This window comes from Delphinapterus leucas, chromosome 9 (genome assembly GCF_059928025.1).
Source record: "Delphinapterus leucas isolate spDelLeu-1000000601 "Yukka" chromosome 9, BTC_Dleu_Yukka2, whole genome shotgun sequence".
Lineage (NCBI taxonomy): Eukaryota > Metazoa > Chordata > Mammalia > Artiodactyla > Monodontidae > Delphinapterus > Delphinapterus leucas.
In genome coordinates, this window is record NC_143137.1 from 91,249,931 (window position 1) to 91,538,288 (window position 288,358).

At 39.9% G+C, this 288,358-nt stretch overlaps 2 protein-coding genes and 1 long non-coding RNA gene across 8 annotated transcripts; 2 read left to right on the top strand and 1 right to left on the bottom strand.

Annotated features, from left to right (window-relative positions):
• The first annotated feature begins 70,967 nt into the window (after positions 1–70,967).
• Positions 70,968–124,455, top strand: STARD3NL (STARD3 N-terminal like). Of its 2 annotated transcripts, none has more exons than XM_022593030.3 (9): positions 70,968–71,079; positions 97,225–97,507; positions 104,724–104,801; positions 107,450–107,527; positions 109,706–109,759; positions 109,874–109,991; positions 112,664–112,759; positions 119,142–119,217; positions 120,435–124,454. In XM_022593030.3, exons 2-8 carry the CDS (start codon positions 97,283–97,285, stop codon positions 119,198–119,200), a joined length of 708 nt encoding a protein of 235 aa, XP_022448738.1. In that variant the 5' UTR covers positions 70,968–71,079; positions 97,225–97,282; the 3' UTR covers positions 119,201–119,217; positions 120,435–124,454. The 2 variants fall into 2 exon arrangements, with proteins under 2 accessions (XP_022448738.1, XP_022448739.1); XM_022593031.3 differs by having other exon boundaries at positions 70,976–71,079; positions 97,240–97,507; positions 120,435–124,455.
• Positions 124,456–130,261: 5,806 nt separating this feature from the next.
• Positions 130,262–158,965, bottom strand: TARP (TCR gamma alternate reading frame protein). Its single transcript, XM_089917832.1, has 6 exons — positions 158,712–158,965; positions 158,296–158,602; positions 146,062–146,138; positions 136,201–136,626; positions 132,352–132,387; positions 130,262–130,816 (listed from the first exon to the last, which is right to left on the bottom strand). Exons 1-6 carry the CDS (start codon positions 158,752–158,754, stop codon positions 130,674–130,676), a joined length of 1,032 nt encoding a protein of 343 aa, XP_089773958.1. The 5' UTR covers positions 158,755–158,965; the 3' UTR covers positions 130,262–130,673.
• Positions 157,239–197,162, top strand: LOC111184484 (uncharacterized). Of its 5 annotated transcripts, XR_002647265.3 has the most exons (8): positions 157,239–158,784; positions 168,644–168,898; positions 170,242–170,345; positions 176,397–176,502; positions 177,134–177,239; positions 190,220–190,358; positions 194,600–194,910; positions 195,823–197,162. It is a non-coding gene; the product is annotated as an uncharacterized LOC111184484 (long non-coding RNA). The 5 variants fall into 5 exon arrangements; XR_002647258.3 differs by having other exon boundaries at positions 157,478–158,784; positions 168,644–170,345; XR_002647260.3 differs by having other exon boundaries at positions 157,530–158,784; positions 168,644–170,345; positions 194,803–194,910.
• The last annotated feature ends 91,196 nt before the right edge of the window (positions 197,163–288,358 follow it).

A 288,358-nucleotide genomic window follows, 5' to 3' on the forward strand; every position in this document is an offset into this window, starting at 1 on the left:
TGCAGCCCTGCTCAGGGGATGCACCTGAAGGGGACCAGATACTTACGAGTTGGGAGCTGGCCTGGCCTCTGCCAAACAGATCACTGTTTATCTTGAGCCAAGGCAATAACTGCAGAGTCCACTGCATTTGGGACAGCTCCACACACCTCTCTAGAGGAGTACCTTGGCTGTTCTTCTGGTTATCATACAGGGAAAGCTCCCATCTGGAGATGTCCGCCTATCTCCTGTTGATCATTTGGCAGGAAGAACGTCTGTGCCCCAAGACTGCACAGTCCTATCTGAACTGTCCTCAACAGAACTTCCCTCTTTCCAATGGCCCAAGATAGCCGTAAGGCTTTTTTAAAAAGAGGTTGGATCCTTGTCATCAAGAATGTATGAGGTTGGAAGGCGAACACCTCTGTGACTGTACATGGGTGGTACTAAAGAGAACAAGCTCCAGGTGTCCACTTGAGCCAAGAGACAGATGCAGCTCTACCCTCCATCTACGAGGGTCTTTTATCCTGCCTCCAGACACCCACCACCTCACAATGCTGCTTGACTCAACCTCATGGTTCTTTGGGTTTCTCTACATGGATTGTCTTTGCTATAAGCAGTTAATTGCATTTAGGTAAAACAAACCAACCAACCAACCTGAGCATTTCTCTCTCCCTTGAGAATACTAGCATGTCTTTAATTCTTTCTTGGGAGTCTATAACTTTCTTTCTCAAAGTAAATAGCATGAAAAAAAATGTTCTGTCAAACCCAGTTAATTGGTATCTTTAGGAAGTCCCACAGGATAACTGTGAATGTAGCCTGATTCTATTTTTTAAATAGATGATTCTATTTCTTAAAATATTACCTGGAAATAATTCTATAATTCTTCCACTGCCACCTTTTGCCTCTGCTGGTTCCTGCTTTTTCCTTCCTCCCTCCCTCCTTCCCTCCCTCCCTCCCTTCCTTTCTTTCTTTCTTGTCTCTGCTTTCAGGTATTCATTCCTAGTCAGCTCCTAGCAATTTCTGTACTGACAGATGATCTCCGACTCTGGTTTGCCTTATTCTTGCCCTGCCTTTTCAACTGGTTCTAGTGTGTGTTCTCTATCCCAGCAACGACTCCTGGCAGACTCCCGTTTTTGAGTTGCTGGTGTTTTGTGGCCAGTACATCGGTATAATTTTAGCAAAGGCAGAAATGGGAAAAGTTGTGCAATTCTTTTATTCTTCCTAATCTCTCCCCCGGGAGAAATAAATCTGGGGAAAAGGATAGGGAGGTGCAATGGAAAAGGTCAGCGCAGATTGCTGTGCTTCTGAGAAGAGTGAGGACAGCACTCTTCAGACAGCCGGATTGGGCTGGAGAAGTTGGCCCCTGAGTGAACCATGTGGAGCCGAGAGCCTGTGACCCCTTCCTAGGCCACTGCCCTCAAGCTGCTACTTGTACTGACTGATAGAGTCAAAGGGATCCATGGCCCTAGTCAATCATATTCTACCACAGGACACTGCATCAGCCCAGACCTAGAAGCCAGAAGAGATTAATAGCTTCCTTACATTTCTTTGGGTGGTAATACATAGCTATTCTTGGCTGGTGGATTAATTCTGATTTCAAATAAGTTAGTATAAACTTTCTAGCTCATATACAAATTGGCCACTCTTCCTTTGTACCTGTACTGCCATCAAAATAACACCAGAATACATTGTTATTCTCATCTCTGTTATTATTTTTGTCGGTAAGATACAGTGTCTAATAATAGCCAAAAATATAGCACTTATTATGGGCCAGGAGCTGTTCTACGTGCTTTATATATATTAAGTCATTTAATGCTCATAATAACCCTATGAGGAAGGTACTTTTATCATTCTCATTTTACAGAGGAGAAAACTGAGCAGAGAGGTTAAATAACCTCCCAATCTCTTGCCAATAATCCATGGTGGAGCGGTGATTCAAACTGAAATAATCTAACTCTGAAGTCTAGATTTCCAATCATTAAATTATTAAATTGTCTTTATACAGTCATCAATACCTAGCACAGCATTAAACAAATGAGTGCTTAATAAAAAAAATCCAAGTTCATTATTTCAATTGGGGATATTAAATCAAGTGCTTTAACATGATAAATATTTTATTTGATACATTTTCCACCCGCATTAGGAAACTAAGAGAGTTTAAGAGCCCTGACTTATTGGGTGGGGTCAGGATTCTAAGTCATCTGACTCTGAATCCAGGGCTCTGCCTACCCTGCCAAGTGATCTTTCTACTCGGCCCATGGAACTACAGGATCTCTTGGTCCTCTTGTGGCTGCAAGGGCTGTTCTCTGAGGCTCTCACACCAGTGGATCTGCAAGGGACCTCACTGGACCATTTTTGCACAACCAGGGATAAGTGTGGAGGGAGACCTGTGGTACCCATGGAACCGAGGTGTCTGCTGCCCCTCAGATGGCCCTGCCTAAGCCTCGTCCAATAGCTTGATTCTCAAATCAACAGTGGGAAAGTCTGGGTTCTGTTCCTGCCTCACCAATAATCCTGTGCTATTGAATCACTTCCCTTCTGTGTTAAGAAAAGGGAGAGAAAAATCAGGGCTGGCTCTTCAGTCTCCAATCCCGTTTTCCAAGAATGGGGAACTGAACTACCTGGGTTCCTCAGGAAGGCTTGAGCACAGAAGGTGAGATGCTCTTTCTCCTCTCGGGATCCTCCTGAACACCACTGAGGTAGTTGTCTATTTAGAATACTCCTTTTGCCTTTTGGCTTTAATGACACATCTCACCAGGCCTAGAATTAAGATATAACTTTAAAAAATGTTTTAAATACAACGACTGTTGAATGTCATCAACAGACACAGCAGGGAGTTTTGGTTTATGAATAAAGCCACAAGGGTTCTAAGCTACCACTTTTCGTGAGTTTTGCGAAGTAATGTCACTTAACTATTCCAGTGAAACAAAAATTTACCCAGTATATTTCATGTGACTTCAAAGATGATATGAGGTGATGCATTTAGTTAGTTATCCTTTCACATAAACTCAGGTTTATATATATTTGAGTGCCTCTCTCAGCACTCTTTATTCTCAATCGCCTTTAGTAAAACGTTCCACTTTTTTCTTTACCCTGTTCTCCTTAGGAAACAATAAAAGGTTAATTCACAATCTTTGTAAAGTAGAGAAAAAATAACTTTGGGGGATTTTACGAGGTGGCTTTCTAATCCAGGGACAGGACTCCAGTCTGAGTCTTTGTTTAGAGAGGAGTTTTTTGCAGGCCGTTTCTCCACAGATGGCACTTTGGTCACTTTACAGTAACCAAACCTCTCCGTAACCGAGCTCTGTGGGGAGACGATCATGCCCCGGCTCTTCCAGCCAGCAGTTACATTTCTGCGCTTCCCTTTGATTTCCGGGAAGGAGACTCATGTTATAGCTCAGTGTTTTCTTTTCAATCTCAGCTCCTTACAGCCCCATCATGTGCAGTCTAATAATAAAAAGCGGTAAATTTTTAGTTCCTGAATGTTGATTATATAAGAGCCAGAAACTATGTAAGCATAAAACATTAATCACCTAGATTCTACCACAGATGGGATACACTGTTATAGTGTTGGTGATTATCTCCTTAGATAGCTTTCTATGTAGACAGTATTTAGTGTTTATATTTAGTATTTATATATGTGTGTGTATATAAAGCATTTGCATATATATAAAGTGTTTATGTATATATATTAAAAGTGGTTTTATATATATATATATAAAACCACTAATATGAATCTCAGAGATCCAAACTGTAATAAGTCTCAGTGACATATATATATATTTGACTGTATGTTTTTTAAAAATATGAAACCATATGAACTATCTTGTTTTGCGGTCTTTTTTTTTTTCATTTAAGAGCACATTACATGTTTCCTAGCCCAGGTGATCATAAACATGAGAAGAGATAAACTGTGGTACATTTATACAATGGAATAGTATTCAGCAATAAAAAGGAGTGAACCATGTATACACAAAATAATATAGATGAATCTCAAAAAATAATACTGAGTGAAAGAAGCTTTAACCAAAAAAGTACTTATTGTTATGAGTTCATTCATAAGAAGTTTTTAGATCAGGCAAAGCTCATCTGTGGTGAAAAAAAATCAGAAAAGTGGTTGCCTTGACAAAACTTGAGGCAGGAAATGAAGAAGGGGCAAGATGGAGTCGCTGTAATGTTCTATTTCTTTTTTTTTTTTTTTTTTTTTTTTTTTTTTTTGGCTGGGCCTTGCTGTATGTGGGATCTTGGTTCCCCAAGCAGGGATCGAACCCGTGCCCCCTGTAGTGGAAGCATGCAGTGTTAACCACTGGACCGCTGGGGAAGTCCCTGTAACGTTCTATTTCTTGATAGGGGTTTGGGTTACACAGGTGCATGCATGTGTCAAAACTCATCTAATGGTCCACTTAGGATTATGTACATTTCATTGTATGTAAATTTACCTAAGACAAGAACAACAAATAGAGAACTCTAGTTAATAATACGCATGCTAAAGTATTTAGGGGGAACTGAACTAATGTCTGCATCTTACTTTGAAATGCATTAAAAAAAGACAGCTGGAAACAGGGATGGATAGATGGATAGATGAGTTATAAAGCAAGCATAGTAAAATGTTAATTATAGCATCCAGGTAGTAGTTATATGTGTGTTCTCTGTACAGTTTGTTCAACTTTTCTGTATGTTTGAAAATTTTTCATATTAAAATGTTAGCAAGAAAAAAGACCATATAACATGTTCCCATGTCAAATATGCTTCCACAACATTTAAAGGACTGATTAAATCAACATCTGTAGAATGGAATACAATTCAGTCACTGTTGAACATTTAGGCTATTTAAAACTTTGCAAAATAAGCTATATTACAACAATTATCCTTATACTTAGATATTTAAACCCTTGTCTTATTATATCCTTAGGACAAATTCCTATGAGCATAGTTGCTAAGTCAATAAAGAATTAAGGATTTGGCTTCCTATTTTCATCCAGAAGACTTGGGACACTTTTCTCTTATTAAATAGAAGACTTCATATTTCCTTTTAAGATTTCCATAAAGGTTGAGTTTTGTTCTTTTTTCATCTTTGCTTATCAGTTTGATATCCTGAATGGGCTCTTCTTATAATTTATTTTTGGCTTTCTCCCTCAGCATTTCAGAATCAAGGAAAAAAGGACTTAAAAGAGAAGAGAGATTATTCAACACCCAATGATGAACTAACAATCTGAATTTCAGAGATCCAAAAGGCAATCTGCCTCAAACCTATTTTCAAGATTTGAAATGGAATTAGTGTTTAATCAGAGATTGTCTGACTGAAAGCGGAAATCGGTTTCTAGGTTTTCTATCTAGTCTTTTCTCTCTGTGAACACCCAAAGAATGTGCACTGAATATAAGAATACGGGAGGCATTTACCCTTCATATCATATCACTGTGCTTTGAAAAATCATAAATTGGAGTTGTATGTGCTAGCGCCTTTGGGTGATCAGCAAGCTGTACAAAAACCCAACGAAAGCCAAGGTGGGATCACTTCTATTTAAATGATGATTAAAAGCCCATGCAATCTGTGCGGCAATTCAGTGTGCCAGAAGAGGCAGCACACAAACAAAACACTTGGCTACTGGTCCCGCTCATTGTGGTGTGGATTACAGTCCCGTTTTATCCCTTTCTCTTGGCTCTTTCAGCAACAGATGAAACCGCTGAAGCCACTCAGCAGACAAACACGCCAGCTCACGGGCCAGAGGACAATTTCCCTTTCCCAGCAGCAGCTCAGGGCCCTTCCCTGGACTTTCCAGATGACTTTTATAGCAGCGGCTGACTTCTTGAATAGTTTTTATTTTGATAGCCTAGAGCAAAATAACAATGCAACATTGCCTAGTGAAAAGACTGGGATTCAAACTCTAGATCTATGTCTCTTTTGGTTTTGACTTGAATACAAGAGACTTCAAAAAGGCAACAACAGTGAATATGTATGTGTATTCACTCCTCATGGAGGTTTAACCAGTTTCTGAGCAACAGGTGCATTTTACAACTTCCAAAAATGATATTGTGTTGAACAAGTTCTCTACTGTATTCCAGTATCAGCTTTCAAATGGGTTGGCCCATTTCAGGCATTTGAAAATGGATTCTCTGTAGAAGTTGATACTGTTGATGACCTGTTGGAATTTCATTTCCTCTCTGATTTTCTTGATATTGCACCTTCTAGGTTCCCACCTACCTCCCTGAAAGTCTTTTCTCTCTTGACTGGCTCATTTCATTTATCTCAGACCCTATAAATAGTTGTAACTCAAACTTCAGTCTTTAGCTGTATATTCTATCTCTACTTTTTCCTACAACGTTAGGAGAAAAAGTCAGTTCCAAAATTTGGATGGGTTCCAAAAAGTGGAATCAAAATTTTAAATTCTGGTAATATGTATCTAAATTGGTATAACTATCTGGTATATCCTGTCAATTCCCACCTCCTGAAGATAATAGCAATTTTCTTGAATGCTTGTCAAGCAGGTTCCTACCATTCCCAGTGTTGGGTAGACTGATGGATGAAAAAATGACATCTTATCCAGCCAGTCTTATGAATGCTCATGTTCCTCGTCTGTTTTTAAACAGTAATGTTTATCTTTTTCTTATTTATGTCTGTTTCCTTTATATTACAAATAAGCAATTGCCTATTATGAATATTAAAAATTTTTTCCAGTTTCTTTTACATTTTAGTTTTTAATGTGTTGTTCTTCCATGTGAAGAACATTTCATATAGTCAACTCAACAGAGCGTCTTATTTCTTATGAAGTAATGGATAAACATAGAGCCATAATGAGTAAAAAACTTGATGGTGAGGGTATAAAATAATTATTGTGAGTATGAGAAGACAGAGTTAACTGCAGAAGTGTGGAAGAAATGGCAGACAATATCGAGACCCCAGATGACCACAGATACCCTGAATTAGGCACTAATCTGTATTTTTAACCAGGTAGAGCCAGTAGTCTAGGTATATAACTACCAATTGTAGACAGTTGTGCTGATCTAAGGTATAGTTTCTGGAGGCAAAAGGAAGGATTAGTAAGTGAGGTAATTGAAAATGTTAGCAAGATAATTTATATAACAGATTATGTAGTCTGGTATGTACTACTGAATTAGCTGCTGTTTCAAAATATAGAGCAATATGGGGTAAGTGACAGAGGACCAGATTGTGACTGAAACAGACTAAAGTCAGTTGACCATCACACTAGAACATCTTAAGAGACTATTTTTCAGAGTTATGGAGATTTTCCATTTCATTGAACTTCCTGTCCACAAATCTTTATAAATTAATGATAAATAACAATCAGGAAAATAAATGACAACAATGATGACAGGTAGAAACTGTGCTATAATAAGAGGCCAAAATCTCTTATTTTTACAAAAATATTTTTGTAAATTTTTTTTTTTTTTTAGAAAAAAAAAAAAGGAAGAACAGTAGTTTCTAGGTGTGCTTGTGAAATGAGGTCACCCATATCTTTTGGGATGTAGAATGAAACTGTACTGCGGAAGCAGAGTTCTGAGGTGAGAGAAAGCTTTAGTTAAGACAAGGAAGGAATGAAGTAGTTGAAGGAAGAGGTATATGCAAAGGATGAGGACATGATATATGGAGAAGGTATACCATGTATCAAAAATTGTTTTAGGCCTTTCCTGGTGGCGCAGTGGTTAAGAATCCGCCTGCCAATGCAGGGAACACGGGTTCGAGCCCTGGTCCGGGAAGATCCCACATGCTGCGGAGCAACTAAGCCCGTGCGCCACAACTACTGAGCCTGCACTCTAGAGCCTGGGAGCCAAAACTCCTGAAGCCCGTGTGCCTAGAGCCCGTGCTCCACAACAAGGGAAGCCACTGCAATGAGAAGCCCATGCACCACAACGGAGAGTAGCCCCCACTCACCACAACTAGAGAAAGCCCGTGTGCAGCAACGAAAACCCAACGCAGCCAAAAATAAAATAAATAAATTTTAAAAATTGTTTTAAAATTATTTTTAATCTCTGAAGGTCAGTTTTGCTTTAATATCATTTATCCACTTGTGATTTGTTTTAACTTGTCACATTTGAAACCCAGCAAGATCTTTTATTCTGAAAATTCATGTCTTTATTCTGGAAATTTCTCCTTAATTAACCGTTTGTATAAAGGGTATAGCATTCTTTCTATTCTTTCCCCATGAAACTCCTTTTAGACCTGAACTGATGTCTCCTATCCTATTATTTGCATTTATTTATGTCTTTTTTATATTTTCTATTGATCAATCTTCCAGTGTATCAATTCTCTTTAACTAGTCTCATCTACTATTTACTTATTCCACTGAATTTTTAAATTTCAATTACTGTATTTTTCAGTTTTAGTTTTCAATTGTTCATTCTCCTGTTTGTTGTATTTATTGAATCTCCCTCATGGTGATCTGATTCCAAATGTAGTTTCTAATTTTTGACTGAGTACCTCTCCAGCAGAGGTTGTTCTACAGGTTTGAAGGTATTCTCAAGCCTTTGCACTTGAAAAAGATGGCCAAGCATGAATCCCACCTTTATGTAGGAAACTCAGTTCTAGCTTAAACTCCTACTCATCACTCTAACTTTGTGTTTCCATTCTTGGTTCAGGCACCTAAAATTTTTCCTTTCTTGCTTTTAAACTTTGTTATGTATTTTTTAAATATGTGCTGTTCCAGGCCAACATAAAACTGGAAAATTCTCCAAATAATTTTATGAACCCAGGATAACTTTAAAACTAAAACCTGATAAAGACAGTATCAAAAAATGATATAGATTGATCTTATTCATCAATATAGACATAGATGCATAAATTGCACCAAATATTAAAAAATAGGTTTTTTAACATGGAACCACCTTTGTAGTCCTACAATAAATCCTACTTAATTTGCCTTTACTATTTTCTTGATACATTGCTAGATTTTATCAATATATTTTACTATATTAAAAGATTAAAAGGGAAAAATCATATGAATATAACTGATGGTGAAAATATGATTCAGATTAAACAGTCATTTCTTATAGAAATTCTGAGTAAAATTAGAATGCAAGAAAAGACTTAAATATGGTTAATTCTTTACAAAAAAACCCAGTAGCAACTATTACCCCAAAGAGCAAAACCTAAAACTATTTTATTTAAAAATCAGGATCTATTCAGGGGTAGTGAATATATTAACATAAAATTTAAATAATTGGTTTGATTATTTGAAATAAAATGGTAAAACTATCAATTTTGCAAATAATATGATTACACAACTAGAAAATTCAAGGACATTTAGTTACAAGAGGAAAAAAAAAAGATCTGTAAGAGTATTTAACAAAGTAGCTAAAAGGAAGCTAAGTATATAAGTATTGTTAGGTTTACTCTATCTTAGCAATTAGCACCTAAAAATGAAACCAGGGAGAAATATTCCATTTGTAACAGAAATAATCTATAAAAATATTAAAAATAAATATAATAAAAAGTCACAAGGTCTATATGCAGAAAACCGTAGTATCTTAGTAAAAGACATGTCAAGATTTGAGCATACGGAACTTCCCTGGTGGTCCAGCGGTTAAGACTCTGCACTCCCAATGCAGGGGGCCCGGAGTTCGATCCCTGGTCAAGAAACTAGATCCCACATGCTGCAACTAACAGCCTGCATGCTACAACTAAAAAAAAAAGGATCCCACATGCTGTAACCAAAGATCCCGCATGCCACAACTAAAGATCCTGCACACCACAACTAAAGATCCAGCACACCACAACGAAGATCCTGCGTGTCGCAACTAAGGACCCAGTGCAGCCAAATAAATAAACATTTTTTAAAAAGATTTTTGGGCTTCCCAGGTGGCACAGTGGTTAAGAATCTGCCTGCCAATGCAGGGGACATGGGTTCAAGCCCTGGTCCGGGAAGATCCCATGTGTCGCGGAGCAACCAAGCCCATGCGCCACAACTACTGAGCCTGCGCTCTAGAGCCCACGAGCCACAACTAGTGAGCCTGCGTGCCACAACTACTGAAGCCTGTACGCCTAGAGCCCGTGCTCCGCAACAAGAGAAGCTACTGCAGCGAGAAGCCCACATACCGCAACAAAGAGTAGCCCCCTGCTCAACACAACTAAAGAAAGCCCACGTGCAGCAACGGAGACCCAATGCAGCCAAAAATAAATAAATTAATAAATTAGTTAATTTTAAAAAAAGATTTGAGCATGTGGATATATTCTTGGATTGGTAGAATTGCCATCACAGAAATGTTAAACCCTCCAAGCAATATAAAATGTGCTTAAAATTTCATTAGAATTCTAATAGTTTCTTGTTGGAATTGGATTAAGTTACCTTAAGTTTTATGTGGAAAGAAGTTCATATAGTATAGCCATGACAATTATAAAAATGAAGAATAACAAGGGGGAAGACTTGTTTCTCAGGCTATCAGAACTCAGTACAAAGAGACTGGGAAAACAAATATGATATTGGTATAGCTATGGACTGACTTATTACAGGTCATAGAATTCAGAAATAGATTCTAGTATACATGATAATTTTAATACTTGGCTAAAGTTGTGGTTTTACAAAACGCAAAAAGGCAAGTAACTTAATACATGGTGCTATTGCTACTAGCTATCAAAATAGAAGATAATAAAATTGGATCCCACTCTTAACCATTAAAAGAAACCTTCCAGATGTAGTAATAATAATTATAATAAAAATTGTTTTAAAATAGAATCTAAGAGACTATGTGTACAATCTAAGGCAGGGGAGATCTTAACCAATATTGGAAACCCAGAAGCTGTTAAGAACGTATAGATACATTTGAGCTTTTGATACTAAAATTTTATGGCAATAAAACCAAAGATAAGATAAAAAGTCATGTAATGACATTTTAACGATTAATAGCTACAATATTTAAAAAATGAGCTCTAATAAAGAAAAGATAAATATCTCAAAAAGAAAAAATACATAAATAGGCAATTTAAAGTACAAATTACCAAGAAACGTGAAAATAATAAATTTAACAGTAATATGAAAATGCATATTAAAGTAATGATAAATCACTTTTCTCTAAACATACTGGAAAAAATTAAAACCCTTATCTCCAGGGGGTTCCCTGGTGGCACAGTGGTTGAGAGTCCGCCTGCCGATGCAGGGGACACGGGTTTGTGCCCCTGTCCGGGAAGATCCCGCATGCCGTGGAGCAGCTAGGCCCGTGAGCCATGGCCACTGAGCCTGTGCGTCCAGAGCCTGTGCTCCGCAACGGGAGAGGCCACAACAGTGAGAGGCCCGCGTACAGCAAAAAATAACAAACCCTTATCTCCAACTGTTACCATAGATGTGGGGAAATATATACTCTCAGATATTGATGATGGCAGTAGAAATAGCTGTAAACTTTCTAGAAACAAATCATTGAATAACTACTAAAATTAGTATATGTATATATAGTATATCTAATTTTCAAATTGTAATTCCATATATAATTATTATATATTCGTTTATGTATTTTAAAATATTTATAATGTACATTAAAAAATAAACCACATGGTAAAGCAAAACTTTATTTACATATATATTCCATGGAAGACTTACAGATTTGGTACTCAAAATCCATGCCATTATACTTCTAGTGTGTGTTCTGGTTCTGCAGAGTCTGGAAGGTTAAAAAGCACATTTTTCGGACTCCCTTGCTAACTCTAGAATCCTGGATGTGATTTAGGTTTGGCTAATCAGATGCACTTGTATAAAATTTGGAAGGCAGAAGTCAGTCTTCTCATGAAAACATCAAGATTCCTTTGTCTTTAAGTTTTGGCAATTTGCATATGTCTAGGTGTCTTTGTTTTCTTTTTTATTTGGGGCATTTATCCTGTCTGAGGTTCTTGGATCTGTGTTTTGGTATCTGTCATTAGTTTTGGAAAATTCTTGGCCATTGTCTCTTCAAATATTTCTTCTGCTCTGTATTTTCTCTCTTCTCCTTCTGGAAATCCAATTACACATATATTAAATTATTTGATTTTTTTGCATACCTCTTAGATCCTCTCCTCTTATCTTTTCACTCTTGTTTGTCTCTTTATGTTTTTTTCCTTGGCTGTTGATGAGGCTCTTGAAGACATTCTTCATTTCTCTTACTGTGTACTCATTTCTAGCATTTCCATGTGATTCTTTTTTATCGTTTTCATATATTTGCTGAAATCACTCATCTAATCATGCATATTCCACCTCTCCCACTAGAGATTTAACACATTAACACTGTTATTTTAAATTTTATGTCTGGTAGTTAACAACATGTATGCCATGTCCAAGTATGCTTCTATTGAATGCTTTCTCTCTTAAAAGAGTGTTATTCTCTTGCTAAAAGAAAAAAAAAACTATCAACTAAGAATCCTATATCCTGCTTTCCTTCAAAGGTGAGGGAGAAATAAAGACATTTCTAGATAAACACAGCTAAGGAAGTTTGTTACCACTCAAATGAAAAGACAGTATCTCAAAGCCATATGTAAGATGAAGACATCAGTAAAGTAAATGCCTGGGCAATTATAACAGCTAGTATTATTGTAACAACATTTTGTCACTCTACCTTTTGTTTTGTAAATGATTTAAGAGACTAATACATTAAAAAATTTATTAGTCTACCAGCTAGTATTATTGTAACTTTGGTTTGTAACTCCACATTTTGTTTCTACGTAATTAAAAAACTAATGCATTAAGAAAACAATTATTGGGTTATGTTTTCAGACAAAAATGTACAGTGATGTAATGCTGTGACCTCAGTAACTGAAAGGGATGGGGACCATGCTATAAATGAGCAGAGTTTTTGTAAGTTATTGCAGTTAATAAATTCAAATTAGAATGTTATAACTCTGTAGGATGTTAAATGAAATGCCCATAAAGAAAATAGTTACAGAATATACACAAAAGAAATTGAGAAGAAAATTAAAATATTTCCTACCAAAAATCAACTAAATATGAAATAGACAATAATGCAGTAAGAGACGAACAAAGAATATTTAAGGCATATAGAAAACAAATAGTAAAATTACAGAAGTGAACCCCTCCTTATCAGTAATTACTTTAAATGTAAATGGATTAAACTCTCCCATGAAAAGAGAAGTTAGAAGAATGGATTCTTTTTAAAGTTCTACCTATATGCTATTTACAAGAGACACTTCAGACCCAAGGACACAAATGGGATGAAAGTGAAAGGACAAAAAAGATATTCCATGCAAATAGTAACCAAAAGATAGCAGGAGTGGCTATACTAGTACCAGACAAAATAGGCTTTAAATAAAAAAGGTTTCTAAGAGACAAAGAAGGACTTTATATATTTTAAAAACTTCAATACAGAAAGAAGATATCATAATTATAAACATTTATGCACCCAATAACAGACTATCAAAATGTATAAAATAAAAATTGAAGGAACTGAAGGGAGAAATAGGTATTTCCACGAAAATAATTGAAGACTTCATTCAATACCCCACTCTCAATAATGGACAGAACAACCAGACAGAAATAAGTAAGAAAATAGATGGTTTGAATAACACAATACCAATTAGATCTAACAAACATACACTGAAATCTCTACCAAAACCAACAGCATGCACATACTTGTGAAGTCTACATGGGACATTTTCCAGGATATACCATATATTAGGGGACAAATTAAATCTCAGTAGGTTTTGAAAGATACATGTCATACAAAATATCTTCTCCAACTACAATGGGCTGAAGTTAGGAATCAAAAACAGAAGGAAAACTGGAAATTTCACAAATTTGTGGATATTAAACAACCAATGAATAAAAGAAATCACAAGGGAAATTTGAAAATACTAAGATACGAATAAAAATGAAAGCACAACATACCAAAACTTATGGAATGCAGTGAAAGCAGTGCTAAGGGGGAAATTTACAGCTATAAATGTTTACATTTTTAAAAAAGAAAGATCTTAATTCAACAACCTAAATATACAACCTAAGGCACTAGAAGAAAAGGACAAACCAAGCCCAAGTCTAGCAAAAGGAAGTGAATAATAAAAATTAGAGCAGAGATAAATAAAACAGAAAATAGGAAAACAATAGAGAAAATCAATGAAACCAAATCAACGATCTTCAGAAGGATAAACAAAATTGACAACCTTTAGTTAGATTGACCAAGGGAAAAAAAAAAGAGAGAAAATTCAAGGTACTAAAATCAGAAATGAAAGTGGGACATTATTACTGATTCTACAGAAATAAAAGGTATTTTAAGAAATTGAACACCAACAAATTATATAACCTAGGTGAAATGAACATTTTCTAAGAAACAGAAATCCTATCAAGACTGAATCACTAAGGTAGAAAATCTGAATAGACCTAAAACTAGTGAGAAGATTGAATCAGTAATCAAAAACCTTCCAATGAAGAAAAGCCCTGGAACTCATGGCTTCACTGGTGAATTCTACCATTTAAAGAACTAATGCCAATCCTTCTTATACTTTTCCAAGAATTGAAGAGGTTGGAACACTTCTTAATTCATTCTATGAAGCCAGCATTACCCTGATATCTAAGCCAGTAAGAGATGCTACAAGAAAACTACATAACAATACACCTTGTGAATATTGATGTCAAAATCCTCAACAAAATTATTGACTATATTCACTGTGCTGTACATTACGTCCCTGTGATTTATTTATTTTATAACTGGTAGTTTGTAGTTCTTAATCCCATTCACCTATTTCACACATCCTTCCACTCCCCTCCTCTCTGGAAACCACTAGTTTGTTCTCTGTCTCTCTGAGTCTGTTTTTCATTATATTTGTTCATTTGTTTTGTGTTTTGTAAACTATTTCTACTCGATATAGAGACAAAAATCAACCATATTACAACTGGTCTGAACAGTTAATACTATGCAAATAAGTCCCTTCCTGGTCAACATAAAAATAAAATTTTATTGGAAACAAACAAAAAAATCTTCAGCAAAATACTAGCAAACTTAGCAGCATATTAAAAGGATTGTACACCATGACCAAGTCTATTTTCAAGTATGTGAAAAGATGCTCAATATCACTGATAACTAGGGAAATGTAAATTGTAACCACAATGCAATACCATCTCCCTCCCATTAAGATGGCTACTAATAGAAAACAGAAAACAACTGATGTTGGCAAGAATGTGGAGAAACTGGAATACTTGTACACTGTTGGTGGGAATGTAAAATGGTACAGATGCTTTGTTTCTTTAAAAAATTAAACTTAGAATTACTATATGATCCAACAATTCCACTTCTGGGCACATACCCAAAAGGACTGAAAGCGTGGTCTTGAAGAGATATCCAAACACCCAGGTGCACACCACCATTATTCATGATAGCTAAAACAAGTATCTCTACAGGGATGAATGTAAAAGCAAAATATATGTTCACAATGGAATACTATTCATCTTTAAAAAGGAAGGAAATTCTGACACATACTACAACATAGATGAACCTTGAGGACATTATGCCAAGTGTAATAAACCAGTCACAAAAAGACAAATACTGTCTGATTTCACTTACATGAGATACCTACAGTAGTCAAAATCATAAAGTTGAATGGTGGTTGCCAGGGGCAAACACAAAATAATTTCCCATAAATTGTTGTGATTGGCTTAAAATGTTAGGCACAATTTTAACTGTCATCTTTGGCCATCCTCAGCAGAGGAACACACTACATAACTTCTGAAAGAAAAATGTCCCTTTAGGCAACTCCTTATGGGCTACCTCAAATCTTCAAATTCCTTCAACACAGAAATATGCCACTTCATCTTCAAAACAGTACTGCTGTGAGATTAAAGGGTTAAGAGCTTCATAGTATATGGTTGATCTGAGTTTGTTATTAATGGCTGGTCACATGGCCTTTGGCAGGCCAAGTGGTAACACTGGCTTCCAGGAGAGAGGATGTTTTGGAAAATGATAATGTATGTGACTATCTGTTCCAGTCCACCCTGTGTTGGCAGAGCCTCCCATTCTACTGTCTGCTTTCTTTGGTTTGGTTTAACCTATTTTTTAGTATCGCCAGTTTAAGTTTTTTCCTGGACTCTGGGAAGGGAGTTTCATTCTTGCTTAGGATCATATGAGATTTTATTGCAAAACCACAAACCATATTAAATTTGATTATTTTGAAATATGCCATTGACTTTGAGTTCCAGGGGTCTGCTTAAATATTGCCTTTTGGTCCAAACTTTTCCTTAAAGAAAGTAGATAACTTTTCAGCCTCCAAAATACCAGACCCAACTGGATAGATCTTTGTGAAGGGGCTGCTGTTTAGTGTTCCTTCCATAACCCTAAGATTTCTGTTAGTCGGAGACACGGTCTGTGAGTACAACATTCCAGTCACCAGAATATAATCTGGAACTACAGGATAGAAATTGCAATATTTATAAGACCTTGCAATAATTTCCATTTCCTTATACCAAGGTTCATAGAAGATATGGATGAGAATCCATGAGACCAATAATGGATTGATCATCTGTCCAGTTTTCACTCATTAACTTAATGACAACCTGTACTGGTACCATCAGCATAAGGAAATAAGAAAGGCATAATTATACCTCGGTAAAAGCCCCATCATCTGGAGTTAACAATCAGGGCCCAGAAATAATTTATTTCCCCACAACTGCCATCGAGCTTCAATGTTAATAATGACAAGGCATCTCTTATCCTTAGTCCTCATTAGACAATATAAGTATATGTACAGTCAGCTCCAACATGACAAGGCCTAAGAGCAACTGAGCATGACAGGCTGAGGCAGGGACTGTCATACTCAGGCAAGTTTCTTTACCTCTATGGGATCTCATGTTCTTCAACTGTGATGGTACCTGTTATTCAAGCTTGTTAAAAAGATTTGGAATAATAAATATGTGATATATGTGTGGGTGTGGGGCATCCCAGCTTGAGTCAGAGACTGACACATATGTGTGGTTGCTCCTGATGAGTATGTGGGGTAGGACCACAAGAAACCTATTGGAACAGGACCGTAGTGCCTTAAAAAATGATTCTTAAAGGACTCTTCAAGAATAGTGAGCTTGATCCAGTGGAGCAGACTCAGAAACACTACAATTTTAAAATCACTTAGAATCATTGAGATATAGCTCCCACATTGAACTCATATCTAAGAACCTCACCGAGATGGAGGAAGAAAATTCAAAATAAACTCTAAATGACAATAGGAAATAAGCTTCCGTTGGCTCATATGTCTTCTAGAAGGTATGTGTATTCCACTCCTGAAATACAGGTAGAGTACAGTGCAAATATGAAGCAGGCTGATTGTGAGTGCATCTGGGACACTGAAGACTCCCCAGATTACCTGCCAGAGAATTTGGATAGTACCAGGTCCTGTGTTAAGGTAAGGGCATTAGCCAGTGAAATGTGAATTATCACTGTTTAATCTGATATTTGTACCCAGTAGCTAAAGGCCTGGAGTAAGTTTTATTATGTATATAATAGGTATAATGTAATACTTTGAACACTGCTCATGGTATTAAAATGTCATTTCCCGTTAATTAACATAATATGTTTCATACATTAACTGAAAATATTTAATTGTGCTATGTGACACAAGGAAAACAAATGGGATGTATAAAACGTAAAAGCTGTGTTAAGCATAGATAATAAAAGGTAGTTTTAAGATGTAGGTGAGACTCATAAAATGTGTTCAATATAGATAATAAGTAATCAAATGTCTTCTATGACATGGGCAGAAGTCCTTAAATGTGTTAACATAGATAAGCAAGTTATTAACCTGTGAGGCATGTTAGACCACAGATAAACTAAAAAGGAACTGAAGGACCAAGAGGCACCTAACATTTGTGATACACTAATACTTGAGACATATTAATCCCTCAGTTATTCATGAGACCCTATATTGATCACCCACTGTTGACAACCATTCTAGCCCCACCGGGCAACACAAGAAGTACAAATAAAATGTGTAGCTGCTCATCGGGCTAACTGGTGAACTACAGCTGTGGCCAATACTTGTTCCTGTGTCTCTCTGCTAGATCAACTGTGTATATGGTTAACTCTGGGCACTTTCCATCTGCTTAGCCCACTTGCTTAACCTTAATTCTGGTCCTCATAATTCCAAGATCAACAAGGAATGCTAATACAGCAGAGGGAGAGGCAAGCCATATAAACATTTCTTTAACAATGATCTAGGTAGTGTGATCCTTCTGCTCTGCTTGTAGTTATACCTACTGTGTTAACTTACCAATTCTTTTTCCTCTTTTTGTGTATTTTAAATTGACTTAGTAAACTAAATGATTCAATCATCTTAATTAAGCCTATGAGCCTCTTTGGGGTAATTGGATAGTAAAGTGAACTTGGACATTACCATTGCATCAAGGCAACTTCTCACATAAAAATTAAGTTTTCTGATATGCTTATGTATTTAGGAAGAGGGATTTAACTAGTAGATTAGAGAATGAACTACAAGCAATGAAAATCATAACCATTTGAGGTGGTTTTAAATCTTTGGAGTTGAAAGAAGACACTGTGTGTGGATTGTCGAAATGGGACCAGATATGCTTGTTTTAGTACATATTGTTGGTTTCTGCTCATAGGAGAGTCCTGGGAAAAGCTTGGGGTTCTTGTCTGGTTTTAGAAAAGATAGGTAGCTCCAATCGTCTGATTCTATCTCCTATTCATTCATTCTCCCTCAGTTCAAGGCAAGCATTATTTCTAGGTATCTAATAACAGATTACAGCAATCTAACAGCAGATTAGAATTGGCCTCACACGGCAGTGAAGAGCAGCCCCCGCTCACCGCAACTAGAGAAAGCCCGCACGCAGCAACGAACACCCAACGCAGCCAAAAATAAAAAGGACAGGCAACAAATATGAAAATCATTACTATACATTTTTTAAATGAAGTCATTCCAGCTACCTGAATTTATTTTTGCAGGCTCCTAGTTGATATTCTGACCTCTAATCAATAAAATTATTCACTTGGTTTTAAAAATTGAGGTGAAATTCAGATTTAAAAATTAACCATTTAAAAATGTACAATTCAATGTCATTTAGTATGGGCACAATGTTGTGCAACCACTACCTCTATATATGTGAATACATTTTTATCACCCCCAAAAAAACTCCATACCCATTAAATAGTCAATAATTTTTCCCCTGCCCCAGCCCCTAGCAAACGTCAATCTGCTTTATGTCTCTATGGATTTACCTATTCCAGATATTTAATATAAATGGAATCATATAATATATAACTTTTGTGTCTGGCTTCTTTCACTTAGCTTAATGTTTTCAAGGTTTGTCCACACTGAAGAATGTATCTATACTTCATTCCTTTTTATGGCTGAATAATATTCTATTGCACATATACACCACAATTTGTTTAACCATTCATCAATTGCTGGATACTTGGGTTGTTTCTCTTTTTGGCTATTGCGAATAGTGCTGCCATGAACATTCACATACAAGTATTTGAGTACCTGTTTTCAATTTGGGGGGATATATACCTAGGAAAGAAATTGTGAAATTATATATCAATTCTACATTTAATTTTTTCAAGAACCACAAAGCTGCTTTCCATAGTGATTGCAACATTCCCACAAACAATGTACAAGGGTTCCAATTTTTTCCATCTCCTTGCCTACACTTATTCTCCTTCTTAAAAATTATTGTCATCCTAGTGAGTCTGAAGAGGTATTTCATTGTGATTTTGATTTGTATTTCCCTAATGACTAATGATGCTAAACATCTTTTCATGTGCTTGTTGACCATTCGTATATTTTTTCTGAAGAAATGTCATTTCAAATCATTTGCATATCTTAAATTGGGTTGCTTATCTTTTTGTTTTTGAGGTATAAGAGTTCTTTATATACTCTGGATACTGGACCCTTATCAGATATATGACTTTTAGTATTTTCTCCCATTCTGTAGGTTGTCTTTTCACTTTCTAAATGTTGTTCTTGGATGCTAAAAGTTTTTAATTTTGATAAGATCCAATTTATCTATTTTTAAATTCTGTTGCTTATGCTCTTGGTGTCATTTGTAAATGAATCCATTGGCAAATTCAGTATTTGGAATGAAGATTTACCTGAGTTTTCTCTTAAGAGTTTTACAGTTTTACCACTTATATACCCCTTATATATTAGGTTGTTTTATCACTTATATTTGGGTTGTTTTCTGGATTCTCAGTTCTATTCCACTGGTCTATATGTCCATATTTATGCCAGTACCACACTGTCTTGATTATTGCAGCTTTGTAGCACGTTTTGAAATTGTGAAATATAATCCCTTCTTTTTCAATATTGTGTTGGTTATTAAGGGCTCCTTGAAATTACATATAAATTTGAGGATAGGCTGTTCCATTTCTGCAAAAAAAAAAAAGATCATTGGAATTTTAATAAGGTTTGCATTGACTTTGTAGGTGGCTTTGGGTATTATTGCCATCTTACCAATATTAAGTCTTTCAATACATGAACAAGGGATGTCTTTCCATTTATTTGTGTTTTCAATTTCCTTCAGCAATGTTGTAGTTTTCAGTGTACAAGACTTTCACCCCCTTGGTTAAATTTATTCCTAGGAATTTATTCTCTTTGATGCCATTGTAAATGGACTTCTTTTCTTAATTTCCTTTTCAGATTTTTCATTCATAGTTTATAGAAATACAACTGATTTTTGTGTTGATCTTTTAGGCTGCAATTTTATTGAATTCTTTAATTAGCTCTAGTATTTTGTGTGTGTGAATTCTTTGGGATTTTCTTTATAAGGTCATGTCATTGCAAATATAGTTTCACTTCTTCCTTTCCAATTTGGATGACTTTTATTTCTTTTCTTGCCCAATTTTTCTGGCTAGAACTTTCAGTACAATGTTGAATAGCAATGGTGAAAGCAGGCATCCTTGTCTTGTTCTTGATCTTGGGAGAAAACTTTCAGTGTTTCACCGTAAAATATGATGTCAGCTACGGGTTTTTCATAAGTGCCCTTTGTCACAGTGAGGAATTTCCCTTTTATTCCTAGTTCTGGTTTTTTGTTTTTTTTTTTTTTTTTTTTTGCGGTACGTGGGCCTCTCACTGTTGTGGCCTCTCCCGTTGCGGAGCACAGGCTCTGGACGTGCAGGCTCAGTGGCCATGGCTCACGGGCCTAGCTGCTCCGTGGCATGTGGGATCTTCCTGGACCAGGGCACGAACCCATGGCCCCTACATCGGCAGGCAGACTCTCAACCACTGCGCCACCAGGGAAGCCCACTGTTTGTTTTCTTTTAATCATGAAAAGGTGTTGAATTGTGTCAAATACTTTTTCTGCATCAATTGAGATGATCATCTAGTTTTTCCTCTTTGTTGTATTAATGTAGTATATATTACACTGATTAATTCCTTATATTGAAATACCTTTGCATTCCTGGAATACCTCTTGGTCATGGTGTATAATCCTTTCGATATGCTGTTGGAGTCAGTTTGTTAGTTAGTATAGTAGTTTGGAAACTATATTTGATTTTGGCATCTACATTCATAAGGATCATTGGTATTTTGTACTTTCTTTTTTTGTAATATTTTTGTCTGACTTTGGTTTTAGAATAATGTTGGCCTTATAGAACAAGTTAGGAGTTGTTCCTTTCTATTCTATTTTTTGGAAGAGTTTGAGAAGGATTGGTGTTAATTCTTTAAATGTTTGGTAGAAGTCACCAGTGAAGCCAGCTAGTCCTGGGCTTTTCTTTGTTGCAAAGTTTTGATTAGTCATTCAATCTGTTTACTTGATATTGGTCTTTCCAGATTTCTCTTTCTTTCTTGAGTCAGTTTTGGTAATTGTACATTTCTGTCCATTATTTCTACCTATTATTGAAAATGGGGTAAGGAGTCTCCAATTAATATTGTAGAACAGTTTCTCCCTTCAATAATGACATTTTTTCTCTATATATTTTGAGGCTCTATTGTTTGGTCCATATATGATTATAATTATTATGTCTTGATGAATTGAACTTTTAATCAATAGATAATATCTTCATATCATGTAACAATTTTTGACTTAAAGTCTATTTTTTTCTGTTATTAGCATAGCCACCACAGCTTTCTTTTGGGTACTATTTGTATAGAATATATTTTTACATCCTTTCATTTTCAACTTACTTGTGTAATTGGATCTAAAGTGGATCTTTTGTAGACAGCACTTTTTGGATCTCCAACCAAAGAAATTATTTTTTTATCCACTCTTCCAGTCTCTGTCTTTTAATTGGTGAGTTTAATCTATTTGAATTTAAAGTGGTTAAAGGACTTACTTCTGTTATAAAGTAAGATAAAGGACTTACTTCTATTATTTTGCTATTTGTGTTCTATATGTCATACCTCTTTTGTGATCAAATCCTCCAATGGTGCCTTATTTTACGTTAGATCTTTTTTCATAGTCTATTCTTTTGATTCTCTCATTTCTCTTTTTGTGTATTTTTTAGTTATTTTCTTCATTGTTACCCTGGGGCACTACAAAGTTTTTTTTTAAGACAAGTCTCTCCTTTTGGAAATATTGTCCTTTTTTGGCTTTCATTATACATTGCCTTTGAATCTATTCATTTTCTTTCTCTTAAAGCAACTGTTTCTTAATTGGAAATTTCATTCATAATAATAACAGAATATTATCAATTAGGAATTATTTTAGACAATAATGAAGATATGTCTACAATGGCTTAAACACATAAGGGCTTATATTTATTTGTGTGTGTGTGTAATGGGAAGTCTAGCAAGGTTTGCAATGTTTTCTGGCATGATTCAGTAACTCAAATATATCAGAATCAAGGGCTCTGCTCTTCTTTTGATCTTTCCCTCATGACCCATGAGGATTCCTATAGCTTCAGTATGATGACTTTATTCTATGAAAGGAGGAAAGAGTAAAAAATAAAAAGCATTCAAACTAGCCAAATTAGCCCTTTTAAAGAACTTTCATAAGTTACATCTAACAACTTACATTTACAGATCATTTGCCAGCCATATCAATAAGGTAGATTTGGAAATGCAGTTTTCCTTTTACCTGAGAACATTGCTACCCCTAACAACTGAAGATTTCTGTTACTAAAAAAGAAGGGCAGAATGAATATCAGCAAGGTAACTGGCACATAATTAGTTGTTAACATTTATACAGCAAGTATTATGTGCCAGACACTATGCTAAATTCCCTATATATTAGCTCATTTAATCACAACAATCTTAGAGAATAGGTGCCTTTATTATCTCCATAGTATAGATGAGAAAGCTGATTCAAATACAAATAGTAACATTCTTAATTTCTCAGACTTACTAAATATTAGAGCCATTTAGAACCTGGTTATCCTCCAGATGTCATTTTCTTTCTTCATTTCTTTCTTTCTTTCTTTCCTTTTCTGGCTGCACCATGCACAGCTGTGGGATCTTAGTTCCCTGACCAGGGATTGAACCCGGGCTCCTCGGCAGTGAAAGCACCGAGTCCTAACCCCTGGACCACCAGGGAATTCTCAGATCTCATTTTCTAAACCATTCTGCTGTATTAAACAAAAAACAGATCCTAAATCTATACACACAACTTTTGCCTTTTTCCTTCCATAATCATCTGCTGACATTTAGATGCCACCTTAAATTCAATATGATTAAAACTAGCCTTTATAGCTGGTTCCTTAGCTGGCTTCCTACATCTGTAGCCTCCATTGTTATTCTCTGTTACCATCAAAGTTTGCTGCTCACAATGCCGGCAAGCAACAGGAAACGCATTTTAATGAAAACACGTGCAGGAAGGTGTGATTCATTGATCCTTCACTGTCATTGTATCTCTAGTGTCAATCCTAAGATTCGATCACTGTGACAGCCTCCCACTGGGTACCCTCATCTCCATCCCCTGACACTGATGTTTAGAGCAGTCTTATGTATATAGATTAACTGGTGAGCAGTGGGAAAACACTGAATGACAGTCTGAAAGTGAAAGACTTCAAATTTTCTAACATATTTTGAAACTGTCACATAAACTGGCTCTTTACTGCTCAGTCAAAATTCCTTGGATTGAAATTCAACGTTCTAAACTAGGTTCAATGTCATTACAACTTTATTTTCATGTACTTCTTTATCTCCAATATATTTACAGTCACCTAGCTATTCCTGGCAAAAGTAAAAAGGTAGAAATAAATAATAACATCCTCCCCTGTCTCCCCCTTTCCACCAAGTTATTTCCTGACACTTTCAAGTCTTACCACTTCAGCTCATAGCAAAACAACTTTAATAGAAATTACTAGAAAATCAGAAGACATACTTTTTCAAACTTATGGAAAAGTTATTAACAATAAAAAGCAGAATGAATTTTCTTACAATAGATGGATTTTCTTTTTCTCTATATCCTCACTAAGAAATACCAGTTTCATTAAGTACTATATGAGTATTGATTATTTAAATTTAAAACAAGCTGTTTCAATTATCTAGTGCTGCATAACAGAGACGCCCCCCCCCAAAAAAAAGCTTTGTGGATTAAAAAAAATTATTTATTTGGTCATAATTCTGCAACTTGAGCAGGGCTTAGCAGTGATAGCTCCCCTTGGCTCCATGTAATTTTGATGGCAGCTTAGCTGGGGCCTAATCACATGATTCCAACTGGGGTAGTTAGAAGGGCTTGGGTTGACCATCCCTCTCTTTCTCTGTTTGTAATCTCTCTTCTTCCATTGCCTCTTTCTGTCCACGTGGCTTCTTTCTCTCATAGCATATTTGACTCTTTTATGTCATAGCTGATATCCAAGAGGGTAAAAATGGATGCTGCAAAACTTCTTAAGACCTATGTCCATGAGTCACATAAAATAATTTCTGCCACATTTGGCTGATCAAAGCAAATCACAAAGCCAACCTAACACAAGGGGAGGAAAAAGAGACTCCCCTTTTACTGGGATGGGAGTAATCACTGATAGCCAACTTTACAAACAATCAACCACGTGAGTTTTTGCTTTTGTTTTGCCTCAGTAAGACATAACCAAAGTGTTTTCCATCAAAAGTATGGCATGAAAATCATTATTATTGTTCTTTTCTTTGCCTACGGCTATATAGCAGTTTGATTGCAAAACTACATCCCACTCTGTGTTTCTCAAAATTCCAAATATGTGAAATTTTAGCAAACACTAAATTAGGTGGAAAGGATTCTTTCATGAGTTATGGCTTGTCATGGGTTAAATGATGGTCCCTAAAATTATGTGTACAAACCCTAACCCCCAGAACCCATGAATATGACCTTATTTGGAAAAAAGGTCTTTGCAAATGTAATTAAGTGAAGGATGAGATCATCTTGGATTAACTCAGTGGGCCCTAAATCAATGATGAGAGTCCTTATAAGAAGAGAAGACTCAGACACACAGAAAGAAGAATGTGAAGACAGAAGCAGAGATTGAAGCTGCCACAAGCCAAGGAATGCCGGCAGCCTCCAGAAGTTAAAGAAGCAAGCTAGGATTCTCCCTGAGGGTCTTGAGAGGGAGTGTGGCCCTGCTGACACATTTATTTCAAACTTCTGGCCTTAATAACTGTGAGAGAACACATTTCTGTTGTTTTTAAGCCAACCAGTTTTTGGTAATTTGTTATGGCAACCCTAGGAAACTAATTCATAGTTCTTTATCAAACTCTTATTAAAAATATATTATAATAATATTTTTAAAACTTCCATGCCTAGTTGCAGAAGAGGATGAAAGGGCCAAAAGAAGGTGCATTTAACAACAAAATTTAAACTTTAATTCCAGAATAGTGCAGATTTCCCTCATCAGTTTTGCATCTACAGACATAGTATTAAAGTGATCTCATCATTTATTTTGGCTGGAAAGTTATACTGATTCATCTATACCCTCACAACACTTTTTTTTCCCCATGTAGCATCTCTGTGGTCTCAGATACTTATGGCAAGAAATTAACACAAAAGTAAAATATTTAATCATTACCATGGCTTAAATCAGTGGCTCTCAAGCAATGGCACCCTTAACAGCAGCATCAACATCACTTAGAAACTCATTATACATGCACTTTCTTGAATCCCACCCCGACCTACTGACTCAGAAATACAGCAATCTGTGTTTGAACAAGCCCCCTAGGCAATTTTGATGCTACTAACATTTGAGAACTGCTGGGGATTCTGCTACTTGCTAAATATGTCTATCATTCCACTTATGCTTTCTGGAACTGAGGAAATAACCACAGAATGATTTCAGGGACCCACTGGACCCACTGTGAGATGAATTTGAACTAAAACTTCATTGATCACCTGACCTCCATGACCTCTGACTGGTGGACCACAGTGACATTTTGTGTATCCCTGAATTAGTGTCAGTTCAGAGGCAGTGTCCAGTAATCTTCAAAAAACCTGATTATTTCCTTTCCTCAGTGCACTGTCAACCTGGGGCATGGTGTTATATTGGTGACTGAGTGTTGGTTTCTACTGCTGGTCAACCTGGACTCAGCATTGGCTATAGCCAGGTTGGCCTTAGTGAGTGGAAGTCCATGTTATTTCCAGGGATTACAAACTTCAAATCTTTGAGGTAACTAACTAGATTTCTTACTTGTGTTTGGTGTGTTAGATTTCTTACTTGGATATGGTGAAGATATTTTTCCCCAATTGATTTCTTCTTCAGATTTCCTTCCCTTCTTAACCTGCCTCATCTAGCAAGTGTTTTTACTAAGATGGCTGCTGTCCAACATCTGGGTCTGAAAGGAAACTACAGAAATCCATCAAAAAACATTTGCTTGATTCCTGTGGGTTTTTGGGTGGGGAATAAATTTAAACTCTGTGTGAACCTAATGAGGATAAAATAAGCAAGGGCAGAAGAATGAAACATTGGGTTGGGACTGTAGAAAACCAAAACCATTAGGTTTATGCCCTGATCCTTTCTTCTATGATAGCCATACTGCTGGGTCCAAAGGAACTGATCTGCTTCACAACCTCTCTAGGACTGCCAATATAGGTATTCATTATGTCATAGATATCCTGTCAGTATCCTTGAAATATTTCTTTTTGCCTCTTTAGAGTGGGAGAGCCACATTATTATGAACAGATTTAAACCCATTCACAGGGCATAGTCTACAAAATAGACTCTTTCTCTCTTTCTCTTTCTTCTCAATCCATGCTCACTACTCAGGGAATCAGACATCAGGGAGAATTTAACAGAAGCTGGACTTTTAAATGTTGCATAGAAGTGTGACGAATTTACCAGAAAATTCCAGAATAGTCTACCAACGATGTGAATTATAGAATTTTGTTCATCTCTCAACACTATATTCTCAATCTAGCTGCTCTGCTTATAAGAATATGTATATGGAAATCACACACCTGAAGAAATGAGAGGTTGGAAATAGAGGAATTCATCACTAAGCACTTGGTAAAATACTTACCTGGTCCCTTCACATGATTAAAAAAGTTCATTGATGTGTAGTAATATATGGTAACAGAACAGCCTCCAAGTCCACAGCAAAGAAGAAGCACTTCATATTTTTTATGTTGCCAATGAACCACATTTTATTGAATCTATGATGCTATCAATTGTAAAATGCATCGTTTCATATACAGTTAGAAGGAAAAAAAGTAGCCAATTAAATCATCTTCTGTTTTTATTTTACAGGTATTCAAAGAGCTCTTTTAGACATATTTAGACCTAGATTTTTATCATATATAACTCTCATGCTCTCATTAAAAGAAAAATGCTGGTAAAATAAATGACTTAATATTCCTAAAATTTCTTCCCATTGAGAGTTCAACTTTTCTGAATCAGAAGTGTTGATGTCCATGTTTTCCCCCATAATACCACCTTGGGGGCATCAGGAGATGCAGGCACATCAGGTATTAAAAACAGTGCTCAACTCCTATCTCCAAGCTTTTCTTCCAAGCTCCTGACACATGCTCTTCAAGTTTTGGTGCTGACATTAAAAAGTCTAACAGAAGAAGTCAATGGAAGGTTTTCAAACAATTAGGTCTCACATTACTTTTTTTTTTTTTTAATTTATTTTTCCTGTGTTGGGTCTTCGTTTCTGTGCAAGGGCTTTCTCTAGTTGTGGCAAGCAGGGGCCACTCTTCATCGCGGTGCGTGGGCCTCTCACTATTGTGGCCTCTCTAGTTGCGGAGCACAGGCTCCAGACACACAGGCTCAGTAGTTGTGGCTCACGGACCTAGTTGCTCCACGGCATGTGGGATCCTCCCAGACCAGGGCTCGAACCCGTGTCCCCTGCATTGGCAGGCAGATTCTCAACCACTGCACCACCAGGGAAGCCCTCACATTACTTTTTAATGAGACTTAAAATATTTGTTGACTAAAATGTTCAGAGGTATAGTTGTCCAGTTATGCCATCAGAAAAACGCACAAAGTCACTATGCTTATTGATGAGCTCTTCCTCTAACTCTTCCAATGCATGTCTACAAAATGAAAGGAGAAGTAGCATAATTTGTCAGTAATGTAGTGCTCCTATCATCAATTTCCTATTTGGTAGGTTTCCCACTTCACTTCCTCTCCCACCATGAGCCCTAGGAGAGTCTCTTTATGGTCAGATAATTTACCTTGCTTGTTTCATGTTCCTCTGAGAAACTTTACTCTGCCTCTGACATTTTTCCCCTCAGTGCCAAGGCTTTTGACAGGTGATGTATTGTTGAAGTGACAAGGTGAATTGCTATGCTCAAGTTCATGCATGTGCAGGCAATTACAACCCCATCCCAACCGCAGCTTGGCCATCAGTAACTGTTAAGTGCTAAGATGCCACCAGCTTGGCAGCCCTTGACTAGCAAGATGTTAAACGTTAGGGCTTCCCTGGTGGCGCAGTGGTTGAGAGTCAGTCCGCCTGCCAATGCAGGGGACACGGGTTCGTGCCCCGGTCCGCGAAGATCCCACATGCCGCAGAGCGGCGGGGCCTGTGAGCAATGGCTGCTGAGCCTGCGCGTCCAGAGCCTGTGCTCCGCAACGGGAGAGGCCACAACAGTGAGAGGCCCACGTACCACCAAAAAAAAAAAAAAAAAAGATATTTAACGTTAAAATGTGGGGAAAAGTGAATTTTAGAATACGTGAAGAAAGGCAATTATTTTATCTTAGATCAACAGGACAGAATCATAGAGGCAGAGATTTGCACCTCTATATCCTAGCACCTAATAAAGACCTGTATATTATTCAGAGATCAGTAAATGTTTGTTGAATGAATAAAGGGCTCATCCATGGCCAGCAAAATGCTGATCATGCGTGTCAACAAAGCATGAACCCTCAGTTTTGTTTTCCTAATAACAGAAAGTAACAAGTATTTGAGTCAGATTTTTCTTTAAATAAGAATATTTATTCCCTGTAGCAGTCATGAATTACAAGTAGAGACATATTTATATCCTCAAAATGAAGGCTGTGGCATAGCAGAAAATTATATTTTATTAACATATAAAAACGATCTAGTTAAATATAATTTGTCAAACTATCTCGTATATCCTGTGAACTTTCAAGCAGATTGGAAAGGGACAATTTTCAGTGGATGCTTTCTGTTAACATGGGAAGAATATTCATATATAACAATGTACTCTTACAAACTATTTGCCACTATGATGGCTTTCCAAATCTCTTATGTCAACATTCAATAGTTCCCTCACTTTCATTCTTAGTGAGCTAGTCATCTTCACGCTCAAATGAACCAATCTTTATCACTGAGTGTGGGGAGAAATTAATCATGTTAACCAAACTCTCTGCTCCATCCTACTCTCAAAGAATTTATTTCATCATTCAACCTTCTGTGAATGTAGATTTTAACTTATTCAAATTGCTACTTTCAAAGAAAACATTCTCAATTAGTGCAATCAGTCAGGGTGCAGTAAGAAGGTAGAAACCACACCAGTAATGTCAACAGAAAAATTTTAACATAAAGAACTACTAATTAGTAACAGATAAAGCACAAAGAGAAGTAAAGAGGATGCTGAAGGATAAGTGTATATAAGGGGCAGCCGGTTGCCGGGGAACACTCAAGAAAGGAACAAACTGGGAAGAGCATGCCTGCCCAAGCACTGACTAGACTTGCCAGGAAGCCACCCACTGGGGTACACATCACTAGTCTCCAGCACACCTCCCCAACAAGGAAGCCAGCCTCTGGCAGATGCCCTACAGGATCAAGAAGGAAAGCACCACCACAAGGAAAAGAAGCCCTTTCCTTTTACAGTGTCCCTCCAGCACTCTCTCCTGACAAGTTCTAATATTGTGCCAACGGACTAGAAGGAATGTTTACAGGGTCCATCCCCACTATTGCAAAGCAGGGAAAGAAGGGTGGATTGGGGGCTGAGAGACAATAAATTGACAATTGGCATAATTAGCTTACCCCCTTTTTTCCTACATCTGTTAAAAAAATTCTAACTTTAGAGACATCCAAAACCCAGCACATAAAGACTGATGGGGGAGAGGGAAGAAAATCACAGCTTTATAGATCACTTTCACTTTAAATTAATAGTATCTCATTTCACCTGGGCCTTAGCTGCCCAGAAATGCTATCATGTTCATGACCATCTATCTATTCTCCATTCCCTAAAAATATCCATTTTAAAATTATTTCCTCATGTCTCTACTCTTTAGCCTTGCTCCTTATTCTTAGTAAATTATTTTATTGATTATTTTAAAGAGAATTATAGAAACCTTCAGAATGAAACTCACTCATTTCTGTGTGCTTACTACAAACATATATGCATCTAGAGCAAACCTTGCTCCTTCTCTCCTATCAGAGTGGGCTAAGTGTATTCTTTCTTTATAATGCTTATTCTACCACCTACTCTCTGGACCCCAACCCCTCCCATACCTCTGTGGACAAGGTTTTATCAGTTTTATCCTTGCTTATTTTCCCTTCATTGTAGTATTTCTAAACTGGGGTCTTTGCAATACCTACCTCACATTCACCTGGGGTAGTTGGTTAAACACAAATCTAGTGCTCTACCTCAAACCTACCTAATCAGCAACTCTGTAAGGCAGAACTCAGGAGTCCTCTTTATCTGAGTGTCCTTGATAATATTTATGCATCCTAAATTTTGGGAACCAGTGATATGCTATCTTTTCTGCATGCTTACTACTTCTCACTTATTAAAAATAACTTGTGACTCTTCCCTTCTCTAATTTTTATTCAGTCTTTCTTTGCCCCTTCACAACAAAGTTTTTTTAAAGCATTGCTCATAGTGGGTTGCACAGGAGACTAAAAATCACCATCTGGCTTTCCCTTCAAAGATACTAGAAGTGTTCTCCCAAGTCATCATGACTTCTTGGCAATAAATTCAAAAGATTTGTTAAGCTTTTCATCTCTTCTGTAACTAGATTTCTGCAATGTTTGACACTGATATTTCCTTTCCCTTAGCTTTTCTTTTTCTTTCTAAATTTTTCTTACTGCTTTATCCTATCCCTTAGTCTTCTGCTCAGACTTATCTGCCTATCTCATAAGTATTGATTTATCCATGGTTCTGAATCTGACGGTTTCCTTCTCTTCCTACACGTTTCAAGTAATCTCTTGAACCTCAATGTCTTTACCTACCACTTACATAATAATGTAAGCCAAGGTCTCTCTCTCTCTCTTTTTTTTTTTTTGCGGTACGCGGGCCTCTCACCGCTGTGGCCTCTCCCGCCGCGGAGCACAGGCTCCGGACGCGCAGGCCCAGTGGCCACGGCCCACGGGCGTAGCCGCTCCGCGGCACGTGGGATCCTCCCGGACCAGAGCACGAACCCACGTACCCCGCATCGGCAGGCGGACTCCCAACCACTGCGCCACCAGGGAAGCCCAGATCTCTCTCTCTTAAACCTCATAACCATATTAGACCCAACTATATACTGAACAGCTTTGTATTCACGTTAAATCCAACTCTACACTGGACAGCTTTACCTAGATTTCCACAAGCATTTTAAACTCAATGAGTTCAGTTTTAGGCTTCACTTTCTTCATTCAAGCTCCACTTTTTCTTTCTCCACCTTTGTGAATAATACTATAATCCCTCCAGATGTCAAAGTTATCATTGATTCTTTCCTTTCCCTCAGCACACATACAAGAGTCACAACAAGCTATGACTATCTTATATCTACTTTTTATCCATAGCCACAGTTTTATTTTAAGCAAGATCATGTGCATTATGTGGAAGCCTACTAAATTTTCTTGTCCCCAAGCTTGATCCTCTTTTAATACACTTCTCTATTGTCAACAAAATTTTGTTCTAAATATCAAATGTGATTATGTCCCATCCCCTTCAAAAAAAACTATGTTTCCTTATACCAACAACAAATAGAAGATGAAGTTTTTTGAAAGCATACAATTTGGAATATAATTTAAAATATCAAATATCTAAAAATAAATATTCTGAATAATGTGCAATATCACTACAGAAAAGAACATTATTTAGAGAAAAGAGCTAAGACCTAAATAAACTGAGGGTATACTATGTTAATGGGTTGGAAAGTTCAATGCTTTACAAATGTGTCATTTCTCCCCAAATTGATCCATATTTTCATATAATCCTAATCAATACTCCCAAAGTTATTTTATGAAATTTTACAAGGTGTTTCTAAAATTTATGAAAGTGCAGAAATTCAAAAACAGTCAAAGAAATCTTGAAGAATATGTCAAGATGAATTGTTCAACTTCTATTCAAGACTTATAGAGCTATGATAACAAGACAGTGGAGTGTTAGTCAAAGGACAGACGGGTGTACAAAGATTTTTCAGTGGTGGAAACACTTTCATTCTCATTCTTGATATTCGTTGTAATTGGTAGGGAATTTTTGTAATTTCTTGGGAATTGTTTTATAGTTCAGCACATGACCAATTTTGGTAATTGTTCCATATGCTGCTGAAAAGTGCATACTGTCATTTCTGCGTTCAGTGTTCTACACATGTCAATTAGTCAAAATGGTTAATCATGGTTTCAGACGTTTATATACTTAGTGGTTTTTTTTGAGGTTGGTCTATCAGCTATTGAGAGAGGTGTGTTTAAGTTCATCACTATATGAATTTATCTTTTCTCCTTTAAATTATATCAATTTTGTTTCTAAAGCTATAACTATCAGATACATACAGATTTTGAACTGTTTTTTTCCGTCAAATTTACCTATTTAGCAAAATCAAATGTCCCTCTTGACTGTAGTAATATTTCTTGCCCTAAAGTGCACTTTATCTGATATTAGTAGAGCTACACATGAAATATTTTTTTTCTATCCTGTTCCAATCTTTTTATGTCCTTACATTTAAAATTTCCATCTTGTAAGAAGCATATAGTTTTGGGTTGTTTTCTTATTCAGTCTGAAAAATCCTGGTCTTTTCATTTGAATACTTAGTACATTAATAATGCAATTATTGATATATTGCTTTTATATCTACCAACTTACTATTTGTTTTCTATTTGTACGACTTATTTTATGTTCTGTTAATCAAATATTTTATTATTATAACTCTCCCTCTATTATGTGAGATATATAGATGTATATATATATATATACATGTATATATTTAATAAATGTATTTACATATAAATATATATTTATACTTATATGTATATAGAGAGATAGATATAGTTATATTATATCTATCTATACATATTTTATATTTTATATATATATATTAGGGATTACAATATGAACCCTTTGCACACTTGACTTATTATCATCTAATAGTAGTGTCTACTTAACAACTCATGATGAAAACTTACGATTTTCTTCACTTCTTTAAACCCCCTCTGACTTTTTATGTTATCATTGTCATGTATTTTAATTTGACACCCACGTAAACATTATGAAATATTTTATTATTTATTTAGCATTATTTTATATTTATACATGTATTTACCAATACCATTGATATTTTTCCTTCTTGAATTTTTTGTTTTTCTGTTAGGCGTTATTTTCTTTCTATCTGAAGCACCCCTGCAATATTTGCTGTAATATGTACTCATGGTGAATCCTCTCTGCTTTTGGTAATCTGGTAAGTCTTTCTTTCCACTTTCAATTCTGAAGTGTGCTTTCACTTGCTAGAGAATTCTAAACTGGCAGTTATTTTCTTTCATCATTAAAGATGTCATAACATTGTCTTCTGCCTTTCATCATTTATGTTAAGGAACCAGCTGTCCATCTTATATTTACTGGTTTGAAAGTAATGTGTCTTTTTATTTTGTGTACTTTTAATATAATTTTCTTTCATTTTCAGCAGTTTGATGTGCCAAAATGTGGTTCTCATTGTATTTACTCTGCTTGGACTTTATACACTTCTTGACTCTATCACTTATTATCTTTGGACAGATTTGGAAAATTCTTGAAAAAAATTTCAAATATTACTTCTTCCCCATCCTCTATCTCCTTCCCTTGTGGAACCCCAATTTCTTATATAGAAGACCTTCACTGAAACATCTTTTAAAAGATGTGCTTCCAGAAAAGGAAATGAAACCTAAAGGAAGAACTGCAAAGCAAGAAACAGTGGTAGATAAAGGAACTGACAAACATCAGGATAAATATAAACAAGAATTCATTGCATAAAATATTATTATAATTATTATTTACAACTTAATTGAAGAGTATAAAACAAGTTAGAGCTAAAATAGGGAAACACTAGACCTGAGGAAATGTGGTAAGTATTTAAGTGTTCTAAGAATTTGTACTTTTCAGGATAAATATATTGATTAACATTGGACTTTTCATCTACAAATAACAAATGCTGGAGAGGGTGTGGAGAAAAGGGAACCCTCCTACACTGTTGGTGGGAATGTAAGTTGGTGCAGCCACTGTGGAAAATACTATGGAGGCTCCTCAGAAAACTAAAAATAGAATTGGAATCCAGCAGTACCATTCCTGGGCATATATCCAGACAAAACTATAATTCAAAAAGATACATGCACCCCAATGCTCACAGCAGCACTATTCACAATAGCCAAGATATGGAAACAACCTAAATGTCCATTTACAGATGAATGGATAAAGAACATGTGGTACATACATGCAATGGAATCCTACTCAGCCACAGAAAGAACTAAATAATGTCATTTGCAGCAATGTGGATGCAACTAGAGATTATCATACTAAGTAAAGTAAGTCACAAAGAGAAGGACAAATACCACATGATATCACTTACATGTGGAATCTAAAATATGACACAAATAAATCTATCTATGAAACAGAAACAGAACCATGGACATAGAGAAGAGACTTGTGGTTGCCAAGGGGGAGGGGGTTGGGGGAAGGATGGAATGGGAAGTTGGGGTTAGCAGATGTAATCTTCTATGTATAGAATGGGTAAACAACAAGGTCCTACTGTATAGCGCAGAGAACTATATTCAAAATCCTATGATAAACCATAATGGAAAAGAATACTAAAAAATAGAATGTATATATATTTATATATATATGTATAACTGAATTACTTTGCTGTACAGCAGAAATTAACACAACATTGCAAATCAACTATACTTCAATAAAAATATTGATAAAGAATTAAAAAACTGGACTTTTCAAAGTAATGTGTGTTTGTAAAATTTAAGACTATTTAAAGAAGAGAATGAGAATATAAAACTTTCAAGATATTCTTGGAGCAATAGGATTCTTAAATAAAACTTAATCTACTAAAAGCTTGAATGGAGGGAAAAAATGGAGCATGGGAAAAAACAGGATAAACGAAAATCACAAAATGGGATGGCAAAAATGGATGATGAATGCATCAGTTTAACTGAGTTTGACAGTTAAATAATAACTAAGGTTGGATTAAATAAAATGCAGCAATATTCTGTTTTAAAAAGACACACTTAAAACATAAGCATACAGAAAGATTACAAGCAAATGAATAGTAAAATAAATACTACACATGCTGTAATCTAAAAAATGTTGTATTGCAGGGGTCAGAAAATTTTTTCTGTAAAGGGCCAGATAATATATATTTTGGGCTGTATGTCACAACTACTGAATTCTGCCATTGTAGTAAGAAAGCAACCATAGACAATATCTAAATAAATGAGCATACATATGTTATAAGAAAACTTTTTCACAAAAACAGTTGGCACGCTATATATAATCAACAGACCATGGTGTGCTGACTTTTGTTCTATTGAAAGGTCATAATCATGAGCCTAACAGTTATGCAAAGGAATACTTTAAGATACAACACAATAAATTAGGACATCATGATTTTGTAGGAAAGGTCAATCTCAGAAGCTGGAATAGGTATTCAGTAAGAATCGAGAAGGAATTGGACAAAGATGGTAGATGACTTGATTTTTTACTTCCTTATCCGTCATTAACTCATCACTTCTTTCTTTTTCCCTCACTCCCACCTTATACCAGTTCTAGACAAGATAAAAATTAAGACACAGGCTTGGGAGAGTGATTTCAGGTAGCAGATGATCCAGAGTTTATGAGAATAGACTCTCCAGAAACTGCAAGATGGAATGGAAGTGATCTTACAGTTACGTTATTGGAGCCGCTCTTCTGTAGGCACTTTTGCTATGAGAGTGAAATAAAGTATGGGATCACTGCTTGTGATAAAAGAATTTCCTGAAACTAACTGATCCCACTAGCATTTATGAATAATTATTTAGGAAATTATTAAAGGACACCAACTACCTTTTATACTTAGCATTTGAATCATAAACTGTAAAATATCAATAGCATGTAAAAGTTACTTATTATCTCTTAATTATAATTCTAACCACTAGGTGGCACTCATCTTAATTTGTATCTACCCAGGAGGGTGACAGGGAGGTTGCAAACTGACAGGGTCTGATTCTGGCCCACGTGTGTTTTGATTGGCCAATCATGTTTTCAAAATTTTGTATTTCTGGTTAATGTTTAAAATTAGAGAATTCCACATTATAAAACTATTTCTTGCTTCTCTTGGAAAAAATTAATTTAATACTGAAATTATTTCAGAAATATAGAGGTAAAGTTAAAAGGGAAGAAATACAACAGGAATCAAGGTCTGGTTTCTACATTATAGAATGAATCTTGAATTAATGAAAGTAAAGGGGCCTTAGAGCAAGATAAGCAGCACAGTATAAAAAGGTAAAAAATAATAATGTCCAGCAAATGTCAGTTGACTGGGTCCAGCACTGGGTTAAGCACTTTCTGTAGATTCACGCATTAAATTCTCAAAATCATTCTATGAAGTGTGTTGTTTCCATCCCATTATACAAAGATAAGAAAAGGGAGACCCAGGGTTGAATAGCTTTTCCAAAGTCATAGACAGTAAGTGGCAGGACTGTGCTTAACCCCAAGTAGGTCTGAGGCAAAGTCCAAGTTTTAGCTTCCACTCTAAGGCTTTTGCTTCAGAGAGGTTATTTGGTGATTGGCTTGAGATGTAGTTTGGTTTGCTTTGCCATTCATACCAAATATTTCAGAGCCCTCAAGTTGCTTAGTCCTGATTTTCCCTGTTGAGTGAGAAGATAATTTCTGCAGGGAGACAGTAGATGAGCACTTCTCTTCCTTCTCCATTGTGATGAGGAGGGAAGTACTGGTTCCCTCTCAGATAGTGGCTTGGTCCATACAGACTGCAGTCATCCTTGCCCTTCTCTCCCTAGGATTCTCCTTCCTCTGAGAACACCAAAACTCCCCGGGATGCTTACTCCAACCAAAGAGAACCAGAAAACCTGCTCCGTCAGTGGCGGAGGCCATTCTTTTTCACAGTTGCTGCCACATGGTGTCACTGTTGAAACGTAGGGAACACAGCCACCCAGGTAGGGTCTCTGCTTCACACTGTTGTTGCTGAGCCCCAGGCCGGTACTGTGGCTGGTGACCACTGCAGAGAGCCTTGGTGACCTACAAGCACCGCTGCAATCCATCATTTATCTAGTAGCAGTTTCTCCACAGCAAGAAGAAATCTCTCCGTGGTGTCATTGTCAACTATGGTAGTTCTATGCAGGCCTGAGCCTATTTCAGTCTACATTTACAGCCATTTTTACAAGATCCATACTTAATCCGCAAAGTGGCCGAATTTGGAAGGATTTTCAGTCTCAGCCATGCAATTGCTCAGAATTGCCTCTCCTCCCTCCCATCTTCTTTAACCAACCTCCAATGTGAAAGAACTTCCTCTCCATCTCTGACCCAGTGACCATCCCCATTTTTATTCAAGGAAGAGTAACATTTCTTTGTGACAACACCTAACCTTACTGCAAAAACAAGCTACAACCTTAATCCCTGAAAATCTTTCTACACTCAGAGAATTACTCTGCATGGATTAAGACACCCTGTAGGATTAAAGCCGTACATTTTGGTTTCAGAGACTTGGATGTGGACTGACTCTGTGAAGCATACTCAGCATCTCATGTCAAGAGAATGATCCCCCAAATCCCTTCTTGTTAAAAAATAATTAGTGTCATTATTATGCTAGGGATGCATGCAATTGAACAATAAATGATATCAAAATAAAGTTTCAAATTCAGTAAAAAAGTCTGTCTTTTAATTCCACTGTATGCCAATGTTCTTTCTCATGGAAATATTTTCTGTATCTTTAAGTAGAGATTTGAGATGAAGAGTAAATATGAAGAAAACGCTGAAGATGGATTTGAGGATCATGACATGATCATACCAGAAACAACACTGATAAATTGTCCATTTTGTCCTGGACAAATTGTCCATTTTGTCCTGGACATACAGTATTATAGATATGTAGTCAACTCTCAACTAATTAGAGAAGAGAGAAGTTCACAACCCAAAATCAAAGCTGAAATAAACTATGCATCATCTTCTATTGCTTCCCAACTGCCTGCCTTCCAGCATCTTGTAAGCAGCCTTCCCTGAGGTTTGGTTCTGGTTATCCTAACCCTACCCTGCCAGCGCCAGCCCTCTGGGGGAGTGGGGAAATTGTTCTAGTGAACATCAATGGCAACAAGTGATGGCTATTACCTGATTTCTGAGTCCTGCTGCATTATTACCATAGCTAATTAGGGATTTGATTTACTCTACCCCAGGGTGATTGAGGAGTGCCTGTATCTTAGTCTCTAAAATCTTCCAGGAAGTAGAATTGCACATCCTTTCTTGTCAATAAGTTCTAGAGGTAATTAGCCAGGAAACCATTTTTTTAAAAATTAGTACAGTGTTGATTAATTTCCCTATAAATTAAGAAACATAATTTCTGAGAGGTTATTTATCTTTAAAACGGAGGGTATTAAGTAAGTAATAATTTTTACATCAGTGATGGAATCCCTTCCAAAGCAAAAAGGAAAAGTTTAGAATTATAGAAAGGTCTATAGATTATGAGATTCAAGCTTTTGACTTTTTTCACTGACGTATAAGGAAGCTCATTGCATTCAGTATTAATCCTCTCATTTGTTAAATGAAGGACTCCAAGTGATTTGACCTCAATTGAAGAGTTAGTTACTTGGGTGGGGAAAAAAGCTAAAATTCGTGTCTAAGGCACTTTCTATTATCCCATACTGCATTAAAACTAATCAGTCACTGTCTTCTAAAACCATTCCCTCCCTCTCCCTCCCGAAATGAATGATATTCCACATTATAATTCCAGGATACAGCTTTTAGAACACTTGGCTGGAACTAAGAAGGAAAGTTGCTGGAATTGTGGCTATTCTCTTGTGGTTTAGAGGCAATTCAAACATCAGTTATGAGTTGTTATACTTCAATTCTCAAAGACTGTGATGGGATCCCATGTTTTCGTATGCTTCAAATAAAAACAGAGAGACCTCCTTTCTGAGGCTGTGGGATGACACGCAGTTTTGTGCCACTTCATCAGAACTCGGTCTTTTGACCAGAGAGTTTATTACAAAGTGCAGTAAAGCAGAACAGAACCACAGAGAAACATTAGAGCTCTCCCTCCTTCTCTGAATTAGTCTGAGGAGAGGATTTTCCTTCAGAAACAACATTTCTGCCTCAGTGCTCACTATGCCAATAGCTCGGTCTCACTGGATAAATTTCCCATGGGATTTTACAAAGAAGATACCTGAGTTTGGGAACTGGGGAAATGCACATTTTATAGCCTCTTTCATTGAATGTCCTCCCTTCTTTGAATGGAAACTATATTATCAAGTTATCTTTGGTTGTGGGAATTGAGCGGGCAGAGAAGTATTCAGATTACTCCCAACGAGTGAGGTGTGGGACAGGATATGTAAATGAATGTGTCCTTTGAGCACTGTAAAAAATAAATTGAGCAAGACTAAAATTTTGGAGTTATAAAAACTGAAACAAAGGAATTTTTGTGTGTGGAGTTAACTACATATGCAGACAAGGGTTCTAAAAGTCCATCCCCAGCTTTCTAGTCAGTTCCTGTTATCCTCTATTGGTTTGGGTTCATCTTGTTACCATCCTATTGGTTGCATCTCCATCCTTCTGTGATCCTGAGATGGTTAAGGTGCTGAGAAGGATTTCAACTTGATTTTTTATTTTCAATCTTTATTTTCCCTTATTCTTTAAAAAACAAACAAATACTTAAGTTGGTTAGAATTTCTATTACATAGTTGCCTGAGGTCTTGTTGGAGCTGGAAAGTTGCGCAATAAGTCAAAGCAAGCTGTGCTCTTGTGTTTCTGAATAATTAAACACTTACATCTGACTGGTCACACAGTATCTTTTCTCTAAATGTATATACCATTGATTGAGTGACAGAGTTTGGTGTCAATAATTTGGAGGATACCTCATTCTATCAGAAGGCATGCTTTAGGCCCAATTCAGCTAAACTTTGCCGATGGGATAGAAAATTTAAGTACAAGGGTTGACTTTTTAAAAACCTTACACCAATAGAGTACATAAACAATCTAAACCAGCAAAGAAAATGATGTGTTTATGATGCTAATTACTGAACTTCACCAGCCCAGTTCAAGATATATTAAAAAGTTGCTTAGACGGGCAATGGATCTTGTTTCAGTTGTTAAGCTTTCGCCTTATTTCCCTCTAAGGTCAGAGCACCAATCTTGAAGGAATGGCCTAGAAAATCCTAATAATATTATAAAGTGATCCAAGAATACAAGAACATTATGATGATTTCTATTCTTTTGGGATTCTAAGGTCACATGCTTTTGAGGTTGAAAAAAGTTCATGAAGATAACAGACATGTAACCAAAACAGAAACAGGGTACAGTGTACTCTAGTTTCTGGGTGAGTTGTAGGTGATAATATTTAAGGCTACAATGGAAAACCAAAGTGAACTCTAATAATCTGTTCTGGAAGAAAAATCATTTAACTATTTCCTTGTTGACATTTTCCAAAGACCTTTTTGTGAATATTCTACGATTTGCATACTTTGCAGATTGGGAAATATAGTGGTTATCCACAGTAGTTAATGAGAATAGCCCAAGATTTCCATTTTTTCCATAGTGCTTCAAAACCTCTAAGCTAAGTCATCCTCTTTGACGTATCTTTAAACACTGTACCTAGTATCAGATTATTCCATCACATAGCATTTTGTTAAAATATACTGAAGCAAGTATATAATATGATACTTCCTGTGGTGCAGTATTCCCACCTTGCAAATATCCCCACCAGTGATTGCTCATAATCACATTATGTTTGAGTGGTGATTGAGGGAATGTCTAATAGATTAGCTTTCCCATTCTTCTGCATAGTCAGCTCTCCCCAGGCTCCCATAGATTGCTGCTTTTAACCAGATTTCCCTTAAATAATAAGATGAAAGGGGTGGGAATCAGAAAAATTGTGAGTCAATAACCACTGTGCTGCTTTTTACCCCAGTACTGATCTGGGGCATTGATGAAGAGATAGTTAAATGTGGTAGAAATAATCCTTTGGGTCTTCATATTCTGTCCTTAAGCCCAAAGACCAGACTGGTTCAGTTTAGGCCTCAGAAACATAGATTCCAATATCCTGTACTCTCACCACAACCTTCCACTTCTCAGAGGATCTCCTCGTTTTTACCCCACAGACCTCCCTCCTTAGTTCCTCATCTCCCCTTACTCGAGCATAAGTGCCCTTGTACCAGCAGCTTTACTACCTACCCTGAACCTCAGGCTTGATTTGCTCTCCACCAGCACCTCAGTTTACTTACACCCTATCCTCCTGCCTCACCCACTATGCATATTCCCTGACCCTTGGATAAAAGACAAGGAATAATCCACATTTTTTCTCCTACTCTATGCAGGGGACTGGGCCTGCTGGAGCAAGACACACAGCCTCGCAAACTGATGAAACCACACTTTGAGACTCTGGCTTCATAAGCCACAGGCACCTCCTAACTGCACTCTTGCAAGCTAATGGAAGTTTTCCCCTCCATTCCATTCAATGACTCTTGTAAATCTAAACCATAACTTCTCTGCCATTAAATTCACAATCCAACTTCCAGTTTCCCAGCTTCTTGTTCTCACACATCTTCTCAATGTTAATTTCTACTGAGAGTGTGCTTAACATTTTCAGTGGTTTGTTTGCTTGTTTCTTTGTGTGTTTGTTTTCACTTTGAACTTTCTACCCCATCTAGAAATATATTTTCCACCGGTCCATTTTTACCTTATTTCCTGTGGTCTAAGTTCTCCTTATGTCACGTGTCGACCAACCACTCAGCCCTTGAGCCTTCACACTCCCTTCAATCATCCACTGTCTCCCTTATAAGTGTAACCTCTTCTGCCCTACTTCTTCTTTAACTGCCCTTCCCAAAACAAAATAAGAACAGATACCTTCCCCTGAATTGAATTCTTCAAGAGCAACATTTTCCTCTCTGAAGTTCAGATTAATAAGGGAGAAGAGACCAGTCTAGACTAGTTTATCAAGCATTTGTACTTCATCTGTTGAATTAATGGCTCCCGTTCTCAGCACTCCACTGAAGTTACTCTTCTTGGGGTCCATAACATTTTCACCAAATTTAATAGTCATTTTCAGTTGCTCTCTTACCAGATCTCTCCACTTTACTTGGCATTGTTCATCCCATTCTTTTAGTAACAGGGAAGAGCCAGATCTGACTACATGTTGGATCTGTTTCTTTTACTTTAACCTTTGCTTCCTTTGTAACCTTTGTTCACTAAAAGGATACTGTCTATACATAATGGCCTGCCTTGGGGGACCCTGCCCCTTTGTTTGAATGTTAAACCAAAGTGCCTTTGTTCAGGGAAACATCTGGACTCTGTCTACCTGTGGATGGCTGAAAGAAAGAAGAAATTAACACACCCCGCCCCGAGGCTGCCCATTCCAGGGGATATTTGCAAATTTTATGGCCTTTTTCCTTTATTTCCTCATCTCCTTCCCCTTTCTGTGCTATAAAAGAAACTGGCATCCAAACCCCAATAAGATGGTTATTTTGAGACATTAGTCTGCCATCTTCTTGGTCTACCAGCTTTCTAAATAAAGTCATATTCCTTGCCTCAACACCTTGTCTCCAATTTATTGGCCTGTCGTGCGGTGAGCAGAGCGAGCTTGGACTCAGTAACATTTTAAACATTTGTTCTGCCCTTGTTATCCAAGACACACTATTTTCTTATTTCTATTCCTATAAGTGAATAGGAATAGAATTCCTAAAATAGGAATAAAATCGAGTAACAATAATTTCTTACTTGTATTTCCATTTCTGTAAGTGGAATCTCTTTCTCTCACATATTTTTAAATTTTGGATTCTTCTCTCAGTTCTCTGCCTTCAACACAGACCAACCAAAAATATGTAAAATTATGTCATTTTAAACTATCATCAGTATGCTTTTGACTTCCAAATTTTTATTTTCAACTCAACTCCCTCCCTTTCTTGAGATCTGAAGACATGTTTTCACTAGCTGGCTGGATCTGATTATTAATTTTTGAGAGGAACCTAAACCCAGTATTTCTAAACTAGTTTCTTCCCACTACCCTGCATCTCTTCCCAAAACCCATATATACACCTGTGATATTATGATGTATAAGAAAATATATTTGGTCATTCTGAGTACCAAAATATATATCTCATACATGTTTGGTCTTTGTCCACAGTTCCTGGCTCACAGCTCCCAAAATGCTTAGAATTTCCTAAGTGTTGAGAGTGATAAAGGTGTCTTTTGTTATGTGAATGAAGTGACTTTTGGAGGTACCTATGGATGGGGGTTGGTGCCAGGAGAACCAACATGTGATTAGAGGGTTAGAACTTTCAGACCCACCCCAACTGCCACCTCCAAGGAGAGGGAGAGGGAGGGGGCTGAAGGTTGAATCAATCTCTAATAGTGAATGATTTAATCAATTATATCTATATAATGCTGCCTCCATAAAACTCCAAAAGGACAGGGTTTGGAGAGCTTCTGGGTTGGTGAACATGTGCAGATTGGGGAGAGTGGTGTGCCTGGAGAGGGCATGGAAGCTCCGTGTCCTTTCCCCATACCTTGCCCTATGCATTTCGTTCATCTGGCTGTCCCTGTGTTATATCCTTTCATAAAATAGTGATCTAGTAAGCGAAATGTTTCTCTGAGTTCTGTGAAGAGCTATAGTAAATTGGTTGAAACCAAGGAGGAGGTTTTGGGAACATAATGCACAGCCAGTCAGTCAGAAGTACAGGTCACAACTGGACTTGTGACCAGCATGTGAAGTCCAAGAAAGAGGTCCGGTCTGTAGCTGGTTGGTCAGAAGCACAGGTAACAACCTGGGCTTGCAATTGGGGATCTGAAGTAGCGGGTGTTGGGGCAGAAGAGGGGCAGTCTAGAAGGAATGAACTCTTAACCTGTGGAATCTGATGTTGTCTCTGGGTAGACAGTGTCAGAATTCAGTTGAATTGTAGGACATCCAGCTAGTGTCTGGAGAATTGTCGGATGTATGGTGAAACCCCCCATCCACACATTGGAAATTGGTCTCAGAACACCAAAAAGAATGCCCAATATCCACTGCCTATTTAAACAGCCACCTTAACTAAAGCTTGAAATTTGGTGTCTCCTTTTAGCTCTCTACTCCCTCACTGTTTTATATCACACCCTTAACTTTGTCATTGGTTATATCTCAAATATTCTGGTCTCTGGAAACTTCGTCTGCACTAAAACTGCCAGGCATCAGGCTGCCATCATAAGCCTCTTGGAGATACAAAAGATGACAACAGGGCTTCCCTGGTGGCGCAGTGGTTGAGAGTCCGCCTGCCGATGCAGGGGACACGGGTTCGTGCCCCGGTCCGGGAGGATCCCGCATGCCCGTGAGCCATAGCCGCTGAGCCTGCGCGTCCAGAGCCTGTGCTCCACAACGGGAGAGGCCACAAGAGTGAGAGGCCCGCGTACCGTAAAAAAAAAAAAAAAAAAAGATGACAACATACTCTCTCTGCTGCTGCTTTTGTCCCATAGAATTCATTCTCCACAAAGCTCCCAATCACTCTTCTTAGATGAAGAGTGATTACATCATGCTTATGTTTAATACCCACCAATTATTGTCTATAGAATAATGTCTGGGCAACTTATCGTGATACTTCTTCATGATCTAACCCTTGCCTACCCCTTCAGCTATAAATGTCACAATCCCCTGCCTCAAACTTGACGTTGCTACAGCACCATGGAATGGATGATATTTCCCAGATTCTTAAAACTATTTCTCCCCTAGTTGCCTTTGCTCATGCAATGACTTTTCCCTTTTTTGTTTTTGTCTTTGAAATGGAAGCTTTAAAGGGGGAATATCTGGTAGAAATTGTGATTGTGGAAGCTTTCCATAAACAGTGGGCGTTAGAGGTAAATCTCCTCTCATAATATTTTCCCTTTTTTCCTCCAGGATTCAATTATATAGAAGCCCTGTTACTCTGTTATTCTTTTTCTATAAAATGAAGCTATTCAGCAAAAATTCACCCATAGTTTTTATCAAAGAATAATTTCCCCTAGTGGATATATATATATATATATATATAGATAGATATAGATATAGATATATTTTCTGTTCTGAGATGTCTGGTAAAGTCCAGATCCTTTAGCAGTTGTGGGAAGATGCTGAAAATCACAAGGAGTAAAGAGCTAAAGGAAACTATGGGAGACTTTCAAGGACAAAGTCCCTGCTGTAGGTGAAGACAGCATGTGCTACTAGCGACCCCCACATCACCCTTTGATGGTCCACTTTCTCACTGCCATGTTGTGAATTATTACAGTATTAGGTGGGTTGTGAAATTAGAGGCCAATGTCAAAAAGGGGCAATGGGAAGAGGGTTTTGGGTGATGTTTATATAGCTTTGCCTAAAATGTATTCCTTTCAATCAGGTTTGAAGTGTTGTGAGGCTCATTTGAATGTCATTGTCCTTGTAAAGCCAGATAACAGGTAACGGCAAGCGGGATCTGTCTTTGCTTTTATTAAGTTCCTCCTGTGTCTCACAAGGACTATGAGTCCTGAAGGAGTCTGTCTAACATCTTTTGCCTGAAATTTCCTACCTCCTTTTCTGTATCATATGCCACTAGTGCCTGTCTTAGACCTTCTCAGTCACACCCTTGATTCCATGGCTGTAGCAAACAGCTCTCTGAAGACTTTGTCTCATGTCATACTAACAACTAACACTTCAAGTGCCCATGCTCTCTGACCAGGGTTTCCTGTTGCTGCAGCATGGGACACAGAAGACCACTCTGCACACATGCCTTTGCAGCCTAGAAGCTCTGGAGCTTTAGCAAACGCTGGGGGGACCCTGAACCAATGGGGGGTCAGGAATTGATGGATAACTGCTTCTCCTACTGCGCCTCAGGAGGCCAGTCCTGAGAGGCATCTACACTTCCTTAGGGATCCAGCCCCAGTAACTCATGGAGATGGACCTATGCCATTTGAGCAGGCAGCAGTAGTATCTGTGCAAGAATGAGTAGTGGGGATTTCTGCTAAGAATCAGGTTGGTGTCATGTTGGCAAAATATAAGGAGAGTGGGAAAAACCCAACATAAAGAAACTAGCTTTGAAGAAACAAGAAATGTCCCTTCCTCAGAATCAAAAGAGAAAGACTGTAGTAAAAACATACTATGTCCACAGAGGGCTAAAAGGGAAATACAAATAAAGATGAGCACACAACCTGTAATCACCGTACACTTGAGGAAAAATGATAAAGTAATAGAGGTAATAGAGCAAACTAAATGAAGCTATAGAAAATGTATAAATGGAGACACCTCCCCTGCAGAGAGGTTCAGGAAGATTTTGCATACATCAAAAACTCTAAGAGATCTACAAAATTTAAAAATGGATCCTACTCTAGAGATTGGATTAACAGTAAAATAAACAATGCTGAAAGACAAATTAGTGAGCTGAAAGATTAAGCTGAGGAGTTCTCCCTAAATGAATTCTAAATGAACCAAGTGACAGAAAACATGGAAGAAAGGATAAGAGACATAGCAAGCATGTCCAGAATTTCCAGAAGCAGTTCCAGAGGAAGACAGCACAGAGAGCAAAGGGAGAGAGTGGTACATAATATAAATAAAAGAAAATTAAAGAAGAAAGTTTAGTTCTAAGAAAATCCTAGAACTAAAAAGGGCTTGGTGTAAGATTAAAAGAAACTGCTTAAGTGCTAAACAGAGGAGATTAAAAAGAAATTATATAGAAAGCTCCAACTTTGGTATACATTAAAGAAAAATATCAAAGCATCAAGGAAAAATTCTAAAATGTAGAAAAAAAGGAAATAAAAAATATTACTTAAAATGATAAGTATTAATTTTCCTAGATGTAATGAGAGGCTTGTGGATAATAGAAGACTACACTATTCTTTTAAAAAGTATGTTAATATTAGGCATGAAAACTCATGATGGCTGCAATGTATTTTCAAACGGTTAAGCAAAAGAATGCACACACATATAGAGAGGGGAATATCATGCAAATATGGCTAAATGTTTATCTTGGTGGCAGATACATGGGTATTCCCTACACCATGCTTTCAACTTTCCTATTTGTTTGAATACTTTCCTACTATAAAGTTGGGAAAACTTCTCAGGATCTTGTTGACTGGCAGCTAACAACCAAAAATTATCTATAAACTAACAGGTGTCAGATTGAAATTAGGTATCTCACAAGTAACTAGTTAGATACAAGAAGATAATGAAGTGCTATCTTCTAAGCCCTTAGAAGAATGTCTTTTGACTTTCCCAGATCCAAAAACTATTATGTAAACTAAGTAACTACAAGTAATAAAATTTACTAACTTCAAACTGCATTTAATATAATTACTAAAGGATATATTCCAATAAAATTACTAAATACAAGATGAATCCAAATTAATTAATTCCAAATATATGGAATCAGTCAACTGTTCATCTATTCGCCCTCCTAGAAGTAACATTAAAGAGAAAAAAAGATGTAAACTGACAAATACAAAGAGAACATGAAAAGGGGGACAGCTAGAGGAAGAATCTCAATTTCTAGAAAACCAAACATATATGGATTTAATGATGCTGAGGAAGACATGGTCACAATGAATGAACAGTGATAGTTCACATGCCAGGACTAGGAGGGGCTCAGGACTAGAATGTGCAAAGTACAGAGGAAAGTGATGAGGAGGCACAGGGCAAAATTGAATTTTTGTAGACAGTACAAAAATTGTATACAACTAACTCTTCCACCCTCCTTCCCACACTATGCATGGAAGAGTGATAGCTAAGCTCCTCCCATCTCTCACCATGGGCAAGAGATTGGCAGTTTCTTTTCTGAAGAACTTAGTGGTTCTTGGGCTATACCTCTACAAATGGTATTTGCTGAAATAAGCAAAAGAGTCAATGAATGACCAGTCCTTGAGCTAAACCACACAGCTTCCAATCTGCTTTTCAGAGTCTCACTATGAAATATTAATGGAAATTAAATGTTATGAGACATTTGAGAAAAATCTCCCATATGTAAGAAAGATATGAAAATAGGAAAATACAGCCCTGGGTGTTTTTTTAAGGTTTTCTTCAAAACTATTATCTTTAATTAATATCCTCAGGACAATCAGAGAAGATGTTGCATCTATAAAACAAGAACAGAGTGTTATGGAAAATTAACAATTGGAGAACAAAAAAGGACTCTTAGAAATATAACTTTTTAGGGGTTAATACAAGGATTGAAAGATAAAAATTAAGGAACTCTCCCCAAAAGTATGACTAAAAACCAAAGATAAGTGGGAAAATGTGATAGAAAAGATTCAAGAGGTCCAATATCTTATTAATAACAAGTTCACAGAAAAGAGTAGAGAAAAATGAAAAGGATGAAATTATAACAGAAGTAATACAGTTAAATTTCCTGCAGAGATTTTCCAAATCAAAATGGCCTACCAAGTGTCTAGCATGACAGGTGGACTATTATTTACCTTATAGTTTATATTCAACTAATATTTAGTTAATATAAAGAAAAAATATTAACTACATTCAATAAGTAAATTTGAATCACTCTTTGTAACAAATGTGCCTGTGTCTCAAATTTGAGGATTATGGTATTTCAATTTTTAAACATCAAAAAATTTCATTAAACAAATCTTTAATAGAGTTGAAAAACTACAACCACAGGCCAAATCCAACTTGCAGTTTGTTTTCATACATCCTGGAGCTAAGAAGGATTTTTACATTTTTAAAGAGTTACAAAAACCAAAACAAAATAAACATACAATAGGTGACAGAAACCATATATGGCCCGCAAAGCCTAAAATATCTGCTATCTGGGTTTGCTGACTGACCATACTAAGCAAACAATGAAAGTTCTATGCTGTCCTGCAATATGCTGCTCCTCTATTATGCTAATCCTCTTTCAGAGCATTAAAGCATTTCTAAAAGACTCCATCATTAAGAAACTGGGAAATGGAGGGACCTCAAAATCACAGAACAGTTTTTGACAAGTGGTACCTTATATCACAAGGAGTTCCAACTCAAAGGATTTGGTGCCAGGCTGGTTATTTATATTAAGGTAAGAAACCAACCAGGGTTGTACGATGCCCAGGAGCAGTAGAAGGGGCCAGTGAGGAACTAGAGAGAGCATGCCTGAACTAAAAACATTCCTATTGAAAACACAAAAAAATGTGCTCTTTATACAAATTTGTGTGATCTGTACTAAAATCACTGCAGGATGGATGAATATCATGTTCTAGAATTTCTGCTGCTTCTGTAATTTTATCATTTTCATAGCTATCTAAGAACCAAAATTTTGCTTATATTGAGGCAATCTCTTCTCTCTTCTGACATGTTTGCAAATTCCTTGGCTTAATGTATTTTAGTCCAAAGATTTTCTTGAGATGTGGTAGAAAACAGAGAAATCTTAAGGCAAAGGGGAAAGATGCTTCTGGGTTGATGCCTATAGAGACCTTAGGCCATAAATCAACTTCCAGATGACCCCCAACAATCCCTGCCTCCTGGTATCCACACCCTGTGTAACGCTCTCCTCTTGAGTGTGGGCTGGACCGAATGACTTGGGTCTAATGAGTAGAATACTTCCATTGATTAGGTTACAACAATTGTGATTTCTGTCTTGTTAGCAGACTCTTTTGTGGGCCTAAATGACATGTCTGAGAGGCCCACGTGGCAAGGAACTGGGGGCAACCTCTGGCCAATGGCCAGGGAAAACTAGAGCCTTCAGTACAACAGCCAGTGAGGAACTGAATCCTGCTGGCAAGCACCAAAGAAGCCTGGAGCAGATGAACCACTGAAGAATATTTAAGTCCCATTATACTATATTTTGACATAAAAACATGAGTTTGTTTTTCAAGAAATTTTCCTACAGTTTGCTTTTGTATTGTTTTGTGGGAAATTGTGTTGATTCATTATTTGTTTGCTCTAGTTAAACTTACTCATCACCCTTGTACAGTCAACCCACTGTCTGTGACTTCACTGATGTTACTATAAACAATACAACTGCCAATACAAAAGCACTGTGAATTCTCTTGGAGTTAAAAGAAGCATTTATAAGCTTTTTCTTTCTTGTATACGTTATGGCAGATTTATTTTTGAAATACAACATGAATTCTCAAACTTTTCATCTCTGCTTAATTACTGACTTAGCTTTCTTAATAAATTATCTGGGTTGGTATACTGGTCCACCATATACTCTGTGGTCATGGGAAAGCCTCTTTGCTTTTCTAAATCTGCTTCTCCATAAGTAAAATGGAAACTTTGCTCTGATTTGAAAACAGTTATATGGCATAGCAGCATACATTTCTTGATAAGTGCTCAAAAAACCACCATTTCTTCCCTTCATATAAAAGGCAGATTAATTTTCCTTTTATTTCTACAGAACTGTTTTTTAAAAACAAATAATAACATAGTGTTTCATAAGCAATTACTTACAATTCTCATTTAGTTAAAAGATACTGATTGAGGGCTTCCCTGGTGGCGCAGTGGTTGGGAGTCTGCCTGCCAATGCAGGGAACATGGGTTCGTGCCCCGATCCGGGAGGATCTCACATGCCGCGGAGCGGCTGGGCCCGTGAGCCATGGCCACTGGGCCTGCGCGTCCAGAGCCTGTGCTCTGCAGCGGGAGGGGCCACAACAGTGAGGGGCCCGCATACTGCAAAAAAAAAAAAAAAAAAAGATACTGATTGGGCAATTCATGATGATGATGATATTATTATAGAAGATGAGGCAAAGGGGAAATTTCAGTGTTGCGAATCTGAAAAATCATCCTCCTCAAACTTAGAAAAGATTTAAGATCTCACCTGGATTTTTCTCACTTAAAAGACATGTTTAGTCAATGGGATAGTTACTTCCAAATGCATGTTATGATATTTATAAATTGAGTGCACTATTATTTTCCTTCTCCGAAATATTTCCCCATGTTTGCTCAGTGTTTCCAAACTTGCCTGATCATGAGATTCTTCTTAACTTAAAAATAGATGTTCGGAGCCCTTCCCCTGGAGAGGCTGATGCATTGTGGCCGGGGCAAAAATCTGTACATTTAACTGTTGCCCCACGTGGTTCTTACGACAAGGCAAGTATAGAAAAAAAGTACATCAGCTGATCTATCCATTTTGCTGATTGGGAGAAAGTGTATACATGCAAGTCAACCACTAAAATTACATTTTTCCTAAGTCATAACATGCTTAAATTCAATAATTTTTTCCTTAGAGTTAGGAGTTGATTAGTAGCCTGCAGGATTGAAAAGTTAATTACAGTGAAGGTTGAGAAGGTGATTTTGCCACATGGCCTTTTTGTGGCAGGATTATATTTCAGCGTTAATCTGTGTGTTTTCCAAATAATTCCCTCCCCACCCCACTTTCTCACTGGTACACTGAGGATGTCTATTCCTCCCTCCCACCTTCCTTCCCTCTTTCCGTCTAGCCAGCAAACACCAAAGCAGAAATAAAGACTGAAAGAAGCTGTCTTAGTCCATATGGGCTTCTACAACAAAATACTATAAACTGGTTGACTTATAAACAACAGAAATTTCTCTGTCAGTTCTGGAGACTGCAAATCCAAGATCAAGGCACCAGTAGATCTGATGTATGGTGACAGCCCCTTCCTCATAGACAGCCATCTTCTCACTGTAACCTCACATGGCAGAAGGGACTAGGGATGTCTGTGGGGTCTCATTTATAAGGGCACTAATCTCACTCATGAGGGCTCCACCCTCATGATGAAAGCAGCTCCCAAAGGCCTCACCTCCTAACACCATCACACCGGGCATTAGGTTTAAATGTGAATTTTGGGGAGGACACAAATATTTAGTCTATAACAGTGTCTTTGGGTTCAGTGTCAGACAGTAAGGGTGGAAGACATGCTTGCCAAGATCAACATAGAAGGAACAGAGGAAAACAGAAACCAAAACGGGGTGGGGGAAAGGAGCGGTGGGCTGAGGTGCACAGAACATATATCCTCCCTGTCAAGATCAATTCATCCCTTCCCTCCATTCAATAACATGTTTTATGCATCAATTATCAGTCTGATTGCCCCATATCAGTAACATTTGTGTGTAGACTTGACCCTTGAACAATATGGGTTTTACCTGTGCTGGTCCACTTATACGTGGATTTCTCCAATAAATACATACTACAATACTACACAATCCACAGTTGGTTGAATGTGCAGATACAGAATCTCGATATGGAGAGCTGACTGTAATTATACATGGATTTTTGACTGCCCTGGGGTCAGTGACACTAACCCCCTTATTATTCAAGGGTTAATTGTAAATGCCATATGTGTGTTTTGGCAAAACGCTAGATAGCCCTAAGGGACATACTGCATCTACTATCACTGTACCTGTCCAGCTACTTGCCAGAGGACTTGGCACATAAAAGATGGTTTAAAAACTTTAAAGGATTATACAAAGTGATTCACAGTACTAAATATGAGATACAACTGTTAATGATTATCTGCACCTATCTGGCTTCCAATTTCTGTAATCCCCTCTCTACACCTGACCCCAATATTATAGTTCTAGAATAAATCCTAGCCTTAGCCACAATGCCTTATCTCTTTTGCTAAATGTCTGCTTTGGCAGTAAGTTATCCTTGATCTCAGCTTCATTCTGAGCTTTTGTTCTGATTCTTATAACTGGACTTCTGTCTTGTTCTTTGTTCTTTATAGCATTTCTAGGTAATCTGACCACTACTACTCCAGTACCTCTACAACTGGGTTTAGTCATTGTTATGGGTTGAATTGTGTGCCTTATAAAGATACACTGAAGTCATAACCCCCCATACCTCAAATGTGTCACTTCCAAATGTGACCTTATTTGGAAACAGGGTTATTGTAGATGTAATTAGATGAGTAGGATGGGTCCTTAATCTAATGTGACCAGTGTCCTTATAAGAAAAGGAAGACACCTAAAGAGAGACACACAAGGAAAACACCATGTGATGACAGAGGCCAAGAATGTAATGATGTCGCTGCAAGCCAAGGAATGTCAGGGACCGTGGCCACCACCAGAAGCTATATGAAGGCAAAGAAGGATATTCCCTAAAGCTTTCAGAGGGAGCATGATCCTGCTGACACTTTGATTTCAGACTACTAACCTCCAGAACTGTGAGACAATACATTTCTGTTATTTAAGGCCACTTAGTTTGTGGTACGTGGTTAAAGGAGCTATAAAATTAATGCAGTCTTGTTGCCAGTATCCTTCCAGATATTACAGACAATTTCTTAGCATCAGCAATCACTACGCCTACCTCACATACACACATCAGAACATGCAAGACTAATGAAATTTCAGTGAAAAGCTCAAATTTGTAGGTATACTAGACATCTACTGGTCAAAATATCTTTTCTACAACTTCCACATGATTCTGTACTCCAAGTATCTAACAAATTCAATGGCAGAGAGGTCAAATTCTAAGTCCTATAAAATATTAAAATAGTGTCTAACCATGTGTCAACATATTTTTCTTTTAGTTTGCTAATCAGACTAAATGTTCCAACCAAAAGACACAGACTGGCTGAATGGATATGAAAACCAGACCTGTATATTTGCTGCCTACAAGATACTCACTTCAGATCTAGAGATGTATACAGACTGAAAGTGATGGGATAGAAAAAGGTATTCCATGCAAATGGAAATGAAAAGAAAGCTGGAGTTGCAATACTTATATCAGAGAAAATAGACTTTAAAATAAAGACTGTTACAAGTGACAAAGAAGGACACTACATAATCATCAAAGAATCAATCCAATAAGAAGATATAACAATTATAAATATATATGCACCCAAACATAGGAGCACCTCAACATATAAGGCAAATATTAACAGGCAAAAAAGGAGAATTTGACAATAACACAATAATAGTGGGGGACTTTAACACCCCACTTACATCAATAGACAGATCATCCACACAGAAAATCAATAAGGAAACACAGGCCTTAAGTGACACATTAGACCAGATGGACTTAATTGATATTTATAGAGGATTCCATCTGAAAGCCCAAGAATACACATTCTTTTCAAATGCACATGGAACATTCTCCAGGATAGACCACATGCTGGGCCACAAAGCAAGCCTCGATAAATTTAAGGAAACTGAAATCATATCAAGCATCTTTTCCAACCACAATGCTATGAGACTAGAAATCAAGTACAAGAAAAAAACTGCAAAAAACACAAACACGTGGAGGTTAAACAACATGCTACTAAACAACAAATGGGTCACTGAAGAAATCAAAGAGGGAATTAAAAAATACCTAGAAATAAAGGAAAATGAAAACACAGCAATCCAAAACCTATGGGATGCAGCAAAAGCAGTTCTAAGAGGGAATTTTATAGCATTCCAAGCTTACTTCAGGAAAGAAGAAAAATCTCAAATAAACAACCTAAACTTTATGCCTAAAGCAACTAGAGAAAGAAGAGCAAACAAAATGTGAAGTTAGTAGAAGGAAAGAAGTCATAAAGATCAGAGTAGAAAGAAATGAAATAGAAACTAAAAAACAACAGAAAAGATTAGTGAAACTGAAAGCTGGTTTTTTGAGAAGATAAATAAAATTGATAACCATTTAGCCAGACTTATTCAGGAAAAAAAAAAGGGGGGGGGGAGAGGGCCCAAATCAATAAAATCAGAAAGGAAAAGGAGAAGTTACAACCAACACCACAGAAATACAAAGAATCATAAGAGAATACTACAAGCAACTATAAGCCAATAAAATGGACAACCTAGAAGAAATGGACAAATTCTTAGAAAGGTACAATCTCTCAGGACTGAACCAGGAAGAAATAGAAAATATGAACAAAACAATTACCAGGACTGAAATTAAATCAGTAATTTTAAAACTCCCAACAAGCGGAAGTCCAGGACCAGATGGCTTCACAGGTGAAGGAACACTTCTGAACTCATTCTATAAGGCCACCGTCACTCTGATACCAAAACCAGACAAAGATATCACAAAGAAAGAAAATTTTTCATCAGGCCAACAGCAGTGATGAAAATAGATGCAAAAATACTCAACACAATACTAGCAAACTGACTCCAACAATACATTAAAAGGATCATCCACCATGATCAGTGGGATTTATCCCAGGGATGCAAATATTTGTCAATATCTGTAAAGCAATCAATGTGACACACCACATTAACAGATGGAAGAATAAAAAGCATATGATTATCTCAATAGATTCAGAAAAAGCTTATGATAAAATTCAACATCCATTTATGATAAAAACTCTTCAGAAAGTGAGCACAGAGGGAATATACCTCAACATTATAAAGTCCATATATGACAAACCCACAGCTAACATCATACTCAACAGTAAAAAGTTGAAACCATTTCCTCTAAGATCAGGAATAAGACAAGGACGCCACTCTTGCCACTTTTATTCAACACAGTTTTGGAAGTCCTAGCCACAGCAATCAGAAAAGAAAAAGAAATAAAAAGAATCCAAATTGGAAAAGAAGTAAAACTGTGACTGCTTACAGATGACATGATGCTATGCATAGAAAATTCTAAAGATTCTACCAGAAAACTACTAGAACTCATCAATGAATTTGGTAAAGTTGCTGGTTCTGTACACTAACAACAAAATATCAGAAAGAGAAATTAAGGAAACAAGAGATTATCATACTAAATGAAGTAAGTCAGACAGAAAAAGACAAATACCATATGCTATCACTTATATATGGAATATTAAAAAAAAGAGACAAATGAACTTATTTACAAAACAGAAATAGACTCACAGACATAGAAAACAAACTTATGGTTACAAAGAGGATAGTGGGGGTGGGGAAAGAGATAAATTAGGAGTTTGGGATTAACATATATATACTCCTTTATATAAAATAGGTAAACAATAAGGACCTACTATATAGCAAAGGGAACTATACTGAATATCTTACAATAATCTATAATGGAAAATAATCTGAAAAAGAATAAATAAATAAATAAATCTGAGTCACTTTGCTGTACACTTGAAACTAACACAACATTGTAAATTAACTATACTTCAATGAAAAAGACACTAGACAGCAACATGAAAATATACAAAAATTTAAAGTAAAATATATAAAACTTTAAAGATAATATACAAAAAAATAAAGCTCTCTGGAAAAGGTAAATATATAGACAAATACAGAATCCTCAAGTATTGTAATGTTGGTACATGAATCACTTTTATTTCTGGAATAGAATTTAAATGACAAAAGAATTTAAAATAATTATAAATCTATGTTATGGATATACAATGTAAATGATGTAATTTGTGACATCAATAACAGAAAGTTGGGAAGTGTAAATGTAAAGAAGCAGAGTTTTTGTATGCGATGTAAGTTAAGTTGTTATCAGTTTAAAATAGATTGTTATAACTTTAAGATGTCTTATGTAATCTCCATGGTAACCATAAACAAGACCTATAGAAGATCTATAAGAGGAAATGAAAAAGGAGTCAAAGTATATTACTACAAAATACACAAGGAAGGTAGCAAGAGAAAAAGAGACAGAACAGCTGCAAGACATATCAAAAACTATTAACAAATGGCAGTAGCAGGTTCTCCCCTACCAGTAATTACTTTAAAAATGTAAATAGATTAAAATCCCCAACCAAAAGACATAGATTGATTAGAAAGATTAGGAAAAAACCCAAACAGATCCATCCAAACGCTCTCTTCAAGTGACTAACTTGAAATCTAAGGGCCCATACAGGCTGAAAGTGAAAGAATGGAAAAAGACATACCATGAAAATAGTAACTGAAATAGAGCAGGGATGACCATAATTGAACAGACAAAATAGACTCTGAGTCAAAAACTGTCACAAGAGACAAAGAGGGATATTTTATAAAGATAAAAGTGTCAATTTACCACAGAGACATAACAATTATAAATATATATGCACCTAACATCAGAAATCCCAAATATACAAAGCAAACAGAATTACAGAATTGAAGAGAGAAATAGACAGCAACACAATAATAGTAGGAGACTTCATTAGCCCAATTTTAATAATGGATAGAACAACCAGACAGAAGATCAATAAGGAAACAGAAGACTTGAACAATAACAATACTATAGACCAATTAGACCTAACAGACATACAGAACATTCCACCCAACGTCAGCAGAATAGACATTCTTCTTAAGTGTACATGGAACATTCACCAGGATACACCACATGTTAGGCCACAAAATAAATTTTAACAAATTTAAGAAGACTGAAATTATACCAAATATCTCTTCTGGACACAATGGGATGAAAGTGGAAATCAACAGCAAAAGGAAAACTGGAAAATTCACAAAATGCAGAAATTAAACAACACCCAAGAATAAATGAGTCAAAAAAGAAAAAAACAATATCTTGAGACAAATAAAAATGAAAAAAAAACCCAACATACCAAAACTCATGGGGTGCAGTGAAAGCAGTACTAAGAGGAAAGTTTACGGCAGTAAACACTGAAATTAAAAAAGAAGAAAGATTTAAAGTCAGTAGCCTAACTTTACATATCAAGGAACCAGAAAAGAACAAATTAAGTAAAAATTTAGCAGAAGGAAGGAAATAATAAAGATTAAAGCAAAAATAAATGAAATAGAGAATAGAAAAATAGAAAAATCAAAACATAAGAATTAATTTTTTTGAAAAAACAACAAAATTGACAAACCCTTAGCTAGACTAAGAAAGAGAGGACCCTTATAAATAAAATCAGAAGCGAAATAGAAGCTATTACAACTGATTTTCCAGAAATAAAAAGGATTATAAGAGACTACTATGTAAAAAATAAAAAAAGAGACTACTATGAAGAAATATACCCAACAAACTAGATAGTATATAAGAAATGCATAAATTTCTAGAAACATAGAACCAAACAAGACTGAATCATGAGGAAATTAAAAATCTAAACAGATCTATAATCAGTGAGGAGACTGAATCAGTAAACAAAAACTTCACAACAAAGAAAAGCCCAGAACCAGACTGCTTCTCTGCAGAATTCTACCAACATTTAAAGAAGAAATTACCAATACTCCTCAAACTATTCCAAAAAATTGAAGAACATTTCAAAAATCATTTTATGAGGTCAGTATTACCCTGATCCCAAAGGTAGACAAAGATACTGCAATAAAATAAAACTACAAATATTCCTGATGGATATTGATATAAAAATCTTCATGAAAATAATAACAAACTGAATTCAACGGCATCTTAAAAGCATCCTACCACGACCAAATGAGGTTTATTCCTGGAATGCAAGGATGGTTGAACACATGAAAAGCAATCAATTTGTAGTGTTAATGTAGTGTATCAACACTACATTAATAGAATGAAGAAAAAAACGACATGATCATCTCAATCAATGAAGAAAAAGCATTAACAAAATTCAATACCTTTTCATGATAAAATCATGCAACAAACTAGGAATAGAAGAAAACCAGTTCAACATAATTAAGGTCCTATATGAAAAGCCTGCAGCTAACATTTTACTCAACATAGAAGAACTGAAATCTTTTCCTCTTAGATCAGGAACAAGGCAAGGATGCCCACCCTCATCACTTCTATTCAAATAGTACTGGAAGTCCTAGACAAAGCCATTAGTTAAGAAAAAACGGCATCCAATTTGGAAAGGAAGAAGTAAGATTATCTCTGTTCACAGATGACATATACTTATATGTAGACAACTAAATATTACATACCCACACCCACACAAAACTGTTTGAACTAATAAACAAATTCAGCAAGGTCCAGGATACAAAAACAACAGGTAGAAAACAGTTGTGCTTCTATACACTAACAATAAACTACCTGAAAAGGGAATTAAGGAAACAATTTCATTTACAGTAACATTAAAAAGAACAAAATACTTAGGAACAAACTCACTCAAAGCACTAAGGAACAAACTCACTTAGGAACAAGACTTATACACTGAAAACTACAAAACACTGCTATAAGAAATTAAAGAAGATACAAATAAATGAAAAGATATCCCATGTTCACGGATTGGAAGACTTTATATTGTTGAAATGTCCATACTACTCAAAGCAGTCTACAGATTCAATACAAACCCTATGAAAAACCCAATGACCTTTTTAAAGAAATTGAAGAGCCATCCTAAAATTTGTATGGAACCTCAAGGGACCCCAAATAAATCTTGAAAAAGGACAAAGTTGTTGGCCTCATACTTGATTTTAAAACATTACAAAGATACAGTAATCATAAAAGTGTGGTACTGCATAAAGACAGGTATATAGACAAATGGAATAGAATAGGGAGATCAGAAATAAACACTCACACATATGGTTATATAATCTTGGACAAGGGTGCCAAGACCACACAATGGGGAAAGGACAGTATCTTCAACAAATGGTGCTGGCAAAACTGGGGATCCTCATGCAAAAGAATGAAGTTGGATCTTTACCTTACACCATATACAAAAATTAAAACAAAATGGGTTAAAGGCCTACACATAAGATCTAAATCTGTAAAACTGTAAAAGAAAACATAGGGGAATAGCATCATGACAATGGATTTGGCATTGATTTCTGGGATATTACACCAACACACAGGCAAAAAAGGGAAAAAAAGACAAACTTAAAAACTTCTGCACATTAAAGAAGATAATCAACTAAGTGAAAAAGCAACCTACAAAACAAAAGAAAATATTTGCAAATCATATATATGACAAAGGGTTAATATCCAAAATATATAAAGAATACAACTCAACAACAATAAAAACAAACCAATTTTAAAATGTGCAAAGGACTTGAATAGACATTTCTCCAAAGAAGATATCCAAACAGCCACCAAGCATATGAAAAGATGGTTTATCATCACTAATCATTAGAGAACTGCAATGAGATATCACACACACACACACACACACACACACACACACACACAGACATATACTCAGAAAATGGCAAGTTGGTGAGGATACAGAAAAATTTGAAGCCTGTGCACTGTTGGTGAGAATGTAAAATGATGTATCACTATGGAAAACGGTATACAGTTTTCTCAAAAAAAAAAAATAGAATTACCATATGATCCAGCAATCTCACTTTTGGGTATTCATCCAAAAGAATTGAAAGCCGGATGGAAGACATTTTGCATAACCATATTTATTGTAGTATTATGCACAATAGCCAAGAGGTGGAAGCAACCTAAATGTCCATGGAAAAATGAATGGATAAAGAAAATGTAGTATATCTGTACAATGGAATATTATTCATCCTTAAAAAAGAAGGAAATCCTGTCACATGCTACAACATGGAAGAAACTTTAGGACATCATGCTAAGTGAAATAAGAAATAAGTCAGTCACAAAAAGGCAAATAGTATATGATTCCACTTATATGAGGTACCTAAAGTAGTCATATATACAGAAGCAAAGTAGAATCGTGGTTGCCATGGGTTGGGGTGAGGGGGAGATGGGGAACTGTTGCTCAGTGGGTACAGAGGTACAGTTTTGCAAGATAAAAAAGCTCTAGATATCAGTTGCACAATAATGTGAATATAATTAATACTACTGAATGGTACACTTAAAAATGGTTAAGATGGTAAATATTGTCTTAGATGTTTTTTGTTTTTAAAAAAAAAAACACAGTTAAAATAATACAAAACTCCCAGGCCCAGAGATCATGGAGCCATCTTACAAAATTACATTACAGTTAACACCTTTCCTACTTGCCTCCCATTCCATCTCTCTTTCTTCCCCATTCCCCATCCCTTTAGCTTCAACTTCAGCAGGGTCAAAATCACTGCTATAAATTTTTAAACAAACTAATTTTTTAAACAGAAAAAAATACCTCACTAACTCTATCAGTTCCTGGTAATAGTGAATGAGTTCACTATGAACAAATACTGAGCATTATAGTGCTGTCTGCTTGTATTCCTTTTCTTTTTTAAAAAAGCACTTTTATGGATAGCGTAATTTATGGAGAAATTTTATATCAGCATGGTGCTCCCAAAAGTTAAGAATTACTAACAATGTTTTTACTTGAATTCCTTTTTTAACATAGAAAGAAGATCAGATTACAGAGGCTTACAAAAAGTCAAAAAAGCAATGTGGAAAGCTTTCTTTGAAAATAATTAATGATAATAGCAAACATTGTTTTCCTCAATATTCTGCCGTCATTTTGGCCCTTCCTCACATGCTACCACTAGAATCTTATAGGAGCTGATTCTTGCCAACATAAGCATTGTGTGAAAACTTTACAAACATAGCTGGGAAGAATAGCCAATAACCTCTGTATGACTTCTTAGTAACTTTGCAAGACGAAGGCCTAATTTAACATGTGGATTTGGTGGTTTGACCAGCCTTGGCTAACATCAGGTCCACATGTAAGGGGGGGTACAGTGGTTCCCTACTCCAGGGCACCAACTCAGTCTCATGTGCTGTGAGTCACAGTGGCAGAAGAAAGCCTCCTTCCTGGCTGTCTTGACTCACTCGGGAGCAGAAGAGGATGCTCATTGGCGTTGTGGTCCTGTGTTACATGAGAGACCATGGTGAGCTAAACGGCTTCACCAAAATGCAACCAGATCCCTCAAATTAGGAGAGAACAGGATGAGAATGAACAAATTCACTGATGTTTTGGGTTGGCAAACTTCTATGAAGTTCTAACATTAGCTCTGGTCTCATAAGTTGGGTTTTACTTAGTCTTTTAGACTTCTAATACTTAAATTCCTGCAGCTGAAGTTGTCTTTTCAATAAATTCAATATGAATTTACATTCTGTTTTAAAGTAAATTAATATTTAAAGTCTATCTTGGATCAGACCCAAATGTCCCAAGTTGCCCAGAACCCATGTCACTTTACGTGGTATAGATACTGCCCTTCCTAACAGGTATCTACTATTTCATTCTTCTCCAGGATTGGTGTGCTTTTCCTTTTTTAAGTTGAAATCATCTATCCCAGGCTTTTCACATTTTTATTTATATAGTAGTATTACTTAGTGGGAACTAAGTTGCAGTGTGCATCAGTGATTTTGAAACCAAGCAGGACTTTGCTGAGCCTTCCTGGGGACAGAACCCCACATGCCCCCCACCTCTTGTTTGTAGAAAAACTTTAGCCTCCTAGGCTTTTCCCAAGTTCCAAAGAGTAAATATAATCAGAGAAGTGAGAAAATGCTGAAACAAACAAACAAACCAAAACAGTCAAGCAAGACAAAATAATAATTTACCCATAAAACAAAGTCAAGGACTTTTAGTTCCTCCTCAAGGGCCACAGATAATATCCTGAGCCATATCCTCGAGTTATTTTACAGATACTAAACCTCCACCAGGCAGAAGAAGTTAACTGCATGCTGACCACCAACATGTAGACTGATTCCAACCAGTTGGAATCAGAGTTTGATAATTCAGATTTCCAAAACTTCACTCTGTTACCTCACCATCAACCACTCAGAGAATTGTGTACAAGTTGATCACACATTCTATGACCCTCTCCCTCCCACTGTCTTTAAAAACCCTTTCCTGGGCTTCCCTGGTGGCGCAGTGGTTGAGAGTCTGCCTGCCGACGCAGGGGACATGGGTTCGTGCCCCGGTCCAGGAGGATCCCATGTGCCGCGGAGCGGCTGGGCCCATGAGCCATGGCTGCTGGGCCTGCACATCTGGAGCCTGTGCTCCGCGACGGGAGAGGCCACAATGGTGAGAGGTCTGCATACCACAAAAACAAAACAAAACAAAACAAAAAAACCCTTTCCTGAAAGCCACTGGGGAGTTCCAATCTTTTTAGCACAAGCTACCCATTTTCCTTTCTTGGCACCCTGCAATAAAAGCTGTACTTTCCTTCACCACAACCTGGTGTCAGTGGATTGGCTTTGCTGCACTTTGGGCAAAGAGACCCAAGTTTGGTTTGGTAACAATGTGTCTAATTATTAAATTACTAAAAGGATTGTCCCTTTTGGACAAACTCCTAAGATTATTTTAGCTGCAAACTAGTGATAAAGGAAATATAAGAAGAATTTTAGGAAAAAATGCGTTAATCCCTCCTTTCATCATATTACCAACCATAGGCCCTCTCAGAACCTTAAGTGACTTTTCAATTTAGATAATTCAGAGACCTATAGTTTCATGTACCATTCAATCATGGCTACCCTCAAGGTTACTCACACATTACTGCTGTCATTTTTCTTCCTATAACGCTTGTCCTCCATATTCCACTTATCGTCTTACAGGTTTATATCACTTATATCCTTAAAAATCCAAATTACAGTTTGTCTCTTTAAGTAAACATTTTCATATTTTTAAGACCACTGCAGTACCTGGGAGGGGGCTGGTCAAGGGCAAGTAAAAACACCCAAAACCCTTCTACCATTATAAAGTTGCCTTGTCTTGATTCAGCACTTGCTTGGTTGTTTGAAACCTTTGCCTGTTTTCCTGACTTCTGGCAAAATTGATTCTGACTGTTTCTGCTTAATTTTTCAAAATTTCTGTGGAGGGATAAGCCAATGAACGTGCATACTCTGCCATTTTCACCACTGACATTCAAAAATAATTTTCTTATGGTGCACAGTGCTATTCACACCTGTCAACATGCTCAACCCATTTTGAGCTATAATTGAGTATATGGTATCAGACCAACTTCCCACCATGAATAACCATAGTGCTGGATTAAGTTTGAAAAGGAAACAGTAGCATCTGAGGGCATCCAAAGCAGCCAAGAAAGATAGCTTAGGTATCTCATCTTAGATAGCCTGGTAGTGATTTTTGTCACCAGGAGATATTCTCTAAAACTTAATAAAGAATGAAATGATTTCAAATTTAATCCCAGAAATGCAAAAAGCAATGAAAAGCGAAGTAAGGCATTAATATAAGGATAAATCTAAACTAATATTGTCTGTTTAAAATAAATAATATTTTGTTGGGTTTTAAAATGATTAAACAGAATGAAAATAAGTGACAACAATTGCACAAAAATCAGGAATTGGGTAAATGAAATTAAAGTGTACTAAAGTCCTTGCATTGTCTGGAAACTAGGGAAAGTACTAACTTGCAGAAGATTCTAATAAGTCAAAGATTCATTTTGCAATGAAAAAGCCACAGAGTAAGAAAAATATCCGCAATACAATTATCTGCCAAAGAATCATATCTAGAATATAGAAAACCTCTTAGAAATCAGTAAGAAAAAGACAGATAACCTAATTTAAAAATGGGCAGAAGATTTGAAAAGGCATTTCACAATATCCAAATGATATATAGACACATGAAAAGGTGCTAAACTCTTTTTGTCATCCAAAAAACGCAAATTAAATCCATAAGGTGATAGCCCACAGATGCATCAGAATGTATAACATTACCAAAGGTCCTCCGTGCTGTTTTCCATAGTGGCCGCACCATTTTAGATTCCAGCCAACAGTGTACAAGGGTTCCAATTTCTCCACATCCTTGCCAACATGTGTTTTTTGGTTAATATCTTTCCTAACTGATGTGAGGTAATATCTCATGTTGGTTGATTTGCATTTCCCTGATGATTAGTGACATTAAGCACCTTTTCATATACCTGTTGGCCATTTGTATGTCTTCTTTGGAGAAATGTCTATTCAAATCCTTTGCCCATTAAATTGGGTTATTTGGGGGTTTTTGCTAAAGAGTTGTAGGAGTTCCTTATAAGTTTTGGAAAGTAATGCCTTATTAAATATATGGTTTGCAAATATTTTCTTCTACTTTTGGGTTCCCTTTTCACTCTTGATTTTTTCCTTTACTGTGCAGAACCTTGTTGGTTTGACATAGTTCCACTTGTCTATTTTTACTTTTGTTGCCTGTGTTTTTGGTGTCGTAGCCATGAAATCATTGCCAAGCCTACTCTCATGAAGCTTTTCCCATATTCTTCTAGGAGTTTTATAGTTTCAGATCTTTTGTTTAAATCTTTAATTCATTTTGAATTGATTTTTGTGTATGTTGTAAGATAGGGGTTTGTTTTCATCCTTTTACATGTGAATATTCAGTTTTCCAAACACCATTTGCTGAAGAGACTATCCTTTCCCCACCGTGTATTCTTGGTGCCCTTGTTGAAGATCAGTTACCTGTATGTGTATGGGTTTATTTCTGGGATCTCTATTCTGTTCTATTGGTGTGTATGTCTGTCTTTATCCCAGTATCATACTGCTTTAACTATGGCAGCTTTGTAATATATTTTGAAATCAGGAAGTGTGATGTCTCCAGATTTGTTCTTTCTCAAGGTCACTTTGGGTATTCTGGGTCTTTCAGTGTTCCATATGAATTTTAGAATTGTTTTCTATTTCTGTAAAAAAAAAAGCCAGTGGAATTTTAATGGGAATAGCATTGAATATATAGATTCTTTTGGGTAGTCTGAACATTTTAATAATATTAAGTCTTCCAATCCATGAACACAGATGTCTTTCCTTTTATTTGTGTTTTCTTTAATATCTTTCATCAGTGTATTGTAGTTTCACATCCTTTGTTAGACTTATTCTTAAATATTTTATTGATTTTGATGCTATTGTAAATGAGATTATTGTCCTATTTCTTTTTTTGGTAGTTCACTGTTAGTGTATGCAAATGCAACTAAATTTTGTATATTGATTTTGTATCCTGAAACTTTCCTGGATTTGTTTATTAGGTCTAACAGGTGTGTGTGTGTGTGTGTGTGTGTGTATAATCTTTAGGGTTTTCTATATATAAGATCAGGTCATCTGCACATAGGGACAATTTTACTTCTTCTTTTTCAATTTGGATGCCTTTTCTTTTTCTTGACTAGTTGCTCTGTCTAGGACTGCCTATGTTATACGTTGAATATAAGTGGTGAGAGTGGATACCCTTGCCTTGTTCCTGATCTTAGAGGAACAGCTTTCAATTTTTCACCATTGAATATGATGTTAGTTGTGGGCTTCTAATATTTCGTCTTTATTATGTTGAGGTACATTCTGTCTATACCTAATATGCTGAGAGTTTTTATCATGAAGGGATGTTGAATATTATCAAATGTTTTTTCTGCATCTATTGAGATGATCATATGATTTTCATCCTTCATTTGTTAATGTGGTATATCACACTGGTTGATTTGTATATGTTGAACCATCCTGGTATCCCTTAAATAAATTCCATATGATCATGGCATATAATACTCTTAATGTAGTGTTGAATTCTGTTTGCTAGAATTTTTGTTACAAATTTTTGCATTTACATTCATCAGAGATATGGAGCTGCAATTTTCTTGTAATGTCTTTTTCTGGTTTTGGTATCAGGGTAATATAGGCCTTGTAAAATGGATTTGGAAATGTTGCCTCCTCTTCAATTTTTTGGAGAAGTTTGAGAAAGACTGGTGTTAAGTTTCTTTAAATGTTTGGTAGAATTCACCAGGGAAGCCATCTGATCCTGGGTTTTTCTTTGTTGAGAGGTTTTTTTTACTACTAATTCAATTTCCTTACTTATTATTAGTCTGTTCATATTTTCTATTACTTTTACCATCTGATCCAGTAATTCCACTCCTGGATATATACCCAAAAGAAGTGAAATCAGGATTTTAAACAGATATCTACATTACCATGCTTATTGCAGCATGATTCACAACAGTCAAGATTTGGAAACAACCTAAATTTCCATCAACAGATGAATGGATAAAGAAAATGTGGTATATACATACAACAGAATGTAATTCAGCCTTAAAAAAGAAGGAAATCCTACCGTTTGGGACATCATGGATGGATCTAGAAGTAAATATTACGTATACCTCTACATTATTATCAAAATTAATTTTTCATTTTAAATGCCCTTTTATCTAAGTAACAACTGCTTTGACTGAAGCAAAAGCTAAAGTGCTACTCCATGTATTTCTTGCCTTTCAGATTCAATTGGGTGACAAATAATTGCACCATCGAGTTCTAATTGCTTAAAAGGCATGTGATATAGATCAGTTGCACAACCAGAGACATCTTACTCTGACATTGCTTCATTCGGTTCAATCACCACCTTCTCTTTACAGCATCTGTATTTTCTAGATAATTCCTAAAGATTTCTGGAATACAAAATTCAGGGCTAAAACCTCTCATGGGCTGCTTCAGTAGCTGTGGTGTCCCAAAGCCCAAACCTGGAGTGGGCAGAGAAGTTTTTGGGCTCGGGCGCCTGGCCTGGGGGAGTGTGAGGTGAGGGCTGAGTTGAGCTGTACTTGGGGATGGGGAGAGGGAGATCTGCAGTTGTAGCAGCACCTCTTACCTGCACACACGTGGCCCTCTTATGGCGCCAACCATCCGAAAGGCAGACACCAAAGTCCAGCCTGGCCCGCGGCTCACACAAAGTTCAGAGGGAGGAGCTGGAGATGCAACATCATCATGGAAAACATTAGGCCTGGAAATAAGTCAGTCACAGAATAACAGATACTGCATGATTCCACTTAAATCAAGTATTTAGTACAAACTCATAGATGCAGACAATAGAATGGTGTTGTCAGAAGATGGGAGAGGAAAAGATGGGGAATTTTTCAATGGTTATAAAGTTACAGTTATATACAAGACTAATAATCTAGAGATTTGCTGTACAACACAGAGCCCATGGTTAACATAGGTTGTTGTTTACTTAAAAACTTAGGACAGTAGATCTCTTGCTATGTGTTCTTACCACAAGAAAAAAGCAAGGGGACACAAATATTTTAGTGGTGATGGACACTTTTTTTAAAAAATTTATTTTACTGAAGTATAGTTGATTTACAATGTTGTGTTAGTTTCTGGTGTACAGCAAAGTGATTCAGTTATATATATATATATGTGTGTGTGTGTGTATTTAAATACACAAATATATAAATTTTTTTTAATATTCTTTCCCATTATGGTTTATTACAGGATATTGAATATAGTTCCCTATGCTATACAGTATGACTCTATTTTTTATCCATTCTATATATAATAGTTTGCATCTGCTAATCCCAAACTCCTAATCCATCCCTCCACCTCTCCCCTCCACCTTGGCAACCACAAGTCTGTTCTCTATGTCTGTGAGTCTGTTCCTGTTTCATAGATAAGTTTGTATCATATTTTAGATACTACACATAAGTGATATCATATGCTATTTGTCTTTCTCTTTCTGACTTACTTCACTTAGTATGATAATCTCTAGGTCCATCCATGTTGCTGCAAATGGCATCATTTCGTTCTTTTTTTATGGCTGAGTAGCATTGCATTATAGATATATACCACATCTTCTTTATCCATTCATCTGTCAATGGACATTCAGGTCATTTCCATGTCTTGGCTATTGTAAATAGTGCTGCTATGAACATAGGGGTACATGTATCTTTGTGAATTAGAGTTTTGTCAATGGATATGTTTATTACCTTGTTTGTGGTAATGGTATCACAGGTCTATGCATGTGTCCAAACTCATTAAAATGTATCCATTAAATCTTTGCAACTTTTTGTATATTGTTTGTCTCAATAAAGTTGAAAACAAAAAACAAACAATAAAAAAAGATGAACACAAAAATGAGAATATCGAGTGCTGGCAAAGATGTGGAGCTACTGGAATTTTCATTCACTGCTAGTGGAATGTAAATTGGCAAAACCAAAAAGCTATTTGGCAGTGTCTACTAATACTGAATATATGTACATCCTGTGGCACAGTAATACTACTCCTAGGTATATATCAAAATCAGATGTGTAACTATGCACATCAACAGACAGCTATAAGAATATTCATAGCAGCAGCATCATTTGTAGTCAATGACTACATATTCATCATTTGTAGTCACCCCAAACTTTAAACAACCCAATGTTAAGCAATATTAGAATAGATAAAGAAATATGGGGATATATACAAGTATGAAAATGAATAAACTACTACTATATTCTTTACTATGGATCAATCTTACAAACATATTATTGAGTGAAAAGAGACACACAAGAGTACATACTATGTGTGGCCATTTATAACCACTGGAAAGCAGGCAAAACTAATTTTGGTGATAAAATTCAGAACAGTGACCATTTCTGTATGGGTTGCAATGACTAAGATGGAGCACAAGGAGAGCTTCTATATTGCTGGTAAACATTTAACATCTTGGTCTAGGAGGTGGTAACATACTTTCGTTTACTTTGTTACCAAGATACCTGCTCGGGATTATTGCACTTTTGTACATATGTTATCTCTTAACAATTTTTCGCACATCCATTCAGAAAATTTTAAAAATTATATTTCATCAATTTTGGCGAGGGTGCAGGGAAGGGGTGCTCATTTATTTATGGTAGTAATGTTAGTTGTAACAGCTACTTTGAGGAGTAAATAGAGGGAAATCTACTACTGAGAGTGAAAATGTGCATACTCTATCCAGCGCACCCACGTTAGTATCTCTACCTAGAACACTTGGATATACGTGCAAAAAGACACAAACACACGTTGAAGGTAGCAACGCTTGTAACAAAAAAACAAAAAAGAAACAAACTATGGATAGAGGGTAAGGGAATCATAAATTAAATCTATTGGTTCTGAGAACTACTACGTAGTATTTTAAGAGAATGAGATAAAATTATATAGAGATATGGAAAGATCTCGAGGATATAATGTTGATTGGGGAAAAAAATTACATCTACACATATTTAGATGCAGAGGAACTAGGAGTCACCATATAGGGACTGGTTTGTAATTCCTGCCTGAAAAGGATTAGCCTAATGTGTGATGTTTACATTTATGGTTGTGTGTAACTTAACATGAATTAATATCAGCAACCTGGACTCAGGCACTGACTTCAACAGGCGAACCGAGTGCCTGAGGACCTGGAAGCGGAAGGAGAACGTTCACTCTGTAACCTCCTATTGCCTCCTGTATTTGAACGATGTAACTGTAGCATCTATTGGAAAAAAAGGTTCATTAAAATATAATGTGAAGTCAAACAATGATTAAAGGATGCCAATTTCGTGCGAAAACCGATACAAATATAATTGAATGTGACTACTATATTAAGACTGAGGTGTTATGCGATAGAGCGCAGAGAAAGGGTGTGTCCTAAGTCTGGAGGGGTCTGAGGAGAAGTCAAAGCTGAGGTGACTCTTGAACAGAGAAACTGAAATGTCCTACTTTTTCATTCCTGGAGAGCCCAGAGGCCCTGAAATCCAGTCCCATGATTATTTTCCAGAGCTGGAGCCTAAATCCCCACCGAGCGACTGGAGGAAGGCGGAAGAAGAATGGTTGAGGAGGGAAAAGCGACGTGTCACAAAACGGTGTGGTACGGCTTTATGGCAAACCCAACCAGCCGGAGTTCCAGATTCCCACTCTCTCCTCAGGGCAGGCCGGCCCGCCCTCTCCCGCCTTCCCGCGACGCTTACTGGGCAGTAGATTATTGACAGAGTCACTCACCAATCGCTGCTCTGCTACGGGGGGGGCACTCAGGCCCTCAGCCTGGTCTTTGGTCCCTCGGGCGAGATGCAGCCTCCGTGCGTCGACGTCAGCGTGCTGACGTCACGGGCCGGGTACTCGAGGAGCCGGGGGCCGCTGTCCGCGGGCGGTGGGCTGCGCGACGTCTGCAGGGCTCGATTCCCGGTCCAGCCCCGCCGAGCTCCGCCCCTCCGCCCGCGAAGAGTGCAGCGGGCGCAGCCACAGAGCCGCTGTCGCCGGGCCAGCCTAGGGCGGCCGGCCCGGAACCACCCGATGAGGTAGGCTGGGTTTCTCCTCACCCTATTTGACAGATTGGAAAACTGAGTCATCCGGGATCAGATGATTTGCCCGGGACTCACTGGAGACCCGCGAACGGAGGCCAGAGCCGAGCGTCCGGTTGTGTTTGTTGAGCCCTCGCCGTCCTCCGGGGAGGAGGAGGGGCTAGGCAGGCTGTATTTATAAAGGGTACAAAAGTGAAGTTGCAGATTGCGGAGCCCCTTTTCATCCAGGGTTTGGGCTGGGATTCAGGGGATGGATGCAGGTAGCGGGGTCTCCATTCCTTAACCCTGCGGACCCCGAGGAGCCCTCGGTGGGGTCCAGACTGGTGCTGGCCCCTTGGGCCCTACAGAATGACCAAGAATGGTTACTGGGGTGATGCGTGGATTATACAGACAAGGTCGGTTACTGACCTCTTTTATTCATCAAGAAAAGCTGTGTTTGAAACAAAATTGAAAAATTAAAGCTCAAGTCCCGAATGTCCTGGCTCTGGTTTCAGTTCACTGCTTTGCCCACTCATGGGTATCTGGCCATATTTTGAAATCTCAGTAGCATGCTTATTTTTGTTTTAGGATTAGAAAGGGATTCTCTCTCTCTCTCTCTCAGTTCAAACATGAGTTAACATTGTGGAACTTTTCTTATCACTCTCTTCATGTGCCAATTCATCATGTCATGTGTCTTCCATTTCACAGATGGAATCACTGAATTCATCACTTGACTCAGTAATAGTTTGGATAAGTTTAGCAAGGTAACAAAGTAACAGGGCGAACCTCTCAATACTAATACTGGAATTAGTTGTTTGTTTCTCAGAATTCTTTGCTGAGAAGGGTTCTGAAAGATAATTCATATATATATATACACACACACACTGTCTACCCATACACCCTTACAAAACAAAACAACTTAGGGTACCGTTGCTTTATTGATGGGTTCTAATAAGGTGGGGCATAATTCGTGCTCATAAAGTGAAAATGTGTACTATAGGATATATGTATCCATATGTAGTATTTTGTACTGTGAAGAATTTATTCTCTTTAAATCTTGCTGTCTCAGACATTGACCTTTTAAGACTGCATTATTGCATAAAACTGCATTAAAGAAATGAAATTAAAGCCGCTTCAGGGGACTTTTCCTTACTTAGGTTCACAAAAGAATGGTTATTATCATTTGACTTTAGTCTTTGGAAAATTTATCTGATGAGTGCCTCATCTATGCCATGCTTTGTTTTAGATGTTGGTGATTGAATGCTGAAACATTTAGATAAGGGTCCTGCCCTCAAGACCTTCCATTTTGGTGGAGATACTATAAATATATAAACAAAAATGACAATTTTAGATAATGATAAATGCTAGAAAAAAATATTACAGGGGAAGGGGCTGGAGCGTGACTGGGATGTGGACGGAAGTTTAGATGTGGGTGATCAGAGGAGATTCCTTGAGGAAGTTTGGAGGAGACCTGAGTGTTTAGAATGAGTCAGCCATGGGAAGATGACTGGAAGTTTCCAAGCAGAAATTACAGTGCAAAGGAGCTGAAGGAAAAAGGAGCTTGGCATGTTCCAGGGATGGATGAAAAGCTGTGTGGTTGGAGTGGGTGAACCTAGGGGAGAGGGAGATGGGGAGACACGGGGAGGAGATGACGCTCAAGAGGTAGGCAGGACTGAGGTCATCTGAACTCCAGGTAAGAACTGCAACCAGACAAAGGAAATAGGATTTAGATGCAGTCAAAGCTCTCCTTTTTTTTTTTTTTTTTTGCAGTAAGCTCTCCATTTTTTTAAGTGACATTCATTGAAGCTAACCAGCTCTCTGCTTTATATTGGTTATGAAATCACATGTATGAAATCATTACATGTATATATTTTTTACCGATGGTCCTCTTTCTTAATGGAAAAATGTCTTCTTCCCTCAAGCGCTGTGTCCCAAGCTGTTTCTTTCCTGTTCATTCTTATTACTGGCAGGACTCTGAGCCTCTGCTTATCTTCCACTCCCTCCTTTTATCCTTCCTGCTCCCAAGCACGAGTCCTCTCCAGTGCTGATGTGCAGACATTAAGTCCCTGCACTTCCCCACGCAGAGTTCTAGGAAACTGCATTGTCAAGTGGATTACTGTTTTCCATTAAAACTTTTATTACTGACCAGAGACTTAACGTCTGCCTTTATTTAGTGCCTACGATGTACCAGGTGCATTATATACATTCTGATCCTTCTAACCTTCTACTGCAAAGGTAAATCTTATCCCTTCTTGGTGGAAGAGGAAGCTTCTGCCTCAGGCCACCCAGGTGGTACTGAGGGAGCCCAGGTTTGAAACCAGTTAGCCTGCCCCCAAAGCCCATTCCATGCTACTCCACCTCACCGCTTCCCAAGTACATAACAACTACAAACCTCTGTTATTTGAAATTAATATTTTATGAAATAGCATTTTAGGGATCGTGATTCAATCCTCTCAGTTTAAAGGTGAGACTGTGGAGGCCCATTGATATTCGGTGCTTTTCAAGGCAGAATTGGCACCAGATTCTCGCCCTGCTGATTCTCAGCCTAGTGTTCTTGTTTGCTTGTTTGTTTGTTTTTCTGCTATACTTACTTCATGAAAGTCCCTTCACAAGGAGTTTCTGTATACACAAAAATATAATTTTTCAGCATCATGAATTTACTGTCCATAACCGCATACAAGGCAATTTTTAAAAGATGAAACAGTGCTGCTTCTTGGGCTAAAATAACCCCTTGTTTTATTTTACTTCTCTTTTTCAGCAGTGAGCAGGTGTAAATATTCTGGATGAATCTTGGTTCTCTTAGTAGAAAGTGGTTTCAAAATGACTTTAAAATTTAAGTTTTAACTTCACAAATCTTTGTAAGGGAGTTTTAAATTTACTGTTTTCCCAGCTTTAACCATTTGCTTACAAGTATGGGAATATTGCCGAGTGTTTGCTGGCTCAGAGTTTCTGCTGGCAAGTAGAGTTTCTTCCTATAATTGAGGAAGCTGTTGGGTCAGCTCAGGAATACAACTTCTCTTTCTTAGCGTAATGTATTATCATTTTTAAAAAATGAGTAAAAATCAGTTCCTAAATTATATGGCTGGAAAATGGGTTACTTTGTTTCTACAGTTTAAAAATACCCATTCTTTATTTCTAAGGTTTGCTTATTTTATTAATTACGATGGGGATATGGTTGATGAAAAATAGTAAATTAACAAATAGCTAAATTTACTTTCTGGTGGCTTTTTCACTCTCCTATAACTTAGTGGAGATTGTCTTTTCTATTAGTCAAATCAGAATAATGTTATTAGAATTAGTAGCACCTTCTTTCTTAAACGTTGGAAGATATTTAAATTTAGCCAAAAGAGAGCTTTTGCTCTTTAAGTCATCTACGGGCTGTTTTGACTGAGTATCTCTATCCTTTAAGATTGTTCATGCAACTGACCTCCACCTTCTGAAGGTCCAGGCTGTCATGATTTGGACTCAAATTATAGTGCGTCCTTCCACCATGAACTCAGTGCCCCAAACTGGACTCCTGGCCTTTCCAGCTTTAGTGCCATTGCTTGTGCTCTGCCTACAGCCTGGTATGCCTTCTAGATGGACAAACCCAGACAAAGTTCTACCTGTGCCTCTGTTTCCATCTATGCTCCTTCCTCAATGAGATACTTCCTGTATCTCTTTAATGGAAGCCTTCTCTTTCACAGCATTTTTGGTAGTCTTTCTCGTGACAGTTTACCAATCTTGGTATCTTTGGTAATACACTATATTGTATGTGGGTATTCAAATATATGTTGACTTGAGCTTAAAAGGGACTTAACAATTCATGTTAGACATGCAAAGTTTTTTGTAGATTATAGAGCCCTGTAGTTTATAGTTTAGCCCTTTTAGATTTGTAGAGCTTTTATTGTCTCCTCTTTGCGGGAAGCATTGTTATGCTTTTCTTGGCTTTGATTCAGTAGAACCTCTTTCCTGTTTTCAGTTGAGGGTCTGACTGCTACAGCTACCAAAGGGTCCCTTGAGAGGAACTCACCTCTTTGGGCTGTAAATATTGAAGACACATTGTTGCAAATAAAAATCAGTGTTCTCTGTGTTTATGGCTTTAGAAAAAAATAACAGTAATTCCAGTTTTTAATAGTGAAGATGAGAAAACTGAAGCCCAGAGGACTAGCCAGGGGCTCCTGTAGTGCCAGGCAGGGGAGCCTGGTCAGCACTCCTGGTTCACGGCGGCGGGGGCCAGTGTGGGCCAGCACTCGTGCTGATGTTCTGCTGCAGAATTCCTGGTAGCCTATTAAGAGTGTATCAGGGCTTCCCTGGTGGTGCAGTGGTTGAGAGTCCGCCTGCCGATGCAGGGGACATGGGTTCGTGCCCCGGTCCGGGAAGATCCCACATGCCGCGGAGCGGTTGGGCCCGTGAGCCATGGCCGCTGAGCCTGCGCGTCCGGAGCCTGTGCTCCGCAACGGGAGCGGCCACAACAGTGAAAAAGATTGTATCAGTACAGCTTAGGCCTTTTCCGGATTGTTACACTTGCTTTGCTAGTGAGTTGCCCTGGATCTGGGAGACACCTCTTGTTGTGACTCATGGTCAAAGCAGGACCTCTCACCAAGGATCCCGGACTGAGCTATTTAAGCCCGTGGGATCTTCCTGGGCAAGCATTGGCTGGTATTGGGTTTGGCAGGCTCTTTAGTTTAAAACCTCTCTCTTCTACTTCCCCTCTCATCACAGTTTTCCAAAAAATATCTTGGGACTGGTGGGCATCCTTTGTATTAAACTTGGAGTTTGGAGGAATTCAGTCTAGTGCCTTCTAAGTTGCGGTAATTACAGGTTTCCACATCCCATATTTTCTAGGACAGTTTACTTTTCAGACACTGTGCATTGTTGCTCACTAGAGCATGTTCTTGTTTGCTTTTTATTTCAGGAAAATGTATTCTCATAATTCTCTTAATTAATCAATCACTTGCTGAGTTAATGATGTAGAACCAGAGAATTTCAAGTTCATTTTCCTATCGGCATGGTATGTTAAATTCTTCCAAGGGAACACAAGGAGCTCTTGAGAAATTAGAATCTTCTCCACCTGAGGTTGGAGCACCAGCCAGGACTTGCTTATGTTATTATTAATAAAAACTGACACTTAAGGCTTCCCTGGTGGCGCAGTGGTTGGAAGTCTGCCTGCCAATGCAGGGGACGCGGGTTCGTGACCCGGTCCGGGAAGATCCCACGTGCCGCAGAGCGGCTGGGCCCGTGAGCCATGGCCGCTGAGCCTGCGCGTCCGGAGCCTGTGCTCCGCAACGGGAGACGCCACGACAGTGAGAGGCGTGTTCCACAAAAAAAAAAAACAAAAAAAAAACCCCTGACCCTTAGGGCTTCCTCTGTGTCAGGTGCTGTTTTAAATGCTGTGGGTCAGGGTTTCTGACCCTCAGCACTGTTGACATTTTGGGTTGGATAATTTTTTGTGGTGGGAGCTGTCCTGTGTGTCATAAGGGGTTTAGCAGCATCCCTGGGCTCTATGCCCTGGGTACCAGGGGCCCCTCCCCTAGCTGTGACAACCGAAAATGTCTCTAGACAAGCCAGCTGTCCTGAAGGGGATAGTGAGCAGAGTCCTTCCCTCCACAGCCCAGACACCTTGAGAACAACTGCTTTATATAAACTAATTTATTCCTCTCAACAGCCCTCTAAGGTGGGTCATATTATAGTCCTCATTTTATGGAAGGAGAAGCTGAGGCATAGAGAGGTTAAGTAACTTGTCCGAGATTACACAACTAGTCAACAGTCATACTGGATGTGAAACCAGGCACTGCTCTTCGTGAACCCTGGCCCAGCGCATCCAACAGACTGGGCGCAAACTGTTAGGGATCCAAAGACGCATGTAAACCAGGGGACAAAACAAATGCCAGTGGCATCAAACAGGGCTGTGAGGTGGCTGGAGTGAACTGGGGAGCCTTGCCAGAGTTGCCTGTTTTTCAAGAGAAGCTAGAAATCTGGATTTTATTTGTGTGAAAAAATTCTTATCTTTTAATATTGGCAATTCAGTGTTTACAAAACATCGTGCAAGCCACTAGACAGGCAAAGAGTATCACCTACATATGGACAAGATTTGGTCCCGGGCCATTAAAGTTTGTGGTCTTTTTTTGTGGAGACTTTGCAGCAATATAACATTATAGAGAATTGTATATTCATTTGATGAGGGGCAAGGAGGTAGATTCTCTGTGGAGAGCGAAAGTTTCGCTTCTTGGAAGGCTCTGAAAATAAGGGTGGGTGGGTGGAGCTTCTAGCTAGAAATGGTTGTCTTGCTTTCTTATAAGCCAAAAGAGTGCGAGACTTAGGCTGGCCATCTGTCACACTTTGAAATGTTAATGCTCTGCTGCCCAGACTCAGTTTGCAAGTTCTGTACTTTTATGTCCTCCAGCAACATCACTCATAACAGTTTCTTTTATGACCTCTGCTTGTCCAGGTGTTAAAACCCATATCTTATATGACACTGAGAAAACATAAATTCTGGAATTCAGTGGCTATATCCTGGAGAAATGAACCACAACCATACCTCACTTTTTTAACAGCCAGTAAGCAATTGAGTATGTTTTCACTCTCTAGGTAAGACCAGGCTGTCTGCCTGCTTTAGTAGCAGGTGGAATTCTGCTGGCCTTTGCAGCATTTTCCTTGAGCTTGTGTGCCATCATGCCCCTGCTCTGGTCTGAAAAGCAAACTCCTTTTCTTATGCTGACTTTTCATGGCCTCCAGATCTGTCCCGTCCTTCAGTCCCCAGTACCTCCTAAGACTCCCTCACGTGGGCCCCTCCCCCACTGTGGCCCAGTCTCCAGAACTTGTTCCTGGTTCTCCTTTGTTTTTAATTTCCTCTAGTCTGCCTCTTCCTTGCTATATGTCACCTTTTCATTTCTTCCGAAGCTATACATTTTCTCTTAGGCCAGCTTTTTTTTTTTTTTGCGGTTCACGGGCCTCTCACTGTTGTGGCCTCTCCCGTTGCGGAGCACAGGCTCCGGACGCGCAGGCTCAGCGGCCATGGCTCACGGGCCCAGCCGCTCCGCGGCATGTGAGATCTTCCCGGACCGGGGCACGAACCCATGTCCCCTGCATTGTCAGGCGGACTCTCAACCACTGCGCCACCAGGGAAGCTCTAGGCCAGCTTTTTCATCAAGCCTTTTCTAGCCACAAGAACCTAAAGTTTGGTCCTTTAGTCTTATAGCTATCTTAGGCTTTAATTTCTAATTATTTGTATAAGCATTTTACCTCCTTTATAAAACTGTATTTTACTTGAGGATAGGGAACAGTCTTTCCCATCTCACTTTTTCCACATGGCATCTAGCATAGTGTTTTACATAGGGTAGATACTTAATATGTTTCAGTTTATTCACTGGAGTCTGGTAGGTTCCCACTCATACAGTGATCTCTTCCCTTTCTTTCCATATATTTGTATCAGTTTATAATATAGTGTGTTGTTAGAGGGACTTCACTAAATAGAATTCAGAATATGTAGGAAAAAGTGATGACCAAATTAATTTGGGGAGGTTGGAGCATCTTTATTAATTACGTTGTCAGTGCTAGTAATCAGAGATGAAATATCCTTGGTTTATTTAATATAATGTATTAGAGCTCCAGACAACTGTGTAAACTTGTCTAACTTTAGGTAGCAAGCACCTAGACTCCATACTTTTATACAGTGATATTTGTAATTCATGAATTTAACAAACAAATTGAATGCCTAAAACATGGCCACGCATTTCCCTAGGTGCTAAGGGCACAGAAATGTCTTCTAGGAGCTTTTGGTATAGTACTGAGAATAAGACATGTAAACAATATGTGAAATACATATGAAAGATTAGAAGTGCTGGTAAAGAAAGATAGTATATCAGTGGGATCAGAGAAGATTTCATTGAGGAAGTGATCCTTAAGCTTCCTTGAGCAATGAATAGGCTTCTATCGCTGTTACTCATTTGGCAGTTGGAGGGAAAGGCACTCCAGGCAGGAGTATTAGGACAAAGGCACGGATGGTGCAGCCACGTCGTGGACAAGGGAATCAACAATGAGTTAGTACATCTAGAGCCCTGGGTGTGAGGGAAATGGAGTTTTGAGTAGAGGGAGGAAATGGTTTATTCAGGCTTTCATTTTAGAAAAGCTAGCATGAGAATGTTTTGCAGACAGTAGACTGAATTACAGAGTAATGTGGATAAACGCTGTTTGGCAAAACCATGGAAAAGACTGATGAGAGCTATTAGGAGGAATGACACAGTCACCAGTTAAGAATATAATGTTTGGAAGATAGAGCCAGTAGCAGAATCACATTTAACACATTGTCTTAATACAAGGTGTAAACGAGATCTTACTGATTATTATTGGTTAATTTTTCTTACCTTAAACATTTGTGAAGTATTTATAGGTAGTGTATATATATTATACATCAATGTCAGTATTTTTAAGTCATTCTTAAAATTTTCTGTTTTGATTTTGTAATTGTTTATTTCTTATTAATTACTTGAGAGCAAATAATTTGAGAGCAATTATTTGGAGACATGCTAGTTTCAAACCTCTATTGAGAACCTTGTGAGCTTAAACAGGTCTTACTTTAGTGATATCCTCTGACTCTGTAACATGTGTTCCCAGCCCATTCTTATTATTAGGCTGTAGTTCATACTCTATTTTCTGGATATATTAGCTTGTAGTTGTATTGACTCTTATAATTAGTGGTCTTTGTTTCTGTGATCCTGTTTCCTGAAGCACAAGCTAGGTTGATAAAGTCCTCTGATGCTGATCTCTCAAGGCTCTGTGTTCCTTTGTGACTGCCTAAAAAGTCTGATGAAGAAAGAGGAAAGGGCACTGGTTTAAATCCCAGTATCAAGATTTGAGATTGACTTTCCTTCCAAGTCACATGCACCAAGCTTTGAACCTCAAACCTTGACTTATGGTAGAGATTAGTGATTTTTTTAAAGAACTGTGTTTTACCCATGTCTCAAATTATGGGAGATAACGTATGTAACTTCTGCCTGTTGGTAGATACCCCGCACAAACATGCAAATGGCCTTCCCTTTTATTGACTTGCTCTAGTTTGTGAGATACGAAGTTGGCCTCAGATAACTCCGGGGGCAGTTGATGTTACATCTTCCCTAGCATTGCTACTAGTGTGCCACTTCTACCAGATGTAGAGCCACTACAGGAGCAGTGAGTAGAGGATGGCTCTGACAACTAGAGCGACACTTGCAGGAACCCTTATCCTGCCAGAGAAGGAGTCTTGTGTTGTTGAATAAAAAGAAACGCATCTTGCCTCTAAACATCCACCTTGGCTTTGCTGTTTGCTCATCAGCTAGCTACTTATAGTTTAGCTTCTGTTTTCTCTGCATAGAGAAGATAGGTCTGGGGAGGCCTGCTAAGAATGTGTTCATCACACGTTCTTAATTCTAGTCTTTGAGATGAAGAAAGACAGTTACTAAAACAAGTGTACACCTTTATCTACCTTCTTATGGTTCCTAGGAGAGCAGTGAGCTCACTGCCTTGAGATATTATTGATTTTCAGATCTAGATCAATAAGATCATCAGTTCCATCCTGAGAATTGAAAGCGTTTGTTGGAAAATTGCTTGCAGTAAGTACTGAAGAAGTGGCATTACATAGTGCAGAGGTGTCCTTGTATGCACTGGAATATATTTCAAGTTTCTTAACTGAGGGACCTTCATCTGTCTAGATAGTAATATGACTCTTGATTCCATTATTGCCAAAGCTGGCAACACATCTCTAAGAGGAAGGTTTAAATATTCATGAGAATATATGCACTAAGGAGCAACATGGTTCCTCTGAATTACTGTCAGCTGATGGTTGACTGGTTGACAGTAATAATGAGGTTAAAATTGGGAAAAATAGTGGTAACTCCATAATAACCATTCGGTATTTTTGTGATTTTTAGGAAAGCTAAAAATAGATTTAGTTCTATGGGAAGAAAAAAAGTCCTGGAAAATGATAGGCAGTCAGCAACCAAAAAAAAATCAGCAGTCTTTTGACTTGTGGAAAAGACTGACTCATGAAGGAAAATGAGGTTATGTGTAGCTTCTGTGATTGGGAAGATTAAGACAAAGGAGTTTCTAGGTAAGCTGTGGTGAAAATATTTGAGTGTAGGAGTTAAAGCTGAAGCTCAGAAAGGGGAACAAGCTGCAAAGTCAATTTGAGCACCAGAAGAGATCTATTAGGAGGAGAATCAGAGGTTGGAGAGAGACAGTAGAAGCTGGAGGAAGGTAGCTATAGTAACTTTGTTGTTCCAGTGATTCTGGGCCACTTGATAGCAGCTTCTGAAAAAGATGAGAGACAAATAAAGTAGTGTTCTTGTTTGTCAGAGGCCATCATGAGAGAGACTTTTGAAAAATGGTGAGGTGTAGCTATAACATTCCAGCCATCTGACTCAACCAGTGCTGGTGATGTAACTGGCTACCGAGTTGTTGAGCCCTGCAGGGTGATCTAACAACATGTACCACCCAACATGACTTTGACCACTGTGTGGCCCGTTTTCATTTTGCCAACCTATGATCTTTGGAAGAACAGATATACATTGTCAAAAGACCTTCCTCTGTCCAGCTGGCCCATCCTCCCCTGGACCAAGCAACATCCCACTGGCATGGTTATTGTCAAGAGTATACACTTGATTTCTTTCCCCTCTCTCCGGTCGCTCCCTTGTAGTATTTATATATCTGCTTCCTTGACTGTTTGGAAGTTTTTGTGAGAGCAGGGAAACTCTTGCATTACCTTTTGGATCCTTTAAAATATCTGCTTGGAGTTTTACATTCTGTAGGTGTTCAATGCTTATTATTTAAGAAAATGAGAACTCTTAGAGGATTTAAATAGGGCCCGCCTCATAATTATTTTCTGTTCTACAAATAGATGCACTTTCTTTGGTTTTTTTCCCTCTCTTCTTTTATGGAGAGAAAGGAGAACATTCTGATTTCTGTTGTATCTCATGGCTGTTAATAATTTCCATCTGAATGCTGTTGACTCCCTTTCTGTTTCTCTTTCAGACCTCTCCCCTGAACTCCTGACTCATATCCAACTGCTTACTTTTATTTCCACTTAGATATTAATAAGCATCTTATACTCCATGTGTCCAAAGTGAGCTGATGTTCTCCCTCAAAGTCGCCCCTCCTGTAGCTTCTCCCTTTCAGTAAATAGTGAGTCCATCCCTCCCTTCCCACAGGCTATAAATCTGGCAGCTCTCCTTTAGTCCTCCCTTTGTCCTGTATCCCATGCCCAACCCATCCCCTACTGCTTTTGGCTCTGTGTCTGGAACCAACCACTATCACCACCCTCATCTACTAAGGCAGTATGTCCTCTCTCTCCTGAATTATTGCCGTAGTCCCCTAAAGGGGCTCCCCGCTTCTGTGCTTCTGTCAGCCAGAGCGTCTCCTAAAGCTTCAGCTGCATCAGACTTCTCTTCTACTGAAAAGCTTCCAGTGTCTTCCCATCTCATTCAAAATCTTCACTGTGGCCTCTGACGCGCCACAAGGCCGCCCCAAGTTGTTGACTTCTCCGTTATCACCTCCCGCTGCTCTTCCATGCTGTCGGCTCCTGCAAAGCTGGAAGCTAACGACCTGCTGAACTCCTGACTGGCCCGCACCACCCCACGCTCAGGCCCGTGCCTGTCCTCTTTCTCCACCTGCCCTGCTCTTTCTTCTGATACTGCCTGTGACGTCTCTCCCTTATCACCTGCTAGTCCTTGCTCCACCTCTGTTCACCTGTAAATGACCTCAGTGAGGTCATCCAGACCAAGCAGTGTACGGTTACAGGGCTCCTTTGTTTATCCTGTGTCCCTGCACTCTAGAAGGTAAGCTCTGTGAGGGGAGAAAATTCCTTCAGCTTTATTCATTGCCGCATCCCCAGTGCTCAGAGGAGGACCTGATATGTTTTTGGTAGTTCAAAGCCTATTTGTGGAGTAAATGAAGTAGATGCGGTATATTCTCGGCAAACTTTGAATTTTCAAAAATTATCAAGTGCAATTTTTAAATCTTATAGTATACATCCAGGTTCAGTTTCTTAATAAACGTTTTAGATTTGCCTCATAAATTATGAAAACATCAATATGTATTTACCCAGCTATCTTTAAATCTTAATATTTGTCTCTATGTTATATGTCAAATAAAAGTTCACTAATATTTCTAATATTGCTATAGAAATAGGTCACTTAGAAATTAAGTTGCCATAAGAACAGGTTTGGGCTTGGGAGATAAATTAGTGTCTGTGAGGGGAGTAACTTAAAAACACCATCACATACTTGTTTTCTGCTTTAATTCTTCCAAGTCATTGATGCTAATTTCTAAATAAATTTGAGTCTTGAAACATGCTGTCAAAAAGTTAAATTCTCTTTATGCACACACAATTACTTTTATCTGTTGATATTAACAGAAATTGTTAAATGAGATGAGACTGCAAGAAATGACCTAGAGCTTGATTAGAGAGCCTTAATGTGTGTCGAGGGGGAAGAGGGCAGAACACATAGCAGCAGAGTGAGCAGACTTATCAGGATGGAATAAAATGTTTCATTACCTCCCAAATGAATATGAACAACAATAGAAAATATGACACCTGGAACATAAGTATTAAGAATAAAACCATGGAATTAATACATAGAGATATTACTATGGAGTTGGAGTTCTAAATTCTTGAAGAAAAGTAAGAGAAAGAAGGAAGTGCAGTTGAAATGTAGGCCCCAGTGGAATAAGTCAACTGCATGAATAAAACAACACATGGTGCCCCCAAGCCTTGGTGGATGATGCTTTGTAAAAGATCCATCTTTCCCCAGGTGTCTGGGAAGAGTATAAGTACTAACATATGGAACAAGTGAAGGATAAATTTGGCCATTAAAAGCTTACAGTAAAGTTATGTCTTGTGCACATTTTCACTAAAGACCGGAGCAAACTTTAGACCCCAAACTGTTGCATGGTGTGCACTCCGTTATTTCATTTAAGCCTTGTGACGACACAACAACAGCAAAAGACTATTATTAGGTATTTGGTATTGGCTCAAAATCCAGACAGAATGACTCCTGTCTGCAGTCACAAGCACTTTAGAAATGTTCATCCAATCTCCATTTGTGTCCAAGAAATTTGATAGTTTTATTAGGGGCAGAATGATTTGGATGCCCAGAAATCTTATATAGGTTTTCCTTTGAGTCTATCAGTGTGTCTCAAATTGTCACGTACATAGGAATTATTACACAGAGGTATGTGTACAAAATCCACATGCATTCTCTTTTATAGAATGATTTATGAAGTTTTCTAAGATGATTCCAGTTGCTTATTCTGCTCTTAAAGGTAGCTCATACTTACAGTAAAGTTAATTTAATGAATTTTTGCAATGAAAATTTGTCTTTATTCATGTTTATATAAACACACACACAACATACACATATGTATACTATATACTTATTATGTTTAAATATATTTATATCATATATACATGTTTATATATACTGGATGGATTGATAGATAGATAGAGCAACTCTATCCCCAAACATCCTTATGTCCTTATGTTTTTCTGAACTATTCAGAGGTTAAGAATTTCTAAGAATAAGGGAATTCTCCTGCATAATCAGAATACTAAACTATAATCAATTTTCCAGCTGTCTTTTGTAGCATTATCTTTTGGGTTTTTTTGTTTTTGTTTTAATTCAGGATTCAGTCTAGACTTCTGCGTTGCATTTGATGGTTGTGGCTCTTTATGCTTTTTTAAGTTTGAAGAGTATCCACACCGCTTTCCTACCTTTTGTTCTTGTTTTGGTTTTCAACATGTTGACTTCGCTCAAAATTCCAGAATACCTGTCTTGTAGAATGTCCCACCTACTGTGTTTGTTTCCTTATGGATGAATTCAGGCTAAACATTTTTTGGCAAGGGAACATCATAATTGTTGTTATATACTTGTGACTGTATCACATTAAAAGGCATATAATGTCAGCTTGTTCTAATATTGGTAATGCTGTTTGATTACTTGGTACAGGTGGAGACTACCAGATCTCTCTACTATAAAGTCATATTATTCCCAATGAAATTATTAAATATTCTGAGGGGTTACACTTTGAGACTATGAATATCCTATTCCCCAACTATGTTTTAATAATTTTAAGCATCCAGTAAAGATCCTTGCCTGAATCACTTAACTCCAACTGGGGGTTACAAACTGTTGATTTATCTAATTTTATTATTTTTTTCTACATTTCTTAATCTAACATTTGTTTCCTGTAAAGGAGAATTTCTACCCTCTCTCTCTTTTTTGCAATATTACGATGGACTCATGGAACGTCTTAATTTTTCCAACATAAATTCCAGCATTACAGTCATTATTCATTTTTATGTTCAAGTTACCCAATCTGACCCACGGGAACTCCTCATAGCCTACACAATTTTTTTTTTTTAATGATTATGGCTTTTTGTGCCTTCTCTTAAGAAATCTTTGCCTACAAAAAGGTTTTAAAAATATTCTCCTGCAAATTCTTATATCAGCTTTATATTTTTAGCTTTTTTGCCTATGATCCATCTTGAATTATTTTTTGCGTGGTTTGAGTTAGGGTTTGAGATTCATGGTTTTTTTTCAATTTTGATATCTGGTTGTCTCAGCATCATACTTTCTTTTCTTGTTGGATTGCTTTGACGTCTTTGTCAAAAGTAAAATCATGTAAGTGTGGGTCTGTTTCTAGACTCTTCCTTATGTTCCACTGATCTATTTGTTGATCCTTCTGCTAGTGCCACACTGCCTTCCTTACTGAAGTGTTATAGAAAGTCTTTAAGTAGTGTGTCTTCCAATTTTGTTCTTTTTCAAGATTGCTTTGGATATTCTCATTTCTTTGCATTTTTGTATACATTTTAGAATTAGCTTATCCGTTTCTACCAAAAAAGCTTGATGCGATTATGATTGGGATTGAGTTGAATCTATAGATCAATTTGGGGAGAATTGAAATCTTAACAATATGAATTCTTCCAAACCGTAAACATGGTCAGCTCTCTGTTTATTTTCATCTTCTTTGATTTGTCTCAGCAGTGTTTTATAGTTTTCAGTGTTGAGACCTTGCATATATTTTAAGTTCATCGCTTTACAGTGTTTTATGTTTTTGGTGCTATTTTAAAAGAATTCCACCCCCTCCTCATTTCTTCCTACTCCCAACTGCCCAGAATGGAGGGATTGGTAAACAGGTGAATCACAACATCCTGAATAAGCTATTTTTTTTGTTTTCTTTTGTTTTTTGATGTTTTGTTGTTTTGTCTTACCTTGTTTTTATCTAAAGTAGATCGAAAATAATCTTGACGCAGCATGGTCAATGTCTGTGTACAGTATTTTCTGATAGGGGCAGAGAGGTGTAGAAGAGAGAGGAGAAGCAAAAGCCTCCCTGAGAAAGTGAACTTTGAGTTAAGGCTTATTAGGATGGCTAAGAGTCATAGAGATAAGGAAAGTAGCACTCAAGGTAGGGAGAAAAATACAAGCCGGGGGTTGGTGAGAATGTGATTCCTTTAGGGAACTGCTTGTGATTTGTAGTATGGTGAAATGATTCTGGAGAGGTAGGCAGAAGTAGGCCATGTGTTAGGTTAGGCAAGATTAAGGAATTTGAGCTCTACCTGAAGGTCCCAGGAAACTAATAAATGATCTCATAAATTTAATTTGATCCCCTAAAAAATCTACAGGTGTTGGGTGAGAATTACCTTAGTTTATCAATAAATTTATTTTTCTAGTGTACCTTGACTTGCTTTGCCCATTTTTCTAATTGGATTTAAGGTTTTTATTATGTGTCTTTCAATACTCTTGTTTTGCTTCTAATGTTTTTGAATAGAGAAACTTGATTTTTACGTATTCAGTTCTGTTTTCCATTGTAGATTGTCTTAGAAAGAATTCCACATCCTAAAATCATGTGTTATTTACCACAATTTCTTCTACTATGTAAACCATACAAACGATTTTGCTTTGTTAGCTTTTTAATAAAATCTTCAGTATATTTTGATATGTAGATTTCTTTCTCCATGTACTTGAATGACTGGTTAATAGTTTTATTCTTTTGCAACTGAATTTTGATGGTATCTTTATCATCTATAGATATTTTTTGGTTTACACAAGTTTTTCCTTGCAGAAAAGCTTAGGGAAGTACAGGCCACACAGTGGCTTATTGGTAATGAGTTTTCCTTGGCCGTCAGTGTTTTTATTATTTTTTTAATTGAACTAATGCTTAATATTTTGGAAATTTCCTATGACAGTTAATGTTTCTGGCTTCTACTGATAAATAACAGTATCCTCTATATCCACACATTTGGCCCTGGAATATTGGGCATACGCCCCTCTCCTGTTTGCCGGTTGTTCCTTGTCTCCCGACACTGATTGTCAGTTGCCCATTTTTGTTCAGCTTACTGTGGTGTTTTTTGCAATATCACATATTTTTCCCTAGGTCTCTTTCAAAGCCTGGAGAATAAGAGACTTGAGAGAGACACATTTTAAGAAAAGTGGAAGGTCGTGGATATCTATGCGGAAATGAAGAGTAGTCAAAACATACATAATTTCAAAGCTTTTTGGCTTAGATAAGTTGTAAGTTGTGTTCATGTGTGCTTTCGAAATGCAGTGAAACATTTCAGTGGGTAAACAAATATTTGCCTTCTGATTAGGTTTAGTTTTGTTTTTTTTTTTTAAATATGAGTTTTGACTTATTTTTGTGATGTTTCAGGAATACATTCTAATACGTGGGTCTTACTTGTGGGAGCTATTGTGAGGCTTAAATGACATAATGTATGTTAAGTACTCAGCACCAAGCCTGACTCAGTCTCAGTGTAAGGAAGCTATTGATTTTGTTAATATGTTAATATAAGGCATACACTATTATATAATATAATAATATGTTAATAGGTGGGATAGGTTTGTACTTATGTTCTTTTGTTCTTGTGTGTTCTTGGTCAGATAGTGTTAGGATTATGCTAGCTTTATTTCATGATAGGATAGATAGCTTTTCTTTCTTTTTAATGTTCTGGAACAGTTTATAGGATTTTGTTTATCTTTTATTTAAAATTTTGAAATACCTGTCATACTCTCTGACTCTCATTCCTTTGCTAGGTAATTCTTTGTCAACTTTTTCACTTTTCTTTTGGGGATGGTTCATTCTATTCAGGCGATCTATGTCTTCTTGATGTAATATATATATTTTTTCAGAGTATGGACTTTCTTTATGATTTTCAAATGTGATTAGTATAAAGTATCACTTACACTTTGAAAAATAAGCTCTCCTATTATGGGACTTGTATTCCTTTCCTAATCTCCCCTCCCGAATCTAGGTTTACCTATGTTCCCTTTTAAAAGACTAATTTTGGGGTTTATTTATATTTTTTAAATTTGTGGAAATGTTCATCCATGTGCAAAAGTAGAGGGTTTAATATAATGAATAACATTGTATTCATTCCTCAGATTGGAACAATTCTTCTTCTTCTTCTTTCGGATTTATTTATTAATTGTACCCATTGTTTTTCTTTTTTATATTTTTTTCCCATGGGGATAGAGTTTTTGTAACTTTGTTGTTTAAATGCCTAATTCTTTAATTTTATTCTTTATTCAAAAGTAATTAGAGCACTTTAAGGAAGTGAATTTGATAGTAAGCTTAACTTTGACAGCTTTCCACTGTCACTATTTTCTAAATAGTTTGTTTTAATTTTAAAATATTTTTATCTCAGTAGTTATTTTAGAAGATACTACTATGTTATAAATTTCTATTTTATGCATTATTTGTTCTGTATTTAGCTCCTAATTGCAAGGCTTACTGAATTAGATTTTTTTTTTTTTCTCCGGTACGCGGGTCTCTCGCTGTTGTGGCCTCTCCCGTTGCGGAGCACAGGCTCCGGACGCGCAGGCTCAGCGGCCATGGCTCACGGGCCCAGCCGCTCCGCAGCATGTGGCGGACCGGGGCACAAACCCGTGTCCCCTGCATTGGCAGGCGGACTCTCAACCACTGCGCCATCAGGGAAGCCCTAGATTTTTTTTTGATAGTCTAGTTTTATGATCAATTTTGTAAACATGGCATATCTTCAAAATAGCACATAGTCTATGGTTGTAGGGTTGAAAAAATAATTATCTATCTTTAAAAAACTTACAGTATTCAAATAATCTGTATCCATGTTTGTATCTTTAAAATACTCAGTAGATTTTAAAAAGTAATCTTCAAAAACTTCCCATTTTGATTATAATCTATCACTAAGTAAGCTTTTGCAATTTTTTAGTTTTTTTTTTTTTTTTGAGTATAGTTGACTTACAATGTTGTGTTAGTTTCAGGTGTACAGCAAAGTGAATCAGTTACACACATACATATATCCACTCTTTTTTAGATTCTTCGTTTTTAAAGATGCATTTTGTATTTCTGTTCTTTCTGGTAAGGAATACATGGATACTGATTGGTAAATCTTAAACCTGATTTCAAACGTATTACACTTCTTAAATTTAAAAATATCAAATATTAGCTATACTTACTTAGTTAAGAGTATATATATAAAAATCCTCAGAACTTAATTATACATCTTGAGTCTTCGAAGTTTTTGTGTACTTATTAAAAATCTTTAGCTGAACTGTGTACCCTCCCCTGCTTTTTACTGAGTATGAACTCGTAATCATACCCAAATGCTTACAAGTCAGATTTAAAATAAGCAAATATTGGATCACCGTTGCATAATCAAGTTCAGTTACTATAGCTTTGGGTTGAGCTTGGTAACTGTCATGTACTTAATAATTCTACTTAAGGAAAATTATTGATAATTATATGTAAGTTTATAAAGAGATATTGGAAGAATACTGGAGTGATGAATACAACCCTTATATAATTCTCTTTTGAAACGTTACCACTTGCATACTATATACAGAATATGCTAATATTTTTTGGTGGCTAACCATCACTAAAATGGTCTCTGGATGATATCTCTAGAAGCTCCTAAAGAGCAATTTTGTACGATAAGCCTGTTGAGGGTCGTCAGGAGACGTCCAGACGTTTATCTCCCAAAAAGCTTCTCAGTGGCATCACGTTGGTGACATTATTAGGTTTGAGTCCAGCCATCTTTCTTGTTGACTGAGAAACCTCATTTGTCGGCTTGTGTATTCAGAGCCCAAGGGAGAGTGACTCTTTCTCACATGGGTAAACTTACATCTCAGAATCTCCAGTGAACACCGTTAACTGCCGTATAGACTGGATATTTATTTCAAGCTGACCATTCTATTGTCTCCCTATCACATTTTAATAAGAAGCACAGAATTGTGAAAGGTTGTGGGAGGCATGTAGGGAATTATTAAACTGTTCAGTGACAAAAGGCACTGATGATACCCTGATGCCATCACACTAATGATAGGAATAGGAAGGCCAGTGGATTGAAGATACTTAAAATCAAACAGACAAGGTGTCCCCACTTGAAGAGTGCCAGACCGGGCACAGGTGCCATTTGCTTGTGACACTCCTTTTCCTGTATTTTCGGGACTGACCCACCCTCTTTCTGATGGGCACATTCCCTCTTCACCTCTTTAGATCTGAACATATGTCCTGTCACCTTGTTCTTATGTCTTGGCCTACGAGCCGTTTTGCTTCTTTAAGGGCAGAGCACATCTACTCTGATTCATTATGTGCAGATTTTATGGTTTAACTTTCAGAGGGCAGTATTATTTCAATTGTTTCAACATTCTCTCCCCATTGTAGTCCTGATGATATGGGCAAATCTATAAAAAGCCTAGCAGAGTTTCATACATACAGATAGATCTTTTTCTTCTTCCTTTTTAAAACATTTCACTCATTTTCAGTTGGAAAATCAATAGGAATCTGCTGGAAAAAATTTGATTCCTTGATTCAAAGTTTTTTCTTTAAAGTAATGCCAAACAGTTGGTTGGGTGATTTTATTTAGATGCTTTAAAAACTTTTTTTTTACTTATTAATTTAAAATAACTTTATTTTCCATATTTCTTTATCCAGTAATTTCCTATTGCTACAACTACTAATCTGGATGTGATGTGTAGGTGTTTTAAAATTCAATCCAATAGTCTAGATTTTAGAAATGTTTTCTAGACATTCTATTTAACTTGTAATACATAAAGCATAAAGTAAGCCAGGGCTGTTTTGAAATGTGAACATAATGGTAGTGGACATTTGCCAAAGACAGGTTTGTTTGATCTTGATTTTATTAACCTTCCTGTAGTGCTTCATCATGATAGTTCTCCAGCCCAGGAAGCTGGAATGTTACACAAATGCATCAACTCCCTAACCTCAGCCGCTGCCAGGCTTTCTAAAGACACTTTCATCAGAGTTATACCAGGTCTTTACCTTCCAAGGTAAAATGGACATACCTATAGCATCAGTACCATGAAGAAGTACAGGATGATGAATCATACCTTTTTTTGTTGCTTAGAACATCTTTACCACAAAGCAACTTTATGATGTTTTAAAAACATAAGCAGATCATTTAAGAAGACACTAAATAAAAGTTTTTAATTTATGAAAGTTTGAATAGTTGTTTGAATCTGACGTGTAGATTTCCCAGGTCTTCTTAGGCATGCAGAACTTTCCTTCTCTCATACTTTAGAATAGGAAGGTTGTCTTATTATGTGTTTCTGTTGCTGTGGATTAGCTTCCTTCCCACAGCTCTCTCTTCTCTCTGCATGTTTACTTCCAAAGCATCTGTGTTTGTTAATTATCATGCCTCTTTCTCATACTGGCAAAGTATGTTTGTAAATGTCAGGTTACTCCCTGACATACGATTCCTGTTCTCCACTTCTAGCTGTTTCATTTTGGAAACTATGGGCTCTACACAGAGCTTTTAAAAACCATCATAAACCAGGTCTCATAACACGTGGTGGGGCTTGCAAGAAGAGCGTGAGATTGAGGTGCTTCTTGCCCCCAGAGGAACCCAGACCCGGGGTAGAGTGGGCACAGCTGGGGCAGCTCGTGTCTTTAGGGACAAATCCAATGACTGCATCCCAGGGGCCATATGAACACCTTCTGATGTCCCTCCTGTTTCCTTCTAGGAATCTGATGGAGAGGGTCCCTCCTGTTTCCTTCTAGGAATCTGATGGAGAGGACAGAAGTGGAAGACCCGAGTCTTAATTCTAAGATATATCTTGAAATATCCCTCAGATGAGTGTGTCCTTATATAATCTACATAGGCCTCAGCTGCTACCTTTTTGTTTTTTTCATCTGTAAGCAAACATTTACTTCAGAGGCGAGAAAAATTTTGGCAACATAGATGAAGAAAGCTTTTTTTTTAATATATTTATTTTTGGGTGTGCTGGGTCTTCATTGCTGAGTGCGGGCTTTCTCTGGTTGCAGCAAGTCGGGGCTTCATTGCAGTGTGTGGGCTTCTCATTTCAGTGGCTTCTCTTGTTGGGGAGCATGGGCTTCAGTAGTTGCAGCACGTGGGCCCCAGAGCACATGGGCTTCAGTAGTTGTGGTGCACCAGCTCAGTAGTTGTGGCTCGCCAGCTCAGTAGTTGTGGCTCGCAGGCTCTAGCGCGCAGGCTCAGCAGTTGTGGCGCACGGGCTTAGTTGCTCCGCGGCATGTGGGATCTTCCTGGACCAGGGCTCGAACCTGTGTCCCCTGCATTGGCAGGCGGATTCTTAACCACTGCGCCACCAGGGAAGTCCCTGAAGAAAGCTTTGAAAGAACAAGAAGAGACACAGTCTGCAGGTGTAGGATTCTCTTTGCCTGTCAGACGACAGGGGAATAGATCAGAGTGGCAGACTCAGATGACTCCAGGCTAGGTCGAGGCTGAGGCCAAGTGGAGAGTGCAGGCTCCATCTAAAGAGTTCAGCATCTTCTTGGCTTTATTCTTATGGTAAGGGAATGCAGGCCTGGCTATTCTGTGTCTTTTAACTTTTCCAGAGAAGCTAGACATCTGGAATTTTAGATGAAAGATCATTATTTAAAATGTTAGCAATTAGTTCAAGATCTTTAGAAACACCGTACAAGACCAAGCAAAACATGTCTGTAAGCCAAATCTGCTCCACTGGCCTTTGGAAAAGATGATAAATATTTTTAGTGTCTGTTATTCTCAATTCTCTCTCTCTCTCGGAGGAGAACATACAGTGTCCTGCTGTGGCCGGAAGTAATACAGAGGAGAAGCCTGGGTGCCTGGGTTGAGAGACTTGGTTTGGCCACCCCAGTAGGTGCCCAGAGGCCCTTTCCACTTCTCCCAGGAGAGACTGTGGGACTTCTGTAAAATGCTAGCAGTGGTAGCTACTGCGGTATAGCAGCTGCTGTTAACCATCTGGGTGGGATCAATTCTGTGCTGAAGTTTTGGCTTAGCTTTGCTAAGATTATTGCTAAGATTATTTTAAACCAGCCTGGGGACCAGTGCAGTAGTAACATCTCAAAGATGTAAGCTATTCTTTCTGGAAGCAAAAGGATTTCAGGTTTTTGGGTTTTCCCATGTGCACAGGGTATCATCATTTAGGAAGCCACCAGTATAGATATGGCAGAATTTTTCTCCAGTTCTAGCAGTGTGGGATTAAGGGAAGAGAATACGGCAGAGAGCTGTGTGTGTTTGGGCTATAAGTACTGCTGAAGTGGCCCTCAGGTAAGACAACAAGACCACCTGTGCCTGAGCTGTGCTGGGTCACGAGAGCCACCTGTGGAAAAATAAGAATGGATTACAGGTTTTTGCTAATTGCAGAATCAGAGCATGCACTGGAAAAATTAATTATAACACAGAACCTCTAAATCTCACATGGCTCCCCTTTGAAAAGCTGATGGAAGCAGCAGTCTCCCTTTCTAGAAAACTACAGGTAGTAAAGGAAATATTTTAGGCTTTGTGAACCATGTAGTCTCTGTTGTGACTCTTCACCTCTGCTGTCTTCATGTGAAAGTGTCCATAGCAACCGATACCAACCATAGGACTGCATGTGGCAGTATTCTAATAAAACTCCGTATTAAGAAACAAGCAGCCTGCAATATTTGACTTACAGGCTATAGTATGTTGACTCCTAGTTTAGAACATTGACAGCTGTGGTCGATTGGAATATTTCTCAGCAAATGTCCACTTACCTTCTGCTCCTCTTTGGATGGAATGTACATCTCAGCTCCATGCCCTCTGGGCTTGGCCTTGAGATATATTTGACCTCTAGAATGTGAACAGAGATTGCAGTGTGTTTACATGGTCCAGCTTGTCTCCTGTGCTCTTGCCACTTGCCGTGAAGAGAACATGTAGTTTCTCCATGACTACTTCCCCACGTAGTCCTGGTCCAAGGGGAAAGACAAACAGGCAGACTTAGACGCAACACAGTTTGAAGCCAAGCTCTGCTATCCACTACCTGAAGCAGAGTTGCCAGCTGGGCCCAGACTAGACCAGCTGAACTGCAGGCACCCTGCAGACGCATGAGCTTGAGAACAAATGTAGATTGTTTGAAGCCACTGGGTTTGGGGGTGGTTTGTGAGCACAGCATGATTGTAGAAATAGCTAGCCCATATAGAGGAGGATAGTTACCCATCCAGATAAAACAATTATGATATGAATCTCTTTTTCAAAAACCAAAATAACAAAAGAGGATGCTCATCTCCTTACACAAATTCCAGTAAAAGATAAGGGGATGGTTTTCTTTATTTTATAATTCTCCACCCCACTCCTTATCACCTTCCCCCCTCCCCATGCTTCTTCCATAGTTGGAATAAACCCTGCATTGTAGATTCAGTCTCCTGGTGTACAGCTAATCAGAACTTAATACCCTCTTTAGAGAGGCATAGCTTTCCTCAAGCCAACCCCAGAGAGGACTCAGTACAAGAACTGGATATTTAATACTTTCAATATTATATCTGGGAAAATATCCAGGCTTTTCTTCAGAAACAAACAGTGCGGTCTCCTCAGCGCAGCAGAGTCTTTTGAGAGCCCGCTCAGCGTTAGTGTCTGTGCTAGATGCTAGACGGGATTTATGCAGTCAATATCTGTTTTGTTCTTGCTGTGTGCTGTGTACTGAGGTAGTCCCTGGGGACACAGGGATGTGCAAATCAAATTCAAGGCCTTCAGGGAGCACTCCAGCTAGCAGGAGGGCGGGCAAGTAAGTGGATAATTAAGACACACTGTGGTAAGCGGCACCATAAGTGGCATATCCACAGTCCTAGGGGAGCTTGGAGGAGATGCACGTGGCCTTGCGTGGGGATTGGAATGTGGGGAGCATTTCAGGAAAGTCTTCTTGAAGGAATTGACACTTGAACTGAATCTTTCTGAAGGACATGGTTAGGATGAAATCCTATCATTGTAGAGTAGAAAGAAGCTTTAGAAGTATCTTCCTCTTGACACATTAAAAGGAAGCTGTCCCTCCCTTTTAAAATTTACTTCTGTCCCAGACAGAGATCAGTCTGATTAGAGTCAGGCTGCTGAGAGCAATCTGTGCAGTGGGTAACTTTATCATTGAAGCTATTGCAAGTAGTATCTATACATTCTAGCTAATTAGAAGTTATATATACACACGTCTGAAAAATAATGTAATGATTCTCATTTCCCAAGTCAGGTGTACAGCATTGTATGATGTCAGTTTTTTAGTTGGAAATAGCCTCAGATTTCTGGGGTGGGTGTTTTGCTTTGTTGTCCTTTTTATTCATGAGGGGTGGGCTCGGGAAAGGAGGAATGGGTGAGACTAAGAAGATGATCCAATTACCTTGCAAATGATTTTCTTCCTAAAAACAGTCCTCAGTTTGAATTGTGAATTTGTTGATTTTTCTGTACAGTCTAGCGGCTTTAAATCATTGATACGACAGTAAATTATCAAAAAGTGAGTACAGCCGTGTTAGCACTACTCAGCCCAAGAAAGAGGACTTGACCAAGCTTGCACCCTCTTGTCACTTTTCCTTTCCTCTTGCTCTAAGGTAATCACTGACCCAGCCTTTAATGACATAGATCAATTTTTGCCTTGAAGGTCTACAGTTAAGTTCCTATAGATTTCCAGAAGTAGGGTTACTAGATCAAGCAGTATGATTATTTTAAAGTATCATAGTTCAAACTACATAACGAAATTGCTTTCAAAAATGCTATGTCATTAAATCACCACATTGTATGAAAATGTGGAAAGGACTTTTGTTCCTGAGTGTGGGGAGGGAGAGAACTGAAGGTCAAGTGTGAAGATATAGAGTTCTGGACTGTGAATAGGACCAAATGGGACCATATTACTTTAGGGAAATTCCAGCAATGTTCTGAAATTGTATTTTACCCACCTGGAAAATGTTCTTCTTTCTACTGGACATTGTCAGTCATTGTGGCAGAAAGGAGAGCAGGGTGAACCATGCGCTGGTTCTTAAGATCTGGACGCAGGTAACACACATTACAGTGGCCACATTACACTGGCCAAAGAAAGGCACATGAATTCAGTAGAGCCAGGGGCATATAATCCTCCCATAGGGCGAGGTGGTGTAGGAAGGGAAACTACAATGTTTGGCAAAGAAAAATACCATCCATCATACTCTCTATTTGATGACTTTGCCTCATCCATGAGGAGATCAGATCATTCAGATTGCCAGCCTTTTATTATAGAAGCACATGCTGGCCTTGCGGGGATGGGAGTCCTGCGTCTCCATATAGGACTGTGATTGTTGCAATTATCAGTGGGGTTATAATGGTAAACTAATGGTAAACTTTTTGAGGTATGCGTACTTCTTTTCCAAGAAGAGGCCCAGAAACATGCTTATTCATTAAGAGGTAATGGAAATACTAAATTTGGTTTATTAGATACCTGTGGTGGAAAGCAATTCCTCTTTAGGAAACAGATTTTTTTTTAGAGTGGGTTTACACGTTCTGGTTACATGCTCTCTGGGAAGCTATTCAGTAAATGTTTTCCTAGTCCATGGGTAGTGACACTGACAGAACTGTAGAGGTTTTCTCCCTGGCACAGCAAGGGAGCTGGCTTGGCTGGGTCACCCAGAGGCGTGCTCCAGGTTCCAGGCACACCTGTCTGTTGTTAACTGCCTGTTTTTACCGCATACTACTTACTATAAATTTGCATTCTTCTTTACTGACAGTCTTTCCCATAACAGCTTTTTTGGTATTGATAGTATTGATGGATAACATCAAGACTTGCTTCTCATTTCTCTTTCTCTCTATGTCTTCATCAAGACAGAAATGTCTTCAGTTAAAAAACCCTGATGCTTAGTGAGACAGGCAGTCACACGGGGCAGGGGTAGCACTGTGGTATCAGGTGGGCTCTGATTTAACGTGCGTTTCTCTTTCATTCCCCAAAGATTTCTTCTCTCTAGGGATGGTGAAGTTGGAGAGGGGCTCCTTTAACCCTTCTGCAGGATGAACCCTGTGCCAGAAGACATGGAGAATGCTCTCATGGGGAGTCAGAGCTCGCACGCTTCCCTGCGCGACGTCCATTCCATCAACCCCACGCAACTCATGGCCAGGATTGAGTCCTATGAAGGAAGGGAAAAGAAAGGCATATCTGATGTCAGGAGGACTTTCTGTTTGTTTGTCACCTTTGACCTCTTATTTGTAACGTTACTGTGGATAATAGAGTTAAATGTAAGTGGTTTTTTTTTTTTCATGACATTATGCAAATTGTTTCCAGAGACAAAAACAAAACAAAACAAAACAGTTTTCTTATTTTTCTCATCATTTCTGTCTCATTTTCGTGAATTTCATCTTTTTTTCAAATGAGGCACCATTGGTCTTCTCCAGCTGATTTGGACCTTTCTTGTTTTTTTATGGTTATTATCAATATTTAAAAAGAACCTGGTTAGTTTAAAATTCACTGTGTCTGCAGTTATGAAAGTTGAATTCGTGGGGTTTTGCTCTATAACAGGAGTTGGCAAACTGCAGTCTGAGAGCTAAATTCAGGTGGCCTGGTTTTATAAATAAAGTTTTATTGGAACACAGCCCTGCCCATCTGTTTACATATTGTCTGTGGCTGGCTTTTGTGCTGAGTGGTTGAGTTCAGTAGTTTTGACAGAGTCCATCTGGGCCACCAAGGCAAAGTTTTTTATTTCCTGGCCCTTTTCAGAAAAAAACTGCTAATCACTGCTTTAAAAAATGTAACATGCTTCTGGAATATGTTTTAAATGTTGCATTTACTTTCTAGTTCCCATATTTAAGATTTTGCATGCCCTTATTTTTTATTTTTTTGCAAAAGATTATTTGTTCATATTTTATCAAAAAAAAAGTCCTAGGGCTTCCCTGGTGGCGCAGTGGTTGAGAGTCCGCCTGCTGATGCAGGGGACACGGGTTCATGCCCCGGTCCGGGAAGATCCCACATGCCGCGGAGCAGCTGGGCCCGTGAGCCATGGCCGCTGAGCCTGCGCGTCCAGAGCCTGTGCTCCGCAACAGGAGAGGCCACAACAGTGAGAGGCCCACGTACCACACCCACAAAAAAAATCCTAGAGGCATTTGAAGTTTTGTCTCTCTTTTGTCAAATTTATGTGGTTATATTGCCAAATAATTGTCTAGACCAGTACTATCCAATAGAAATGAATGCAAGCCTCATGTAAGTTCTCTAGCTGCTACATTTAACAAAAATAAAAATAAGCAGGTAAAATTCATTTTAATAATCCATTTTATTTAACCCAATATATCTGTTTTCTCCAAAGCCTCGACTTTGACTGTTTACGTTCCTTACCAACAAATAGGTGAACTCTTCCAGAATGCTTCCTCCCAAGCAAAAATTGTCTGTTTCCTTCACTTTCAGCAGTTTATTTATTTCCAAGAACCATTTGCTAAGGCCTGGGAAGCAATAGTTATTAGCTAGTGTTTATTATTAAGAGGTTACTCTCTGCTAGGCATGGTGCTAGGTGCTTTATAAGAAATTTATTAAAATAGAGAAAATATGAAAGGATGCTGAGATTCCTGTTGGAAAATGATTTTTAATTTTGCCTCATGATAGAAAGAGTCAATGTCTTAATCTAAACTCTGATTAATATTCTGATTCATAGCAGCAATTTTAGTTCTAGATTCTAGACTCTTAATAATTAGCATCATTGGATTCATTTAATTTCATCATAAATTCTAATAGAGTAATAAAACTTCATGAAAGCAGATATATACTTATATTAGAAAATTTAAAAAATTTAAACAAAAGAAGATAGATTTTTCCCAGAATCAAGGTCATATGCAGCACAAATCTACCGTTAAGTTTCTGTTTATAGATTTTTCCTTCTGTTAATCTAGCATTGTGGGTATGCCTTAGTTTTGTTTCAAACCAAAAAAGCCAGTGATATGACAACAGTAATTTAAAATGTCTCTTTTAGCCATGTGTTCCATGTGTACACATTAAAGACTATATTTAAATTGATATATTTTAAAGGAGTAATATGTTTTCAAAACCAGCAGCTGTAGCATGAGAGATGAAAAAGAAATGCATCTTTTAACAGGAAAGCTTAGCAGCAGTCTTAAGGAAGCACACTTAAAATTATTGCAGTGACAGCACAAAATCGAGGCATTCATTGGTTTGCCACTAATATGACCACTGAGTGTGCACTTAAGTTAGGGAAGCTATGAGATGGGGCCGTGGTGGGTCATGGGATTACACTACTCACTTCCCTCCTTTCTTACTGCTTCAAGGAAATTGAAATGGAAGTGAAGTAAGTGGGATGCACCCTGTTTCGTTCATCATAAGCAATCTGTTTCCATCCATATGCAACATTTTATAAATGAAAAATCACCAGACCTAGCAATTAAGAAATTTGTTTCTATCCTCACTTTTCCACTGACTACCAGTTTCCCCATCTGTAAAAAGAGTATATGATCTTTGAGACAGTATATCATGACTTTCTTAGCAAGGCTGTTTAAAAAAAAAGAAAACATTTAACTTTCTAGTTCTATTTGTTTTGAATTGTCAGCCCAGACCCGGGTTTTTCATTACACACTGTACCATCCCTTTTTCTTTTGTTGTCTGTCTCTGTAAATCTCTAATCACTCGGATCCACTGTTATTTTCACATGACTATACGTTTACCGAGTGCCAAGACATAGGCTTCTGATTCAGGTGTTGCAAGCTCCACAAAAAGCTACGTGAGCTTTAAAGTTTAGCTGAGGAGGTGTAACAGATGATCTTATATTGCCTCCTACTGTTGATCTTTAAAAGAGGAAAGAAATAGCATAAAGGGAGCTTAGGCCTTCAAAAGAGTTTGGGGACCCAGCTGTTCTATGCAGTCATAACAATAACCAAAATATTTTGCCTTCATATATGACTTCCAACTTAGCCACTTTTCCTCCTGGCTCCAGGGAGCTGACTGGCGCCAAACCAGCCTGGTGTGCAGGGCCTAGGCGAGCTGGAACGGCCTAAGAGCAACTTGGTTCATTTTCCTGCTGGAAGACCTTGGGCCAGCTGATTTCTTTGTCTTTTTCTTTTTTTGACACTTTGGTTGAGATTATGGTTCAAGAAAGACCTTTATCAGTGCTTATTGCCTGTCTTCTTATTTTCTAACTGGTGTACCAGAAAGTGGCAGAATGCTTCTAATTTGTCCCAGAGCTGTCATGGCCAACTCTGTGGCCTCAGGCAAGCCATGTAAGTTCTGTGAGCCTTGGTTTCTCAGTTAACTGAGGTAATACCTGTCTTGCCTTCCTTGTGAATTCTTGTGAGGAGCAAATAAAAAGATATATTCCACAGCCCCTTGGCAGTTATGAAGCTCTATGTAACTATAGATTATGTAATTTACTATTAGCTAAATAAATTCTACCCAGAAAGAGAAAAAACAAGTTGGTTATTAATCTCTCTTTATTGTTACACTTATGTTTCAGGTATTTATTATCCTACTGATTCTGATTTTATTACCCTACTGTCATTATGTTCTATAGCTAAACTGTGATGACCCACGATAACAAAAACTCACTGGGAGAGTTCAGTGGGTTAGAATTATCTGAAGGGTGGAATTGGGGATAGAAGGGTGATCTAGGATTGGATGGTGGGACCAATAGGGAGAGGGTTTCGAGATGGAGGTGAACAGAAGCACTGAGGCAAGACTGTTGTGCTTATGCAGGTGTGTGTGTGTGTGTTTTGGATGGGACAAGGGCAGATGCCTGGCTAGAAATAAGGTGCCTCTAGGAAATGAAATTGCCTAGGTAACCTGGTTCTAAACAATTGAAATTCTTAAAGAGCTACATGGAAGTGTTGGACTTACCTCAGTTGTGAGCTGAGATAGGTTCTAGAGCAGATTGAAAAACACGGTTTTGAGATGTTCCAGAGGTCACTGACTCGCATTCCACATTACATCACGAGCTACCTGCTATGTCGATTTGGACACTTAACTTGACATTGCTCCCCGACGACACATACACACACCCACTTCTTTATCAGTAAAAAAAGTACCCTGATGCTCAGGCCAGAGGTGAAGAATCATCCTTGATTGATTTGCTTGTTTGTTTTGTATTTCTCATGCCCCCTGTCCAATCTAAAAGTAAGTCCTGTCAAATCTGCCAGCAAAGTATACTCACAATGTGATCCCTTCTCTCCATTTCTACCATTGCCACCCTCGTCCAAGCCAACATTATTACTCATCCAAATTGCTGCACCCTGTCTGTGCCTGACCAGTTTGCCTGCTTCCACACTTGCCCTCCCCAAATCCATTCTCCTGATAGAATCCACAGTGACTCTTAAAAGTAAAAACATAAATCAGATGTTACTTTCTGTTTAAAACCCTTCATGGACTTAACCGGAGCACTTAGCATAAAGTCCAAATGCTGAAACTTGGCTTGCAAAGCCCCCCAGAAGCCAACCCAGACTTCCTTTCCCACACCCTCTGTTCCTGGCCCACCCAGATCAGCCAGACTTCTGTTCTCAGAATGGAACAAGCTCTCTTCTGTCTTAGACTTTGATACTAGTTCCTTCTATATGAAATGGTTAATTTCCTTTATCTTGATGTAGATTTCAACTTAGCATGCTGGTATCAGTTTAAATGCCACGAAGAGAAGACTTCCATGACCACCCAACCCAAAGGAGTCAACTATTATTCCATCACATTGTCCTGCTTCTGTCCTCTTTGTAGCACTGATTTTCTTATGTGTCTCTATCTCCACTTGCTAGCATGGAAGGTCCGTAAAGGCAGATATATTGTTTTGTTTACTGGAGTATTTCCTGTGTTTAGAACAGTACTTGGCATTCACTAGGTGCTCAACAGGTATTTGGTGAATGGATCAAGATAATGGCCGTGGTTTGCAGATCAGGATAAGTTCCGGGCAGACTGACCGTAAGAACGTAACTCAGAAACTGCTGAAGGAGCCCCGTGGAAGGCGGTAGGAGTAGAAAAGGAGCAGCTAACTTGAGAGACATACTAAAGGAAGAAATATCAGACGATTTGTTGATAGGCTGATTTTATCACCCCCAGTATCCAAAGGTGACTCTAAGATTTCTAAGGATGGAGCCTAGAATAACAGTTACCAGCTTTGGCAGAACTCTGATTGGGAAGGGGTTCCATGTGAAACTAAAGATGAATCTGGGACATCTTGTGCTAGAGATGACGAAGATTTTGAAATAATTTAGAGTACAAGATGGGCTAGAAATGTAGATTTTAGATTTCTATATTTAAAGGCAACATGAAATCAGGGTCTCTTAAAGTATATGGATACCGAAGAGAACCCTTTTCTACTGGCTAGTTATTGAACTGCTATCAGCAGCTTTAATTCCTGTTCTCTCAGCCAGGAGGGGTAACTTCTATGTGGTAGAGAACTCCTCTTTGCCATAGGCTACTTGGAATAATCTTTTTAAAAAATATGTTGGATATTGGTAAGTTTCCTCAGTCTGAAGAGACATAGCAGTGAGACTAGATGGTTGGTTGGCTTTTAATTCTCCTTGCTCCCAGGTTTTCAATTCTATTCATTTGTAAAGGTCTACCTATAGTCAGGCAGGTCTGTAGGCAACCTGCGCAAATTACACAGATGTCTAAGCCTCCTTAAGGGATTTAAAGTACAGAATAGTGTTTATGGTATACCCCATTTTCATAACAAGTACAGTTGACCCTTGACCCCAGCATGCGGGGGAGGGGGACAGTAATCTTTGTATAATCTGTAGCCAGCCCTCCGTATCCGAGGTTCCTCCACAACCACGGATTCAACCAACCATGGACCATGTAGTACTGTAGTATTTACTATTGCAAAATATCCATGTGTAAGTGGACCCGTGCAGTCCAAACCCCTGTTGCTTAAGGGTCAACTGTACTTGAAAAGGTATCTAAGCCAAGAGAATCCTTTCCTTATGGCAACTTTTATTCTAATTTGACCAATTAGCAAACCTTGCAAAGGTATTCCTTATTGATTTTTTCCCCCTTTTTTCTTTCACTCAGGTCTTGGGTTAATTGCCCTCTAATTTGTCCTTCTCAAACCAGCTGCACTGGTTTGCCAGGACCAGCGATGTCTGTGCTCCAGATCAGAACCCTGAATTTACTGTTGTACATCATGTTCCCTATTAACAGCTAATCCACGGGCCCTCGCCTTATAGAGGGTCTGCTTAGAACGCTGCATTCGCTTCCACGCATACATTCCCTTCCTTGATTAGTATTCTATATAGTTCGATATGCAGAATTTTGAACTTGATCATTTAAAATTCATCTTAATAGGAGAATTGGGAGAGGACAGAAAATTTATCGTATTAGCTTTAATTTTCTTCATCTATAACTTTCTCACATAGGTCTAATCTGGTCCTTATTTTGTTATCTGTTCAAGTTAAAATATATATATACATATAAGTTGATAAGAGTGCAGAATTTTAAAGTGCTAGGAGCAAATAGGAGCAACCAGGAGATTTTTTTACACTTCTGTCCTGTGTCATGATAACTGTCGTCATGGATATGTGCTAAGAGATCAGGGGACCACTTGACCTTCCAAGACTTAAAATAGTGCAGTGGTCAGAAAGTGAGGGGAGCCCTGGATAAATGTTAATTTTCTTCTTTAAAAATATGTTTTGTATATACAATGGAATATTACTCAGCCATAAAAAACGAAATTGACTTATTTGTAATGAGGTGGATGGACCAAGAGTCTGTCATACAGAATGAAATAAGTCAGAAAGAGAAAAAACAAATACCGTATGCTAACGCATATATATGGAATTTTTTAAAAAATGGTTCTGAAGAACCTAGGGGCAGGACAGGAGTGAAGACACAGACGTAGAGAATGGACTTGAGGACACGGGGAGGGGGAAGGGTAAGCTGGGACGAAGTGAGAGAGTGGCGTGGACATATGTACACTACCAAATGTAAAATAGATAGCTAGTGGGAAGCAGCCACATAGCACAGGGAGATCAGCTCAGTGCTTTGTGACCACCTAGAGGGGTGGGATAGGGAGGGTGGGAGGGAGGGAGACGCAAGAGGGAAGAGATATGGGAACATATGTATATGTATAACTGATTCACTTTGTTATAAAGCAGAAACTAACACACCATTGTAAAGCAATTATACTCCAGTAAAGATGTTAAAAAAATAATGAAAATATATGTTTGTGTGATTGAAGACTTTATCTTACAAGAGAAAAAAAATTAGTTTTCACATTTAACATTTCAGTTTACCAAAATATGAACTACAAAAAACGTTATTGTTCGTCATTATATATTTGTTGAACAAATGAATTCAGAATTCAAGTGGGAAATGCGCTTCAGCATTTTTCTATTCGAATTATGAGCATTCTTTTCTCCCATATTTTAACATTTCTGGGTTAGGAGAAGGCAGAAAAGTGTATGCAAAACCTTACTTGTATGTTCTCTTGTATTATTTTCACGCATAACTCTCCTCATTTTTACTTCTTCCTCTCCTTCCCAGGTGAATGGAGGTATTGAGAACACGTTAGAAAAAGAGGTGGTGCAGTATGACTACTACTCTTCTTATTTTGATATATTTGTAAGTATTCTCTGTTGTAGGTTTAATTTTGGACATGATGAAACTAACCAAAAGGCAAATTTCCTGTCAGTAGATCTCAGATTCTATTCCATTCTTTTTTCCTCTTTTAAACATTATCTTTCCTTTTTCTCGGACCATCCAGTGCGCTCTCTCTGTCTCTCTCTCTTTCTAAGAAATTGCCTGGTCATCTCAAGGAAAAAAAAGATTAATGAGAAATACGGGAGCATAGCAGAAGAAGCCATTCTGATTTTCCTTTATTCTTTAGAATGGCTGAGATAGAAGCCACTGACAGACCCTAATCACTGAAAGGAAAATGCACCTGTTTACGTAATAACACATGAAAATGCCATTCCTTTCCTGTCTTGAAATAGATTTCTGTGTATATTTTTAAAAATAATTCTGTTTCATTTTTCCATAATAGGAGTTTTTGAGAAAAGTGATATATTGATAATCTTGGGCAAAACTAGTCAGTTGTAGAATTATATAGATGCAGTTATCTGTAGATGAGGCAGTATCTTTCCAGGACACACTGTGACTTTGGTTGGGTTTAATACATCTCACGGTATCCCTTTACAGGTGATAGTGTAAGTCAGTCAGGTTCTAACATGGTGTTAGACACGATATAGGCAATTAAAATTCATAAAGAATCCCCCCTAAATTCATTTTAACTACTTTACTCACTATGTTTAGAAGCTGCGTGCACAACGGATAAGACCCTTGAAGTCAGAAAAACCTGGGTTTGATTCACAACACTGTCACTCATTGTATATCTTTGAATATATTAGGTCTAAACTTGAGTTTCCTCATATGTGAAATGAGATCATCATCGTTCTGAAAAGTAAATGAAATACTACCTGGAAAACACTTAAGCCCAATGATAGGTATGTCCTAGGAGCTCAGAGACTCACCTGCAATCACGTTTATTATCATCATTAGTTTTGGATGAAGAGTATTACTGATTATATTTTCTAGTGGTTTTCATACTACTCTAAAAAGTCTTGTTTTATTTTCTTTTTCCCACACTCACTGCAGAAGTATGTGTGAGGAAAGAGATGGGGTTCCCAGTAAATAGAGATCAGGGTTCATGTCATCACCCTCTTGCAATCTGAGTAATTCCATTTTTATCTGTACGGTATGTTAGGGTTCCAATAAGATTGTTTTGAAAAAGTGTTTGGCTGCTACAGAATATTTGGAAAACCACTGATTTAATTTAATCTCCTTTTCCAGATGAAGAAATTGAGTCTCATGGTTCAGTGTCTTGACCTACCCCAGGTCACTGAACTTGGTGGCAGAGCATGTGAGATCCCAAATCTCTTGATAATTTTTTCCTGTAAAACTATTGACATGGAATAACAAAATGGACTTCTCTTTTTCCTTTTATTTCCCCTGTTGAATTTATCTTAACATAGTCTGAGCCAGGACTTACCGGGAAGCCAAGTTAATCCACTGGCCAGATCTCCAAGGATTGTCTGAACTCTGCTTAGGGAGTTAATGATATTGGACAAATAGGTGGGACCTATTGGCTCAGCTTGGAAAGACTGTCATGCCTGGCCCTGGAAATGGACACAGCCTCCAGGAAACCTTGGGATCTGGGACACTTTGAGATAGAGGAATAAAGATTTATACTTTTGCCAAGTCCAGAATGCAGAGATAGGGGTAGGATACATAGAGAAACTAAATGGTTAGCAGATTATTAGAAAACACATTTTTAATGAAAGGAGGAAATTAAAACAAAAACAACTGCAAAGTTCATTTACGTGAAAGGATCTTCAGTGAGGTCACCCAGCCAGTGTCAGCAAAGAAGTTGTCAGCCTCCAGCCTTTCAGCAGTTGTGATTAGTGAGGAACTTTGGGCAGACCCCCTACCCTGAGGCATTGCTCCAGAGCCACCTGACTTCTCCCTACTCAGAATAAGTATGTTTTCCAAGTAAAATTAGTAAAGTTTTATTCCGTGTTTATTCCTTAGTAGAATTACTGAGACAGCTAAGGCATAGTGGATAAGCGCCTGGTCTTTGGAGTCAAGCTACCAGGGTTCAAATCATGGCTTCCTCACTAAGAGTTATGTGGCCTTGGACAATTTTTCTATCCATCTTAATGACAGTTGACTCGCGGGATTGCTGGGCTGGGGGATTACATGGGATAATAATGCACATGAAAGGTTTCACAAAAGTCCCTGAACCACCCTGAAAAATCAGAGGGCAGGTCCTGGGATAGCAGAACTCTCCCAACACCCCAGTAACTCACAGCTTTGCAGTGGACATCACTAAGAATCTGGTATCTTCCAAAAAGTCAGTATTTGTACTTGGAGTGAAAAGGTACTGGAGTGGAAACTTTCAAAGCATTTTCTCCAACCTTAAAAGGATTTCAGAATATATATATATGGACTCAAATAGAAAGGAAAAATAAACATCTAACTATATATTCTTTTGTTGATAATGGGAAGTTAATTTGAATCCCTCTTTGGGCAGTGTTCCATAAATTCTAGAGCAGAGGATCCCAAACGCTGGTCTGTAGACCAGTACCCATCTGTGACAGTTTTCAGCTAAATCAGAATAATGAAGACACTTTGGTGGGTTCTTCCTGAAACCCAATGACTTTACCTTTGTGTATATTCCTTAAAACTTATCTTGTCTTTTCTTTTTAATACAGCTTTTGGCAGTTTTTCGATTTAAAGTGTTAATACTTGCATATGCCGTGTGCAGACTGCGCCATTGGTGGGCCATAGCGGTGAGTACGCCTGGTGAGTGGTCCCTCCCCTCCGATTTTGGTGGCTGGGGCCTGCTCACAAGAGGGCTGAGCTGGGGGCAGATGTGGATTCCATCTGGGTTGAATTCCACTTGCTTTTCCTGAGTCCCCATCCTCCACACCTCAGTAGGTTTCATTCTCCGGGGCTTCTTTCCAAAGGTAATGAGTAACTAGCCTTGTCGCTATGGAGACTGAGACAAGTGAGGAATCTAGGGGCCCACCCGTGATTGTGGTCCAAGCATCAGCCCACCCTCTACCTTATTATGCAAATGAGAGATGAGCTCCGTCCCTCTGTCACGAAGCGATTTGCACAGTTTCCTCTCAGGTTGAAACTGCTTGGTGATTTTTCACGACTTGCTCTCAGCTTATTTTGATCACTGCCTTCCTCGCTGTGTTATCCCCCTCGCTCCAGTCTTAAAGGGGAAAGCTCCCTTTTTATGGTTGCCTTCGGGCTTCTTGAAGACAGTGGCAGTTTTTAACTCACCTCTGTTTCCTGGCCTTCAGCCCAGAGCTTTGGTACAAGCTCTTCACCCTCAATAAATATTTATTGATTGAGAGAAGAATTACAAGCAGTTCTGCCTGAATTATTTTCCCTGTTTCCATGGACTTCTAAACAGTCACTTTGTTGAGAGCTCTAACGAGGCAGGTATATGGGGGGTGTTGAAGTCCTCAGACTGGAGAGACATGGGCAGGACCAACCTGCCGTCCTGCTTCTGGAAGGTGAGACCTCAGTCTGTGTGGGACCGGCATGGGCTTGTCCAGCTGGGCACGGGGTTGTGCGCTGTCCTAACGGGGAGTCCCCCAGGGGCCGTGTCTGCCTGGGCCATCTCTTCTGAGCATCCACAGAATCCCAGGGCTGCTGTCAGACCATCCGTTGAGTCCCAAGCTCACGGTTCATGGATGAGGGCTGACAGTTTCTGCCAGACTTGACTCCCTTTACTGTGTACGCTGTTGCCGATACCAAACGGCTGTGATGGTTATCCCTTACCCACCGTCTGCAGCAGCCCCAATTTGGGCCGTTCTATTCCAGTCTCCATGATGTGCACTGGTATTTGTCAGACCATCTGTCTCAGTGTTTGTTTCAGGAAAGTGGTTGACGTGCAATGAGAGTTTTAAGAGAGTTTCTTCAACCTTTTCTTTGAAATGATCAAAGGGACAGGTCGGATTTAGCACATCCATTTTATTGTTGTTGGTTTTTTTTTTTTTTTTTTTTGCGGTACGCGGGCCTCTCACTGCTGTGGCCTCTCCCGTTGCGGAGCACAGGCTCCGGACGCACAGGCTCAGTGGCCGTGGCTCACGGGCCCAGCCGCTCCGCGGCATGTGGGATCTTCCCAGACCAGGGCATGAACCCGTGTCCCCTGCATCGGCAGGCGGACCCTCAACCACTGCGCCACCAGGGAAGCCCCATTTTATTGTTTTTGATTCTCGTTTTAAAAAGCATTTACAGAGAGGGGGCCAGGCAGCTGGAAGGAGTCAGCTGGTACCTGAAGAGCACTTAGTGTCAGCCTGTAAAGTTAATTAGTATCAGAATGTAAGATGCCTCCCCTCCCGTGTTGTGTGTGTGTGTATGTGTGTGTCTGGCTGGTGTGTGTGTGTGTGTGTCTGCTGTGTGTGTGTATGTTTTGTTTTGCCGACAAAACTAACTCTGCAACTTCGTCAACACTAAGCATGATGCCTGATGTTCCCCAACCTCCAACCTCCGTTTTGCCAGTCATGGCTGCCGTTGGCACTCACTTTGGTCAGGTTTCATATTGCTACAAATATTAGTTGAAGGATGGAGAGACAAACCCCAGGTGCTGTGGGATTGTCTCTGGGCTTCCCTAGCCGTGGAGGAGCCTTGCCTCTATTTCACTGGTCCTTTCTCCTATGCCGATAGCATCTTTGCATGTTGTACCCTCTAGTGGACAAAACAGAGTTTCCCAACACACAGCGTGTGGGTGAAGGGAAACCTCAAGCTGCCGGTCAGGGCTCGTGTGCCACGTGGAAGCCCACTTTGCCCCTGTCTGGTTTAGGGGATAGAGTGACATGGGAGGGAGCTGGGTGAGACAGACCCTTTCGGGCATTACCTGCTCCTGGCTCAGATGGGTCTCTTGCTTGAGGAAGGTGCCTTCAGAGTGTAAAACATCGAATTTGAACGCTTCTGGATTATGTGTCTTTCAGTTGACGACAGCAGTGACCAGTGCCTTTTTACTAGCAAAAGTGATCCTCTCAAAGGTATGGCTTTCCGCTTTTTCTGTGCCATGACCATCTGTACTGACACAGCTGCGTTCTCCAGGGTGAGCTCATGGTAACTGCGTTTCTCTCTCCTGGTCACGTCTGTTCTTCCAGCTTTTCTCTCAAGGGGCTTTCGGCTACGTGCTGCCCATCATTTCCTTCATCCTTGCCTGGATCGAGACGTGGTTCCTGGATTTCAAGGTGTTACCTCAAGAGGCAGAAGAAGAAAACCGTAAGTTTCTCTCCAAATTCCCCTCCTGAGACTGGCCAGGCTGGGAGGAGGGGCTGCAGAGGTCTGTCTTCGTTTGTTTGTTTTAATTTTTATTTATATTGGAATAGAGTTGATTTACAGTGTTGTGTGAGTTTCAGCTGTACAGCAAAGTGATTTAGTTATACATATACATATATCTATTCTTTTCCAGATAGGTTATTACAGAGTACTGAGTAGAGTTCCCTGGGCTGTACAGTAGGTCCTTGTTGATTATCTGTTTTATATATAGTAGTGTGTCTATGTTAATTCCAACCTCCTAATTTATCCCTCCCCCCACCTTTCCCCTTTGGTAACTATACGTTCGTTTTCTAAGTCTGTGAGTCTGTGTCCCTTTTGTAAATAAGTTTATTTGTATCACTTTTAGATTCCACATATAAGTGGTATCATGATATTGGTCTTTGTCTGACTTACTTCACTTAGTATGATAATCTCTAGGTCCATCCATGTTGCTGCAAATGGCATTATTTCATTCCTTTTTATGGCTGAGTAATATTCCATTGTATATATGTACCACATTTTCCTTATCCATTCCTCTGTCCATGGACATTTAGGTTGATTCCACGTCCTGGTTATTGTAAATAGTGCTGCAGTGAACATTGGGGTGTATGTATCTTTTCGAATTACGGTTTTCCCAGGAGTGGAATTGCTGGATCATACGATAGCTTAATTTTTAGTTTTTTAAGTGTACTCCATACTGTTCTCCATAGCGGCTGGAACAATTTACATTCCCACCAACAGTGTAGGAGGGTTCAGAGATCTGGCTTTGCATGCAGCTCTGGGTGCAGTTAGGCAGATCGCATGTCTCCACCCTGCAGGGCTGCAGGAGACATCGAGGGAAGGGTTGGATGAAAAGACAGGGACAGGGTGTGGCTCCTCACTCCAGCTCTTAGGCCAGGCTTCCCCGGAAGGAAGTGTGAACACTGGTGGAAAAGACATTCCAGCAGCAACAACAGCGAACGGCTCCTTCTCCTCGGACAGGTTGACCTTTTCTCCCTGTCGATAATAGCCGGAGGACACGAAGCATTTTGTGCCGAGATAGCAATTCTACATAGAAGTCCTCAATTTTCCAGAGCCTCCCATTGCTGTCCATCCCACAGGTGGTGCCTTTGAATGGGCCACAGTGTGAATAACAGCTGAGTGCCTACAGGGGGACGGTTTTATGGGTTGCTGATGGAGATGGAGAGGAGGGAGTTAGCCAGCTGGAAATGTTCACCCATCTCAGGCTTTCCAGTCCTGTTCTGAGGAGCAGGGTGAGAGCTGACGTTATGTAGTCATGAGTCCTGTCAAAGCTGTTATAATCTCCCTGTGTGGCTTTGAGCATCACTGAATATTCACTGGGAAATCCAAATGATTGATTGAACTTTAGGATGAACTATGGGGCTGGAATTCTCCTCTGCATGATGGCCTTAGTGAAAGCCTGCACATCCCACCTGCCCTCTTAGAGGTGATATAATCAAAGTTCAATGCAGAGACCCGGGCAGTTTCAAGACATGCTATTTTTATGCTCTGTCAGTCATCTGGCTGGATTTGCCCTGCCTAATAGGAAAAAAAAAATTCTTGTGTCTTATAGAAAGTTAAGCATGATTGTAACCTCAAGATACAGCAGAAGGGAAGATAACCTTGCAAGTGGTTTTATTTTTCAAAAGCTCATATACAAAGAAGAAATCTAGAAGAAAAGAATTATAATTTCAAGTGTAGATTTTAAAACACATTAATCAGACCAAGATCCGTCTTCTATTCTGTGCCCTCTGTTCCTTTATGAAAATGTATTGTGAAAAGGGAACAAATAAAGCTAACGGAAGCCACTTTTTAAAAAGTTGTAAATAGAGGACTTCCCTGGTGGTCCGGTGGCTAGCACTCTGCGTGTCCACTGCAGGGGGCACAGGTTCGATCCCTGGCTGGGGAACTAAGATCCCCCTGCCGCATGGCACAGCCAAAAATAAAAAATAAAAAGTTGTATATAAACATCAAACTGAACTTTCTTGAAAGCATTACCAACTGTTAATGTGACTGAGGCTTGCATGCCTATGTGATTAAACCAAATTCAAAGCAACTAATAAAGCAGAACATATAATTAATGAAAAAATTGAAAACAGCATTTATGTTCACTGTAGCATGTATTACATGCATACCTGGCACCTGCTGTTTGGCCCGGTGCTTTCTCTAGCTTTATCTCGGTGCTAACTCAGCTTCAGCCGGAAGAACTCATTGTCGACGGCCTCTCTCATCATGGGCTAGTGCTTTGATGCTTTACGTCTGCCATTTCTCTAACCAGACACAGATGTAAAGCGTGACCAGGTTTTTTGTTTGGCTTTGTGCTTTGGTTTTGATGTTGTTGATTTCTATAGGGAAGTAGGTATTTCCAAAGGGAAAGATGCTATAAATACAGAGCCAAAGAATCCCATGAGTAACATGAAGGATTTTTTTTTAACTAGTTGAAACCTGTCCTTATTGTACTGGTTCATAGTTTTTTAATAACACTTTGTTTTTGGTTGAAAGATTTTCAGAGTACCCTTCCTGCTAAGAGTTTTTTAAAAAATGTAATAGTAACACCATTTTATTGTGATTAACCTGGTCACTAAGCTACCAGAACACTGACATCATTCCCAGTATCTGAATTTCTTCTCTTCCAGGACTCCTGATAGTTCAGGATGCCTCGGAGAGGGCAGCACTGATACCTGGTGGTCTTTCTGATGGTCAGTTTTATTCTCCTCCTGAATCCGAAGCAGGTACAAAATTTGATTATCATTTGCGTCTCTGTCCATCATTCAGAACTTGGTCCCCCTCTCCCCCTCACTACCCCCTCTACTTCTCAATATGCTTAGCAAACATTTAACATACCGGGCATTTAGATTGTGAATATAACTAAGACGTGGTCTTGATGTGCGACCCATGATGAGATGCAGAGATGTGAAAATAAACGTGGTAGAGGGCCTTAGACCTGATGTGTGGCCGGGGGGAGGGTCTCTATGCTCTGTTATCTGTCATCCCCTAACTGACCTTCCTCCACAATCCCCCATGTCTGAAAGTAGCAGCACTGCCTACCCAGTTGCCCAAGTCAGAAACCTTACCTGTGGCTCCCGGCCCATCGTTCACCACGCCGTTTTGATCCTCTTTGTTTCTGCCTCCTTGATTTCATTTAAATTGCACACTTATCATATCTGTAGCCTCAGTTCAGCATTTCTCATTTCGTTTTTTTTTGGCCGCGCTGAGCGGCATGTAGGATCTTAGCTCCCTGACCAGGGCTGGAACTCGCGCCCCCTCCACTGGAAGCGCGGAGTCTTAACCACTAGACCGCCAGGGAAGTCCCCAGCATTTCTCATCTCAGTTTCTGCAACAGCCCCCTCCTCAGTTGCCTTCTCCCAACCAGCCACTAGAATTCCATGTTAAATAGAACAATTGCATTGTTCTAAAGGTTCTTCATAACCACTCTGTGAGGTAAAAGTCTCATTATCCCTGTTTCAGAAATGAGCAAGTTGAGACACAGAGAAGTGAGGTAGTTTGTCCAGCATCACACAAAGAGCAAGAAGGTGGAGGATTTGAACCCCAGCTCCAGGGCTAGAGTCCCTGATCATAGCTAATATACAGCCTCTCAGTATTAATGAATATGCAAAATTGATCACGTTATTTCCTTGCTTGAAAGCCTTCGGCGACGCAAAGGATTAAAGAAGTCATTGGATCCTTAGGCTGACAGAAAGCACCTCTGTGTCCACCCTTACCCAGTGATCCAAGCTCTCTTCTCATGCTCCTTGTGTGCTGTTCTTAGCTTTCTGAAAATACACTAAAACCCTCAAGCCATCTTGCTTGTTCTATCCTTGACATTACCCTCTGCAGTCCTAGTTTCCACTCACACGCGCAGAAGGCTTCTCCCCACTCCCACCCTCCCCCCTGGCTCCCAGCAGTCCTAGGTAGAGGGTCTTTTGTCTCGGTTCTGTAAGATCTCTCCCACAACCCTGTCATCCTGGGTTGACTGCACTGTCTTTGGCAGTGACTTGGCCTGTTTCTATTACTGGGATATAAACTTGGGTTAGAGACTACGTTGTTTTATTCCCCACATTACATTTCGTAAATATTTTAAACACACACACACACACACACACACTAGAGTAAAAACAGACCCCAGGCAGAAAGAGCCACGTGAATATCAAAGGCACAACAATGGGACATAGGATATTAGGGAAACTCGAAGTAACTTGATATTCTGGACTGTTGGTGTTAGATTTAAAAGCAATATAAAACACAAAATCATAGAGTTAGATGAAATAAAGATATGAATTAGCAGAAAAGCTATTTCTCAGCCAGCAGAAACTAGAATAAGTATTAAACTTTCATTACCTCATTATAAGGATGATTTCCTTGAGATTTTTGTATGTCACAGGACTCATTCTTTCAAAAAAAAAGTTTGCATTACAGTTCATGCTTTTGTATAACTTTTTTTCTAAGACTAATAAAATTTCTCAGCCCCAGTGTATTTTTTTAATTAGAAATTCAGAACAGCAGGATAAAAATGGGAGGAATACCTCAGGCATTTTTCATCCAGCAAGCCATTGGCTTCCTTCTTTGACTTTTACCGCCACCTAGTGGCAGTTGGAAGCATTACCATTTCATTGAATTATGAAGCTAAACAAAAACACCCCTGTCAGCGTTCCACTGGGTGGCTGCATTGTATAAGACAAAGCCCAGATTAGTAGTGGGCAGAGGAGTGTTCAAAGTGACTTACTTTGTTGTATTATATTTTCATTGTCTGAATGTTCAATTCAGGAAAGAATTAAGATTGAAAACTATTATTGGAATTAATGTGCCTAGAAAAGAAGATTTTATTTTAAAATAAAGCTTTCTTATGAGGTCAGCAGACAAATATTAAATAGTCTTCTAGCAGCAGAAGTTATAAGCTTTTTGCCCTTAAACAGTGCTAATTGGTCCCTATCAATAAGAGGGTGTCTGAGGCCTGCCTTGCCTTTTCTTGTCTTTCTCTAGCACCTAATATAGTGCCTGGCACATAGTAAACTTAGAACTGTTGAAGGAATGAATGAAGAGAGAAAGAAAGAAATTGGAGGCACCAGAAATTTAAATGTTAGCATTTTTCCTTGTAAAGGGATGGCTTGAATTTTAGAATCACAGAGCTTTGGAAAATTAGCACATTTTAGTGGATGTACTTTTAAAGGATATAAAGGTGGTTTGTTTTACAGATTTGCTTGTTGGTTTAGCCATATCCTGTTTGCCTGTGTATTAAATGGAAAGAATGAGGGAGCAGAGTCCTTTGTCGGATGATTGGGCTGAGGTTGTTCTGTGCTCAGACAATTTAAATGAACCAGTTGTGATGCTGGAGAAAAGGTAATTTGTCACCTCTTGAATCATTGAAAGACTGACTTAAAATGAAGAATAGCGCATTGCATACTATCATCTGTGCTAAACAAATCTAGATGAAGGCATTGAAATTTTTGTGTGTGTGTGTGCCTTCTAAAATGGGTGTGGCCACACCGCACAAGGATCTGTGGGCAAGGATGTTCAGTGCAGTATTGTTTATAAAGTAAAGCAGAGCAAAATGAAACCCAAGCCTGGGAACACCTAAAAGAGGCAAAACATTTAAATAACTTATGGTACATCCTTTTCATAAATCCTATGAGGCTGTTAAAAGGAGGCTGAGGTTTATAAACTAATATGAAAAGATGTCCACTATATATTAAGTAAAAAAAGTCAACTTGCAGAAGAGTATATACACTATAAGTCTATTTGTGTTAAACATGTGTGTGTATATATATATATATATACACTGCAAAATGTAGTTTTATTAGTACATTTGAAAAAAAACTAGTTAGTAAAATAAACTGCCTGAGGTCTAAAAAAATAAAAAAATAAAAGTCATTAAAATAAAATGGAATTTAACATTTAAATACTAGTTTACCTTTATAAATTATGGGCCATTTTTGTATGTTAGATGAGTTTTCTGGAGTTTTTGAAACATCTTTTCTTTTTTTTTTAAATTTAACTTTATTATTTTTTTTGTACAGCAGCAGGTCCTTATTAGTCATCAATTTTATACACATCAGGGTATACATGTCAATCCCAATCTCCCAAATTCATCACACCACCACCACCACCCCCAGCCGCTTTCCCCCCTTGGTGCCCATACGTTTGTTCTCTACCTCTGTGTCTCAATTTCTGCCCTGCAAACCGGTTCATCTGTACCATTTTTCTAGGTTCCACATGTATGCGTTAATATACGATATTTGTTTTTCTCTTTCTGACTTACTTCACTCTGTATGACAGTCTCTAGATGCATCCGCGTCTCTACAAATGAGCCAGTTTCGTTCCTTTTTATGGCTGAGTAAGGCATTGAAATTTGAATTTGACACCATGCATGCTCGTGTGGGCTAAGTCTGTGAAATTATGTCCCCTACGGTGTGTGGCTGTGTCTTTTCAGTTGTTGTTGTTTTTAATTCTTTTATTTTTAAGCCTGGCTTCCTAGGGGTCACCCCTCTGTCTACATAGCTTAGTGGTAGCCAATGATTAGACAGCCTTTGTGGTCAGTCACCTTGATTAAGACTTTCATCCTCAGCCAAATGGATATTTGTATGTATTGGATAGCATATTCAAATTTCAGGTCTTTTTGAGTCTTCTTCAAAAAGCTTTTTCAGCTTTTTGAGTCTTCTTTTGCTGAACATTTTCACACCTCCTCTGCATATGCTCACAGCCTCATGGTTTTTAGGCTATAGCGTGGGTTCTCTTGGGTTTCCGTTGTGTATGCACACAGCTTCAGCCAAACATATGCGTGCTGCAGCCATGACCATCACCTCAAACCAGCAGAGGCTCTGGCCCCTGTGCTCACATACCACCAAGGCTGTCATTTCACCATTGCATCACTTCTCACCCCAGATTAAATGAGCTCCTTCAACCATGTAAGTTTGCCGGCAGTCCTCACGGCCTGCCATACTCTGGAGCTGGGTGATGGGAGGTGGGGGAAGAATGGGGGCAGCTAAAGGAAAGAGCAACATGGTTGTTCCCGCAATTCTGCAATTTTTCAAGCACTTCTCACATAGTTGTAAGCCTTTGGTCATTTCCCCAACACTGAACTTGCTGTCTGGTTCATCTAGTCCAGTTTTAGAGTCGCTTTTCAAGGAGAAGATTTGTTGAACTCCTTATTCGACAATAGCCAGAACACCTTGCTAGCATTCACTTTTAAATTACGGAAAGCATGTGCATTATTATGTTTTAATTTAAAGTTTGACTTTATTTAGGACTCGCAAATAGTTCCAAGCCACGTCAGCTCATTGTGGCTTGAGTGCCATTACCCTGACAGGTGGAAAGTGAGCCCGTAAACAGGAAGGCTCGGTATGACCACTTTCCTTAGACTGCTTTCAAAGTGACATGGCAGTTGAACCGCTCCAGTGTCTCTAAGATTTCCAGCAGTTTAATAAGCTGGGAAGTGAAGCCTCCCAACCACTATATCTTTATGTATTTGTTTTACCACAAACTTAACCTGAACGACATGACATTTATGAGGTTGAGGTGTGGGACTCAAAACTTTTCTTAAGATTCTCAGGCATTCATTCTTCTGTACCAGATTTGTTCTTGGCTATAATCCAGGCAGACGTTCTCGAAGAAAAAAGTGCCCTTTTAAAAAACTTTTTATTGGGGTATAGTTGATTTACAGTGTTGTGTTAGTTTCAGGTGTACAGCAAAGTGAATCAGTTATGCATATGCATATATCCACTCTTTTTTTAGATTCTTTTCCCATATAGGTCATTACAGAGTATTGAGTAGAGTTCCCTGTGCTCTACAGCAGGTCCTTATTAGTTATCTATTTTATATATAGTAGTAGTGTAGATGTCCATCCCAATCTCCCAATTCATCCCTCTCCCCCCACTTTCCCTCCGGTGGAAGTGCCCTTTTTGAAGGGTATTATCTGCTAAGAGTAAAGCAACAGTGAGGCTGGCTGCTTTTGCAGGTGAGTAGGTAACATTCTAACCTGTTCCCTCGGTCTCCTCACCGCTCTCTTTAGTTCCCTTCCCTGATTATGATAGGAATGCGTAATTGTTATAAAAATGTGTGAAAAGAACAAAAATGAAAGATCACGCTCCTTCAAACTATTCAGCGCATTAGTATTGGCAGTTCAGTTTGTTTCCTTCTACTTTTGTGTAATTTACATAATTGTTGGCCGTACTGTCTGTGTTATTTATACCCTGTTTTAAAAATTATAAAGTCACTTTAAGTTTATTGTAGAAATTTTGGAATATCCAGAAATGTACATAAGTCACCTGGTCATTTATTTCTAGTCTTACTGATTTGTACAAGTATATCAAGTTTTTAAAATTTTTATCAAATCTGATCTTACACTATATTTCTCATTACATATTTGCTTTTACTTTATAGCGTATGCATTTCCCATGTTGTTGTATACTGTATAAACACAGTTTTTAAGTGGATGGAAGATATTTCATGGAATATAATAATTACTTAACTTTTCTTCTACTCTCAGACATTAGATTTTTCTTCTCATTTTTAGAGGAAAAGCCTTCATAATGGAAAAAAAATGTTATTTCCTCAGGGAGATATCCTAAGGATATCATCCCAGAGTGGAATGACTGGGTCACATTCAAGAATAGTAGAAGGCTCACGCAACATTGACCCAGAATGGTTGTAACCGTGGTCGCTGGCAACAGCGCACAGTGGCGACATCAGCTTTGCCTGTACATTGGAATCCCTCACTGCTCTCTCACTCACTGAATACAGCTATTTTTCAAAATACGTAGATTAAATTATTAATACCCAAAGATACTTGCACTAGAAAAACAGGTAAGCTTTTCAGCAAAGAAGCACAAGAGGAGGAGCAGTGCATGATAGTTCTTGGTCCATATGAATATTTTTAGGACATACGTGAAATCCATTTTGACAGATCGGTGCTTGCGATAGGTCCTATTTGAAAGGTTTTCCTCCTACAAGATATAAAGTAAAACTATTTTACAGTTTTGTTAACTTGAATCTCCTGTGGCTTAAACATATGTATCCCTCATTTAAAATTTTATGCTCGTAGATTATAATTTTCAAGAAATCATTTGTTACTGTAATCGAATGCGGTACTTTTTCTCCTTCCCCTTCCCTACCATCTAGGATCTGAAAATGAAGCTGAAGAAAAGCAGGACAGTGAAAAACCACTTTTAGAACTATGAGTAAGACTTTTAACAAAGTAAGTCTTCGAAAAGGAAACTGTAATAATGAAGTGGTTAAATACGGAGCCTTTTCTTTGAGTAGATTCAAAGTAAAATTCAAAGATTATGTGTGTGATTATACATTATACATGTACTAAGTACATGAATTTGTCAGGCACATTTTATCATGTAAAATCTCTTAACCTTTTCTAGGTATGAATTTGCGAAGGATGAGAAATACCTCAGAGTCCCAAATTTCTAAATAAGGACGACTTAGTTCCTTTTTGTTTATGTAGCCAGAATGTCTCCGTGTCAGACTTTGTTTAATTACAAACCCTAACTTCTGAGGGCGGCGAGGGCAGCAGTCCTGGGAGGCTGGTACTGTCATTGTCTCCACTTACGCGGAGGCGGGTGAGACTGAGGGTGAGTGACTGGTCCAAGGTCGCACAGCTGGCAGGGGCAGAGCCGGGACTCAGGCGTTCCATGTGGTACCAGGATCTCCTCTGGTCCCGCACCGGATGGACGTTTCTGGAGCTTCTGAGATGACACATGGGGTCCAGTCACAGCAGTCGGGCCCGATGTACCTCCAGGTCAGGGCACGTTGTTCATTCCCTTCAAATCATCAAAGGAAACATTTCAACCTCAGAAATATGAGCAAATAAACATACAGGCAATTATAGAAGCAGCAACCCTGCTTAATTATTTAACCACAGAAGGGAAAAGAGAGTAGATTTTAAAAGTTCCCATCACAAGAAAAAAAAATAATCCATAACTATGTATAGTGAGGGATGTTAATAGACTTACTGTGATGATTTCACAATGTATACAAATATAGAATCATTAGGTAGTGTAACTTAAACTAATAAAATGTTATATGTCAATTATATCTCAACTTAAAAAAATAATGAAATAAAATTAAAAATTTTATTTAAAAAAATAAAAGGCAGCCAGAGGCGGCCAGAGTCGCAGCAAACGGAGGCCCCGCCCTGCATCAGTGGTACCCAGCATGCTCCGGCCCCTTTTTCTACAACAGTCTTCAGACATAGGACAAAAATATGAGCATGTGAATAAGGACGTCCTTTTCTAAAATGCTTTAAAATAAATTCTTGGGTGGCCTCACGCATGGTCTTTCAAGTGTCTGTAACACAGCCTATCTTTAGTATGTAGACTTTGTTGTAAATACATAGAGCAAAATGTAGCATTTTGCCTTTTTACACTACATCTCAAATATTTCTGTGTTCTCTCTTTTTCTAAGTGTGAAAAACCTTCACTGAACGTCACCAGAGGGAAAAAAGCACTGAAACTGGGGGTCTCCCTTTTGAAGGTTGAAATGGTGACATCCACTGCTGACGTTACTGAATGGCTAATAAAGAATTTATTGATTGTAATACCTCACAGACATGGTACCATCTCCACATATATTTAATCACCTGCCCGTGGCTGGTAAGATAATGTCATGATCCATCCTGTATTCAGTGAGACTTGAGTCTGATCTGTCAAAGAATAGTTGCAGAAAGTCTTGTGCTGTGTTCCTGATCAAAAGACTTCTTAATATATTGGAATAACACTTTTTTAGTATGCAAAATATCTTTTTATTTTGACTTGCAGAATGGAGTTTTTTTGTTTCATGTCTTGGATTTCTTTTGTCTTTCTTTTTTAACTCCCTACATTTCCCTTGTGTTTTTTTAACTCATGCACATGCACTATTTGTACAATTTTAAAAGGTAATAAAATCCAACATATCAAAATGATCGGTTTTATTTTTCCTGTTTTGCATTATGTATTTGGCCTAAAGTGTTGGAATTACGAAAGGGGAACATGAGGGATTGCGAATACATGTAAAAAGTCACCAGAAATTGAATCGTTCTCTCAGAAGTATGATTTAAAATAGTCTGATTACTCTTCTTTGAACCCACTGTATGAAATCATTTTCCCTTGTGTTTAGCTAGTTTGAATTAAAATGAGCTCAATTATATTGTGAGCTATTTTTGTTAAACAGGAATATTCAACGCAATGCTTCATGGGAAGGCAGCATGTCTATCAGTTTTCTTTCATTATTCATTGTGTCATTCAAGAAATACTGAACTGTGTATGATGGAAATGGTGTTGGTTTGGATGGAAACTGACCATTTATGCAGATCAGATCAACTCCATCCATGCTTGGTCTAAGAATGGGCCACAGGACCGAAGTGCAGCTGGAGGCTCCCTGGGAGGCCGGGGCCTAACCAGGGGGAGCTTCATCCATGGAGAAAGGGGGAGGGAGAGCTCCAGGGTCTGGCTTTGGACTAAAGCCTCAAGAATTCAGTGGTGTCATCACAACGAGAACATCCTGTCTCGGGAGTGGACCCCCATCTACACCATGACCACTAATGTGACCTGTGTGCCTTTATGCTGAGAAGGAGCTCTCCCCAACACACTGGGTTGGACCAGTAGGATGTGGCCAGTCCTCCTAGATGAGCAAGGTCCCCCCAGATGTTGGCTCTCAGAGCAGAGACCAGGAAGAATGAAGGATGTGACTTGAATGTGCTGTAAGGTCAGACTGTGAGAGCTAAAGCATTGAGCTTAGCCATAGAGCCATGCTTCCTTCTGGGACTGGACGGATGGAGTCCAGGGCTTGGACCCCTGCTGGGTGGGGTGGAGATGGGACACCTGCTGTCCATGCTCACGTTGCTGAGCAGCCCTTGGCTCATTCACCCATCACACTCTTATCTGATGTTAGTGCTTCTATTAAGCCTTGCTCAGGATGACTCTGAAGTCATTTTGTCCCATTCGGGGGACTTATGTGACTCAGTATATGACACTCAATTGCATGGGTGAGATCAGGGCCTCCATATCTCTGTTCTTGTGAGGGAAAAAGCACATCACATCTGTTCATGCGACTGGGTTTAGGGGATCGAGTCTTATGTCACCCTGTCTACACAGAAAATGAAACCAAGAAGTACCAGCCTCGGTAAATCACAGATCATGGAAGAGCATGGGTGGTTGGTGGAATGTCAGGGATTATCTTAGTGCTGCAAGGAGTCCTGTCTGCTCTTTCCTCCAGAACAGAGTCCTGAGCGTGGACAGAGAAGCAGCATCTGAATATTCTGGGCATAAGTTTCCCAACTCACATAGGAGCTAATTGGAGGAACTGCATACAGAAATAATGGGGAACCCTAAGCCACAGCCTAGAGTATGTTTGATAGCAATTACGTGCCTGTGTAAAACGATGTTTTCTTTCCATTAGCTGTGACTCTTTGAAAGTGAGCAAAGTTGGTTGTGGTTTAACTGTTCTTATTTCCTTGTGACACCCCATCTACCCCTTGCACAGTCCCAACCAGCAGGGGCCGGTTTGACTTTGAGCATTTTCCACGAATCAACCACATTCGACAGAGCACACGAACAAAAGAAGCCTGAGAACCAGCCACACCAGCGCCCTCCTGCCACTCACGCTGTCACCCTCACCACCACCGCCCTCCCGTCTCTGCATCTCCCAGGCCAGGGCAGCCCAGGGCGAGTTGGGAAAGGAAGTTGCTGAGAAGCTGGAAACCGCAGGAGGCCCTGCGGTGAAATCAGCCACACAGAACTTTCAGAGATTTGCAGTTTTTCCATCTTGCCTTTCTATGCTTTCCCGACGCAGAAATAGCTCCCAAACTCCAAGAGGAGGGCCAGGTACTTGGGCTAAAGAGATCTGCTCTAATATCTAATTTAGATAGTCTCAACCAAGGAGACTATCTAAATTAGATTTCATCTTTCTTGTATCTGGTTGCTCTTGTTTTGTTTCCAAATGGGAGCCTCTATTTGGTTTTCAAAAGAACTAGTTTCACGGAAGCTGAAGTGAATTGTAAGCACAGAAACAAACAAAAAAACAGCTTCCCAATTTTAAAGGAGACAAGGTTTTAATTCTAATGCATAAAAAGGATTTTTACTTTAAAAGGATCAGAGAAAATAGAAAAATATACAATCACTTATTTTTTCACCCACCTACCATGCAGTGAACATTTTGTTTTGTGTGTGCCTGTAGAAATACACAGACACACATATAAGTGAGCATCATACTTGTTACTATTACCACCCAATAGAAAAAAGTGATCAAAGGACTGAACAAATATTGCACAGGAAAGGAAATACGAATAGACTTTATATAAAGAGATGCTTATCCTCACTCACAGAAAGAGAAAAACAAAAGCACAATGAGATACATGAGATACTGTTTTTCACCTGTCAGATCAGCAGAATCCTGACCTTTGACTGCACTCTCCCAGCGTTCACCTACATTGTGGTACAGATGCAGGATGGTGCTGTGTCCATAATAGGCAAGTTGGCCATAGCTGTCAAAATGACCAATATGCACGGTCAAAATGACATAAAACACTATTATAATTTCAGCATCTTTTGTAATAGCAAAAGAGTGGAAATAAGCCAATGACATATCACGGGGGCACTGATTTTCGTAAAGTATTGTAATTCACTAGTGAAATATCACACAGCTGTCCATGTGTCCCCAGAGACTGACATGAAAAGAGCTCTAGGTTGTACAAGTGAGAAGAGAGGTGCAGAAGAATGTATATTGTTTACTACCTTTGTGTATGAAGCAGGAAATTAGAATACGTATACACGCATATACATATATGTTTCATTTATTTATTTATTTTGTATGTTCATTTGCATTTGCTAAATAAAAACTGGACGTGTGCAGAGGAAACAGAAGTGTGACCTGTAAGAGGTAGGGACGTAGATAACAGTGGTTGAAGCAAGGTTTCTTAATGCAATTTCTGGAGTGTTTTTTGATTGATTTGGAACCATGTGGTGGTATAATCTAACAATTTTACTGGAGTTTGCTAGGCATATTAGTTTTTCAACACTTCCTGACTAATTCTCCATTTCTTTAAATAATGTACATTGTTTTGGAAGATGCATAGTAGTCTGTCATATGATGTCCTTTAGTTTATTTCCGTAGTTTCGAATTGGGCATTTGGGTTACTTTGGGCTGCTGTAAGTGGTGCTACATTTGATGGACATCTGAGCACATAAATCTCAGTACATACATTTTGTTTCCTTAGGAAATTGATGCGTGGACGGTAAGATCACTTTCCAGGTGAAGCACGTTGTACACTTGTGTAATGGGCTCTGCGATGACTCCTTTCTGCCTGAGATCTGAGCTGGCAGTACTGGGACTGTTTCAGTCACTTGCTGCCTCAACCCGGCTGCACATCAGAGTTACTGAAGGGGGCTTTTTAAAGTCTGATGCCTGGGCTGTTATGAAGTCTGGGCCTTAGTGATTCTTCTTTCCTCCCTCCCTCCCTCTCTCACCCTCCCTCCCTCCTTCCCTCCCTCTCTTCCTTCCATTTATTTTGAGTTATAATTAACATTCCATGGGTTCCCAAGAAGACAGCAACTGTTATAATGGATAAAGCAGTAGGGCTTAAGTCATGCAGACCTGGCCCATGCGAACTATGGCACTGCTCCGTATTAACTTGGGGTATATCAGTGAAATGAGTGTCATACCTGATCTGTGTTTTAGTGAGAGCATCAAACATGAAGCAAGCAAACTGCCCAGCAGAATTCCTGATGCTCACTAAGTGGTAGGTACTTGCTATTATTCAAAGAAAACAAACGAAAGCAAACATACAAAAAGTAGCCTAAGAGACCATTACAGAGACCATGCACTTACCCAGACTAGTTTTCATGGCTAACAGAAATGTTGAATTTCTAGCTTTTTGGCTGAATTATACCAGCTTGGTGTAGTATTTCTAGTTATCTCTTTTTACTCAGAATTTCTAATTGACAATTATATATGACTTTGAATAAATAAAATGGGAAATCCTGTATTACTTAATCATGGCCTGCTAGATTGACAGGAAGCCTTCAAAAACTGAAGTCTATGAGGGAAAGAATTCCAAAACAGTAAAGAGAATTCGTAATGGGAAAAACTTTGAGAATTGCTGCCTTGAAGTTTCCCTTTTGTATACTTGAGAAGTGTATGATGTACTCTAGTTCTATAAAAACAACTGACACATGAGCGTTCTAATGTGGAATTGTATCCATCTTTGCCTAACTTTTCCATTTCGCACCTGCAGATGCAGCCTGCTGTCGTGGTATATATTTTATCCAACCAAGTGTCATGGACTTTAGTCACAGAGGTTCTATCAGTGGTTGGCAAGTCAGTGTATAAAAGTCTTCCCGGCATGAAAAATTTGGGGGCAGGTTGGCTTCTGACCCTTCAATTGCACGCACAGCCTAGGAGCAAGGAGAGGAAACATGGACAAGGAAGGAAATTTTCCTGTTTTAACCGAAAGTAAATGTAACCTGTTTCTATGATAGCAGCAACTAATGTAGAAGGTAAGAGCAGAGCTCCAGTAGCCAGGCTGCTTGGGTTCAAATCCCAGGTCTGTTTCTTATTAGCTGTTTTCACTCTAGGGACCCTCCTTAACCCTCTGTGCCTCAGTTTCTCCATCTATAGAACAGCGATAATTGCACGTGTCTTGTGAGAGTTAAATAAGTTAACAGGCACTTAGACCAGTACCAGAAAGCCTTTGCTATTATTACTTCATTGGGTTATTAATCATTGAATTTGTACATTGCCATAGAAATCTGAAGTGACTTAATTTGAACACTTTCTTCTAAAGATGGGTAAACTTAGGCAACGTGACATGGTCAAGGAGAAATGACACAGCTGGTTATAACAGACCAGGAAGTGGAGGCTCTAACGATGGGATGTGAGGTAGAACCTCTGGTCCAGGGTTCCTCCCCCAATACCACATTGCAGCCACGCTGTAGTGGAAAAGGACTGGACCAAAACGATGTATGCCTTCCTCCCACCTCAGAAATGCTCCTGGACATATAAGAGGCTTCCACAGGGAGATTCTGAGGATCTCAGGGCCCGTTGAGTCTAGGGGAGGAGCTGTGGTGTCAGGATGCTCAGAGCACCATCCAGTGTCCTGCTCTGCCTGAGAATCTCAGTCCAATTCATTACACCCCCCAAAAGAGCAGTTACAAATCTAGACACACTCACAGAGTAAGGCAGGATTTCCATGATGTGGACAATAAAGGGAACAGCTATGGTGATTCCAGAGTACGTACATGGGGAGAAGACAGGTGCACCCACAAGTCCTTTAGAACATTCTCACCAACTCCTTGAAGGATGTCTTTAGTCAAGAAGCAGTGCGTGTTTCATTTTGCTGTGGCTTGTTCTGTTTTTGTTTTTCCCAGTAGAAAGTGAGTCAAGGACAAGCCATAAGATCCTAGGAAACAAAATATGATCTCTGAGTTCAGAGAGCCCTGGCTGTAACTGACTATTACTTACAAAATAGTGACCAGGAGCAGAATACTTAATCTCTCCAATCTGTAAACTGTGGCTATAACTGTACCCTCCCCCAAGGGCTCTTAGACGATGAATGGGATTCCTGGGGAATTGTTAAAACCGAGTCCCTGATCCATCCACACCCACCCTGTCTGCAGGGAAATGAGATTAGAGATGATCCTCGGTGTGTCTGCGTGTGTATGTGTGGAATCTACTGTTTTTACAGTAGAGCTACTGACAGTAGATGCTAATGTTGTCGAGGATGTGCATGGACCAAACATTATTAACTCATCTAATCCTCACGCTCCAGGAGACGGCGCTGTAACTTCATTACACTCATGAGGAAATGACAGCACTGAGTTCAGATCGCTGCCTGAGATCACACAGAAATGTACTAATAAAGACCCAGGGCTCTGTCACTTGAACTTGAATTCATCAACCAGGTCAGAAAAAAAATTCCTCCTCCAACTCCAGTCAATACTTATTAGTAAAAGAATGTAGGATGGCTTTGTAGTTAAGTATTATTTTCAAAGCAATGAATTGTCTGGCTCTACATTAAGAATTTAATTACACTCTACATCTGTACTTGTAAGAGTTGCCAGATTTCTCTTGGCAAACCAGCAACCACATTAGCACTTAACCTTTTCTTAAAGGAAAGGAAATGTACTTAGAAGTGACTAGGATTCCAAAATGTTAGTTAGAATCAGCAGGGAATTAAATTTGTATATGCTCTTTATGTGACAACCTACTGCTGAATTGCTGAAGAGCTGAATCAGCTTGCTACCCATTGGTAGCTTTTAGAAGTTTCTCTCCTTAGGGCTTTTCCACCATGAATCACTAGAGAAAGCCCCTGTCCTGTTGCCCCAGTATTGTGACAGGAGAAAGCCCCTCGGAAGCATCAGGAGGCATCAAACAAGAAAGTTGTGCATGGTGTGAGACAAGGATGCGATTTCATTTTGTTTTCCTTATGGGTAACCAGTTACCTCAGCAGCATTCAGTGAATGATTGATCCTTTCCCCACTGATTTCCTCCATTGCCATCCCTGTTTTGTGTAGGACTTTATATGAATTGATCTCCGTTCTCTTCACCTTTTTCCCCCTGTTTATCCTTGTACCATACCACTCTGTCTAAATTATGTAGTTCTATAATAAATCTTGATACATTGAAGGGCCATTCACCACCCCACCCACACTTACCTTATTTATATTCTCCAGGACTCTCTTGGCTACTTTTGGCCCCTTTCTCTTCCATCTAAAATTTAGAAACAGCTTGTAAAATTCCACAAAATACGTTTTGTGTTTTCATTGGACGTGTACAGGATCCGCAGATAATTTTGGAGAGATCTGACATCTTAAAAACATTAACTATGCCCTTCCCAAAACATGGTATTTCTTTACTTATTTCATTCTTCTTTAATGTCTTTCACTAAAATTTTATAATTTTCTTCAAAAGGTTCCACATTAAATTTAGACTTAATTCTAGATTTTGTAGATAGGTGAAAGACTTAGGTAGATAGAGAGATGATAGATAGATACATAGATAGATGCTAGTTAGATACAAAGAATTACTATGTCACATTTTTGAATTTCATTTTCTATTTTCTGCAAATATGTGTAAATGCAAATTACTTCTATATATCAATTTGATATCCAACATCTTTGTTATGTTCTTATTAATTCTAATCATTTCCTATTGTTTATTTTGGAATTTCTTGTAAACAGTCATATGATCTATGGATAGTGAATTGTGATAGATTTGGTTCTTCCTTTCCAACTTTTTTGTCATTTATTTACTTTTCTTCTGTTGTAATACTTGCCCAGCTGATTTTGCTTAGTATTTGCCTAGTAGATCTTTTTTTTTTTTTGCGGTACGCGGGCCCCTCACCGCTGTGGCCTCTCCCACTGCGGAGCACAGGCTCTGGACGCGCAGGCCCAGCGGCCACGGCCCACAGGCCCAGCCACTCCACGGCACGTGGGATCCTCCCGGACCGGGGCATGAACCCACGTCCCCTGCACCGGCAGGCGGACTCCCAACCACTGCGCCACCAGGGAAACCCTGCCTAGTAGATCTTTTTCCACCCAAATGCCTTTACATTTTGATTGTGTCATATACAAGCAATATATTGTTGGATTCTGTTTTTTATATAATCTATTACTTTTGAAATGCTTACTGAGTTATTTGGATTCATTACTACGAGGTTATTTTGTGATTTATGTTTTCTCTTTCCTCTCTGTTTTCTTACCTTTTTTATTATTAATTTTCCCCATTCTATTTTTCTCCTCTCTTGCTTTTTCTCTTTAGTGGTTGCCCTAAAGAGCTTCAATAAGGGAATTTTACTCAACACAATGTAAAGTTAAATCAATATAAAAGCAAAGCCTTAGAACAGATCATTTCTCTCTTGATTATAATTGAGATATTATTTTCCTTTATATAGTAATTGTTTATTTAGATTAACATTCATGCCATATTTTTGGCTTATAATTTCTTGCATCTCAGGTGCCTCCATTTGAGATCACTTTTTCTTTCTTTTTTTTTTTTTTTGAAATACTTATCTTAGAAATTCCTTAATCTATAAGTTAATATATTTTCCTTTGTCCTGGAGAGGTAGGCTTAGAGGATAATGAATTTTAAGTTGACAGCAGTTCTCTCACAGAAAGTTGAAGCTATTGTTTAATTATCTTCTGTTTTATATTGCTGCTGTTGAGAGGTCAGGTTTTAATCTGATTTTTGCCATTTGTAAGCAATTTCTCTCTTTTCTCTGGCTGCTTTTAAAATCATGTTTTTGTCTTTGGTCCTACAGTTTTACAGCAACTTGGCTAAGTATATCTTGCTTTTTATTTATCCCATTTGAGATTGATTAGACTTCCTGAAACTGAGGATTCATGCCATACAACAATTCTGGAAAATACTTAGCCATTATCTCTTTAAATATTGTCTTTCCTCCATTCTTCGTGTTCTTTTCTTCCAGAAGTCCATTTGTAAGTATGTCAGATATTTTCTTTCTTTCCTCCTTTTTTCTAATCATATAGATATACATATTTATATATTTTCTACATGTTATATGTGAGATCTATCTATCTATCTATCTATCTGTGTGTGCATGTAATTTATTCATTTTTAGATTCTAGCTTATAAATTTTTTCTACAGTGCATGACTTGTTTAACAATTAAGTTTCCAGTTTACTGTATTTTTCAATTGAGTTTAGTTGAAAATTTTGTCCGATCATTTTGATAGTCTCTTGCTCTTGTTCTTATTCTTTAATTATATTTATAACAGCCTCTCTTATTTATTAAAAAAAAAAAAGACCCAGGGTTCAAACTCAGGCCCTGTGGGGTCAGAATCTGTGTGCTTCACCCCCCGCCCAGTGCCCCTCTGGTGTCGGTGCAGTTCTCATGGGGTTAATGTGAGGATCAGGAGTCAGTGCCTGTGAGACACTAGTACAGATCTGAGCACACACAGTGCAGGTCACGCTGGCTGTTATACTGTCATCACAGGAACGTCCCAAACCAATGAGTCTGAATCCGGTGACCTTTGAAAGTGAAGGAACCCGGGCACCTTCGTTTGGCGGTGGGTGCCGTTGGAGCCAGTGCCCCAAAGAAAGGACTATGATCAGCACCTCAGGGAAAGACTCAGAAATGCGGTGTGACCATTATTACAACCAGCACTGGATTTGATAGCTCGGTTGTCATGCTGTTCCTTACCTTAGTTAGATTTCATGAGATTAAAATACACAGACAAAAGTGGACTTTTGATTTGTTTTTTTATTTTTCATATCTCTTATGAAAATCAAAGGACAGGATTCAAGTGGCAAAGCTGGTGGCCCCAGGGTGGGTGGCATGGAGGGTGGGGGCCGTGGTTTGGGTGGAGGCACTGAGGGAGGAGAGGGGAGCTGCCCGCTGTGTGCCCTCAGGAGGCACGAGGACTCGGGGGCAGGAGGACCTGAGGAGGTTGTGGGGACAGTGGTGGGAGAGGCTCCCCTGGGCCAGCCCTGGGCCCTGCCCCTGAGTAATGGTAGAATTCCCTGTTATGGAGTCAAACTGTCTGCTTGCCCAGTGGTTTGAAAAGCCCTTACACAATAATGGCACACAGAAGAATACACATGTGAGCTGAAATAACCCAAACCCAGAAAGGAAGCCCAGCTAGATCCTCAGCAGACACTTTTAGAGACAAGAGATGATGAAGGAAAGGTGACCCCTTTGTGGTGCCCTCTGTCACGAGCTCTTCCCGTGGCCGCAGACGGCTGTTCTTCTATACACACAGAAGGAGATGATGAAAAAGTAGACCAAGCTCTTGAGGAGGAGAAGGAGGTAGGTGTAGCAGGCACAGGTGTTCGTGAGCTGCAGCTGCAGGGAATCTAGGAGAAGACATCTTGGTTAGTTTCACTTGTTCTTTTGAGAGGCTAAAACACAGTGATGGGGGAACGCATCACAGTTAGAAGTATCAATGAGATTCGTATGAGGGGTACAAATCAGGGAAATCTGCTGGTGCTCACAGTGGGGTGGTTGGGGGCTTAGTAAAGAGAACATTGCACAAAGTGGAATAAACATTTTAATCCAAATTCTCTGAAACTTTAGGATCTCATGCCTCAGTCACCTGTATTTTCTTTAACATCTCTCACGGTGGCTAGGATGTTATTAGGTAATGACACTTCCTCTCCTATCAAGTTTTCGAAGACATATATGATGTGAAGAAATAATTAACAACAGTGATGACGGGCCTGACTTGGCTACTGAATGGACCACAAGGCTGAGTCCGTTCCTGGGGAAATTTCCCTCTTCCACGCTTCATCTTCATAGAGTCAGAATTCCAGAATCACCAGCACTTGGTGTGGAAAGGGATCTCAGGAGGTGATGTGCTCAGAACTCACTGCCCTCAGTCAGCTCAGGTGTTAGGTGAGTTCCAGGCCCCCTGATAGGGGGAACGAAAGAAGGATCAGCAGGGCCAGAGCCAGTGCTTCTAAATTCACTTAGAACCTTCATGTAGGGAGAAAGGGCCACCAACTAGTACTGATTCTGTGCTAGCTAAATGGATACCCTATTCCACATATGTGACCTTATGTCTGCAATAACTGAGTAGGGTGTAATTGTTCCCTATTGGTGGATGATGACTGTATTGCTCAGAAAATGTAAGGAATTTACCCATATTCATGCAACTAGTAATGAAAGAACTGGGGTTAAAGTCCAGTCTCTGATAGCGGAAGCCCACGCTCTTACACCCCTGCCCACTCTGTCTCAGGGCTTTGACCTTGGGATTCTTGCTCTATATTTATACCTTAGAGGAGGGACAGAGAACTGAGTAAGCGCATGAACCATTGATTCAAATGGGTTGGGTTGAATCCGCAGATAGAGCTGTGTGGCTTTGTACAAGGGACTTAATTAATTGTAGCTCACTGCCCTCATCTGTAAAGTGAGGGGAAAATATTGTATCACCTCCTAGGAGTATTATAAGCAGTAAACAGGATATGTAGCCAAGACACAGCACAACACCTCGTGCATACGAAGCTCTCAGTTAGTGTCAGTTCATGTATTAGGTACTAGCAAGGGCTAAAACTTAAAAAAAAAATCTACAAACAACTTGATACCGCATTTCCCTAGTCATTAGAAACACAAGCCACACAAGTGGAGGAAATCCACTGTCGAAATAATTCAGAACCTATCACTGCACCTCCTAATTTAGAGTCACGTCACACCAAAACCAGCATTTACTGTGTTAAGGTGACTCCTAGGAAATGATGATAGATTTACTTAAACTGTCACTCAGTCTATTTCTGCAGCATCCAGACATTCTGGTTTTTCTACCTTAAACCAAGGAAGTTCAAAAGTTAAATTTATCCAGAGGAAAAAAATGTGCTGCAGCATGACATAAAGGAAAACCTAGACAAAAACTTACCACTTCCTTTTTTCACGCAGGCATGTGTAGTGACCTCTGCAAGAAATAAGAGCAAGTATTAGTGAATTGTTTATATCCATTATTTGACAGTGTGCATCTCTGTGTGTGTCTCTGGATAGACAGACTGATAGAATCTGCCGAGAGAGGAGAGAATCCTTAAAAATAAGATGCCTACAATCCGGGAGTAGATGGCCTGGTTCAATGTAATTCAGTAGATCTAGTGCATATACTGTTTTCTGTATCTGAGGATGTTCAAGTTTCTGAAGGGTACGTTTTTGTTTTTCTTTATTACAACTGGAGGGTAATATCCAAGACCATCTTGGTTTCCTTCTGTGTTTGCATCTCCTACACCCCGAAGTGATCAGGAAATACTGTCAAAAGACAAATCGACAGAAAAAGCAGCTGCTCTACATCTTCAGCGCCCACTGCTGACATGAAGGGATGCTCCCAAGATGGATGCATCCAATCCCAGAATCTACAGCAGAATCCATGTTTGAAGGAGTCTGGCTTAGGTAAATTTCCCATCAAAAAAAAAAAAAAGCAGTCAAACCTTTCCAGATCACACATACCCCCAGTATCCCCAACTCATGTGTGTGATTTTCTGCAGTTGTGGAGTTTGTGGACGTCAGGATAACAATATAAATGAGGCTAATAGCTAGTGAGTGATTATTACTGTGCCAGGTACTTGCTTAAATGCTTCATATGCATTATCTCCTTTAACTCCCCAGTGACACTGGAGTGAGTTGTATTTGGGGGTATTGCACGGTACAAAAGAGGAATAAAGATTAGAGGATAAGTCATATCAGTGATGACAGAGTGCATTCAAAGGATGGTCATGGGGGATTAAATGAGATAGAGTAGGTGGGAAGTACTTTGTAAAAAATAATCCATAGAAATACAGATAAATTAATCTATAGAGAGACAACATAATCCCACCATGGTGGACACTGAAAACATCTTCTTTTCCAGAGATCTTAATTATTCTTAACAAATGAAATATTTATTACGGGAGCTCAGCATTTCAGTTCAATTCTTTCCAGGATAGAGAGATAGACCAAATCATATTTCTAGTTAATATGAAAACCTGAGGTGAAAGTTGTATTTATCTACAATGGAAAAAAAAAAGGCAAACATTCATACAAAAACAAAATTTCTTTAAAAAAATAATAGACTGTTGGATGGAGGAAATCAGAGACACTGAGGTTGTTTGGTTTATCCTTTTTCTCCTACATTCATACAAAAACAAAATTTCTTAAAAAAAATAGTAGACTGTTGGATGGAGGAAATCAGAGACACAGAGGTTGTTGGGTTTATCCTTTTTCTCCTAGGTGTGTTTTTGTACATATGATATGGTTCTAGTTTATGATATGGTTCAGAGAGATCTTTAGTTGGTTTGCTCTAAAAAATGGCTTCAAGGTACAAGTATCCCCTATTTTTCAAAAGTTTACACCACTTTGCTTTTACGGAAGACCTACATTAGTACCTATTTTTGCTAACAGAAAGAAATCTGAAGAGGATTTTCACTTTTACGAGAAAAGGTTAAAAGCAAAAATAGCATTTAGTGTTTGTTTTGCAGCCAGCCATGATAGAGGCAGCGGGCGCTCCAGCAACAAGAACAGCATCGCCAAGGGACTACGCTCAGCATTTCAGCATCAAGCTGCCGTAGCTCTGAACTGTATCTGTGAGCATCTGTGCCTTATCTCCATTTACTTTGCGCATCTGTTAGCAAGATCTGTCTTAAGATGATTGCTTCTTCGCTTTATGCCTTTCATCTTAGGAAAGGTTTCATAGGAACAATCTACTTTCAGGTAGAGGGTAAACCTGTGTAGACTTTGGGGTAAATCCCAAGAAGTTAAATGTTAGTACACTCATGTTAGATGTTAAAATATACTTAAGAACTGACTTTAATATGTCTTAAAAACCTCTTTCTTTTCCTTTCAGCGAATTTATTTATTATAAGATAAATAAAAATCACTTATCACCATGCATTGATTGAGGTAAAAACAATAGCATAAAAAGTTTTCACCATAAAATTTGTGTGAATATCCTAAGTTCTCTTTCTCAATCAAGAACTTGGACCAGATTACTTTTATGAGCCTTCAGGATCACTTCACTGATTTGTGCTTCCATGTTATTTTTTATCTTTCATTAAGACAACAAAAACAACAACCAACAAAAACTTCTATGAAACAGCATTAGGAATTTAGTGTAGAATGACATTGACAGAAATGCCCTCATTTGCTATGTTGCACTGAGAAGCCCATGGAAGACATTTATTTCAGAAATGAAGTGCCAAGTAAAACACATTATGAACTGGAACTTCTCTCCTTTATGATCGTCATCACCATGGAACTTATCATTTTGTTTTTCCCTGATCACTAGCGAAATCAAAACCTAATGAGACCTTTAAGCCCAAGGTTATGTTAAACTTACACTTTGCGTATTTGCTTCCCCTCTGTTTCTTAGCTGTAGAAATAGAAAATTAGGGTTGTTTTTGTAATCTTACTCTAGTTAGTTTGAGAAAAGCATATCAATAAATATGATGAATGCATGAATAAATACATCAGTGTTATGGTTTGGAAAGCAAGCATTTTCACTGACGTTATTTTATTTGCTCTTCATCGCAGCCCCAGGACAAAGCCAAGGCAAGTGCTCGGATGTAATTTGATCATTGGATGAACTCATGATCTGAGAAGATAAAGACTTGCTTCAGAAATTCAGACTGCTACACACCAAAATCTCTGCACAGTTTTGTTTTATGCTTGGTTGCCACTGCTTAAAAAGTTTTCCTAACCACAGATAAAAGAAGTGATAACAAAATGGTTTCTTCTGATGGGCACTCTGGGTCCTTTGGTCTGTTAGGTGAACACTCAGGTCATTAAGTCCCGAGTCCAGTGAGTTAAAGGACCACTGCCAGGGCCAAGGTACAGCCAGCCCTCTGCCCACACTGTGTGGATATGCACAACATCTGCATCGAAGGGTCTCCTTTGGGACATCATGCCTGAATCATGAGAGACCCTGAGTGATTAGGAAAAGTGTATATTCTCTTTACTGTACTGCATCCTCCTGGGACAGTAATTCACCCGAGAGTGTTCATCCACACATCCCTCCAGGCCCGGCACGTGCTAGGGCCGCAAGAAAAGTTTCTTGAGAGGCGTTTACCAATGGCAAGAAATACATTCATTATGTAAAATGGGAGTAAGTCTGTACACTTTAGGCTCACCCAATCTTCAATTACAAAATTTTAGCTTAAGTGGTAGGTAAAACACAAACCTCAGAAACCTAAGACCATAATAAACATGCAGCAGTAATTATTCTACATTTTGTTGAGCCATGATCTGGCTTCCTCATACGAACACCATTTTGTCATTTAATAACTCATTATTTCTGGGTTATACTTTGAGTAAAGTAAGAGTGAAGTGAGAGGAACTCTGCTTGCTGAGTGGAACCTTCTTGAAAGATGTGTGATTGTTCTTATTTCCTGATCAAGTAAGGTCATCAAAAATGGAATCTCTCTTTGTGCATTTATTGTGTGCTAAATTGATAGGTACTTCGACATGCGTTGTTTCATTTAATCTATACAGCAACCCTAAAATACATCATTGTGACCTTTATATTTCAGATGATAAAACTGAGCTGAAAAAGCTTCAGTAAATTTTTTTCTTTTTTATGCTTCAAAGCCAATACAATTTTAATTTTGTGGGGAAATAGCAGGACATTTATGCTACCATTAAATGTGACAACATTTAACAATTTATATTTGTTTTTCATTAATGCTTGATCGTCAATGTGGGGTATTTTCTTTGAAAAAAGAATTATGGGAGGTTATGTTTCTTTATAATCACATACCTTTGTTAATTGAAGGGAAAAGAATCTCTTGATCAATTCCTCTTTTATTATTCTCAGTTGAAGGGAAAAGAATCTCTTGATCAATTCCTCTTTTATTATTCTCAATTGAAGGGAAAAGAATCTCTTGATCAATTCCTCTTTTATTATTCTGGTGTTTGACGATACATACGAGTTCATTATCCATTGACCTTTTAGTCACGGTCAGCCAGCTGAATTTCATGTATGTATCATTAGTCTTGATGATATTTCCCTGCTGGGATTCCAGAACTCTGTTGCCATTCTTTTCTTTCCAATAGACCTTAATGACATCAGGGAAAAACTTCTCGAGAAGGCAAAGATGTGTTCCAGCCTCATGGAGGTTTATTTCATCAATCGAAGGAAGAAATATAGTGGGCTTGGGAGACATGTCTACATCAAGGCTTCTATCTGTAGGGGATAATGGAATAGAATTGAAAAGAATTATTAGAGAAACATAAATATTGTGTGGTTTGGAACAACCTAGCTTATAGTAAAAGGCAGAAAAGCTTCCATTGAATTAGTTCTCATCATGGCCTTTCATCCACAGTAGATGTCTAGGTACTTATTATTGCTCTTATTTTCAATGGGAAGAGATGTTCAAGAGGTTATATAACCTGCCCAAAGTCACAGCTGTTCAGAAACAGAGGCTGGCTCGCACCTTGGCTTTGGTTCCTTCTCCACTTGCTAAGTTGGAATATGACTTAAAACTGCCCCATATCAATGCTTGGAACATTCAAGAACAAATTTATCTTCTTAAATCTCTTTTGTTCTATCATAGTGGAGCCTGTTTTAAGGGGGATGAGAGTGGGTGGTAGGGTTGGGGGAGAAGACCATGTAACTTTGATGGTCTCTCGACAGGTAAGAATCTTTAGTCACTTCTAAGCTATTTCCCTTTCCTATCCTGTGTTTTGTTAACACGCTCTCTTTGGCTGGTTAATACATTCTCATGTTCTGCATCTCTGTGGAACCTCATTCTTCATTTAACTGATTCTGGAATGCACCATATTTATCTTAATTCCTAAATAAATAAATGTCAGGAGGAGGTTATTTTAAAAACAATATACAGTTGCTTGTATTAATGGGACTCTACCTCCATCTGTATCTGACAATCTATCAAGTTGAATTTTGAGCTTCAAATGTGGGTCCCATGCTCAGTTCTGAAGTGAAGAAGTTCTCCTTGTTGATTTCTAATTTTGTACAACTTCTCAATGTCACATCTGAACCACTCCAGATTTTTGAGGAGGGCAATATTAAAGTTGCACCTCCAAAACACTGCCTTGAGTTTAGAAGTAAAACAGCAATACTTCCAATATTTCTGTTAAAAAATATTATTTTTAGAAATGCTTTTATATTTACCTTACCAACTAATGCACTTACAGAATTTTGTTCCACTTTAGAAAATGTTCATCTAGAACGCATTTTATTTTGGAATTTCATTTGAAGTTGAAGCATGACTAAAAAGGCACCATATTTTGACTTTTATTGTCTCCCCCCAAATTTGAGTCTACCCTGTTGGGCTGCTGAACTGTTTTCAAGCTCAAATATTTCTGTGTTTACGTCTGCTGAATAAAGAGTATATATAATTAGTGTAATGTTAAAAGTTATGTTTCCCGAGTTTTCTTGCAGACATAACGTCAAGATATGTACAAAACCATCACAGTTTGCAAAGGATGTCACTTGAATGCTGGAATGTTCTTGATTATACATTTATTGTTAATATAACAACTGAAATTATAAATGTTAGAACTCTTTCCAATTTGATCTTCAACTGAAACACTAATGCTTTACTGATATTGTCTTTTGACTAGTTTGGATTTAGTTTAATAATTCAATGGGCAATTTCTTAAAAGAACTGGATTTCTCCATTGAGCAGAAAAGGAAAAATATTCTTGAGAATTTCTGCCTTTGTAGCCAAGTTCCTGATTTTTATCATAAATCAGTAAGCAAACAATGTTGATTTTTTACTCATACTGTAAATATAGTTAGTTCACAGTGTGCTTATTTTAATTTTATACATCTCAATTTTAGCGCAAATAATATTTGATTGATTATAATAATGACACTAAAAATTTCTCCAACTGTATATGTACTTTGTTGATCTTGATTTACACGTTCTATTTTGTCTTGTCACATTTTTAATCAAATAACTAGTTACAGCCAATTTATATTTAAATAAGAATTTCAAATTTATGACATTTCTAACTACATTTAATTGATTTTACATATCGATCATTTTCTGTATGAATTTAATTTTTTTCCTTATAAACATGAGTATGAAACTCAAACTTATTGGCTATAAATTTTAGAGGCAATAAATATTGGTGTTGAGATAATAGCAATTGAGATAAAGGATTAAGATTTATTTTCTTGTTCTATGTGCCTAAAGTGTTCATAATCTATGTTTACAAACATAGAACAACAACAGAAATGAAAAACAGACACATTTTAATCTCATTTTTCTTGCTAAGTGAGGAAAAATTCTGCTAAAGAGAAAAAAGTATGTCTAACTTCAATCTTTTTGTGTGAGTGGACAGTAAAATAACTTTTCATTTGAGCAGTTAGAAGTGCAACTGTATTCACTGGAGAATATCTGTTCTGTTAATATTATAGGCTGCAAATAACTCTATACTGGACACAGTTCTCCTGGAATAAGTTGTAGATACACCTATCCAGCACCTATGATGAGTTAGCCAATGTGCAAAGTACTTTATTCACACTGTCTCATTCAATTCCAGCACAACCCTTGCTCGATACATACTGTTATCCCATTTGTTCACACTGTCTCATTCAATTCCAGCACAACCCCTGCTCGATACATACTGTTATCCCATTTATCTGTAATCTCAGATTAGGAAACTGAGGCCAGAGAATCATCTCCAAGTTCACATAAGCAGTAAGTGATGGACCTGGAGCTCCAGCTCAGCCTGATGCCAAAGCCCAGGCTCCTTGACAACACCCTTTCACCATCAGAAAAGTAATACGTCAACTCACAAAACTTACCTGTAATGGCAAACTTCAGCCTTGGGTCAAACATTTTCATAATAATTACATACGTATGAGCACTTTGTATAAGTCCACATGGACACAAAGCTAATTCCTATCACAGTATGTGCACAGTGTTATCTGTGCTGTCCTTTGCTATACAGATTTGTTTAAAACCACTTCTAAGGTTTCTACATTTAAATACCATCACAGCCCTGTTTTTTCTAAAGATTCTTAAGTATTACTCTAACTTCTTCTTCCCTCCCTCCAAAAACTTGAAAAAAATTGCATTCCTCTGATACCTACCTGTGACCACAAGTTTTGTCCCATCGCCGAAAATTTTTATGTATTAATTCCACAGTGATTCAACCCATATCAAAAACTTTAGACTAATTTAGCTTCTCTGATTTCTTCAAATCCTAGTGGAACTATAACAGCCTGCTATTCAAGAGACCAGGGCTCGGTTCCTGGTTCTTTTTGCTCTTAACAAGTTCTGTGTCTGAGCTAATCAGGTAAACTAAAGCCTTTATTTATTTGAAAACAATGATATTAATGTAAATCAGTTCATCATCCCTACCAGTGCTGAAGTGAGACCAAAATAAAACAAGATCTGAAGAGCAATTTGATTAAAAATGCTACAGAAATGAGATTATAATTATTATTATCATTATCATTTTATTAGCAATTTGTGATGATTGTGTGGTCCAATATGACATTTTAATCTCATGGGACCAAATCATGCCCTCACCACTAGAAATTCAGTATCTGGGGGTTGCAATTGGATCTGTGGCAATCAAGCAGGAAGACTGATTCCCTGGTTTGCTGTGCTCTGATATATCTGGAAGTTTCAAAGCCTTCATCATAGGAAATGTGTCTTTTACACACCCAATTAATAGGCAATATATCTTGTCTTATCCCCTGCATATCTATGGTTAAGAAAATCAAAGGGAACATTGGTTAAATATATGTAATCAGTATATGGGACTACTTAACTCACGTTGTCCAAAACAAATGGCTTTTCCCCAATCAACAGCATAATCTATTGGCATTCGAAGTTTTACCAGAAATTTCAGCCTCAATCTGACTTCTCTCCAGCTCATGCTCAGAGTTCAGCTTGCAACTCCTGGCAGTGGACCTTCAAGGCAGGATGACTAGAGAAATGGCAGGATGCCTGGTCCTCAAATCCTATTATTGTCACCTTGGATCACGAAAACTTGCCTGACGTTATCTGCTGCGGGTCACCATGTTATGGTGCCGTATCATCGATGCACTGGGAGTATAAACTGGGTTGGCTTAAAGATCATTTCTTCCATTTTATGGAATGGATATTGAAGTCAATGTCCATGCTTTACATCACTTTCCTCCTTCAAGACTCCTGCATTGAAGTCTTTTTCTAATTTTATGGTGGGAAAACATATCATATTTGAAAATTTGGTGTGCTTCATTTGATCAGTTAACAAAGGGTATGTATTCTACTACATGTTCCCCTACCTTCCTTTTTCTTTTTTTATTCATTTCTTTTTACTGAGATATAACTGACACATAACTCTCCTATCTTTGAGCATAAAATCTTACCCTGTGCTTCTTGCTAGATTATCAGAGGCCTTTTTCCTTCTGCTTCCCTTAGTGCCTTTGATCTTCTATTCTTATTTCATGCTCTGCCTCTATATATGTTTGCTCTGTTAGGTCTTCTCAAATAAATTTTGCAAACAAGCGGTTTAAATAAGTGAAAAATAGTTTGTGCATTATAGGTTGCTTGTTTTTTCTGCCCTAGGGGTTCATAATTAGTAAGATCTAACTCCAGTATGATATGAGGTATGGTAAAATATGTTTACTAATCCTAGTTCTGTGATATAGAAGCAAAACATGCAGGATTCAAACAGACCAAGGGTGCCAGAACATAAGGTGAGGCTTTTATTCTCAAAATTATCCCTCACAAAACAAGGGGCTGCCTATGTATCAGTGCCTGTGCAACCATTCATATTAAAAGATACTCTTCTAATACTCTGCTCTGATTAAAAAGTACTACCTGGACAAGAAATCAACCTGAAAGGAACTCAGTTAAAGCTGGTTTGGGAGTATTAATATTACCTGGTAAAAATTATTTGGGATTGAAGTCTCTACAGTTTGTGCTTACCTTGCACATGTATAGAATAACAGAATAAATTTTACAAATGCTTTCCTTTTATTTTATAAGTGGGTAATTATTTCTTTGAATGAAATACCCACTGGCATCATCGTATGGGGATCACAAAACAAACAGACCCTGAGATGACTTAGTAAGTTGCTCTAAGGTAGATGTTTTAGGTGCCTGTTTAGGGTCTGAACAAAATTTTTAATGAAAGGTGTGGCCAAAAAGCAATATTTCTCAACTGGTTTTGTATTGACATAATTTTTAACTTTCAGGTGTAATCCAAATAAGAAATTAAATACTACAATTGAATATTTGACTTTTGTCTATATCTCTATAAGCTTATATGTTCAAGTTGCAAAAAAAAAAATATTAAAAAAAACCCACTTTTTTTACTTCCAGATATTTCTACTGCAAGATGAGAGAGCACCTTATATTCAGGCTAATAATATTTGAGATAGTGCTTATTACATTTTACCACTTTTAGAAACAGGTAACAATTGGTCATAGAAACTGAGAGAATTTTTAAGTACCGACCATTTGTTCTAAAATGACCTAAGACTAGATGGTAATTAATACATTGAGCTGCACTCCTGATTTCATAAAGAATTCCAATGAGTAAATGAGTAACAATTTAAATTCTGGGGAGGAATTGATTTTTTATCATAGACCACGTCCCAACATTTGTGGTAGGTAATTTTCGTTTTTCATTTTGTTTAATCCTCACAACATCTACTTGAGATGGTTGTTGCACAGATGGAATAAGTGAGTAGAAATATATCAAACTGTTAACAGTGATGTGTCTATAAAAATTTTTAATTTTTCTTTATTTTGGTATTTTTCAATTTTTTCCCACAATGGGCATGCATTATTTGCATAATTTTTTAAAGCACTAACCAGTGAATCAAATTTTATTTGCTAAAGGATCACCATACAGAAAGTGACAGAATCAAAGTCCATATTTTTCCCTGCACTACACACTACTAAAAATCATTTTTCAGGACACTTATGAGTTATATCTGGGTCACTTTTATTTAATTTGATTGCTATACTTTACATTGAATAGACTCAGTTGAAAAAGGGAGACCGGAATGTTGCTTTTCAATTTACAAATTCATTTGTTCATATGATCACAACCACTAAAGAGATCAAAATATATAATTCTTTCATTTTTTTCAATGCTTTATCAACTTTGTGAAAATTTTTTAAAACTTTCATTTCCGTGGATCTCATAGGGTAGGGACATACTTGAGAGATGTTCCCTCCTCATCCAGGCAAAATTTCACCTTTAAGGCAAATGAAGAGGGAATAAATTTACTGGATTGAATTTAGAAAAAAAAAAATCCACCTTAAGACATGCTTGAATATGGTTGCAAAGTTAAATATCTTGCTACTTGATACTAATCATTCTCTAACTAAATGACAAGTTGAACAATATTTGTCCAATTTTTCCATCGGTTATTTCTGGAATCAAATGAAAAAACCACCTAAGAGTCTTTGAAATTTTCCAAGACCCAATGAACCTAATGTATCCACCACTGAGGGACTCACACTTGGTCTAACTGGCTAACTCTTGTCAATGTCCTCTGTACTAGGTCAGGCAGAGAAGGAACCAGGCAGACGCCAAGGACCTGGATGGAGTCACCGACCTCTCCAGAGACCCCACCCTGATTCGTGACCAAACAGGGATCAAATCCAAGAATTCTGGGCCAACACCAGCACTGCAGTGTGCAGTGCCTGTATTGCTTGCCTCCCTCCCCTACTTTGCTACAGAATTTAAAGAATATTTACCTGTAACAATGAGCTGTGTTCCAGAACCAAACACTTTGATGCTCTTGCCATGTGTTAGCCCACCATCTAAAAAGCCTTTGTAGAAAGCTCCCTCTCGGCCTGCTTTAAAATTGTGCCCATATTTTTTCAATATTTGTATAAATATATTTTTAAAATGGCCCTGCTAACAATAAACAAAGGTGGAACTCAAGCAAAAGCACATTAGGTACGAACGTGGTCAAGAATTGAAAAATTGAACCTGCTCTTATTGGGCATCTTGGGTTATATCTGCTCCCATCTCACCTCACGTACACTGGAGAGTATGAGTCCATCTTTTCTCACCATTTTGCCTAAATCTTCTAAATATCCTCCCTTAAAGGGTTTTCATGTATAAAATCAGTTCATGCTTAGGGTATACAGTTAATGTTTCTTTAATTTCCAAAGTTGAACTAGGAATAATGTATTTGATTATTTAATAAATGTCTATTCATTACCTTTTATAGCTATTTTGTGATATATGTGTATTGAGAGGTAGGTATCTGGGTTAATTCTAAAGTAACTTCTTTCCAGAATCCAATCCTCGTTCAGTAGACAAGATGAGTTGTGGCAGAGTATGAATTTTTAATGATGGCCTCTTAAGCTATTCATTGCTGAAAGACTGCTCCTTTCTACCTGAAAATAACCTTATGGTTTCAAGGGCATTGAAATAAAGTCCTCCGCTGCTCATCAGAGAATCCTATTCAGTTTGGTATTTCTCAAGCATTTGGTACCACCTTTTCTGCACTATTTTTAAAAATTTTTATTTAATATTGGAGTATAATTGATTAAAAATGTTGTGTGAGTTTCAGGTGTACAGCAAAGTGATTCAGTTACACATATACATGTATCTATTCTTTTTCAAATTCTTTTCGCATTTAGCTTGTTACAGAATATTGAGCAGAGTAGGTCCTTGTTGGTTATCTATTTTAAATATAATAGTGTGTATTTGGTATTTTTCGCTCCCATCATGTCTGGAGAAGCAGCTCTAAGTTATGCAATTTAGTATAAATGCTATAATTCTTTTACCAGATTCAATATTTTTAGCAAATTTGATGCCAATACAGAAGGAAAGTTGAGTGAAATGGTGTCAAAATGAATTGCCATTCTATAAAGACACTCTAAGAATCATATTTTGAGTATTTATATTCAGTATGACTTACATGATCTTTTCTGGGAGGAGCAAGGTCCTTTCAGTGCCATGATTAGAAGCAGGAGCATTATTTTCACACATGAGTATTAATACAAATTATGAACTATTACTAATTAGGTAGTCAATTACAAAATCCTTTTTAAAAGTCAGAATACAAAAGATTAAATATTCAGAATATAAAAACATGACGTTTCACATCACATAATGGTCCAGACCCTGCACTTTGGAATCAACAAGTCGCTATTGGGTCCCAAATTTTGCCACAGTAACTAGTCATGTGCCTTTAGGCAAGTAACTGAACTTCTCTAAACCTCAGTTTCCTTATCTATGAAATGGGAAGAAGAGGATTCCTGTTGAGGAAGGAGATAAGGCACTGAAACTACTTATCTTGGCGTCTGGTCCTCAGTAAACAGTAGGTGATATTATTATTCCCTTTAATGAGATGGTTGTGGCCACTTCATCAAAATCTTCCAGTAAACAAAGTATATGGATTTTATAGGTACTACATCAATTAAGAAAGGAAACAATCTCATCAATGCAAGACCTCCTACCTCTCTGGCAGCCACAGGCCAAAGAATATGGGGCCCAATCAAGCCAGAATCTAGAAGACTTTTCCACTAGACTGGAAGCTGTTTGAGTGTTGGGACCTGTCCTATCTGTGTCTTGTTCACCCTTTTATCTCCAGCACCCAGCACAGAAAGTGTCCTCAATAAATGTTTGCTGAGAGATGGAGCAAGTGAGAATATACAACCATGCAGACCCTTTTCATGGACTTTGGAGCTGAGATGGCTCACTGAGCTCACAAATCCCATGAAACTGGTCCACATCCAGGCAATGTAACAAGAGTTGTAACTGCATGAATTTCAGCTGATCTCAGCCTATGTCTGAGAAGCTAGAGTAACAAGAAGTGGGATTTATCGATGTTCTATAGTCATTTACTATAAGAATTTTTTTGCACTGTTGTTAAGGATGAGATGAAAACCAATAATGTCATTTTTTCAGGTTATTGGGAGAAAGGAGCAATGTGTTTATCTCAAACTACAGAGAAGAGGTAAATATTGTCTCTCATTTAAAAGCCCATCCATAGCGTTTCCCTGGTGGCACAGTGGTTAAGAATCCGCCTGCCAATGTAAGGGACACGAGTTTGATCCCTGGCCCGGGAAGATCCCACATACCACAGAGCTACTGAGCCCGTGTGCCACAGTTACTGAGCCCACGTGTCACAACTACTGAAGCTTGTGTGCCTAGAGCCCATGCTCCGCAACAAGAGAAGCCACCACAATGAGTAGCCTGCGCACCGCAACGCAGAGCAGCCCCTGCTCGCTGCAACTAGAGAAAGCCCGTGCACAGCTACAAAGACCCAACCCAGCCAAAAATAAAGCCACAAAGAAATAATAAAAAGTTTTTAAAACTCTATTTTGAAAAAAGCCCATCTATAAGAAAAGCATTTTGAACCAATAACTTACAGCAACGGATTACAGACATGGTCCTCAAAATACTTTAATTTCTACCCTGAGTCTATTCTTTTTTGGATAAAAAGTTGAATTTCTAAAGGTAGAATTTGAACTGCTAACAAGCAGGGAAAAGCCATTTACAAGAGAGTTTTGTTGCCATATACAGGGACCAGTAGCTGCAAAATTGCTGTTCAGATTCTGAGGACAAGAATGTGGCAGTCAGATAAGGGGGAACCCTAAATTGTTTTGTTTTGTTTTTTCTAAAAAGCAACTATGAATTTTTCACTATTAAGTTAAAATAGAGAAAAGTTACTTACCAGGGAGAGTTACTATGAGCTTAGTTCCTCCTCCAAATATCTTGATCCAACCTGAGCTATCACGATGGTTAGAGCGCCTACAAAAATCTCAGCCTTCTCCTAGCTTCATGACATGACCAGCAGTTAAAAAACTTTGTAGAGTCAATTTGATCTTCCGGTTCTTTCGAACGTCCCTGAACGTAGGTTTCATGGCATCTGATATTTTGTAGATTTTCCTCAAATCAATTGACCCAAATGTCTGTTTTCCTCCGAGTCATAAACTTTAAAAAGCACGGATAGAAAATGAAAAGGATAAAAGCAGGAAAAGAACAGTTCAGCACCAACTGGTCAACCAACTGCTTTTCTAAATTACCAGGAAAAGTATTCAGAGGATTAAGGCTTTTTTTTATTTCCAGGTGTTCGGTTGTGTTGAAATTGCTGAGTTTGCATCAAAGAAAGTCTCTTTTGTTCTCACAAACACCAGGGCTGCTCCATTAGTGATTAGGGAATGCATTTCTGAAAGGAGGAAACGCTTCAGTAACTGAAAATGCAAATATGCCAACACAAATATACTGAGCAATGTGAACAAAGTTCTTCTTTTCTCCTAAACCGCTTTTACCATTGGGCCACGTGATTTTTAAAAAGGCAGTGTCAAATGAGAAAATAAGTCCTGTGATGACTTATTATTTTTCGTGGGATGAAAGAAGACATTTGTAGCATTCTGTCTCTTTGAAATAATAGATTCCTTATTTAAACTAAACCTTAAAAACTAAGCCTAGTTCTCTGATGAGTTGAAAGATGCCATCTTGGGATGCTGTCCTGTAATGTTATGTCACTCAACATGGATCAGAGGGAAAAGAAATTGCCAGAAGCAGCTGAGTGCTCCTCTGAATACAGATGAGCTGTCCAACTGCCAGGACCCGGACAGGGTAGGGCCTGAGTATCCCCATGCCCAGTCCAGATCCACTTGGTTCCGGCCTCAGTCCTGTGAGCAATCATTGCCTCTGCCCTGACAATGAAAGTAAGAGGAGGCCACGGTGGGCAACTGCTCATTCACAGCAGCTCAGAACCTCCAACACAATGGGGGAAGACCTGGATGAAAATCACGTTTAGAAAGGGATTTTTAACGGAAAATTCAAAGGTATTATTACTTGGAGCTGTCAAATGCCCTTTGCACCTATTGTAGACATAAATGATGCCCACTCAATTCCTTTCTGATAGTTTTTCCTCTGTTTTACCTTATTCCAAGAAAATAAGGAGAGTTATAAGGTATTTTAGGAGTTGTCTATATTTCAGGATCCATGAAGGTAGTAAAATACAAAAAAGTAAAGAGTTACAAAATCCTTTATTAAATTACAAAAACTAGATGAAGAGTATAATATTTTACTAAAGGGCATAAAGTAAAACCTGAATAAACAGATATATACCATATTTGTAAAGGAAAAACTCAAGATCATAAAGATGCTAACCTTTCCTAAAAGCATGTATATAAATTGACCTCAATTCCAACCAGAATGATAACATTTTATTTTTTGTTCTTTGTTGTAAGATGTCGGGGTGGACTAGATAAGTTGATTTTAAATTCTAATGGGAAGAATAAATATGAGATAATTGAAAACTATTTTTTAAAACAATGGTGAAGAGACATTTAGCATAGTAGATTTTATCACTTATCACAAAGCTACTGACATAGTAGGATAAAGGTGTAAGAATAGTGAAACTTATATAACACAGAAATCCTCCAGAAGGTGATCCAAGTGTATGGTGATATTAAAATGTGATCTGGTATATATATTTTTTAATTTATTGTTTTTGGCTGCGTTGGGTCTTCGTTGCTGCGCACAGGCTTTTCTCTGATTGTGGCGAGCAGGGGCTACTCTTTGTTGCGGTGCGCGGGCTTCTCACTGCGGTGGCTTCTCTTGTTGCAGAGCACGGGCTCTAGGCGCGTGGGTTTCAGTAGTTGTGGCGCGCGGGCTCTAGAGCGCAGGCTCAGTAGTTGTGGCTCACGGGCTTAGTTGCTCCGCGGTATGTGGGATCTTCCCGGACCAGGGCCTGAACCCGTGTCCACTGCATTGGCAGGCGGATTCCCAACCACTGCGCCACCAGGGAAGCCCCAGTGATCTGGTATTTTTTAATAATAGGGAAATAATAGACTATTTTAAAACAAGCTTTGGACTACTGATTACCCTGTTGGAAAAAGCAAAAATAGCTCTCTACCTCATACCATATAAATTGGGTTCCAAGTAGATAAATATCTAAGTGAAGAAGAATCTAGAAATGTGAGCTGGAAAGAAGTAGGGGACTAATGGGGTCTGTTGTGTAGGGGAGCTTGGAAGAGGATTAAGAGGCACCTTTACTTAATACTTAATGTTTCAGAAGGAGAAAGTTGGAGAATGTTTATTTTTTTCCAGTATTTTCAAATAAACTTTTTTTTTTTTTTTTTTTTTTTTTTGCGGTACGCGGGCCTCTCGCTGTTGTGGCCTCTCCCGTTGCGGAGCAGAGGCTCCGGACGTGCAGGCTCAGCGGCCATGGCTCACGGGCCCAGCCGCCCCGCGGCATGTGGGATCTTCCCGGACCGGAGCACGAACCCGTGCCCCCTGCATCGGCAGGCGGACTCTCAACCACTGCACCACCAGGGAAGTCCACAAATAAACATTTTTTGAAAAGAATAAATGGTGGTGACTTACTGAAGGTTTTAGTGACATGATCAGAAGGTAATGTAAGAGCAGAAAGGTGGGTTGGTCAGGGGAGCAATGCTGGTGAAGCAGACATGTTTCAGAGACAGTCGCCGTGAGCCACTGAGAGGCATCTGAGGACCCAGTTTATTACAGTGACAGTGGGGATGGATGGAAGGGCAGGTGCAATAAATATTAACAGGTTTATCAGAGCTTCTAAAGAATTCAAATGGGAGAAATCAAATTACCATTAAGGAGAGCTTCTAAAGGATTCAAATGGGAGAAATCAAATTACCATTAAGGAGAGCTTCTAAAAAATTCAAATGGGAGAAATCAAATTACCATTAAGGAGGTTGAAAGTGAAGAAAAAGACAATTTAAAACCAGAAAGATCAGGTTCCAATTCTAGATCCTCTGCTCCTGGTGACGTGTCCTTGGGCACATCTCAGAGTGTCGGTTTCCTCATCTTTAAAAGGGAGGCGATAATATCTGTTTCTCAGGAGTTTTGTAAAGTTCACATGAGATAACGTATCTAGAAAAGATGATGCAAAAGTTCAGGAACAGAGAATTCATTTTCTTGGAAAGAATGGAAAAATCTTAGTGTTGTCTACAAAATCATTTTTCTCGTAACCCTGCTTTATGTAACACATGCAAACACACACACCCCTCACTCACCACATTCTAAGGTGACCAACAAAGGCAACTTAAATTCTTCTTCAGTATGAGGAATGACTACAGAAATAACAAGCAAGTCAAGTGAACTAAAGCACAGGTTTCAAAAGGATTCCTTGAAGTTTTGCATTGCTTTTTCAGGTGTGATGATGATTTCATAGTTGACCAAATACAACCAAATTTGGCAGATCATCAGAAATTATGAATCTCATAATTATTGTTAGGATTATGTGGTTATTTCTGTGCTGGGTTTGCTGATTACCCTGCACGTGTCAGCTGGAAAATAAGAGTTTCTACACTTGCACCAAGTCAGAGAGACAGAGGAGTGGGAGTTCTCTGCCTCAGAGCCGAGAGTTTTGGTTTTGGGCTTTGTCTTGACAGCCAGTTCTGTTCTCAGACAGCACACCATAGGCTCTGGCCTGGTTTGTGGTTTCCTTTCTACCAGATGAATCTACAGTTCCCAGGGTCTCCTGTCTCCTCCTTTCAGATCTCATACAACGGGAAATACCTAAAGAACTGTCAGGTTTCCTCATTTCTTTTTTCTAAATACCAAAGAAAGCCAAAGATGTGGAAGGTCGAGAAAACACCATCTGTTTTATACCAAGTATTCTTGCGTGGTGTGAAATGACACACAGACCTTTGCTGTTTACTGAGATAGGAAAGTTTGGGGGGAAGACAATGCAAATTGTGCAGATTGGGGTGAAGGAATGGAATTGGAATCAATCATTTTATTCTGGCGACTTATTAGAAATCCAAGAAGAGAGGTATTTAGCTGTATTGTAAGGGTGTAGATTTTGTTGTTATTGCTGTTCTTCATGTTATTTTCAAGTCTGGCTGGTAAGAACCGCAAAAAGCAGATCAGGGCTACCAAACTTGGAACCAAGTGCACGACCATCCGGTTAGGATTGGTCCCGGGTTTCAGACTGAAGAGCAGGAAATTAAGGGCTTGGTTGGGCAGGTCCTTCGGTAAGTGGCAAAGAATTTACAAACGTATTTGTGAAGAAAGCAATCCCCGTGTTTGATGTGTATGCCAGGAAAATTATTCCAATCATCGAGGATTTCACAACAGATAGGAAGCTACAGAAATGAAGGGGGACTGGTAATAGGATAATAGGGTAGCCATAGGAAAGCAACAGGGAGGTAGACAGAGCTGGGAGTCCATCCCCTGCTGACCTTTATCCCTTCTAAACAGTGTGGCAGTCACATAATTTACCTACAAATCAAACTCAGTTGGGTTCTGGGGACATCACTTATGAAGGCAAGCCATCCTTGTCACAGCTCCCTTTGAGAGAAACGTAATTGCACTAAAAGGAGTCCAACGCTAACCACAAGAGAGGCAAGAAAAGGCACTGGACTGAGAATCTGAAATGCAGGTGTGTCCTACCTCTGTGGTTAACTGGCTTTGCAAAAAGCCGCTTGCCATCTCTGGGGCCCAGCTTCCTCATCTGAAGTGTGGGCATTGGACTAAATTTGTCCTAAAGGCCCTTCCTGTTCCAACAACTATGAACCCATGATTGAGAGGATTGAAGAGTCTGTCGTGGTTGCCCGAGTGTGACGGGGGTTGAGAGTTAGTAATAGAGAAGGTTTTCTTCCAGGTCCCTTCTGACTCTGTGACACTGTGAGATCCCAGCAGGCACAGTAGTAGGTGGCTTCATCGGACTTGACAACGTTATTGATTATCAGGTAAATGATTCCACCCTCTTTCTTATCTGTGTCCAAGCTGGAATTAGGTTCATCCAGCTTGTAACTGTCAGCTGAGCCATAAAGGATTCGCTGCAGGGGCTCCCCTTCTTTCTCTTGATATCAGTGCACAATGGCATTCTCCAGGGGAACCCCAGACAGTTTGCAACTTACGTGCACTGTTCTGTCTAGTCTTCAGGGAGAGGAGAGTTGATCCTGAGAAATTCTCATGTTGGTGTCTCCATCTGAAAAGCAAGGGGGACAACCAGAGGCACTTCAAAAGGCTGACGCTGGTCACAAAAACAATGGAAAGACAAGAAAGGAGAAAAGTCAACCTACAAACCCAAGCCAAAGATACAAGGAAAATCCACATGGTTGGCATGACCAGTGATTAGTAAGAATGGGGTGTGAATCAGGACAGGACAGAGGACGCAGTGGCAGCCCTGGTTCTGTGGAGGCAAGAATACGGGAAGAAGGTTTGTTTAGAGCCAATGAAAGTCTTTCACAGTAAGATGTCGCAGTGTGATTTTGATCATCTCCCTGGTATAAAGGAGCTTTCAGACTCCCGACAAGCTCACCAAAAATCATTTATGTTATAATCATTTGATGTTAACATCACCTTGGGAGAAATGGTCTCCTACTTTTCCTTTACGTGTGGCTTCAAACACACTTATCCTTGGGCTCGTTTTCACTTTGTGAGTTATAGATTTTTTGTATGGCTCTCATGAGAATTAGAAGGATATTATCATTACTGTAGATAGTAATACATGAATAACGATCCCACAGCCTTATACAGAAGGTTGTATATTATATAGATCATTGGTTTGTAGAAAGCTTACAAAGTTGGGTGAATACTAACAATTACTGTAGTTATTGCCTAGGATACTACGATGTTATTATACGACATTTCTTCATTTTGCTGTGAATGAAGAAAATTGTTGAAGGAAACAAAATTCCCTTGTTTGCAAAACACCCTGCAATTTTTCCCATTCACCATTCTTAGTCTGTCAGCATTAAAGCTATGTTTTCCTGTGGTTTGGAGGACAGTGTAAGATGTGATTTTTAAAGGGTCCTAAGCTCCTACTTTAGGTGTGATGGCTCAGTGAAGTGGTTTAGTCATAGTTGGACAGGACACTGTGATTGGTTGAATACCGTGCTGAAACTTTCATATGTGAACCTCATTCAGTCTTCAGCCACCTATGCAGTTGTGAGCACCATGCCCACTTAAAATTGGGAAAACATGGACCTAGAGATTGTCATACTGAGTGAAGTAAGTCAGACACTGAAAGACAAATATCATATGATATCGCTTATATGTGGAATCTAAAAAAAAGGTATGAATGAACTTAGTTACAAAACAGAAGTAGAGTCACAGATGTAGAAAACAAACTTATGGTTACCAGAGCATAAGCGGGGGTGTGGTGCGGGGGAGGGATAAATTGGGAGATTGGGACTGACATATATACACTACTATGTATAAAATAGATAATCAACAAGAGCCTACTGTATGGCACAGGGAACTCTACTCAATACTCTATAATGATTTATATGGGAAAAGAATCTAAAAAAGAGTGTGTGTATATATAACTGATTCACTTGCTGTACACCTGAAAATAACAAAACACTGTAAATCAACTATACCCCAATGGAAATTTTTAAAAAATAAATGAAATAAAATAAAATTGGGAAAACAGAAATAAACAATTCAGTAACTCTCCTATATCACCCTGTCAGTGAGTGGCTAAGCAGGAGTTAGAAACCCAGTCCCATGTCACTAAAAAGGACTTGAATCTTCCATCACTCATTCATTCATTCATTCTTCTTTCCAAGCCAACACATCATGTTCAGCACTGGATTATGGCTTCCTTCCCAGGAGGCTCCCATAGATGGTGAAGCAGAGACAATTTGGGGCACTTACAAACCGTACCAAGACCCCAGAGGTAAGGATGGAGGATAATGTGACCTAACTGCAAGAAGCCTCACGGATCAGGTCCTTGGGCTATTTGTTCAGGCACTGCTCAGGACACACGTGCAGGAGAAAAGTCCTTTATGGGAGGCAGAAAGGAGGAGGGGTGTGTGTTTGCACAGGTGTGATGGCGAGGGAGCGTGTTTTTTCAGTGGCAGCGGCACCCTTGCACACCGTGTATCCCAGCAGGTGCAGTAGTACAGCGCCGCATCCTCCTCGGCTGCTCGGTGTATCCTGAGGCTCACCAGTGAATCACTTGGCCATTTCCTTGCTTCGTATCTTTCCTCACTAATCCCTTGTTCGTGAACAACATTTTCATTGGAGGAAATATACAGAATTCGGTTTAGAGGCTGCTCTGGCTTCTGTCGGTACCGGTGGATGTATGCGCTCTTCTTTAACATATCTGTTTTTATCTGGCATTCAAGAGATGCCGTATTTCCTTTTTTCTTGGTAATGGATGTTAGGCGTTGTGTTATTTGAATATCTCCACTTGTGTCTGAAAGAAAAACAAGAGGAAAAATTAGCGAGGTTTTGATGTTCATAAACATAGTCTACATGTGTTCTCTCCTCATGAAAAGCCTGGGGACTGATGTTTACATTTTCTGCCCAAAGAATTCAAGGTGATGATGGAACTTGTCAGCTTAGCTTGAATGACCACGTGATGAGTGTCCACCTGGAAGGGGTGATGGGACTGTCCGTGAGCTATCCCCTCCCTTGGGTAAAGCCACTCACATGTCCAGAGGGAGGCCACCACCAAGACCTGGGGCAGGAGCACCGTGCTGCCAGCTCTAGTCAGGAGAGGTAACTGAAGACTGGGAAGATTGGGAATATTGCAGAGCAAACCGGAGGACTGATTTAGTACGAGGAAGTGGTGCTCGGAACACACAGCTAAGAGCCATAGACTGCAGAGAAAGGGGCTCGTGGTAACGCTCAGAACATCCTGTGGAAATAGGCCTGCTAATTGATCAGCAGGTTCCTCTCATTACTGTGTGATTTTCACCAACCAGTGATGTTAGTGTTAAGAACCCCTTTTCTTGTTAAAGGACTGAAGTCCTTTACTGGCCTAACAGAGTGAGGGAGAGGGAAAAGGAGGGAGAAAGAGGCCTACGTCCATACTTGACAAGCCTCATGGGAAACTTCTAATCTAACATCTTTGACGGTCACTACAGTGCATCAGGCAATCTCAGATGTAGGCTAAAGGGACAGCTTATTTGTGTATGATGCTGCTCTATACTTTAGATAACCCAGCTAAAGAAGACATTTCAGATTCTCTCTCTCTCTTTTTTTTTTTTTTTTTTTTTTTTGCTATACGCGGGCCTCTCACTGTTGTGGCCTCTCCCGTTGCGGAGCACAGGCTCCGGACGCGCAGGCTCAGCGGCCATGGCTCTCGGGCCCAGCCGCTCCGCGGCATGTGGGATCTTCCCGGACCGGGGCACGAACCCGTGTCCCCTGCATCGGCAGGCGGACTCTCAACCACTGCGCCACCAGGGAAGCCCCATATTCTCTTATTTTTGAATGTGACCATTAAATGGGATCCTTAGAGATGCTGTGTCCTCGTAGTGCCTTAATATACCTTAAAAACAAAAGCCATTGTTATTTCCTAATATATAATGAGTGCATCCTCAGTATGGATCATAAAGAAATACAAACAGAAGAGAAGACAATCGTCTTTTGTCCCATCGCTCAGAGACAATTACTTGGTAACAGTTGGTACATTCGCTTACAGATTAATTTCTGTTCATTTAAAAAATTTGTTTCACATAGATATGATGATATCGTATATTTAAGGTTGTGCTCTGTCTTTACTACCTAATATGATACCATGAACATTTTTCTACTCCGCAAGTACTTCCTTGCAGTGTTCTGACTCTTAACAAGATTCCCTGGTTCACCACCACGTTGGCTCAGATCGCTTAGGGTCCCACAGATTCTATTCTTTTTACATAGCCAGTCCACAAAACAGGAGAGCATAACAGGAAATCCATTACACAATTCATCACTCAGTTTTCTTTTTTTAATAAAGATCGTTTTGTGATCTCAGATTAACATCTTTATTCTTTTTTAAAAAAAATTTATTTATTTATTTTTGCTGTGTTGGGTCTTCATTGCTGTGCGAGGGCTTTCTCTAGTTGTGGCAAGCCGGGGCCACTCTTCATCGCGGTGCGCGGGCCTCTCACCATCACGGCCTCTCTTGTTGCGGAGCACAGGCTCCAGACGCGCAGGCTCAGTATTGTGGCTCACGGGCCCAGTTGCTCCGCGGCATGTGGGATCCTCCCAAACCAGGGCTCGAACCCATGTCCCCTGCATCGGCAGGCGGATTCTCAACCACTGCGCCACCAGGGAAGCCCCATCACTCAGTTTTGAACCCTTGTTATGCTCCCTGTAGCGACCTAGTGTCATCTGCCTTGCCTTTCACGTTTCCTTTCCTTACTGCCTGCACCTCCCAAATAAACTACTTATACTCATATCCCAAGTCATCTATTCTGGGGAACCCAAACTAGGATAGGTAGGTATTGATGGAAGACATGTTCACATATTGAGGTATGGGGAAGTCATTCTTGTTTATACCTCATTTGGCTTGAACTTTGTGCTAACTAGAACAGCCTGTCTTATGGCCTGTCAAACATATATTGCACATTCGCTTTAGCCATTCAAGGGAAAAAAAGAATGCATTACCAGATTATTTGGGATGTCCACTTTGAAGATACAAATGAATGCCCTTCCCTTCCTATGAGGTCAATGCTAGTACTCCTTTGAAGATGAGATTTCCTTTCCAGACACCGAGATCAAGCTGAGTCGCCATGTACATACTGACCTGTCTCTCTGAGACCTTGATGAAGCGTGCCCTTGTCATGTTCAATGTCTGTCCTTTGTTCTGACAGAAACAAAACTGTTTGAGGCATCCCAAATGGAGCCGGGTTCCATTGTGGATGTGTTTTCCGGCACGTTCCTGCATTACGGGGAACTTGAATTTTCTGAAGTGTATCAAACTCAAGGACACGACAAGCCCTTTCAAAAACAGTACCTGCTCGTAGCTGCCAGCTCAGAGTCACCCTTTACACCTTGCCGACTCTAATCCTAATTACTGACAGAAAAGCTGTGGTCCTTGAATCTGTGTCTCGTAGGCTGTCTTCAGGTTAGCTCAAGTAAAAAAATTTTTTTTCTCTTCCTATTAAAGATGACTTATGAATGATTTGCATTGACAGACAGTTGTGTCCCTTTACTAAAGCCCACAGCTCCTGGCAGGTGACCTCTCTTTCTTTTTTTTCTTTTGGCCACGCCTCACTGCTTGTGGAATCTTTGTTCCCCAACCAGGGATTGAACCCGGGCCCTCGGCAGTGAGAGCACTGAGTCCTAACCACAGGAACACCAGGGAATTCCCAAAGTGACCTCTCAATACAGATACCCTCCCTGTTGTCATAGCAGTTCCGTGTCCCTAAAGGTCTAAAAGGAGAGTGACTTCATGCTGCCGTGCCAAAGCTGAAGGACAGAGGCTACACAGCCCACAAAACTGAAAATCATTACTCTTTGGTCCTCACAGAAAATGTCTGCCAACTCCTATTTTAGCGCAATTAAAAATAACATTTAGGGCTTCCCTGGTGGCGCAGTGGTTGAGAGTCCGCCTGCTGATGCAGGGGACACGGGTTCGTGCCCCAGTCCGGGAGGATCCCACATGCCGCGGAGCGGCTGGGCCCCTGAGCCGTGGCCGCTGAGCCTGCGTGTCCGGAGCCTGTGCTCCGCAACGGGAGAGGCCACAACAGTGAGAGGCCCGTGTACCTCAAAAAAAAAAAAAAATTTAAAGGATTACTGTTTACCTTCATTTATTATACTCATAATGCACATCATTTCTTTATGGAAATTCAAATTTTTGACTTATACCATATTTTTTATGCCTGAATAACTTCTTTTAACATCTCTTAAGAGTAGGTGGGCTGGCAATGAAACCCCTCAATTTCTGTTTTGTCTGAGAATTCTTCAATTCTCCTTGACTTTCTAAGGATATTTTTGCTGAGATGTCAGTTTTCCCTTCCAATATTTTAAAGATTTTTGTCCACTGTCTTCTTGTTTGCATGCTTTCTGAAGAAAGTCTACTATTTTTTCCCCATCTGGCTGCAGGCTTCATCCCCCATTCGGTAACTATTACCACAAAAGAAATCACATCTCCATGCCTGTGTTTCATCACCTGTAAAATGTGAATCATGATAGCACTGATGTCAATGGATTGTCCCAAACATGAGAAAAATTAGACCTAAAGGATTTAGAACAGTGTCTGAGAGAGAGTAGCAGCCTGAATAAATGGACTCTGTGGTGCTCTGCTGGTTCACAGCAGAATCCCGGGGAAAAGGATCCTGACAGGAGTCTCCACCTTGTTGTGTGATCACCTAATGCCCCTGGGGGTCAGAGGCCTGTGCAAAAGGAATTGCCCTGGTCGGGCTGTCACACAAACCCTGAGTGAGGAGTTAACAGTGACCCCCTTCCTGCAAGGGAGGGTAAGAGCCCCATCCCACATTCACCCCAAATATGTAGGGAGTAACCAAACTCTGAACTTATTCAGGATGGTCTGAAAGAGTTGAAGTAGCATGGGATTTGGAGGTTTAAAAAGTCATTTTGGGGCTTCCCTGATGGCGCAGTGGTTGAGAATCTGCCTGCCAATGCAGGGGACACGGGTTCGAGCCCTGGTCTGGGAGGATCCCGCATGCCGCGGAGCAACTAGGCCCGTGAGCCACAACTACTGAGCCTGCGCGTCTGGAGCCTGTGCTCCGCAACAAGAGAGGCCGAGATAGTGAGAGGCCCGCGTACCGCGACGAAGAGGGGCCTCCGCTTGCCACAACTAGAGAAAGCCCTCGTACAGAAACGAAGACGCAACACAGCAAAAATAAATAAATAAATTAATGTCAGATGCAGGCTTAAAAAAATAAAGTCATTTTATCTTGCTAAGCCTCAAATTATTAGTATTGAAGTGGAAAAAGTGAGAATTACGTTGCAACAGTGTTGTGACATTGACATAAGATGTAACACCACCAGCGTGTTTTCTGGCAATGGGTGATTTCCTCTTTGAGGATGAGCCATGTAACTTTCAAGTAATCTCTGGATAGTAAAAGAAATATCACATGCGACTCGCTCTCTTTAATGGGAGACTTAGGCGGGGCTCTCAGCTGTGCAGCCTCAGTAGTTGCTGGTATTGAGGATGTGGGTAGGCACAGAGCTGGAGATGGTTCTTGTGTGTGTTACCCAAGAAACTCTAACACTGTGGACATAAAACCACCAGGCACAGTAGTACGTGGCCTCATCTTCTTTCGCTAAGAATCTTATTTTCAAGGTAGAAGTGGAAGTGGGGGCGTCTTTTCTGGCCTCAATCTTGTTTTTCTTCCCTCCTAAGTCTTTTAGAGCAGGGGCTGTTACGACGTATGCTAGATGTTCTATACCCTGATTTGGTTTATGCCGGTACCAGTGGATGTATTCGTTGCTAAAGTCTCCAGAGGACACCTTGCAAGATATAAGTACACTCTTATCTCTTACTCCAGTAACTGATATTTCAGGTTGCTCCAACTTTAATTGCCCAAGGCCAACTGCAAGCAAAGAAGAGAAATTCCCATAAACAAATGACATGTAAAGAGGCAACGATAAAGACCTTCTTCAGTCTCTCCTGTTGACTGAAATGATTCGGAGGCAACTCACAAGCCCAGAGGGAGGAGAAGAGGATCGCTTCCAGGAGTGCCATCCCGTCCCCAGACTGGCTCCCTGGGAGGAGGTAAGAAAGTGAGGGCTCTGTTGGCAGGAAGTCTCAGGCCAGTGACAGGAGAGCCGGGCTGGATCTCGTGTCTCGGAAGAAGCGATGGATCAGGTCGGGTGGTTCTCTAGGGTTCTTCATGACCTGCTACGGATATGAGCAGTTCTGGTTTCGTGGGGTTTTCCTGCCCCTGAGTCCTGGGCAGGTGGGCTAAGTAGGCTCACGATCTGGAAAGAAAACCCTGAGACGAATGCGTATACCTGGGGGCGGAGCAGTTCTCACAGCCACTCCCCTCATCCCCCTGAAATTCCATGCTGTAGTAACATTGCTACAGAAATATGTACAGAAATTGTACATATGTAACGTTGCTACAGAAATATCCCTACTGTGTTCTTTCCCTATGTCTATCTTTCTGTAACTGGCTGGTGAGCCAGGACTCAGCTATGAAAACTAACCTTTATTTTTCTGTAATGCTACAGAAAAAAATCAGACACTAGAACATCTCCTGGACATTATTTTAAAATTTATTTATTTTTGTCTGTGTTGGGTCTTCTTGCTGCGCAAGGGCTTTCTCTAGTTGCATCAAGCGGGGGCTACTCTTTTTGCAGTGCTCAGACTTCTCATTGTGGTGGCTTCTCTTGTTGCAGAACACGGGCTCTAGGTGCACGGGCTTCAGTAGTTGCGGCACGCAGGCTCAGTAGCTGTGGCACACAGCCTTAGTTGCTCCACGGCATGTGGGATCTTCCCGGACCAGGGATCGAATCGGTGTCCCCTGCATTGGCAGGCGGATTCTCAACCACTGCGCCTCCAGGGAAGCCATCCTGGACATTATTTAATATGCCATGTGCACAAGCACTGGGGTATTTTTGTGTTTTTTTTAAATTAATTGAGATGTTACCATGCAAATTATCAGTCAGAGAAATCATACTTTGTTTACAATCAGGGTGCCTTCAAAAAGGGACTAGATTACAATTGCTAGTGGATCTGTGAGACAGAGTGATCTATGGAAATCAGCTTCACTCAACCTGGACCTGAGAACAGTCTCATGAACTTTATGTCACGTGCAGGAGTATTTTAAAAGCAATATTCTGTTTAATATGCAACGGTAATCTTTAAAATTAATATGGCACCTAATATCCATTGAGGACTTGCTATTTGTCAGGCATGGTTCTAAATGTTCTCTTATAATTTTATTTAGTCCTCTTAATCAGCCTGTGAGGGAGCTGTTATGAACATCTCCATGTGACCAGTGAGGATAGTGGCAAACAGACTCATTCAGAGACGTGGAGTTGGTAAATGTGATAACTCACATAAGTAACCTTTGTTTATCAAAGAAAATGGGTAAAGTACGATATAAAGAAGGACAAAAGAGGCATCCATCCTTTACTTTCAGTTTGAATTTTTCTGTACATTTTTATGGCTAGAGATGGGATTGCTGGATATTATTTACATAAATACACATTTAAGTGGGATTTGCATTGGGGCTTTATATTCTCTTCTCCTGGTTAACTTATGACAGTAAGCAACATTGCTTTAACTAAACTATGTGAATGCTATTTCTAATGACTAAAGATAAGTCAACACCTTCCAATACCACTTACCCTATCTGACATGAGCTGAATTATTTAAGCTTCTTCTGCCTCGCTTTCCACAGGTACACCTTGACTGCATATATATCTTTCAGATGTTTTAGGAGGCTTACATTATCTTATTACATGAAGAAAATGCTCAGATATCAGTACCTGGCACATCCTGAGTCTTCAGTGATGTTAGGAAATCTTGTTATTACTATAATCAAACAAGAGAAAGTTACTTTGTTAGATACTTTTTTACAGTAAAACCATAGTAGCTCATTTAGTAAAGTTAGGTTATCAAAGTACATAGTAGAAATAAAACCATTTGTTTTCTCAAGAATATTCTTAAGATGTTGGAGAACTCCCTCTCCTCTCTTTAAATTCTTCTATCAATACAACCTTTATAATTTTAATAGATTGTTATATCCTCATGAATTTTCTTTATATTGTATTGTGGGTATTTTTCAATTCTATTAATAAATCCACAAAACGTTGTTTTCAACGGCTGCCTAGTTTTCTACCCTTTGAACACAATGTAAATCTTTCCCTGTTATTCACCATTTAGTCCGACACATAAGAACCTACTGGAAACTTCTCCTCTAAGATGTGACGCACGGGGTCCTGCTTTGGACACCTCATACTGCTTTATGAGGCACTTTTGAGTACTCAGTGGGCAACCATGTCAAGAAGGGAGCAGAAGTAGGTTGACAAGCTTGTCCTCGAGTTCCTGTCTCAAAAGGGCTTATGTTTTCAGACCTTTGGTTTCTCTAAGGTCTGGCTCTCTACCTTAGCTTGTGTTCAAAGTTTAGGTAACCAGTAACGCCCTATTTAATTTCAAGAAATCAATGGCGGCCCACACTGAGTGAATAAGATGGACAGAAATTAAACAGACAGGATGCAATCAGAAAAGGTTGCCTGCATCAGAGGCAAGAAGAGAAAGGCTGACAGACTGATTCTGTATCAGTCTTTCCTGTGAATCCCCCTTCTTTCTTTCCATGGCTTCCCTGAATTAGAAATAGGACTGGAATATTTAGTAGACGGGATGATGGGGGTGAATATGTTGCCATGACTTTGGAAATTATCAAATAAATAAGGGAATACTCATGGCACAGATGCAAAATGATATCCAGGGGGTGCCTAGTACGTACTGCATAAAAAGAATGCATGGATTACAGGATAGCCCTTTGCTTCACAATTATTTGAGAGGTGGCATCAGAAAACAATAGAATTTTATTATTTTGTACTTTGGAAAATACATTGCTAACTTACTGGCATTTCACATATTCTGTGAAGCCTGCAACGACTCAAATCCTGCTCACCTGAGTCAGTATAAAATAATAAATTGTACCAGTGAGTGTTCCACAAAGGTGACTTTTATTTTCTCCATGGAGGTAGGAACCATGCACAGTACTTCTTTTTATCCTCTTATGGTGAAGAGGACAGACCCTGGGCTTCAGTAGCTCAGACCTCTACTCTGATGAAGTCAGGCTGGCACAGCCTTGAATGTGAAGGGAGGAAACATCCTGCTGCTCCCGCAGAAAAAAAGACACTTGCTCCATCCCAAATTTACCTCAAGTATTCTGTTTGTTATAGAATTGTGATCTTTAAATTTTCAGGATAACCTCAAGGTCCAGTTAAAACAGCATAGACTTCCTGCCTCTGCCCGATCATTTTAATTCTCTAAGCTTTAATTTCTTTACCTATAAGATGGGCAGAAAATGATTATCACGCAGGGGAGCTGTAATAATTACGTGTGGTAATATATATGTACCAAGTCTAGGAGTCCTGGTACGCAGTGATTCCTTCCCTCAGCCTGAACGATTCCCGGTTACTGGAAATCTCCGGATGGTGATATGATAAATGAAGCCCGTGTCTACTCCTTCCCAGACAAGACTTTAGTTCATTGGGAAGTTGTGTTAAAGGAAGATTTGGGAACGTCATGGTCAGAAATGCTTGCTGCTCAAGATAGGGCCTGATGTATAAGGACAAGCGAAGATGGCTTCCTGGAAAGCTCAGGAAAGTAGCAGAGAGAGTGAGGCAGAGGCTGGGAGCCCAGGCAGGAACTAGCTGAGTTTGCTCCTGTGGGAAGGCTGTGATGGGGCAGAACCCCGTCAGAGGCAGTTGTTAGGCTCTGTTGGCACCTCTAGTGCTGTGGGTCCCACCGCACTGTAGTCAGTGGCCACAGCTTCTTCTATGAAGTTTATGGTAAGGATTGAACTGGGTGCTTGAAAATTTTCTTGCCTCAAATTTGCTTTGTTTCTCACCTAAGTGAACTCAAACTGGGGTTTTTATTGAGATGACAAACATCTGATGTGTCATAATTTCGTTGGGTTTCTGCAAATACCAGTGTATAACTATATTTTCAAAGTCTTCTTCATACAGGATATGTTATTTGTTTTTCTGTTGCTCTGGAAGATGACATTTTAGGTTGCTCTAACTTTAACTGCCCATATCCAACCACAAAAAAAAAATTTTTTTAAGGGAAATTCCCATAAACATCTGACACAGAAAGTGGAAATAATAAAGAATGTACTTCATCTCTTAAGAGCAACTCACAAGCCCAGAGGGAGAAAAATATGGATGTGCCCAGCAGTGACATTTTCCTGTCTGCCTGACCATGTCACCTAGAAGAAAGCAGGAATGTGGGGTTTTGGAAGATCCAGGTGTCGTGTGACTTGGCAGGACAGGAGGAAGATGTAGGTAGGGTATTTCTACTACAAATCTGCTGAGGATTTGCTGGCACCGTTCTAAATATTTTTTTCGTATTCTTTCATTTATACTTCTCAATCTTGAGAGTCAGTGGTATTATTATCTCACTTTGAACTATGAGAACAGTGTGGCAAAGGTGCCTTATCTCACGTTAAAAAGCTGGGAGGGTTTCCCTGGTGGCGCAGTGGTTGAGAGTCCGCCTGCCGATGCAGGGGACACGGGTTCGTGCCCCGGTCCGGGAAGATCCCACGTGCCGTGGAGCGGCTGGGCCCGTAAGCCATGGCCGCTGAGCCTGGCCGCCACCCCTTTGCTTCATCTTTTGCTCTCTTCCCTTTGATTTAATTACGGTCTTTAGTGTTATGTTTGGATTCCTTTCTCTTTCGTGTGTGTATCTATTATAGATTTTTGGTTTGTGGCTATCATTAGGTTTATATGTAGCAATCTATATATAGAATATTTTCAGTTGCTTATCTCTTAAGGTCAAACACTTTGCACTTTAACAACTTTGCGTTTATACTCCACACCCCCATGTTTACTGTTTTTGATATCATGTTTACGTCTTTATATTTCGGATATCCTTAACTGCTTATTGTGGATATAGATGATTTTACTACTTTTGTCTTTTAACCTTCCTACTATCTTTATATGTGCTTGATTTACCACTTTTACTGTATATTTGCCTTTATCAATGAGATTTTTCCTTTCTCATTTTTCATATTTCTAGTTGTGGCCTTTTCTTTTCTACTTAGAGAAGTTCCTGTATCATTTCTTGTAAAGCTCGTTTGGTGGGGCTGAACTCTTTTTATCTTTTTCTTGTCTGTAAAACTTTTGATAGCTCTATCAAATCGGAATGAAATCCTTTCTGGGTAGAGTATTCTTGGTTGTTGGGTTCCCCCCTTTCATCATTTAAAATATGTCATGGCATTCTCTTCTTGCCTGCAAATTTTCTCCTGAAAAGTCAGCTGATAGCCTCATAGGCCCAGGCACTAATAAGCTAGAGGGAGGATTCCAAAATGACACTAGCCACCACGAGTGTCCTTGTGGTAGAATGAGCTCCCCCGAATGGCTGCTGCCAGAGTCTAGGTCCCCTGGGTGAGCTCTGTTTGCCTCCTGCCTCTGGGGAGCTCTCCAAGATCATCAGGTGAGCCTGACCCAGGCTCCTTTAAATTACTGCCACTGCCCTGTGAGATTTTGTGTGCGCCCTGTATGAGTGGGGCCTCTATTTCCCTCAGCTCTTTGGCTCTCCTGAAAGTAAGCCCTGCCACCCTTCAAAGCCAAACATTATGGGGGCTCGTCATTCCAGTGCAGGACCCCCGGGCTGGGGAGCCCAATGTGGGGCTTGGTACCCTTGCTTCTTGGGGTGAACCTCTGAGATTGTAGTTATTCTCCCACATGTGGGTCACCCACCCTGGGTTATGGGTCTTGCCTATACTGCACCTTCACCCCTTCTACCCATCTTGTTGTGGTTCCTTCTTTATATCTTTAGTTGTAGAAGATCTCTTTTGCTAGTCTTCGGGTCTCTCTCATCAACAATTTACAGTTGCTCTGTAAATAGTTGTAATTGGGTGTGCCCATGACAGGAGATGAGCTCAGGGTCTTCCTACTCTGCCATCTTCTTTGATAATTCTTTTTTTTTTTTTGCAGTACGCGGGCCTCTCACTGTCGTGGCCTCTCCCATTGTGGAGCACAGGCTCCGGATGTGCAGGCTCAGCAGCCATGGCTCACGGGCCCAGCTGCTCCGCGGCACGTGGGATTTTCCCGGACCAGGGCACGAACCCGTGTCCCCTGCATCGGCAGGCGGACTCCCAACCACTGCGCCACCAAGGAAGCCCTGATGATTCTTTTTACCTAGACTCGTTTTGTCTTTCCTTTGGGCCAGGAAGCTTCATAGAGTCAATTTATTTAAAACCCTGTTTCTTGTCTACATGATTCTATGAACTTATTACATCCTAAATAGGGCCATCCCATAGCACATAAGGCTCCTTTTTACTCATTAAAAAAGACACACACCCCTATGCAGAATTAGAAAAAGGCAGTCTCTTGAGACTAACATAGCCCTGGTCCTGAGGGTAGATGGGGGGTGGGCATGGGAAGGGATACCCAACCCCTAAGCACCCTTGAGCAGGGCACAGTGACAGAATATACACATGTCACCACTCAGTGCGTGTGTGTGGTATGGGAGCATCATTACTGTGTATAACTGATGTATCTCTTCCTCATTCTGACACTGGAAGAAGATACTAAACTTAGCAATTTAGAATAGTCTCTGCCAATTTTTTTTTTATTATTTTTTTATTTTTTGGCGGTACGCGGGCCTCTCACTGTTGTGGCCTCTCCCGTTGTGGAGCACAGGCCCCGGACGCGCAGGCTCAGCGGCCATGGCTCACGGGCCGAGCCGCTCTGCGGCATGTGGGATCTTCCCAGACCGGGGCACGAACCCGTGTCTCCTGCAGCGGCAGGTGGAGTCTCAACCACTGCGCCACCAGGGAAGCCCTAGTCTCTGCTATTTTAGAACGGTCTCCTTCAGGTTACTTCTTTATCTTTTTTGCTCCTCTCTCTTCCTTCCCCTCGTCCCCCAGAGGGTATCAGTACACATAGGAGGAGTGTGAATTCTTGTAGTCATCCTCCCGCCCCCCTTGTGTTCTCATAAATTTCCAGCTCTTTGTCCTGCTGGCCTCTGGGATTTGGTCTCTTCCGCTCAGTTGGCTGGTACAATAATCAGAATTTAACCTACCACTATTGATGCCGCATGTTGTACCCCTTAAACTTACACAGTCTTGTATATCAATTTTATCTCAATAAACATGGGGAAAATAGATAAAATAAAAGAAGCAAAAAGGGAGCTGTTTCTGAGCACAGCCACTATCTCCTTCCACGGGTGGTAACCTCATGGTTTAGTTTTAACAGAGGAAGGACTACAGGTGACATGATTTATGTAGGAGAGTAAAAATATGCTGCCTACGAATTTCCAAAATATTACCCTCATTGCACAGTGTGATTGTTCTTTAAGTCTAGGCTATGGCGTTTTGAGCCCTCTTTATGTACCCCGTCTATGATATTTCTTGCTGAATTAAATTCATAAAACATAGAAGATAGATGATTTTCTTAGACTTTTACCTTCCCCTAGGGGCGAAGGGTCCTAGGGCAGACTGTACAGAAACAAAGCTCTTTAAGATGTGCCCCAAGGTGACTTTCTAGCCATGACCTCTTGAGTGGCTACTCGTTCTGTCCTGACCAGCCTCTACCAGGCAGGGAGATAGGTCTGGGACAATCCATATTTGCTCACAAAATGCCAAAGTATATTCTTATAAAGTTAGTAAACACTAAGGGTATTCAAAGTGGCCCAATAGTGCAACTGAAACAGCACGGACTATTTTTTTGGACTGATTGCTGCCTCTGTCTAAGCATCAATTCCTTCTTGCATGAAACATGCTTATTTGCAGAGTTTTTAGTCACATAAGCTTCTGAACACATATGACATCTAACACGTCATCTGGTAGCCATTGGGAGCTAAATGGATGTAAATTCCACTATGTTCATTGTCAGTACCTTTGGCCTGAGCTTTTCACAATTACTGAAAATCTCTGGGAAATGAAATAATGCACCTTGCCTTTTCTTCTCTCTGAGATAATCAGGCCATTTCAACATACATATTCTCTAAATAGGAACCCATGTCTATAGGAAATGATGTCAAACCAGACTTTTGGGGGCACAGTTATTAACATCTGTATGGGTACAACTGATAGCCATCAGACTCCCTTTCCTCTTTCCTTTGATATGAGGCATCGACCTGAGAAGCACAGGAAGTGCTGCAGGCTGAGGCTGAGGTCTAGCCAGGGCTGAGATCTGGACTTGGGACCGAGGTTGCTCCATGTTGGGAAGGATGTGGTCACAAGTCATGATAAGGGGTGTTTTTGCTCATTGTCTTGGCTCTAATGATACTGTAGGTTCCCAGGGCCCATTATATTAGGCCTTCATTTCATCTTCTTTTGTGAATTTTATGTACTCTGTGGTTGCAATTCTTTGATTATAACTGACCTTAAATAAGGTTTTTTTCAAGTAAATATCTGACCCTCAAAAGCCTGACTTGGTTTCAGCACCTGTGTGGTATGGAAAGTTATATCTGGATACCCTACAGTGAAAACATATGTTTCCTTTCTGCTATTAAATATTTTCATTTGCTTCAATTGGAATAGCATTTCCAACCAAAAGCAAAATAATCAAGAAATAAGACATTACTTTTCCTTTGGTGGCATGGGTAATTCTATTTTTTCTTGAAGTATAGTTGATTTGCTATATTATGCTTCCTTCAGGTGTACAACATAGTGATTCAGTATTTTTATAGATTATACTCCATTTAAAGTTATTGCAAAACAATAGCTCTGTTTCTCTGTGCTCTTGCTTATTATTCTGTACATAGTAGTTTGTATCTCTTAAACCCATCCCCCTATCTTGCCCTCCCCACCTCCCTCTCCACACTGGTAACCACTAGTTTGTTCTCTATACCTGTGAGTCTGTTGCTATTTTGTTATTTACATTCTTTTGTTTTATTTTTCAGATTCCACATATAAGTGATAACATAGAGTATTTGTCTTCCTCTGTCTGACTTATCTCACTGGAATTTACTTTATTAAAAAATCCTCACCACATCTGAAAAATAGGGAAACAAATTTACGTTCCCAGCATGAGTGAAGAACAGATGAACATTTGTAGCCATACATCCTGTCTGCCCAGGCTGAGTGCCCAAAAAGGATAAGCAGCAGATAGGGAAGAGGCCCAGGAAAAGGAGGAGAGAGCCTCCCAGGGTGTGAGCAGATGAAACACATCCCTCCACTGGGTGAATTGGTATAAAAAGGAATGTCCACATGCACTTTCACCTTTTGGTTCCTGGACATAAACCTTCTGGCTATGGGTTAGATGTCACTATACTTGGCCCCTGGAGGAGAACGCAGCCAATCCAAGGCCACCTGTCAGGGAGGGAGCCCTGACCTCACTCTCTGCCCACTTTCCAGTCTCCCAAACAGCAACCAGAGAGAAGACCATTAACCTAGTCCATGAAGGTCTGACTCGTAAGGCATACAGGACAGTTAAGAGAAGTGGACAGTCAATCTGGAAGAGCAAAAGGAAGAAGTCAAGCACGTGGTCAAATAAAGCGGGCTATGTTTGCCCCAAAATAAGTAATATAAGTTGAAGAGTAAGAAGAAGGTTTCATCAATCTTGTTTCATTTCACTTTCCACAAAGCCACTAAGATCCCGTCCCTAACAGAACAGGATGTGCCACTGCTCCTTCAGTAAGAAAACAGGAAGCTGGACGGGTGTTGAGAAAGTATCATTAAATTCTGTGCTTTCTAGTTGATAAACTTCATAGAGAGGAGCATGTGTTTCTTTGTTATTTCCTCAGGGCTTGGAAATCCTAGTGCCCAAGGCAGGAATGCTTTTGTCAGGTGACACAGTCATGGTTTCTTTGAACTTCAAATTCCATCGGCCGAAATTAAATGGAAATCAATGATTTCCAATGTGCCCATTAGTGGAATCCATAGGGGTTAGCCTTCTGCGTCGAGAGCCGGTCGAAAGTCTATCTTCTCCCTACTCTCCAGGTGAAGATCCCATGAGGCTGATTTTCTAGCAACCTTCCATGAGAGGTAGAAGATCATGTTCTCAGGCAATAGGAGTGCCAAACAACCTTGCAGACAGAAACCCCTCCTGTGCAATGAAGTGTGAAGTTTTTGCTCATCACGGCATCTGCATCTGGACAAAACAGAAGTAAAGAAAGCAAGAACGTCGTAGCACAGTGTTAATAAGAAGACTGCATATTTTTGGCACTATCTGTACTACTTAGTGTCTATAATAAGGTAAAAAAAGACATTTAAGCCCAATAAGCCACCCTGAGCATTAACACTGTCTCTCACTTGCCAGACAGGATCACTGGGAATCAAGAGAGAAAACAAGATTTCATTTTGTAAAGAAGCAAAAGTTGTTAGAGAAGAGGGGAGAAAAAAAATGGTCAAGACAGAGCCCATTACAGGCCTTTCTAACCATCAAATTTCATGTTACTCTAAGTGCTCAAAGGTTTCTGAGGTATTTTTAATATTATGAAATGTGTGAATTCTTTTTAAAAATAAAATAAAATTCAAAAGTAATAAAAGTTTTCTATTAGACAATATAGGGGCCACAGAAGTGACATAGAAAAAAATTATCCATGATCCCAACCTCCAGAGGTGACCATTGCAAATTAGCACCCTTTCCTCTATCTTGGGCTGATGCTCTAAACCCATTCTCAGGGCTGAAAGTAAAGATCACCCAAGACAAAAGAATCAAATGGATTTCCAGGTGGGCCTAGCAATTTTCAGAATTGTGGTTTTTCCAAGTTGACGCTTAGCGAACAGACATCACTTTTCCCACAGTACTAGTATGTACAGGGAGTTGGCAGTAGATGATATGATATGATATGATTTATGATTTTTAAGGTTTTCCTAGACTTTACTCAGCATTAATTCGATAATATAATGTTGGTTCTATTACTCAAAGTCATTGTGAATCACCCACCTCAGCTGTGAGAGAAAGTTACATTGAGTCAAAGTCATCAGGAGATTTCAGGCATCCATCTGTACAAATTCCCCCATCCACCCATCAGGTAATGCAAACACCTCAATAATAATGGAAATATAGCCCTCACTTCAACAGACATTAATTGAGCCCCTTCTGTATTCGGTACTGTACATGCTAATCAAATGCTTTCCATGCTCTATGAACCATTTAATTGCCAATGTTTACTTAGGAGAGGGCTGGTTTGCCTCGGGCTGGTTTGCCTTTGGTGTGTGCTGCCGAAGTGTCCTTGATGAAGTTCACTTTAACCTAAAGAAGGGCATGAGGAGTAAGTGACTCCAAATATAGACTTTTTTTCCTCCCATAAGGCTTGTTGCTCCATAAGCAAGACCACTGTCAGTCTCACCTGTGTGTGCCCTAAGGGTACTAGGGACCTGTGATTGGAAACTTAGATTGAAATTGATTGGGGATGGCTTCTCAAAAGGCTTTCTTCATAGCTAGCTAATCTCTCTTTAAATAAACTGTAAGTCAGCCACACTATGACAGATGTGATGCTAAGACCTGGATATAAAGAGGTGTGTGTGTGTGTGTGTGTTCCTGTACGTATAGCTGCCCTCATCGTTACTTTGTTTGTTTCATTTATTACTAGCTAACATTTACTGAGTTCTCACAGTATGCTGAGCACTGGACCAAATCCTTAATATGCGTCATCTCAGGAACACTCACACAACCAGGAGGACCTCTATTTTACAGGTGAGGAAATGGGCTATAGCAGCGATCGGCCTTGTCACATAGCTAGTACATGTCAGAGCCCAAGTCAGACCTAGGTCTCTCTGATACAAGAGGCCAAGGTCTTCACCGCTTGGCTACACCCTATCTGTGGCCAGATAATTGTTGACTATTGAAGAATCAGAAAATGTAAGAGCTATTTGAGACGACAAACCTAAGAATTATTTATCCCTCCATTCTTTTAACCAGAGCAAATGTACTTTCATTTGTTTTATATAAGATCACATTTGAAGAAAACAAAAATCATATTTGTTTCATCATGGCAAAACAACAAAAATTATAAACCATGAGCTGATCTAGAAGTAACCAGCATTCCTGGGAGACTTATAACCCTGAACCGTAGTTGAGGACTGTCATTTCACTGGGGAGTGGCAGCCCAGCAGCCGAAAGGGGGCTCTACAGAAGTGACCTCCAGCTTTGACAAAGCATATGAGATTTGCAATGTCTGCTGTGCACAACGCCTGGCTCAAAGTGTCACACACTTATTGTGGGATAAATGGAATCTTAAGCCAGAAAATGCAAGACTCCCCAAACCTTAATCCAAAGTAGACTTTGACTTGGACTCAATAAGTAGCAGCATTTATAAGTTTTGTGCAAAATCAAATATCACCATTCCAGGGCATGAATTTGATATATTTATTATGCAATCAGCCCTGCTTGTGGTTAGATCATGGTGTGTTTGCTACATTTTAGCCTCTAGGAAAATGAATAGCATTTAGGGACTTCCCTGGCAGTTCAGTGGTTAAGACTCCGCGCTTCCACTGCAGAGGGCCTGGGTTCGATCCCTGGTCCCGCAGCCATGGTGCGGTCAAAAAAAGAGAAAATGATTAGCATTCAATCTAATATCCATTATTTTAATCCAAGGAGATAAGTAGATCATAAAAAACACTAATGAAATACAAATTGACTCATACAAGAAAATGTCACAGATAACGTGGTATATATATCTTGGCAGAAAATAAAAGAGTGAGTAGCAGAGATTGACTCAGATGAATAAACATGGGTGCCCTGGGAAAGCCTGTTGAGAGCAAGATGATTCCCTGAAAACATAACCCTGGTTATTTGCACATACTTCTGAAAGCTTCCTCTAAGAAAATATAGGATTTGGCCACTTCACATAGAGTCACCTATATAAAAGTTGATCTAGAAAACTGTACAGAAGCATACAGGTGGTAACTGTGGTTTCCTAACTCACAATAGTGAATGAAAACCCAATGATTTTTGTGACCATCTATAGGGGTGGGATAGGGAGGGTGGGAGGGAGACGCAAGAGGGAGGAGATATGGGGATATATGTTCATGTATAGCCGATTCACTTTGTTATAAAGCAGAAACTAACACACCACTGTAAAGCAATTATACTCCAATAAAGATGTTAAAAAAAAACAACCCAAGGATCATTTATTGAATGACGTGACTCTAATGTCTGCTACTGTGCACTTCCCAGAGGGCACAATAGTAGGTGGCCGCGTCTTGTTCCTGTACATTGTGAATGGTGAGGGTCGACGTAGAAGTTTCGGGTTTCTTGTCTGCCTCAAACTTGCCCAGTGTAACGTCTGATTCCCTTCTGACGGTGTTGTTAGATAAAATGTGTAGCAGGTGCTGCATGGCTTCACCAGGTCTGTCTTGATACCAATATACAGACACTTTAGAAATGGTTACACCAGATACCACGCATTCCAGGCGGGCTGTTTTTGACAGCTTTTTGGTACTGGAGAGTTGAGGTTGCTCTAGATGACCTGCACCATACACACATACTGGAAAAAAAAAAAAAGGAGGAGAGCAAATAAACCAGAACCTTGGAATTTTTTAAAATGACAAAATTAGAGAATATTGGTCAAAGGCTATTAAGGGAAGAAAACAACTTACAAGCCCCAAGGACTGTCAGAGTGAGCACGTGGAACAGCGACGGCATGTCTGCAGGAACTGTGCTCTCCTCCAGGACAGCCTGGAAGCGCTGCTGAGAATAGTTTCAGACCAGTGGGGCTTGGCTGAGTCAATCAAGTCTAACTTCCTATTGGTGACGGTGACACGGCTCTTTCCTCATTGTGAAGGAGGGTTTCTCACCACCTGCTATTACACCCTCTCCAAGACAGTAGTTCAAGCTCCTCCAGCTTACTATATAGACCACACAGATGGCCACCTTAGAACTCTGACGGGACTCATTTTTCCAAGCGGTATTCATGAATCTGCCATGACGTGCAAGGCATTATGCTAAGTTCTTTGGGTGTAATAAAGATGCAAAGATAGGGCATCTAAACGTGGAGAGCTGTCTAATGTGGAGATGGGGTGACAATGCCGTGATCGTGGTATTTATTCTCTCTTTTCTCCCACTGCCTTTCGCAGAAGAAATCCTCCATAACCCCAGAGAGGTGGCAGGCCAAAGCTGGTGAGGAAAGAAGGAGGGTGATCTGGGCTGGGTTATGCATCATTGGGCCCACAGAGAACTTCTGTAACCAGCTGGAGAGACTTCGGTTCATCTGTCTGCTTACATCTGCTCAGTTACCCACACACACCTACAGCATAGGGTGCTACTGACCACCTTCAGGGTCTGGAGACTCCATTCCAGTTTGTTTGCTTCCATTTAAATTTCAGGTTTATGTCTTCCCCCTTGGCTCCCTGGATGATATATCAAATCCCAGTTTCTCGTCTGTGAAACAGGATTTCCTCTTTCTGGATTCCTGAGTTTCCTTTCAGTCTGGTTTTCTTTCTCTAACCCCAAGATATTTCACCTGTTTAGGGTATTTTTAAGAAATTAAGGGTTTAGTCTCTGGATCATCAGAAGGTTTCATTTGAAAGTGACAGGTTCTGATAGGTTCAGACGAAAGGAGGGGACACTGCTGGCTCAGATAAACTCCACGTGGCTGCCAGCCTTCCAGACTTCCTTGTCAGGTGAATGGTCCCGTCCTGGGGCTCTGCCTGGGGTCCCCGGCTCTCTGGACAGACAGCAACGTAACCCCATCAACAGTGGGCTGAGGGGAGATGGTCCTTCTCAGGACAGAGTCACCAAATAGGGACATTTGCAGAGTCCGGCATGAGACCCTGTAATTCTGTGAGGCTATATTGCTTTGGAAAAGATAGAATGACAGCTGGAATCCAAGAACTGCCACTTGAAGGATGTGTGTCCTTGGGCAAGTCACTGTAAATGGGAACAATGGTGTTTACTCTGGTTATGCTGTCCACCCTGTGCCAGGGATTGTGTCAAGTTGTTTGTTTTTTAAATAAATACTATCTAAGCTGATCTTAAGTACCATTTAATTCTTATAACATTTTAATCCTTGTAATAATACTTCAAAGTACTTATATTCAACCACATTTGACAGATGAGAGAATCAGAATCTTAAAACATTTCATCTGCTCGGGATCTTTTTTTTTTTTTACATCTTTATTGGAGTATAATTGCTTTACGGTGGTGTGTTAGTTTCTGCTTTATACCAAAGTGAATCAGCTATACGTATACATATATCCCCATATCCCCTCCCTCTTGCGTCTCCCTCCCACCCTCCCTATCCCACCCCTCTAGGTGGTCACAAAGCACCGAGCTGATCTCCCTGTGCTATGCAGCTGCTTCCCACTAGCTATCTATTTTACATTTGGTAGTGTATATATGTCCATGCCACTCTCTCAATTCACCCCAGCTTACACTTCCCCCTCCCCGTGTCCTCAAGTCCATTCTCTATGTCTGTGTCTTTATTCCTGTCTTACCCCTATGTTCTTCATAACCTTTTTATTTTTTTTTAGATTCCATATATATGTGTTAGCATATGACATTTGTTTTTCTCTTCCTGACTTGCTTCCCTCTGTATGACAGTCTCTGGGTCCATCCACCTCACTACAGATAACTCAATTTCGTTTCTTTTTATGGCTGAGTAATATTCCATTGTATATATGTGCCACATCTTCTTTATCCATTCATCTGTCGATGGACACTTAGGTTGCTTCCATGTCCTGGCTATTGTAAATAGAGCTGCAATGAACATTGTGGTACATGACTCTTTTTGAATTTTGGTTTACTCAGGGTATATGCCCAGTAGTGGGATTGCTGGGTCATATGGTAGTTCTATTTTTAGTTTTTTAAGGAACCTGTGTACTGTTCTCCATAGTGGCTGTATCAATTTACATTCCCACCAACAGTGCAAGAGGGTTCCCTTTTCTCCACACCCTCTCCTGCATTTATTATTTGCAGATTTTTTAATGATGGCCATTCTGCTCAGGGTCATTTAAGAAGTAGGTAATGGAGCCTGGATTCAAACCCAAGTCTAACAAATTACAAAGCCTGTGCCAACATCTGTTCAATACATAAAGGTGATATATATGTGTGTGTGTGTGTGTATATATATATATATATATATACACACACACACACACATATATATATATATGATGTCTTTTAAAATTATAATATGCAAGGGACCATGAAGAAAATTTCAGAAATATTACAGAAACTCAAGAATAACTCTCACACACCAACACACAAAGATTATAAGATATTCTTGAAGAACCTACATTCATTAACGTGGTTGACCTCAAAAAGTAAAAGAAATTTCTTCTAACACTTTTGATTTAATAGTTGATGGCCTTTTAAAAAGCCTAATTTTCTTGAGGTTGTAACAGAAATCATTGATCCATTAAATGATAACAAATACCCTTTATTGAATGTGAAACATTGTACATACTTATCCCTCCTTTGCAAGCATAAAAGCATACTTATGCCCATTTTACAGATGAAACAGAGGCTTAGAGAGGTTAAGTAACTTACTCGAGGTTGCCTAGGGAATAAAGACACACCAAGAATTTGAGCCAAGTCAGCCAGTCTCCAGAGCCGGTGCCCTAAGTAACATGCTTGGCTGTTTATGATTCAGGAATTACTTTGTCTCCTCACTGGACTGTTTCATTTTAATGCAAACTGTGGGGTTACTGTACATTGGATCTGTTCTCAATTCGTGCTTCCTGCTTACAAAGTGCAGTAGTATTTGGATGCATTCACTTACGCTAACTTCTAGCACCCCCTTTTGGCCATAGGAGATATGTCATACATGTTATATTCCCCTGCATCGGAGCCCCAGTAAGTGATGTCTGTTAACAGCAGACTCAGCATGATGAATGAAAGTGCCCTGGAATGCAAGGCAGGAAACTTGTTTTTCCAATTGTATTCCTAATATGCTTGGTATTTTTAAGCAAGAGACTCCTCCTTGCAAGGCCCCCATTTCCCCAGCCTCAAAATGAGAGGAGAGGGTGATGTTTTTGGTCTCTTCCAATTCCAATAATTTGTGATTCTGAACTGAATTGACACTCCAGTTGTTGAAATAACAGGTGTGGCAGGATGCAAAAGATGAAATCTTATCATTTTGGTTTTGATGTAATAATAATGCATGTTGCTTGCTTCCTCTTGACAATAACTGCTCTAGAAAACTTTTATTCTGAGTAGGTTCCTTTGCAAAACGCCATTAATTCCTAAGTGTATTGTGAGGGTATATATAGCCACTGGCTTTGTTACCCAGCCTGACCACTACAGAAAGTACTTCCTCCAGCAAACTTGTCCCAAGCCGGTGCAAAGGAAATGCTCAAATATCGCACCTGGAAAAGATGCAAACGTTGAGGCATGGAGAGAGCCCAACGTGCTCACGCGCACGCACACACACACGTGCACACACAGGTATATGTACATGACTACAGTACATACCCAAAGCTGAATTATGCTGATTATCATAGGTAATTGGTTCTGGCTCTGTTGAGAAACTAAGAGAGAAGACCTTCAGTAAATCTAAATATGCCTACAAAATAGAATTCTCTTGGGGATATTTAGAATTTGCCATCTGTCTGTACCACCCCCATGCTTCAAGTTTATTTATAATTTTAAAGTGTTGTAATGTTTCATGGTTTTTAAAAACCAAAAGGATTATCAACAACATACTCAGTATGCCTGTCTCTGAGGGACATGGTAGTTGACTATGGTTTGGAAAACATCTTGGCTAAAAACTAGATTCTCACACCTTCTTTCATTTTCATTTCACAGAGACCCCCAAAGGCTTGTGTCAATACCTGACTCCAGTTTTTAAATGCAGGAGCATCCTCATTCTGGGTTTGCTTTAATTGTCTTGGAGGAGAACATTGCCTTGATGGTAAGGTCAACTCCATGACTAGTGCACCATGGCCAGGTCCAGCTAGACATCCGTTGGTAGCCAGTGTACCTGAATTTTCCCTGAAGAAGGAAAAAGTTGGGTTGTCCACAACCACTGAAGAAAATGAACCAATTCCCCTTGGGTTAACCTGATCTTAATTTACCAGTTGAAACCATTCTTGAGATTGAGGGGAGATAGGTTGTCGACAATTAAGTCTCAAAGCTCAAATATGAGGTTTTGATGGCTTGTCCTGGAATTAGCATTCTCTGAGTTTCTCCATGGTATATATTTTCTGATTGCTTTTTGGGTTTTGTGTATTTTTTAACCTTCATTCTCATTTTTGTGTGTGTCATATTTCTCAGTGTAGAGCACACTATCACCATTAATCTGTACCAGTCATGTTACATAGTTTTACATATTTGTTATTTATTTTATTCTTTTTTCCCCTTCTTTCCCTATTCCAGTTCCTCCATAGATGCTCGATCTGTTATGTCCTTCAAGCTTATGTATCTGGGAAAACTAGAGTATCATTTGTGAAGAATGTATTTTTGCGTTGATATAAATGGCACAGCAACCTTACCTGCCTGTGTCTGTACATCTGTCTGCTCACCTGGTTTACTGCTCTTCACAGCTCGCTGCATCCATCCCCCAGGGACCAGCACATCACCTGCTGCCCGCTCCTGGACATCCCCAGCTATGCAGTGACTGACACCTCAGAGGATCTCTTCATGCCCAGAGTAAGCAATTCCCTGGGAAGGTAACCCCAGGGTTGTAGGTCACAGGGACTACACATACACATGTTCACTAAATACCGTCAGTGCTATGTTAGCTGACATTTTAATTTTCACCAACCTGCTGGCTACCAAGCAGTATCTCACTAGTCTATGAGATTATTGGCACTGGTCTGATTATTAGGAAGCTGAAGGTCTCCTTTTATGCCTGGTATCCACTCAAGTGTCTCCTCCAGAGCCTTGCCTATTCAAGTTCTTAATACAGAGCAAAAAGAAGGGTGGATAGCAGAGGGGCAAACCTATGTTAGAGCCAGGATGCCTAGGCTATAGCCTGGCCCTGCTGTTTATTGGCTGTGTGACCTGGAGGAAGTTCCTTCATGTCACTCACTGTACCTTAGCCTCATTTACAAAAGGGAAAAACAGCAACTACCTCACAGATTAATGAAGATTAATACTTGCAGAACACTTAGGTGAGTGTCTGGTAAATAATAGACATGCAATAAATGTTAGTTATTATATACTATATATTATATAATAATATACTATAATATATAATACTGTATATTATTACATAATATGTATATTATACTTACTATTACAAGTAATTTATTAATATTATAAATACAAAGATAAATAACAAACATAAGTGAATTATTAAAATTGTATTAAGATAATACTAATTATTAGTTTTTTGTTGACTTGAATAAGTTTAAGATACTTATCTTAAAGATATAAGTATCTTAAACTTATAAGATACTTATCTTTTGTGACTTTCGGCTGTCATGAATATTCTCAGCAAATCTATCATCTCTCTACTGATTTTGTCTCAAGCATCATTCATTAGATAGAAATTCTCAATTTTGTAGTCAAACCATTTTTTGGCCATATACTTTGGGTACTTTCTTATAGTGAATTTCAGATTGGGGATTGGAGTTTCTGGGCTTCCCTGAATTAATCCATCACTCAGTACCTTGTTCCTTTGCTTGGTGCACTTGTGTATAAGGTCCTGGAGCAGACTCGGAATACTGAGAAGGTTGGTAGAGAGTTTTCAGTTAGTGGGGGAAACAAAGGGCTAACTGATATCCTTTTTACACTAAATTCAATGAGCCGAACAGGTGTGGACAGAGGAGTGAACTGGTGAGAAAGCTTTGTCCAGGAGATGGGACTTAATCTGTGCCTGGAGGGAGGGAGCATTGCAGAGGCAGACACGAGGGGCGGGCATTTCAGGAGGAGGTTGCAGTGCAGTGAGCAAAGGGTAGAGGTGCAGCGGGAGGGCAGGATGTACCAGTGAGGAAGGTCCTCTGACGGAAGCAGAAGACAAGCATCGGTAAAGATGTGCAGGGCTTTGAAAGCCAAGCAGAGGCATGGGGATTCCGCATTAGTGTGTGTGTGTGTGTGTGTGTGTGTGTGTGTGTGTGTGAGAGAGAGAGAGAGAGAGAGAGCGGGAGGGAGGGAGACCAAGAGGGGAGTGCTAACCCTTTGACATCAGTGTAGGTAAATGGTCTGGGGAGTGGAGGATAAACTAGGAAGAAGGGAAGCAGGGAGATAGTGGGACGACAAGCACCAAAAGCCTTCCTTGGCAGGGATAAGGACCACTCCCAGATGCGGTAGCAGGGATTAAAGCACAAGATTGCCTGACATTTTGAGAAAAGAAACAAAGGCAGGTGCTTGGAATCTGGAAAAGGAATGGCAGAGGCGAGACCTCACATTTCCAGGCCCAGAGCTCTGAAGAGGGGGACCCCTCAGTGGTGGGTTGCAGCGGGGTTTTGAGAGCAGTTCCTTGAGCGCAAGGTCTCAGTCCATGTGGTCCAGTGCACAGTAATTGACACTTAGCATGAGCCTTACAGATGTTTAATGAATGACCATGCAGACTTGGAAGCAGTAATGGGACTCTCCAGGGAAACATGCTCTGGACAGCGGGTGTACAGACCTAGAGAGAGGGAGACTGATGCTGCCCTGCCCCGCCACCCCACTCCAGCAGCCATTGGAAGAAGCAAGAAAACAAGGAAAATGAGTCTCTTGGAACCTTACAGAGTTTGGAGAAGCCTGGCGGCATCATCAGATGTCGCAGAAATCACTTGGTCGCTGGCCGGTTCTTGGAGAGCAGAGCGTAAGGACACTGAGCCTGATTCTATTATTAACAGGGAGAGGGTGTAACGGTGTCAGCCGTGTGGCAATGTGCCGTAGACCAGGCGCTCCCGCACTGGCTTTCATGGCACTAAAAGGCATCAGGAGGTGTTTTCCCAGAGCAAATGGCAGACGCATCCTGGTGGGTACAGAGGAGTAGGAATAAGCACATGACCTTGATCCAACCTATAAAAATGAGGCAACCTCAGTGTTGGACCTGAGACCACAGGGGACTGGGAATTAACTGGATTTTAAGAAAGTGAGTTTAGATAGCCTTTGAAAGAGTTTCAAGGTACCTAGCCTGCCTCTCAATCTGCATAGAATTAAGGGGCGTGTCTCAATTACCCCTTCAATGGAAAAAGTCAGTATGTGTTCCCAGTAAGCAATCATAACAAAGGATAGCCAATGAGGCACTAACTCTTGGGTTGGCTGAAAAGTTCACTCGGGTTTTCCGTAAAACGAACTTTCTGACCCACCCAATATTTGGATAGGCTATTAAGCTTATTTTAGCATATTTTATTGGTTATTATGAAAAAGTACCAAACCCACGCTCTATACCTCGAGGAAGGCTGCCCTGAACAGCTAAGGTTTGTCTAGTCGTGGTCCTGCTGTGGAGTCGAGGATGAGTAGAAGCACACGGCTCTCAGATCTCTAAGTTTGCGAAGACAATACTGGTCAACATCTCCTCCATGCAGCTACCAATGTCTGATGCCATTACTCCAAGTCCTAGGACTTGGATGCTATCATATATCATGCTGGGAAGACAGTAGCTACATCACCACCCAAGAAAACTGTGTGACCAGCACATGTCCGGGGTCTGGTACACAGCGTTCCTAAAGTCTTTAGTTGGGTTCCAAGTAAAAACCCGAAGGCAGCTTGGGCTCCTTTGAAAAAAGCAGGAGAGTCCTAGCAAGGCAAATGAGTTATTTCTCAGGCTTTGAGGTGTTCATGCATTTTGTGTGAAATAAAGCACTGAGTCTCAGGCATCTTTAAACGCATTGATTTCTTAAAACTCCTGCAGTTTCCCAAAGGTTTTTTCTTGAATGGGCCATCAGAATGGACCATGGGGCCATGCTGGGTTTTTCTAGTAGATTGAGTTTGGGCTTTTTTAGGTAATGAGAGGGCTCAGAATTCTGAACCTGCATACTCTTTCCATGGAAGCCCATGCACGTGGTGTTCTGGCTCTCTCAGAAGCTGTCCTGGCTTGGTCAGAAAGAGCTGGCCCAGGTGGAAGCAGTGTGACAGCATGGTGCATGGAACTTTTCCATCCCAGGTGGCACTGAGATATTAAAAATCCAAATTGTCTGAGGACTTTGCCCTGCAACTATATACGTCACTCAGTCTATATGTGGAATTGGCAGGAATGCCAAGTAGGTGTATGTTTATGAGAACCATAGGCTTCCGTATCTGACTTTGTGAAGGTCCTCTGATCTATCTGAAGGTCTGAGTCCTACTAGATTTGTAAGAGAAATCTTAAAAGATGAAGGGGAGGCTAGGATAGGGCTTCCTGGGTCAAGGCCTTTCATGAGGATCCAGTTTCCCTGGAAATCAGCCCCTGGAAAAATCTTGGGTCGATAATAGCTGTTTCTCTATCAACACTTAGCCACCCACTAAGCGTCCAAGTGAGTAATCCACCAGGAGAAATGAAATCATGAATCACGAATACGTACCAAATTTAAAATTCTAATAACACCCATTCTAGGTCAGTTTATACTGAGTACAATTATACTAGCAGGAAAGAGTCTAAATCAACTGAAAGGGTTTTAAGAATTCTCCTCTATAAACAATGGTCCAGTGAATTGACTCTTCTATGTCATCTCATCTATTTTTTTGTATGTACCTCCAAACATAAACATGTCAGAAAGAAAAGTAACCCAAAAAAATGAGGCTGGTGTGAGAAGAAACTGCTGATTACGGACGTCGTCAGATTTCTGTGATACACAGACTAGGGCAGCGACAGCCGGCACCTCGGAGGGGCCTCCACTGAAAGCTGTTATTTGTGCTGTAGTGATTGCTAGGCAGCAGGGACCACCGAGTGACCAGCGATGACTGGGATGCAGGGGTCTGCGGAAGGGAGGCGGGCTGTGAAGCACAACCCGGAGGAACAAGCGTATTTCTGCACAAATAACAACTCCAACATGGACTGTTTCAAGCAGTGTACCCGAATGAGACAAGCTTTCCATAACAAATGACTCATCGGAAGGAGTCAAGGTCACTGCTGGAGATTACCCAAGGTTTATTTGGAATGACACAGCACTGAAAACAGACTCGTTACAGATGACTTGTGGATACAGCATACATCATCTATATCTTATTTTCGGACGATCTGTGAAGATGAGTTGCATCAATAAAAAGAGGTGGAAATATATAGGAGCTTTTTGAAATAGTGTTCTTTGGGGGTGGATTGAAATGCCCCGATCATCAGCCAGCCAGTCTCAGAAAGGCAGAAATTAAGACAATTTAGCTGCTAATCCCTACTCGCCCACCTCCAGTCCTAGTGGCTGGACATCCAGATCATCAGACTCTGCTTTCTCCAAAGGGGCAGCAGCTCCGACGTGCCGTTAGTCATCGCATCCTGAAGAATGCACATTCCGAACACAGATACTGTCCACCGTTTTGGCAATGGGATGGCTGGTTTTGCCCAGAGGCAAAACTGCAACTGTGATTCCAGACGGAATGAGAGCAACGCATGTATCAATGACACATAAGAGGCTAAAAGCTACAATGGGAAGGAGAGAGCGCAACTATGTATATGTAGCCTTGTGCATACACATAGATCCAGGAGTGATGAGAAATAGCTCGTGTGACTCTGTGTCCATATATATATATATAGAGAGAGGTGCTGGTAAAGAACAGTGACAACTTTTGCAGCAGTTTCGTTTTAAACACAGTAAATGTGAAAGGGAGAGAGAGAGAGAGCACGTGCTCACACCTGCACAGGGGAATAGATAATCTCGTATTACAGGACAATTCATCACGTCTTCTGCAGGGAAGCCACTCAATACCATACACTTGGTGCAGAGAAATTAAGGTTCTGGTCTGGAGAAAGCTACTTTAGAACTGGTGGGAGGGGGTCGAGTATACAAGTCTCCACAGCTTGGACAAAGCACAGACAAACCTGTTAGCAAGAACGTGGGAACCAGTGAAGACTTTTTCCTTAATTTACTTGTTTTTTTTTCCTCTAAACATTTGTTTGCACACATGCTTCATTGACATAGCCTCCCAAACTTTGTCTGGCATTGGTCTGCAAATCACTGAGTGTCATAGCAAAAGTGAACTCTTCAGGTTTTCACAAAGGTTTAAAAACCCAGTAATCAGGCTCTTTCTACAATACTTTTGGCCCTAATCCAGGCGCCGGGTGAAGTTCTCTGGAAAGAGGCCTTTGTACGTGGCGAGGTCTCTGTACTGAAGCCAGTCTGATTCCTTCACGCCTACCAGCCAGCCTGCATCCTGCAAGACAAAGACAGGGCTTTCAGAGTCCAACAAACTACTGGAAAAATCTGCACTGCCAAAGATTAATAAAATAATGGGTTTAATGAGCATTGCGGTCCTGCACGAGGATGATGCATTACATGTAAACAGGTGTGCTGAGCTCAGAGGGAAGGCTTGTCCCAAGTAAGTTGTTAGTTAAAAAAAAAAAAAAGGAGTAAACATTTGAAATTATTTTATGTATATTGCTAATTGAAGGTTAATATTAATATTATAATTTTGTATAAAGTATAGTTAATTGATGCTAACTGGATTATGACGTAAGTCCTTAAGGAAGAGGAAAGAATTAGAATTATAGCCAGTGCAGGGAATTCCCTGGCAGTCCAGTGGTTAGGACTGCGTGCTCTCACTGCCGAGGGCCGGGGTTCAAACCCTGGTCAGGGAGCTAAGATCCCACAAGCCGAGCAGTGTGGGAGGGAGGGAGGGAGGGAGGGAGGAAGGAAGGAAGGAAGGGTTATAGCCAGTGCAAAGAGAGGAAAACTGGGTGAAAACATCATACACAGGACCATTTCCTGTCCTGTGGATCACAGTGAAAAAAAGGCTTGAGGACCAGTGGGCTGGAATATAGTGCTGACAAGGCCATGGAAGGTCTTTTATTTCATCCTCAACCACTTGCTTATAAGAAGGAACTCTGTCTGCCAGCTCGTATCATGTAACTGAAATAAACCACCATATACAAGGCTTACCAAATACTAACAGCTCGATATGTGTTGCCTGATATCACTATCGTGTTTGTTGTTTTTCAAGTTTATATAAACTACAAAGCTGTTTGATGTCATGACATTCTTGCTGGCAACATTCGTAGAGTCTTTGTAAATTACTCCTCAAAAACATTTCTCTATCATATAGGCATGCCCTCACAAAAATAAAGATAGTTAACCACGGAAAGTTTAAAGAACCCATCCGTGCATGGTCATACAGCACGGGAGACCAAACGTAAAACTGAGAAACAGAGGCTGCCATCTGCCCTTGGCCTTCTGGAGATAAGCAGAGTCTAGCTGGGAAAAGCTGAGTTGAAGGATCTATTTTAAACACACAGACCATATGAAGTGAAACGAGAGGGAAATGACTACCTTTATTATGTTAACCAATGCAGGAAAGAGATCTCACTTAAAATGAGGGATAGCCGGATTTAATCTGAACCAATCCCCAATATAGTTCAAGTACATCAGATAAAACAAGGTCTCAAAAATTAAATAAAGAAGCTGAATACATTCCCTTTGATATAATCTGAGACCATAAACTGATGCTGCTATATAGACAAGAAATATAAGCATTTAGACAGGCCAATATTTGAAGGCAGAAAAAAATAACACTGAGAAAAAAAATGATTCAATAAAATAACTGATAAAATCCTAGCTGACGAGGAAAAGTGCCCTCTATAAAATTATGATGTTATGTATGTGAAGGACAAAGTTATACTTAGAGTAAAAGATGATAACTAAATATTTTCTAAACCTCTAGTAGACATATAAAAGGTCATATTTTCCCCTCAAGTGTCTATATTTGACTTTATTTACAGCAGGTGAAAAATCTAATGCAGCCAAGTGGAGTCACGCATTTTAAAATAGTTTCAATAAAAATAAAAATAAAGGGCTGGCACAAACCCATAATCAAGATATGTTCCAACACATATATTCTGAAATGCAACTTATAAAGTGAAGAATCATAGTTAATATCCATCTTTAGTGAGGAAAATATAGAAAATTAAACTTTAACTGCTTAAAACATGTGGTAGACTAAAGATTCCCAGTTTTGGTAGTGGCAGAATAGCTGGTATCAGACAAATGCTTTTCCATAGAACAGTTATAAACACCAGAACAACTATATATTTATATGTAGTTATATATACATATGCATACAGAAATGCAACTATTTATATTTAGAAATGACAGCTATAAAATATAAGTTTATATATTAGAATTTGACAAATAACGGAGTTGTGCATGTATAACAACTATTTGAAAGCACTGAGAATGACCAAAAGCAGGTAGAAACTGGGGGATATTTGACCCTTGAAACTGCATTGGGTGAGATCTGTTAATAGAGCTTTCTCCCTGAGGATCAGCCTCAGTCTGGGTGACGCAGGGCATTCAGAGAAGCACTTTTATGGAGAATATCTTGAAAGAGAGAACTACTATCTTCGGTACGCGGGCCTCTCACTGCTGTGGCCTCTCCTGTTGCAGAGCACAGGCTCCGGACGCGCAGGCTCAGCGGCCATGGCTCACGGGCCCAGCCGCTCCGCAGCATGTGGGATCTTCCCGGACCGGGGCACGAACCTGCGTTCCCTGCATCGGGAGGCGGACTCTCAACCACTGCGCCACCAGGGAAGCCCAGAACTACTATCTTGAAAGAGAGAAGTACTAAGAAATTTAAAGCAGCTATTGTAACTCAGTTCAAGTACTTAAACTGAAAGATGGTAATAATGAGAACAGATGGGAAAACCTCAGCAAAAAACAGAAACTATATGAAAGAAAACATAGAAATTATAGGCCTGTGTAAGTAATATCTGAAATTTAAAATTCCCAAGATCAGATTAACAACAAATTCAACACAGCGGAAGGATCACTGTACTCAGAGAAGATCAATGGAAATTATCCAATGTGAGTACAAAGAGGAGTAAATACCGAACAAAAAACCCAGAGTCTTAGACATCAAGAAGTCCAACATATATATAGTTGGAGACAGAGGAAAAAGAGGTGAAAGAGAGCGAAAAATTAGGAAATAATAGCCAAAACTCTTCCGAATATAATAAAAAAAAAATCAAGATACAAGTCTAAGGAGCTCATGAACCCCAAGCATGAAACCTATAAAAAAAATAACACCTAAGCACATTAGAGCTGAATTGATGAAAACCAAAGATACAGAGAAATTCTAAAAAGTACTCAGGAGTATACTGAGTACACAGTGTATCCTGAGAAACAAGGTTAAACAAATTACAGCTGACTTCTAATATAAATAGGAGAGAGCAGAAAACAATGGAGCAACATCCTTAACGAGTTGAAAGACAAAAAATCCAACTCAGAATTCTTCCTCTAGTGAAAAATCTTTAAAAATGAACATGAATAAAGGCAACAAATAAACGTCATGTAAACAAATGCTGAGAGGATTTACTGCTAGATCAGCACTCTAGGACTCAGATCTATAGGAAGAAATCAGAGCACTGGAAATGGCAAACATGTTGGTAAATATAAAAGACTAGCTTTTTTCCTCTTTATTTCTTTAAAAGATATCTTATGGTTAATGCAAATATATATATAAATTTATATTTTATAATATATTTTATAAGTATAAAATATATTTGATATATATCTTACATATTTTCCTAAGTTTATAATGAGGTGTTTAATGATTTTCAGATACCTAGACACTTTTGCCTGATATTGGTAATTTATGCTTTGTCATCTATTTGTATTAAAATATATATATATATATATATATATATATAATAACATCCCAATGGCATCCCAAAAGAAGTGTCCTAAAAATCTAGTTAGTGATGCTGTGACCTTAAGCCCTTTTCAGAGCTGTCACACAGCATCTCAGAAGGTAGAAACGTCTTTAGGAAGTCACTGTGCCCAATTGACTCTCAGGAAAAACCAATACGGCCTGCAGCACTTTCCACTCTCATCCTTTACCTGGTCAGCTTCCGAATCTGAGGGCACCACCAACACCACGTCACCCCTTTGTAAGGTAAGCTCATCAGAATTTGCTGCCTCGAAGTCATGCAGTGTTTCCACCTGCAAAAGATTGTAAGAGAACCGATTCATTTTAGAAAGAAAAGGAGATGTAAAATTAAAGTGTCTCAGCCAGATTATCAGCAGGCTCTCTAAGAAGCATCTCCAAGCTGGATAAAATAGGATGAAGATGAGTCACACCCCAAGGAAGAAGGCTGCTGAAGACAGAAAAGAAATCCTCATCTCTGTTTACTTAAAATATCCGAGTCTTACAGACTGATACTGAGGCCACTTGAATGTATATTTAGTAAAGCAATGCCTTCTGCAAGAACTAAAATGTAGTGTATTAATGAAATTTTAATTCATCATATTTTTGTTAGAGATTTGTATTGTATTATCATCAATGTTTTGTTACTGTTTGTTTTTTAACCTGAAGTAAAGATACCTAGTGAAAAGTTCCTCTAACCCCAGCTTCTGTAAAATAATAATTGAGAGCTTGCATGTTATATAGGAATTACTAATTAAGCCTGTGATCAATTTCTTTATAAGCAAACTTCCTTCCCTATCTTACCCTTTAAACCATGACAATCTGTTTCTTTTCCTTCTCTCTTTTTCTGGTTTTGAATTGAAATATATTTGACATGTGACATTGTATAATTTAAGGTATACACCGTGTTAATTTGATACATTTATATATGGTAATATGATTGCCACTGGAGCCATAGCTAGCTCCCGATCAGGTTACATAATTATCATTTCTTTTTAGTGGTTGGGTTAATTAAGTTCTAGTCTTTTAGCAGGTTTGATGACTATAATACAACAGTGTCATCTATATTCACCATGGATTAGATCTCTAGGTCTACTTTACTACTTGCTGCAAGTTTGCATCTTTTAACAACATCTGTCTTAACCCACCACCCTTCTTTCCCTTTTTTTTTGAAAGGTTTCTTTAAAATTTGATTATAGAAAAAATTTTAAAAGCAAAAGGAGAAAGAGTACTATAATGAATCCCCATGGACTCATCACCCAGCTTGGATAATGATTTAGTCATGGCCAGTTTTCTCTCTCCCATATCCCTCGCCTCAACCCCACTGCCAAGATTAAACACCTGGCTTTTAAGTTGTGTATCCTGCATACAGAATCATAACATGTCAGAGTTGGAAATGACTATCAAATTCATTTTTCTGATGAGAAAACTGAAGCCCAGAGAGAGGGTAAGTGCAATTCCCCAGCTCACACTGCAGCTAGTGGGCAAAGCCAGGGAGGGACCCAGCCAGGCCTGGCTTTGCATGGCACCTGCCCCCTTGCCTTCATGTCACCTGCCCCCTTGATTTCATGTCCTCTTCTTAAAAGAGAACCCAGTGGGACACATGTCCTCACTGGCCACAAGTCTAGCTTTTTTCTCCACATTAATTCATTCATCAATCCCACCTGGACCCACTGGAGGTGACAAGGTAGCAGTTACTTTCTAATGAGCAGAGAGAGAAGAAGAGGGTTCTACTCAATCCCACCCCGACAAACACACATGGAGTTAACACTTTTTAAAAGACAAAGAGCTGAATTAGGAAATGCAAAATCAAACACGCAAATTAACATTCCAACTATATTCTGTTAGGCAGGATTATCTGCCTTTAACCCCCGGCTTAAACTAGGGTATTAGGCTTAAGTATTAGGTATTTACTGGGTTTTTGGTATGCACCCTTCCATTTATGAAGACTTTAGTAGCCATTTGATGGCCTCTCTGAGCAAAACCTTCTTGCCATTATTATTATTATTATTATTTATTTATTTTTTGCGGTACGCGGGCCTCTCACTGTTGTGGCCTCTCCCGTTGCGGACGCGCAGGCTCAGCGGCCGTGGCTCACGGGCCCAGCCGCTCCGTGGCATGTGGGATCTTCCCGGACCGGGGCACGAACCCGTGTCCCCTGCATCGGCAGGCGGACTCTCAACCACTGCGCCACCAGGGAAGCCCCTTTGCCATTATTTTTTATCCTTATCGTGGAAGCCCATTAAGATAGTTATTAACTTTCAAAATAGTTATTGACTCCCTACTCTGTGCCATGCACTACAACAAGGCGCCAGAGCTGACTGAACGACTCATGTATCCTGCCCTCCATGGGGGACCAGATGAGCACACGGGTGATTTCAAGCCCTGGGCTCTAGGGGGCGCTCGGGAGGGCACACCCATTCACTACCAAGAAGAAATCCACCCATTCACTACCAAGGGGCATATCATTTATCCAATGAACCTCAGTTAACTGCAAATCAAATGCAACACGGTTCTCAAGTAGGGCTAAATTTAATTACACTCTGTTCTCCAACCAAAGTGACAGATTCTTCTATTACATTTTCCTGACATTGAATAAAATAAGAAAAAGAAAGCAAAATAAAAAGAAGAAATGTTAAGACCTTGTAGAGGAAACCGGGAGGCCCTTCCTGGAGGGCCTCGCTTGCGGAGGGGGCGGCCGGCTGGGAGGCCTTGCCCGCCTTCTGCTCCTCCGAGGCCAGCGCTGGTGTCTCGCCGGTGGAGCCCGGGAGAGCCGCGTCAACAGTTGCCTCCTTGGACTCTGCACCCATGGTGTCTTCGTGTTCTCCCTCCCCTTCATTGTTGGAGGCGGGCTCTATGACCACCGAAGGGATGACCTTCTCCTAAAGGAAGAAAAATGTAGTTGGCAGCGACTGGGAAAGAAGACTTCTATACCCTCCAAGAGTGGCCACTACCCCACCCCACGCTGCCTGGCTCCACTGTCCCCACCTCCCCCATCCAGCTAAATGCCTGCTGTTCCCTTATTCTGGCCTTTGGCCCTTCCACCTTGCGGCACCTTCCTCCCGACATGGCTTCCTTTCTATCTCTCCTGAGACAGAAGCCCTTAGTAGGACTAATTTCTGGATCCTTGAACAACCAGGCAGTTTGGTAAGAGTGAGGTTACTAGAGAAACTGGGAAGTGGGATAGGAGGTTTCGGGGAGAGAGGGCGAGTCACCACGGGAGTGGGGGGACGATCCTGAAAGGGAATGTAGTAGGACTCTAAGGATGCTCTCATTTTCGCAGTGGTCCGTTCTTGTCCCACTGAATAGTAACCCTCGCTTGAAACTGACATTTCACCTCCTGTGACTGCTTTTCTCCTTGAAATCCTATTGTTGATAAAGATCTGGTGACCCGCGTTTGGAGATAATCTGCCTGTCCTTTGCTTGTTGATTATCATCAGAGCCCACACTGCAGTGACAACTTGAGGGATGACAAGTCCCACCAAGCACTCTAAGTACTGTGTTGTCTGGGGGAAAAGCAGAACCAAAGGATCAGGATCTCTCTTTCATTTTTTAACAAAGATAAGCACTGAGGGGAATTCCGCTAGCATAATGGAAGCCTGGACATCAAGTTCGCTACATCCTCAGGTATCAGTGGACACAGGCACCTCCGTTCTTCAATTTGGAGAAAACAATACACTCTTTCAACAAGCATAGCAATACGTACAGGAATATGCCTGGCATTGTGACAAAGAAAATCTACGGAAAAAACGGCATATACGTTTGAGTTGTTTCTCTAAGTAGTACTGCTACCTGCTGTTTGAAGGGCTCATTCAATTTCAAGCTTTAAGTAACGCTGGAGAGGTTACTGGAAATTTATTATGAGTAAAATAATCAGGAAAAAGCAAAGCCTCACATTAAACCAACTCTTCTCTGTTTCTACTTAGAAGAGCAAAGAACACGGGCTTGAGAAGAGCTGTCCTGCTTTGGCTCCTGGGTTTGAGGCTCCACATTAGGAATGTCTGCATTTGTTGCCTTTGAATGTTTCTCAAAAGAAAGGAAGAGCTTGGGTAACTCCAACTTCATGTACGTATCAATGACCCATTTTCTTTTGAAAGTGCAACACAGGGGTGGGCTTTTGGTGAAAGGAGCCTAATGGTGAGTTTGGGGCACTCTAATAAAAATAATGACCACAAAACAGTAATTACAGTAATATGACTCCTAATACGGGCTTCTCACCATGTGCCTGGTACCTGGCTAAACACTTTCTGGCTATTTTCTCACTGCATCCAACAACCCTGTAGTTGTTCTACCATATTCTCTTCCTCCTTCCCCCATTCTCATCCTTTTCACCGTGCTTCACTCCTTTTCTCCATCACGTTATTCCACGGTTTCCTTTGCCCCTACCTGTGCTTAAGCCCAGTCCGCCAGAGCAATAGGGGCCCATGTGGAGCCTCACAATGCTGATACAGAGAGAATGCTGAGGCCACTCTTCCTGAGAATTGAGTATTTCGTTTTGGTGGAGTGCAATGCCACAGAATGGCTACCAACTGTCCACAACTCCACATTCAAAAGAGGTACCACCATTAACCAACAGACAAAGGACTTCAATGGGCGTTATCTCCCTAGAACCTCCATTTACTAGGACATGTACCTGAGTTACTGCTGCTTCTGTTTCTACCGGTTGAGGTCTGTCACCATCTACAGCCTCTGTGGCTTCGGTGTCAATCTTGGCCTCCTCTGAACTCGCTCCTTCTCCAGCAGGAAGAGTCACCTTCTCTGTCTCTGCTTCTCCCACGGGGGCCCCCTCGGCTGCCGGCACCAAGGTCCCAGCCGTCACATCAGCATCTGTTGCAGGGATGAGCTGTAAACCAGAAACCAAACAGGCTGTGTCTGTCTCCAAGGGCCTCAGTAAGAGTCAGACTCAGCCCTTTCACGTCTCTCCCCTCCTCTGAGGCCATCAGACTTCCAGGCTTTTTTTGTCATGTCCTGAAGCCCCGGATGCAGGTACACCAGAGTCTGCCATTTGCTCCACAAAACCCTGACTCCTCTCCCTCCTGGCCCCCAACAATGCTGCATTCCTCAGCTTTCCTTGCAGTTGGGTGTAGCACATGGAATTTGAATGGAAGTGACACATGCCACTCCTGAGACATGGCTTTTGAGGTGTGCGTGGTCCCCTCCTCAAGCTCTTTCTAGCTCTGTTGGCTGAAAGCAGAGGGCAGCAAGGCTGTAGAGGCTATCTGAGTGATGAAATGGAAGGGGTCCGGGCCCGATACTACCTGGGTCATGGAAGAAAGCCACTTAAAATTACCCTCATCACACAAAGTCAGAATTTAGAAAAACTGTATTTTAGTATGAACTTTCAAATCTTCATGGGGAAAGGTCCCAGAAGCTAAATCACAGTCATGAAAAAAAAAAAAAAAAAGTAGGAACTTTCTCAATGAGACCTCTTGAGAATGAAGGGAAAATCATTTTTGTCATCAAATATGCAATATAATCCAAAAATCAAATCAGACTTTGGGTCCTTTACTGAGAAAAGCAAGACAGAAAAAAAGAGAATTTTGTTTCTAAGGTTGGAACGCAGTCAGAAGAGCTTTGAATAGTATTTAAAGCTTGTAATAATGAAATAAAGTGCAATCAGAAGTTTTAGTTTTGCACAGATTGGCTATGGAGTCCAAGTCTTGAACCAGACTCTCACATCAGTTTGGCAGACGTGATTTGAGAGCTTCAAATCGGAAAGACTGAGACAGAAGGAGAATTGTAGCTTGATCTTCTATAATACACTCAGGACGCAGCTTTCAAAAACTGATCTTGATAGCTGATGTGATTAGCATCAGCCATTCCTTTTCTTTATTGAATAAATTCTACCCAGGCTGTCCTACTAAGTTAGGGAAGCTCTGATGTTGCAGATATTAACTGTCAGACCCAGAATACTGAAAAGGGTGATGGAGAGTGCCTGCCAGTCGGGCCTCGGAAACGGGACATGGAGATTCTGAGCTCCACACCTACAGTCACAGCCGGGCATTCTTTACAATAACAACTTTCTTCTGACTCAGATTTACTTTTATTTATCAAACTAACCCATTGCAGTATACACATTACTAAATAGAAATTAGATAACCAACAAGGACCTACAGGGAACTATACTCAGTATCTTGTAATAATCTATAAAGGAGAAGAATCTGAAAAAGAATACACACATAAATATACGTATAACTGAATCACTTTGCTGTACACTGGAAACTAACACAACATTGTAAACTATACTTCAATTAAAAAAAAGAAAAACAAAGAACCTGTTGCAGAATACATTTTTCTGCCACATTTTACTTTAGAAATGAAAAATAATGCTAACAGTGGAGTATTTGTTATAAGTATGACTCATATTCTTAGAAATTTACTTCCCTCTCTTGGGAGAATTTCCTATTATGAGAATTTGGCTCTCCACACGGTATGCAATGATCCAAAATGCAGCCACTGGCCATGACATGGCATTTATTTATTTTTTCTACTCTGGCATTAAAGCACATGACTTCAGAAAAGTAATCCTTCTATCTGAATTGTAATATACTTATTTATGATGAATTATAAACGTTGATAACTACTGAAGTGGGGTAACAGGTACAGGGGGATTTATATTTAGGTGAATAACTGAAAATTCCTATAATAAAAAGTTAATTTAAAAATTTAAGAGAATTGCATCTCTTGTTTTACATAAACGGGTCTTTTTATGTATATGTTTGTTACCATTGTTAAAAGAGTAATACTCAGAATATATATTAGGAGGGCATCTTAATTCTAAGAAGAGTAATGAACAACTGCTCTTAGCTTTACTGTTGGAGAAACCAATAAGCTCTCTCCAGGATCCTAAGGACCTAATGAATTTTCTTCCTCATTGGAAACTATACATAAAGACCATGTGCATGCAATGAACTTATGAGCTCAAATGTAGAAAACAAGTTGTATTGTCATCATTCTAAGTTATGTATGCTTTCTATCTGTCTGGAAAAATCACACCTATGGAGTGAACATCCCTCTGGTTTCAACAGCTTCGAACCAGACGGGCTCTATACTATGCAGACAGCATGGGCAAGCAGTGAATACCATTACATACACACATACACGCAGACACAGTGTTACAGATCGAAAAGCAGCCATTATTGTATTGACAGGCTACTCCTCCAAGTTATCATACATAAACCCTTCCTTACATACATGTTCCAAGCACATACTATTAGTAATTGGATTTTACTCTCAACTGGATTGATGTATCTCCCGAAGAGAATATATTTTTGTGAAGTATCGATGGGGTTACCAAAAGTAATTTTTTAACTCGATACAAATAGAATGTTAATAATGAGTCCCCGATTTATCTCTATGGCTCTCTATAACCATCAGTTTGGTTGTATCCGATTTTACTAGTGCAAGATATACATGTTATCACCTCTCCTTTGTTAAATAATTTTAATAGGCATCCTCATTGGCTGGATCTGATTTACACCTGACAGGGTGGTTGCAGCGATGCCGGCCACCAGCAGGTGGAGACCAAGGGCTCTTGTCTGTCTGCTCTGAGGTTCGCTGACCTCAAAGGAACAAATAGCCCAGCTTTAGCATATCAGCAATTTACCCGATCCCTGTCACACACAAAAAAAGGGATGGAGCAGGTGGAATATTGTTGATAAGAATGACGGCAGATATAAATCACCAAAATATTGAAAGTAACAATGCTAATAAAGACAAGGTGCTAAGGAAATGGCACTGAATACAGACAGGAAAAGCCAAACACTTTGAATGACCTGCTTGGGAAAGGGAAGAAATGATCACTCCTCCATCCTTCTCTGAGTCCATTAGAAATGAATTCCTATTTCTCTAGCTGAAATTAACACTGTGATTTTACAGACCTTAAGAACATTATAGAAACAGAGAAGGACGTCGCCACTTGTACTCCCTTGTATCTTTCGGCCTCTGTCCGACACTCCTCTGAAAAATCAAGGATGCCCTGATCCTTGCCTTATGTCTGGAATCTGTGCCATATTTTCTTCTCTTACCAAAATATTTCCAGTGCATATTTACTGACTGTAATAATAGAACATAAAAATACAATGGAAAATAGAATCCATTTGCTCAGATTAGGTGTTAGCTCTAGATAAATCAAGAACAGATTAAAAAGGTTTTCAGTGACAGAGTTATCCCTCTATGATTATTTTTATGCTTTCCAATCTGTTAGCTAATGTAGACTTCAACTTTAAATTTAGTCTTTCCTAGACTCTAGACACCTGCAACCACAATGACTAATGACTGTATTTTTTGTGTTTTTTTTTTTAAAGGGAGACCAGAGTATTGAAACTACTGAAAGTATTTCAAGCCTTTGATATTCAACGTTACTAAATTTTTCTCTTCAGTACACATTTTAAGAGAAACTATTATCTTATCTTCTGCCAAAGCTGTACTATCTGTTCGCCAAATAGATTTATGGTGGGAAATCATCTTGATGCAAAAAGAGACTAAAAACAGTTCTCCCCACCCTCAGGTTGTTTACCGTATCCACAAGGTCCATGAATCACATGCACCCTATTGCCAATTTGCACATTAATCACACAGAAATCACAGGGATCTGCAGGGGACCTTCTTTGAGAAGGTGAGCGGTTCTCACTTTATCACAGTGTATAGATCTTACTGCCTTTTAATATTCTGCCTCAACAATCCCCTTGGTGGAAAGCAATATGATCATGGCATGCATGGCAGAGTCTTTTCAAACACCTACGTGCCTTAGCGAGATTCCCTGCAAGTGGAATGAAATGAATGCAATACAACAATGGCCCCCATATCCTGCACAGCAGGGGAACACAGTGGGTGACAGAAACTAACCGGTCCCTCTGGGCGATGGTGCCCTAGAAGCAGGTCAACAAGGGCTGAGACCCCAGATAACAGCTGTGATTGGCTGCAGGAGAATTTGTAATCTGCAGGCTTTGTGTAATTTATTGATTTACTTTATTCATTCATGGTTTGTTTTCTTGGCAATATTAGCTCTGAGCAATGCCTGAAAAGCAGCTTGCCAACTGTGTAACTGATCTGGATGAGGAAAAGTGAAGAGATGCCCTAGTATGAAATTCCTATAGGGTAGGCCATCTGAAAATAGGTATTTTTCTGCATAAAGAAATAATAGATACCATTGTTTTCAAAATAATAAAGTAAATAACTTATGGTACCATTTTGATATATTTATTTTTATTCATTTTCTGTGCATATAGGGACTTTGTTTATTTTAGAACACATGGATTGTGTTTCTTGGAAAAATTATATTAGTGGATATATAACACTTTCTCTATTTAACAATTTATTTAAGTTGTCCTATAATTGAACACTAGCTGGTTTCTAGTTTGTGTGTATGTGTGTTAATACAATATAGTTTCTTTTTAAAATTTTAGTATTTTTATTAAATGGTGGTCATTAGAGAAAATTTGGAAAACATGGGAGCGTAAAAAAGAAAACAAAGTACCCATCATTTTATGACCAATGTTAACATTTTGATGTGTTTTCTCCCACACAGCTTTTTGCTATGGACACACGTGCTTGAACTTAACTGGGATTATCTAGCTACGGTTTCACCCTTGGTCCCAGCTAGTAGCAGAGGCATCATCTAGGACCTTGTTAGAAATGCAGGGTCTCAGGCCCCACCCCAAACCTACTGAATTGGAATCTGCGTCTTAATGAAGTCCAGGGAATTCATGTATGTATAAAGGTAGCACTGCCTTTTGCACTCTGCATTACATTGTAAGCATTTCACAACCACCTGTCTTAAATCCCCCAAATGCATGCGTCAAAGGATGTGTTGGTGTGAGAGCGACAGTAGGTCCCAGGTGACCTGGATGCTTCAGAGAGATGTGCCTGCACTCATGGTGGGCTGGGTACCAGTGTCTTCTATCTGGGGTGGGATGGATGACACATATTTTTCTATGCCAGGCTCAGTTACTGTGCTTTTAGGATTTGTTCATGCCTTGGTTTGTGGAAAATTCTCCAGAGCTTGGCTAATACTTTGAGTACTATTCATGCTTTGACTCACTTTGTATATTTAAGCGTAAAGAGCGTTAACATGAAAAAATACACTGGTAACAGTGAATCTAGTAAAATTTTGTGATTTTTTTTTTTCTGTTTCAGTCTTACAATCTTCAGTTATGTGCTCAACGGATGCATTTGATTTTCATTAAAATATTCCTGGGGTAAATGACACAAATGATAAGTAAAGAATGTAAGAAATATATTTTTTTAATTTGGTTACCCTTGCGTCAGAGAGTAGCCATCTTCCTGACATTTGCTCTCGGCAGGAGGCACTTGGCTAAAAGATCACTGAATTCTAGGCTTTCCAATTTATCCCAAACATGGAGAGGAATAATTCTGATCCCCAGACAGGTTTCTGCTTCACAGTTTCAATATAGGCACATTCTGTAGCCTGTCGGGGAAACTGACCTTTACTGTGGCTCTACAATTTTCCAGGTGCTATCCCAGGTGTTTTACACTTACTGCATATTATTCACCCAACAGCCCTATTAGATATAGTCCCGCTTTCTACACAAGTCAACTCATACTTAGTGACTTGCCCAGTCCGTAAACCAGGATTGCAGCAGTCTAACTCTAAATTCTGTGTTTTTTCACACCAAACGGCAACCAAGAAAGCAACGCACCTCTAAATCAGAGTTCCACAGTGATCCTGAGACCCGGCACCTCCACAGACCTGCCACGTCCTACTGACAACTCCCAAGCGAGCAGCGTTTGCTGAAGAATTCAAGCATGTTCTTACAGCCAATGCATTCACTTACACTCTTGGATTTGTAGATTATAAATAAAATTTTTTTTGAGATTTGTAGATTATAAATAAAATTTTTAAGCTGAGACTTTTTAAAGTTGAGAGTAGTAGATTATAAATAAAATTTTTATTTGTAGACATGATGTATCTGGGCACCTAAGCAAACATGTCGTAAAATCCCTCTTACTTGATACAAATTATATAATCGAAAGCTATCAAGAAGAGATTGGTTGAATAGAATTTTCCCCATTATTTTTGTCAGTAGTCCTGTAAATTCCATTGTTTAGAAAGATATGTACAGAATGGGAAAGTGGAAAAGAAGATGAATCCATCTCCTGGTGTTATCCAGTGCACTGCAGAGTTACAACTGAAAACACTTAGAAACTGGGCACTTGGGCAGTCCTAGCTACGTTCCCAAGTTAGAGATTGATATGATTCCACAGCTGGAAGGACCGGAGGCCTCATCTAACCCAGAGTTCTCATTTTAGAAGGGAGGAAATAAGGTGGAGTGGCAGTAATCCTAGAGATGGAGCTGGCGACCTGGGTTTTAGTTCTGACTCTCCCACTAACAAGCATTGGAGCTGGAGTGACCCCTGAGTCCCTCTGGGAAGTAATGAAGGGAGATGAATCTCACAGTGTGAATCCCGGCTCCAGGCCATCCTGGCCTTTTCCTGCCCAGCCCTTGTTCTGGATCCAACATGAGCTCTTGACTTGTCCAAAGATCCAAGCATTTGTATGAAAACACAGGATTCTCTTCAGGATCCATTTTAAAGAAAATCTTAAGAGGCAGCTAGAGAAGAGAAGGTTCCTATACTAAGACACAGTCTGGTGGACGGTACTCCTTCTCTCATAAACTACACTTAAAACATGGCGGGTCATAATTCCCCTTCAGCAAGACTGTACGGTGAGCTCTCCCATGGAACACCATGCCTCCAATGCTGTTCCCTTCAAAGGCTGCTCCTGGTATTACAAACTTCATTTGATAATCTATACGTTTCCTTTCTAATAAAGGAATTTAGTGGGTTTTTCTCCCCCTGACCTTCAGCTCAATCATCTTTTTCAATCTACTCTCCTAGTATTGCCTGCAGTCCCATCGTAAGCCTTAAGCAGCCTGGTCCCAGGGCAACTCAGCTGCTGGCAGCAGGGTTGCCATGGCAACATCTGTCCAATTTAGCTCCATACTTTCCTTAAAAATTAAGATCTCCTGCTGAAATGCCAAAGTTAAGGAATTTGGGGGTTAATTTGGCCTTTAAGGTCATAGCAGAATATCTAATAACCATACACATTAAATTCTTAAAGTTTTAATTAGATTCATTTGCAAAGTGTATGGGAGAAATGCACAGGAAAGGTGGATTTATCTTTATAAGCAAAGGTAAATATTGTGTGTTGTACACTCTCAGAGATTGGGACGTGAGCAAGTATTAGTTTCAGAAGTAGCCACAAAACACAGCTTCAATGGGGGTTGCAAAGAACTTGTTAGAGAGGCTCTTTAGAAAATGCCTTTACCCCACAATAAACATTTCACCCTGCCTGGCTATGGTATCTTTGAGCATTTGCTGCCACTACTCAAACTGCCTTCTAGTGAGCAGGCTCAGGCTGGGGTTAGCAGACGGCAGAGGCAGGGCTGCCAGACACACCCAGAGACTAAACCAAAAAACGGAGATCTGCAAATCACCTAAATGTCATCATGCTCTGTTGGCAAAACTCCCAACCTTGACCCTGCCAAGAACCACAGGCATGTCCTTGGGCAACCTGTGACTCAGCCAGATGGCAGTCGGAGGCCTGAATCTTGAGGAAAGGTAAGCAGCTGACTGTCACATGGGGAAGACCCAACTGCCTACCCTCTGATATGACAGCCTTTGACTAGTCCTTGGACTTGGTAAGTAAAACACTCCATGCTGATCTGTCGCCCCATTTGCCTAGCAAATAGAAGCTGGAAAATAAGACATGATTTGAGGGCGCTCTCATTACAAAGGATTTGGAAATCCTTAACTGTTTAATGTAGTAAGTTGTAGACTGTTGAGAGTAGGAAGAGAACATATTGTGTATCAAACACAACTTGTAAAGGAGAGATGAGAAAACTGGTAGAGAACGGGAAAATGATTTCCCAAGGCCGCCTCACTGGTGAGCCACGGAGCTAAGAGTCTCTAGACTCTTGATTCAGGGATCTCTCCAATACATCCCCTTAGACCCTTGCTTTGCAGCCAAAGTGGAGGTTTAGGATACCCATTGTCTCTGCGAAGCTCAAGGTTGGGCCCTACAAGCATTTCTATTTCTTTTTGACCCTTCAGCTCCACATCAGCAATACGCACCAAGTCGAAGCATTGGTTGGAGAAAGTCCTGGTCTCAGCGTGGAGGGATTTGAGCCCAGTTGTGACCCTGTTGGCTTCAGATTGGTCTGTAAATGTACTTTTATAAAAACCTGCTCTTTTGAAAAATATAGCATCTGGAGTAGTTATGAGATGAATACCTATGGATTAAAAATGTCAGGATTTGCATTTCATGTCATCACTTTCTGGGTGTGTGATCTTGGTTTAAACCACATAAACTCTCTGTGTCTCAGTTTCCTTAATCTGCAAAATGCAGTAATGATACCTAAAGAATGCTTCCTTCACGGGGCTTCCCCGGTGGCGCAGTGGTTGAGAGTCCACCTGCCAATGCAGGGGACACGGGTTCGTGCCCCGGTCCGGGAAGATCCCACGTGCCGTGGAGCGGCTGGGCCCGTGAGCCATGGCCACTGAGCCTGTGTGTCTGGAGCCTGTGCTCCGTAACGGGAGAGGCCACAACAGTGAGAGGCCCGTGTACCGCAAAAAAAAAAAAAAAAAAAAGCTTCCTTCACAGGACTGCTGTGAGATAATGTAAGTCAAATATTAGCATACAATATGGTCCTGCTGCCTGTGCCTTAACTCTCTTGGTGTTTCAGTCATACTGCCTTTCACTGCAGGCCAAACACAGTAATTCTCAAAGGCAGGCCTTGGGTTGGTTGAGATTCAATATTGGCAACATTGACACTCAATTTGCCAGAGAAAAGGAAGGGATCTCTGATCCAAAATCAAGCACTTTTTCCTGATCACACTTACGGTTTCAGCTCATGTCCACTAATGAGGAGAGGTCCATGGAAAGGACCTTCTACCATGGAGGTGCTGAGAGGATGAACAGAACAAGAAAGGGTAAGAACAGGTGCAGAACCATAAGACACACTGGTCTGAATGTTCAGTTCCATATTATCCATGGACCAAATAAACCTTGATACTGGGACCCACAGAGTGAGAGACCTGAGCCCGTAGGCACATCTGCAAGGCTCAGCCAAGTCGAAATCCTGTTTGGGGTAAGACTAGGATTGATGGAGGGTGGGGGTGGGTTTTATAAAGAGTTGTCTTTTTAGCATTCCTGGCCATCAGCCCAATTGGGTCTGGTCTTACCCAACCGGGCTGATGGCCAGGAAATGTATCAACGTGGGCTTATGCACTGAGCTCAGTAAATACTGAGAGAGAATAAGGGAGTTTTTATCCCGAAGTTAATTACAACCAAAGCCAGGTTGAAAACAGCAGGTTCAAGCACGAGATTTAGTATGTGCCAAAAAGTATACACCAAGCCGGACACAAAAGGTCACATATTGTATGATTCTATGTATATGAAATCTCCAAGGTAGATAAATCCATAGAGACAGAAAGCAGATGGGCAGTTCCCAGGGGCTGGAGGGGGGGGACCCTGGGTATGGGGTTTTAACCTGGGGAGATGAAAATGTTTCGGAAGGAGACAGAGGTGGTGGTTGTACATTAGGAATGTACAAAAGCCACCGAATTTTTCACTTTAAATCGATTAATTTCATGTTATGTGAATTGCACCTCAATAAGAAAAAAAAGCACATGCCGAAAGTAACACTTAAAAAATCACTAGGCACCCATCATCGACAAATGGCTGCTCGAAAGTGGAAGAACAATCTGAAACCTCACGATCATGTTCACGTGTAATTAGAACACTGAAGAAATAATAACATTCCACAATCATCGCACGGGTCTGTGCAAGAAGGGGCTTTGGAATATGAGACCCCAGAAAGCAGGGAAGATGGTTTGTGTGTGCTGCCTAACAGCTGGCAGGTGGTTAATGAATACTTAATATCAGCCACATATGGAAACAACCACGGCCCCATTTTCCAGAGATAGAAACTGACAACCCCAGGTCAACCTGCTCTGTGAGGTGTGAGGCGTGGGGAGTTTCCACCATCTACCTTCATCTTAGCCCTGGCTAACTCCATCTCTTCCCCATGATGTGCTGCAGTGGTAGAGAGAAAGAAAGGTCTCGGCCCGGCCACTTGGGTCAACTTCGAATACATCTCTGGAGCTCATCTGCCTGTGTGCTCCTTCTATCACCCCCCTGAAGGAGGCTGCATGCCTCCGAATGCCCACATCTTCCTGGCAGTGAAGGTTGGAACATTTCCTATCAATGGACCCAATATGAAGGTCCCTAGAAGAGAAAAAGTCTTCTCAGAAAAGGCAAAGAATTTTGATGGGATGCAGCTTCTTTAGGAACCAGGAGGAAATTTGCGCTGATGGGGACCTAAATAAGATCAAGTCCCTTAATATCAACGTGCAACGAAAGGGAAAGGGGTGCTGTTATCTTCCACATCTGTGGCCAGCTCCTTCCCAGAGTACAGCTTTCACCTACATCTGCTTATCTTGGAGGAAACCACTTATCATGAAGATGATGACAATAATGATATTATCCAAGTCTCACTGTTGGAGGAACATCTACGTGTCAGATGCTAAACTAGTGACCTGGATTATTTCCAAGCCCTTGCCAGACACTTTGAAGGTAATTATCATTAAACCCATTTTACATTTGTGGCAACTGGGGCTCAGCTGTCACAAGGCCACTGTGCAGCATAATGAGGAAGGTGGCCCTGCTTTTGATCACAATAAGCAGCTTGCTTTTCCTAAGTATAAAAATTCAATTATCTGAATGGAAACTGAAAGAAAGAAAATGACCATGTAATATCGGTATTTTAACAGCTTTGGCTGTAGTCTCTTTCAGGATCAGTAGATTACAGTGTCAATCAGTCAACAAATCAATGACTCAGAATTTACTGGGCATGTATTATTCACCCAGCTCTGTGCTGGGTGCCATGGAACACAGAAGAAACAGCTGTTTGTTTGGCCTGCAGGGCACCGAGAATGTAATTAGCTGCTAACATGAATACAGTCAAACTCAGAGAAAATAACCATTCCTGTGACTTTTTTCTGAGAAAGGTAAAAAAGGTACATCTATCTCCAAGACATGCATATCTGTCTGTCTGTCTATCTATCTATCGCCATATATATCCATATCCATATATAATTATATACATTATAATTTGAAGCATGCTTCAGAGTGAGCACTTTGCCTGTGGACATGATTCTGTGATAATGAAGGGCAGGCGAGAAATTGCTGGCTTCCTCTGTTCCTCAGGTCTTCCTCTGACAGATCCGAGCTCACATCTAGAGGCACAGTGGAAGCCTGAGCTCCCATGTTCACTCTGCACAAGGAGAAAACTCAATGCTGTTGCCCACACACACGCCCATCACAGAAGGATGCCTGGACTACTGTGTAATGTACGCCTCACCCAGCACCGGTCTGTGTGAACCAGGACGGCAGGAGCCATATCTACTGCCTGCATCATCGTATCCCCCAGACCCAGAACAGAGCCAGACATCTAGAGAGGACTCAGCTATATCTACCAGCTGAATGAAGGAGGAAACTAGTACATGCATTCTACACACACAGATAGAAGTATTCCTGGAAAGATGAAGTTCACAGACCATAGTGTATATCTCTATCTATGTATCTATCTATCATGTATCTGTTTACCTATCTATCTACCTATCTATCTATCATCTATAAATCATCTATCTGTTTACCTATTATCTATCATCTATCTATCTATCTATATCTGTTTACCTATCAGCTATCATCTATGTATCTATGTATCTATCATCAATATATCTACAGTTGTCGGTTTAAATTGGTCCTGACAAGTCAACTTAACGAAACACAAAAGTAGTTCCTCAAATAATGGGTCAGTGTTTCACCTTCCAGGATTCTGAAATTATTCTAAAAATTCTAAAAATATCTACCTCGATCTTTTCCCCATTTATTTGTTTTGGAAACAATGTTAACCCTAAATTTAATTACGCTGCATTATTTCTTTAAAAATAATAGGGAAAAAAGACATTGGTCCACTTCACATCATTGGAGCAAAATATAGGAGCAGACAGAAATTTAGAGAAAGTTAGGAGGGATTCTCTGCAAGAAAATAAAATAAATGTAGGTAAAAATCATCTTTATCTGGTTTTGATCTAATTCTCTGATATATTTCTAAACAAATATTGATTTTTTTTCTAAAGAAAAATTTCAGTACTTATATAACATGGAAACGTCTGGAGAAGAGGTAGCAAGTGTTGGTTTTTAAAATGTATCCTGCAGATATACTGGTAAAATTTGGTGCTGTAGGAAAAAAGTAAAAACAATATAAGCTAGGTGGGGAATGAGACAACAAACAAAAATGTAATAATTAAACTTTTCTTGGGAGCCCGAGGTTTCTTTGTGAACTGCTGCTCAAATTTCCTGTTTTCGAAATTACATTTGCCTCTTTTTTTTTTTTTAACAAAACACCACAAATTTCACCTCATACGAAATGCATTCTGTCAAGAATGGAAATAATAACCGTGTGGTGACATTTCAGCAGCAAAAATGATGACCTCAAAAGGTCACATCAACCCCATCGTGACTGATGACAGCCACAGCCAGCCTTCTAATGAATGCTCGGGACACGGTGTGGATTTCCATCTCAACTAAATATCACACATCTAGCAACAGAAGAGATTTCTTTAGAAAAAATAACCCTAATATTATCTCAATTATGACCAGAAAAAAGAAGCTATAAACCTACATTAAGAGAACAAAAACATTTTATCTGAGATTATTTTCTTAAGTAGAAGGGTGGACTTGGGGGAAGAACTGACTTTATCCAAGTGTGTCCATTTTAAAACATGAAAAGTAGCCACTTCTGATGAGTATTAGGCAAATCAAACTGCTGGAAACTGCCTTCTCTTACTATTATTTTTTAGTCCATTTGAGGGTGGAGACATCAACTGCTTGAACTTTTTCTTCTCAGAGAGGATGACTCACATGGTCAGCTCAGGACCTGCTGTTCTTAATCATCTCTGCATCTCAGCAGGTGCCTGAATCCTTCATAAGATTCTCCAAACTGCCTTGCATTTCACAAGAATCTAAATTTTCGATTCTCTAAAGTTCACATAAGCTTTAGGAGACAAGCATTTTCAGAATGAAGAATTCTTCCAGGGACTTCCCTGGTGGCCCAGTGGTTAAGAATCTGCCTTCCAATGCAGGGGAAGCGGGTTTGATCCCTGGTCAGTGACCTAAGATCCCACATGCGGCGGGGCAACTACTGAGCCCGTGTGCTCTGGAGCCCACGCACCACAGCTAGAGAAAAGCCCGCGTGCCGCAACAAAGATCCCACGTGCCACAACTAAGACCTGATGCAGCCAAATGAATAAATATTTTTTTTAAAAAAAGAATTCTTCCAAACATCTCCTTACCCAACATGAGGGAAGCCCGTTCTAGTAATGGTTGATGCTTATACCATACAGTTTGCTAAATATTTTTAACACCACCCTTGATTTAAAAGATTATAATTCTTTTATAAATCTTTATATATGTAGTAGGTACGACACAATAGGTACTTGATAATTGGTAGCTACTCAGATTCTTCATTGGAAAACCAATGAACTTAGACTTTGAGAAAACAAAACCTACTTATATAAGTTTGTTAAAGTAAGGATGGGTATGAGAGGTTATGTGGTCACGGCCATTAGAGGATCAATATTCGAGCCTGTATTTAACACATGAGCTTGTCTATTTCACATCTCCACCCTACTGTCAAACCCAGAATACCCTTGCTCAAAACCATGGGCGTTGATGTCATTAAGCCTTACACTGAATAGTCTGGGGCACTGAATCAACTGGGTTTAAAAACACTGGTATACACTACTATATATAAAATAGATAACTGCTATATAGCATAGGTAACTCCACTCAATACTCTGTAATGACCTATATGGGAACAGAATCTAAAAAAGAGTGGATACATGTGTATGTATAACTGATTCACTTTGCTGTACAGCAGAAAGTAACACAACATTGTAAATCAACTCTACTCCAATAAAAATTAATTTTAAAAAAAGCACTGGTAAAGATGGAGTCTGTGCTGCTCTTCAAAATAGAAATTTGATGACAACTTTTCAGAACTGAATCCATTTCTAAATCAATATCTGAACCTAATCAATATCTTTCTAACTCCCTGGCATGGTCCATATTCTTTTAAAAATCAATTTTCTTCTTAATTGTAACAGCACTCGAAGATTCAATTGTCTCTTTCCCTTCCTTTGTTATTTAAATCATCCTAAGCTGGGTGGAGAGATCTGACACCAAATGAAAATGCTCCATCTGCACTGAGTTACTAAGATCACCTGCCAATCTGGGAATGAGAGTTAAGAAGAAAAATCCCGGACACTGAAGCACAGCACCTCAGCACTTCCCAGTCTACAATCTGTGCAAACAGCCTTTTTAGGAGGGACTCAGAACACAGTCTTGTTTTCCTTACAAAACTTGGTCCAACTGTGTACCTTTACATGGAAAATACGATCATTTTTCTTGAGTAATTCTTAATTTGTATTTTGCGTCACTATCTTGCCCTATTATTTATTTTTTCTACTCTGTTAATAAATAATAAATTTGACAGATGACCTACCCTTTTCCCAGTAAAACAACCTAGGGCACTGACAGCAAAAATATAGCTTTTATTTCTCTAGTTATCTCACCTAGGCAATGTTATTTTGGGAATAGGGAGATTGGTCTACCTCTTCTTTTTTTTTTTTGCGTTACGCGGGCCTCTCACTGTTGTGGCCTCTCCCGCCGCGGAGCACAGGCTCCGGGCGCACAGGCTCAGCGGCCATGGCTCACGGGCCCAGCCGCTCCGCAGCATGTGGGATCTTCCTGGACCGGGGCACGAATCAGCGTCCCCTGCATCGGCAGGCAGACTCTCAACCACTGCGCCACCAGGGAAGCCTGGTCTCTCTCTTTGTACAGATTCTGGGAAGGCTGTAGGGTACCCTGATTGAAATTCTTGGGAGATATTTTAACTGCATTTCATAAGTAAACTATTGTTCACTCTCCCTGGGAAACTTTGGTACACTTCCCTGGTAAATTTTCCTTGGTATCATTCTACACTTTCACGTGTGTTAACTTATCCAATTCAACAGGGTGCATATAGAGCCCATCCCAGTTTTCGATGTGCTGTGGTGTGTGGCTGAAAGGAGCAGGTGAGAGAAGGGTTCCAGGCAGACAAATGAGTCTCCACTCTTGCACAAAATACATCCTCAAGCTCTCTTGTGCTATAACAGCCAGCACCAGACTTGATTTTGAGCAAATGGTTGTTCCCATAGAAGTCTTTATAGATTCAAGGATTTCTAATATAGGATTTCAGTCCCTCCTGGGGCCTTCACCAACCTACAAAACTAATATTGTAAGAAATCACCGTGTAGACACAACCAACAAGGTGATTACCCTTCTGTCATCTGCAGGTTAGTCCCTCACGGAAGGCCCACCTCCAGCCATCACAGGTGGGGCGGAGCATTAACAAGTCTGGTTACCTGTGAGTTATTACAACCTATTGACCATGAATGGAAGAGTTATCAGAAAGAATCAAGGCACCCTTTTTTGAGAACCAAGCCTGTGGCTACATGACAGCGTAAGAGCAGGTCTCTGGATATCTTCCTTAAAAAAAAAAACAATATGCAGTTTCCCTGTCAAAGGAGTAAAGGCCATTTGAACCTGGGGAGCCATGACAGATATGCAGGTGATTTGGTCCAAGTGAAGCATGAATGAGAAAGGAGAAATGGGATGATGAGATGAGCACAGCTAATGGCAGGGGAGGCGGGGGGAGGGTGGAAGGGAGGTGGCGCTCACCTCTGCCCCCTCCACTGGCTCCTCAGCCTGGGTGTCAAGTCCAAGGTCCAGCCCGGCAGCAGGTGGTACAGCAGCGGGCGGCTCCTCTGCTTTCGGCTCTGTGGACGGAGCCTGTTCAGGTTCAGCCTTTGATGGTTTGAGGATTAGAGGAAAAAGATTCAACAAGTGAATAGATAACATGACGGAATATTGGACAAGTACGATTTTCTTCGTCATCCTACAGGCAATTAGCTTCATTAAATCTGTGCTGGAAAAAACCCGCACATTAGGCCTGATGGGTCTTTACACAACTGAAAAGTCTAGGAATAAACTCTTATTAAGCTTCACATTACCATCACCAAGCACTGTTATATCCCTTGAAGTTGGGCAAAAAGACTTACCATTTTGGCTACTCATTTTACTTACTTTCAACATTATGAGTATTCACTTCCTTAGGTCACCTATAAGAGATCCTGAAACGGTACTTTCCACTACTGAGCAGAGAGAGGAGAGATCCTAGGAGCTCCCACCTTTGGAAATTGGAAGGAGTAGGGAAGAGCTCACGGAAACACAATTCTGGAACCTCCCCCCTCTGTTGATATGCAATGCAACCAAAAAAATGAGGGGCCATCCCAATATTCAGATCAAAACGCATTAAGGTGCATGGAAAGGTCACTATGAAGTTACTGCGCAACTGCCCCGGCTGGGAGGAGTAGATCCAACCACGTGGCAAGGAGCCACCACAGTCGTAGAGACTTTGCTGCCTTACATTTTGTTCGTTCCCTTATTCCACTTTTCCCTCCAACAAAATCCTTAGCCATCAGTTTTTTGTGTTTTTTTTCATATAATAAACTAATTCTTCAGGGAACCACAGGCAGTATTCTCTGTGGTACCAATTAGACTATTCTACTTGTGTGGATAAGAGTGAGGTCTTTTCTTCCCACTGTGACCCCTACACACAGACACCCTCCTGATTCCAATTATATGCTGAATCAAGCCTCTGGCCTCTCTTACCTCCAGATTTTTTGAGTTTTAAAATTAGCATGATTAAATAACAACAGGCTATGAAAAACAGCACAGCCAACGCAAGTTACCACGGCTACTGAAATTGTTTCCTCTCTTTTGATTTATAGATTAATGTAAACACACTATTTAGCATGACTATTTCACTAAATGGATGGCCACTGTAGGGCACTTTAAGATCATTTTCTATTAGGGCATTTAAACCATAAGAAAGTTTAAAAGCGTTTTCTTAGAGGAGTACGGAGTCTCCAATAAATACTTCCTTTGGAGGAATCAGTAACTTCCGTCAGACATTTGCCATAAGCAATCAAAAGCCATCTCTAGCTCTCCTATGTCCACTGAAGCTGGTGCACATGGCAAGCTGCATGGGGAAGTTATGCTGAGATTATAGAAAATAATGATAGCCTGCTGTTGGATAAATACGCAAAATATTTGTCTTGTGCCCTCCACCAAAACCTCCACTGTGACGCATACCAAGGTCATACCACCCTTCTCTTGAAAGGGCTTCATAAAATGAAAGGACACTTAGGGAGATAAATGTACAGAGGTTTGATATTTTTATGGGCTTTTATAACCTTTAAGGGGTGATCAGACACAATTTTTAAGAAAGAAAGATAAAATTCACTCTCATCTACTCTCAGGAGTCCTTTATGGGGAAAGATTTCACTTGTATTGTTCAAAAGGAATTATCTTCATAATGCACTGAGTTTTCCTTGCAGCAAAGAGCTACTATAAGCTCTCAGAGTATGATCTAACCATTTTGGAAGTCGAGGTGATTTGCTATGAGAGAATGGTATCAGATGACCTACACAACAAGGATAGGAAGGGTAATTTGACGAAGAGCAAGAAACCCATAGGCTGATGGCTGTCCCCCTGCGAGCTGAGTCTGCAATGGAGGATGAGGGGTCAAGAGAAGTTTCAAAACGTGTATCAAATAAATATATCTGTGCACATTATGAAAAAACCCAGAAAACCAAACACAGAGATAACTTAAAATGAAAACATATTTGCATCAGAGGCTGGGTTTCTTGGAAGTGCGAGGAAATTCTGAAGTTTTACATACGGCGAGAATAACTAGGGTGATTTCATGAATAAGTCCAATGGCGTCTCCTTGCTGAGGTCAGACAATGACTCAATGGAAGCAAAGTATGAAGGGGAGGAGAGACGGGTTATGTCCTACGAGTCACAACATTTTTCTCTATTTATAATATCACACCGAATATTATAATATAGCATTACACACTTAACAACTTAAATTCTAGGGGGACAAATAGAACTCACTGAATGATGAGTAAGGCTGAAGCGTGACAGCATGTTTGCACATAAAATCAGCTACTCAACTCTGGAAATAGAAACCACTTTCCTAATTCTTCTAAGATAATGTAAAATTGAAAATGCTTTGTCAAGATAGAAAGAAAAACAAAGGTAACTTGTGAACAACATCTTGTAGAAAGATCTCAGAGTAGTCCTGTAGGAATTGTGCCCTGTTTCAACCACTTTTTTTTCTATAAGAAGCCTCCCTTGACAAGCATTGCAAGTGGGTTGATACCATGCCATATCCATCTGGGAGCGCTGGTAAGGACTTGCTATTGTTTGCTGGAGTAGAGACCATTATACGTTGAGAGGAGAGGTATACTCTATATTTATTACTGACAGCAGGATGCCACAATGGTTTAACTCTGAGACTCAGAAATGGAATTCTCGTTTTAGAACAAAACGAGTAGTGTAACTTTGGTGCACATTTTCCGGCATCCTCTGTGATAAGCTAGAAAGACGGTCAATGCAGAGGAAGAAGAGATGGGTTGGGAGAGTGGAGTTAAGGGTCTAGTCACATTCCAATATGGCGACTACCTTATGATCCTGCTTCTCCAAACTGGGGAGAGCTAATTTAATGAGAACTTCAAAGGGTCATGGAGGCAACAACCCTGAGCCCAGGGCAGGGTCTGCAGATTCAAAAAGGTTTAAACTTGTACACAAGGGATGTCCCGTGGGGCCATAAGATGCAGACTGTGGAGATGTGCAGTTGACTACCAACTGCAGCCTCCACCTTGCTCAGACCAGTCAATGAACCCGTGTTGGGACACTGCCCTGCTCCCAGGAAGATCCCATATAATCACAGCTCAGTGGGAGAGGGTCACTGCGATTCCTAGTTCCCCACAGGGCAACCCTAGCAGCATCTACAATGCTGGGAATGATGAAGCTAAGTTCCCCAATGGAAAGAAGGTGCAAGAAGTCTGCTTCAGCGAACACATATAAAGAGAAGGGGAGGGCAGGCAATGGAAGCTCCTAGAACCAGCTGTAGGTGGTAGAGAGATGTTCAGAGAAACTTAAAAACCACCGGATTCTGTGCCAGGAATTTGCAACAGTAATAGATGTGAATTTAATGATGACCCATTGCCTTTTCGTTTATACCAGGGTCCCTCCGTTTTTCTTAACCCATTCTCAACTGATAATTAAAAATCTCATCCTCCAGCACCAATATAACCTTTACTCCATCAGCACCCCAGACTGAAAACCACCAATGACCATGAAATGGAGGTCTCTCTGGCTCCATTATTAACATCAATATAATCTGAATTTTAAACATTTAAATCTTTATTTGCAGGCCTCACAGGCTCCACCTTTTTTTCTGGTTACCCAAAAGGCAAAAATACAACCACCTCCGGACAAGGTGCTAGAGAAACACTTGCCTTTGAAAAATATCAAATTAGTTTGGAAGCTCCAAACTTCCCGGAGCAGAAATCCTTACTTAGAAGTGAAATCATCTGAAGGGAGAAATTCCTTCTCCTTAAACCCAATTCTAAGTTTCCCAAATGAAAGCCAGAAGCTGGGATAATCCTATCCCATTCCCACGGGAAAAGCAGTGTGCTACACATAACCATGAACTAATCCTCAAAGGGCCCAAATCCTCTGTAGTGTAGCACTGGGAAGCTCTCAGTGACGTAACTCAAGGTCTCTTCATTCAACTTTACGAGTAAGCTGCTGCTAAAAACGTTTCCCGTGATAACTGAGTTTGTAAGAATCTGCTCTAACCCCCAGAGTTACCCTTCTGCCTCCTCACTCCCCAGCTAAGCTATTCTCTCATCTCATTTGACAGCAAAGTAGGAATCCTGCCTCTACTGTGCATTACTTCCTTCTACAACTCACAAAATGAAGGGAGGACATGAGAAATGAGGTAGCTTCAGGTTCAAGGAAAAGCAAGGATCTACTTTCAAGCATGAATTCTCGAGGCAATTTCATCGTCAGTCCCGTAGCATAAGGTACAGTCACTAAGAAACACCCATGTACAGGTTCGTTCCCTGGTCTGGGAAGATCCCACATGCTGGGGAGCAACTAAGCCTGTGCGCCACAACTACTGAGCCTGCGCTCTAGAGCCCGCGAGCCACAACTACTGAGCCCGCGTGCCTAGAGCCCGTGCTCCGCAACAAGAGAAGCCACCGCAATGAGAAGCCCGCACACCGCAATGAAGAGTAGCACCCGCTCACCGCAACTAGAGAAAGCCCGCGTGCAGCAACGAAGACCCAACACAGCCAGATAAATAAATTTATTTTTTTAATTTAAAAAAAAAAAAAAGAAACACCCGTGTCCTTGATGGATAGACTGTGTTCCACTGAAGCCCATAATTAAGAGACTGATTTTTGCTGGGACCACCGTGCCTTTATAAATAGAAGTAACCACATTCAAAGTCACACTGAGATTTTTCAGAGGCCCTCCTTCTCATTTTCTAGAAAAGAGGGGGCTACAGAAACCACATTCTGGATTTCAAGCTCTAAATAACCTACAAAGATCAACCTTGGATCATTTGGTGGTAACTAACAACATCCCCAAAACACAAACCAAAATCAGCTTACCAAGTTACAGATCATATTCTGGTCTGTCTGCATTGTGAATAATGTAGTGTCCTGTGGCTGAAAATTGGGAATAAAGTAGAATATTCAAAATTATTAGGGTTTCAGGTAATTTGCCAAAAAAGCAACAACAAAGGTATCATATAAATTAGCTCGCATGAATTGTGTCAACAAATACATTATAAAGTTTTTTTAGTCTCTTTTTATTTTAAATCAGAAAAGCAAAACACGCAGAGATAATTTTTTGCCAGCAGTTATTCTAAATAGAAACCTGAGCTAGCAGAATTCAATGATCTGATGAGAGACATTATGTAAAGGGCAGTGTCTTCAGAGGCATCTTTGGTCTGCAGCTTCTCCTCTGGACATCAACATCAAGTTAGAATTTAATGGATCTAAGCTACAAATTTAAACGTTTTAAAATGTTGGAACCTTAATCTTACTATTTCACTGAAGTGTGACTTCTATGAGTTAATTATGAGCCATAACTTAAAAACTGTATACAATATATTCATTCAGGATACGAATCCTAAAAAAATCAAGGTGGAGGAAATCTCAGGGAACAGTGATCTCTAGGAGAATCTTCATCAGGTAGCCAGACTTATACCCTCCAAACAGGAGACTGAAAGAATCTTTCCTGGGTAATCTGACCAAAGAAATCCCGAAAGAATTAAACATCAACGGTTCCCCAACAGAAAAGATGAGCCAGTGACATTAGGTTAAAGATGGTGGATTGAACACAGGCAATTACCTCCAGAATCCAAACTAAATAACAATAAGAAAATTAATTTTTAAAGGCATAAACCCATAAGGGTAAAAAGAATGGGAACAAAAACAACATCAACAAAATTCTGAAACTGAAAAGCAAATGAGTGAACAGTAGGTAACTTGGGGAACCAAAAACATCTGTACCTTAAGTTGATGTAAGAAATGCCAAAAAGCAAGCCAATTTATTACTCATAAATCCCAATGGATCAAGAATTAGAAAGATGGGGACCACAGGAAATGGAAGTTAGGATGCTGCTAAAGACAGAGGAACTGGTTGGAAGTCTATTAAAAAGTACTTATACCTGGAGACACTCTCATCTACCTGAAAACCAAGCAATACCCTTTCCACCCCCGACTTGAGATTATTTTCAGAGGCTGAAACAGAGGGTCTCTGGACTGGGGGATACACAGGCATGTTAGGAAAGCAGCAGAATTAAATGAACATTTACATAATAAATATTTAGACATGGGCTCCTCCTCTCCCAACTTCTTCCCCATTCAACTCCCATTACACTGGCAGCCAGGCTTGTACCCCTGCACCCCTGCACATACCCAGACAGGAGACCAGAAGAGTCTTCCCAGGGAAATATGACCAGCTCAAGAAAAAAAAAAAAAGCCTAAAGAATCTGACACTAGGAATTCCTCGACAGGAAAGATAATCCTACACCAGAATCCTACAACAATACCCATAGTCAATGAGCTCTACCTACTTGTACAAGTCTCTCAGCTTTTCAGTGTCCCCCTCTTATTAAATACGAGGAGACAGCCAAGATTAACAAACATTTAAGAAAAGTTTCAAATATTAAAGGGAGACCGAATAGGTTTAAAAAAGTGGAAGAAACAAAGACTTTACAGGGGGGAAAAGACCTTTGAAAATTATTATTATTAATACACTTGGAAATATAATGGAAGATGCTGTATTCATGACACAAGAAGAGGATGTTGTTATTAAAAACCAAATATTCAGTAAACAAAAAGAGCTCTTGGAAATTAAAAATATATATAGAAGTGAAAAATCTGTTGGAAGAGTCGGAAAGCAGAGCAAGAGAAAAGGGAAAAGCAAAGAAAAAGAATTAATTAGAAGACAAGCTCAAGAAGCCAGCATATGAAGAAGAGAAGGGTTATAGAACGAGAAAACAAAAGAAAGCAAAAGAAATCATCAGTAAGAAAAATCCCCCCAAACTGAAAGACACACAGTCTTTAGATTACAAGGGCCCAGTACAATGTATGAAAATAGACTCAGACCACAGTACATCATTGTAAAATCCTAGAATCACTGGGGTATAAAGATTACACAGACTTCCACAGAGAAAGAGAAAAAGAAGGTGGGAGGGGTACATAAGGGGGCAGAGAGAGAGAGAGAGAAAGAGAGAGGGTTTCTTACAAAAGATCAAGAATCAAAATGACAACTTCTCAGTGGCAAGGCTAGGAGGTAGAATCGGGTGGAGCAATGGCTCCAAAATTCTAAAGGAAAACAGTTTACAACTTGTAATATAATATCCAAACTTACAGTCCATTATGTACATGGGAACAAAATTATTTTCAAACAGAGAAGGTCACAAATACATGCTTCTTGTGCACACCTTTCTCAGCAAGCTACTGGAGGATGTGCTCTACCCAAATGAGGAATTTAGCCCCAAATGAGAACAATTTGTGTCCTGAAAAGAGTGGATGGACAGAAGACAGGTGAGGCAATCCCCACAGTAGACGTGATGGGAGACCCTGTGATAATAGCCGTAGCAGCAAGTCGTAGCCATGGAATCCCCAGGTCAGACTGGAGCCATCCAGAAGGAGAGCTTCAACCTTCAGGAGGATGAAACTTAAAGAATGTTTAATGTTTTAAACAAAACGAGAGGAGATTTCTGTAACTACAGAGTATGGGGTTGAATCAGTAATAAGTACCTAGAAAACTAAGCAAACAAACCAACATGCTAACAAACAAGACCCTACAATTATTTCCTCAAAGGAAAACAAAACGTTGGCATAAAAGGAAATGTAAACTTCATGACTTGAGCACTAAGAGCGTCTATAGCATCGTGATAATACCACCGCTGATTGGCTGGCTGGCTATGACATCAGTGGAAGGACGGGAAGCAGACACAGATGTGAACTGTGGCCACAGCAGGTTGAAAGCGCTTTAAGTCCTCATCTTCCAGAGAGATAAGTCCATAGCTAATGCTTCGGAGATCAAGAAGGAGCATTAGAAGAAAGTCATGCACACATATGGGGGTGAAATCAGAGAATCTGCTACAAGGTGTGAAAGTATTTTCCTCTAAGAAGCAGGAAATCAGGGGATGTAAGATGGTCTGAAGTTTTTAAATTAAAAAAAAAACCTTATAAAATGTTGTTACTCTTTAAACTATGTGCATTTATAAGTGATAAATACAAGCTTAAAAAATAAGAAATGAATTCTCATGACCCGATCTTTCAAAGGAGTTCTCTTCTATGGAAGAGACATGTTATCATCTCTCTGTGCGTTTGTGTGTTATCTGTATTGGGGTGTAGGTGTGTGAGTCAGTGGGTTTTCTCTTTTTATAGGCAACATGGGGGAAAGCAGTCAAACTTTTAAATGGAGAAATTCTGAATGTTAAAATTCAAAATTGTTCATGTCTGATATTCTGAGACAAAGCACTCATCACAGACAAGCAGATATCTGAAGTCTCCCTTGAAGAGGTTTTCAGAACTTATTCCATGAACTTGACAGCCACGTGGCCTGCCTTTCACATGGGTTACACCGTCCATCTGTTGGGACATATACAGTGAATGGGACAGTCCACTGTGTGGCACGTCTTATTGGCCAGAGCCAACCTACAGTTTCTGATCTTCCAGTGGCTCCTTCCTGAAGAACCACTGAAGAAATAAGGTTCCGCGTAGTACGACTCTTAGATAAATATTTAGAAGGAGGCTCCTAAAAATCTCTTATATTGTCTAAAGATCCATCTCATTAGTTCAAAACAATCCTATCTCCTCTTTTCCAACAGCTGAACCTAGGAGATCTCTCAGATAAAGACAACTTCTAATTTCTAGTGGAGGCACCATCAGAATTCCGTGGTAGAGCTAATAATATTAACAATAGCTAACTAGAGTCAAGGAGCACTTAGTATGTGCTAGGCTGCTGGGCTAAAACTCTACGTTCACATTTCATTTAATCTTCACAACAGCCCTGCAACATTGCTCCTATTACTGTTTCCATTACTGAATTCACAAGAAGTGGGCTCAAATTTTATGCTGACGTACTTAAACATTATGCTATCCCAGCAAGCAGAGGCCTACATTTTTCAGACCCGCATCATTCTCAACAGATGGATTTTGCCAGCAAATTGATTTCTTACCTGGGTGAATCCATTAAATGGACCTCCAGAAGCCTACACAGAAATGGGAATCAGAGTACGTTATTTTTTTCATTACTTTTGTAGGATTGGTAAATGTCTGTTAGACAAGTGGGAAAGTAAGGACCACTGCAAATTCTAAAATAATACAAAAGGCTGCTGTGCATGCAAATGCTTAGGAAATGGAAAAGGCCACACTGTATTATTTTAAATAGGCTGACAAAAAAAAAAGAACAACATTATTTTTACAATTATTGCTGGTATGTGGCTCAGGGCTAACCAAAGCCCACTTTCTCAATAATGAGAACATGATTCCAGACAAGAGCCATGAGTGGTTAAATAGCTCATTCTTTTAGCCATCTATAGAATCTGGAAGCATTTCCAGTATTTCTCTAAATACATCATTTTGATGAACAGCTATTATGAGATTTTATAGCTTCCATGGGCCTGGGTAGAAACATTTCATGTGTTTTTACTGGGGTGGAACCACTTTAGGAACAGTAAATCTGTCTGTTTTATATATATATTTAGTGCTTGAACAATAAAAGTGAAAGTAGAAAGAATAAATACAGTAAATAGGATGGTAAAGTAGACACTCATTAGTTTCCAACACCATCATTCTGCTTTTTGTGTTGTTGTTCCGGGGGATTTTTGTTTGTTTGTTTTGTCAACCTATTTTGTGTTTGGTTTGCACAGATTTCAAGAGGTACATGACAATCTGTCAAGGAGATGAGCAGATCTTGGAGAACATAGTGATGGATGATGAAGTCGGTGAGAAACATTAGGAAAAACAGAACCTACAGAAGTCTTTGGCTAGTCTATACTACATACTGGGGTAAGTACCTCTTCTTTATCAGCCTCTATTTCTTGGTACAACAATCCATATCTCTGGTTAGCAATTTCTTCTTCAGATAAATCTGAGCTGTTGGTGTCATTGTCTTGGGGACTAGTGGAACTCTCGGTGCTAACGTTCTGGCAGGTTCCCACAACCAATGGTCTAGCTACCTCTTGACTCTGTTCCCCACATACCTCTGCTAGTAAGTCCACTTCCAGCCCTTTCTTGCTCCCAACTGTGTCTAAATGTTCCCAGCAATTATCTAAGCCTCCCATATCTCTGATAGGCCAGTGGTTAATAGAATCAAGGCAACTGGCAAATCCACTTGCTTGGCCATCTGGTATACCAGAGAATTCCAATATATCCGTATTATTCACTGCTGAATCCAAGCTTGGCTGCCAGATTTGACCTGGATCTGTCCCCCAAGAGTCTGGTTTTGCAATTTTTGGCAAGTTAATGGTATGGCTACAGTTCCCAGTCACTGTACTTTCAGGTTCCTCTATTAATGAATCTTCAGCCTTACACAAACACCAATCTCTTCTGTTTGCATTAGTTCCCAGAGCATAATTAAGATCTGTCCTAGACTGAGCTGCTGCTTCATGTTTTATCGATAAAACAACAGACTGATTTCCATCTCTGTTACTTCCAGGCGCATGTAACACAGCCTCACACCGCATCTCTTCAGCATATGCACTGCCCTGTGCTGAGTGATACATTTTATCATGGTTAGGAGGGTCGATTAAATTTCTCTTTATGTTTTTTCCAGCTAAGAACCATTCCTCTGTGCTGGCATCTTCAGGATTAGATACAGAGTCAGTATGGAGAGGCAGATTCAAAATATCTGTGTGACTGGCAGGGTTAGCTCCAGATCCCTCTATAATTTCACAATTATTTATTACTACTTGAATCCCTTCATCTAGCCCTTGGTCTCTGTCACTCAACTCATCTGCTCTGTCTACACTTTCCACGTCTTTTTCTAATACGTCAGTTTTCTCAAGATACTTTTCATTGGTCTTTACACTTTCCTTATACCCAGCACTTAGATCTTTCCTAGTTTCCTCTTCATTGCTTTTTAAGGTCTCCTGGTCTTGCTTTCCTACTGTCTTAAAAAGATCTACTACTCTGTTTCCTGTACATCCTCTCTCTTCAAATTCCTCTGTCCCTTCTAGGGCCTTGACACCAGTAGCTCCAGCCTCTACCTTTTCATATGTCTCCAGACCTGCCCAGACAGAATCCTCTATCTTCTGTTTTCCTTCTTCTTCTTCTGACTTTTTAACATCTTCTTGACCTTCTTTGACCAGGCCACCAGTTTCCATGGCTGGTATCTCTGAGTCAGGTAGATCGCAAGGATGCTCCATCTCCAAACAAGCAGCGCCAGGCATGGGATTTGGGGGCATTTGTTCTTCTCCACATGGAGCGGCTGGCCCCGGAACATGCTCACCCTGTCCAGCTACAGTGTGCCAGCCAGCAGCAGGAAGTATTCCGGTGGAAAATCCCAGTTCCTGCTCTGCTTTGGAGAGACATGCAGAGTCTTCCTGCGACCCACCTTGGGTAATTTCCTGGCTGACACTGTCTGTACTAGCATCAGGGCCCCAAATAATTGCACCTAAATCAATCTGAGATCTTTGAATTTCTTCGGTCAACCCACTGTCTGGAGGTTCCTCCATGATCAGGTTACACAGGGAAAGACTTTTTGAAGAATCAGTCTTTAGAGTGTGCAGAAAAGCAAAGGAAAAAAAAAAAACATAAGATGAAATAGATCATGGTAAGATCTGATGAAAAACACAAAGCTCTTCAGTAGGGTAGCACCAGTTACACAAAGCTAGAAAGTATTTAAATTAAATGGTTTAAGGCTAAATCTGTGACTAACAATGCCATGAGAAAAAAAAAAGCTCATTCTCGATAATATACCACATATACAATGCATATTAAATACCAAAAAAATCCAGAATTTTCTGGATATTTACCTACCGGTTGTACCAGATCAGTGCTTGTCTATATGAGTAAAAAAAATAAGAAGAAGAAATAAGCATAATCATAAGGCAAGAGAAGAAAATTCCGTAGCACATTAAAATCCCAGGCTGTCCAGAGTCAACATACTGCTGAAGACTTTGGCTTTTATTGGTTTGATATTAAGTTTTGCAACTTGTTTTATAATAGGAATGAGTTTTGTTCCACTATTGCTAAGACTACACAACTGAAACATGAAAAATGCCTCTGTCATTTACAAGGACGTTTTATGGCTATTACATGACTTTTGCTTTAGCAGACTCTGAAATGAAAAGTTTCAAATAAAGAAGCAAGCCTGAGGACACCAGAGCAAGATCAAGCATTAGCAAACACAGAATCACACAGCAAAGTGTGCTCTGATACAGTGTCAGAATAAAATCTTTCCCAAACTCATCCTGCCCTTGGTTCTGCCTTTGAGGTGGTGTTTGCATGGAAGATGATCCGACAGACTAACCACTCTGCCTGCCTGGAGGGTTTTCCTCTTGTTCTCCCCGCAACCTAGAAGACTTGTCTGCACACAAAGAAATAACACTGAGGAGATAAGATCAAGAAATGTCAGCTATTATGCCCAGGGAGCTTCCGTCTTACAATCTTGTCATCATTACCATTCCTAGCGGGTCTGTCCTCTGAATTAGTCAGCGTTCCTTCTAGATGGTACTTTTATCCTCTCTATACCCTTCCCAGCTAGGGAAGGTAAGGTGTGTAATAGCTCCAACTAAACATATGAAATATTGGAATAACCAAAATTAGCGATGTCCTCTTAATCTTTAAAAAAAATTAACACAAAGTTGAGGCTAGAATTTTCCAGTGTTCTGAATGTCAATCCATGTATCCCTTTTTGCGAATATCCAAGTAAAACCAGCTCCCTAGAAAAGATGTTTTTGTTCAACATTTTTTAGCTCTTCTCTTGAGAACTTTCCACGATGCTTTAAGCTCCTGTGGAAGGGAAGGGGATAGTCATCTTTCTGTTTTAAGGGAAGAAAGTAGCAATGTCACCTCAAAAGACCAGGCTCATGAATAGTTAAATCTACCCAACTTTCCTGTTGCTGTCTCACTAAAAAAGAAGAAAATGTGAACTCAAGTTGATTTCTTAAGACCATGTGACCAAGGGCTTCTCTAAGAAAGGGGCAGACCACGGCCCTACCCCAAGGGATGTGAGGCTCTATGTGGGTGCAGTCATTTTCTTAATTTCACAGATGTCACCACCACAACAGCCTGTTTGTGTTTTATTTTGAAGTCTAAATTCTGGAAGTGTTCATCCTTGTACATCAGAGTAGCTGAATACATAACATGAGCAGTAATATCTACCTTGTATTGACACATGCTAGACATTGGGCTAAATATTCTACAAATACTATCTCTAATCCTCACACAACCCTCTGAGGTCGGCGTCATTACCCTTATTTTACAGATGAGAATAACTGAGGCTTAAAGAGTCTTAGTAGAAGTTGCTCAAAGTCATATTGTTGGAAGAACTAGAGTCTAGACTCAAATCCAGGACCATGTGACTCTGAGGTTCAAATTCTCATTGACTAATAAGCTTCATTGAAAATAATAATGAAAAAATGGTTCCCTGTGTAGAGTAGCTCGTCCTTCACATTTTCTCATCCATACTTTTTGTGTATTCTATAAGCAATAACAAATAAGCATGCCTTCACTGCAAACTTTCCTCTGGCCACCGATAATCACAGGAGGATGCATAAAAGGCAAAACACTGAATTCCTGCTCACCCGGGAGTCTGGCACTGACATTCTTTTCCTCACCTTTGTGTCCATGCGCAGGTAAATGCTTAGAAATCATGAGGGAGCTGATGACTGTTCAGGGGACTACGCTGTCACCAAAAAACATCTGGGTCTTCTTTCCATCACAGGTGGAATAAAATATAACAAGGTTCCCAAATGTCTAGCAATCCAGATACACCAAAATACAGAGTTCTTAGTTCTCTTACCGTCCATAGGTCCCAGGGCAATGTCTGAAAGCAAACGGAGAAACAAAAATACCATTAACAGACAAATCCCCAGCATGTAAAAAACACGGAGGTGACAGAAGTTCTTGAAATAAAATTATAAACATTTCAGAAACACTTAGTACGGCACTGTCCAACAGAACTTTCTTTGGTGATGAAAATGTTCCATATCTGTGCTGTCCAATACAGCAGCCACTAGTCACATGTGCTACTGAACACTTGAAATGTGCAAGTGGAACAGAACCAAACTTTAAATTTTACATTCTTATATTTAATTTAGATTTAAAATGTCCACATGTGGCTAGTGGCTACCATATTGGATAGCATAGGTCTAGTCAATCTGCTTTTTGCTCTGTGAGTGAAAACTATATCTGAACTGTGATGAGTGGGTTTACATTAACACACACACACACAGACACACACACAATTAAAATGAAGTAAACAAGATGTCCAGAAATTAGAGTTTATCACATCTTTGAGGAAATGCAGGTCCTAACCATTGCTAATGCTCTTTCCTCTCCCCACCCCGCCTTACCAAATTCAAGACGATGACCTGTTAATGGTAAATGAATTCCAGAAAAATAGTTCTTCAGTATGTTGAATTAGACGATAACACACAGCTCGATTAATTGGCAATCGTGCAAATTAGCAGGGTGCCCCCTAAGACATGGGTGAATTACACTTACTACTGGCATTTTAATTATGAAGCTTAGTGATCCTGGGGAATGAATCCAGATGGTTTAAATAACTTCCACTGTGTGGGGAAAGTGGGGGACACTTTCTTATTTCTTTTGTGACTCAGAATTACAGCTAAGACTACCTCCTTTTCTGCTCATGTCTTTGTGACTAGAATAGATCCATGTTTGAGCACTTATTTTGACTCTCTAAATGTGAACAGAAAATTAAGAGAGCCTGGTACTCACATCTGAAGAATAGGACACTTTCCAGACGGGATTATGGATGTCTGGTTTGGGTTCTGTACTACACAGAAGATGGGCCCTGTGGTTCCAGCTGAAACCTCCCCCCACCGCAGTTGGTCCAGACCTCCTCTAATGGTCCCACCCTGCAGCTCTGGGCAGCCTGGTCGGTCTCTGGGTTAGCACCCACTTGTAGAACGACTAAGTGTAGAACAGCTCCACTGAAAGCCAGTTATTGGTACTTGGACTCCTTCTGCACCTTATATGCATTTTCTGATTCTCCAAATGGTTGATGCTTTCTTGCTTCACAGCCCCTTAAGAATCACAGCTCCTAGAAGCTCCTACACATCCCTGCATAATGCAGACAGAACAGGTATTTTCTCCAAAGGAAGGCAGCAACGGGAAACGTGTTTATCACTCCTTCCGATCATGAAAGGATGTGTTAGCTCGTGTGGACACTGCAGAGATCACAAGGTGAGGTGTTCTGTGAGCAGCAAGAATGCAAATTAAAACATGGGGTCAGATGGCTAAGATGAGTCCGGATTACAGAGCCTGCCCTACCCCTAGAATGCTATTTAGATCAAGTTTAGCTGTTAGAGTCCAGGTCTGGTTAACTGCATGCACCTACATAAACAGGAGTCAGAATGCATTATTAGTTGAAGATCGAATCACACATTGTAGAGATGAAGTAGCTGTGATTAAGCTGCATATTTATGCTGGGAAATGGCTGAAGTGGATGACTAGTATGAAAGCTGTTGGCCATAAACATCACATGTCTCATCTGCTTGGAATATGGAAATATATTCTAAAATAACAGCCACTGGGGTCTTGTTCACTATAAATTCAAACTTCACAGAACTTGGCAGCAATTCACAATCTGGCTGTATCTGCAAACTGTCTTCACAGATGTCTAATAAAGCAAAACTCTGGATCTCAAAATAAAATAAAATAAAATAAAAAACACGGGGTCAGGCGATGGGGAAGGGAGAGCATTTTGAGTGAAGGGGAGAGAAGGTAGCAGATTCTAACAGCTCTGTGCTTTTTGTTATCTCAGCCTAGACGTTTCTTCTTAGCCAGAGAGGAGAGATGTGGTTAGCGCTGGATCACAGGACAACTCTGCGGTGAGGTGACTCAATTACAGCCACTGGGAAGTCAGAGCAGTTAATCACCTGGCCCGAGGGAAGGATAGAGGGGCACACACAGCTTGCCCTGATGGCAGTAATACACTTCCTCCAGAAACTGAGACCTTTGAAGATATCGCCAAGGTTATTTTTTGTTTGTTTGTTGAATTCTGAAAGAATCTCTTAGCCTTAATTTCCAAGATTCATGGCTTCTTTTAATCATAAACTGATAGAGAAGAGGTTTCTCTCCTGAGTCAGACTTGCAGACAGAAATGCTGTGGTATCTCACCCCCTGATCATCACAGCAGCCACTGTGGAAACTTTCTTCCTGCCGCTGAAGTAATAAATGTTGGAGGGGAAGGCAGAAGAAGTCCCTTGAATTCTGCTGGCTTTCTATACAATGGGAAAGCTCTGGAAAGGAGATGTTCTGAATGATACGTACATTCATTTTCCGCTTTGCTTGGCCACCAGGATAGAATCGTCAAACTTGCTGACAATGACTACATCAGCATTTTCCGAAGTGAGTTTTAGAGGCCATCCCCATGAATGTTAAGACCGTTTCATTAAAACAGATTTCTGGGGTCAAACAAAGTCGGGAAACCCTAAGTTAAACAAATCTAAACAGTTTTTTTAAATTGTAGGACTTCTTGGAGCCCTTAATATTCTAAGGCACATCACGAATATCTTAAAAGGGAATTAATAGAACTTCCTGAAACATTCATCTAAGAGACCCTTTTTTTTTTTTTTTTGGCAAAGTACCTTTCCGACTAGTGTCTAATCTACTTAATTGCCTGCTTTATGGATGTCTCAGATTTTTATTTTTATTTTATTCCAATATCACAACCTGGAGGCCTGCAGAAATCCAATCACATTCTGGAACAAAATATGGATTAAAGAGGAGTTTTATTTATTGAGGGTCACAGTGAGCTGTCTGTGCCCCAGTGGTTTACTGTATCAAGAAGGCTTCATGACCAGGAAGTTGAGCTGGGTCTCACTTCCTAAGCTGAGTGTTGCAATACACCGTGATTCATTCATTTGAAGCACATTGTAGCATCCTTGGATTTTTCCCAAACTCAAATGTGAGGCCCCGACCACATCGAAACTACTGACATAAACAATTCCCGGGTAGCAAAAATTCTGAGTTAACTTCCTTCCGTGAGCAGAGACAACTGTGAAGTAGCTATATTCCAGAGGAATCACCCACAGGTCATGATAGCATCCATCACCAGTATCCCCCTGATAGACAATGAGATCACAGTAACTACTGCAATGGGGAAAATGTTGAGGGGGAGGAAGTCATGAGCAGGGGTAAGCTTGGATAAGCAAGGCCAACTCTGCATCAAGCCATGATCAAGAACACATAGGCCATCATCACCATCATCAAGTTCAGAACTATCAATACTGAAAACGAATTCCTTTTGGGGCAAAATCTCATGGTGATTTGAAACATGCCTTAATTTGCAAAGTATGAGGAAGGAAAGTAGAGAAAACAGTAAGAAGATTAAACCCCAAGCCCAAAGAAACAGTCTTATCTTGGGAAGCCATAAAATGTATCATCCAACCCTGGACACTTCCGAGTACAAATGTGGTTCTGTGGATTACCATTCTGAGATGGATGATTCCTGGCAAACTGGAATGTATGTTATCCCAGCTCTGAGGGTAGAGAAAGCTAATGGTAGGGGAGGTTGAGAGTAATTGACAGTGACCAAGTCCTCTTTCTACCCTTCCTTCCCATTAGGAAATATTCATCAACTGAAAAGAAAAGTCAATAGTCACGTGAAAGGGAGAGGGGTCAGCGGAATGCCTTACTGAGCTTGTTAAAGTTTATGAAATATCAGCCCCAAACATCCAAAAATCCACTTGGTACCTGCGACATCGGTGAGTGGGTTACTCCAGCAGAACCCGCAGAGGGCATGTCGGGCTTGAAAGGATCAAAGTCCAGATCCAACAAGGTCTCCTCTTTCTTCACCTCAGGGACTTCATTCTGTTAAAACAAAACAAAACATGCACGAGCTTGAATCTGATCAGACTTCATGATCTATTCCATGTATAACCCTCCAATTTCAGCTGATACCCCAAAGCACGCTTTGGTAATTTACCACTTAGCTGGCTCATCCATGGGCTCCCAGAGTCACTACTTATGTATGATGAGAGGCGAAATAACCACCTCCAGCCAAGTATCACCTAAGATGCTCAGGTACATGGCCCAGGCTCCAGTTCTTATCCTTTGTTCAGCTCCAAGTCCAGGCAACAAAGAGAATATCTGAGAAATGTATCCTAAAGCCACCAAGATCCAAGGAATCTCCTTCTCTGCCAGCTCAGAAAACTCAGGTCAAGATTTACAGAGGAACAAGTAGATAAGATGGGCTAAGGCTTGGACCCGTTACAGTTACCCACTGCTGTGATGCCCCCTAGGAAGCTAAGATTTAAAAAGTAAGGGGGACTTCCCTGGTGGCGCAATGGTTTAGAATCCACCTGCCAACGCAAGGGACACAGGTTCGAGCCCTGGTCCGGGACGATGCCACATGCCGCAGAGCAACTAAGCCTGTGAGCCACAACTACTGAGCCTGTGCTCTAGAGCCTGCGAGCCACAACGACTGAAGCCCGTGTGCCTAGGGCCCGTGCTCCGCAACAAGAGAAGCCACCGCAATGAGAAGCCCGTGCACCGCAACGAAGAGTAGCCCCCGCTGGCCGCAGCTAGAGAAAGCCCACGCGCAGCAACGAAGACCCAACGCAGCCAATAAATAAATAAATAAATAAATTTATTAAAAAAAAAAAAAAGGCAGGGATTGTTATCTACTGTGATCTCACCCCACCTGCCTCTTCCCCTCAGAGGTGCCCCACCCCTGGTTTCAGTTATCATGTGATCCACTCTTCATCCATAATGCTGTTTGTCCCAACTGTGTTTATGAGGGAGCGAAAGAGAGAAAAACACGTCCCCCAGTTTTCAATGCAAAATGAGCTCCTACCCCAAGAACATTTTTAGATTAGAAAGAAAACCAAATAGAGAATGAAAGTACTGTTATAACAATAGCAAAAATAATTATAGGGCTTCCCTGGTGGCGCAGTGGTTGGGAGTCCGCCTGCCGATGCAGGGGACGCAGGTTCGTGCCCCGGTCCGGGAGGATCCCACGTGCCGCGGAGCGGCTGGGCCCGTGGGCCATGGCTGCTGAGCCTGCGCGTCCGGAGCCTGTGCTCCGTGGCGGGAGAGGCCACGGCAGTGAGAGGCCCGCGTACCACAAAAAAAAAAATTATAATACTGAGCACTAACATTAGTTCATTTACTGTGGAAGGCAGCCATGCTTACCACTATACCAGCAACGCACATTTACTGTGAGATCATGACATAGCATGGCCTTGAAGTTGGTCTAACCCAGACTCAGGTCACACAGTAAAGGTCAAAGCTGAAATAAGCCCTCAGAAACTGTACCACAGTGGAGAGAATTGGGGTCAGTTTTCACACAATTCGAGTTACATACGTTTGGTATTTGATATAAGCTTCAATTCTGACCATCTATTGCCTAGAAATTGAAACGGCACAATGGATAAAGTATTATATAAAAATAGAGATGTTTAGAGAAAAAATTTAAACAGGAGTTATTTTAATTAATGTTGATCATAGACATAAAACTTAAAAATCCAGAAATGTATGAAAAGCCTGGGGGCAGAACAGATAATACATTTTTTTAGCATATCCACACTCCTTGTAGGAGGAAATCTGCTTATATATCCTGCTGTTAGTCTTGAATTATCTATTTGGCAGCACAATTATTCCTCACATATACTTTTAAATTTGACAAGGATAATGCTCTTCTGAGATCTCTCTTTCTTTAATAATTACAATCACAAAACTGTCAACAGATTCCCTCAGCCCCTATTCAAAATCTGCATGAGTTTTGTTTTTCATCAACTTGTATACTGGTACAAGTTATATTTTTAAGATTTTGCAAACACTTAAATTACATTTAGGATGCACACTGCTCTAACAACTTGACACATATGAACATTAACTCACAGGAATGCACTTTGTTGTCTTTAAAGAATTACTTGACTGTATTCCCCAAACTGCATTTAACCTGTGCTGCGAATCCTTAAAAAAAAATCAAGAGGTAGATCATTTTCAAGAGGCATCATTTTCCCATTTGGAGATGAAGAGAATGGGCTGAACCAGGTTATCTACCGTCCTGTGACTCCAATGCTATTCCAGGCTGCTGCAGAGACTCCGTCCCACATCTTAGGGACCCCTGAGATGTGCAAAGGAATTCTTGACATTCTTCTTGTTCTCCAGAAAAATTGAGGCCACAAAAACATGTCCATTGGTCCCTTAGGAGCCAAACAGATCCCCTTAAGGAAGCTCAAATGGGAATTTAGAGATAAAGGATTAAAAAAATTAGTCAATTATGCTTTGACTTTCATTGAAATAAATCTGGGTTTGCACCCCAATTTTGCCACTTGCTTGCTGTCTCTCACTGGGCAGTTAATTCAGCTTCTTTGAGCCTCCATTTCTTCACGCATAAAATGAGAATAATAATACCTAGTAAGACTACCATGAGTAATAAAGACAAGAAATGCACTGAATATAATATATTAGAGATACTCAAAATGGAAATGGAAGCCATATTGTTACTACTCTTAGTAATGATGTCTGTGTAAAATTACTGTCATCAAATATTCATCATACCTGTTTGCCTGCCTTCAAAATGTGTAACTGGCTTCTTCAGGCTCAATCTCTATTTGGTTTTTCTCCCTTAAACTTGACAGTTATCCCTTCAGGCACTCATAATCAAAGAGTAATTTAATAGAGCTACAAAAAGAGCAAAAAAGGGTTGCCTGTTTATGCAGTATTCCTTTATAAAAGGGCACGGAAGTACTCACAATGCTGTCATTCCATGTCTAAACATAGTGACATGTAATTTCCCTTGACATAACAAAAGAAAACTAGTCTTTTCTCATTCCTCACACCTGCATCACCACTGGAGTAGATCTGATGCGGTCCCAACATTCTTGAGCTTTTTGGGAGCTTGATCCCAACTACTGTTTTACCATCCAAAGTCTAGAAGAGATGACCTGGGATGTGTACCTAAGAAAGAAGACTAGATGTGAAACCACACTGAGGAGAAATATCCAATGGGAAATAACTACCAATTATAATAACCTTCTATGCTGTATTTCATGAAGTGTCTTCTGCTAAGGACATCTTAAGTTTACAATTAAGGTACTGGACTTCCTCCAATATAGTGTACAATTGAGCATAATCCTTATGCCTAGCCCTGCCCTGGCCTCATGACAGATGGAGTTCACTTCCTTATGCCTTGACTTGGGGGTGACCATGCGTAATGCTTTGGCCAAGGGATGTTAGTGAACATAATGCAAGCAAAGGCTTGAAATGTGCTTGCATGGTTGACTTGTTTTCTTTGGATTCCTGCCATTCACCATGAAAAGTACAAGCTTTGTGCAGCCACTGGCCAAAGAGGATGGGAGACACATGCAGCACACCTGGGCCCATCATAACTAATTTCTCGACACTAGCATTAAAAAGAAATTCTTAAAAGTGGCCAGGCAAAAAAAGACATGTCACTGGGGCTTCCCTGGTGGCGCAGTGGTTGAGAGTCCACCTGCTGATGCAGGGGACACGGGTTCGTGCCCCGGTCTGGGAAGATCCCACATGCCACGGAGCAGCTGGGCCCATGAGCCATGGCCGCTGAGCCTGCGCGTCCGGAGCCTGTGCTCCGCAATGGGGGAGGCCACAACAGTGAGAGGCCCACGTACCGCAAAAAAAAAAAAAAAGACATGTCACTTATAAGGAATGACATAAGAATAACAGCAGATTTACCACCAGAAATAATGCAAGCAAGAAGACAGAGAATCAATATCTTTGAAGTACCGAGAGGAAGAAACTGCCAACCTAGAATTCTGTGCCTCTTGAAACTATTTTTAAAACACAAAAATGAGATGGAGTTTCTTCAGACATACAAAAACAGAGAGAATTTATCACTATCAGATCTGCCCTAGAACTAATGTGAAAGAACATTTTTCAGGCGGAAGAAATGCTATCACATGGAAAGATGGATCCACATAAAGGAGTGAAGAGCATCAGAAATGGTAACTACATAGGTAAGAACATATGACTTTAGTCATTATTAAATCTCCTTAAAAGATGATTGTTTAAAAAATAATAAAGTAATGAGAGGTTACTTCACATTAAAAAGTAAACTCCATGACAAAATAGCACAAAAACCAGAAGGGAAGAAATGTAAGTATACTATTGTGAGGTTTTTACACTATACCTGAAATAGTATACTACTGTTTGGAGGTAGACTGTGATAAGTTATTTAAGCCCTAAAGCAACCACTAAAGTAACAAAATAATAAGTTAAAGCTAATAAACAAAAGAAATAAAGGAGAATAATAAAAATGATGGATTAATCCAAAAGAAAAATGAGGTGGAAGGGTTAAAGCAGATGAGATAATAGAAAAAAAAAAATCAAGGTGCTAGATTTAGACTTCACCATATGATAATCACCTTGAATGAAATTGGTCTATATAATATAATGAAAGGCAGAGATTGTCAGGTTGAATTTAAAAAGAGCAAGACTCAACTAGATACTGCCTACAAGAAACTAACTTTAAATATAGAGACACAAACAGTTAAAAGTAAAAGGATGGAAAAAGATATAGGATGCCAACTTAACAAAAAGAAAGCTAGAATAGTTATATTAACATCAAACAAAGTATATTTCATATCAAAAAGTATTATCAGGGATAAAGAAGGTAATTTCCCGATATAAAAAGGAGTCAATTCCCAAACATTTGTACATTCAATTATAGAGCTTCAAAATACAGGAAGCAAGAACCAAGAAAGCAGCAAAATGAAAGAGAAAAATGCATAATTTTGTAGAAGAAATTTCAGTAGTTAATTTTTAATAGTAGAACAAGTAGAGAGAAAATAAACAAGGTTACAGAAGACATAGGTAACACTATGACCCAATATGACCTAATTCACACTTAGCATTCCACACAATAACAGAGTACATTTTCTTTCTGTGTACACATGAAACATGGAACATGGTAGACAATATTCCAGAGGCATAAAACAGGTCTCAATATACTTAAAAATATTCAAGTCATATAAAGTATGTTCTCTGAGTTCATTGGAATTAGGTTAGAAATCAGTAACATAATCATCTCTGGAAAATCCTCCAATATTTGGACAAAATGAACACTTTATTAATAACCTGATGAGTTGAAGAAATCATAGTGGAAATTAGAAAATACTTTGAACTGAACAAAAATAAAAACAGCACAACAAAATTTGTGAGATGCTACTAAAGCAGTACTTGGGGGGAAATTTATAGCACTAAAGCCCTATTTAAGAAAAGAAGAAAGGTCTCAAATTAGTAAACTTCAGCCTCTACTCAGGTGAAAAAAATACACACAGCAAATAAAACCCTAAATAAAAATGGGGAAAATTATACAGATCAAAGTGGAAATTAATGAAATAGAAGACAAGAAAGAGAGAGAAAATATGAATATCAATAAAGTCAAAAAGATAGTTTTAATCTTTGAGAAGACTAATAAAATTCTCTAGCCAGACTGATCAAGGGTAAAAAGAAGATAGAGAAAGTGCACAAATTATCGATATCAGAAATGACGGGGCTTCCTTGGTGGCATAGTGGTTAAGAATCCGCCTGCCAATGCACAGGACATGGGCTGGAGCCCTGGTCCAGGAAGATCCCACATGCCGTGGAGCAACTAAGCCTGTGCGCCACAACTACTGAGCCTACACTCTAGAGCCTGCGAGCCACAATCACTGAAGCCTGTGCGCCTACAGCACAGGCTCCACAACAAGTGAAGCCACCGCAATGAGAAGTCCACGCACCACAACGAAGAGTAGCCCCCGCTCACCACAACTAGAGAAAGCTCGCACGCAGCAACGAAGACCCAAGGCAGCCAAAAATAAATAAATAAATTTTTAAAAAAGAAAAAGAAATGAGAGTGGGGGCAGAGCCACAGACATTAGGAAGAATATTAAGGAAATATTATGAACCACTTTATTCCAATACATTTGACAACTTAGAAGAAACAGACAAATTTCTTAAGAAACACAAACTCCCAAGGCTTACTCAAAAAGAAATGACTTGAATTGCTCTATATCGATTAAAGGAATTACATTTGTAGTTTAAGACATTTGTCCATTAATAATAATAATAATAGTAATCACAACCCTTCAGGCCCAGATGGCTTCTCTGGTGAATTCAACCACATATTTACGGAAGAAAAAATACCAGTCCCATATAATCTTTCCTGGAAAATCGAAGATGAGGGAATACTTCCCAAGTCATTCTATGAGGCAAGCATTACCCTGGTACTAAAATCAGACAAAGATGTTGTTTTCAAAAAACACCCTGCGGACTAATAAACCTCATGAATATAGACAGAAAAACTCTAGAAAAAGTTTTGGCAAATTGAATAAAAATATGTATACAAGTATAATGCATCATGACCAAATGGAATTTACCTGAGGAATGCATGATTGATTTACCATGTGAAAACCAATGAATATAATTCATCATATTAACAAATTAAAAAAGAAAACTCATATGATCATCTTAATAGTGTAGAGAAAGTATTTGAAAAAATCCACCTCCAGTCCTGTCCAAAACTCTGAACACGGTAGGTAAAAAAGTCAACTTCCTCAACCTGATAAAGGGTATCTACAAAAACCTACAGCTATCATCATGCTTAATAACAAAAGACTGGACGCTTTTCCCCTAAGATCAAGGCAAGGACAACTTCTTCACCACTTCTTTTCGACATTATACTAGCAGTACTAGACAGTGAAATAAGGCAGGAAAAAGAAATAAAGGGCATCCAATTTAGAAAGGAAGAAATAATACTATCTTTATTCACAGAAGATACAATCACCTATATAGAAAATCCAGTGAAATCTGCAAAAAAGCTAAGGAACTAATATTGAGTTTAACAAGGCTGCAGGATACAGCATCAATATACAAAAATCAGTTATATTTACATATAACAGTATAAAAACCCAGAAACTGAAATTTTTAAAATATCATTTACAGTCACACTAAAAATACGAAATACTTAGGGGTAAACCACCCAACAAAAGATGTGAAATGCTTGTATACTGAATACTACAAAACAAAGCAAAGATAAGTTAAAGATCTTAATAAAGGGAGAGATATACTGTGTTTATGGGTCAGACAACTCAATATTATTAAGATGTTAATGCTCCCCAAATTGATCTACAGAATCAATGCAATTCCAATCATCTGTATTGGGTTGAATACTGTGCCCACCCAGTCCCCTGTAAAATTCACGTCCATCAGAAACCTTTGAATGTGACCTTATTTGGCAATAGGTTCCTTGCAGGTGTAATAAAAATAACATGAGATCGTACTGGATTAGGATGGGCCTTAATGCAATAGCTGGTGTCCTTATAAGAAAAGGGAATTCTGGATATGAAGACACAAAGACAATGCCATGTGAAGATACAGAGCACACAGACACACAGGGAAAATGCAGTGTGATGACAGAGGCAGAGAGTGGAATGATGGGTCTACACACCAATGAACACCAAGGATTGCCAGCAACCAACAGAAATTAGAGGTGCAAGAAAGAATCCTCCCCCAGAGCCTTTCAGAGGGAACACGGCCCTGCTGACACCTTGATCTTGGACTTCTAGCCGCAGAACTGTGAGAGAATAAACGCCTGTTACTTTAAGCCACGCTACTTGTTGTGCTTTATTACGACAGCCCTAGAAATCTAATACAATGTCCCAAAAGTTTGTAGAAACTTACAAATTGATTCTAAAATTCATATGGAAACTCAAAGAACCTAGACTAGCGGAAACAACTCTGAAAAAGAATAACAAAGTTGAAGGACTAACCCTATCTAGTTTCAAGACAGTATAAAGGGACAGTCATCAAGATAGTGTGGTACTTGGCATAAACCTAAGCAAAAAGATCAATGGAAAACCAGTCCAGAAATAGAACTATACACATATGGACAACTAATTTTCCACAAAGGTACAAAGGCAATTAAGGAGAATAACGCTAGACTTTTCAACTATTGTATATCCATATGTAAAGAAATAAATTTCAACCCATACTGACTGACTCTGGGCTTGAAAAGCACTATTTTTTCCTCTTTCCGATTTTCATCTTATTCTTTCTGTCTTCAAAGAATGTTAACATGTTTACTTTGAAAAAAAATATCAACTGAAAGTAGAAGCAGCTGGTCCAGAAATATGCTACATTGAAAAGAAAAGCCAGGGCGGTATTTAAAAGCAGGTTACAGACACCCAGGAAGCCAGTGACGCACATGTAAATAATCACAGTCTGGCCCCATCAGGATTGAGGAGATGAAAAAGGGCTGTCTCGTGAACGTATTTTGCAAGTTGAAAAATCGATTTCAGTTTGATTGGCTAGGAAAAAGAGGTTGATTTCACGAACTTAAAATGTAAGATGCAGCTTTAGGCTGGAGAACGGAGATCTAAGAGTAGCAAAGCAAATAGTGCTGACGTGATCCCGACGGTCCCACGATTTAAAGGCTGTGCTGATGTCTTGCCTTCCCGCACATCAGGGTGACAGGAGGGCTTCGAGAGACAAGCTGGGCTGTTCAGAAGATAATCCCTTTGGATTCGTAAACAAGAAAGCTATATCAAAGAGAGAAAACATGTGACGTCATTGTTGGGAAAAGATTTAGACCAAATAGTTGGGGTATCTGCTATGAAAAAAACTCCAAAAACAAGCCAGCTTTTCTTCCTCACTGCTATTTGACAGGAAGATAGGCAAGAAGGGACCCTGCCCCTAGCCCTGCCTCTCAAGGGGTCCCCACGCTTTTGAGCACCTTTCTTGGAATTTTTTAGATCACCCTCTGGTTGTGGGAATCAGCTACCGCTAGCAGTGCCATCCAAGCAGGACACCCCTGGACCAGGAGCTGCATGGGCCCGGCCCCCATCTTTCCACTTTGGAGCATTCTCCCACCCTAACTCCATAGGGAGGGTCCATCTCATACCCCAGGAGTCTGGGGCTCATAAATCACCAGGTTGCCCTGGAACTTGGTGGCCAGGCCTGCTGCAAAGAGGCTGGCTGACAAGCAGGCCTGTCCCACTGGCCGGCATTTCACTTACAGGGTGCTGTGAGACTGGCCACCAGGATGCTGCTGGCACGTTCACATCAAGTGACTCAGACTGCTTATACGGAGAGCTCCTGCGCCAAAAAAAGTATCTGCCCAGGACCACAATCCCTAAGGAAAGGCCTGGTGGGAGGGGACGGTGAATATCTGAATTAAAGTTAAGTAACCAAGTCAGCATAGAAAACACTCCAGGACATTTTCTGAAGAAAAAAGGAGACAACCTTGCATGTACACATATATCTATGTGTATTTATACACATGATTTTTTTTTTGGTCTTGATCTCTGGTAAAAATCTTATTTCCCATATATTTGGCTTCCAGGGATGTAATACCTTTTTAAAATGTTTACCAAAAATCCATTTCCTAAGAATAGAGTATTTTGAGGGGAATGGGAGATTATTTGAGAAGCTCTTATTTAAAGAAAGTACACAGAGATTTTGTTGCAGAACTCCTCAGAGCCCCATACATGCTGAAAGGGACTATGAAAAATGCAAAAGGAGATGTAGCCCCCGCCCTTCTATGATCAAAGATGCCCTTTTCACAGCATCTCATGGGACTAGATGGAAAATGCTGTTTTGAAAGAATAATGCAGGTGCGTGCATGCACACACACACACACACACACACATAGGATTTCTTCCTATTTAAGTTCCTGGGAGTTAAATACATGGAGGGATGGATTTGTCCTTTATCGGGTCCATATTTGTAAACACAGAACCAGAAAAGCAAAGTCAGCCCCGTGGTCTTGATAAGCAGGCATCTCCCTATAAGCAGTAAGGATATTTCCAGAGAAGATTCTGGGAAATATATATTTCCCAAATACACATGCTACATTTAAGGTTTGGGCCATTAGAGGGCTCTGTAGACCTGATAGATTTCTGTTTCCAATCCCAGGACATTCTCAAGGGAGAATTATCGCTGTGACAAAGCCTGGTGTATGAAACATACAAATCCATCAGAGATGAGGAATATTTCATTCATCACATCTTGAGCTTCCAGGTGGGATTAATACAAATGCTTTTCTTCCCCATTATGCAAATGATAAAAATAGCAAACTGGGGGCATAAATCTATTTGTTAAATGTAAAATGACCCATTAAACATTTTGAAAACAGTAAAATAAAATTTATATATAAATATATATATGAATCACTTTGCTGTACGCCAGAAGCTAACACAACATTGTAAATCAACTATACTTCAATAAAGAAAAAATAAGTGAAATTAAATAAAGCTAGATTATATCACTCAATAAGGGAGAAAGCAGACTGAACTATAAATCCTTGATTCACCCCTGCTCTTATTGCGACATGAGACTCACAGCCATTGAATCGATGGAAATGCTTCGAGTTACATACTGGGGTCCACCTGCTAGAACCATGTTGCCACTTATATCCAGAAGAAAATGACAGAAAATCCTTTCTGCCTCCTTCCCAGAGTAAAAGAAAACGATCTATATGAAGTTGAACCCCCCCAAATGCACCCCCGTAATGTCTCTGGGGGTTACTTCTTTCAGAGTCACCTGGCACACTGATGGACGTGACCCAGCCAGTAAGTTATAAGTGGCAGACAGACAGAGCTTGATGATTTCAGAGCAGATACAGGCCAGGAAACCATGGCATTGAGTGTGCTGAGCCCAGACAAATGATATTTACACACACATCCAAATTGGAAGAGAAATTGTATTTCTTTAGGTTTCAGACACTGTAATAGATATAAAGCAAAAATAAAAACGTGTTGCAAAGTTCTAAAAAGAAGAAATGATAAAAGGCGCAAACGTGTATTAATATATATTGCAAAATGGGAGATGCTTTTCCTTCCCTTTCCAACAGCCTTGGAGTCATGCATACAGACTATCGAAGCTGGGGCAAGGGGGCTCCATCAGCTATCTGTGTCACTGCAGTAGCCACACTGCTACGGCCACAGCTGGAGACGTTTCTGCTTTGAAAGGTGCTTCCTCTCCCTCTCCTCTCCCTAACTCTTGGCTTTGCCCATCACTCTCAGTCAACAACACCAGCACACGTTAACACTCTTAGGAGGACTTAGGCACCTCTTCTGGCGTCTGTAATTTTTAGAAGTGCTTTGATTCTTTTTTTTCCCCCACTGTAAAGGACCCTTATATGAGCCAGCAAACTGCAAATAAAAAAAAATTTTCGAAGAAAGAACTCTTTTAAACCCCATCTTTACTTCAGAACCAGTCTATGTGTCACGTTTTCTCTACTTCAGTGGCCTCAGCTGCTACATGTCCTCAGCTAAATACACACGGCTTCTAGGTGGCCACATTCTCTATTGATGATGGAATTGAGAGGATGCTCTCGCGGGGTCCAGGTGAAAGCAACTTGAGTAAGGGTATTATCACCCTAAAACACTGTTGCTTTTAAAGTGATGTAGCTAAAAACAGAATGAGCTGTTAGAAATACAAAGGGACAGCACAACTTGGAAGTGAAAACTGCTCCAGTTTGGTGCCACGGCCATGGCGGATGCTGGGTAAGATTATTTGGCTCTAAGACCGCTATCCCTGGTGGCATCTGTGCATCCACAGATATAATTGGTCCACGCACTGATAAAAGTGCAACTCCCCCTCCTCAAAGGAGCTACTAAATCACATTTCAAGTTCTAATTAGCTTACCAAATTCAGCACCTCATACAAACAACAGGAGAAGGAAAACAACAGCTAAAAGCATCGTGCTGATCCATAAATGCCCTCGAAAGAGATGAGAAATTATGATGTGCCACTGCACTGCTTCTGAGTTTTCATTTTCTGAGCTCCCTGTTTTTAGCACATTATTTCCATTATTATCGACAGGATGCAATTGTAATTGGGATACAATATGCAGTGTTGTTATGGATGTACTCAGTAATTACAATGCTGTGTTTGCACCCCTTGCAAAATGTTAAAATTATTTCTGACCCTGAGAACACCAGGAGGAAATGATATTGGCATGACTTCTCTGGGGACATTCACTCTTAACAAAGAGATGGCTTTGAGGGCATTAGGAGCAACTAAGTCCTTGAGGCAACGGGACAACCAAACTGGGACAGGTGTAGGTATAACATTGAGAGTAGCTGTAGGTGGAGCACACACACAATCAGGCATCTTGAAAAGCAGGGGCAACGCTGGTGCCAAGTCATGGAAATGAATACATTTACTCCTGCTAAAGGTCAAAAGACTTAATATTCACCTCTTTGAATTTCATTTTCCTATTCTCTGCTAGGGAGCAATATGGAAGAAATGATAAAAGGCACAAACGTGTATTAATATATATTGATATCACCAAGGTGCTGGTGACGTGACAGAAAAAGTGGAAGTAACCTGTGACCACCATCAGCGGTTGGTTACATCCATCTGATAGAACACCCCGGTCAAACATTTTTTTGGAAAAGACAATATTATGACATGAAAAAATGCTCAGTAAGATGACGCAGAAAATTCAGGAATACCTAACAATACAATCCGAATTCTGTGCTGCAAAACTGATAGAACAAAAAAACTAAAAGAAAAAATAACTAAAAGAAAGTAAACCAAAATGCGTCAGCGGTTACGTTAGTGTTATGATTTAAGGGATTATTAAAATTCTTCACTTTACACTTAGTATTTTTCCCAACTTTCTATAGGAAGGATGTACAACTCTTAACAGTGGGAAAAATGAGTCTTTTCAAATACCGCACATCTCCCATTTGGGAACCCTTTAGACACACCAAGTATTGATAAAGCAAACCCGAATGACAACTGAAATTACATTGTTGGCTTGAACATCTGCCACCTTCTTTAGAGATGAGCTCTGAGAGTCCCTCTGCTGTGGTGCTTTAGTGAACATCCCAGCTCTGTATCAGGCACTCACCTGAGAAGGCGTCGTCACACTGATTTCCGGAACAAAGTTGTCCTCGAAGAAACTGATGATGTTCTCCTGCTGCAGCTCCTTTGTTGGGGTGACTTTAGGGAGAGGTGGGACAGGAGGCCCTTTCCTTGTCTAAGAAGCATCACACAAACCAACAGGGGTTAATTCAGGCAAAGATGGCATGGGAGACATGCAGAAATGTCACATGAACAGAGCTAGGGGAACAGATTGATTGCTGATTGAAATGTAGGTCTGCTTAGAGAAATAAGCCCACCTGATTCAGGCAAAGAACGCTTGCTTGGGTGGCCCTCAGAGCTCTGACAACCAGTGGCCCAATGAGAAAAATTCAGGCTATGAGGCTCCATCCATCTCAACCCAAGTGCCATACACAGGGCTGCGGTGCCACGTGTACCTGTGCCTCTCAAGTTAAATTAAGGCAGTACCTTCTCTGAAGTCAACTGAAAATGATTTCTCTCTTCAGCAGTGCATTAGCATTCTAGAACTAACATCCAGCAAGCTTTTCACTGGAGTTAGTAAGACCACCATAAGCAGCATACATCTCACTCGGCACTCCAGTATTTTGGAAAATAAGCGTTTTAGAGATCTATCCATTATTCATACCTTCGTACAACGTTCCTTAGTTTCAACCATACACAAGAAAGCTTGAACTGGATTGGAGACTTCAAGTTTCCCCATAGGAATTTCATTTTTGCCAAAAGCAGGGAAGATAAGGGTGGCCACTTTTCCCTGTATTTATCTTTGCTTGGCCCTTTCTGCTTCTTTCAAACACTTGTTCCATCATTTTTGTTGAGCGCACGCGCAATATACCGCCGGTGACGCAAAAAACGTGAAATGACATACACGTCGTGGCCTTTCTTGCTCCAGGTGTTACCTAAAGCACTAACAGGAGGGAGGCTTCCTGGAAAAGGTAGGATTCAACAGAAGCTTAAAGGACAGGACTCTGAGAAAAGGAGAGCATGCGAGCCTGAGGAAGCTGAGATTGTGGAAAGACGTGTCAACACACTCAAGCAGAGGGTATGTGAGGAAACATAAAAATCCAAGTAAGAGAAGGAAGCTGATTCCTTGGTGATGGTCACAATGCCCAAGGCTCCCACCTCAAAACCTGCCTGACTGGAAACTCTTGTCAATGTCCCCGCCCCATAGAATTACCCCAGGTGTGGTCAACTGAGCACCAGTTTTCCCAGCCCCCCTAATATTATACACGTGATCTCTTCCTACCTGCGAGGGTGACCGAGGCCGGGCTGGTGCAGGAGACGCAGGTACCAGCGTGTGATTTGGACTAGCTGTCGGGCTCGGGATGGGTGAAGGCTCCTCGGGCGGCGACGGCGTCTTTGCAATACGGAGAGGACCCGAGTCGCTGGATGAACACAGAGAGTAAGCAGGGCTCCTTCTAAGGAACAGAACTTATTTCTCAGGGGCCCTCCTTCCCACAGAAAAACTGAGGCGCTCCAGGTACTGTTGGTTATCTACTCCCTCTTCCTGTTAATTCTGCTTATTAGCAACGGTGATGCGGTAACTGGTACTATGTACTGTCCACTGTGTGCCAGATCCCGTTCATATATTATCTCTAATCATCACAAGACCCATGCACGACTGTCCCCACTTTACAGGTAAGTAAAGTAGGGCACGGAGAGGATAAAGATCCCTAAAGTCACTGGGCAATTTAGTGGATCTGAATTCTGGCCTTGGTAATGCGAACCCCTGTTCTTTCCACTGGGCCAGACAGACTCTGCAAGGATCTTCCAAACATAAGCTGAATTAATTGAACTAATTTTACTTTTGATTTTTAAGAGAATCTTGCTATGGCATAATCTATAGCAAAACCTACCCCCCAAATGATTCATGGGGTATTAAAAAGCATCCTTAGGATAGCACTCATTAAGATTTTGTAGGAGTGCTTTCTGATGACATTTAGAAATTAATTCATTATTTCTCTTTCTACACCTTATGGCACAGTGACTCAACTCAGACAGCTTGAAACTGCAAACATATTATGTGATGGATGAGAGTCTGTACTGTTTCCTGAGAGCCCACTACATTCCTGGCACCAGGCCAGATGCCTGTCGTCAGCCCAAATGCAACAGCTAAGACACTACTCGGGATACATCCTACTCTCTAAGAATTTCTAAACTCTACAGATTGAGGGAACAAGGTCTGTACCCCCAAATAAATGAGCACGTACACAGCAGCAGGGTCTACAAATTCAAGGGGCTGAGGGAATAGGTCCCGTGGACAAGACGCGGACACATGCATGATTGGGGCCGTGCCAGCAATCATGGCCTCTGCTGGGAAGCACAGCCCCCAAATCTATGCCAAATGGAGACCCCGCTGAGCTCACTCACCACCTTGTTCTGCGGAGGAACATGGAAAAAAATGAAGAACGTTTGTCAAGTGGTCGTGGCCCCGCTTTTTCTTCATTGTATCTGATTCAGCAACATTGCAACTTCCAGATGCCTTTGTCCCTTTCCTCTCTGTGTAAGGGAACAACCTTTTCCCATGCACTGCATCTCTAAATCACCCAAATGTCACTGTGATACTCTTATTACAATTCTTTCTTGGTTTCTAACCTCATATTGAAATAATTGTATTAGAAACAGCAGCTCTATCCCTTTCCTGTATTCTTTTAGGCAACATTCTTTCCCTTAGACAAAGAAAATATACTTAATGCTCACTTCGAATAGCAGCCAGAGTAGGGACTACAAGTACAGCTAGACCAAGGAGCATCAAATAAGAAAATTACCTATTTCCGGGGAGTTCCAAACACTGATATACGGAGGTGGATATATGGAAGTGGTGGTGCCTGTGTTAAGAGTATGTGTGTTTTTATAAATGCGTGTGTATCATGTATACATTGACTGATGTTAAAATCGTAAGTACAGAGTGTCAGGACTGCATATTACCTTAGAACTGGTTTAGTTCAATAGCACATTTTTATTTCTGTTGATTAAAAAAGAGCTCTTAAACCAGAGAGGTTATTGAACTTACTCAAGGAAGGCACAGCAAATTAACTGCAGAGTCAGAAACTTGAAAGCCAAGTCTTCTGACTTCCAACCCAAGCCTCACTAGCTTGCACTACTTGAGTACATAATGTCTGAGAAGGATGGATAAAAGGGATTCCCAAATCACAGGAGAAAGCTGCTGTGAATCCAAACCCTGGCAGTGTAGACCATTTACTTACGGATCACTGAGCCTTTGGTATAACTGACTGGTGTACTCAAAATAAAACCAAACCAATGTTCAACAAAACAACGCAGTGCTTTCAAGGTCAAGTTTGGAGGTAAGATGAGGTCTCACCTACTTCCTTTCTCCTTTCCCAAAACGGATTCATTAAAGGTATAAGTACCAATAATAAGTATCAGGACTAACTGTTGTGAGTTTGGGGAATTCCCTTCTCCAAATAAAGTAACAAGTGCACAACTAGAAATTATATGTAAGGGACGTCCCTGATGGCACAGTGGTTAAGAATCCGCCTGTCAATGCAGGGAACACGGGTTCAAGCCCTGGTCCGGGAAGATCCCACATGCTGCGGAGCAACTAAGGCCATGCGCCACAACTACTGACCCTGAGCTCTAGAGCCCGGGAGCCACAGCTACTGAGCCCACGTGCCACAACTACTGAAGCCCGTGCGCCTAGAGCCTGTGCTCCACAACAAGAGAAGCCACGGCAATGAGAAGCCCGCGCACTGCAACGAAGAGTAGCCCCCGCTCGCCGCAACTAGAGAAAAGCCGGCGCACAGCAACGAAGACCCAACGCAGCCAAAAATAAATAAATAAAAATAAATAAATTTATTAAAAAAAAAGAAATTATATGTAAAAAGCTGACACCACTGCTGGAAAGCAGAGAGAGGTAGATATCAACTCTATTGTGACGAGGACAAAAGTCCATGGAGATACATCTGAAGGTTAAAAGTCAATGTAAAAGCACAGAACTAAGGCTGGCGTCAGCCTCCAGATGGAAGGGCTCCTTGGTTTTAGATCTTTGGAGGATGAGTAAAAGACCATAGGCTGATACAAACTGCAGAATTTGCAACAATCCTTGCTTTCAAGGTGTACAGACATGAACTTGGCTCTGATGAACATGGCCTACCTGGGAGCTCCTTGAATGGTGAAGGCCTTGTCAGCATGCTGGTCACCCAATTTCGTCATCACTTCATATAGTTTGTGGCAAAGCTAAGGGGACAGAGGCCACTGCTGTAAGTCATTCTGGTGCAAATTCAGGCTACTGACCCCAGAAAGGAATTGTTTATTGAAAAACTAAGAATCTTATGATGGTATGGATGGTCCCAGGATAATTTAACCTCTGAACAGGGTTCAACTTAAAATTCATGTCAAAACTGTCAGGCCACAAACACAAATAAACTAATATATATGCAAACCAGAGCAGGAAAACTTATTGTTTACATTGATTCCATTAGAGATAAAGTCATACAACCTCCCTGCTGAACTAAGAAAATATTAGTCGACGACAGAGCTGCTGACTATGTGAATGTCTGGAGACCAATTTCTCCTGAGCCTAAAGACTTGGAAATCCAACTTTAAAAATTGATTGAAAGAAAAAAATAACGACTGTAAGACTGTAACAAGCAGGCAGGGATTCATGAAAGCACAAACTAAAATCTTTACCAGCTATACAGAACCGTGCGGTCACTACAAAAAAAATGTAGAAATATTATTGAGGGTCATGACACACTATTAAAAGAAACATGAAAGAGAGTGAATTCTTTGCATAATGCTGTGCCATTTCATTTGCTTCCAGAACATTCATTTACTTTATATTCCATAAGGAAAAACAATCTTCATTACTCACCACCGCAATCTCCTTATGAAACTTGGCCTCTAGGCTAGAGACATTTTTGAAAGTATTGACATAAAATCCAACTCGTCTACCATGTAGAGATACAAAGAGGAAAGAAGAGATGGGAAAGACCGGTCAGCAAAACTGTATTTTCAATGGCAACGACATATATTAAAAACAGATTTTCTTTACGTAATTTTGAATAACATTGGATTAAATAAAAATACCTAACCCAGAGTAGGCCCAACCCTTCCTGATTTGTTAATGAACAAAAACAGCTTCTTTTGGTATACAGCACAACCTTTCCTGGAGTGTTGGTAATAACCCCAACAAATGGTTCTCACACTTCAGTGTTCACCAGGGTCACTTGGAGGTTTGTTTCTGATTCAGTAGGTCTGAGGTGGGGACTGAGAATTTGAATTTCTAACAAGCTCTAGGTAATACTGATGCTGCTGGCTCAGAGATAACGCTTTTGGAACCACTGCCCTAAGCGTTTGTAGTTTAGATTTGTATCTTGTAAAAGTTTTCAGATAGAGAAGTTTATTAATTTTTACAAAATATAAATGGTCTAGTTTTGGTATCATATATTTGGATTCTGAAATTTGTTTGATAGAGAGAAATAAAAAAACCTACAAATTAATTACAATTTTTCAGCTGAAGTGAGAGTGTACTTTCATTGAACAAATAAAAACACAAGCTATTCATTCGCAATACCTCAAACACATTTGTGAAGTAAAGTCATGGTGGGGGGATTCTGTGAAATGAGCAAGGTCCCCTCAGTCTTCATGTTTAGGTCCCTAATAGTAAGCACACCAGTCAGCCCAGTGGATTCAGCCCAGTATCCCCAGTAAAAGTTCCCTCTGCTCTAAATGAAGGCTCTTTGGACTCTATATTTAATTCAGTCCTTCTGACTCCATCTGAGTAAATCACTACTTTGATTTAATTCATGTTCTTTTTTCAGTGACAGTCTCAAAAATCATCCCAGAATCCTGATTGGTTTATTAGATTGCAAATGCCAATAAAGAGCAAGAAAGGACCAGAAATACTAAATAGGTCTAATATATGGAGTAAACATATATTCAGGGAGTTTATAATAAGAATACTTACTGGGGAATAAGAATGTGCCCATACACAGTAGGCACCCCTCTTATTTAAACAAAGAGTTGAAAGGGTAGAGAAAAGGGGGCTTCTAGTGGCTTAGCTGTGCCTTGTGGTGAGTCAAATTCCAAACAGTAGAGGTGGATGAATGTTGCATCATCATTAAAGCCAATAAAAAGAAGAGTCATCTAAGCACTTTCTTATATTCCCTCACTTAACCCTCATAACAACCCCCTAGGCAGTGATTCTCATTTTATATCCAAAAAACCTGAGGCACAGAGAGTTTTACTGTCCCAGGCCATGCAGTTAACAAGTAGAGAACCAGTATTTGGTTGCAAAAGGAGGAAAACGCAATAGAAAAGCATGGCATGTTTGCCAAGAAATTCTGCTGAAGCGTGAATGTTGTTATTTCCATGCTTTCTCATGAATTACGTGGATTGGAATTTTAATAAAATAAAAGCTAGAAGTTCAATTTAGACGTTCGGAAATGAAACAGTAGTTGAGTGCTAAAATCCATTCTACCAATAAGACTTACTTCTCCTATGGCTTAACCTGTACCTTAGATTCCTACCATGTTTCACTTAATCTTTTTTTTTTATAAGATTAGTTTATTTGGGTTTTCTTCATCCTTTTTTTCAGCTTCATTAAGGTCTAATAAACAAATAAAATTGTACGATATTTAAAGTGACATGATGGTGACTTGATATATACATTGTGAAAGGATTCCCCCAACTAGTTAATGAACACACCCATCACCTCACATATTTATCTTTTTCTTGTAGAACATTTAAGTTCTATTAGCAAATTTCAATTATATAACACAGTGTTATCAACTACAGTCACCATATTTTACATTAGGTCCTCAGTCCTTATTCATTAGAGCTGAAAGTTTGTACCTTTTACCAACCTCTCCCTACTTCCCCCACCACCAGCACCTGGCAACCACTTTTCTACACTGTTGCTATGAGTTTGCATTTTTTAAAAAAAGATACCACATATAAGCGATACCATGCAATATAACCTCACACCTATTAGAATGGGTATCATCAGAATGACAAGAGAAAACAAATGTTGGCAAGGATGTGGAGAAAACGGAGCCCTTGAGCACTGTTGGTGGGAATGTAAATTGGTGCAGCTGCTATGGGAAACAGTATGGAGATTCCTCAAAAAATTAAAAATAGAACTATCATACGATCCAGCAATTCCACTTCTGGGTATATATACATGAGGGAATGGAGACAGAATCTCAAAGAGGTATCTGCACTTCCATGTTCATTGCAGCGTTATTCACAATAGCCAAGATATAGAAACAATCTGAGTGTCCATCAACGGACGAGTGGATAAAGAAGATGTGATATATAGATACAATGAAACATTATTCAGCCATGAGAAGGAAGGAAATCCTGCCATTTGTGACAAGACGTATAGACCTTGAGGGTATTATGCTAAGTGAAATAAGCCAGACAGAGAAAGACATATGAATGTTTCGCTCAATCTTAATATTCTTTATCTACAGTGATTGGCCCTGAATTCACCTTTTTCTTTTAATTGATTTAAAGTACAGTTGACCCTTGAACAACACAGGTTTGAACTGTGCAGATCCACTTACACATGGATTTTTTCAATAAAGATAGTACTTGTATTTTCATTTGACAGATCTTTAAATTAACTAAGTGTAGGGGAAAGCTTGTGTTCAATAAGAGATCGTGATATGTGGAGTCAAAAGAACTAGGGTTTGAGTTCTGATTCTAGCTGAACTGTTTCAGTTTCCTGCCCTTGGACGAGTCATTTATCAATTCTTTTGTTTTTGAGGCAGAGCTAACAGTACTCGGACTTTAGACTGTGTGAGGGTCAGCAACCCTGCGTTGTTCAAGAGTCAACTGTAATATACATAATCATGTGTATGTCTGTACACACACACACACACACACACACACACATTAATAAAGAAAATCCTGGCGCAGTGTGTTTGGGAAATAGTTAGTACGCGGAGGGTCAGATCAGAAGCCTGGGAGGTGACAGCCTGGGGAGACAGAGGACCTTCCAGACCAGGAAGCACGCATTTATTTGCAGGCAACAGCTACTTACAACCCATGGCCCTGTTGGACCTGGGGGAAGGAGAGGACTTGGACCTGTATTTGAGGAAGCTAACTAAGGCAGGGGCTGGATGGGAGAGGAGAGACTGCACGTGTCCTGACAACATCGTGCAGAGGGACCCAGCTCTTGCATGGTTTGCAAAGGAGTCTTCCTGGGGCACTTGAACTGGCAGCCTAGGACCCCAATCACGCAGGCAGTAGTTCCTCATTCAATTACTAGACAAAGAGACTATCTAACTCTGGCTGCACACCTCGTGGTGGGCTAAGGTGGCTCCAGACACTAACAATCCAGTTGGAGGAGCACGTGAGGGCCGACTGATAAACATGTGCTCCATTCATACTGGTGAGAGAAAGAAGCAGATTTCAGAACGGCACGCGAGTGTTAAAGGTACCACAAAAGGCCATACGTCGTTACGTAGCCAAAATTAGCAGATACGCGAGAAACAGCTGAAGGAACCAAGAGGAGAGGGTGATGAGCCCTGTGCCAGCTGCAAACATCTGCTTGAGACGACAAAAAGGCTGCCCTGAAGAAGGGTCAGGTTTAAATAGAGATGGGGGAGTGGGATGAAGTTGAAGTCGATGGTGGGTATCGTTTTCTTTGCATCGATTTTTCACTATAATAAACAAAACCCTGATGAAGACCTATGACTTGAACTCCGGGTCCAGCTTTACTAGTTCCTTTGAATAAGCTTCTTGACTGTAAATGCTGGGTGAAAGGCACGGAAAATAGAAGCTTCGATGGGCACTGCCGACCTGCTCCCCCTTCTGATCCCTCAACTTTGAATGTGACTTCACACAAAACCTTTGTAAATATGATGAGAAAGAGTTAGCATCTCACCAACTATTTAATTATGTATGTTCCTTTAATGAAAGGTGAGTTAACACTTTTTTGTTCATTTATTTATCGCCCATTTGAATTTCTCCTTTTGTGAGTCATCTATTCCTAGTTTGCTTATTTCTTGGTGTCGTTTTATTCTTATTTATTTATAAGGGATTTTCTATTAAACACATTGAACTTTGAATACATTGAGCAAAAACAAGAATCCCTTTTCTTCTATTTTTAAATTCTGTTTCCTGATACACAGCGTATCTTGTTTATATCAATGATTATTTAGAGAAATAACTGGCACTAGAGAGAAATACCTTATTTAGAATGACTAAACAAACATCCACAATTTTCTAATATGTTTATTGCTTCCTTTTAGAACTGAGAAATTAAATCAACTAGATGTATTTAATTGAGAAAAAAGTTCAATATTTTTAATGCAACTTATCATATAGTGATTCTCTCCAATTTATGAAATCAGAGATTCTTTCAAAGTAGGGACTGCCTTGGTCTAGTTCGTGAGTATAGGCCCAGCACCTAATATAGCAGAACAGGACAGAACAGGCATGCAGTAAATAGTCCATGAATAGGGCTTCCCTGGTGGCGCAGTGGTTGGGAGTCCGCCTGCCGATGCAGGGGACACGGGTTCGTGCCCCGGTCCGGGAAGATCCCACATGCTGCGGAGCGGCTAGGCCCGTGAGCCATGGCCGCTGAGCCTGTGCGTCCAGAGCCTGTGCTCCGCAACGGGAGAGGCCACGACAGTGAGAGGCCCGCAAATACACACACACAAAAAAAAAATAGTCCATGAGTAAATGAATGAATGAATGAATAAGCAAATGAACAAACCAATGAATGAACAAATTTGGCACTCATTCCACTGGAAGGGCACATTCTGACTATAACCTTGGCTTCTAAAAAACTAGCGTCACCAGCAGTAAGATATACACCCACAAAGAGTATCAGCCTCTGAATTCTGATATCACCTGCTTGGGAGGTTTCATTTCACAAGTTCTTCATAAACAAGAGACTCTGAGACATTACCATTTCCCCAAAGGACTTGTCTGAGGCATCCTCAGGTCCCTCCTGGTCAGCTGTCAAGGCCAACTTAATTTCTTTATTAAGATGTTTCTTTGTTCTCGGAAGTGGTGGAAAGGATTAAAAGCTCAGCTTACCGCAGTCCCAGCTTGCCAGCCAGGATGCTCGCACCTCAGCACTGCCCTGAGGGAAGCCTGTCCCCGCTGGGAGCTGGTCATTGTTTCCCCCAGAGCCCCCTACAATGGAAGAAGAATACTCTGCCTATAAGTCTGTTTCTGTGTCATGGATAGGTTCACTTGTGCCATATTTTAGATTCCACATATAAGTGATATCATATGGGATCTGTCTTTCTCTTTCTGACTTAAACCTCACTTATGATCATGTCTAGTTGCATCCATGTTGCCGCAAATGGCATTATTTTGTTCTTTTTTATGGCTGAGTAGTATTCCACTGTATATATGTACCATATCTTCTTTATTCGTTCATCTGTCAATGGACATTTATGTTGCTTCCATGTTTTGGCTATTGTGAATAGTGCTGTTATGAATAGAGGGGCGCATATATCTTTTTCAATTAGAGTTTTCATCTTTTTCAGATATATGCCCAGGAGCGGGATTGCTGGATCATATGGTAGTTCTATTTTTAGTTTTCTGAGGAACCTCCATACTGTTTTCCATAGTGGCCGCACCAATTTACATTCTCACCAACAGTGTACGAGGGTTCCCTTTTCTCCATATCCTCGCCAAGATTTAGGATTTGACTTAAAGCAGTGTTGCAATGACAAGCACAATTCTGTTTATTCAGGGTGGTAGCATGGGGGTGCTGATGGGAATTGAGAGATATAAGGCCCCACTTCACCCAACAACTTCTTGTTCAACCACTGAGTGGGAAAACTGCACTTAATGGCATGAGAAATGCAGAATACCCATAAATAAGAAGAATAGTTAACATCTAAAATAGGAATGAAGTTCGGGTTAACAGGTAAGGGCTGAAAGTAGAGGCTTCGTATCAAGGACAGAAGACTAGATGAGCTATTAAAATAAAGGAAGTTCTTCCAAAAGCTAAAAGAGTATCCTCGTAAATTTCAAGGTTAAGGACAGTTCTCCTAATGCTTCTTAGCTGAGATTTGGGTCTCCACCTGAGAAATATACCAAGGTCTAAAACTGTGCCATCCAGTGGAGTAGCTGCTAGCTACATCAGGTTATTTAAATTTAAAAGAGTTAAAGAGAAATCATTTTAATTTAAAATTCAGTTCCCCGGTCACACTAGTCACATTCCAAGTGCTCAACAGCTAGCCACATGTGGCAAGTAGCTACCATATTGGAAATTATAGATTACTGAACACTTCTACTGCACAGTGCTGAAGCATCACACGGAATAAGACAAGATAAGGAATATTCTCTGTTCGCGGACTTCTATAACCTGTACAGAAACATCTTTACCTTGACCATAATGATGGTAACTCTTCTTGTAAGTCAACGTTAAACTCTTCAAACACTTTCTGTGCTTTCTGAAATTCCTCTTCTGCCTAGAAGTGACACATAACATGTTTACACTAAAAAATATCACATAGACACAAGCCATTTCTAGACACAACATCGCTTAATATAAAATAGGAATAGCTTTATGGCATCCCGGAAACATTTTGGGAAGGAAAGAATCTGGTAAAAATCCAAAAGATTTTTTTCAATAAAAGTGAAATACTGGGGACTTCCCTGGTGGCGCAGTGGTAAAGAATCCACCTGCCAATGCAGAGGACACAGGTTTGATTCCTGGCCCGGGAAGATCCCACATGCTACGGAGCAACTAAGCCCGTGCGCCACAACTACTGAGCCTGCGCTGTAGAGCCCGTGAGCCACAACTACTGAGCCTGTGCTCTAGAGCCCACGAGCCACAACTACTGAGCCCACGTGCCACAGCTACTGAAGCCTGAGTGCCCAAGTCCGTGCTCTGCAACAAGAGAAGCCACCACAATGAGAAGCCCACGCACTGCAACAAAGAGTAGCTCCTGCTCGCCACAACTAGAGAAAGCCCGCATGCAGCAACGAAGACCCAACGCAGCCAAAAATAAATAAATTAATTAATTTTTAAAAAAGTGAAATACTGAATCTTATTTCAAAAGGAAAACGTGATTGATTACAATGGTTGCTCTTGCATCTCTTACAGAGTCATTCACTCTACAAACATGCATTAACAGCCTGTCACATACACTGCTCTGCTCGGGATGCTGGACACGGATGCTTCTCCAAGAAATTCCCTGTCTAGTGGTAAGTCTAAGTAATTACACTACAAGAAAGGGCTTATAAGCTGTTATGGAGCATGCTATTAAGGAAGATGGTGCAAGGAATAGAGAAGGTTCCATAGGGCAGGTGATGTTTTAACTTGATATCAAATCTTGAAGAATGAGCAAATGTTTGCTAACAAAGGGGATGGAGAATGGACTGCAATACATAAAAGGTGGACTTGCTGGACTGGGGATGCTAGCTCACTAACCATGTGGACTGCTCCACTTTTGTGCACCTCAAATCCGTAAAATGGACATAGCAATGCCCACCTCACAGGTGTTGTGAGTATTGAAGAAAGAGGATGTAAATGAAGTGTTGAACCTGGTGCGTGGCACCTCAGGGGCCTCGCGTGAAGGGCAGCTCTTATCACAGCTGCTCAGCAGCTGGTATTGTAGGTCACAGAGGCTCCAGCTTAGGACATGTGTAGAGGGAGGAAAGGAGGGGAAAGAAGACTTGAAAGTTGACAAGGATGGAGAGGTGAGTCAGAACCAAGTTGCGAAGGTCGCATGGGCCATGGTAAGGAATCTAGAATTTTTTTTCTACAGGCAATGGGAGCCACTAAAAGACTTAAGCAGTGGAGAAACTCTATCTAGATATGTGCTGCAGAAAGGCCATCCAGGCACCTGTGTGTGTGCAGATGGGGGAAGGCAAGACTGGAGGCCAAGTGAGAAGTCAGCAGGTGTCTCCCATGAGTTGTCAGCCAATGACTGACATACACGGTAAAAGCTCCGGAAACGGGTTTTCTAAAAGAAAAAGAACGTCATGCAATTGTAGTACACATCTGTACTCTCAAGCACAATTTATGTCTGAGAACTTCACACTCGATTTCCTAGTTGAATCTGCATTCTGGCATCAAGTATGGAGCACAACCACAGAAAGAATGTAAGGACGCGTTACTTTCTTTGATCAGGCAGTACTGCTGGGGGTGAACGTTTATGATGATGAAAATGTGAGTCAGTGTCACCCGTGTGAACTCTACTGTGACCTGAAAACCCTTAATGTTACTTGAAAATTATGAACGGCAGCCCACAAGCACTGTACTTCAGTTTCAATTCTGTCCTGATTCCAGTCTCCATTAGAAAGGGAAGATTTCATTTTCAAAAGCAAAGTTGCGATAGGTCACAGAACATAGAAAGTGGTGACAACAGTGGGACCGGCCCCTACCTTAGAGATGCGACTCTCGTCCTTCCTCTTGGAGCTCTGCAAAGCCTCCAGGTGGTGGCGGGCACTGTCGTAGTCCACCAGCTTCCTGCTGCGCTTTGCGATGCGGTTCTGCCAACAGGGAAACATATGCACTAAGAAAGAGACGCGGTCCCAGACTCTCTTCTTGACTGCCGAAATGCCTTCCTTGTCCGCAGTAGCTGGGGACCTTGACCGGAGATCGAGGTGAACCAGAATGTCACTAGGCAAATGATCCCTGGAAAACAGACTACAGCCTCCGCTCCTTTGTGTGAAAACCATTAGGTAAAGGCCTCCCTTCCGAAAATAATTAGGACAATCGTGAGGAGGTGAAGGCTGAATTTGCAATCAAAGATCAGAGAAATTCCGGAACTGGTTGAGGGAAGCACCTAAACCTATACTCTCTGTTAGTCTCTATTCTAGATCTTTAAATGTTCCATTTTGAAGATAGTACAAGACTATATTAGGATTTGGTTTTATAATTCTCATAGCACTCACACTAACAGTAGTTCTATAAATCAGATGTACTTCCTAAGAAACCCTTCTAGAAGTGTTTGTCAATCCTTTTGTTCATTCAAATCATCTGAGGAGATTTAAAAATATATTGATTTCTAGAGACTTTTGTTTCCAGTTAGGATATAGAGAGCTGCAAACAATGTTACGGTCACACTAGCAAGAAAAAAATCTGGATAATTTATAAAAGCATAAATTGTCTTGATTGTATCACACACATGAAGTCATAAGGCAATAAAGGAATCTCAATTCCAAAGAGGGATGAGTCTCTTCAAGGAGAGACGAGACATACCAACTCTTTCACCTTTGGCAGGTAAAAGCTGTGGCCACCATACAAGTGGACAAGAAGTAGTCAGCTAAAATTTTAACACATTGTTTAAGGTCTATTGTGGGCTAATGTGTCAGTTTGGAATAGCTGGGTGTCCAAGACACAAAGGGAAGTTGCACTTACGGGCAAGCTCTTTCCTTGGGCCTCTATTGGATGCTATGAGAAAGTCTGGGGACAAGACACTTCCTTGCAGTGCAAGTGAGAATGAGATGATCTCTGATGGCTATGGGGGTAGAAAGACAAAGCCCTGCCCATTCCCTTGGACATTTTTCTCTTTACAAAGCAAAAGCCTTAAGCCACTTGAGGAGGAAACAATAGATCCTCTGGTCCACAGAGACCAGGCAGAGATCCACTGATTCTGGGGGAAAGGTAGAAGCAAAATCGATCTGGCCCCAGTGATGGATAGGAATCCCTTGGGCCCCTAGATATATTCAAAAATAATTGTAACACACAGAAGAGTGGGAGAAAAAAATCTCAACCCATAGGGGAGGAACATAAAACCCTCTTGGGCCCAAGATCTGATTCCTATAACAAGAAGAGGTCTGATCCCACTTTGGCAGGGTCAGGAAACTCCTGCTCAAGCTCAACCACAGATACGAGGCCGACTTTGCCTAAGACAGGCCAGGAGAGTATAACATAAAACAGCCTTGCCTCAACTCCAAGCCCAGCACTGAATAACGAGAAACAGCTGCCTACCACTGGAGAAAGGCCAAGTGTATGGAGAGAGATCCTCTCTGGAACATTGGCACACAAGGACACCTGAAATCTGAGGGAGGCAGGAACACGGAGAAAAACTCTCTGGCATCCAAGGGCCCAACCAATGTGGGTCAAAGTAGAGGCAAAAACTAGACTTCAACCCAAGAGCCTGAACATTTTATAGATGTTAGACTATACGTGCAAGGTATTAGCAGCCCAATTCCAGAGGAATTTGAAAGCGACAGGGCACCAAAAGTAACAATAGCAACAACAAAACACAAGTCCAGCTCAAGGTGCAAGCAGAGTAATTTGAACTGTCCCACTACTAGCTTGACAAAAAGGCATACCCATTTCCAGGCATAAACAGTACTCCAGTCTTCACTATTCTATACACGATGTCTGGCATTCAATCAAAAATTCTGAAACACACACCTTAAAAAAAAGAAAAACGGCCCATGAGAAAAGACAGAGCAAGCAACAGAACCAGACATGACCCAAATGTTGGAAGTATTAGTAATTCGGGGGGGGGGGCTGCACCCATGCAGCATGCGGGATCTTAGCTCCCCAACCAGGGATTGAACCTGTGCCCCCTGCAATGGAAGTACAGAGCCTTAACCACTGGACCGCCAGAGAAGTCCCCAGTCAGTAATTTTAAAGTAACTATGACTAATATGTTAAAGCATCTAGCTGGAAAAGGTAGACAAAATACATAAACAGATAGGGAATGTCAACAGATACATGGAAATTCAGCTAAATGGAAATCAAATGGAAATGATAAAATTTATCAGGAGAAATTTCTTCATTAGACTTAAAACAGCTGAGGAAAGAAACAGTACAGTTCAAGATAAATGAAATGAAGAGAAAAATTTCTCATTAAAACACAAAGAGAGGGACTTCCCTGGTGGCACAGTGGTTACGAATCCGCCTGCCAATGCAGGGGACACGTGTTCAAGCCCTGGTCCGGGAGGATCCCACATGCCGTGGAGCAACTAAGCCCGTGCGCCAAAACTACTGAGCCTGCGCTCTAGAGCCCGCGAGCCACAACTACTGATGCTGCGTGCCACTACTACTGAAGCCTGCACACCTAGAGCCTGTGCTCCACAACAAGAGAAGTGACTGCAATGAGAAGACCACACACCACAACGAAGAGTAGCCCCGCTCGCTGCAAGTAGAGAAAGCCCGCACCCAGGAATGAAGACCCGATGAAGCCAAAAATAAAAATTAATTAATTTTTAAAAATCACTAAAGAAACTGCCACAAAGTGAGCAAAAGTTTAAGAAAAAACAGAATCAAGCATACAAGACCAATATAATATCAAACAGTCTAACTGGAGTCTCAAAGAGAGGAGAGGGAGAGGCAGAGAAACATTTGAAGTGATAATGGCTGAGAATTTTATAAAATAAGGAAGACATCAAAGTGCACATCCAAGACATTCATAGAATCCCAAGAGGGATAAATACCAAACGAGGCACAGACAGCTACACCAAAACCAAACTGCTTCAAATCAAGAATAAAGAAAAAAAATAAGTACAAAGGTAAGAATTACAGAAGACTAGTCTTCAGAAACTGTGCAAGCCAGAATACAATGGAGTAGCATCTCTTAAGCACTGAAAAATAAAAAATCAAGAGAGATTTTTAGAATTCGATTCCCAGTGAAAATACCTTCCAAAAGTAAAGGTGAAATACACGTTTTTTTAAAAGACAAACAAAAGCTGGGGGAACTCATTGCCATGTACGAATTTTAATACCAACAGAAGCTGTACAAAGAAATGAGTACCAGAAATGGTAAAAATTAAGGTAAATAGACAAGATTTTGGTTTTTTACTTTGAATTGCTTGAAAAGGTCACTGAACTAGAGAAAAGCAGAAACAATAGATCGTGGGCTTTATAACCTATGTATAGGGAAAATATATGACAATAAGAGCACAGGGAATGGAGGGAGGAGCTGGAAATACACTGCTATAAGGTTCTTAGACTGTACATAAAGTGCTGCAACGTTACCTGAAGTTAAAGATGTACATTGCAAACTGTAGGGCAACCACTAAAAATTAAGTTAAAGAGGGAGGACTAATAAGCAAGTAGTGTAAAATATACTGATTCCTGAGCCCCAGACTAAGAGATTCTGATTTAGTTAGTCTGAGGCAAAGTCCAGGCATCTGTCATTTTTAAAAAAAATCCCCAGTGGTCTAGTTGTGCCCGGCTCGTCTAATACTGAGAACTGCAGAAGAGGACCCTTAAAAAACTTTAAATTTCATAGTGTATTTTTTAAGCATGCCTTTGGGATAGTAGAAAAGCTTCCATAAAACATTGGTTGGTTGATTTGCACTTGTTTCTTATAAATTCAACTGTGTGAGAGGCCAGGAAAACCTTGCCACCAGTCCTAGCGTCCTTGATGAAGCTGGAATAAACCTGCGCTTTCAGTAGGAAAAGAAAAAAAAAAAAAAAAAACAAAAAAAACCCAAACTTTAAATTTCATAGGGTAGGAAGAAGAAAAACAACAATAATATAAATGTTTATCGTTTACAAAACATAGTCCTCTGGGTCCTCACAGCAATGCCCAGTATGGGTGTTTCAGGGATTTTCCCATTTTACAGGTAGGGAATTTGCAGTTGCATGAGATTAACCTCTAACTTGTCCAGAATTACTCAGAAAGTCTGTGGCGAAAGATGAATTAGGTATCAGCCCCAGGACCAGTGCCAAGAGTAGGGTGACTCCAGTGAGACACCTAGGGCACAATGTTTAAGGAGGCTCTCACTCTTGGGGTAATGTTAGTGCAGGGTCAGCAGTCCATGTAAGACTTTGAACCCTCGTGCCCTCACCTGTCTCACTCAGTCCCTGCCCCTGATGCTTGGTTAGTACTCTTTCTAGCACTGTTCAGGTGTCTCTGACAGACTCTGTCATCCAGCTACCATCTGTCACTCTGTGCCACTCCTCTACATCCCCTTCAGGGGTGATGACAGGTGGGGCGGGGCAGTTACACTCATTTAGCTGCTTCCAATCCCTTTCGCTTTATCCTCTGCACCGACCACTTCCGACTGGCGTCAGTGGAAGGATGGCTGACACACCACGTTCACTCAAAATATGCGATGAATTAGCCCAGCAGAGTAGAGAGAAGGGTGCTAACAAGGTGACAAAGCTCATTACTTTCGGCAGACATCTGTTACCTTCCAAGGAGCACCGCCCCTTGAGGTAGTGGCCTTGTGTAACTCTGTGGAAACTTTTACAAAGCTCTGCTTTGTGGACTTGGTCGGGGGTGGGGAGGTTGTCCTTTAGTATCTTCCAAAAAAGCAAATCTTGATGCTTTGAAGATAAACTTGATTTTCGAAAAGAGGCAAAATTCAATTACTTCCAAGCCTGGGAACAGTGCACTGGATCATCTTATTTTTTGTTCAAAAACAAGAAGTGAAGTAAATAATGTGAGTCATTTTCTTGTGTAACTGACAAGTTAATTACGGAGCACAGCTTACCACGGTAGAAGCGACATTTTGAAGGCCATCACTTATTTTGATGCATATATTTTTGTGTTGGCAAAACATATCAATCTTATTGCCTTACCTACCTGCTATTTGGGAAACCTGGAAAAAGAACCACATCTCCTAAGAAAGGGTAGAGCTAATACACTATCGCTTTCACATGGAAAATGATACAATTCTTATTTAATCATCCAGTAGTAAGTTTTATTAAATAAATTTACTAGCTTAATCGTAAATCGTTGAATTAAATGGCTTTTAAATATTTACTTATTTTAGTTATTTATTTATTTTTATTATTTTTGGCTGTGTCGGGTCTTAGTTGCAGAGCTTGGGCTTCTCTCTAGTTGTGGCATGTGGGTTTTCTCTCTCTAGTTGTGGTGCTCGGGCACATGGCTCTGGAGCTGTGGGATCTTAGCTCCCTGACCAGGGATTGAACTTGTGTTCCCTGCATTGGGAGGTGGATTCTTTACCACCGGACCACAAGGGAAGTCTCAATTAAATGGTTCAATTAAAAGTTCTTCAGATTCCCCACTATTCATTGACCGTATGCAGTAAAGAAAATAATTTACTAAATTTTTAAAAAATTTCAACAATAACCCCAATTTGGAATTCATTTTGGCCCACTGCTGTAAATATGCGCTTAATGGCTCATGCACAGCTGCAAAGATAAAATCTAAACTTCATTTTACAATAACTGCTAACAGCTGTAAGCCTGTGTAGGTTGGGGACAAGCTGACTCTTATCACAACATTGATTTTAGATATCAGTGCTGCACAACAGAAACTGTAACACCAGGTGCCCTGCCAATCACAGCTGGAAAAGTCAAACACCATTCCCTCATGAATGGTACTGCACAGCCCTTGCTGATGGGCTGCAGTAAATATTTGGAAATTTGCCTAACCATGCACACCCTGTTGATGTTAATGAGCCAAGGAAGTCAACTGTGTTCCAGGCTTTGAAAATGCTCCACTGTATTTTTAATCATTAATCCTCCTTTTCATCAATAACCCATTCACTACATAATCTCTCAGCACTCACTTTACGAAGTGACAGAGTCTGTATTCACATCTAACTTCCGTCCATTGCGTAAAAGGCACAACATCTGTGTATGTTCACAGAAGAAAAGTCTTTCAACTATTAGGAACAGCTATCCCAACTGCTCTCCAACCCCAGATTGTTTCCTTTCCAAGTTAAACACTGCTATTTCCTTCACTGTTCACCATATGAAATGGTTTCACAATTGTCTATCTTGGTTGAAACCCTATGTGTATGCTCTAATATTCGAAATGTGACTTCAGAGAAACAGAGAGAGAGATTATGCAGGCTCTTTCCACGATGCAGGTAAAACCATATTTCATTTATCTTCAGGGAATCCAGCTAGATAACATGATTCCAAATCTCTCATGTAAGATGTTTCAGTAACTGGAGGATCATCATTGGGTGTGACCTCAACCATGGACACCATGGACCACAGGAAAAGAACTGCTTAAACAGAATAAAAGGACTTCCCTGGTGGCGCAATGGTTAAGGATCCGCCTGCCAATGCAGGGGGCACGGGTTCGAGCCCTGGTCTGGGAAGATCCCATATGCCGCGGAGCAGCTAAGCCCTTTCACAACAACTACTAAGCCCACGTGCCACAACTACTGAAGCCCGTGTGCCTAGAGCCTGTGCTCTGCAACAAAGAGAAGCCACTGCAACGAGAAGCCCGCACTCAGCAATGCAGACCCAATGCAGCCAAAATTAAATTAATTAATTAATTAATTTAAAAATAGAATAAAAGTTCCACTGAGTGTTTCAACAAACTGAAAAGACTAACCAACATAATCCATCATGAGTTTGTTTATTTATTTATTTATTTATTTATTTATTTTTGTGGTACGCGGGCCTCTCACTGTTGTGGCCTCTCCTGTTGAGGAGCACAGGCTCCAGACGCGCAGGCACACTGGCCACAGCTCACGGGCCCAGCCGCTCCACAGCATGTGGGATCTTCCTGGACCAGGGCACGAACCCGTGTCCCCTGCATCGGCAGGCGTACTCTCAACCACTGCGCCACCAGGGAAGCCCCATGAGTTTATTTTAATCTCTCTGTTTCAACAAAGGTACTTCTGTATGTCTTCTGAAATTTTACGCTCCTAGAGAGAATGGTCAATTTCCAAATAGCTATTGCTGGGCAGTATCATAACAAATAACAGATAACAAACAGATCCTTCACACATTTTTGATGATACTAAGTTTTTGTTCCTGAAGCTCAACAACTTTTCAAATGTATTCTCCTATAGTCAATCACAGCCTTTATTTGCTTATACTATCAAATATTATATGACTAATTTAGACAAGTTGCGAGGTCCTTTGAAATTTTCAAGTAGGAAGACAAACGTTTCTTTTACCTAATTTATTAGGAATTGGTTTTTATGGAGACTGAATTACCACGCAATAAACAGTATTCTAAAGCGTGATAATAATTCTGAGACTGTTTGCTCCACAAGTGCTGCAAATTCCAAGACAAAACGTCAATGCCCATCAAATTATCTGAAGATACCTCAAAACACATTCCCTGTGTACAGAATTTTAGCTTTTTAAAAAATTGTTTAATTTCTCAGAAAATTTTAAAAACTGACTTAATACCTTTCCAAATTAAGATGTAGCTATACAATGACCCGGTAAAGCATTCTGCTGCCTATTATGATAACATCACCTAGAATTCGTCATTTGGATTTGTTCTCTGGGACATCTTGCCAACAAGGCTAATGTGTCCAGTCTGATCCACTTAGGTTTTTGTCTGGTGCCTCTGGTGTCCCAGAACACACTTCAGGTGTTGGCCATCTAGCGTTAGGCATCCTGTGTGGGACTGAGGAAACTAACGTCATTGATAGGAGTATAGATTTGGCCACGAAGCTTCACTATGTTTCATGGCCACAGGCGGTGCACATTATTGCAGACAGTTTCCTGGTGTCTGGCAATGGCTATAAAGAAGGCCAGGTAAAAATGGAACTTCACATCAGAGGTCACCTAGCAAGATATTGAAAATGCCCATGGACACTGGTTCATGGCCTCCTTGCTCTACAGGAAGGGCAGCACATGGCTGTCTTACCTAGCAGTCCTCTTTGAGCTGGGAGAACAACTAGGGAGCAGATCTATTAATGCTACCATTTGCTATATACAGCCCTGATGGTTTAAAGACCATCTATACCTTAAGAGTCAATTTCAAATCTGTGATATTCAATCCTTCACTTGTATATTTTCCTTTCAATGAATCCAAGTGTCGAATAAGACAAATGTTTTAGACAAGATATTTTTAGATCCAGATGCAAATGTATTTGAAGTGCTTACATCTTAAGAATTCAATGTGAACCTAAAAATTTCAAGGAGAGAAAAAATATGCAGGTGTACTATGAACATACACAAAATAAACAGTAAGGAAAAGATCAGATTTTGCTCTCACATGTGCAGTGAAATTTCTCCTTTCCTCATCATTGGGTGTGACCTCAACCATGGACACCATGGACCACAGGAAAAGAACTGCTTAAACAGAATAAAAGGACTTCCCTGATGGCGCAATGGTTAAGGATCCGCCTGCCAATGCAGGGGGCACGGGTTCGAGCCCTGGTCTGGGAAGGTCCCATATGCCGCGGAGTTTCCTCATGACCTTTGTTTATTCTAATGGAAATTCTTGCCAAATGCCATATAACCAAAAGGTTTGAACATAAAGAAGACTGGAATTTTTTGGTATCTCTGATTTATGATTTTATATCTATAGGATTAAAAAGACTTCTGTAGAGAAATAAAAGCTGAAGCAGTTCATTAAAGGGGGAAATGTGATTTCTGGAACTATATTTCATTTTAAACTGTTAGGAACAGGACAAAAATCTCATGCTTAAATAAATGAAAAGTTACCAACTGTTTTTGATGTCAGCTTGAGGACTTTTAATTCTACTTATCTCTTGCCCATGTTTTAATAAGAACATGGGACCATTCAATTCTTCCCTTTATAGACACAGAATAAAATACCTTTATGTCAGGAAATTGGCCCAGATAGGTGTCCAGTGTCAGCAAGGATCCATCCACTAGTTTTTGATGGAAGTCTTCCCACAGCACATCACATTTCTGAAAGAAAAAGAGAAATAAAGAGACAACTGCAGAATTATTTTAATTGGATAACTTTCACCAACTTCTAAAAAACCTGAAACTATCAAATTAAATAAGTTCTACTTCCCTGGCTAGTAAATGCTAGAAAAGTGTGGATTATTTAAGAATACAGTAATTTGGCTACCAGTTCTAATTTATAATATAGGCTACCTAAGGGCTCAGCTCATGTAAAAATGTGTTTCTGATTCCAAATTACTAAAGAATGTAGAAACTTCAAAAGGTCCCCCGATTCCTATAAATGGACTTTGGGGCTAGGAGTCTGTGAAGAATTCCACCAAGACAGTTTGCTTCTGAAGCAATCCATGAAATTAGAAACCACTCCAGACAAACAACAAACCACAGCTGAAGCCTCCACATGGAAAGCAGAAAATTTAGTCATACTGGGAAGGGCCTTACCATTGATGGAATATCAGTTGTCATAAACACAATGAGTATTAGATATTATTATTATTGTTACTCCTATTACTGTCAAGGCATTGGGTTAAAAGCTGTATGTGTCTCTGGGTGTATGTGTGTGTGTGTGATTTAATTCTCACAAGAGCCTTATGAAGAAAGTCTCATTGTTGCCATTATACAGAAGATGATGCTGAAATCCAGAGATGTTACATAGTTTGGCTAAGGTCATGCATCTGGTATATGACAGACTCTGGTTTCAACCCTTGAATTTGAAGCCCATGATCTGTCGATGACACCAGGCTGCCTCACCAGAACAGAGTTCATATCCTAGCTGTGTGACTTTGGAAAACTGAACGTTCCTGAGTTTCAATTTCTCCAAGTATGTGAGTTGACAACATAAACTTGCTTCACAGAATCCCAGGCACGTGCGCAAGAACGTCATTCCATATTCCTCCCATTACTACATCTGGCGTCTCCTGACAATGTCTACCCTTCCTTTTTTCTTAGCAATAGAACGTCCAGTTTTAGCCGGGCACACGGCTGCCTAGGATACAGACCATACTTCCCAGCCTCCACTGCAGCCAGGTGTAGCCATGAGACTAAATTCTACCAATGGGATGGACTTTCAGGAAGTGGCCCTAAAAGGAGGCTTGTCCTCCAAGCCTCCTCCTTCTTGCTGACTGGAAGACAAAAATGAGAGCTGATAGCCAGAGCTCAGAGTCATCTTGAACGTGGAGGTGGCAGCAGGGATGCAGAGACAGGCGCCTGATGCTCGTGGGTCCCCCATACCACACCTGGGCTGCCAACCTCCAAGGTCGGTTATGGGAGAGAAGCTTCTCTCTTGTTGAAAACCACTTTTTAATGGTTGATTTGCTTCTCTTTTTCACACGTTAAAACCCAATTCTAATTGTCATAGATCCTTATTAAGAATTTTATGCAAACAGGGACTTCCCTGGTGGTGCAGTGGATAAGACTCCATGCTCCCAATGCAGGGGGCCCGGGTTCGATCCCAAGTCGGGGAACTAGATCTCACATGCAAGCCACGACTAAGGGTTCGCATGTCACAACTAAGGAGCCCATGTGCTGCAACTAAGGAGCCCGCCTGCTGTATCTAAGACCCGGCGCAACCAAATAAATAAATGAATTAATTAAAATAAAAGAATTTTATGCAAACAAAAAAATTTAAGTCCACCGTACAAAGAGGCTTATCTTATGATCTGAGCAGACGCCCTAGACATGCAGTGTCAGGTGCTTCACCATTGAAAGATTCCCCAAATCCTGGCAGCCACAAGGATCAAGGTAGGACAGCAGCTGTCTCCTTAGGAATCAAGGTCAACACTGGCATTTGCCACACACAGAATTGCAACGTGGTGTTCTGAAAAGCCATTCACACAAGTTTCTAACCATTCCCTTAAAAATTCTTCTTTTCACAATGAATTTTTAATTATACACCTCTAATTGGAAATTTACAAAATGAGTTAAGCCTTTAACAACACGCTGTTGAAACACAGTGTCTTTATATTTAAGAAATGTGAGAAGATGCCATTCCTCAAAACTGCATTGGAAAATGGTGTGTGGAGGCTAGTTTTGCCTAATTCACATACTGAAAGTTTTCGAAAGAGGTAACGGAGCTCACAATGAGCTTTTTTCATAAATAGATCTCAGTTTCTATCATAGTTATAACTGTGGGGATGTCAGAATTTTGGTGAAGCAGCCCAGGAAAGATGTTAACCCATCTTTCCAAAGGCTGCGTAGATGATCGGCATGTCATGTACCAGAGCCTTCCCTGAGTTGTGGCGGCCATGTCTTAACTCTCCTGTACCTCGTGAGAAGCAACGAGCTCCCATGAAGTGGGCATGATGACCAACCATTCTGTTTTAACAAAGAGCTTGGACGTGAGAAAACCCGACTGCAGGCTTCCTAAAGTCAGTAATAATCACACACACTGTGCACTAGGTCGAGGATGTGAATACACTCGACTTTAAGTGTGTTTTTAGGAGATACAAGTATTATTCTCACTTCGCCGATAAGGAAGCTAAAGCCCAAGAAGATTAAAGAGCTCATCTGATGTCACATCCCATTCCGCCTTCTTCAAAGCAACAGTGACCACTTTCTCACTTCCCAGAGCCAGACAGCCCTGAGCTAGATGGTGCATTTCAGGTGTTAACACATGTCTAAGGACGAAGCCTTTCGTTAGTTAAATTCCTATTAGCAGGCCCTGTCCTCGGCCCTGCAGACCAGCAAATGGACCATCTGGTGGTAAAGTGAATGGGATGCTCTTCCGAGATCCCGTGCCTGCTTTCAAGGAGGGATGGGGAAGAAGGTGCAGTACATAAAATCAGGCCATGAGCCAGTTCTCCTACTGGAATGGGCTAAGAAGTGTAGTAAAGGACAGACAGGTGCTATTCTTATGTTGAACAAAACCAATCTTTAAGCCACAGCTTTCTATCCAAGTGGCTTTATTGTCATGTTCACTCCTCACTGCAAGTTTGGGTTGATCTGGATGGTGGAACTGCACAGTGCCTTCTGGGTACACGGTGCCCCTTCATGATTAGGGCCATGAAGTGGTGAGAGGGGGTCAGGGGATAGGCTGAGTGAGCAGGACATGGTGGGAACCTCACAGAAGTCACCCTGGGGCCTCTCACGTGCTGTGACCAGCTCTCACCTCGCCAACCATTTTCACGTCTTCGCGCCCGTACCAGTCGGGCTCATAGACTTCATGCAGCGACTCGGTGAGCTTCATGGAAGCCTCTTGCATGCCTAGCATTGGAGAAAAACAACTCCTGTTAGAGAGAGGCAGGTGAGGAGTCTCTTCCTCCTTTCCCTACTTTTCAAAGTGAGAGGAAAAATCTTGAATACTTGCTAATTGTTTAAGGAAAACCTGGGCAGGCACAATTGCTCTTTGCACCTGTAGTCCTGATTCTGATCACAGTGTGCATTTTCTAGTATTTTTAGGATAAAGATACATTCTGGGTCTTGAAAAAATCAACAAGGTGTTCTAGTCTAAAAGCACCAATAATAATATGTCCTATTATGTGTGCTGTCACTTGCTAAATGGCATGAAACCGTAAATGTATGGGACACCTAGAATACTTACCTATAAAACTAAAGAGTTCTAAAACAACTAATACCAAATGACTTTAAATATTAGAAATAAAGCATTTGGCGGGGGGGAAGCAGATAGAAGCAAAATCTATAGGATTTTCAGGCATCACTGAAAGGGCTTTAAGTGGCCTAAAAATTTTCAAAAGAAACAAGAAGTTGTTCTTTTTCCAATATTACTAAAAGCTTATACATACAGTTTTAAGTCAGAACTCTCAGAAAGCTTAGCGTTCTTAAGTCTATGGGTATTTTCAGAATTTTCGTTAAGGTACAATTTGGTATGTTACAGAAATATGGTTATTAATAATAGGAAATATAAAAAGTTTCCCAGTGCAACATGGTGATACAAAGTATCATGAAGTCTTTTCCAGACTCCCTCTGCCCCTCCTTCAAAACACGGAGGGTAAAGTGTGGATTGCCGTGGAGACAGCTCAGGGCTGGGGACAAAACAAGGTGGAGTCTTTGGCTGGTGACTTGGAAAAGCGCCTCTTTGGCACCAGACTCTCCCTCGCAGCTGGAAGGTGAGACCTGACCGAGGTGGTGTCCTGGTCTTTGTCACTAGGGGATATGAAAAGGGGCTGGATAGAAGGAGAGGAGAGAAAAACCATAGCGCTGCCATTAAAAATAAAAGACACATAAACTTAATGCCAATGAATCAAAGAGGGAAATTTTTTTGTTAAACTGAAAGCTGCAACACTCTAGACTCACCCACATGCTTGCTGAATTTAAGACAGTCAGTTCTGGGTTCAACAATGAGAGAAAAGGACAAAATAAAAGAAGATGGCTGAGGAGTTTGAGGTTTCTGAGCACAAGATGCCTGTTCTCCTTGCTTGGCCCTTGCAATAAACCTTTCTCTGCTCTACAAAATAAAATAAAAAATGAAAAGATGATGTCTGAAATGATCAAAGTATACCCTCAAAGAGTCACACAATGGAATATTACTCAGCCACAAAAAAGAATGAAATAACACCATTTGCAGCAACATGGATGGACTTAGAGATTATCATACTAAGTGAAGTAAGTCAGACAGAGAATTTCATATGGTATCACTTATAAAATGATACCAATGAATTTATTTACAAAACAGAAATAGACTCATAGACATAGAAAACAAACTTATGGTTACCAAAGGGGAAAAGGGTCGGGGAGGGATAAATTAGGAGTTTGGGATTAAAATACACACACTACTAAATATAAAATAGGACCTACTGTATAGCACAGGGAACTATACTCAATATCTTATAATAACCTATAGTGGAAAAGAATCTAAAAAAAGTATATTTATATATATTATATATATAAAGTATATATATATTTATATATATATCGCTTTGCTGTACCCCTGAAACTAACACATTGTAAATCAACTATATATCAATACCAATTTTAAAAAAATAAAATAAAATACTAGTCCCACCCCACAAATCTCTCCCCACTAATCTCAAAATCTGCCTTATCATCCATCACATCCGTGGTTGCACTTGGATCGGACTCGGTGCAGGGGGCTGGACAGCGGCCGGCCGGCAGAGATGGAGCACACACCCCGATCACTCTCCCTGCCCTCCGTCACCAGCCTCATTTCTTTGCCTTGAATATCCCGAGACTAGAAACCAATGCCAGAGCCTCTCTGTCCCCCTACAGTGGCAGGGCTGCAGGTGCAGCTGGTCCCCACAAGTCACAGGCAGTCCAGGACCATGCTTCCTGCTAACCCTGCTACCATCCCTCGCCCCCTCCAGCTAGAAGGCTTGTGTGTAAGTCTGTGAGCATCCAGCTCTTGGGACATACTCTCCCCTGGGATGAAATCAGCTGCAAGGTCTCAAGCTCACTCTATCTAACAACTCTTCCTAGAAAGCTGTAGGACGTGGGAGGCACTTATTCCTAGTTTCCAGCATAAGGGCAGACAAATTTGTTCCTTGTATATTCTGATTATCATTTCAGTGGGAATTGGGGAGTGGGTGGAAAGGAACACCTGTGCTCGAGTACCCATCCTGCCAGAAAGCCAAATGGCTGTATAATTAACACTCAATCTTGTTACTCTTGAATTCCAAGAACAACCAATGCTTGGTAACATGCAGTAAACAACTCATACACGTTACCTTTGATAGCTGCTAAATATCCTCGGAGTTCTCGCTGAAGTCTGGTACCCTCTGCCTGAAAACACACAAACACAGAGATGCTAAGCATCTTGTCTGTATCTTGCATGCAAACATGTACAAAGCAAATAAGTCTCGAGTTATTTTCGCCAGGAGCTCTTTCTTGAAAGAACATAAATATGTGGACACAGACTAAACAAGATGCCCATCACTCTAGATATTTACAAAGATTTACTCAGCCTAAAAAGGAAAAGGAGAGGGACTTCCCTGGTGATCCAGTGGGTTAGACTCCACACTCCCAATGTAGGGGGCCCGGGTTTGATCCCTGGTCGGGTAACTAGATCCCGCATGCATGCCGCAACTAAGACCCGGCACAGCCAAAAATAAATAAATAAATATTTTTAAAGAAAGAAAAGAAAAGGAGAAGGCAAGTAAGACTTTGCTTAGAAACTGTGACCACCATACAGCAGTTCAATACATTCAAGAGCTACTAAGTCTCTAAATTTTGACATGTAGGTTACAATGGTTGGAAACTGATCACCACTGTTCACTGTTTAATATGGTAGCTACTAGCCCCAAGTGGACAGAGATTTAGTGCCCAAAAACATATATATCTCATTAATATATTCTACACTGACTGTATATTAATACAATATTTTGGATATACTGAGTTAGATAAACTATATTGACTCATTTCATCTCTTTCTTTTCATTTTTTAAAAATTAAAGTATAGGGCTTCCCTGGTGGTGCGGTGGTTGAGAGTCTGCCTGCCGATGCAGGGGACGTGGGTTCGTGCCCCGGTCCGGGAAGATCCCACATGCCGCGGAGCGGCTGGGCCCGTGAGCCATGGCCGCTGAGCCTGTGCATCCGGAGCCTGTGCTCCGCAACGGGAGAGGCCACAACAGTGAGAGGCCCGCGTACCGAAAAATAACAAAAATTAAAGTATAGTTGATTTATAATACTGTTAGTTTCAGGTGTACAGCATCTTTCACTTTTTAAAATACATTAGAAAATTTTAAATTATGAATGTGGTTTGCATTGTGTTTCTATTGGACATCACCAAATTAGAGAAATTGTTCAATTGTAAATGTTGGCCCATGAACATTTGTTTTGGTTTGGATTGCACTTAGAAACTCTAAGACTCTGAGAGTAGGATTAGATTTTAGTCCGGAGTTACCCCAGGAAATGTTGATGGTAGCGTGGAGAGGTGAAGCAGTTAAGGAAAGAGAGCCAGTGCAGGGTGCATTAGCAAGCAAGCTTCTGCAGTGGGCAGCCCCACCTTAACCCCGCTGGGGAACTCTGGGAGACAGACTCAAACACCCTATAGACATCCTAACCGAGGGGCAAGGGAGCTGGGGCATTTATGCATCAACTCCTGCCAATCATTGGCTGAGGGCTGCTTCTGGGGGACGTTAATTCTCCATTATGTCCATGTAGGGGCAGATAGGTCTCAGGAACCACAGAAAGCCCTCGGGCAAAGAGCTCTGATGCTGGAAGCTGTAAGTCAGTCTAGTGGGCTCAGAAAAGGTAGGTGCTAGGGGCATACAGCTGGGCACCTGCAGTGTTGCCTATGATACTGGAACTGAACACATTAAAAATATATGCATTTTAACTGCATGATCATTTAACAAAAGTGAAGACAGCTAGCATACAGAATGACTCCACCTTGAAGATTAATACTATAGCAACTGTTTTATAACTATAACTTGATAGTTAAGAATACACCCACTAATATAGCAACTATAATAGTCACATTCAATTCAACGAGCATTTGTTAGTATTTACCAAAAAGGGAGAGGGGATGAAGGCAAAAAAACTTATGCTCCTTCAGGGACTTCCCTGGTGGTCCAGTGGTAAAGAATCCACCCTGTAACGCAGGGAATGCAGGCTCGATCCCTGGTCAGGGAACTAAGATCTCACGTGCTGCGGGGCAACTAAGCCTGCATGCCACAACTACTGAGCTTGCGCGCCTCAACTAGAGAGCCTGCGTGCCACAAACTACAGAGCCCACGTGCCCTGGAGACTGCACGCCACAACTACAGAGCGCACGTGCCCTGGAGCGTGTGTGCCACAACTAGAGAAGGGAAAACCTTCAGGCCACAACTAGAGAGAAGCCTGCACGCCACAATGAAAGATCCCGCATGCCCCAACTAAGACCCGATGCAGCCAAAAACAAATAAATTAATTAAAAAAAAAAGAAAACTAAACTGTTAAAAAAAAGTCTTTCAATAAATTATAATCTAGTAGAGGAACTAAAATATCTATACGAAAAATGGCATTGCAAAGCAGATTATACTTAACTCTGAAACACCATCCAAACACAATGCAAAGCCAAAATGCCCAGCACATTTAAAATTAGATAGTGATTAATACAAATAAACTCTGGGGGCTTCCCTGGTGGTCCAGTGGCTAAGGCTCTGCGCTCCCAATGCAGGGGGCCCAGGTTCGATCTCTCGCCAGGGACCTAGATCCCACATGCTGCAACTAAAGAGTTCGCATGCCGCAACTGAGAAGAGTCTGCATGCCACAACTACAGATCCCAAATGCCTCAACTAAGACCCGGCACAGCCAAATAAATAAAAATAAATATTAAAAAAAATACAAACAAACTTTGAAAAGAAGTGTTTAAGACTATGCTGGACTCCAAAATAAATTCTGGAAGAGAATATTTTCCTATATCTTATAGTGCAGGTATAGTGACATTATTTCTATAAAGTCTATGTAAAGCTCAGGTGAGGTTTTCTTTACCTGCCTTAAGCTCAGGCTTTTTTTTGCAACTCTGTAAATCCAGGTACCACCAGATGAAAGCTTAGGGTTAATTCATTTGTTGGCTTCAACCAGAATGGTGCTATACAGAATGGCAAAACAGAAATCATCAGAGTTCTAAACAACTGACTCCCTTTCTTGTGGCTCAGCGTGGCTTAAAATCAAAACTAAGTTTCCTTTGCCTTGCTGAGCCATTCAGAAATGCAGTGTGAAAGCAAACTACTACAAGCTGGATTAAAATAAAACTAACCATAGTGGATTTCCAAAACATCAAAGTATAGTGTAAAACTGTAGGCAAAGAATAAGGAGAATGAAGAAAAACGCTAATGATAAACACTTGGGCACAGGTAGAAGATATGAAGGATCCAGAGAAGAAACAGGTAGAATCAGGCCAAGGTCTCCAACACGAACAGGAAAAGAATTTGGGGAAAAAGGAAGTCAGTCTTTCCCCTATTGATGATCTATTTTGGGACAGATACTGTGTAAGATTCTGAGTATATAAAAAGCTGAAAAGACATTGTTTGGGGAGATTTTATTATTGTCACATCTACACTGCATCTCCCTACCAGATCTGTTTTGGGGGGAGGATTATACTTCCTGCCCCATCAACATCAAGCTTGGTTGTGGGACTTGGCTAATGAAATGTGAGTGGAAGAGCCATGTGCTACTTCTGAGCAGAAGATGTAAGAGCCGTCACACACTCCGACCATTTCCTTTCCCTCTACCATGCACCCCATAATGTTCCAGATAGGGGTTGCTTCTCCAGCCTGGATCTCAGAGCGAAGGGAAGATGAAATGGGCAGCTATCGTGCACATTTTCAGGAGCGAGAAACAAACCTGTTCTTAAAAGCCACCAAGGTATTGCTCCCACAGCATGACCTACCCTAAACAGCCTAATACAATGGTTCACCATCAAGAGTAGAAATGCAGAAAGACAGAGTAGCCTGAAATCTAACAACAAGCCAGTGGAGTTACTGAGTAGAAGAGCATTAAAGGCACTTACAGAAACATTTCAGAAAGGAAATCAAATTGGAAAGATGACGGACAAAGTGGGTGATTTAGCAAATGGGAGCCTGAGTGGTGGCCAAGTGATTGAAAGAGGTAGAATGGTACTGAGAGAGGACAGCAGGCCACAATCATTTGTCCCAACAGACGGCAGATAATTTAGAGAGAATAATATGTGAAATCAGACATGTGATTTACCCAGACAGATCTAGATCCAGACCGATCTAAAGCCTACAGCCCTGAAAGGGGTAATTAGGAGGGTTTGACTCCCCTAAGGCCACGTTTTTCAAAATAGGTAAGTGTAGACCTTAGAGGTACTTAATGATTTGTCTAGCACACTTACAGCCACAAAATGAACATAAAACATCTCGCTGGAATATCAATTTATTGAGATTGGAGGGGGACAAATGGAGAAACCATTATTTTACCACCACTAAGCCACCTGTTAGGATGTAAAATGAAAAGCTGCATAGAGATGAAACAGAACTTCACAGATGTCTCCTGTTTTCAGATGTCTGCTTTAAGACTCTGCTCTACTACTGTTCCTGCCCTTTCCCTGGAAAAGTGCAAGAAGCACTTAGCGCAGGCAGGGCTCACATCTCACCCAGAGGGATGCTTTCCCCTCAGGAAGTAATACAGAGCCAACCACAGTAACTGATGGTTTTGAGTTACCCCGATTGCCCAGAGTACCTGGAAACAACAAAAGAGTAGGGTGGAAAGGCATTCTTTTCCCAAATACTTACGAAATAAAGCACGTCAAATTAAGCCCACAATTAAGTCATTGCCTTTTCTTTCAAGAAAAGTACAAGAAAGAGAAGGAAATATTCGGGCTCCAATCTATACACTGCATTCATCTAGCCCAAGGGGAATAATAAACATTTTAAAAAATAAAATAAGCATCCCAGAAGAAATGTTTAGATATTATAAGAGTGACAGAAAATTCAAATTATATAATAATGGCTTAAATTCATGAGTTCAATTTAGCCAGATAAACTGGAGGCTAACTTAAATAACTTTATTCTTTTCCAATTATTAAAATTCTTAATTTGCCCCATGAGTATTAAGGTTCATAAAGCATTCGGTAATGACCATATTGAATTTCGTATAAAATTCTGCCTGAATCAAGCAAAAGCCTCTGGAAAGAAATTTTTCCCCTATGATATGCCACACAGTAGCTCTGCACAAAACCTATTGCATAATAAAATTTACTTAACATCATTACTCTATGCGAATCACAAGTAAGTTTTAAATGAGAAATAACTTCTTATAGCACTGCTCGCATTTCACTGAATCTAAAGTTCGTTCCAAATTCCTCTGAAAATTACCATTTCAGTAATTCAGACTTGAACTGTGTATTGTGCATGTGCGTATGCAGAAAAAAGACTGAAAATTCCACAACGTTGAGAATTTTCCCTTCAATTTCTTAATGTCATTCTCTACAGTATAAAATTATTATTCCAACTCCTGGACACTCTCCTCAGGACTTATGGGCAAGTGAGTCTATTATAATTAAGTTATCTGCATTGCCTACTAATACTTCTCTTTGGAAAATATCTAAGAAGGATTCACTGCCCACAATATCCCTTGACCTGGCATATAGTATAATAACGTGCCCCTGGCGTTAGTCAGAGGTTCTTTATTTATTTTCTCAATTGCATCATTTATCAGTGTCAGGAGCCGCTGCCTCTCAAGCCTAGACGGTCCCCCAGGCCTGGCTTTCTTTCCACACAGCCCAAGGGAGTGGCTTGCTTCTCCTTCCTCATTAAAGCTACCCCCAAACACCCACTCCCTTGTGTGTCATGCCCTTACAGGGCTGGGGAGAAGGAAACCGTCTCCCCAGTCTTCTGTTTCCTGGATGTTCTGGAAAACAAGCCAGGGTCATTTCGGGTTTCATCATGAAGATATCCAAAATGAATAGGCAAGATGGACCTAGAGATTGTCATACTGAGTGAAGTAAGTCAGACAAAGAGAAATACCGTATGCGGAATCTAAAAGAAATGATACAAATGGAGAAATGATACAAATGAACGTATTTACAAAACAGAAACGGACTCACAGACTTAGTGAATGAACTTACGGTTACCAGTGGGGGGAGGGTGGAGGGAAGGGATAGTTAGGGAGTTTGGGATTGACATGTACACACTGCTATATTTAAAAAGGATAATCAACAAGGACCTACTGTATAGCACAGGGAATTCTTCTCAATGTTATGTGGCAGCTTAGATGGGAGGGGAGCCCTGGGGGAGAATGGATACATGTATATGTATGGCTGAGTCTCTTTGCTGTGCACCTGAAACTATTGCAACATTGTTAACTGGCTATACTCCAATATGAAATTAAAAAAATTTTTAAATTAATAGGCAAGCAAAAAGTCTTCATGGTTTTAAAACCTTACAAAGGTCTGAGACTCACTGCCTCTAGTCAAAGAATCCCTTTATTCTCTTGCAGAGTGGTCTCTTGAAGCTGTTGCTTTCTTCCCCTAGTGCTGTGAGCACCTCTCCATGATACCTGCCTCTAAGGACTAGACTGAAGTTTAAAATCTAATTAAATAGCTGGAGAGAGAGTGAAACAGGCACACCACCATGGAAAGTTTCAAATATCTTTGTTACCCAATAGGAAGAAATCACATTCCATACCTAATTAAATGTGTTTCCAAATTGTTCTACATCAGATTGGTCCTCAGGAACACCAATTACTTAATTATTTGTTTATATATCTTGGGGGGAGGGTGGGGCAGAGGAGGGGGTCAGTTCCCAGATAGGCCTGGCTCCTGGGCAGCTCTCGCTGCTTAAGTCTCTCTTCAGCACCTAGGACAGCTCCCAGACACATCTTTGGTTCTTGAACATTTAAAGATTTAATCTATGTAGTGTCAAAGGACTAGCTATAAATGCTACCACATCAAGGTTTCCTACTGCACTCTAGTAATAAGTGCAAGGAAGAGTTACAGACAGATTTCCTGCAAGGTGAGCCTGGTTCCTGATAAGAGCTACCACAGACTGACACACAAGAAGAGTGTCTCAAAGTTCTACAGCTATGGCAAACTGTATCTGGGCATTGGGCTTAAAAACAGGGTTGCACCAAACTATGATGAATAACACTATGCACAAACTATGATGAAGATTAATGAGTCAAGTTGTTTATTGTTTAGGTACACTGAATTCTGAAACACTAAAAAGATATTAATATTGGTAAACACTTATGTCTAGGACTGCAGGAGCCAATACAGAGGTACGATTTTGTTAGCTTACCTTAGGCCCAGTTACGCCTGCCCAAAAGAAAGAAACTGTACTGAGGCATTGATTTGAATTTGAGATACAACGCATAGAATGAACTGATAAATTTCTAAGGAACTAAACTCAGCACAGCAACCACTGCAAATTCAGAAGCACCATGCCCCATACTACCATGTGCATGACACCCGCGGTCAGGGGCATATACCACTGTGGCCCTGACTGTACTTGCAAAACCAAATCCAGTGCATTTTATTTGCAAGGCTATGCAGGTCTAGCCAAACACCTTAAGGCAATATGTATTTAATACCTAGTAAACAAGCAATGGCTTGTTGAATTGACTTGTTAAAATATGGTGAATGTAATTTATATTTATAGGTAACTGATTTATATTTATAGGTAACTTTGTTTTTAAAAAATGAAAGCAATACCCACAAGACAGAAAATTTTTTTATTAAATATCCTCTTTAACTAAGAAACTGGGTTGATGTTTTAAAAGGAGCCGAGGTAGAAGGCCAACAGTATTAACGGATGTATGAAACTTGGATCTGAAGAGATGTAACTTCAAAAACTGTGATTTCACAAAGGTAAGTACTATCAGCTTGCCTGTGATCATGAACCTATAGAAGTTTCCAGAGTTACATTATTATTTTTGGCCTTTACTGACATTCTTCTCTTGAAAAGGCTAAGTAACACATCAAAATTAAAATTGGCTCAATTTCTCAGAGTTCGGACAGGTTAACTCAATCTTGATGTTAGTATATTTTGTGATCATTTTTGAAGCTGAGAAGAAAATCAGATTATCAAGAAGATTAGATTTAATGGAGTTATTATCAGCAACTTGATGAACAGATGACTCGTAAGTCATAACGTCTGAATCCACTTATGATCAAAGACAACCTTAGGCTGCTCAACACTCCAGGCACTCTTGGTTTACTAAGAAATAGAGCTCTCCCTCTGATAAGCTCGGGTGCCGTTCAATTGGAAGATGAGAGTTTTTCAAAGGTAAAAGCAGCAGGGTCTTAGGCACGTACATTTTTTGCTTCCTTGCTTTGAGCTCCTTGTCGTAATAGGAGCCGTCATTAAGAACCTAGCACTGATTTCATAACACCATTTCTTTATTTTTAAAAATTTCTTTTGGCATATCTTCGTGCAAAAGATATAAGATAGAGAGGAGACTGGAGTGTATTTTGAAATCACATTTCTGGGCTGATGGCGGCAGCGAGTGGAACATGGAAGGGAGATAGACATCGAAGAGAACATCTCAGCTTCCACAGTTTTATCAAAGATTCATGGTCCAATTTCCAACTATCCTTGTCAGCAACTCCAAGCATACCTATGATCTGAAAACCAAGTCAAATACCTTCTGCCTTTCAACAAAACAAAATTAGAAAGCTAGCTAGTAATTACATGTACCATTTTCCCATATATTTCCCTTAAGCCAACTAGCTTGTTTATAGGTGTCTATTCTGATCTTTTGGAAAAGCTAACCCATTGTGTGTGCAAGGGGATAGAACTACCTAATTAGAACTGTTAAACTCACCACCACAGGCAGGCTGGATATGACTTACAGATATGCTTTATGGCCTTTAGGCAACTGAGTTTGTGAGCCTTGAAAAGCCATCCCATTTTTTTTTCATTTCCTGTGTGTGTATGAAGAGGCTTGACTTATAAGCTGCACCAGAGACATTATATACATATCTTTCCAAGCTTTGCTTTAATTCCTAGAGCATAGTAATGAATATAGTGGGGAGGGGGGAAATGACCCCAAAATTAAGAGAAACGCCACAGGAGCCCCCCCTCAACAATGACTCTTCCTGTGACTTACTGTTCAGTGTCCCTTTCTGTGGGTATGGATACAACTCCATTTACAATATTCTATCATGGCCAAATTGGACAGGACTTAAAAGTATTAGAGAAACAACTGCTATGTCAAGTTACAGAGGTGCACTGATGAGTAGGAATTAAGTACGTACCTTGTCTATCATTATTCCAGACATAAAATAACAACTAGGATGCTTCTGAAACTGCCATTTATGATGTCTGTGTTAGTTTGTTAGGGCCACCGTAACAAAATACCAGAGACTGGGTGTCTTACATAACAGAAATGTATTTCCTCACAGTTGTGGAGGCTACAAGTCCAAGATCAAGGTGTTGGCAGGTTTGGTTTCCCCTGAGGCCTCTCTCCTTGCCTTGCAAACAAACAGCTGCTTTCTCCTGTCCTCACATGGCCTTTTTTCTGTATATGTGTGCATCCCAGTGTCTTTCTCTTTTCTTAGAAGGGCAACAGTCATGCTGGATTAGGACTCACCAATATGACTTCATTTGACCTTAATTACCTCTTTAATGGCCCTATCTTCAAAAACAGTCACATTGGGCTTCCCTGGTGGCGCAGTGGTTGAGAGTCCGCCTGCCGACGCAGGGGACACGGGTTCGTGCCCCGGTCCGGGAAGATCCGACATGCCGCGGAGCGGCTGGGCCCGTGAGCCACGGTCGCTGAGCCTGCGCATCCGGAGCCAGTGCTCCGCAACGGGAGAGGCCACAGCAGTGAGAGGCCCGCGTACCACACACACACACAAAAAAGTCACATTCTAACGGGTACCAGGGTTAGGACTTTAACATACAAACTTAGGAGGTACATAACTTCAGACCATAACAGTGATCTCAAAGCAAGCCTTTAATATAGCAATAAGTAACAAAGTAAAACACTTACTGAGGGCTCCCTTTGCTCCAGACACTGTCCTATTAACTCATAATCCTCACAATACCTCTGAGGTCAGCACACATTTACAAATGAGAAGACTGAGGAACAGAGGCTGAAAAGCTTGGCCAGAGGTCACAGAGCTAATAACAGACGGCAAGCCGGTACTGGAGCTGAGGTGGTCTGGATTATTTAGGCTCCGCAAACTGCCTCAAAAGCCCACATGTTTCACTGCCCTCTCCCACCTCTATGCCCTCAAACTGTAAAGGCACAGACGCCAGCAAATGATGGATGTGGCTACGTAAGAAAAATCAACTGTTAACCAATGAGGATGATTTAACTAAAGGAATCATTTTTTCTGTGCTCTCATGATATAGTTCTAATCTGTAAATAATGATACTGGCTGTTTACTTGTTTTTCTCAAAAGCTCATGATTCCTGAGTATACTCCATAGGATTCACAGAGCATAGGGGTTAAGTCGGTGGGCTCTGGGATCACACTGCCTGGCTTTAAAATCTGAGCTCTGCCACTTTTAACTGTGTAACCTTGGGCAAGTCGCTTAACCTCTCTAGGCCTCTGATTCATCATTGGTAAAATGAAGTGATAATGGTATTCACTTACTAGGGCTATCACCAGCGTCAAAGGAGACAGTCCACGTAAATTATCAGCAGAGAGCCAGGCACACAGTATGCATTCAATAAATGTTGGATGCACTATTATTATTCTACCTGATACCTTTTCAATGATAAACTGTGCAAAGAGCAGGTGTTTCATAAATGCTTGACTGAACCAAGTTCTGCTACTTGTCATAGTACGAAGGAGTATCTTCATGAGGAATATACAAAACCTCCCCCAAACAACCCACTTGGGAATTGTGACTGCTTCCTTCTTTTTAATTTGTATTTCTAAGTCTCAAACACACATTTATGTTTTTCAGAAAGTTTTTTTGTACCTTTAAGTGTTTCAGCAACAGAGGATCCTAGAACCCGTGGCAGTAATTTATGCAGATGTGTAAGAACCACTCAATAATAGATATGAGAAAAAAATCAAACGGACATGATAAATTACTGTGAGGAAAACAAGAAAGCATGAATACCCATGACCAACAGAGTAATCAAGCCCATTCCACAAATGAAAGCTTTTGTGACATATACTCAATTTTCTCGTATATAAAGCATAATTGCAATTATGAGTTGCTATGGAAATCAAGTGGGACAATGTTCAGAACACTTTATAAGTGTTAAAGCCCTACTTATGGAAAGTCTTAATAATAAAAATACTTCATCAGTGCTTTTGCCTAAGCCAGTCAGCTGTGGCTTGGAAATTTGTAAATTTTTTAAGCTCCGTGAAAGAGTCTTATAATTATCCGGGTTTAGGAACACAGTCAAAAGAAGGTACAATTAAGGAATGATGTGTATTACTATTCCACATACATGGAAATATATGTATTATCTTCACTATATCAGTGAAATCTAAGGCTTGCATCCAAGTTGTTACTACCTTATGATGCTTCTTTAGAGATACAAGTCAAACGGGTGACCCGATTCAGAAGTCTGGAATGGGACCCAGGAATCAAAATTTTAAAAGGCATCCAGATGATTCTACTGGTTATTTGGGAACCTCTGCTTTAATTTCTCACTGGGTCTATCATTTAATTGACACTGTGTGAATGGACACTCTCGTATGTGGCTCTAGTATGACATAGCCAAAAAGGCCCTTAAAAATACGTCCGGCTCCAGGTTTCATTCAGTCACCATCAGACATGCCTTCTAATGCACTTCCATCACTTAGACTATATCTTCAGCGCAAAGTTAGCAAGGGGCTTACAGGGTGACTTATGAGAGAGAATTGCAGGCAATTGCAGGGAATCAGTAATACTGACGCGAATCTGAAAATCAACTGCGGCTCATCTGTGCCGATGTTCACAACCATTCCACAGCCTCCTTAGGCTCGGATGAGAGAGATGCCTACTTCTCTGCATCACATTCTCAGAACAGTACAGTCAACCTGGGGATCATTTAGGGAGGGGCATCCAAACTAGATAATAAGTTGGCTTCACAAGGAGAAGTAGGAGATACATGGAATTGGTCTCTAAATGAATGCTGGGAAATGAGATACTAAATCTTCTCCAATGGGCATAGTTAACTAATGTAGTAAGGTAAAATACAATTAAAATAGGCAACAGAATAAGATAGATGAAAGGAAACCTTTTGAGCAATAACATGACGAGATTCCTCTAAAAGTGATTTCTTAAGTGGGGAACAGGCTCCATAGGAAGTGGCCCAAACAGTGATGCCTAGAACATCTGTAGTTTGACTGGATCGAATTTTAGTTAGGTTAAGCTTTTGATTTATATAGGCCATAAATGAAAAGATATTCTTGTGGTTGGAATGAAAGAAATAAGAACAAAGAGGATAAAAGATGGACAAGTTCTCCAACGAATATTTTTCTCTTTCTCCCATCCGGCACCATGGACAGCAACACCTGAATAGTCACAAGAAGTAGGCAGACTCATTTCCCTCCTTGAAAGCCAGTGAGCAAAAGAGAGGTTTAATGGGTGTGTCCGAAATGAATAAACAGAAGACTATAGAGAAATGCAGGCACATTTGAAGGGCAAGGACCAATACATTCTTTTGACACCTGCAGGTTTCTTCTCTCTGCTCCCTTCCACAGAAGTCAATTGTATTGGCAATCAATGGGTGATACTTACCAAAAAAAGGATTCTTAAGTCAAGACTATACATGCAAACCACATCTTTTCCACCAGAACAATGGTACAAAGAAGACTGGAAGTCTTAACTAGGGGCTTAGACCATTTTTCGTAAGAATACCAATTGGAGTGAGAGTATACTCATATGCTAATGTTAAAGATGAAACTAGGATACCAAAATGCATTCTAATGATGGAAATATAGTAACATTATCTCAAGATTCTGTGTCTTTTTTCTACTACTTTATTTTTTAAAAGAAAGAAGACTTTGGCACACTAGACCACAAGCTTGACAAAGACAGAAACTATTCTGTCTGAACTGTTTATCACTCTGTTTCCAATGCCTTATGCTTAGTAGACATTTAATTAGGTGTTGAGTCAGCCAAGAAATGCTTTTAATAGACACTTATTATTTGGCTTGTTATATATATATTGACCTGTTACCTTCGATGAAGTATCCAGCTCCTAGCTCAAGCCAATGTCTCCAGTTGTGTACTGGATCCCAACTCCTCTTTCTACTCAAGGACACAAGTCAGCTGTTCTCTCCCCTTTCTCCGGTGATTCATCATATTTTCCTTCTGTACGAAATGAGTCCCATTGGTAGACACATATTTCTGCCACCTTAGGAAAATGCTCTCTTGACGCCACTTCCTTCCCCAGCTACAGTCCTATTTATTTGCTCCCCTTTGAAGCAAAACTTGAAACTTACTGTCTCCAAGCCTCCTGATATATTTTACCTCACTCTATATATTCTCTATCTATTCGGTTTTGTCCCCCATAGCTCTCATCATTTCTAGCAAACAGTATAATCTGCTTATTTTTATTAAAGTGTTTTATTTATTGTCTGAACCCCTGTTTTGGAATGTAAGATCCACAGTGGTAGTAACCTTTGTCTGCTTGTTCTCTGAAGTTTCCCAAAGACCTAGAACCATTCCTGGAACATAGAAGACACTCAATAAATATAAAGAAAATGAATATTGAAATGGTTACATGCTATTGTTCTAAACATGCACCCACATGCTATCATCAATCAAATAACCGTGAAACTTCCTTAAAAGTTGATACCAAGAAGAAATACTTTAAATTTTGGAAAACATTGGCACACTAAGATGGTTTTCAGTATTACGGAATTCTCACAGAAACGTATAGCTAGCCAGAAACAGGAGTAAACTTTATTTCCAGAGATGCAGACGTATATGAATTCTCTTGTAGTATACTGTGCAATTATTGAGCTCAAACTTTAATGGAAACCAAGTATAAATGCAAGCAACAAGACTCAACAATTCTCTCAGAAGTTGCTCAGAAGAAATTAACCATATCAATTAAATATATTAGTGCTCTATGGTCAAAATATTATCCAATCAGAGAAGAGTAAGCTTACTCTAAAACGCAATTCATGAAAAAAAAACCCTACAAATTGAAGAATGTAACTGGGGTTCAAGGACTGAAAAACATCTTCTGCATTAATTAAAATTACTTATTACATTGTGAGTAAAAGTATGTAAAGCTCTCAGAAGATGGAAAATACCATACATGCCAGCTGATACATATGGAGTAGCATGGAACTAGGGCAGCTTCAGAACCCAGGGAGGGGACCAGAGCCTTGCTCTAGTCTCGATAACCCAGGTTAGAATCAAATCCAGGCCATGTGAGACACGCTCCAAAGGCTATTTTGCTGCCAAAAATTAGGATGAAAATGAGAAAGTAAATGACAATGAAGAGAAACGCGGACAATGAATGAGTGAGGAGGCATGGAAAATCCAAGACAAAGAATGAGTACAGAGATAAGTGTGACAAGGAGGGATACATTTACTAATAAGCACCTATCAGGGGCAGAGGGCAGAGATTTTTTTTTGTTTTTTTTTTTTGGGCTGTGCTGGGTCTTTGCTGCTGTGCACGGGCTTTCTCTAGTTGCAGCAAGCAGGGGCTACTCTTCGTTGCGGTTTGCAGGCTTCGCATTGCAGTGGCTTCTCTTGTTGTGGAGCACAGGCTCTAGGCACGCGGGCTTCAGTAGCTGTGGCGCACGTGCTTCGTTGCTCCACGGCACGTGGGATCTTCCCAGCCAAACCCGTGCCCCCTGCATTGGCAGGCGGATTTTTTTAATGGCTGGGAAAGGATGCCTTCTTTTAAATATTTTATAACCTAATGAGGACATAGACGCACATCTAAAATAACTGTCATATAAGAAAACTGGAACAAGAGCTTTTGGATGAATTACAAAAAAATGTACACTGGAGGATACAGAGAAAGAGAGAGGCTGGCTGAGGGGACTGGAAAGACGTCAGGTAAGAAATATCTTGTAAGTTGACCTTAAGCAAAGGTAGGACTTCAAAAGATGGAGATGGCAGGTCAGGCAAGGATAGTTCAATCATAAGGAAGCACCCGCAGTGGAGAAGGTGGAAGAAGAAATTGGAAGCAAGCAGTCCAGTCCCTAAATACCACCACCAGGCATAGGAACAACCAGCCATCCCCTTTCACATCATGGTTATCTGTGTTAAAAAGAAATAGTTCTAGGATATCTGTTAGGACTATCTGCTCAAGGAAATTACAAAATTTTTCAGAATGTAAATGTGATTTGCCATAAATAAAAATTTTATCCACACATTAACACACCGTGGGAATATATCCTGTATTTATGTTGTTTTTTCAAACTTCTATTCTGTAATTTTTAATTATTTATATACGTATGTCCTATAAAGTGTCGTGAAACTGCTTACAAAAATTCAAGCACTAGTCAACACCTCTTCCATCCCAGAAATAAAAACGTGCTCTAGGAACATGCTCCAAATGATCATTTCTGCCACTAGTTCAGCTTCAAGTTTAACAAATGTTTTAAAGTTTATGTTCAAAGCACTAGATTCTGTGCAGAGAAAAAGATGAAAGCGGCCACACGGGACCCCTGTGCAGAGGAGAGATCAGTATGAAGACATGATTCCAGCTTTCAGACACTGGATTATCCTAATAATGAGAATCAATGGCTCTGGATCCTCCCCACTGGAGAGCATTTCAAGGTCCCGATATTTCTTTCCTTCTTCATCTGTGTTATACCAATTAGGCCGTTACCTCATGGTGGGCATGGAGAGAAGCAGTAGAGCTACACTGTATGGTATTTCAAGGGGGGACTAAAAAGCCGTGGAGACGTGAGCAGAAGTGAGGCTCCCTTCTCCTTCATATGAGAAGTTCTCAGACCACACCTCCATTAGGGTGCCCATATCTCTACTCACTGAAATGTGATCAAAGCTGGTTATCTGAGCCCCACCAGCCCCTGGGTTATCCTGTTGTAATCTGCACACTGGCCATAAGCATGGCATCTTCGTGGGCAAGTTTATGAGCAGGAAGGAGAGGGAGAAGCCAAGGACCTTCCTTTTACTTTGGGACCTTCTCTGGGCTCATTAACAGACCCATCAGCAAGCATCCAGGTGAACTGAAGTGAAAGCAGCCGATGTTCACACCAGTCACTTCTGCTATTTGTTAGCAGCTCTGGTAAAAGAGGAAATATAGAAAGGGACAAAACAAACCCTCTGGGGAGGAAACGGTGAAGTCAGGTCTCATTCTTCTGGCTGGATGTCTCCAACCCTTGCTTTCCTTACCACTCGTCACCACGGAAAACCCTGAGCTCTTGGGGGAGGGGTCACTCTATCCTCCTTTGCTGGACCCTCCTCTCCCCCTCCTCCCTGTCCTGACTGGGTGTTCATGGACCACAAAATCCACAGCAACGGGGAGTGCAGTAGACAATGCAATGAGAGCATATGCACAGACCCTGCATCCATGCTCTCCGGCTAATGCAAATCAAATAACTTTTAGGAAGAGGTCTGGGATCAAAAAGAGAATTTGGGGCTGGAACAAGATAAAAGCTAATCCTCAAGCTCAAGTGCAAACAAAGACCCGTCTGCTACCTCTGTTTCCACCACGAAGAAGCAGGGAATATATCAATTACTATAAGGACTCTTCTGATTTTCTTAAAGGAAATTTAAAAGCAAGATCATCAGAGCCCCAGATGCTTGAATACTTTCTAGAACATTCTAGTGGTCTACTTTTCTTAACATTCTTTTTTTTTTTTTTGGCCGCACTGTGCAGCATGCAGGATCTTAGTTCCCTGACCAGGGATCGAACCCATGCCCCCTGCATTGGGAGCATGGAGTCTTAACCAATGGACTGCCAGGGAAGTCCTAGTGGTCTACTTTTAGAATCTTTTGATTAAGTACTAATTTAGTATGGTCAGATGACTCTAATATACTGCACAAATTCAAATAAAGTTCATTTTATACTATAAATAGTATTTTTGTTGGATTTGAAATACATATACACAGAAAAAATATGAAATCTAGATTTCCTAGGTCAATGTCTTTAGCGTATGTCACCTTAAGAGAATGCCTTCTGCCTTTAGAGTAATGATTCACATTAATACAAAAAATAATAAGCCTTGTAGAGGTCACCACAATCTTGGTAGATCCTTCATCCTTGGTTAATGTTTCTACATAGCATAAAAGCATATGCAACAAATGGGAATTGGTCACCAATACATACTGCGGGTTAAAAAGACAGTTTTCCTTCTACAGAGTATTAATAAATTCAGTCTTCAGCTATTCTTCCCAACCTTTAATATGTTTCTATAGAAGATTAGTAAACCTCTCTCCTCACCTTCCTCCCACCTCCTCCTTTTTTCCTTCTCTCGCTTTAATATACAGCCAAGGTTAAAGTTCCCTCCCTCCTCATGGCAGTAAAATGACTATAAATTTACTCTTTCTGATTAAATCAAAAAAATATCAAAATGAGCATGTGCAAATGCAAGATGATTTTCATGTGAGAATATTTTCAAAGGGAACCAAAGAGGGTCAGGAGACTCCCTGAGAAATACTATTTTTACATTTCCGTTCTATTTGTTTTACTCTTATCAAGCAGAATTGCTTGTGCAAGTTTCCCCAAATGTTTAAGTTTTACCTGCATTATGAAATCTGCTAACGATCTTGACAGAACTAAGGTGTTGATCTTCAAGAATGACAGTATACTACTGGCTCCATAACATTTGAAAATGTATACAGTGAAAAGAGTAAGCAGCAGAGCATTTGATGATTTAGCCAGCTGCACTTCTCTCTAATACCTTAGACAAAAACAATCCTCACCTTGTTCAGTCAACAAAGTCCAAAAAAGAACAATAAAAATTCCCCATAAGGGGCATCCCTGGTGGTGCACTGGTTAAGAATCCTCCTGCCAACGCAGGGGACACAGTTTCGAGCCCTAGTCCGGGAAGATCCCACATGCCGCGGAGCAACTAAGCCCGTGCGCCACAGCTACTGGGCCTGCGCTCTAGAGCCCGCGAGCCACAACTACTGAAGGCCGGGCACCACAACTAATGAAGCCCACACACCTAGAGCCCGTGCTCCACAACAAGAGTAGCCACAGCAACGGGAAGCCCATGCACCACAACGAAAAGTAGCCCGCGCTCGCCGCAACTAGAGAAAGCCCACGCACAGCAACCAAGACCCAACACGGCCAAAAATAAATAAATAAAATAAATAAATTTATATTTTTAAAAAATTCCCCATAATTGGAAAATGCAAAGTACTACCTTATCATGAATGCATTCCTGAACTTGATGCTTCCCAAGGTTAGCCTTCTGGGGTGCTAAAATATCATAATGCCGTAAAAGTGATTGAGAAAAAAAATCTAACAGCAAAGAACTAATTAGCTCCACAGGGACACACCGGACAGGAAGACTAGGTTTCAAAGGATAGAGGGTAAATCCTCAAGTAGGGAAATCTGTAAACCTGAGTCACTTCTTCTATCCAAAGCCAATCCCTTCAAGCAGACACCGGGGACTGCCCTGCAAAGTAACAAGGGCACTGATTGACAAGTTTCTCTGTGGGAAGTTGCTGCCATCCAAGTCAATGATCTGCACGAGTGCTATCCTAGTGTATGAGAAAGTGCAAGAGAACTCACCAAATGAGAACATCAGGAGATGTGGAGAATCTGTTCTCCTGGAGGAGACTGGGGGGCAACTTAGTCTATGAGCCGACGTCCAACGTTTCTCTAGGAATTCTCTTTTCTACCGTCATAAATCCAAAGCTCTCTATAATACTCAGTGATCTGGACATGATCTAGTTTTCCATCTATCACCGGTTTCTTCTCCAACTCCCCTCTCTCTTTTCTCATTTTCAGATAGAACGAGATCACTGTTATTCATAATAAATTGAGTTCCTATCTGTCCAAACCTTAGTCTTGGGATGAAATTGGAGACATTCATTAATGTGTTTTGGTGGAGACTAGTCTACCGGGCTCTACCTGCTGGATTTTATATCCCCTGTTGGTAAGGAAAAGAAACAGCATGCTACAAAACAGCCAGAACGCTGATACACAAATGGAAACAAGAAACCTCCAGGATCAGGGATCTGCAAACAGAAGCAAAGGCAGTGACATAAAACCTACGTTGGGGGCTTCCCTGGTGGCGCAGTGGTTGAGAGTCCGCCTGCCGATGCAGGGGACGCGGGTTCGTGACCCGGCCCGGGAAGCTCCCACATGCCGTGGAGCGGCTGGGCCCGTGAGCCATGGCCGCTGAGCTTGCGCGTCCGGAGCCTGTGCTCCGCAACGGGAGAGGCCACAACGGTGAGAGGCCCGCGTACCGCAAAAAAAAAAAAAAAAAAAAATTGTGAAAACCTACGTTGATCTTCCATTGCTGGCTGTCATCCCTGAGGCCACAATTTCCTCTGTGGACACTTGTGGCTCCAATGACAACAGGAAAATAAACCCATGTCCTTACATTTTCCCTGTGTCCAAACCTTATTTTCCAGAGTTTGCTGGCCCAGCCTACCTCTAGAATGATCTCCAGATTTGAAGCTTCTAATCTAAGAGACCCCGGCGTTTATCTTCCCTCTCCCTGACCCTCACGCATGGTCTCTAAAGATGATATGCCAGCCATTCATCAAGCCTTAGAAATATAAACAAATAATTTTAAAAAGTTTGTTTCTTTATTCATATGTCTGTTAAACACGTAGCACCCTATTAAAGGAACAAATATCACAAACTGTGTTCTTCAACCTTTTTTTTCATTATTGCCTCCCCTGAGGAAACTTTTTAGACCTTTTTTTCCTAATTATACCCCCATGAAATGTTAATACCACAGATATACCATGTCTACTTATGTGAAGTATTCCCATAAAAAGAGTATGATAGTTTTCATCCACCAATAACCAATTTTCTCCCTCTTGGGAGATAGACTCTCTATTGAAAATGCGTGATCTTAAAGCTGCAGCAATTGAAATAATTTTGTCAGAAGTATTTAATTACTGCTAATACTCAGTGGAAGATAAATCACCAAAAAGATCGCCTTTCCTTTAGATCAGTAATCTGTATTGAAGAGCTCCAGAGAAGCAAAGTCTTCATCTCCTGAGATTCTAAAACACAAACCTTCTTCCCACTGTGCCTACTACCTCTTTGCCTCGCACAGAAAAAGTCTACAGAATTAACCATTGTTCCCCTCAAGTTAATGCCAAGCCCAATGAAGAAGATCTTTCTTCAACCTCAAGGTATTTTATTTACGCATTAAAACACAAAGCCAACCCATTTCCCACTCCAGAAATGAGATAAATATACTTGCCTCTTGCCGTTTGAAGTTCTGCACATATTCTTCAAACTGTTCATCTTTTGTCTCATCAGCTTTCCCAAGCTTCTGAAGGACCTGGTTTGTGGATAAAACAAAATGGTTCAATTTAATAATGTTTTCAGGGTGGGATAGGGTCGGTGGGAGGGAGACATAAGAGGGAGGAGATATGGGGATACATGTATAGGTATAGCTGATTCACTTTGTTATAAAGCAGAAACTAACACACCAATGTAAAGCAATTATACTCCAATAAAGATGTTAAAAAAATAATAATGTTTTCAAACAAAAAGCAGAGCAAGGCTGTTGTTTTGCTCTTCTGAGGAGTCGTCTCTCTTAGCACAGCTAGTTTTCTGTTCTGTAAGCATCTTGGCTTAGTGGCTTTGGAGTTGAACAGACCTGGATTTTAATCACAGTCCTACCACGCGCAGGCTGCATGACCTTGAGGAAGTGTCACGCTATAGCATTCATTTATGCACATGTTTTTTCTCCAGTAGGCTGTAAGACTTAAAGCCAAAAGCTATGCCTTGTCCTTTTGTCCAAAGCATGTGGCACAATGCTTGATGCATAACAGTTGCTCAATTTTTTGTTAAACGGTGAATCAAAGTTATTTGAGGAAAGTACTAGCCTACTTCATAGGGATGGACTTAGAATTACTGGAGCCACAGGTGCATGGTAAATTCTCCCCCACCATCTCCTGACACTCTCTTCAATTCAATAAATGTTCAAAGAGGCCCTGGGATACACAAAGCCCATGCTAAGAACTGGTCATCCAGGAATAGATATATGAATAAAATAAGGCCCCAGGACTTAACCTTAAGCTTATGATCTAATGGGGTAGACAAGGCAAGTTCACAGATAACAAATCAAAGACAATCTGTAATAAGCAAGACGAGTGGATTGTAAGGCGTTAGAAGCAATATCCCCTTAGAGCTGAGCTCTTCAGGGAATCCTGGTGGGGATTCTTCAAAACATGCTGGAATCCAGCAATCCCACTCCTGGGCATATATTCAGAGAAAATTATAATTTGAAAGGATACATGCACCCCGATGTTCATAGCAGCACTATTTCCAATAGCCAAGACGTGGAAGCAACCTAAATGTCCATCGACAGATGGATGGATAAAAAGATGTGGTATAACATACCAGCAACTCACTTAACCTCTCTGAGTATATTTCGTCATCAGCAAAATGAAGATAATAATAGCAAAAAAGAAAAAAAAAAGATGTGGTACATACATACAGTGGAATACTACTCAGCCATAAAAAAGAATGAAATAATGCCATTTGCAGCAACATGGATGAACCTAGAGATTATCATACTAAGTGAAGTCAGTCAGACAGAGAAAGACAAACACATATAGTACCACTTATATGGGGAATCTAAAATACGACACGAGTATGAAGTTATTTACGAAACAGACTCAGACACAGAAAACAAACTTATGGTTACTAAAGGGGAAAGGGGGTGGGGGAGGGATAAATTAGAAGTTTGGAATTAGCAGATACAAACTACTATATAAAAGAGATAAATAACAAGGTCCTACTGTATAGCACGGGAACTATATTCAATACCCTGTAATAAATCACAGTGGAAAAGAATATGTATATATATATACACACACACACGTATATAACTGAATCACCTTCCTGTACACCAGAAACTAACACAACGTTGTAAATCAACCATACTTCGAATTTAAAACTATCCTGGCAATTCCTGCAGACAGGAACGTGGCAGAGTGCATTCCAGTTAAGGAAGCAGCCTAAGCAAAGACCACTGGAAGAATCATGATGGACTGTGAACTGGACATGAGTGGCTCTGTTTTCCTAGAGCACAGGACTGGGTATCAGAAGAAGTAGTTCTTAGCGATACAGCAGAAAGTTACTTGGGACGGAGCAAAAGGACCCTGAGAGTCATGATCGGGTACACTATTCAAGATTCCCATATCTAGTATCTAAAACACCAACTTATTTAAGAATTTATAAAAACGCCATAAATGTTGCCTTCTCAGAATACATACACCCTATGGCATTACCAGATATGTTTTTCCAAAACATAACCATTTGGACATTAAAACATACACTCATACAAAGCACTTTCTATGGCTGGGTTTTACATCAGCTTGTGCTAATTTGTTTCCTTAAAGATATAATCTTGTACAAATTGATAACTTCCTTAGACTCAGTTTAGAATGTTTTAACTGAACCCAAGTATCAAAGTATTTACCCAACAAGTCAGAGTCCATGCAGATTCCTTCAAGAAATAAATTTTCTTTGGAGGTAAATAGTAATTATTCTAAGTATATAAGTAAAAAATGATTATTTTATTCTATTCTAAAACTAACTGTTTATAATATATGCTAGTATTCCTTCCT

Coding starts and splice junctions, on each gene's coding strand:
- STARD3NL (XM_022593030.3), top strand. CDS start 97,283: ATGAACCCTGTGCCAGAAGACATGGAGAATGCTCTCATGGGGAGTCAG. Junction 109,760..109,873: donor CAAAAGTGATCCTCTCAAAG/GTATGGCTTTCC, acceptor CTGTTCTTCCAG/CTTTTCTCTCAAGGGGCTTT. Junction 109,992..112,663: donor AGAGGCAGAAGAAGAAAACC/GTAAGTTTCTCT, acceptor CTTCTCTTCCAG/GACTCCTGATAGTTCAGGAT.
- TARP (XM_089917832.1), bottom strand. CDS start 158,754: ATGGCACTCCTGGAAGCGATCCTCTTCTCCTCCCTCTGGGCTT. Junction 146,139..158,295: donor ACGTACTACTGTGCCTGGTG/GTTTTATGTCCA, acceptor AGATTTTTGTAG/GCGCTCTAACCATCGTGATA. Junction 132,388..136,200: donor TTTCCCTTCAATTAACAAAG/GTATGTGATTAT, acceptor TATTTCTTGCAG/AGGTCACTACACATGCCTGC.